The 288,358-nt window shown below is 31.7% G+C and overlaps 2 protein-coding genes and 3 long non-coding RNA genes across 7 annotated transcripts; 4 read left to right on the forward strand and 1 right to left on the reverse strand.

The window, feature by feature from the left end:
* Positions 1–15,055: 15,055 nt before the first annotated feature.
* On the forward strand, positions 15,056–214,741 carry LOC127708382 (uncharacterized). Its single transcript, XM_052213243.1, has 13 exons — positions 15,056–15,127; positions 25,160–25,456; positions 28,959–29,243; positions 29,834–30,145; positions 30,732–30,809; positions 31,557–31,800; positions 206,046–206,137; positions 206,383–206,553; positions 207,824–207,919; positions 211,831–211,873; positions 212,530–212,609; positions 213,403–213,427; positions 214,675–214,741. Exons 3-13 carry the CDS (start codon positions 29,033–29,035, stop codon positions 214,739–214,741), a joined length of 1,419 nt encoding a protein of 472 aa, XP_052069203.1. The 5' UTR covers positions 15,056–15,127; positions 25,160–25,456; positions 28,959–29,032.
* On the forward strand, positions 33,082–60,263 carry LOC127707962 (uncharacterized). 3 transcript variants are annotated; one of them, XR_007985108.1, is made up of 5 exons: positions 33,082–33,652; positions 34,702–34,744; positions 37,808–37,832; positions 39,270–39,339; positions 58,602–60,263. It is a non-coding gene; the product is annotated as an uncharacterized LOC127707962 (long non-coding RNA). The 3 variants fall into 3 exon arrangements; XR_007985109.1 differs by lacking the exon at positions 58,602–60,263 and adding an exon at positions 40,367–40,435; XR_007985110.1 differs by lacking the exons at positions 37,808–37,832; positions 39,270–39,339; positions 58,602–60,263 and adding an exon at positions 37,224–37,291.
* Positions 132,728–135,777, forward strand: LOC127707959 (uncharacterized). The gene is made up of 3 exons (XR_007985105.1): positions 132,728–132,932; positions 135,239–135,307; positions 135,704–135,777. It is a non-coding gene; the product is annotated as an uncharacterized LOC127707959 (long non-coding RNA).
* Positions 149,090–150,240, reverse strand: LOC127707961 (uncharacterized). Its single transcript, XR_007985107.1, has 3 exons — positions 150,046–150,240; positions 149,342–149,449; positions 149,090–149,111 (listed from the first exon to the last, which is right to left on the reverse strand). It is a non-coding gene; the product is annotated as an uncharacterized LOC127707961 (long non-coding RNA).
* Positions 214,742–240,039: 25,298 nt separating the features above from the next.
* LOC127708396 (uncharacterized) lies at positions 240,040–244,889 on the forward strand. Its single transcript, XM_052213273.1, has 4 exons — positions 240,040–240,370; positions 240,591–240,893; positions 242,236–242,331; positions 244,885–244,889. Exons 1-4 carry the CDS (start codon positions 240,070–240,072, stop codon positions 244,887–244,889), a joined length of 705 nt encoding a protein of 234 aa, XP_052069233.1. The 5' UTR covers positions 240,040–240,069.
* The last annotated feature ends 43,469 nt before the right edge of the window (positions 244,890–288,358 follow it).

Here is a 288,358-nt window from a genome sequence, read left to right on the forward strand (position 1 = left end):
ATCTCATTTCATAAAGGATTTCTTTTGTTTACTTATTGTACCTCGAATAATAGCTAATAGCTTAACTTGCGATTTTGATCATGGTTTAACTTTATTCTAGTACGGCATACGTTTTACCTTTAGCCAACGCTCTGTCTTATTAAATTGTCACTCTAACATTGTTAACATTTGCTTCAGGTCGATCCACTTTGCATCTCGTCGTGAATATACATGACATATTTGCCACTGGACGTTAATGGAGCAATCAATTAATCAGCTTCATTAAGTGATTTGTAATCATTAGTCTTCAGTTGATAATTGTCTAAAACCGTTTTCCAATTTTTATATATTTGATGTTTTAAGCGAGGATTTCAATAGAAATGACATTTTTGAATTTACATTTACATGGATAGGTTAAAAAACGTCTATAATAGGGGATGCTTCATATGAAAAATGCGTTGAATATCTTTTGCCAATCGATTTGGTTTTATCTAAAATAAAAGATTTATGGTGGTAACTAAACATTCAGCTGAATATTACAAACATCTCAATAAATGTTAACTTTAGTTCAAATTTTCAATTGTACCAATGCTAAAATACAAATGTCGATGGTAAAGGGGCGACAAACAATGGGATTGATTTATAATATGATGTTTGAAGAACAAGAATGGAATTATAATTAAATAGTGTAAGGACTTTTGATGTTTAATGATTTTCATGATTTTATTTTAGATTTTTTTTCACCAATAGCAAGAAGATCTGCAATAAACGTAAATTTTAGAATTTCTTTCCACATTTTTCTCCTTCCATTTAATTTTAATTTTTTAACATTAAAAAAAGTAGTCCACATCAGGGGTTACATTGTATCCTATCAAGCTAAACTAAGTGAGGGGAGTAGAACAGAAAATAAATCTTCATTGAGTGGCAATAAGTCATATATTGAAGCGTACAACGATGGCAGTCTTGCCTAGGTAACAAAATTTATTGTTTCAAGTTATTTTTACCTGGTATAGTTGTCGTAAAAGCAAAAATGGATAAAAAAATGTTTTAAAGGGCAACAATTTATATAAGGATTCAACTTATTTTGGCGGTTTCATTAATTTTTTAGATATTGTCTTACTGATCGTTTTTTTATTTAAAGTTTTTCTTCATCTACAATTGTCTTTGCAATAGGCGCTAAAAAAATGTTAAAATCAGTCATGCGACTTATTTGAAGATATAGCTGACCTTTCTTGTTGTTTAACGATTTCAATCATTTAACTTGAGCGTAGATCGTATTCCCCCTCAAAGATTTATTCAAATGGTTCTTTAATGTATAGATAGCTTGAAACTCTTTACACGATGCATCGGATATGCAACATTTCTATTTCGACGGGACGAAGCTGCGTATTCATACATCCGCAGAGAAAAACGGACACACTCTTTTAGTAAGTGTATACTGTCGGACGGTAGAAGTCCAGATATATAAAAAAGAAGATGTGGTATGATTGCCAATGAGACAACTCTCCGCAAGAGACAAAATGACACAGAAATTAACAACTATAGGTCAGCGTACGGCCTTCAACAATGAGCAAATCCCATACCGCACAGTCAGCTATAAAAGGCCCCGAAATGACAATGTCAAACAATTCAAACGAAAAAACTAACGGCCTAATTTATGTACAAAAAATGAACGAATAACAGATATGTAACACATAATCAAACAGAGATGTCCATATTTCTATACCCAAGTAAATCCTTTGGTTTTGAATAATAGGAGATAAAGGCATACATTATAATTAATGCGACAGCAATCCAACGACACAGATAAATCAAAACATTAAGAGAACATACAGTCTTTTGTAATATAAAGATGCCTACACAGAATAATAATCTCAAAACCGCCCAATGATTAAAAATACGGAGTTAATTTGATATTATTTACCTTCAAGATATCCAAACAGACACAAGTGAGTGGTTGTAAAATATCGCCTGCCCTTTTTGATTTAATCAGTGGCTATCAAAGGAGGTGTAATATAAACCAGTAGGAGAAAAAGACTTCACTATATAGTAACGGTAAAATAAATGATGATAATGGATGGCTGCCTAACGTCCAGCGGCAAATTAAATGCATTTCAGGACAGGAACATGTAAATATAGTATGAATATTAACCCTGCTTTGTACTAGACCGACACGTTTAACGTGTAAATATAAAAATAAGAAGATGTGGTATAATTGCCAATGGGACACTTCTCCACTAGAGATCAAATGACATAGAAGTTAACAACCATAGGTCACCGTACGGCCTCCAACAATGAACAAAACCCATACCGCATAGTCAGCTATAAAAAGCCCCGAAATGACAAATGTAAAACAATTCAAACGAGAAAACTAACGGCCTGATTTATGTAAAAAAAAACAATAAACGAAATACAAATATGATATGCAGGAACAAACGACAACCACTGAATTACAGGCTCCTGACTTGGGACAGGCACACACAGAATGTGGCGGGGTTAAACATCTTAGCGGGCGTCCAACCCTCCCCTAACCTTGGACAGCGGGTAACAGTATACTAGTAGCATATAAACAAACTATAAAAATCAGTTGATAAGGGCTTAATTATCTCATCAGATTAATAAGCTCACTAGATAACAGTTCGGAGGAAGAAAAGTTACCCTATCCGGACACATTTTTTTACATCACTTGGTCGATACCTCTGCTGGTGGACTATCAGTCCCCGAGGGTATCATCATCTCAGTAGTCAGTACTTCGGTGCAGACATGATTTATAACAAACCTTTCTAAAATTGTCTGTTTATAAATTTTGAAATTATAAAGAAACTAAGGTTTCAACTACCTCAGGCAAAGTTGACCTTAGATGAATTTGGCTATTTGTTTTAGGTATTTTTGTCATATAGCTCTTCAACTGTTTCGGTACTTATACATCCCTCGGATTTCAAATGTTTGGCTTTGAGCGTTCCTGATGAAGGTAAATCAAGAAAAGCGCTTCGGACGCATGAAATCATTAAACGTGTTGTTTTCAATTTTTTATGACTCCGAGCCGACCAGTGTTTGCTCGCACTCTTAAATGCCGCGTGTTGAGCGTTAAAACAGCACATACCAATTTTTAAGTCTTTGTTTGACCCGGTCAGGGTTCGAACAAACGACCTCCCGCTCTCGAGGCAAAAACGCTCCCACGACACCAACCATGAGGTCGGTAGTATAGAATATCATACCAAAAACTCAATTACAATAAACAATACAGTTTCACAGAATTCTCACAATTACTAAAGCGAGCTAAAAGTATCTAACCTAAATTAGATACGTTTAATGATATTGGAAACTGCACGTAAATATATATGGCCAACTCCAGAGTAGATTTCATTGATCAACGCTCTCTGCAAATTAAAAACTCTTGCACCAGTTATTTGAGGTGTCCGGATGTGGCCAGCTATTGCAAGGCTAATTTTCTGTCCTTATCCAATGTACCCTCATTTTCCAGTGGTAATCCAAGTTTTACGTCCAACCTCACTGTCGACCTCCTATTGCAGGACATACCTATTGTATTTAAAATTTATGTGTTCTCGTCATGAACATGCATGAAATATTTGCCATTGAATGTAAAACAAAGAACAATCAATCAACTTCATAAATTATTCCATGTACATAGTACACGAAGACAAGATCTTGTACAATGCTCTAATGTAAAATTTCCATTTGAATCACCCAATAATAGTGCAAAATGTTTTATGTTATTTTGTTATTTATTTTGCAATTTTCTACATGACGGAAAACTATAAATTTGTTTTTTTAAATAATTTTACTAAGGGTCTTATCCACTGTTTTATTACGCTTTATAATATATGATTATGGCAGGTAATTATAAAACTAAGAAAGGTAAAAAATATTTTCAAAACAAAATTTATTAATAAAATTTGACTGAACAGACAACACTATTTTTTTTTTACATTTACATGTTACGTCCAATAGGAATTACAGAATCAAAACAAAAATGAACATTAACCTAAATATTGTGAAGGACCTTATGGATATAGGTCTGATCGATTAGAAGTTGTTTGAAAAACTAATTGTTGGAAGAGTTTACTTACAGTTTTCATATGGTCTGGTCTTTACGAATCTATTTCATGATTACTCACAGATTAAACACATCAAATTTATATAACAAGAAGTTCTTGTGCAGAACATTCATTGGTCAATTGTAAATGAGGTCTGTATAGGGTTTTAATTTACTCATTTATAAAATAAAAAATCATTATTTTGAAAAGTTAGAATTCAAAAATATAAATTTACCCCTAAATTTTATAAAACTGTCCAATGGTGTTATTCTAAAGCTACAAAATTTATAACAACTAAATAATTAAATGATGTACTGCCATTTAATCGGTCCGTTTTTAGTATATGTAAGAGAATGATAATCCCTTTCTTCATGATTAAGTACGAGCGTTAGCGAGTACTTATCATGAAGTAAGGGATTATCATTCTCTTACAAACTTAGAATATTGTAAAGTGCTCAAGGCTCAAATGATCTATTCAAGAATTAGTTTCATTGTCAGTGCAATGTTTATAATTGATGCATGACTTCCTATTTCGGCATGTCATTTATGGATTAGTTTTAGTGATGTAAGGACTTTCTTATTATTTGGGATATATTTTTTTTTAAAATCCGTTATAGATATTAGGTGACACGACAGTAGAAAGAAAGGTAGGAATTGAATATGGTTCCTGATTGTGAGTATGAATGTAAATCATGTAATATTTTAGTGAGGAATTATCCTTTTTTTTATTTACAGTTTAAATCAATTTATGCATTTGAGTTAAAACTAAATTTTATTTCACAGCCAATATTTTGGTCCGGCTTTTTACATCAAATACTATTTCATTATGTCAGGGAAGTGTTCAAAAATAATGCCTTTAAAGGTTTTTAATATGTTCAAAATTAAATTCCTGTTTTTTTTAATTTTTTTTATCGGAATATTGGAAATAACTATTCTTCCCAACCGCTAATCAAGTAATCAAAGTTGGAAAGATAAAGATTTAGGTTTTTTTTTTATCTGAAAGATTATTTTTTCTTTTTTTGCATTGCTTTGGTATTGTTTAATTTTTTAGTAATTTAAAGTTATTAATATTTGCATAATAACATTCACGGTACCAATTTTACTGCACCAGTAAACTTCAACTTATTTTGGAGTTTTGTTTGTTTCACCATTCAACTTTTAGTCAGTTCCAATCACTGTGTCATAAATCCTTTCAATCTGATAAATGTGCTTCGGGGCAGTTGTAACTCATTTATAGAAACTCTTTGTTTTGAACTGTAAATAGATTCAAATAATAGGATAATCCCTTACTAAGAACATGATTTACATTCATTCTTCACAATTAAGAGGCACCCAATCCTACAATTTCATTGGTCGAGAGCACTTTGCTATATTCTAAATGCAATTTTAGCACATACTTACAACTTCTCGTCCAATCAAATTGCTTATATTTGCCTTCTAATTTTCATAGTACATACTTTTCCTGTGTACTAAGTAACTACGCATGAATGACCACAAGGGTAAGATTTAATTGTATCGTAATCAAGATATTTAAAACAAAAATTGCCACTGGCTATTTTGAAATAAAATGCTGTGTTCCAAATTAAATTAAATAGTTTGTAATTAGTTTTCACGTTGATTTTTAAATATCCTGCTATTAAAATCTTTGGATCTAAAAATTGTTTTTGACAATTGTAAATTTTATCATTTAAATAAAGGTTACACCCCAGTTCTATTGTTATACTTCATCGTTTCTATTTCTGAAACAAGTGTAAATTGAATAGATCTATTGTTACGAATAACAATGGATTATGACCACAGGGTGTGACGAGCGGGGTTTCTGGAAACCCCTGCTTCTACATCCCACAAACAGAGTCCATTGTTATTCGTAACAATAGAAATTGATTATTTTTTAAATAGCATGAACATAAGAAAAAACTATATAGTCTTAATAGTGTTCACTACAAATTGTTTCAAGATATTAAAAAAACACATTTTAGGAAATTCCAATAAGCATCTATTTTGAATACAAAAAATAATCCTTTAAATACTCCTTTGCTTGAAGGTAATTTTATTTATCCCAGTCATATGTCTATATTCTAAAGCATTAATCTTTAAAAAAAAAATGGGGATTCTAACTCCCGGACCCCCCCCCCCCCCCCCCCCCTTTACCCAGTGGCCAATCCGGAGTTGGGGGTCCCGCGGTTATTAAATATGAATGCATTTGAATGGTTGGAACCCCCCCCCCCCCCCGCTTTCTCTTGAGTTGGGAACCCCCGATTGGATCAGTACCCGATTGCCCCCCAAAAAGGGAGTTCCTCTATATTAAATATTGTATGTTGAGCTTGTCTGGTAGTCGGGTTTCTAATGCAGACACACCTATCCCTTAGTATGTTCGAATATGAATGTTTGTTTATTTTCGAGAAGAAGGGGGGGGGGGGGGGGGGGGCTTTTGTTTTTGATAAAATTGTAGGATATAAAATACAGCTATGATTACCTTTATTAAACTGATACAGGTAAGTACTTTGGGTTGTAATATTGCCTTTATCTTTAGTCTCTTCTATCAAATCCAACGCTTGCCACAAAATGTCGTCCGTCTTATACCCGTCCATATTGACAACTGTATACAAGGAACATGATGTATTTTTTGTTTGTAATAAGAATACACGAAACAGTCAACCTTGACCTGCTGATCCATATTAGCACATGGTTTAACAGGAATATGCAAAACAACAACTTTGACATTCAAATATACTCACTTGTCAAAGTTTGAACAAAGATAACCAAAGAAAGGTTTCTAGTGGGGTTTCATGTAATATAAGAATATTCTTATAAATCATGGTTTGATATTTTCAATAAATATGCTATCGTTTTTTTTTTGTTTTTTTTTTCTTTTTCATTTAATAATCAATGTTAACAAGTATAGGGTTTAAAATGGGGTGTAAGTTAGTTATACACCTCAGGATACGGCGTGTCTGGATAAGAAACCCCTCCAGCCTCCGGCCGACGGGGTTTCTTATCCAGACACACCTATCCCTCGGTGTATAACTATTACGTAATAGATATGGTTCTTTATACCTTGATTAGAGTACAACGATATCTTAAAATTATGATAATGTATCATCCATGCAATTACTTTGTACACAGAAAAGTGTGTACTATGAAACCTTGTGCAGAAAAATTAAAGCAACTTGGTGATAATTTTTTAAACTTTCTTAAGGAAGGTGATCTGTTTCGTCATGAATTGATTGATTTATTGATTATTGGTTGCTTAATGTCCAGTGGCAAATATTTCATGCATGTTCAGGACGATGTCATGAATTGAAAAACTGTGATTATGCCACGGTCTGAAGATAATGTGCCACCCATATATATATATAAACATATTCTGATAAATCTTTTAGTTTTTACTTTGAAATAATAAAAAAAAACACAAAACACAAAACCTATAATCTCTGATCTATTGGTAGTTGCTTTTTAATGCCTATCTGCTAGACTGTATCTATGGGGACAAACTATCTCTATGTTTCAAATTTATTATAGCTTTAGTTTTACTGTGAAATTAAAAAATGTTTTCAAAACATGTAAAGCTTCCACTGCAATTTAATTATTGCCTGCTTTTGGTCAATTTATTTTGTCATCTTACCATGTAAGAAGAACATGTATAGTAAAACACCGCTTTATATCAGTTTACACCCCAGTTCTATTGTTATTCTTCATAGTTTCTATTTCTGAAACAAGTGTAAATTGAATAGATCTATTGTTACGAATAACAAAGGATTTTGACCACAGGGTGTGACGAGCGGGGTTTCTGGAAACCCCTGCTTCTACATCCCACAAACAAAGTCCATTGTTATTCGTAACAATAGAAATTCATTATTTTTTAAATAGCATGAACATAAGAAATTACAAATAGTGTTCACTACAAATTGTTTCAAGATATTAAAAAAACATTTTAGGAAATTCAAATAGCGAAAAAAAAAAAATTAAGCATCTATTTTGAATACAAAAATAATCCTTTAAAGCTCCTAAGCTTGAAGGTATTTTTTTTTAATCCCAGTCATATGTCTCTATTCTAAAGCATTGGTCTTTTAACAAAAATGGGGATTCTAACTCCCGGGACCCCCCCCCCCCCCCCCATCCCCCCGGTTACCCATTGGCCGATCTGGGGGTGGGGGTTCCGCGGTTTGGACCCGACTTTTATTTAAAAGATCAATGCATTTAAATGGTTAGACCCCCCCTTTTTTTCTCTTGAGTTGGGAACCCCCAGCTTGATCAGCTACTGTTTGCCCCCAAAAAGGGAGTTCCTAAATATTAAATCTGTATCTTTGTATGTTGAGCGTGTCTGGTAGTCGGGTCACACATATCCCTTAGTATGTCCGAATATGAATGTTTGTTAATTCTCGAGAAGATTGGGGGGGGGGGGGGGGGGGGGTGTTATAAAATCGTAAGATATAAAATACAGTTATGATTACCTTTATTACACTAATACAGGTAAGTACTTTGGGTTATAATATTGCCTTTATCTTAAGTCTCTTCTGCCAAATCCAACGCTTGCCACAAAATGTCGTCCGTCTTATACCCGTCCATATTGACAACTGCATACAAGGAGCATGGTGTATTTTTTGTTTGTAATAAGAATACACGAAACGGTCAACCTTGACCCGCTGATCCATTTTAGCACATGGATTTAACGGGAATATGCAAAACAACTTTGACATTTGTAAAATATACTCACTTGTCAAAGTTTGAACCAAGATACCCTAAGAAAGGTTACTAGTGGGGTTTCATGTAATAAAAAAAATTCTTATAAATCATGGTTTGATATTGTCAATAAATATGATATCGGTGTTTTTTTTCATTTAATAATCAATGTTAACAAATGTAGGGTTTAGAATGGGGTGTAAGTTAGTTATACACCTCGGGATACGGCGTGTCTGGATAATAAACCCTTCCGGCCTCCGGCCGACGGGGTTTCTTATCCAGACACACCTATCCCTCGGTGTATAACTATTACATACATACTTACATCAGCAGCTACCATCTTTTCATTCTGGAGTGAAGGGCCTTTTGAAATCACATATTTTACAATAATACTAGTGAGTAGATTTACAAAACTTCGTTAATGAACTCCTTTTTACAAACACCTGTGATACAAGTAGTCAGCCAAAATAAACTATCAATAGACCAATTAAAAGGATTACTCGAGTAGTAAATATGTGCTAAATTGGATAGTCTTTGAAAAGGTATATACAATGAAGTTAAGAGCTCGGGGCAAGCCCCTCGCTCTAAATTTCATAGTATATACCTTTCCATAGACTAACCTAGACATGTAACTGTTATTTGTATATGTCAGTCTGAGTACTGTTTAACTCTCATTTAAGTTGAATATATTTAGACTCGTCCAATTCAGGGGAAGTATTAGATACAATACAAAGGTAACAAAGAAACAAGCCGGTAACAACCGTTGCTGGATAGTTTTTCCGCACGAGTAGTCAGGTGAAGGTCCGAGGCGATAGCCGAGGACCTTGACCTGACTACAAGTGCAGAAGAACTATACGGCAGTTTGTTTCCGGCCTGTTTTTTTTGTTACCTTTGTTTTGTATCTGACTTGTACGACGTTTCAAGAAAAAAGTAGCACATTTTGCATTTAGAAGAGGTAGCAAAATTAAACAGATTAGAAACTTAAATGGCCATATACCAGTTAATGTAAGTTTTAAACAAACTTTTATTTTCATTTCCCTTCAGCCGAGAGTTTTTTTCTCAAGAAGTTCAAGAATCTAATAATTTTATAAAAAAGAACCTTGTCAAGTAAAAGATGAATGTCGTCATGGTCGTACACATATGATATTTTTTTAAATGCAACTTCGCAAGTAAGTAATGTATGAAAAATATTTCAGAGGTAAGCAAGCTGACATTTGATTTTTATTTGGGGGAAAAACGGAACTAGGGGAGGGTTAAAATAAATAGGCTTGATCCTTTTTTGTTGAAAAAATGCAGGATGTGCCATTCCATTTCCCGATTCCCCCTTAAAAAATAATAATCAAAGTACTGAAGTACTGAACATCGGATGACCACAAGTTCTTGAGGATGGTCAAAAGCACTTGTCTCAGAAAAAACAACATATCTCTTTACCTGAAACTGAGGTTAATGTACAGATATATATTTTTTTCTGAGACAAGTTCGTGCGTGGATGATGAATAAATGACAGGAAATTCAACTTCATCGTAATAACTATTATATTGTAGTGATACAAATCAGTAAACACTGATTTGTTGTTATATATTATATTAAAATAACAGTTACATATATATATGACTTGCATCCATTTGTATATCATTCTATTCTCCTATTCTAATAATAGTGCAATGCAAGTGCATGGTGGACACTTTTCTGTAAAAATTCGATTTTTCTAAGATTGGATACCAGTAGGCATTCATATTTTCCCGCAAAAACAATTACAGAGTTACCGGTTCGTGCCGGTATTGTCGCAAAACGTTCTTTGCGATATTCTTCCGCATGCTTTAACACAATTTTCGGTACGTGTGCATTGATATTATCAATGATTTTTTTATTTATATATATATATATTTAACTACAAAACATTTTCATATTATTAATTTATGTTGTAAACAAAAATATTTTTATCAGTATTCATTGAAGAGATGTAATTATATCAAACGATAAGGAATGTTATTTTGCACTCGTTTATGTGCGCATATTTATCATGTTTATAGATCGGTTACAAACCCAAAACTAATTTACATAATGGAAATCTAGGCGATAGCAATACATCGGAATGACCTCAAGGTCATCGCGATGTAAAAATCGTACATTTGCTCCCAAATATATGAATTTAATATATATGAATTCAATATAAATGTATAAAGAAGAATGAATTTCCTATTTCATTAGTGAATGAAATGTTATGAAAAAATGGATTCTGTCTTGTTATTAGATATATATAGGCATATATTTTAGATTTTTTTTTAAAATTTCATGCTTATAGGTTTTTATATGTCTCTAACAGTGTTTATCAGGATTAAACACGTGTCACAATATGATCCAATCGCAGCTTACCGTCCAAAATTGGTGACATAAGTTGAATGGTTTTCTTCAAGATTTGCTTCCTATTTGAACATGTATTACACGGACACTTTGTATGTATACTTTTTAGGATCAATCGTGCATTGGTGAGTTGATAGGTATTTTATCTTTTGATTAGATTTGATTTTTTAATATATATATTTCTTGTCTTTTTTATTGAAATATAAACGTCAGTTCCAGCATTTCTTTACTTTCAGCATTGTCCAGAATACTATTCATGTCCATATATTGAAAAAAAATTACATTTACGGACCGACCATTAAGCTTCAAAAGGGGGGTATGTTTTTTCTGAGTAAGAAAATGATTTAGTTTTTCAACGATATAACCCAAATATTTTTTTTTTTCAAAATTAGCACTATTGTATACGGTATTCGGAAAATCAGGAATCAGAACATCAGTTTGTCATCTGTTTGACCACAAATTATTTTTTCTCATAAAAAAATATTTTTTTAGGAAAAAACCATTACCCCCATTTTGAAGTTAAATGGTCAATCCCTTAGTGTACTGGTATGAATAGTAATATACTGGAATTGTTTGAAAAAAATATAGTTATTGATGCCAACGTAAATATTTAAAAAAAAAAGACAGGAAATATGTCGGTGAAACAAATAGTTCAAATCTAATTGAAATTTAAAGTGCCCATGAACTCACTGATCATGCACGGGTGATCCTATTCATAAAAGTGTCCGTGTAACAACTAAAAAGTCTCCGTGTATCATCTAAAAAGTGTCCGTGTAACACCCGTTAATGTACTGTTTTTCTATAGCTCTGCTGGGGGCAAAGTCGTACAATTAGCCTTCTGCAAGTGTTTTTTAGCGTACTTTTTTTTATGTTTTTGGCGGTTTGTAAGTCTGTAAAAGTTCAATGATTAAGTTAATCATGACATTAAAAGACCACCTCACAAAAAGGGCTGTTCAAATCCCCTCGCACTTCGGGCTCGGGGATCTCAACATCCCTTTTTGTTCGAAGGTCTTTTAATATCAATATTAATTTATCACTGAACTTTTACTATTACTAACACAATGTTCAAAGATCTATAGTTACAGTGCAGTGTTGAATTGTTAACCTTTTAGAATAAGTGTATTTGAAGGATCATTGATAAGTTTACCTGATCGTATATAAATTTCCGGGCTCGGTAAACAACATCACAGTAAAATTTAAGATGTGCTATTCCGTCTGAAATAAGTTTTTTACAGATACAGCCAAACGTGTGAACGAAATATTTGTATCTATAAAAGAGTTTAGTGCAGGCTTAAGTAATTTGTGGTAACGAAATTCATGACAATGATTTACCGGTAATATATAGATTACGGTCATTGACATCCAAAACGTCACTACAGACACGGGCAAAACGAGCGAGTTTGGATATATAAACACCTTAAGACGTTAGTGTATTTCAATGTGTAACGTTGTTTTCAATGAATTAAATTCGCAAGTCAATTTAATTGGGCCTGAATGGAATAAACACGAAGATACATGCATTTAAATAAGCCTTTTAGGATAAAATATCAATTATGTATACATTATCTTCGAGAATTAACACAGATATGAAATAACATGTTCAAAACCTCCGATGTTCTATCTAAAGCAATTTTCATTTGTCTATTCTACTTTAATTTCTCAGCTAGAGTGAATAATAATATAGATTGATACAAAATCTTGCAAATCAGATCGATAATTAATTATTACAATATTTAGAAATGCTTAAAAATGCTTCTTTAACTTCGTATTAGATCTTGCCCTCGAACTGTTCTGATCTGAGTGCCAATGATCATTCTTATCTAGACGAAACGCGCGTCTTAAACCTTATATCTTTGACACTATTTAACGCTATAGAAATGGCAAAATTTATAATCAAGGAGTTTATGTTCCTTTCTTTCTTCAATATATAAATAAGTCCACATACCAATGATGTTCACCTACAGATTTAACCAGTTTCTTGCATTTTGGTTTTGGAACTCTTTACATGATACATCTTAACCAATTGACCCAAAATATTGATTTATCCATGGCTGCATCCGTAACAGAAACCCAAAGTCGGCTTTTCTGTATCTTGTCACCGAAGTTTTTTTTATTTAAATCCTTTAGACATGATTTGTCGTTTCAGAGTTTAAAGAATTTCGGATTTTATATTCTAATTATTTATACACCAAAATTAAAACAACGTCATTTGATATCCAAAGTTCAAAACAATCTAAATTTTAGGCTAGGTTTCAGAAAATTATATCACGAACGTCCCGAATCAGTGAATTATAGTGAAGAAAATTTCTCAATTACATTTTTTCAATCAGTTCCCTGATGTCCACTTTCCATATTTATTTTTTCAGATCAATGTCAAAAGCAATTGGGATATTATGTTCTCTCAAGGTGTGTAGCAGAAAAGTATATTGGAATTACCTCTTGGCCTCTATGATTTTATAAGGAAATTTACTAACAGATATACTATTTATGTCCACGGCTGCAACGCGACGTTGGGAAAAATAAATACCGATTGTCTATTCGTGCGTTTGTCTGTTCTTATAAGCACTTTAACTCGTAATATACTAGTCAGATTTTAAAGAACATTTAACCTTTAAGGTGGCACGGTTGTATTTCCTGGCCCATAGGGATAATGATAGCCTTTTTAGAATTTTCACCACTTTCTAACACTGCCCAAAATTCTACATACACAGATAACTGAAGAACTTTCATTATAATATTCAGAAATGAATTTGAATATGTATCATGACCGTTTACTGTTTTGCTATCTTTATAAACCTAAGACCATGAGTGCTTTTAGGTCTTTTATCATGCTGTGAATACAAAATTAAAAAAAATCTCAAAAATTCATTTTCACCTGTATGTAAAATTATTTCATATTTTTCTACAACGGATTCATCCCTCAGTTTGGGAAAGTATGTTCAATAGATACTGTATTGATTGTCCAATCACACTGTTCAGATACATTGACTTAAGTAGGGTACACAAAAGAGCAACCTAAATTCCGGGATTTAAATACTTCCGTGCCACCTTAACAGTTTTATTGAATTCAATGGAAAATTATTTTTGTATTCATGTAATAAGTATAAAATGAGAGAATATCCATTGCTTTTCAAAATAATATGGTTAAATCGAATATGTAAGTATAATAATGTTATGTTATATAAGAATGATTTTATCTTTGATACGATGGCTCCATTTCACCTGTAAACTATACGCGTCATTATTCGGTGTCGAGACTTGTTGAAAAGGTCTTTTACAAAGAACAGAAATGTACAAATAAATTGATTCTGGTTTACTTTTGCTGGGGAATAGGGCTATGCTGGTATCTTAATAAGGCAATGCCGACTAATCGGTGGTGTCCTGTAGTAATCATTGTCTGTCTTTCCGTTCGTCCGTCAACACTTTTAATAAGTGAAGATTGCCTCATCTGATTTCAATCATTTTTATGCGCAGTGATTTAAATTATGTCTTTATAGGGAAGGTTCATGTCGAACTTTGTAAACATTGGAAAAGATTATGTTAAAACTGTTCTTTATGGTTAAAAATATTGAGGAAAATCTGTTTTTACTAGCAATTCGATGAGAAATTATAATTGTGAAGTAATATGCTATACGAAATTGGTTTTGTGATGTCAAATTTACGGCATGTGAAGATTTTGGAAAAATGTGGTAAAAACTTCTTTTTTAAAGAATCACAAATTATGAGACACATCTTTATGTGCTAGCAAAATAAATGGCATCGAACTGAAGAGACATGAATTGTCAAAATGCGCATCTGTTGCAATAACATTGGTAGCATTTATATTATTAGACATGTCTTTATGACACAGGAAAATCTTAAGACAATATGTAACTAAAAATACTGACGAACGTTGTTAAAGTACCATTTATTTCCTGCTTGAATTATAATTGATTTTACACGAATTAGAAATATTTAAAAGATGGCCTTAACACGAAAGTTTACGCACACAATATTTTATAACTTCCATTTGATAAATGTTATATTTATATTGACAACTCCAGGTGAGTTTGTTTGAATTTATGACTTCAGGTTAATTTCCTAATTATCTTACTTTTAAATTACCATATTTTCTCTCGATAGCTTATATAAAATGTTAAAATTGTCACACTTCCTTTTTTATTTCTGCAGGGATATTATCATAAAACTTATCTTTTACTTTGATCCTTGAAGCCTGTTAAAGTCTTCTATATAATTTTTTATACTTAATGGACATGGATGAGCGGACAGATGCGGCTTTTAAAGTAATCAAATAAAACAAATTATGTAGAAATTTATTAACGATCTGGTCGAAGGGGTCTTACTTTGGTGATAATATTTAAAACAATATTAGTTATCTTGGTGTAATCAGGGGTGTACAGAATTTTCAACAACGGTGTAAAATTCCGTACACCCCTGATTACACCAAGATAACGAATTTATTTCTTATGAACAATTCCTTTACTCATTTTTAAACCGGGATGTAAAATTGAAAAATGCTAATGAAAAATTTCCAGTGTAACATTTTTTCAACGTTGATGTTGCCGCGTTGCTGCGTATTGTCAAATTTTTTTTTCTTTATTTTTGGGAAATTCAGAAAACAAATTTTGTTTTTTGCAATTTTCGGGAAAACAAATTTTTTTTAATTTTTTAAAATTTTTTTTTACAAATTTTTGTCCTCAAATTTATTTATTTTATATATATATATATATTTTTGACATTTTATTTATTTATTAATTTATTTTTTGACATTTTATTTTTGTTCTTTATTTTGGCAATTTTTTATTTTTTTAAATTTTTTTGGCAAAATTTTATTTATCCCGGGGTGAACAAGGGTGGGGTGTTATTTACACCGGGGTAATTAACCAATCAGATTGCAGTATTTTTGCTGCATAAGAAATAAAAATGTTTATTTTCTCTTAAATTGTGCATAATACATGAAGAGAAAGATATATAGTAAAATTGAGAATGGAAAAGGAGAATGTGTCAAAGAGACAACAACCCGACCAAAGAGTAAAAAACAGCCGAAGGCCACCAATGGGTCATCAATACAGCGCGAAAATCCCGCACCCATAGTTGGGCTTCAGCTGGCCCCTTAACAAAAAATTGTACTAGTTCAATGAAAATGGACGTCACACTAAACTCCAAAACATTTAACTGAACTATCTATAACTATAACTATACCTCTAGCCAATGTAGAATAAACAAACACACAGCAATACGCACAGTAAAACTCAGTTTCAAAGAAGTCCAAGTCCGATGTCAGAATAATTAACAAAAAAAAACTAAGCAAAATGACAATGATACATAAAGTTACAAAGGATTACTAGGAGTTACTGACATACCAGACCTCAATTAAACTGATTGAAAAATTATGAATTCATCATATAAAAATCAAGCACAATCCCTCCCGTTAGGGGTTTAGTATCATACCGTCATAAAATATATGAGAAGAATATAACGTATCATGCAAACAACTGGTTTTAGAATAAATGTGTTTAATTTCCGATGCAAAGACCCTATGAGTGAATCAATATTAATACCAAAATATGCCATCTTTAATGACCTGACAACAGTATCGTAACTATATCCGTTCTGAATAAGTCTGTTTAAAGGTATGGTTAGCTTTTGAGGTGAATGCCGACATTTTTGTGATTTGTATAGAATATTACCATAAGAGATTGGATGTGAAATACCTAAAAGTATAAGATGTTTGCATGTTCATTTATATTTACGAATGATGTCCCCGTTTCTTTCGTTCCATGCAGAGAAATACAAATATTGAGGTTAAAGAAGTGAATTTTGCAATTCCATGTATATATCTATGATTTCGCAAATTATGTGAGACATTAAACAAGTTCAATTTAAGGGTCACTCTATTCATCATTTTGCCGTGCATTTTGACATATATCTCCATTTATCTAGAACTGAAAATGTGACATGTCACAATAAAAGAAAATAGTGATATGTGTATCTATATAATTTCATACAAATAAAAAAAAAAGTAAACAGAAATCCTAACTATTATCTATCTGTCTGCAAGTGGTCCGTCATTGTACTGGATATTAGATACTATGAAGTCGAAACATGTTTTGCCCGAGTGGGTTAGACACAAAGATCATAGTTCCTGTTTCATGCAAGATGACTTATCTCCTGATGGCTTTGATGTTTACAGTTTACTCTCTAATTATCATTGTTTCTAAAAAAAAAAAAAAAGCAACGCAAAAACGAATTAAAATCGTCACGATATAAACTCCTAAAGGATCAATTGATGATTTAAACGTTTATTTAATTTATATATCTTATAATGCTGAACCTTTTTGCTGTTTTATCTATCCTAGTTTTTACATAATATGCAAGGGCAATACTCTTATACTGGGTCAATTGACGATTTCGGACATGTTGACTTAGTTATCAATTTTATTATGGGGAACATTTTTGCTGTTTGGAATTTCTCTCTATCAATCAAAGTGCATGCAAAAAATGCAAAAAATGAACAATCGGCTTTAAATGTCAATTACTCTTATAAAGGGTCAATGAACGATTTCGGCAATAATAACTAGTTTGTTGATCTTATCATGCTGAATAAGTTTGCTGTTTTTCTCTTTCTATCATAGTTTCTGCAAAAACGCAAGAATAAGTTTAAAACCGTCTTTCAACAGCTCCTTTTAAGTGGTCAATTGACAGTTTTTGGCATGATGACTTATCTGTAGATCTTATTGTGATGACCAATGTTGCGGTTTACAGTTTTCCTTTTTCCGTCACGGTTTCTGCAAATAATGAATAAAACTCGTCTTTCATTAGCAACAACTCTTATAGGGGATCATGGAATATTTATATGTATACCATTTCGTACCTCATGGCAGATTTGCTTGTATACCATTTCGTACCTCATGGAAGATTTATTAGTGTTTCATTTCTTGGTAATAACTGTCTCATTAATTTGCGCCATTTCGTACCTTATGGAAGATTTATATGTATACAATTGCGTACCTCATGGAGGATTTGTATGCATGCCATTTCCTACCTCATGGAAGATGTGTATGTATACCATTTCGTACCTCATGGAAGATTTGCATGTATACCATTCCGTACCTCATGGAAGATTTATTAGTGTTTCATTTCTTGGTAAAAACTGTCTCATTAATGTGCGCCATTTCGGATAGATTTGCATGTATACCATTCCGTACCTCATGGAAGATTTATTAGTGTTTCATTTCTTGGTAAAAAATGTCTCATTAATGTGCGCCATTTCGTACCTTATGGAAGATTTATATGTATACAATTTCGTACCTCATGGAAGATGTGTATGTATGTCATTTCGTACCCCATGGAACATTTGTATGTAAACCATTTCGTACCTCATAGAAGATTTGTATGTATACCATCTCGTATCTCATGGAAGGTTTGTATGTATGGCATTTTGTACATCGTGGAGGATTTATATGTGTTTTATTTCTTGGTTAAAACAGTCTCATTGACCTTCTACTGTAAGGCGGTAGAGGTCACGAAAAATGTCTAAAATTTAAAATTTAAGCACCTATTAGATATTATACACATAGGAATAAAGTCAATAAACGAAATTTTTTGAAATCTGTAAAACTTTGTATTTTAATAAGATGTTCGTTTCAAATATATTAGCTGGCGCTTTAGTAACAGTTCACTTTTCTGTCGATAACATTGATTTTGTTACTTTTTACACTTGTAACTTAGAATATAGCAAAGTGCTCTCGACCAATGAAAGTGTAGAATTTGGTGTTCCTCAATTGTGAAGAATGAATTTAAATTATGTTCTTAGTAAGGGATTATCCTTTTGGTTAGGCCTATCTACAGTTCAAAACAAAGAACTTATGTAAAATGAGTTACATCTGCCCGAAGCACATTTATTAGGATTATTGATTGAAAGTTGAATTTTGAAACAAACAAAAAATAATCAAAATAAGTTTGAAGTTTCCTTGTGCAGTACAATTGATACCGATTGTGTTATGTGAATATCTAGAACTTTCAAATTACAAAAAAAAACCAAGTTATATCAAAGCAATTGCTAAAGAGAAAATAAAGAAAAAACTTTTAAAATTAAATATATTACGCTTATCAAAACTCAGATTACTGTATTCGCAGTTAGTAAGAATAGTCATTTCCAATATACCGGTACATACAGGAAATTGGATTTACTTTTGATTTTCCTGTTAAAAGCATTTTCTTTGAACATTTTAATTTTAGTTTATTAAGTAGTATTTGATGTAAAGAGCTGGAATAAAATTGGTTGTAGAATACAAGTTAGTTTTATCTCTGATTTTGAATTTATTCAATTGAACTGTAAATAAACGATTAGATAATCCCTCACTAAAACACAATTTACACACATACTCACAATTAGGAAACTTATGCAATTTCTACCTTTTCATTGTAACGTTGTGTCATCTAATGTCTAAAACACGATTTAATTAAAAGTTTCCAAATTAAAAGTAAATTCCTTACATCACTAAGACCAATACATACATGAAATGCCTAAAAGGGAAGTCATCTATTAATTATAAACATTGCACTAACATCCCAGCTCCTTTGTTCTACCAGGGGTGATCTGACCAGATAACCACAGCTTAAGTTTCTTTGTTTTACATGCTTTCCTTTGTTTTGCAACATTTTGGCGGGAATGCCTAATCCACAATAAATCTTAGAAATATTCTTATAAAGGATAGAATAAAGTCATACTTTCAAAATTTATGTAGAAAAAATCCATTGTCTATGCTGGGATTCGAACTCAAGACCTTTAGCATATCAACCCAAGACACATACCCCTACACCAGGACGACTGGATACCAATTCTCAGTAATTTATTATATTTAAAGGTAGCAAAAAAGCAAGATATTTTCTTAAGTGGGTCGAGTTGGCAGACCTTTATTCAGTTGGATTTTAACTCTTTTCATAAATAAGGCGAGTTGTCAGACTGATTGTTCAATGGGATTTTACATTTTTTCATAAGTGGGGAGAGTTGGTAAACAAGAGTGGGGCAATTTTTTAGAAAGTGGCAATTTAGTGTGGGCCGATTGGCCAGTGGGGCGAGTTGACATGGTTTCATATTTAAACATCGTGTTCGGGGATCATATAGGGTATATATTATATAGTAATATATAAAGTTTATTATAATGGTTGTGTGGCGTTCTAAACTAGATTTTATGAATTGTAAATGGTTTTTCGTCTAATCTTAAACAGCTGGGATGTAAAATAGTTATCCCATTCGGACTTGGTGTCTCAGTGTTAGATCACCCTTGGCCTCCGGCCATCGTGGTGATCTTACACTGACACACCGCGTCCTCATGGGATAACTATTACTGACAATGAAACAAATTCTTGAATAAAACCAATCAAGAGATCATTTGAGCCATGAGCACTTTACACTTTTCTAAGTTTGTAAGAGAATGATTATCATTCTATTACATATACTTAAGACACGCGCCTAATGGCGTATTGTTTTAAAAAGGTAGCATGCTATTTACTTGGATTATAATTGTTTTTGAATACACGTACCATTTGAAATTGGTGCCAATTCTTATGCAAACATTTTTATTCATGGCTTCCTTCTTGGGTGAATATCAGCTTGTGTCCTTTTTCACAGCATTTCCTAACGAAAACAACTGGAAATAACTATAAAAACAGTTGCAGATAATTATTCCTTTGTTGGTTAATTAACCTCATATTTTTAGAGTTGAAAAATTAATCAAGGATAAATCCTGCAAACAAACAAAGTGTAATTAAAACTATTAAAGTTTCCAAGTGTTGATTAATCAAACCAATCATCGGTCTTTATAACATTTCTATGGCTGGATGCATTTTATTTATGTAATCTAAAAAAAATATTAAATACATCTCAAAATTAATGTTTTATATCTTAAAACAATTATAACTTTTACAAATATATGATACGAAATAGTAAACATGTATCTAGTCCATGAGGTACGAAATGGTAGATGCATTTGGCCCATAGGGTACGAAATGATTTCTATTGTGGGTACGAAATGGTAAATAATGGGTACAAAATTGTAATTTTGGGTACGAAATGGCAGAGGTACGAAATGGTCAAGGTACGAAATGACTTCTTTTTTAAAATTTAAGAACAGATCGACCTTGAATTTCTGATCAATTATACCCCATGTCAGATTTGCTTTGACTGTTTTAGTTTTATGTTGTTGATTTTTTCGCAAAAAACTACGGTCTACCCCTTTGTCCTATTTGAGAATCGGCGGCCATGTCTGTTGATTAATGACTCAGCTGAAGTTTGGCAATATTCGATAGTTTCAGAAGAAAAGTTTTTTAAAGTTTACGCCGACAAACGACGGACGACGACGACGTACGTCAAGCAATGACAATAGCTCACTTGGTCCTTGGGTAATTCAAACTGTAAATAAGCAAACCCCCCCCCCCAAAAAAAAAAAAAAAAAAAAAGATTTGTCGAAAGAATAAGTACCCAGCAGGCACAAAACGTTGTATCAACGTTGATCAAATGTCAGACTTCAACGTTGTTACAAGATTTGAAAGTTGAAATGACGTTGAAATTCTGACGTTGAATCAACGTTGCAGTTTCAACGTTATATTAACGTTGAAAACATGTTGAAATCGGGTTCAGTGAGGTTGAAATCAGGTCTGTGTTAGATTGAAATCAGGTCGGGTTTAGGTTGAAATCACGTCGGGTTAGGTTGAAATCATGTCAATGGTAGGTTGGTTGAATTTAGGTAAAGTGATGGTTCTCAGGTGTGAATTAATCCTTATTGGCACGTGTTCAAATACAACAATAAGATACCTAAATTATGAAATAACAAAAGCCATTTTTTTTTATTTTAAGTTAGAATATCCATCAAAAGTTCTTTTCTCAACAAGTGACAACTCTTAAAATAGAATATAAGACAATGAAAATCAAAACCAAAGGGGAGAGACAGTTAGAATATCAAGATTTCATTTGAAACCAAGTATTTCAGTATCAACAAATCTTTCTTTTCTAGCACATCAATTTCTCTGAGCAAAAGAACACATGTATCAACTTACTACAGCACATTGTTTTGATTCTGGTTGATCAAGTTTTCGAACTTATTCAAAAACATGTAAATGCAACAAGTTTGACACAGTGACACAAAATGCCTCCTTTGTTTAATGTGAATACATAGCAGGACCATTTAAAAACAAAAGATCTCATTTTGAGTTTTGTTATCCGATATTTAGTTCTATTTTCTGATTTTTTTTCATTTTTATTGATATCATGTCGATCTGAATTTTGACGTTTTGTGGGTATACTGGATATGTTTTTTTCTCACATTTATCTTTAAGGCTTTTTGAACAAACCATAACATCATCAAGCTGTTTACTCATTCAATCATTATCTATACACCCGATACAATTGAGTAAACCGAACAAAAAGATGCAGAACACCAAATAATGTATTTCTTAATTTCACTGCCTTTTTTTACTGACACTAAATCAACTATAGAAATTAAAAAATTAGGTTTTTAAAATGAAAAAATATTTTATTTTAAAGATTCTTTAGCCTGGCAACTCGTTCTGCTCTCTGTGGGGCACACGTCAAACGTCTTGAATACTGGCTAGATATTTTGGATTCTGTTATCTCTTTGTGGCAGACTAGAACAGCATCTGAAAGCATGGAAAAGAAAGAACACAAATATGAATTATTACATACTAAAAGTTGTGTATTAAAGCCGGAATTGTTATCAAATTCTACCAATAACAAAAAAAAAATAAAAATATTTCAAATCATAAAACGCAACATGTCCATTTGAAACAATTGTCCAAGCTTACATCAATAACAAGTCAAAGCATGAATTCTAACCAGATCTGTGTTTTGCAATTAAAATAATGTTCATATACAGATGAAACGAACACAGATGACTGGTATTTTACGATAATACCAAAAAGACCAAAACAGTGCTTAAGAGCAGACCATTTCTGTGTGTATCAGACACACCCTATATGATATCGAGTTGTATTGGAACGAATTGGCTGGTATTCGATGACCCCCTCCCCCTTTTCTGATATTACTGATTCTGTACATGGCTAGCCATATGTTTTATGTTAGTTCGCTAATTGGAGGATATATGCAAACAAATCATTAAACTGTTTTGACACGAAAATGAATCAGATTCAGTAAGATAAGACCTTGTCACAATTTCTGTGAACGTAAACATGGTTTACATGTACATGCAGATAAATAATTTGAACATTTGAATGTGTTTGTATATATTATGATTCTTCGTTAATCTAACTGTAAAATATACTTACACTAATATCAAGAGGTTTATACAGAAAAGTCTACTCTTGTTTTTATATTCCTTTCACTATGTGTTTATCAGTCTGTTGCGATAATATCTCGAGGTTAATTTTCAAAATTTTATAAACGGATGTTGAATCGAGGTGCACGTGCTTGCGTGCGCACCCGAAAGAAAATTTTCGGAACTCAACTTGAAATACCGCGAAAATTTAAAAACTACTCAATTATTATACTGAATACATTGTACATCGATGATATTTTAAGATCATATATATATTAAATATTAATCAATAAAAAATAAATAATAAATAATATAAATAAACTGAAAATTTCTCTTATCTATTTAATTGAAAGAAAGCAACTCAAAAAATCGATTTGATTTTAAAAACATAAACTAAGAACATATCATATTCATACAGATATACATATAATTAAAATAGCATGAACAGGCTTTGAGATCCCCCCAAAAAATAGAGAATCATCAAACACAAATTACTAAATATTTGATTCCAACTGTTTTTTTTTTTAACCTAAAGATACTTAAAAAATAAACACAAAAAAAAAAATTTAAGGGAAAAAGCAGATGTGTTATGTGTTATTGCTGAAGTCTCCTGACTCCTTGTTATTGCGTAAAACTCCTTTTCATGCATAAACAGTCCGGTTTCCCCCTTTTTTGTGGGAAAAAATGGTTGATTATATAGGGATCATGGAAGTTGATGACAGGAGGAAGCCCCCTCATGCTAAAGTTATGGCAGTAAGTGGACCCCCTTATAAGTATTATAAAAAGTTCTGGAGTAACCACTGATTATACAATCGTTTATATTACTAAACTGCCCCTTGCCCGATCTGCTCATTAAAATATATCTGTGCCCCTCAATTTTGACAATGAGATTTTTCTGTCGCGAATGACTGACGTTAACTTAACGTTGAATCAACGTTATTGTTTAAACGTTGATTTTAACAACGTTAATTCAACGTTGAAACAACGTTGTATACCATAACGTTAGATCAACGTTGAATTTAGGTTGATCAACGTCACGACCAAATTTCAACCAAATTTCAATGTTGTAACAACGTCGAGTGCCCACTGGGTAACAATATAACCTTTATCAGTAAGTCTACTCAGCCAAAATGAATGACTTGAATATGAACATAAATTTTAACATTTCTTATATTGATTTTTTGAATTATGATTTTGTAAGTGAAATAAAATTTCTGACAGTGGGATCATACTTTTAAAAAGAGATCAATAATTGTTGTTTACGTTAATGAGACTGCAATCCGTAGACATAACAAACACATGTTTATACAATGACAGAATCTAAATTGTCCCTAGTTTAGAAAACACTATCAAAGATCTACAATCAGACCAATCATTAATAGCCATGAAACATAAAGTGTTAATTTAAAAAACAGTCTCTGACGAGTGATAGGCAAATGCACATTTGGCAATATTTACATTAGATATTTGAGAAATAACATGATTAATGTACAATAAAAATTAGTTCAGAACAAACTTAACTCGTGCTCACATGATCGCAGCTACTGAAGGTTATCTCAACTTGCTAATATGAGTCATTCGATTTTACACTATAAAATAGGTTGTTGTACTTTGCAGTAGATTTCATATAACAAAATAATTTACTGCAAAAAGACATGGTCGTGTCCAATGATTTGAAATTCAAAATTTAAAAAGTCAAAATGTTTAGTTGACGTCCGCGTACATCAATACATCATCGATAATTATAATGCTATATATTCTATTAATTTTGATTTTCAGCATCATTATATGCATTGTCAGCTCTCAAAGGTTCTAGTGTACAACTCGAATGTCCATATACAGCCACGGGCAGTGGCAGAATATCTTGGTTTATTTCTCATAATGTCTATTCAGAAAATAATTTAACAAATCCAAATTTACCAACAGACCTTAAAAAGAGATTGAATATTTCTGGTAATCAAACAATTGGAGAATATAATCTGAATATATCTGACATAAGAGAAAGTGACGAGGGAAATTATGAGTGTTCTGCTTCTGGTACTACAAGAGTATACATAACACAGCTGATTGTTATTGGTAAGACATTTTGTATCACAATACTTAAAATAAATGCAGTTCTGCATGTATCTCATTATGCTGATAGTCTTTTGGACCGGGCAAATTTCTTCCGGGAATAAGGAGCTAGGGTGGATTGACTATCGCGGGAGAGATTAAGAAATGAAATACTAAAGTACATGAATTGAATCATTGATAGGATTCTTATACCTGGTATTGGTAATAAGGAGGGACATTATAACAAAGGAATACTATTATAGTTCAGTTTTGCTTTAAATCAATGTACAATTTTCACTTTAAATCTGCATACAGATTTTACTTCAAAAATGCACACAAACACCAACATGTTTAGATGCAGAATGCTATTCGAGATGAGCACCAACGTAGATTAGTAACTGATAAAACATATCCAATCAAACAAATTATTTAGAACAATTTAGTGTATTAAGTGGTTGACGCTTTTCTAGGAGGAGCAATCAAGGTCAGTTCAGGTGATTTTCTTGCTTTTGCTTTTGCTTTCGCTAAAGCTGGTGTTATCGGGGAAACCCATTCAGAGTAGAGCAGAATATACATCTAGCAATTCATAATTCTTGATATTACATTTGATTTTGGTAGTTCATCTTGCATGAACAAGAAGTTGAGTTTTCAATGAAATTGTGTGTTCGCATATATTCTTTGTGGTGTAGTTTATAAACTTGTTCTAAAGTAAAGTAAAAAGTACCATTTATGCTGCGTTTCTTGGCCTCATATTCATTCATATGGTTCATTGGTAAACGCTAAGTTTTTCTGACGATCAGTTTCTCAGTAATCACTATAGATGTCATGCCATAGCGATACTATATACATAGCGTAAATATATTATGTTTTTTCCAGATCTCAATCTAACCCTTTAACTCTTCAGTGGAATAACAAACGTCACATACATTTTTTGTATAAAAAGAACATATAAAAATGATTAACACAGGTTTAAGCACTTTTAACTCGTTTATATCGGTAAAACAATAACGAAAGCAAAAGTATAATCGAAAAACTAATATAATAAACAAAACGTATCTAAGACTGCTCATCGATATTGAGGCTAATTCAAAATAATTGATTTGCTGATGTGAAATCCTTTCCTCCTTCTCTCTTATATCAGAGTTAATTTCATACAACAATAACGTTAAAATTGTACACTTGAAGATATGATCTTGTGCAATGCAAAGGGCAAACAAGTCCCAAAGTTCAATGCAGAAAAATCAATAAAACATATTTAAGGTGGTACCCAACACTATACCCTGTCGTATAATTTTTCTTGTTTTTATCTTATTGATAAATTAGGCCTAGCTGAACATCATGTACATTTTTTAAAGATTTGAACCTTTGGTAAAAAAGATATGGCCACCCAAATATGGCATGAGTCACATGCTAATTTCGGCCGAGTTTGGAAGTTCCAGAACAGGGTATAGGGGTATATATGTTATTTTTTTTTAAAAGTTTAGCCTAAATTGACAATAGCATAGTTAAAAGTGATAACTCAGGCAATTTTTAGTTGATTGATACCCTTTATTTGTAAGTTTTTTATTATGGATTTTAATTTTAGTCTGAAATAAAAAGGGGGTCTAAGATATACCGACCAAAAATTATATTTTAAGAAATAAATGTTAATAAAAAAAAAGTGTCGTTTTTTTTTTAAACTAACTATTTGTAGTGCTATATTAGTCTGCTATTTTTAATTATAACAATTTAACCGCCAGATTGTTTTCTGTTCAAGTTTAGAATATACCCACCCTCAATAAATAAGAGCAAGTTCCATTCTGAAAATACATATGGCCATAACTTTTTTTTCTTTTGATTTAAGCCTTAGATATTTGGCATGTGGATGAACCATCATGAGGTTAAGGGTCTTGTATCATAATGACCTTCGTGTGACCCATTTGACCTCACGGTCAATTTCATTTTTTTCGCAAGAAACACGACCAGGCCATAACTTTTTTGTCTTTTGACATAGGCCTTTAATCTTTGGCATGTGGATGTATTATAATGAGGTGGTGTGGCCCCTTACAATAATGACCTTCATGTGACCTTGAAATTTGACCTCAAGGATGATAAATGTATTTTTGGCAAGAAACACTTGACCAGGCCATGACTTACTGTCTTTTGACCTAGGGCTGAGATATTTGGCTTGTTGATTCGATTCAATTCAATTCAAAGTTTTACTTAGAGTCGATATTTAGTAAACACATACATATAACACATGCTCTAATGAGCTATTCAAATCGACAATACAATAATATAGACACACATTATGACATATCAATAAATTCCATGCATACAAAATACATAAACTAACTGTTATCAAGATAAAAAAATACATGTAGTTCCATAAAATGTCAAAAAAGGCATAGTTTCTATTAAGACAAATTTAGAAAAACTACTTGCAAACTAAGTACAATTAAAAAGTATCGTTCAAGTTTTTTTAAATTTTAAAAGCAACTAAAAAGAAAAGTAATACAGATCAAGAAGAAGCTGAAAATTCACTCGACTGGAACAAAATTCAAACTTCATCAGTAAATTTGTAATATTTTCTAAATTCAAAAGAAATAAGTCCAAATATCTCCTGGTGCAAATATTGAACACCTTATCTGTTTATACTAAATTGTATTATTGTATTTTCAAATTATTGCTAACAAGCCTAAGGCCAATATTCAAAACATGTTTTTTTGCTCTTCTCTGATTATTTATTAAAAAGCTAGATATAGAAAGGCAAATTATTATTTTATTTAAAAAAAGAATTCTTATAAGGATACATATAACATATGAATAATTTCTCTTGTATTGGGGCATTTTAACCTATGTAAGATAAAAAAGGGCAAACATTACTTAATTTTGATTATAACTCAATTAGTCTGAAATTTAAACATCAACACCAATGTTGAAAAAGCAAGATATTTATAGATGTTTCTTATTTTGGATTTAAGATTTTGCCTTCAATCTTTGAAGAGGGGAATATACATGTACAATCTACAATGTATCATAAACCTTGCATGTGTTGAACTTGATCATGTTTGTTTATAGTTTGTGCTAAAAATTGTATTAACTTTGTAAACCTATCAATGGTTGTTTTATGTTAATATCATTGCTTTCAGTTGGTCCTCTTTTCCCTGTCTGGACATCTGTCACCGTTTCACAATAAGTAGACGTTGCTGAAAAGCTACACACCTAATTTAACCAAACATCCTCAGCAAGAGTAGCTGCAAGGGCGTCGCGCGTGCAGAGAAAAGAATGCAAACGCATTAATATGGAATCGTGTATTTAATGTATCGCACACAATTATTCTGAGCATGGTTGCGTTCTTATATATACTGCATAGCCATAAAACACGCCTCGACTAACAAGTCACTATAGCTAGCATTGAAGATGCACATATGAATGTATATAATTTCAGTTTTCCAATAGAATTCCAAATTTTCACTTAGCGTACACGTACTTCCTTCTTTACTAAAGTGGTTGATATGGTTTATCAAGTATATTGCATTTTCAGTTGAACCAGTAAGTGTAAATATAGTTGATGTGTTACCAGATGACAAACTGCCAGCTACAGAAGGACTAGATTTGATGGTAACATGCAGAGGTGTTGGAGGAAAACCACCACCAAATATGAAACTGCTGATATCAGGAATTACAGTTGCTACCGGCAACCAATCTATTCAATACACACTGCCAAAAATCAGTAGATCGTATGATCGTAAGACAATTACATGTTATGCAGGAAACGAAGAGATTTCACATTATCCATTGGTTGATTCAGCAAAGCTGTATCTCACCCGTAAGATATTTGCTGAAATTGTTAGTTTTTGAGAAAACCAGTAATATTTAAGGTTTTGTTATTGTAACTATAACAGGGATGAACAATAATAATTTAAATCCGATATGAAATAAATAAGATATATTTGCATATTAAAAGTTTTATCAATGCTTTTTAAGTTGTTGAAGTAAAATCAATATGTCAAACTAATCTGAAACGTGTGGTAAATATATACATTTTGTAAAAGAGTAGTGGACATACAACATTTAGCCAGCCGCTACACTACAGAAATAGCAAAACGACACCTTGAAACCAACATACAGGTTTCAACATAGACACATTTGATACCCTGATATATCTTATAAATTATTATACCAGATCAATAAAATTAAGGTAAATATGATATAATTATACTAATGAGAAACAATCATGTATCACAATTTAGAGACTATACTGTAAGGGGGATATCAAAATAAACTTACTTAAATTTTCATAAGAATTGAAACTGTTACAACTTAATATATTATTTTTGAACAAACATGAAACCATCTCGGAAACACATATATTACATTATCGAGAGGGTAAAAATTTATAAATGCGTATATTTTCAGTAAAACCGATCTCGCCAATATTCGACCAGAAATCTGTAGGTACAGAAGAGACCATGCCACTAAATGTTTCCTGTACCTCGCATGGTAGTAGACCTGCAGCTAATGTTACGTGGCTTATTGGACAAACTAATATGGATGTAACAATAAACTCCTCCGAAACTAAGACCTTTAATTCGTCCACAGAAATGTTTACAGTAATATCTACGTTAATCTACAATGTTGACAGAACCTATAACGGACAAATGGTAACATGTAAAGCCAGTAATATTTTAAGCAGTAATGTGTCGTCAAGCACATTGCTCAATATCAAATGTAAGTAGATTCTAAATTATTAGCCTTTGTACTCAAAGTAGAACATAATTGGTGGTTACTATATACCGAATTTGATTTACAATTGTTTTGATTAAGAATATGAAAAGACTGATTGCTATGACATTCAACTTGAATTAACGGTCACAAACAGTCAAAGTCAATAGACAGCCGTCTACACAGTTTGTCAATTTCAAAACAAACCAATAAGTTAAAAAAAAAACAGTAAAATTTTAATTACACTATCTAGACAGGACACAGACAACCAACGACGATATTCTCGACCGGAACAGGCACAAAAATATGTTAAAACTAGTTTTTCAAAGATCTCAACCCTTTCCGCCTGAATCATGAACAGGGTGAGGTTTTTTTTATTATAGTATCTTGCATTTCTCAATTGGTAAGATTCAAATATTTAAGAAAATGAAAAATGTCTGAAATAAATAATAATGCCTTCATCAGTTAAAAAGAAATCAACATTTGATGAAGGCTGTTTGCTCAAACATTTCAATGTAATATTTCGTGCGTTCGACAAAATTACTCTAATTGAACTTCTTACAGAGTTACACTTACAAATATATTTTTTTAGATGCACCGAGCGTAAAAGTAGAAAATAAAACGTTCCAGCAAACAGATAAGGCAAGGAATGTTCAGTGCAGAATTCAAGGTAATCCTAATGAATACACATACGTTAATTGTTATCAAAAGTCTTTTTATGATGTTATGATTCGAGAGTTGACAATCGGACAAAATGGAATTTTGGCACTTCCGGAAGTATCAACGGAATTAGTCTACCAGAACAGTGGTAAATATATGTGTACATTTGGAAATGGCATTTTGGGCACAAATGGACAAGAAAAACAATCAGGATATGGATTTGTTAAAATCAATGGTAAGCAAATGTTTAGTTTGATTTAAAAAAAGACCTGTGGAATAATATTGTTTCAGGGTATAACTTTTAATGTCATTTGTACAATATAATATCAAAACTTTTATTTAAACGGTTCCCTAACAAACAAAATCGTTTGTTGCAAAAATAGGTACAATAATTGCTCTTGCTTCTACACGTATTAGAATCAATAACTTAAAAAACATTTTTTTCTGTCCTGTAAGAAAACAAAAGGAGTAAATGCAGAACATCAGGACACCCCTTCTACAATTGATGTATTCAAAAACATATAACTTGCATAGCGCCAAATTATGATACTCGAAGATCACATGACTAATAAATGATAAAAGTACGAACTAATGTGTAAAAAATAAAATAACAAATATGCATTTGTACTTGTCAGGACTAAAAGCATTTATAGCAAAACATTTTTCAAATATTCACAATAAGTATATATATATATATATATATATATGTATGTACATATATGTGTATTTAATCAGCACATTTCTATTTATATTATAGCACAACCTGTTTTTGCAAAAGGCAATGACGAGAAAATGATTGGAGTGATCGGAAGAAGTGTTGATGTCAATGTTTACGTGTTTAGTGAACCTAAACATACCAAAATCAGATGGTACAAAAACACAGTCCTTCTGAAACAGTCAGCTAAATACAATATGACTGAAAACATGATGATTGTGAATGACAATTTCCATGGTAGAGAGGTACAACTTGATGGGTACAGACTGACTTTGGTTATTAATGAGTTGAAATTTGAAGATGCCGCTGTTTACAAACTGGCAGTTGTCAAATGGCATAGGGAACTTCGTCGATCACAATCTGTTTCCTAATATAGGAAGTAAGTTTGATCAGAATGTTTGCTAAATAACGAAAATATTACAGTAACGCCCGAAATATGTGCTTTCAAATAATCAGACTGATACGTTTTTTAAAAAGTTATCCCTATATTTTCCTTATTTGGCCCTACTTTTTGGTCTTTTTTGTCGCAATGCGCATCCAGAGCAGTAAAATTTGTACTATAAATGTTATTATCACGGCGAGGCTGTAAAACAAATTCCGACATAGTTGTTCCAAATTAATAATTCATTTACACAACATACCAGTCTAATTTCTTTGTAATTCTTATTCCTTAAAGTATTTCTGATTTTACAATGATTGTATAAATTTAGATATTCCACAAACACCAAGAAATATCACCGTCATATCAGATGGAGAAACAAGCTTGACAATACAGTGGATACCAGTGGGTGATCGAGCATTTCCACTAATGTATCATATAGAGTATAAAATGTCGATATCATCAATGTGGATTCGAAAAGAAATGAATGTAAAAGAAACAGGCGATAAAAAGCTAATATACGAATTGATAAGTTTACAAACTTCAACTTTTTATGACGTAAGAATTTTAGCGGAAAACAATTTCAACAAAAGTTTACCATCAGGAATTATCACAGTCCAGACTCTTAGTAAAGGTAAAAGGTATTAGAACAATATGCCTCATGATCAACAAATATTTTTAGCTTGTAATTCCTAAATTATTTTACTGTATTCTCGTGTACCATAGAGCTGCTGTTTTCATTCTTACATATTATGACAGAACATGAACAGTCATAAGGTAAATATTTGTTTAACTCATCTTTATGTATCTTTTTACAATTTAAATCCTTTTTTCCACTGTTATTTTGTAAAAGTAAGAACGGTTTCTATTCAGCCTCAATCGCTTAGCAAGAATATATAGAAAACAATCTTGGACTTCTAGTTTGTATATTTGTTTTGGCATATTTGCATGGAGCAAAGTTTTGTCATGATTATTGTACATTAACGTTGAGTGACATACAAAGAGTACATTACTGATGAAAGCACGTAATCTAAAATCAAACTACATTTTACATAGAAATTATTCAAGAGATCACGCAGAAGGTATTTGTAATGAGAACATACAAAGTAACAAATGTTTTGATGCGCAACTTTGAGCTTGATCGATTTTTTTTATCGAATGGCTTGATATTTGAATTTAGAACTTTTTCTATCCAGATTTACATGTATAATGGTATTTGAAAGAGCATATATCCTGGATATACAAGACGTAAAATCATCATTCTTATTAAATGGTGCGTCTAAATGACTCTTATTCTCTTAAGAAATGAATGCTTCTTCTTGTAATTTTAATTGGGTGTAAAAGTGTTGACCGAAGCACATTTTGTATGAAGCGCAGAAGCGCTTCATTTTAAAAATGTGTGCATTCATTTCTTATAATTACATTTTTATGCTAATAAGACCATGAAAAAAAAGTTTTATCGAGTTTTTCTTTTATTTACTTCTGCACTTTTTTGTGGAAGCACGTGTCATCACGAATGTAACATTTCATTTTGATATGGAGGTTAATTTTTGAAAAACGCGCGATTGTTGTTAGCCAATCAAACTAACCGATTCTAACTTAGATGTAATGTAATTATTTAGGGATCAATTTCTTATAAGACATTCTGAATAATAATTTTTAGAAAACACAGCTAATGCTATACAGTCCGCAAGCATTCCGATGGTAGCTTTGGGAACATCTTTCACTATTATTACCATTGTAGCTTGGCTTGTAGTAGGTAAATGTCATTATTGTTTGGATAATAATATGGTGTCTTCGTTTATTGTTTGTTTCACTGTGTGTAGATATATCAAAATGATTTAAGTTTTTTCATGTTTTTTAACCTTAATGTGTTGCCGACGAAAAAACATCCAGAAATCAATCATGGCAAAATTGTAACGACAAACAACCGTTTCGATTCCTAATTTAGAAAATTTAGTGTCTTCACGAACATCTTATTGTTTTGTTTACGATTGATAGTACGACACTTTGATTTCAGTCACATAACAGTATTACTGGAGTAAAAGACATGTACAATGAAGACAAACCTTTAACAATATCATAGTTTTTTTTCTATAAAGACCTCAATTTGCCCTAATATCACCAGAATAGTCTTAAAAAGTCAAAGAAACCGATATAGATTGATCTCGTTGGTCAAAAGTTTCATAATAAAACAAAGTCAACAAAACATGACAAAACCAAGCGCTCAACTATATAACCAACGAAACGAATGGAAAATTTCTGTCATATTCCTGACTTGGTATAGGCATATTTAGAAGAAGATGGTGGGCAATGATCATATCACCATATGTATTTGTTTCTTCCTATATATATATAGCTAGTTATTACAAAGGACATATACACCAATTCATTCGTAAAGCGAGATATAATGTAGCTATTGCATTAAGAAAAAAAGCATAAAAGATACCAAGCTTATAATTTTGTACGCCAGACGCGTGTTCCGTCTACAAAAGACTCTTCAGTGACGCTGGTATGAAAAAGTCAAAAGGCCACATAAAGTACGAAGCGGAAGAGCATTGAGGACCCCAAATTCCAAAGACTGTGTATTCAAAGAAAGACAAGATAGTAAGGACATTGAGAAAAGAATGTTATCCTTCAGTTCTGTAGATTTACCGCTTTACTGTCATTGATTTGATTTGACAAATAAACATGAGAGAGAGAGAGAGAGAGAGAGAGAGAGAGAGAATTGTATATTAACACTTTAAGGCAGTTTTATAAGATTATGTGAAAAACACACTAAAATAAATATTAGTATAAATATTTAAGGTTTGTTGCGGTTTAAACGAAAAACAATCATCAAGACTAAAAGGTAAACAAATAATAAAAATATACTAGTATATGAAAAGAATACGGCCTGGATATAAATCTATTTATGTTTATCTGATTAAGCTTAAAGAAAAGAACAAATTGATATATAGATATAATTGCTTCCATTTCGAGGTCGACATACGCTTCGAGTACCGCTGGAAAGTTAATCATCACATACATGTAACTAAAGATAGAACAGCTGAGATTTAGATTCCCTTTATATTTACACAATTGTTTATGGAGTATACCGTTCTCAGTTATTGGAATGTTCAATCTTCCAAAGCCTTCTCCGTTGCATTAATCTTCATATCTTATTATCGATAACGACTGAGCGGGTTTTATATGTCATGGTCCACACTATCCAAGGAATGCAACCTACAACGATACGAAAAATCCTCGTTTTGATCATCAATTCTTATATAAAGGACTGGTAAAGGACAACCATCACATTCAAGGAGAGAATTTTGGAGTTGATAATTTTCTTGGTGTAAGCACCTCCAAAAACAAAATAACACGGGGGCAACAAAGCAACTCAAATGGCTTTTCGCTAATTTTTTGCATGTTTAATAAGTTTTTTTGATAGATTTTAGTTACTTTTATGTATTAAGGATAAAACAATAGGCATATTTGTTCCCCCGAGACGTGAAAATTAGTAAAATATTATTAAAAAGAAATGAACATACAAAATGTGAAATGATAATACAAAATCGTGATTTGGTTATTATTTATATCAATTTTGATTATATAGCTCTTCAGCTGTTTCGGTTTTATACATCCTTGGCTTTCAAATATTCGGCTTGGAGCGTTCCTGATGCAGTTAAATACAGAAAAGCGCTTCGGACGCATTAAATTTATAACGTGTTGTTTTCATTTTTTACAGCACTGGGTCGATACCTCTGCTGGTGGACTATCAGTCCCCGAGGGTATCATCAGCTCAGTAGTCAGTACTTCGGTACTGACATGATTAAAAACAAACCTTTCTAAACTAGACAGTTTATAAATTTTGAAATTATAAAGAAACTAAGGTTTCAACTCCCTCAGGCAAATTTGGCCTTAGAAGGATTTGGCTATTATTTTATGTCAGTTTTGATTATATAGCTCTTCAACTGTTTCGGTTTTATACACCCTCGGCTTTCAAATATTCGGCTTTGAACGTTCCTGATGAAGGAAAATCCAGAAAAGCGCTTTGGACGCATTAAATTAATAACGTGTTGTTTTCATTTTTTACAGTCTCTTGTTTTAATAACAAATTAAGAAGCCCATTTTCGAATCTTGAATTTGGCTTCAGTTTTCGATTTAAGCTCTCTGGTCTCTGTGGCTGGCACTGTTGATGGCACTGTCGAATCGGAAACATCTAACGGATAGAGTTTTGAAAAACGACGACTAGTTAATCCGTTCATTGTTATAATTTTCACTGATCTAGTATATCCATCTTTTCCATGACAAACTTCATCTACGACTCCTAGTTTCCACGTAATCCTCGGAGAATCATCGTGAATCTGGACTACATCGCCCACTTTGATAATTTGACTGTTTGTCCCGATGGTCTTGTGAAATTCTCTTAATGCGGTCAGATATTCAATTTCCATCTGATTTGAAATTGTCTAATAAGTTCATGTTTTATATCTGCTTGACGGATCAAAGTAGTAGAAGTGGGTACGGTAAACCTGTGGAGATTTTCGGCAATGTCTGACAGATATGGTAGAAGGGTTATTAAACTTCCATATTCATATTATAATCGTCCGCGTCAAGAAATTACTTGTTCCATCTAAAATCTGTGAGTCCAAAGTTTCAACCTGTTGTTCAGTGGTTGTCGTTTGCTGATCGGGTTCTTAAGTGTTTCTCGGTTCTCGTTTTTTATATAGATTAAACCGTTGTTTTTCCTGTTTGAATTGTTTTACACTAGTCATTTTGGGGCCCTGTATACCTTGCTGTTCGGTGTGAGCCAAGGCTCCGTGTTGAAGGCCGTACTTTGACCTATAATTGTTTACTTTTTACACATTGTGACTTGGATGGGAAGTTGTCTCATTGGCACTCATACCACATCTTCTTATTTCTATCTTCTTCTTATCAGTGTTCCTGCGCAGCCAAAAGCTCTTGATTTTCGATGACATTTTCCGAAATTCTCTCCTTGGTCCTATTGATCAATTTTGTGACGGCGCTTCGGTGTCCACCCACGAATTGCTTTTAGCTTCTCCATAAGTCACGGCACCAATATCGTGAAGGTTGTGGCTAGTACTTCGCTAAGAATTAAAAAAGGCTTGTGTTCATACAAATTGTGTTTATGTAATGAGTAGTTGCACACAAGGCAATGTTACGTATACAATAGGCAACGTAAACAATATGTAACGTTAGTGACGTTAGTTACATAGTAAATGAATAGCGGTAAATCTTTGACAAGTACCATGAAAAGGCACAAAACACATGTATAAAAACTGTGGTATATTGTACATCTGGTTAACTGAAATGTGTTTGTTTAGTAATAAAGCAGGTTCTTCACAACATCGTTCTGACACCCAAATGTACGATGTAGTTACAGATTCTGCAAAGGAATCAGACAAGTAATATTCTAACAATAAAGGTAATAGTGATTTAAACATCTCAAAACACCTTTAATTGTACCTGCTTCTTTTTATGACATAAGAATCACAAAGCTGAATACTCACGTTGAGTGAGACTTTGGATAGCATACATTGTAGAATGTATCTTAATAATTCAATAGTTGTAATTCTACTCGACTTCAAGCAGTTTTTGCACATGTTGCATGTCAGTGGTTTTTCGTATTTTTCATATTTTCAAGCAAGTTCTTTTGCAAGCCTTATAAATTTTCAAGGTTTATTTTTTCTGATAATATCGATTTGAACGTAACCAGTGGAAATATTGGAGCGTGAATTAACTTTATTGAATGACATGTTAAATTTTGCTTGAGTTTAAATACATAAGAATCCTAGATATGTTTACACTGCCTCTTCCTTGTGTTCTCCATGACATTTGTTTTTTGTTTTCCAAAGAATTCTAACCTGAACGGGGTCTTGTTTCAAAAATGATTTTACCTTTATTTCAGATCAACCAAGAGATATCAGTGATACGTAAGTACCATTTTTACTTAACCTGATCTTAACATTCTAAATGTCTGATTATTAATTTTTAAAACTTTATTAGAACTTTCAGTTACTGCGAATATTTCTTGATAAGACTTCGTTTTATTATTATTTACACCGGTATTATAGAGTGAAGTGACTTTGCCTCGTAACTAACTAATTTATTTTTTTGTGGTTTTCTTTTGATAGAGTTTGAAAGGGAAGGGTTTAGTTCATCCTAACCAAATGTGTATTTGCCTGTTCAAAGTCAAGAACCTATCTAGTAAGTTGTTGTGATCATTTATATCTTATCGACCTTAAAATAAAGGATACCAAAGAAACAGTTAATTCTGCCTCATATATTAACTTACATCTAGAAATTGACAACGAGTGTCGTTTGAAAACAAAACTTTACGACAAAGGGTTTGATTTCAGCCACACAATTGTAAATTTTCCATTTCTATGTAACAACGTTCCCGCAGCATCTGCACATGTAGTATGTATCTCCATCATAGACGGTGACTTCTTACAAGAAAGCTATACATATTAAACTAATGGCTTCAAGTTCTCAAGTTGAAGTTTTCCATCCGAAAATTTTACGGACGTCATCATACGTTGGTTGACAGTTATGGAATATCTGTGTCACAAATGATTACGTATATGTGCAATTGTTATTACCATTATTCCGTCTTTTTTTCTTCGATTACGACATCACCGAATGAGACACAATACCAAATGTGTACTTACCATGAGCAACACGACGTGTGCCACTAGTAAAGCAGGATATGCCTACCATTCTGGAACAATTGAGATCACCCAGTTTTTGATGGGGTTCGTGTTGCTCAGTCTCAAGTTTTCTATATTGTGTTTTGAGAACTTGTTTGTGTTTTCCTCGCCTTTTTCATTTTGTCATGGCGTTGTCAGTTTCTCTCAAGTTGCGAATGTCATCTTCGTATCTTCCGCCTTCTTTTTAATGATTATTACCCTTTTGTGACATATATTTGATAGTCACTGTTTGAGTATCTCATACCGTGTCTATAATCGAGGAAACCGGCTTAACAGACTGTATATTGAAGATTATTTAACACAAAACGTTTGGAAGATTATTTTGGTTTTTGTGTGGTTGAATTGCTGTCTGAATGACGTATACTCCTCATCACAATTTATTCACAGTGAAATATATAAATATACTAAGCAACTTGAAGGAAAGCCTGTCAAACGAATAAGGGTCTTTAAAGGCTACGTCTAATCACATTTTAAATCAATAAAAACTTTCAATTAATAAAAAAAGTGAAAACCCAGACAAAAGTCAACCATACGCTCTACTTTCTACTAAATAGGGAAGTTTTTCCAATACCACCTTAAATTGTCTAAAATAAATCAAAAATAAATCAAAATGCTTCTTTAGTAGAAAGCCTGTATTGAATATATACACAATCATTGCAGATCAATGGCAGCCTACGAAGCCCTTGGTTTAAAAGATAAACCAAATGTTTATAGTGAGTTCTAATAAGAGGTATGTATTTTAGTTATGTTTATGTTATGATTAAACAGTCTAAATAAGAGTACAACAGTCAAGGACATGAAACGGTAACCTTTTCATGTGAAGGTATCGGTTTAAACGTCATGTCCCTGATTCTGTTCGTCAGAAACACTACAGTTATCCGCACATTCAGATATGCATATTATTGAAACTGTAATTTAATTAGTCAAGTATTAACTGCGTTTTCCTTCTGTTTGAATAAAATAAGTCTGACTTAGTGGGAAAAAAGCATATCGTATGTAAACGTGTTATAAACTTTGATTGAAAACAACACTTCATAGTTTTATGTGTCTGAAGCGTTGTTCTGGATTTCCCTATATCAGGAACGCTCAAAGCCGAATATTTGAAAGTAAAGGATGTATAAGAACCGAAACAATTGAAAAGCTATGAGACCAAAAAAGGGACGAACAAATAATAGCCAAATCCATCCTAGATTAACTTTGCCTGAGGGAGTTGAAACCTTAATTTCTTCATAAAAATTATAAACAGACAATTTACTCAATTCTACATGGTAGCTTTTATCGGAATGGAGAAAAAAAAAACGAACTCTTATATTTTCTGAAACAGGAGGAGGATATTGTGTTATAACGTCACATCTGGTCCATACTATATATGATTTATGATTTACTTTTTGCGCCCCTTGAAAATTCGTTTCTTTACATGCAAACTTAGCAAATATAATATCGAGCTTAATATACCCAACATACATATTATGTGTGTACTGGTTAATCAGTACCTGTAGCTCAAAGAAAAATATTGATTGATTGATTGGTATTTGCTTTATGCCGCTTTAGTAAACAAAGCGACAAAATACTATTACAAGAAATCAGTACTATACATACATTGTACTTTGAAAACACATATCTTGAAAAAAGTTGATTCTTCCCAAAAATTAAAATATTTAAAGATTATTTGTATCTGTTGTATCTATAATGATATCACTTAGATATATATTCAATGCAAGTTGACCAATAATTTTTTTATCTAAATATCTTTTTAGGATCAAGGATAACCGCCATACCATGTTATAATCAGACCAATATAATGTTTTTCCAAATTTTGAATGTACAGTCCCTGTAACGTAAAAGTTAACACTTTTTTCGTTCGGGAATCGTACGTACAGCGTGCGGGAATCGTTCGTATAGAGTTCGGTCATCGTTCGTACATCATTCGTATAGCGTACGTACAACGTTCGGTCAGCGTTCGTTCATCGTTGGTGTATCGTATGGTAAATGTCATCGTTTAGGGTTCTGTATATCGTTTGCATTATGGTATCGTAAAGCGTTTGATTTGTCGTATGGTACATGGTATGGTTTAGCGTTTAGCGTTTAGCGTTTAGCGTTCGTTTATCGTATATGGTATATGATATCGTTTAACGTTTCATCTATCGTGTGGCATATCGTTTTGTAAAGCGTATGATATATATATTAGGTTTTTATTTCAGAAAATTATTTTATTTTTTAATTTATTATAAAAAAAAATGCGGGATAAAAAAAAACAATTATTAGATTGGATTGATTTATAGTTGGTTGCGTACTTGTATATCCCGAACAACCAAATGGATGCACCTCTTTGACATGGTTGTTCTTTACTGCCAGCCGGAAGAAGACCTGTAGTGACCATATTTCTATCCCCCTGTCACCCTTTGGACTATATTAGATTGGAAAGATTGGATTGATAACATTTCACTTGTTAATTAAATAATTAAAGCAAATAAGTTATCTTAATTATTATAATTTTTGTTTTATACTAATTGCGTAATTTTTTATGTCTTTTTGTAATTTTGAATCATTGTGTTAATAACATTTCAAATTCGATCATTATAAAATTTAAAAAAAAAACCTAAACAATACCCTTAGTTCAATGGAACGTGAACTATCTATTCTAAAAAAAATTTATTCAGTCGCAAAAAATAGTATTGGTTGTAAACGTTTTATCTTGATTGAGAAGCGTTTAGCAATGCAATAAACTTACTTTAAATGTACTATAACTTAATGTAGATAATTAGATTTCGAACTGTATACCATTTCTTACCGATAGAAAAAAAAACTGTAACTAATATAATTACACTATGGAATACCCTGCTATATAAAACGAAGGGGAAACATTTCCTTCCATCACATTTTGACATGAGTAACCCGAGACCAAATACCGCGAAAAATATTAGTCTCTCTCTCTCTCTCCTCTTTCTCCTCCTCCAAATATTTCTTTGATCCAACTATTTCCTTGACACAATATCATAAACAATGTTCTATAAATGAGGCTGTATATGAGATACACGTTTTATATCTAAATGTATTAAAAAAGACAAGACACCCATGGTAGTATATGTTCCCCTCAATATCAGAGTCTGATATAAACCGAAGATGGTCAGGGATTTATAAAAATTCGTGAAAACTTATATGGAACCAGCGTCGCTTGCAATTGCTGCTGTCGGTGTTAAAACTGTTATTTTGACTGTAAAAAGTGCTTAAGTTCATGTATGAGTAAAATACAGAAGAAGAAAAAAAAACTCTTCCTTTTTTTATTATTTCTTTATTTCAGAGGTAAGCTTCACAAACTTTCATGCATATCATCAAGATCGAATCACCTTAAATAACCAATCAAATGTATTTTAAAAGTTTTTGATTTGTTCTTTGTACGAACTTATGAAATATTTGTCACTGGACATTATGCATGCAATCAATGATCAAATACAAATCTACAGTATTTATAAGCATACTGCAATTGTATATATGAAAGAAACTATCAAAGAATATTTTACACATATTTGAAGGATCAAAAGAATCAGTTCTACAAATGGTTGTTATTAATAGACTAATTCAATTTTACAAATAATACATGCATCTGTAAAATTTCATATCGACGCACCAGACTATTTTCTTTTATCGTGCATAGCTCATTTTCCGATACACTTCAGGTTTTTGACGATCTTCTTACTTGTTCGTTACTTTCTAAAATTAAAATCCTACACAAATTGCCAAAACTTTTAATCCCATGCTAGACAGCGTAAACGATAAATACACGTTTGTTAGTGTACAAACGGTGTTTTAAAGGCCGATATCCATTTGCACAGAAAAAGAATCAATTTTCGCCACAACTTAATTACGCCAATTCTTCTTTTGCGTCACTATATTTTGAAAACTGCAGCATTCATTTGCGTCAATAAAACAAGTATACAATTGCGCAAATGTTATAGACTTATATACTTTTACTTTGATATTTACTGAAAAACTGGATTTTCTCCTCCTTTTTACGGGCTAGTTTCTGAGTGCTTAATTCATCTAAAACTATATGATCTTATTCACCATTCAAAATGATTGTGTACGAGTCATCGGTAAATAGCCTTGAAAAGCATGATTAAACAGCGTGCATTATATTTCCATTTATAATTTCTCCATTTTTTCCTATAAAAGCCTGGCGGAATTTATAATCCTCTCAACCACGACAGCTTTCAGGCCCTATATCAGACTCTCATCTTTAAAAGAAAAAAATCAGTCATCCTTTCAAGTGAGTATTCTAATGTTACATGTGGTACAGGGACACAGTTATCGTCCTTTGGTTTTCATTGTCTACGAATATAGTCCCTAGTGTGAACAGTGTATCAGAGGCGGATTTAGGGGGAGGGCCCAGGGAGCCGGGCCCCCCTTTTCTGGGAAAAATTTGGTTGATTATATAGGGAATAACTGAAGCATGACCCTCTTAGGCAGTCAGTAGGCCCCCACTTATGAAAATTTCTGGATCCGCCACTGTGTATAACTTGTATTTTTATTTGATACACTTTCCCAATTTATTTCTTGATATTTAATGCATGAAATATTAAGTAAAGGGGATGAAATTACATTTTAAAAAAATTGAGGTGCTGAATCTTTATGTTAACTAGTGATTTGGTCCAGTTAAAAAAAGGTCAAATTTTATTACGTCTGAGGCTGTCAAACTGAACTTAAGACCCCCTTAACACAGAATTGTCAATATTTTGAGTTAGAGTTGGTAGAAGTTTCTATAATTTTGATATTATTTGTCCCACTAGTAGTACACTACACTGTAAAAATCTTTTTGAGATAGAGCAGGTTCGATTTTTTAATTTGAATTTATTGTCTAAAAGAAATGCACTATGAAATAATTGTGTTCTCGGGCCATGTAGGTTAATCGTTTGGAGGTAAATATGACACAATTAAGTTCCATGGTTATTGTGCAACCCCCCCGCTTGAAAATCTTAAATTAATTCTTGTATTTACCATTTCTTGTTTTAACAATGTTTAATGTTATCTTTACTATTACACCCCAGTTCTATTGTTATACTTCATAGTTTCTATTTCTGAAACATGTGTAAATTGAATAGATCTATTGTTACGAATAACAATGGATTTTGACCACAGGGTGTGGCGAGCGGGGTTTCTGGAAACCCCTGCTTCTACATCCCGCAAACAAAGTCCATTGTTATTCGTAACAATAGAAATTGATTATTTTTTAAATAGCATGAATATAAGACATTACTAATAGTGTTCACTACAAATTGTTTCATGATATTAAAAAACACATTTTAGGAAATTCCAATAAGCATCTATACTCTTTTGCTTGAAGGTAATTTTTTTATGACAGTCATGTGTCTCAATTCAAAAGCATTGATCTTTTAAAAAAAATGGGGATTCTAACTACCGGACCCCCCCCCCCCCCCCAATGTTTACCCAGTGGCCGAACCGGGGAAGGGGGTTCCGCGGGTTGGACCCGACTTTTATTGAAAAGATCAATGCATTTGAATGGTTGGACCCCCCTTTTTCTTTTTAGTTGGGAACCCCCGGGATCAGCCCCTGATTGCCCCCAAAAAGGGTTTTCCTCTATATTAAATATTGTATGTTAAACGCGTCTGGTAGTCGGGTTTTTAATGCAGACACACCTATCCCTTAGTTTGTTCGAATATGAATGTTTGTTTATTCTCGAGAAGAGGGGGAGGGGCGTTTTGTTTTTGATAAAATCGTAAGATATAAAATACAGTTATGATTACCTTTATTAAACTGATACAGGTAAGTAATTTGGGTTATAATATTGCCTTTATCTTTAGTCTCTTCTACCAAATCCAACGCTTGCCACAAAATGTCGTCCGTCTTATACCCGTCCATATTGACAACTGTATACCAGGAGCATGATGTATTTTTTGTTTGTAATAAGAATACACGAAACAGTCAACCTTGACCTCCTGATCCATATTAACACATAGATTTAACGGGAATATGCAAAACAACTTTGACATTTGTAAAATATACTCACTTGTCAAAGTTTGAACGAAGATAACCAAAAAAAGGTTACTAGTGGGGTTTCATGTAATAAAAAAAATATTTTTATAAATCATTGTTTGATATTGTCAATAAATATGCTATCGTTTTTTTTTTTCATTTAATAATCAATGTTAACAAATATAGGGTTTAGAATGGGGTGTAAGTTAGTTATACACCTCGGGATACGGCGTGTCTGGATAAGAAACCCCTCCGGCCTCCGGCCGACGGGGTTTCTTATCCAGACACACCTATCCCTCGGTGTATAACTATTACTAAATTGAATATCCAGCACTGAATAGGGTGACACGTTGTCGCTACACTCCTTTAAATATACACATGTCATAATTACATTGGCTTGAGGGTAACTTGATAATTAGAGGATCAAAGGATTTTATTAAGACAATCAAAGGCAGCTATCCCTATATTTTATTACTTTGTATTTTCATGATTAAAACGACGTTTTTTGTTAGCTTGATTTGAAGAAAAATACTTTTTCACCCTATCATATACATAAGATTTTTTTTAGAAAATGACACCTGCTGAATCTAAGGATATTGCAAACTTTATTTCCACATCTGTACCTAGTGCTCAAATGTATAGCATTCTAAATGAAAACTGGAATCCACCTAGTTCTTTTCCTTTTCATAAACGTGAAATGTACGGATTAAAAAGATGCTTCTAATATGCGTGGCTGCACTACTTCCCATGCATTGTCTATTCAACTTCACAGGACGGAATTTATTGCAAATTTTGCGTTTTGTTCGCTACTGACGACAACCCCGGACAGTTTGTTAAAAAAACACGTTCAGAATTGGGAAAAGCAAATGGTGAATGTTAATCTCACAAACAAACAAAAAAATACCACTAAACAGCCTTATTAAGATCACAAAACTTTATCAACACACATGATAAGACGCGGCTAGTGGAATAGATGCAAGGGGTGATACGGCAATTGCAAAACGGGTAGATACGATCTGTAATTAAATAATTAAACTAATCTAAAGAGTTTATTTAGAGTAACCATATGCCGGATGAACAAAAAGTGTGCCAATTATTGAAAAACATATTGTTTGGTATAACAAGAAAACTTCTCTAGTGTTCAAAAACATTTCTCACAACCCCCCCCCCCCCCCCCCCCGCTTCAAGCTCTGGATCCGCGCCTGTATAAGAAAAGAAGAGATGGGCGCGATTTAAACATTTTCAATATGGTAGTTGGAACAAATAACACCTAACCGTTCTGACAAAGCGGTAATTTCTTCGCCCGGGTATATGAATTTGACATTAATTTTCCTTCAGTAACTTTACAATACCCAGCCGTGTCATTTCTGTATATTGTACATGTAGATAGTACGTGTGATACATGTATATGTTACAGGGAATTTGTGAAATCAGGGATTTTGTAAAATCACTGAAATTTCAGGGAATTTGTAAAATCACTGAACTGATTAGTAATTTTCTAAAATCCCTGATTTTAACTAGTGATTTTACAAAATCCCTGAAATAATCATGATTTTTTTTACAGATTTACTGAATTAAATTCAGGGAATTGGTAAAATAAATTCATTCATTTTTATTAATACAATAGTAACACTCAATAAGTTTGAGGTTAACCTAGCCTTTATTTTAATACTAAGTGAGCAGTGTGCATGCACTATACAACTGACATACTGTAGAAAAAGGCTCAGGTACAGATGTTTTTAAATCAAGAGCAAAAATACAAACAAAAATTACTTCAAATATTTGAGGTAAAATTAAAGTGCAACATATGGAACCGGGGAAAATATGATGAAATTTTGGAACATGTTGTCAATGAGCCACAGAAAGAAGACAAAACAAGCTCTTATCACTACCTTGTTTGAAAGAAAGTTACTGTTTATTATATTTTTTCTGTAATTACTGTAAAAAATAAGACCAATTATATCAAATTTTAAAAAATCAAATATAAAAACGGATCATTAGGTTGATTGCTGTCATAAAAGAAGAAAAACACATATGGTAGGTATAAGAAATTGAGTGGGTTAGGGTATGTGATCCAGTGGCAAATATTACATGCATTTTCAGAGCAAGAGCATCTTATTGCTGCATGGAAATTGATATATAAAAAGCAAATAAGTGTTGTATTATTAATTTGCTGCCTACAAAATAACATTTATATTCACAAAATAATAATAAAAAAAGACAACAGAAAATATAGGTAAGAATACTTTGTTTTGTACTTGCATGTTTATGAATAGGTTCTAACCAAGCAAAAATAAAAAAAGTTTTACTTTGGTTGATTTGATACAGACATGCATCGAAAAGCAGGGCAATTATGTAACAATAGATGTCACCCAAACTTGCCATGCAAAAATAAGTAAATTTACAGTGGTCTAAATATCCGTTTATATGCATTTTAGTCATTATCATTATACACTAGTTCTAGCTCATAGTGTTTATTAAACAACTATATTTCAAAATCATTAGTGATGATAACTCTATTTTTATATTAAGAAAAACACATTTCTAATAGCAAGTTATACTTAATTGTAATCAGGGATTTTACAAAATCCCTAGCTCTATTTTCAGTGATTTTGTAAAATCCCTGTCAATTTCAGGGATTTTACAAAACCACTGAAACTGTTAGCGATTTTACAAAATCACTGATTAGTCCAGTGATTTTACAAAATCCCTGATTTTACAAATTCCCTGTAACATATATACACCAGAAATACCAATTCAAGTGAATTTTATCTTTAAGAGGACTCCATATCGGGTAACATTAAATATACATAAAAATAAAATTAAAAATAAAATAAAATGATAATGATAAGTTCAAACGTTGATTTATTAAATGCACATAGTACGTATTTGTAAACTTATATTATTAATTTATTTTAAAATTTTATTTTTCTCGTTGGGTTGTTGTCCATTTACGTTTACCCAATATTCTTTTTTTCGGTATTTGTATTTTTGTTAAAAGCCGCTCAACAATCAATTTCACTAGAAATTTAACAAGAAAAATACTCATAAGTCATGAACATTAAAGTATAACTTGCTATCAATTTTTGTCGAACAATTGTTTTTGTGCACTCATGACTCGTATATCATCGCACACATGACGAATGTAAATATTCGTTAACGCTTTTTTTTTTTTCAGTTGTTATTTTGGAAAATTTTGAAAATTAACTTCGAGAGGTATCTAATTTTTTTTATATAATATTGAGGGCACGTGCCACTGATTACACAACTATTAATCCGTGAATTATCCAATCAACAAAATTGATTGGATTATCCTTATTGCTTATGAATATTATATCATTTTTATTAAAACAGTGTTTTGAGTAAAATTAAATTACACACATTATACGTTATTTTTCAGTTGTTGCGGAATTGTTTCATGTTTACTTTATGCGTTGTTTATTTGTACGATTACGAAGAAAAAAATGCATTTTTCAGTTTCTCGTATAATCTTTGTCTGTTACATGTATATATTTCTTGCATGTATATACATAGTTCTCGTATCACACTGCACGAACGGAGTGTGTAAGAAAATGATTCACGAAAAACTTAATTTTACTTATTAGAAAAATACCCAAATATGATAAATGACAGAAACTGAGAGGAAAACGGAGATTATCTAAATTCCTTCCAGGAATTTAATACTGGGCCCGTATGCATCATAAAGTTGAGAATGGAAATGGGGAATGTGTCAAAGAGACAACAATCCGACCAAAGAGCTTCTTCAGTTAAAATTCGTTCATGTCCTACGATAAATGACGATACAAAACAAAATCTTGCTTCATGAAAATTAAGGAGAAATGTTGATGAGAAATTCAAATCTTATTTCCCTTTTCTAACTCTGGTCGTTCGAGGAATTCATTATTGGACAAGAACGAGTTATTGTAAATAGGGGAATAAATCTTACTTCAAATAATTTGAAATTAAATCGTACTTTTTTTTCACAAAAAGGCTATCGTAATAGAGATAATTAAAAAAAAGATATTTCAGAATTTCACTCGTTCAAGAAATGTATTACTAGACAAGAAGTCTTCAACTTACCAGTTTATTGTGTCCCTGTTTAGCATATACCTAATATCATTTGATCCCAGAATTGTCAACAACATTTGATTTGTCGTAGTAAATTCTATTGAGCACAAAACAAATCCAAACCAGATTTGAATTATATGGATATTCATTTTTTGTCTTAAAGAAATATAAAGAAAAATAATAATTCACTTGTTTTACTTTGAAACACGGAGTTAATGCAATGTACTTTAAATTATATTTTGCACAAAATATCAATTTCATCCTAGAAATGAGAAACTCTTTCTTCATAGAAATGTATGAAATAGTTTACACTGGACATTAAACAACGGTTACCGACAATCAACCAACTAAAATATATCCAAGGGATTATCATTATGCATGTATATGTATATAAATGCCGGATACCATAAAAATATATTGAACAATCAACAAAATATAAGTGCTGTCAAAAGAAAAATAATTGATTATCATTAGGATATCAAAATAATTCGCGTACAAAGTTTATAAATCGATCTATTTAACACACTATATAGATGTATTTAGAAGTCACAGTAAGCATTAAACTAATGCATGGCGAAAAATAAATATTCGAAAACAATAGGTACAATGTGCAAATTATATTTAAAAAAATAACATTTAATTTATAAAACTTATGACTTTAATTTAATTATTTTTGATGGGATGTTGAAGTTTCCAGAACATAGAAAATACACAAGAAAACCTCTTATTATACTATCAAAATGTGCTTGTGGTACATTTAACTTTATATAATTGTTAAAGAATTTAGTTTATTCTTACTCATTCGGACATCTGTGTCCCTGGGTCTGAACAAGAAATTGCGTGGACGTTATGCTGATCAGTTTACCTATAAATTGATTTTTCAACAGAATTTTATGTTTAAAAAAATTTTAAATTTTAGTTTTTTCTTTGTGAAAACAGAATGGCCCTAAAGCTAAATGTCATCGTCAGATGTATAATGGAAGGCGCTAAACATTTTAGAATATATACCACCTGCTGGTTATTTTTTTACCTGAACACAAATCTTATTACGTAACAAGTACGAAGACAAGACAAGACAAGACAAGACAATATTTTATTTATGTCTCACCTCTTCATTATATAAAACATACAAATAGTTAATAAAACAACATCATAAAACATACAAGAGCCACTCTAAAAAGAGTTATGAGAGACTATCTAAAATGTATATACATTATTTACACTAAAATTAGCTATATAAAATACATTTTCTTTTCAATAAAATGTCATTGCAGATTTTGGCAGTATAAAAGTACATATTTTCATCTGTGAATAAAAATATAAATTTATCGTCATCAGACAATTGCATAAAATTAACATTAAATAGGGATGCTTGATAAAACAAATAACAACGCAAATCTTCATACACAGGACAATTCATTAATACATGTTTTTCATCTTCAATTAAAAGATTTTCATTACAAATGCTGTTAAAACAAATTCTATTTTCAACTAAAAGACCTTCATACCTTCCAGTCTCAATTTTCAAAGGAGCAGTACCACTTCTAAATTTGGCATAGGCACTCCTATATTTACCAGGTATGTTTTTTAATAAATAGTTTTCTTCACCAAATTCATTTTTGAACAGTCTGTAAGTACGTAGTTTACTACGCTCGTTTGACATTAAATCAATATACCATTGCTCTTTAAATCTATTAAAACAGATATTCTCAATATTTTTTATAACATGTTTATCAATAATTAAATTAGTATTACAAAAATGTTCCATATCAACTTCTTTAAACTTTGTGTGTACTCTGAAATTCCAATTTTTCAGTCTATTATTGCATATATTATTTGCCCATATAAAAACTTTTTTGTTTATTCTATTATTACACATTTTCGTAAATCTACTATAAGTTCTAAAAATACATGTCCATTGTTTTACAATACATGGCATCCAACCCATATCACCATATAGGGCTAAATTAGGTGTGTACTTTCCAACACCCATAAAAAAACGCATTGCCCTATTTTTTACAGCATTTATACAAGAGTATTCTTTACTTCCCCATATTGCAGCACCATATTCAATAACAGACATAACAAGAGTGTCGAAAAGCTTAGTAAAAGTAGAATATTCAAAACCACCATTTGCTTTGCATTTAGCAATTAGTAAACCTAATGATCTGCTGGCTGATTTTGCTACAATTTTCGCCATCTCGTTATAATCTAAAAACTCATTTAATAATAAACCAAGATACATATATTTTGATACAATATCTAACTGGTTTCCGTTCAACATGAATTCAAAATTTGTTTGTGTCACAGATTGTGATCTAAAATGAACAATTTTTGACTTGTCCATATTTACAACTAAGTCATTTACATTACACCATATACTTAAAACATCTAATATTCTTTGAAGGTCATTTTCATTTTCGGCTAATAATACTACATCATCTGCATATAATAATATACAAATCTTTTCACCATTTACATTTATACCAATATCTAATCTCTTAATGTCATCAACTAAGTTATTTATGAAAATATTAAATAATAACGGCGATAATATGCAGCCTTGTTTTAAGCCAGAATTTACTCCAAACCAATCAGTCAAATTGCCATTTATCTTGACACAAGATTGAACATTATAATATAGAGATTGTAAAGCATTTAACATTTTGGTACTTAAACCTAAGGATTCTAATTTACTAAACAACAAATTACGATTAACCCAGTCATATGCTTTTTTGAAATCTATAAATGCACAGAATGTTGAAAGTTTACAAAGTTTTCTTGTTTCAATAATAGTTGTTAAAGTTGATAGATGGTCTATGGTACTGCGACTCTTTCTGAAACCAAACGAATGTAAAACCATCGATATGGTTTAGTCAGTAGAATATACACGGTATCTCTGGACTGGGGTTTTTAAGATATTTTGATCTGACAATGTATGTAAATTTATTTGTGCTTTATGTAAAAAAATTCTTTTAAAATGTGTTGACTTGGCGCATATATATATATATATTCAAAATCGGAGAACTGATTTCCAATTATAGACCAATCACATTATTATCAGCAGTAGGCAAAGTATTTAAAAAAAATGTACTTAAAAACGTATTTAATCACTTAATTGGTTATAATATTTCAAATAGACAAGAAAGCGTTTTTTTATATTTGCCTTTTGAGAATACTAATGCAGGAGTGCACAAGGCTCTGTATTAGGTCCCCTACTGTGATAATTTCTTATTCATGTATATGACATAGCTAGTAATTTGATAAGTCTAACTCGATTGTGTGCTGATGAAACATCCCTTTCTTATTCAAGTAATAGTCCTTACACGATAGAAGATGTCTTAAATAGCGACTTAGAACAAATCTCAGCATGGTCTAAAGATTGGCTTATTGATTTTAATCCTAACAAGACAAATGCTATGCTATTCTCCTGTATAGTTCTTGCTCAGATGATATTAAAATAGAACTTCAAATTAGTTATTAATTTATCCTGACTTGTTTTAAATAAATTATCATCCTGCCTTTTCTTTTTGGCAAGTTGCCCATCCTGCCTTTTTTTTTCAAAACTCCTGTCATGCCTTTTTCAAATTTCACTCTAGCCTCCCCCCCCTAAAAATCAAATCTTAGCTCCCTTATTTTGAATCAGTTTTCCTCCGACAATAAAGTACAAACTAGCAGTAGTGGTAGTTTAAAATTCCTTCATAAAATGAGCTGCGTGTCGACTTACTTTTAGATATGCTTATTGTGATGTATAGTTAAAACTTATAAATTTCATTCTTCTGAAAACGTAGTTTCAAACATTAAAATGTTATGAAGACTAGTACACTGTGTGTGTCCATGTAGCCGTGAGATATGGGACTACGTATTTTCGAATGTAGGACAGAAAGTCACAGGACAAAAAGTCACAGACAAAAAGTAACGTACAAAAAGTCACAGGACAAAAAGTCACAATTCAGTTTTGAGATTATTTTTCTTTAAACAAGAAAACACTAATTTAAAAAATTAAATTTTTGTTTTTTCTAGAACTATTATATATGAAGCAACTTTGTAATTAAAATTTATTCAATAAATATCAATAATGGTCAAATAATTGTTATGAAAACAAAATGTCAAAGTGGCTTGGTACTTAAATGGCTTCATTGTGCCAAGAAATATATCCTTTGCATGATTAAAATTTAATAAATTTTCATTTATCAAGGCTTATGAACAATTTCCTAAACTTAAAAATGAATATATGTGATAAAAAGAAAATATTTCAAGATATTTCTTTTATATATTCAAACAATTGTCAACAAATTATTTGTGACTTTTTGTCCTATCAAATTTGTGACTTTATGTCCTGTGACTTTTTGTCCTGTGACTTTCTGTCCGTTTACCGTATTTTCACGTCAGACAAACTTCTTCGTGCACGTGACTTTATATTCGATTAAGTAATTTGAAAAGGGAATTGAATGCCCATCGATTGATAAGTGGGTACAGTAGATAAAAATAAAATTAGTCCATTCGATCATTCTTAAGCTCATGTATAAACGAATATGTTAATTCATTATTGTGCACTGTTCAATATAGTCAACAGGGAAATTCAATGCAACTTGCTGAAAGTCACAAATGATAGCTGAAATATATCATGAAACAATTACCCTTATGATATTTCATTTGACTTCTCGGGTCTTTATGAAACAAAGAAGTAATTCGTATAAGAAATGTCTAAATTAATAAGTTCTACATTGCATTTAAAAAATCCATCGCAAGAATATTGTAAAATTAGAAATCATCGCCCGCCGTTGGAAGTTCAGTTTCGCCATTTTTCGTGCTTGTCATGAGAAGATATTCAGGGGTTTCGATTATTTAACTCATTGAATCAAATAACGAACATATTCCATCACAACCTGAGAAAGAGTGGCTCATTTACCTCTATCAATGTTTATCGTTTATAAGATGTTGTACGTTCAATGCTATTTATAAACGCAGAGTAAAATTTTAAATGTTTGGTATACAAATTTTATATTATTCATCTTAAAAAAAATCAGAAGATAATGGGAAATATCAAAGAATCATGATGTAAATTTAAAGAAAAGAAGAAAACCCAACACATTTTTTATTAAAATTGAAAATCCAACTGATTAAAAGTCGTATTGACCTCTACAATTCTATACACATAAAACGAGTACTTATAGTATCTCAAAATGTACAAAAAGAGCCCGTTTTATAAACGCGCACTGGACATAATTGTTATATTTCTATTTAGACTTTCCACATTTCATCAACCGTTTGTGAACTATATTTGAAAATTACGAATCCGTGGCTTGATTGCACATTTAACGCAAAATACATTGAATTTTTTTTTGTTTTGTTAAGAAAATAAAATACGCAGTTACTTGTGTGTAAAATAATTTAAATGGAAGCTTTCTGAAGGTATTTGATAGGACGTATACCAATTCATGAGGGCGTGACAAATTGTCACGAATGTCCAGTCAGCTTTTATGTTGTACAAAGTTTGACGTGCGTTGATGTTTGAACAGTGTAAATGACATTGTTTATTGTAAATTTAACGGACGCCATTACGAGTTGGTTGACCGTTATGGAATAATCGTTTCACAGATGATATCGAGTATGTTCCTTATGTCGTAACTACAATCCACTTCCCTTTTCACTACGAATGTGACCTACCAAATTAGACTATTTACCGGGTTTGTAATAACATGTGCAACACGACGAGTGCCACATGTGGAGCAGGACCTGCTTACCCTTCCAAGGCACCTGAGATCTCACCCAGTTTTTGATGGGGTTCGTGTTGCTTAGTCTTTAGCTTTCTATGTTGTGCCTTTTGTATTATTATTTGTCTGTTTGTCTTTTTATTTATTAGCCCTGGTGTAGTCATTTTATTTTCGACTTAGGAGTTTGACTGCCCCTCTGTCATAGTATTATGACATTGTCTTTTAACATGAAATAAAATTGAAAATGGAAATGGGGAATGTGTCAAAGAGACAACAACCCGACCATAGAGCAAGCAACAGCCGAAGGCCACCGATGGGTCTCCAATGCAGCGAGCAACTCCCGCACCCGGAGGCGTCCTTCAGCTGGCCCCTAAACAAATAAGTATACTAGTTCAGTGATAGTGGACGTCATACTAAACTCCGAATTATACACAAGAAACTAAAATTAAAAATCATACAAGGCTAACAAAGGCCATGCACAGGCTCATGACTTGGGACAGGCGCAAAATTGCGACGGGGTTAAACATGTTTTTTTGAGATCTCAACCCTCCCCTATACCTCTAGCCAATGTAGAAAAAACAAACGCACAACAGTACGCACAGTAAAACTCAGTTTAAGAGAAGTCCGAGTCCGATGTCAGAATAGGAAACAAAAGGAAATAAACAAAATGACAATAATACATAAATAACAACAGACTACTAGCAGTTACTGACATGCCAGCCCCAGACCTCAATTAAACTGATTGCAAGATAATATCTTCATCATATGAATATCAGGCACAATACCTACTGTTAGGGGTTTAGTATTATACTATCATGAAATATATGAGAAGAACATAACCCGTGTCATGCCAACAACTGGTTTTAGAATAAATGTGTTTAATTCCGATACAAAGACCCTATAAGTGAATCAATACTAAAGCTAAAATATGCAATCTTTAATGACCTGACAACAGTATCGTACCTATATCCCTTCTTAATAAGGCTATTTACTGTATACTGTTGTGATTGTTATCCTGATTCAAAAAAAGTACTTTGCAACCGCTGAGAAAACGTTGGGTGTATTTTATATTTGTCATTTCGGAGCCTTTTATATCTTACTATGCTGTATAGATTTTGTTCATTGTTGAAGGCCGTACAGTGACCTTTAATTGGTCATTCTAAGTTATTCAGTCTCTAGTTAAATTCTCTCATTAGACTTTATCCCATCATAGATGATCATGTGTAATTAAAAAAAGACAACTACATTATCGTTTCTCGTATACATATCTATTAAATATAATAATGAAAACTTTAGTAAGATTGAGTACAACAAAAGCTTTGCCTTATTAAATCCTTGTTGCTATCTCCTTCAGACTGTCAAACACCGTCACCATAACTGTTAACGTGGTATTATATGTGATAAATTGCTGTTAACAATAGTAAACTGAGTATTTATTCACAGGAAGCAATTCAATTTAAGTTGTGGTGATAGAAATCTTAATACCACTGATACACGTTTGAGACATATGTGCAGTTCTTAAAATTCAGATTTAAACCTTGTTAATATTAAACCCAATCCCGCATGCAGCTATATGGCCATCCTGTTGAGGATGATATTCACTATTATTTTAGTGCCCTTTTCACAACGAAGTAAGAGAAATATTATTTTTCAAAATTAGAAAGATTTATTATATCCATTTTGCATCTATTGGCTGGTGACGGTGACCTTTCATTCCAGCAAAACAAAGAAATTGTTGACTCTGTACAATCATAATTCAGAAAATACACAAAGATTTAGAAATTTCAATTAAAATTCGGAATTCCTACTCTCCAACTCTTCACTCTAGTCCAGTTTTATATATTACTCTATATTATATTGTATTTTTTTTGTTTTTGAGACAAGGCCATATTTTGTCAAAAGAGAAGCACAAATACTCCAAAGCGAATTGCGAGAAGTGGTTTCGTATTTCGTTATAGAAAAAAAAATACCAGAAGTTTATGTAAAGTAACGACTCTCGTACGTTGATATCTTTTTAATAAATTGGTGCAATTGGATGCAAAAAATAATGACCATAAAATGTCAGGTTTGCGAGATCAGACAGTAACCCAACACCCAAACAATTGAAAATCTATAGGGATCAATATTTAACATTCGTCAGCAATACGAAATGTTCATAAATAAAACATGATTTATTCGAATACTGTTTAAAAAAAGAAAAGAAAATAACTGTTTGGTTGGTTTTTTTTTTGGCAAATTAGTAAAATGACCGTTTGATTTAAAATCGTTTGAAATAGATTAACGAAAACAATTTATTTACATGTGAAAAGACTAGACTTTGTGTCGTATGGATGTGATTTAGTTGATTTGTTTACAATTATTTCCATTATTTCAATAGTGAAAATCTTTAATTGTTTCATTATGCTGTTTGATTAACACATTATAACAAAACTAAAAATATGACGGATGAATTTATAGTTAGCTGTTTAACGTCCAGTGGCAACTATTAGATGTATTATTAGGAGGACATTTAAAATGTTATAAATATGAACAAGGATATCTTTTGTTATGGAAACATGTGTATCACGGCACAAGCGATGACCTATAGACACTGTGTATCATATATTTAGGGTGGGGTTGCTCCGAATAAAGGAGGTATATATATATATATATATATAGATACAGGAAAATAAAGCAATCAAATATAAAATAAGAATAAAATATATATAACGAGCAAAATAAAGAATAGAGGACAATGGTCTTAGAAAATTAAAGAATAGAGGGAAATGGTCTAGTTTTTTGTTGTTTGAAAATACAAAAATGAAACGCTAAATTATAATTTCACTTATGAATTAGAATTTTTCATTTGCCGGACACGCTCTTTTTTGATGATTGTTTAAAGTGCATTTGTAGTAAAAATAATACACAATCGTTTGTACATTGGTAGGGATTTATGTTTAGGGTTGATAAAGTTAGTATAGAAAGTCCCTGGAGGCACATAACGGGTAATTGTTTCTATTTGAAATTTCTCGAATAAATTGTTTTTTTCGACTGATTTGATAGATGAATAAAAAACATATCTATAATCTAAAAAAAAAATGGTTTAATTACGATATATACTTTTATTCAGTCGATGTTAAAATACATGCGATAGAAGAGAATACATAAAAATAATTGAACCTTTTGAACAATAGGTCAACCTAAAGACCCCGAATCAGGGACTTTCTATACTAAGTATAGAAAGTCCCTGCCCGAATATACTTTTGTAAGAACATTAGATTAATTCCAAATTCCATCTAAAATAAATTGTTCATTTAGGTAAAAAAAAAATGTTAGTACCTAACTCGAATAATTCCGCGCCCTCTATCCACTACTTTTCTCGGAGTGATCGTAGTGATCGTAATATAACGACTGGATTAGTTAATACCTTAGACTATTTTCAAAAACTGTCTGAATACCCTGCAGACTGTAGTTTACGCGCACATTCACCAACTACGTATTTCCACGGCTAACAAAATTCATAATCGTATCTTTTAATTTGTTTCAATTTATTTCAGTGTTTATTTTTCAAACTTTTTATGTAAATAATTTTGGATCAACATCGAGTCAGATTAAATTATGATTTACTAAATGATTAATTAAAACTGAAATATGCATCCAATCTAAATTTTACGCCTATTATCACCTATATAAAAAGATTTAACAGAACACAATTCATGTTTTATATTTAAAGAAAAACATGTACGATAAACGAAACTATGCACGTCAAGAAACGATGTACGCTAAACGATACGATATACGCGAAACGAAACGATATACGCTAAACGATACGGTATACGCTAAACGAAACGATGTATGCAAAACCATACGATGTACGATAAAAGGGCGCTTATGTTATCGTTTATGGTATGGTTTATGGTACATGGTTTCGTTCGTACATCATTCGGTCAGCGTCCGTACAACGTTCGGTCAGCGTTTCGTTTGCATTCGTACACCGTTCGGGAAGCGTACGTACATCGTTCGGGCATCGTCCGTACATGATTCGGGCATCGTTCGTATTGTTAACTTTTACGTTACACGGACTGTACTTGATTTTATTTTATAGTAACACTGCGACAAATAAACAACATATGCAAGGGAAAGAAAATTCAAAACAAAGTTATTATTTTCGAATGATAAAACATATCTACAAATAAAACTAAAATCATTTGTATAGAACATGGAGCTTTATTTGCAGGTTTGTGTTTCATTCAACAGTTTATATAATAGTATGTATGCTACTCATTCTAATACAACATTTGCAAACCAAGAAAGCAGCAAAACTGACAACACCGCTTATATGAATAGACGCTTTTTAAAAGCATTCATAACTTTGTAAATAAATGAAGTAACATTGCTGTTAACTTAAATTGTGTGTAATTGATAATGCATGTTCCATTTAATATTTTCATGTCACATCTGAATCACACTGTTATAACAGACAACTACAGTTTGGGTCAGTTCTAACCTCTTTTTAAAACTGTTCTAAACTGTTCAAAACAGTTCTACCCTAAAACATTTCTAGGGTGGAATTGTCAGAATCAGTTCTGGCGTAGAACTGTAAGGATCAGTTCTAAGGTAGAATTGTCCAAATCTGTTCAAGGGTAGAACTGGTTTTACATGTTTTTGTGTATTTTGTTTACTATCTTTTTTTATCGTTTTTTTTTCGTTTATTAACCTAGCGTTGTAAGTTTATTTTACAATTTTTGAATAAATCCTTTGGTATCTTTGTTTCACTACTGAAAACCAAATTTGACTTCCCTCGACCACGCTGTGGTTGCACAATAATTGAATCGCCATAATACCATTCCTGTTTGTCTTGTAATTTTGTAACCGGTATTTCTTGGGGATGTAACCGGGAATATGATTATTATATTCTTTTTGTATTTTTTGTAACTTAGTTTGATGTTTATATGATATACTAGCTGTTTCATTTTTTGAATTTTTATTAATTGCTTGTAATTATATATTTGACTAAGAGTTTCTTTCTCTTTGTAGTTTGTATGGCACAAATAATATAAAACTTTTACCTCATTTTATTATTATACTAACGTATGGTCTTAGTACTCTTTTTGATACAATACTGACGTATTATCTAAGTATCTCCATTTGAAACCATACTGACATATGATCTAAGTACCTCGATTTGACACCATACTGAATTATGTTCTAATTACCTCATTTTGACACCATACTGACGTAGGGTCTTGATTACCTCTTTTGATACCAATATGACGTGTGGAATTCATTCCTCATTTTCGATACCATACTGACGTATGGTCTAAACACCTTCTATTGACAACATACTGAGGTATGGGCTAAACACCTCCTTTGACACCATACTGACGTATGGTTTAAGTTACCTCTTTTTCGTACGTACCGTATGTATTGTACAATAACCTAACTTTGACCCCATGCTGACGTATGGTCTACGTCACTCATTTTGATATCAGTATGGTTGAAATTACCTATTTTTTTTAATACCATACTAACCTATGGTTTAAAGCATCTTATTTTTATACCATACTAACATATGGTTTACATTTAGCCATTGTTGATAGAATTCTGACTATGAACATATAATATCTATAATATGTTAAATCCTTATTTTTTTCTTTATTTTATGAATGACTATTTCGATACAAAAATCTTAGTCAGTCTCTTACAAAATATTTTAATTCTAAGTTTCAAGATTTAGCTAGAGTGATATGAAGACCATTATACATTATTGGTTTTACTGTGCAGATGTAGAACATTATACATTAATAGTTTTCACTGAGCGTTGTATAAGTTCGCAGTTGCCATGTTGTAAATAAATTAACATGTTTTTATATTCGTAAAAAAAAATAATATTTTAGTACTGAGTTTTTGTTAATATTAGTACACTTCTCGTTGTACTTAGTCTATTACAAACTGCAGACATGTGTTTACTAAGAATTGAGCTTCGGATTTATGGGTATGAAACAGCAACTAAAAGCAAGAATTATTAATTATGTTTGTCACAGAGTAGATACCAGGTAAATGAAAGAGACACTATCTCGATATTAGATACAACCAATACTAGCTTATATGTATATTTGTTTTAGCTTATTAGTTCACCGTTGAAATTCTAGAAGGGTAAACACCTTGCAAATTTTGCTTTAGGGAACGACATGTTTTTCGCGATATACAATTTGTTTAGAAAAGTTGAAGTCATAAACTTTAGAAACGATCGGTTCCTATTTAGCCCTAACGACATATCCCTAGTAAGAAAGTACCAAGGTAAGATAAGAATTGAACTAAGGCGAATTGAAATTTAACTAAAATGATCAGATGTAAATAGACAAGCTGAAGTTATGTAATAATGATTTGTTTTAACAATTAAACTGTTTCAAATTACTGAATTGTTTATAGAGTATATAGAAAGTACTAGAAATTGACTTCTTCGTAGAATTTTTAATGCATAAGTGCAATAATAAATAAATATTATAAATCTATACAATCACATACTTCAGCTGTTAAGAAGACATTAGTCTTTCAGACATCGATATTTATAGTTTATAATTTTGTCTTTTATGTTTGCATTACGGATCCAAACGACTTGAATTTAGTGCAGAGTGCAAAACATGTCAAAAAACCTCAATTTGAGATCTCGCTATTGAAATTTAGATATAGCAACAGCTTTCATAAACAAATATTTCGTTACAATATGTATTTAGCAAAGATGTTAATGTGTTTAAAATATTTTGTATCTGGTAAAGCATTTTGTCAAAACTTTTTGACTGTGTTAAATTGCCATTTTAAGTTAAATATCATGTCAATTACGACATTTTAATGACATCACTATTGACCTAAAAAGTATTTGCACTGAAGTGTCCACATTATATTTATCTGTTTATTTATCAATGAAATTAACATAAGTTTGAAAGTATTGAATGGTTTAAACAGTTTTGCAATTTCATGGGCTAATAATGGTTCTTATCATACCTCCTTCTTTCCATCTGCTTATAAAGCATCTTATAGCAAACAATATTTTTGGTTAAGTCTGGTATCAAAGCTCGATATTAACAAAATATCTCAAAAAAGGCTGTTCATGCAGTTTGTGCAGTACTGCATTAAATATAGAAGTTAAATGCTCTAAAACAAATATGAAAGACAAGTATTCAAAATATCAATACTTATGTTTAACAGACTTTAAATCACGCTACATATTTATATAGATATAAGAAGATGTGGTATGAGTGCCAATCAGACAACTCTCCATTCAAGTCAAAATTTATAAAAGTAAACCATTATAGGTCACAGTACGGTCTGTTCCAGGCCAAGAACCTCGTCATTAGTTGTAGTGGGTCTAATTCTAATGTGTTTGTTATATGGACAATTGGGTATTGACGACAATTCTTTGATTGTTTTTCAACCGTTTAATTTATTCACAACTTCTAAAGGATTTTTCTTCAAACACGTATCTGATTTTAAAATAAAATCGAAAAAGAGTTATTTCCCATGTTTGGAAGTATATTAGTATAATTACTGGTTTCCTGTGGTACAGAACAATGATGAAAAGTAAATAAAACATATGTTTTACTTTAATTTACAAACATTTTACGTAAATGCCTAGTATCATGTGGTCTTAAATTTTGTCGTTGGTTTGCTGCCTCGTTAACGTATACCCGAAATCTCCTTATATTCATATGCAATGTTTTGTGGTGGATGTTGTTTGATAGATTTATTATTAACTTCATGATATTCGAATAATACGGACCAAAACAGTGACCTAATCATAACTTCTCTTTTAAAATTTCAGTCATTTACATATAAAAGTGAATCCAGAAATATGTTTAAAATGTGAATATGGAAGGGATGCTGTGTATATTCAAATGAGGAACTAACCTAACAACATTTAAAAAACGACATCTGGAGGACAAATAAGGTCTTCAACATAATATAATGAAAATAACTCTCAGGGGCGTAGCTAGGAATCCAAAAAAAAGAGGGACGAAAGATACCAGAGGGACAGTCAAACTCATAGATCGAAAACAAACTGATAACGCAATAGAAAACCAAAGACTAAGCAACACGAACCCCACCAAAAACTGGGGGTGATCTCAGGTGCTCCGGAAGGGTAAGCAGATCCTGCTCCACATGTGGCACCCGTCGTGTTGCTTATGTTATTACAAATCCGGTAAATAGTCTAATTCGGTAAGTCACATTCGTGAAAAAGCAGGGTATTGTAGTTACGACATAAGGAACATATCCGATATCATCTGTGAAACGGTTATTCCATAACGGTCAACCAACTCGTGATGGCGTCCGTAAAATTTACGAAGGGATGACCTCAACTTCACCATTGTAGGCACAAATTGCGGCAGGGGATCAGGGGGGCGCTGAACGAGGGTTCAGGAGGGGGGGGGGGGGGGGGGCGAAGCCCCCGACGGAAAACGGTTTTCAGCATTTTAGTAACAAAATTTTGTGTACAAAAAAACATGAAAACTGTTCATTTTATCATGATAATATACATGAAAAAAATTTCGAAGGAATTATAATAAACATAATTTTACAATTACACCAGACTGATGAATTAACCGGCAGTACAATTGGAGATATATTAAAAAAATTTACAATATGCATTGCCCAGCGTGGATCAGCGTAGCCTTTTATCAAGCAGCACAACCTGTTTAGTATTTTCATATCTATTCCTTTCTGATTGAGGACAATTGATATATACGTCAATTGATAGTACATATTGACGATCTTACATTTAAAAGAAACCTTCACCGTCCCCTGGCTACACAAACACATAAACACACAGTCGATGCCTTATGCAGAAGTTCTGTTCTGTTCATACTATCGAACAAAATTCAAGAAATTCATATTTCCTTATATCCTGTACTGTAAAATCCCTACCTGCTTAGGAATTTGAATAATTATGGTCATTGCACGTAGATCCGGGAGTACTCGAAGTTACTGAAAGCTAGTTGATTGATTGATTGATTGATTGCTAAACGTCCAGTGGCAAATAGTTCATGCATATTCAGGACAAAAACAAATTTACAATAAATACAACAGGTAGCTAGGTCCTGTAATAGGGGTTGTCCAGGACGAAGGTCTGAAAATTTGGAAACGTCATGCATTGGAAAATGAGAGTTTATTGGATAGGACAGAAATTTTCCTTTCAGTAGACCACCTACTAACCACTCAAAGAGTTGTCGGAAGTTTCTTTATGTGCAGAGAGAGTGGCATTCGCTCTACACTAGGCATCGGATTTAACGTCCCCATTCTGATCAGACGTGACTGCGTATTTATACATCCTGCACAGCCAAACGGACGCCCAACTTTGGCAAGGGTTTTACTGTAGGTCGGATGAAGACCAAGTGGAAAGCTAGTTGAAAGCCAACAACAACTAATTATAAAAAAGCATGTGTTTAAGTTGAGGTTCATTCAAGTATTTGTTGATAGAAGTGAAATGGTCTGAATTAAAGTTCTAGTTTATAGTTTCTATATAAGGGGGAATATAATGACATACAATTCTATCCAATACTCCATTCACCAAGGATGATAGACTAGTGTACACATGACATTTGATAATTAAAGAGTTTTGACGGCTTCACTGGCGTGCATCTGCAGATTAAATTTAATAAAAAAAAAATATTTGTGAAAAAATTATGTGTAGGCACGTGCCTAAAGTGCCTAAGGGACCGGTCATTATTTATCTCTAGGGGGGGCCGGCAAAATGTAAATTTGAAATGATAAAAAATGATTGACCCCCCCCCCCCTTTTCAAAATGTGTTAAAAAATTTAACCCCCCCCTCTTTCAACTACATAAAAACTTTTGACCCCCCCCTCTCTTTTCTGATTATAATTGAAAGGTTTCAAATGATTCAATTATTATATGTTGCTAATATTCCTAGTAAGGTATTTTAATACACATACACAGAGAATGTATTGAGGACGACATCTGATAGAAGAATACACTGATGTAAGGGACCGTTCAATATTTACCAGATGGATGGGCCTGTGCATTCTTAATATTATTTCATTAAAAAAGTTCATGCCCATTCTTTAAAATTCTGCAAAAAAACTATAAAAAGAGTCCTTGCCCCTCTAAAACTTAAAGACAATCAAAAATGATTTAGGTTCTTTTTCTATTTTAATATTTGTATGTTTATGTCTGGAAATCAAAGAATAGACTTTGGTGTATAAATACAAAATTCAAAATGTGCTAGTTAATTCCACATATATATATATATATATTTATGTGTGTATCAGAAACATACATTTTATTAATTTTAAAACCAGTATGAATATACATGTATAGATTTGATTTTATATGTGCAGCCTCAGATATATACAATATCACAATTAAATCTCAAGACATAAGTAATAGCATACTATATCAGCCAGCCTTTCATAGAGGAGGGTATGAATGCCCTTTACCGTCAAGCGTCAAACGGTCATTTTCGGCTACCGTTAGCGTCAAATTGGTTAACATTTTACCGTGATTCGTCAACATATCCTTATCGTGATTCGTCAGTGGTCTCAAATAATTATCGTTATCGTTATTTTTGGGAAAAAAAGTAACGTGATTCGTCAAAATCTGTCGATTTTTTTATCGTCTTGAAGAAAGTCTTCATTTTATCGTCATGCACCAAAAATTACCGTTAACGTCATTTGGCAAGATTTTTTACCGTTATTCGCCATGAAGGTACCCCCCATTACCACCCTCATAGAGGCTTAAGAAGTGCTAACAATATTCATGCAAGTCATAAAACATATGAAGATATATTAACCATACTATTAAATGTACTTAGTTTATATTTTTCTGAAATCTGAGGTCATCTTAAATTTGAAACAGTTTAATGTATCTCTTCTTACGTCTTTGTTCTATTAAATAATTGAGGGTCACCACTTTTTTCCCCTTTTGTGACCATATGACATACAGATTTATTCAAACTATTGTTAACAATAAAAAAAATATTAACTAACTATCCAATTTGTATACAATTTTCAAAATCCCATATTAATTTAAAATAAAGGGAATAATTTAAATTAAGGAACAATAACTCTTAAGACTAGTAAACATATTACCATATGCTGAATTACCAATTATTGTCTTAATAATAGAGCATTCTTATATTTCAAATATACAATGTCCCTTTATCTATTCTACTTTTCAAGAAAGAAACTATGGTCTTTTTAAAGCAATTTAGGCAGACATGTTTTTGACTATGATGCAGCTTTTTTTACCTATTTATTAAATCCCAAAGACGGACTTAGGGGGTGCAGGGGGCCAGGGCCCCCCTTTTTGTGGGAAAAATTTAGTTGCTAATATAGGAAATCACTGAAGCATGACTGGAGCGGGCCCCCTCTTAGGCAGTCAGTGGGCCCCCTCTTATGAAAATTTCTGGATCCGCCACTGAATCCCTAAATTGTCGGCAATACATGTACACCAAACTACCAAACAACCTGGCATTCTGTAAGATCAATATATAAATGAGATGGCTGTAGAGTTTTATGAAAATCAAAGTTGATTTGGAAACGTTACACCAATTTTTAAAGATGACTATCTGAATTTAGCCTTAACTGAAAATTGTAGCTTCTTTTACCTATTAACTAAATCCATAAAAATGACAACAATAAACCAAAGTACCAAACAACCTGGTATTCTGTAAGATCAATATGTTAATGAGATAGTTGTAGAGCTATATAAAAATCCAAGTAGATTTGAAACTTTATACCAATTTTTAAAGATGACTATCTGAATTTAGTCTAAATTGAACATTTAAGCTTTTTTTAACCTATTTTTTAAATCCATAAAAATGACAGCAATACACCAAAACTACCAAACAACCTGGCATTCTGTAAGATCAACATATTAATGAGATAGCTGTAGAGTTATATGAAAATCTAGGTGTAGAGTTTTATGAAATCCAAGTTGAATTGAAAAAGTTATAAACAAATTTAAAGGTGACTATCTGAATTTAGCCTAAACTGAAAATTTTAGATTTTTTTCTTACTTATTAATAAAATCCATAAATTTGACAGCAATACACCAAACTATCAAACAACCTTGTATTCTATAAGGTCAAAATATAATTGATATGAAAATCCAAGTGGTTTTGAAAATTTGTATAAACTTTTAAAAGTGACTTTCTGAATAGAAAATTCTAGCTTGTGTATTCTTTAATCCTTAAAATTGACAGAAATTAACCAAGCTACCAGTTTGTTGAGACCATGTCTTTTATGTTTTGTGTGCCTGCAAAAGAAATTTTCTACACACCGATAAAATTGATAGCAAAATTTTTCCTATAAAATAAGTTCTGGCCCATCCACTATACATGTAAAAAAAATCATTCATATATTTATTTATAGTGGAAATCTATATGAAGTATATTTAAGATATGGAATAAAAATAAAAATAAAATGCATTGAAAAAATGTTGAAAACAACAGTTTGTAAAATATATGAGTTCATCTTGAAAAATAAAAATGGTGTCACCTTCAAAAAGCAAAGTGTACTTTTGCTGTGGTGAAGCCAGGATTATGAAACCAATTTTATAGTCTCTATTCCTAGTTTCTTAGTTCTATAACCTCATGGCTAACAAAAACATAAGAAAAGTGACTTATTTTGCACATTTTTTGGTAATATTCATTAGTCACTTGACAATAAAATTAGTCAAAGAGTAAAATTGTGACTAGCTCTAGGTAGATCACTGATAGTGACAGTTTGATATTTGTGAAAGAGTCAAACTAGGAGACAAGTTAGCTCTGACTATACATGTATAGTCTATGGTCATGGTACATTGTTTAGGTGTAATACCACCAAATCATAGTACGTCACATCCGGTTGCATACGAAAATAGGTCGGAAAAAAATATTCCCTTGCATTTGGCAGTTGTAGGTAATTGATCCTACATTTCATTGCAGTAAAACATTTCTGGGTCACAAACATATATCTTGGGTATTTCAAAGCACCATTATTTTTTTATTTGGGGTTTCTATAGAATATTTTGGAACCTTGAGGTTACATGGTTACTAAAGCTTGTACACAGGTTAATAAAGGGGGAAAATTTGATTGGTTAACTTCCAGTGATGGTTATTTTCTTATATGCAATGAAATGTTATGTGAAATTTTTTCTATAGTACTGGACAGGATAAAACTTTACTCATGCCAAGTATTTCTTTCTTTGAAACAAAGATAAATTCTGCACAATTTTTTGAAAAGTGCAAATTTAACAAAGACTAATAGGGGAAAATCAATGGTGGTATTACACCTAATATGGGAAGCTGTACATGCACCTTTGACCTTGTGAGTACTCTCATGTGTTAAAATTTCTTGCTATTTAAGTGAAATATTACAAATAATGAAATATTCTGAGTGGATTGAGTCTCCAAAACACATTTTATGAGAAAATTTCCTTGAAATAGGACTTTACCATGAATATTAGTTGACAGAACAAGCCATACTTAGAGTTTTGGGGAGCCTTTTCTCCTTATTTCTTATATTCTGCTATACTAGAAAATTTTTCTTAAGAAATACTTTAATAAATATATAGTTTTAAGTAAATGAAATTATTTTTAAAGCAGTAACAACAAATTATTCACCAAAAGAGAAGCTTTTTATGTCCCACTCTGGAAGGCGGTGTAAATTTAAGTTTTACGTAAGGACTTATTGAAACCTCCTTGGAGACAGTAAACTTTTATACGGATAGTTCATTCAGCTTGAATACTTCAATTAATCATTTATTACAACATTTCTATCATAAATGAGTGAAAGTTACCCCAAAATTTTTATTTTTTGGCCTAAAAAGTAGAAATTTTGAGGAAATGAGAGGTATAAATGGACCAAAAGAGACCTTATAAGGCAGACAAAGAGGTTCATTAGTAGTATTTATCACCCTAAAGTCTTCTTTTGTATCATATTCAACTGTTTGTAGGCAGATGAGATAAATATTTGATCATTTATTGGTCCACACTATATTCTATCATGATGCGGCTTGGTTTGGATTTTTCGAAGAAATGTTGCTCGTATCGCTGTAGATGTCGTCTTACATTATACTAGATTTTTCTCAAACTATTGAACTGATTTTGACAAAACTTGACAGGAATGCTTGAAATAACCAGTATTACAAAGGAAAAAAGTCACATTCAGTTTATTTAACAAAAAAGTCTTCTTTAGGTGTAATACCACCAAATCATAGTACGTCACATCCGGTTGCATACGAAAATAGGTCGGAAAAAAATATTCCCTTGCATTTGGCAGTTGTAGGTAATTGATCCTACATTTCATTGCAGTAAAACATTTCTGGGTCACAAACATATATCTTGGGTATTTCAAAGCACCATTATTTTTTTATTTGGGGTTTCTATAGAATATTTTGGAACCTTGAGGTTACATGGTTACTAAAGCTTGTACACAGGTTAATAAAGGGGGAAAATTTGATTGGTTAACTTCCAGTGATGGTTATTTTCTTATATGCAATGAAATGTTATGTGAAATTTTTTCTATAGTACTGGACAGGATAAAACTTTACTCATGCCAAGTATTTCTTTCTTTGAAACAAAGATAAATTCTGCACAATTTTTTGAAAAGTGCAAATTTAACAAAGACTAATAGGGGAAAATCAATGGTGGTATTACACCTAATTTAGGTGTAATACCACCAAATCATAGTACGTCACATCCGGTTGCATACGAAAATAGGTCGGAAAAAAATATTCCCTTGCATTTGGCAGTTGTAGGTAATTGATCCTACATTTCATTGCAGTAAAACATTTCTGGGTCACAAACATATATCTTGGGTATTTCAAAGCACCATTATTTTTTTATTTGGGGTTTCTATAGAATATTTTGGAACCTTGAGGTTACATGGTTACTAAAGCTTGTACACAGGTTAATAAAGGGGGAAAATTTGATTGGTTAACTTCCAGTGATGGTTATTTTCTTATATGCAATGAAATGTTATGTGAAATTTTTTCTATAGTACTGGACAGGATAAAACTTTACTCATGCCAAGTATTTCTTTCTTTGAAACAAAGATAAATTCTGCACAATTTTTTGAAAAGTGCAAATTTAACAAAGACTAATAGGGGAAAATCAATGGTGGTATTACACCTAATATGGGAAGCTGTACATGCACCTTTGACCTTGTGAGTACTCTCATGTGTTAAAATTTCTTGCTATTTAAGTGAAATATTACAAATAATGAAATATTCTGAGTGGATTGAGTCTCCAAAACACATTTTATGAGAAAATTTCCTTGAAATAGGACTTTACCATGAATATTAGTTGACAGAACAAGCCATACTTAGAGTTTTGGGGAGCCTTTTCTCCTTATTTCTTATATTCTGCTATACTAGAAAATTTTTCTTAAGAAATACTTTAATAAATATATAGTTTTAAGTAAATGAAATTATTTTTAAAGCAGTAACAACAAATTATTCACCAAAAGAGAAGCTTTTTATGTCCCACTCTGGAAGGCGGTGTAAATTTAAGTTTTACGTAAGGACTTATTGAAACCTCCTTGGAGACAGTAAACTTTTATACGGATAGTTCATTCAGCTTGAATACTTCAATTAATCATTTATTACAACATTTCTATCATAAATGAGTGAAAGTTACCCCAAAATTTTTATTTTTTGGCCTAAAAAGTAGAAATTTTGAGGAAATGAGAGGTATAAATGGACCAAAAGAGACCTTATAAGGCAGACAAAGAGGTTCATTAGTAGTATTTATCACCCTAAAGTCTTCTTTTGTATCATATTCAACTGTTTGTAGGCAGATGAGATAAATATTTGATCATTTATTGGTCCACACTATATTCTATCATGATGCGGCTTGGTTTGGATTTTTCGAAGAAATGTTGCTCGTATCGCTGTAGATGTCGTCTTACATTATACTAGATTTTTCTCAAACTATTGAACTGATTTTGACAAAACTTGACAGGAATGCTTGAAATAACCAGTATTACAAAGGAAAAAAGTCACATTCAGTTTATTTAACAAAAAAGTCTTCTTTAGGTGTAATACCACCAAATCATAGTACGTCACATCCGGTTGCATACGAAAATAGGTCGGAAAAAAATATTCCCTTGCATTTGACAGTTGTAGGTAATTGATCCTACATTTCATTGCAGTAAAACATTTCTGGGTCACAAACATATATCTTGGGTATTTCAAAGCACCATTATTTTTTTATTTGGGGTTTCTATAGAATATTTTGGAACCTTGAGGTTACATGGTTACTAAAGCTTGTACACAGGTTAATAAAGGGGGAAAATTTGATTGGTTAACTTCCAGTGATGGTTATTTTCTTATATGCAATGAAATGTTATGTGAAATTTTTTCTATAGTACTGGACAGGATAAAACTTTACTCATGCCAAGTATTTCTTTCTTTGAAACAAAGATAAATTCTGCACAATTTTTTGAAAAGTGCAAATTTAACAAAGACTAATAGGGGAAAATCAATGGTGGTATTACACCTAATATGGGAAGCTGTACATGCACCTTTGACCTTGTGAGTACTCTCATGTGTTAAAATTTCTTGCTATTTAAGTGAAATATTACAAATAATGAAATATTCTGAGTGGATTGAGTCTCCAAAACACATTTTATGAGAAAATTTCCTTGAAATAGGACTTTACCATGAATATTAGTTGACAGAACAAGCCATACTTAGAGTTTTGGGGAGCCTTTTCTCCTTATTTCTTATATTCTGCTATACTAGAAAATTTTTCTTAAGAAATACTTTAATAAATATATAGTTTTAAGTAAATGAAATTATTTTTAAAGCAGTAACAACAAATTATTCACCAAAAGAGAAGCTTTTTATGTCCCACTCTGGAAGGCGGTGTAAATTTAAGTTTTACGTAAGGACTTATTGAAACCTCCTTGGAGACAGTAAACTTTTATACGGATAGTTCATTCAGCTTGAATACTTCAATTAATCATTTATTACAACATTTCTATCATAAATGAGTGAAAGTTACCCCAAAATTTTTATTTTTTGGCCTAAAAAGTAGAAATTTTGAGGAAATGAGAGGTATAAATGGACCAAAAGAGACCTTATAAGGCAGACAAAGAGGTTCATTAGTAGTATTTATCACCCTAAAGTCTTCTTTTGTATCATATTCAACTGTTTGTAGGCAGATGAGATAAATATTTGATCATTTATTGGTCCACACTATATTCTATCATGATGCGGCTTGGTTTGGATTTTTCGAAGAAATGTTGCTCGTATCGCTGTAGATGTCGTCTTACATTATACTAGATTTTTCTCAAACTATTGAACTGATTTTGACAAAACTTGACAGGAATGCTTGAAATAACCAGTATTACAAAGGAAAAAAGTCACATTCAGTTTATTTAACAAAAAAGTCTTCTTTAGGTGTAATACCACCAAATCATAGTACGTCACATCCGGTTGCATACGAAAATAGGTCGGAAAAAAATATTCCCTTGCATTTGACAGTTGTAGGTAATTGATCCTACATTTCATTGCAGTAAAACATTTCTGGGTCACAAACATATATCTTGGGTATTTCAAAGCACCATTATTTTTTTATTTGGGGTTTCTATAGAATATTTTGGAACCTTGAGGTTACATGGTTACTAAAGCTTGTACACAGGTTAATAAAGGGGGAAAATTTGATTGGTTAACTTCCAGTGATGGTTATTTTCTTATATGCAATGAAATGTTATGTGAAATTTTTTCTATAGTACTGGACAGGATAAAACTTTACTCATGCCAAGTATTTCTTTCTTTGAAACAAAGATAAATTCTGCACAATTTTTTGAAAAGTGCAAATTTAACAAAGACTAATAGGGGAAAATCAATGGTGGTATTACACCTAATATGGGAAGCTGTACATGCACCTTTGACCTTGTGAGTACTCTCATGTGTTAAAATTTCTTGCTATTTAAGTCAAATATTACAAATAATGAAATATTCTGAGTGGATTGAGTCTCCAAAACACATTTTATGAGAAAATTTCCTTGAAATAGGACTTTACCATGAATATTAGTTGACAGAACAAGCCATACTTAGAGTTTTGGGGAGCCTTTTCTCCTTATTTCTTATATTCTGCTATACTAGAAAATTTTTCTTAAGAAATACTTTAATAAATATATAGTTTTAAGTAAATGAAATTATTTTTAAAGCAGTAACAACAAATTATTCACCAAAAGAGAAGCTTTTTATGTCCCACTTTGGAAGGCGGTGTAAATTTAAGTTTTACGTAAGGACTTATTGAAACCTCCTTGGAGACAGTAAACTTTTATACGGATAGTTCATTCAGCTTGAATACTTCAATTAATCATTTATTACAACATTTCTATCATAAATGAGTGAAAGTTACCCCAAAATTTTTATTTTTTGGCCTAAAAAGTAGAAATTTTGAGGAAATGAGAGGTATAAATGGACCAAAAGAGACCTTATAAGGCAGACAAAGAGGTTCATTAGTAGTATTTATCACCCTAAAGTCTTCTTTTGTATCATATTCAACTGTTTGTAGGCAGATGAGATAAATATTTGATCATTTATTGGTCCACACTATATTCTATCATGATGCGGCTTGGTTTGGATTTTTCGAAGAAATGTTGCTCGTATCGCTGTAGATGTCGTCTTACATTATACTAGATTTTTCTCAAACTATTGAACTGATTTTGACAAAACTTGACAGGAATGCTTGAAATAACCAGTATTACAAAGGAAAAAAGTCACATTCAGTTTATTTAACAAAAAAGTCTTCTTTAGGTGTAATACCACCAAATCATAGTACGTCACATCCGGTTGCATACGAAAATAGGTCGGAAAAAAATATTCCCTTGCATTTGACAGTTGTAGGTAATTGATCCTACATTTCATTGCAGTAAAACATTTCTGGGTCACAAACATATATCTTGGGTATTTCAAAGCACCATTATTTTTTTATTTGGGGTTTCTATAGAATATTTTGGAACCTTGAGGTTACATGGTTACTAAAGCTTGTACACAGGTTAATAAAGGGGGAAAATTTGATTGGTTAACTTCCAGTGATGGTTATTTTCTTATATGCAATGAAATGTTATGTGAAATTTTTTCTATAGTACTGGACAGGATAAAACTTTACTCATGCCAAGTATTTCTTTCTTTGAAACAAAGATAAATTCTGCACAATTTTTTGAAAAGTGCAAATTTAACAAAGACTAATAGGGGAAAATCAATGGTGGTATTACACCTAATATGGGAAGCTGTACATGCACCTTTGACCTTGTGAGTACTCTCATGTGTTAAAATTTCTTGCTATTTAAGTGAAATATTACAAATAATGAAATATTCTGAGTGGATTGAGTCTCCAAAACACATTTTATGAGAAAATTTCCTTGAAATAGGACTTTACCATGAATATTAGTTGACAGAACAAGCCATACTTAGAGTTTTGGGGAGCCTTTTCTCCTTATTTCTTATATTCTGCTATACTAGAAAATTTTTCTTAAGAAATACTTTAATAAATATATAGTTTTAAGTAAATGAAATTATTTTTAAAGCAGTAACAACAAATTATTCACCAAAAGAGAAGCTTTTTATGTCCCACTCTGGAAGGCGGTGTAAATTTAAGTTTTACGTAAGGACTTATTGAAACCTCCTTGGAGACAGTAAACTTTTATACGGATAGTTCATTCAGCTTGAATACTTCAATTAATCATTTATTACAACATTTCTATCATAAATGAGTGAAAGTTACCCCAAAATTTTTATTTTTTGGCCTAAAAAGTAGAAATTTTGAGGAAATGAGAGGTATAAATGGACCAAAAGAGACCTTATAAGGCAGACAAAGAGGTTCATTAGTAGTATTTATCACCCTAAAGTCTTCTTTTGTATCATATTCAACTGTTTGTAGGCAGATGAGATAAATATTTGATCATTTATTGGTCCACACTATATTCTATCATGATGCGGCTTGGTTTGGATTTTTCGAAGAAATGTTGCTCGTATCGCTGTAGATGTCGTCTTACATTATACTAGATTTTTCTCAAACTATTGAACTGATTTTGACAAAACTTGACAGGAATGCTTGAAATAACCAGTATTACAAAGGAAAAAAGTCACATTCAGTTTATTTAACAAAAAAGTCTTCTTTAGGTGTAATACCACCAAATCATAGTACGTCACATCCGGTTGCATACGAAAATAGGTCGGAAAAAAATATTCCCTTGCATTTGACAGTTGTAGGTAATTGATCCTACATTTCATTGCAGTAAAACATTTCTGGGTCACAAACATATATCTTGGGTATTTCAAAGCACCATTATTTTTTTATTTGGGGTTTCTATAGAATATTTTGGAACCTTGAGGTTACATGGTTACTAAAGCTTGTACACAGGTTAATAAAGGGGGAAAATTTGATTGGTTAACTTCCAGTGATGGTTATTTTCTTATATGCAATGAAATGTTATGTGAAATTTTTTCTATAGTACTGGACAGGATAAAACTTTACTCATGCCAAGTATTTCTTTCTTTGAAACAAAGATAAATTCTGCACAATTTTTTGAAAAGTGCAAATTTAACAAAGACTAATAGGGGAAAATCAATGGTGGTATTACACCTAATATGGGAAGCTGTACATGCACCTTTGACCTTGTGAGTACTCTCATGTGTTAAAATTTCTTGCTATTTAAGTGAAATATTACAAATAATGAAATATTCTGAGTGGATTGAGTCTCCAAAACACATTTTATGAGAAAATTTCCTTGAAATAGGACTTTACCATGAATATTAGTTGACAGAACAAGCCATACTTAGAGTTTTGGGGAGCCTTTTCTCCTTATTTCTTATATTCTGCTATACTAGAAAATTTTTCTTAAGAAATACTTTAATAAATATATAGTTTTAAGTAAATGAAATTATTTTTAAAGCAGTAACAACAAATTATTCACCAAAAGAGAAGCTTTTTATGTCCCACTCTGGAAGGCGGTGTAAATTTAAGTTTTACGTAAGGACTTATTGAAACCTCCTTGGAGACAGTAAACTTTTATACGGATAGTTCATTCAGCTTGAATACTTCAATTAATCATTTATTACAACATTTCTATCATAAATGAGTGAAAGTTACCCCAAAATTTTTATTTTTTGGCCTAAAAAGTAGAAATTTTGAGGAAATGAGAGGTATAAATGGACCAAAAGAGACCTTATAAGGCAGACAAAGAGGTTCATTAGTAGTATTTATCACCCTAAAGTCTTCTTTTGTATCATATTCAACTGTTTGTAGGCAGATGAGATAAATATTTGATCATTTATTGGTCCACACTATATTCTATCATGATGCGGCTTGGTTTGGATTTTTCGAAGAAATGTTGCTCGTATCGCTGTAGATGTCGTCTTACATTATACTAGATTTTTCTCAAACTATTGAACTGATTTTGACAAAACTTGACAGGAATGCTTGAAATAACCAGTATTACAAAGGAAAAAAGTCACATTCAGTTTATTTAACAAAAAAGTCTTCTTTAGGTGTAATACCACCAAATCATAGTACGTCACATCCGGTTGCATACGAAAATAGGTCGGAAAAAAATATTCCCTTGCATTTGACAGTTGTAGGTAATTGATCCTACATTTCATTGCAGTAAAACATTTCTGGGTCACAAACATATATCTTGGGTATTTCAAAGCACCATTATTTTTTTATTTGGGGTTTCTATAGAATATTTTGGAACCTTGAGGTTACATGGTTACTAAAGCTTGTACACAGGTTAATAAAGGGGGAAAATTTGATTGGTTAACTTCCAGTGATGGTTATTTTCTTATATGCAATGAAATGTTATGTGAAATTTTTTCTATAGTACTGGACAGGATAATTCTTTACTCATGCCAAGTATTTCTTTCTTTGAAACAAAGATAAATTCTGCACATTTTTTTGAAAAGTGCAAATTTAACAAAGACTAATAGGGGAAAATCAATGGTGGTATTACACCTAATATGGGAAGCTGTACATGCACCTTTGACCTTGTGAGTACTCTCATGTGTTAAAATTTCTTGCTATTTAAGTGAAATATTACAAATAATGAAATATTCTGAGTGGATTGAGTCTCCAAAACACATTTTATGAGAAAATTTCCTTGAAATAGGACTTTACCATGAATATTAGTTGACAGAACAAGCCATACTTAGAGTTTTGGGGAGCCTTTTCTCCTTATTTCTTATATTCTGCTATACTAGAAAATTTTTCTTAAGAAATACTTTAATAAATATATAGTTTTAAGTAAATGAAATTATTTTTAAAGCAGTAACAACAAATTATTCACCAAAAGAGAAGCTTTTTATGTCCCACTCTGGAAGGCGGTGTAAATTTAAGTTTTACGTAAGGACTTATTGAAACCTCCTTGGAGACAGTAAACTTTTATACGGATAGTTCATTCAGCTTGAATACTTCAATTAATCATTTATTACAACATTTCTATCATAAATGAGTGAAAGTTACCCCAAAATTTTTATTCTTTGGCCTAAAAAGTAGAAATTTTGAGGAAATGAGAGGTATAAATGGACCAAAAGAGACCTTATAAGGCAGGCAAAGAGGTTCATTAGTAGTATTTATCACCCTAAAGTCTTCTTTTGTATCATATTCAACTGTTTGTAGGCAGATGAGATAAATATTTGATCATTTATTGGTCCACACTTTATTCTATCATGATGCGGCTTGGTTTGGATTTTTCGAAGAAATGTTGCTCGTATCGCTGTAGATGTCGTCTTACATTATACTAGATTTTTCTCAAACTATTGAACTGATTTTGACAAAACTTGACAGGAATGCTTGAAATAACCAGTATTACAAAGGAAAAAAGTCACATTCAGTTTATTTAACAAAAAAGTCTTCTTTAGGTGTAATACCACCAAATCATAGTACGTCACATCCGGTTGCATACGAAAATAGGTCGGAAAAAAATATTCCCTTGCATTTGACAGTTGTAGGTAATTGATCCTACATTTCATTGCAGTAAAACATTTCTGGGTCACAAACATATATCTTGGGTATTTCAAAGCACCATTATTTTTTTATTTGGGGTTTCTATAGAATATTTTGGAACCTTGAGGTTACATGGTTACTAAAGCTTGTACACAGGTTAATAAAGGGGGAAAATTTGATTGGTTAACTTCCAGTGATGGTTATTTTCTTATATGCAATGAAATGTTATGTGAAATTTTTTCTATAGTACTGGACAGGATAAAACTTTACTCATGCCAAGTATTTCTTTCTTTGAAACAAAGATAAATTCTGCACAATTTTTTGAAAAGTGCAAATTTAACAAAGACTAATAGGGGAAAATCAATGGTGGTATTACACCTAATATGGGAAGCTGTACATGCACCTTTGACCTTGTGAGTACTCTCATGTGTTAAAATTTCTTGCTATTTAAGTGAAATATTACAAATAATGAAATATTCTGAGTGGATTGAGTCTCCAAAACACATTTTATGAGAAAATTTCCTTGAAATAGGACTTTACCATGAATATTAGTTGACAGAACAAGCCATACTTAGAGTTTTGGGGAGCCTTTTCTCCTTATTTCTTATATTCTGCTATACTAGAAAATTTTTCTTAAGAAATACTTTAATAAATATATAGTTTTAAGTAAATGAAATTATTTTTAAAGCAGTAACAACAAATTATTCACCAAAAGAGAAGCTTTTTATGTCCCACTCTGGAAGGCGGTGTAAATTTAAGTTTTACGTAAGGACTTATTGAAACCTCCTTGTAGACAGTAAACTTTTATACGGATAGTTCATTCAGCTTGAATACTTCAATTAATCATTTATTACAACATTTCTATCATAAATGAGTGAAAGTTACCCCAAAATTTTTATTTTTTGGCCTAAAAAGTAGAAATTTTGAGGAAATGAGAGGTATAAATGGACCAAAAGAGACCTTATAAGGCAGACAAAGAGGTTCATTAGTAGTATTTATCACCCTAAAGTCTTCTTTTGTATCATATTCAACTGTTTGTAGGCAGATGAGATAAATATTTGATCATTTATTGGTCCACACTATATTCTATCATGATGCGGCTTGGTTTGGATTTTTCGAAGAAATGTTGCTCGTATCGCTGTAGATGTCGTCTTACATTATACTAGATTTTTCTCAAACTATTGAACTGATTTTGACAAAACTTGACAGGAATGCTTGAAATAACCAGTATTACAAAGGAAAAAAGTCACATTCAGTTTATTTAACAAAAAAGTCTTCTTTAGGTGTAATACCACCAAATCATAGTACGTCACATCCGGTTGCATACGAAAATAGGTCGGAAAAAAATATTCCCTTGCATTTGACAGTTGTAGGTAATTGATCCTACATTTCATTGCAGTAAAACATTTCTGGGTCACAAACATATATCTTGGGTATTTCAAAGCACCATTATTTTTTTATTTGGGGTTTCTATAGAATATTTTGGAACCTTGAGGTTACATGGTTACTAAAGCTTGTACACAGGTTAATAAAGGGGGAAAATTTGATTGGTTAACTTCCAGTGATGGTTATTTTCTTATATGCAATGAAATGTTATGTGAAATTTTTTCTATAGTACTGGACAGGATAATTCTTTACTCATGCCAAGTATTTCTTTCTTTGAAACAAAGATAAATTCTGCACATTTTTTTGAAAAGTGCAAATTTAACAAAGACTAATAGGGGGAAATCAATGGTGGTATTACACCTAATATGGGAAGCTGTACATGCACCTTTGACCTTGTGAGTACTCTCATGTGTTAAAATTTCTTGCTATTTAAGTGAAATATTACAAATAATGAAATATTCTGAGTGGATTGAGTCTCCAAAACACATTTTATGAGAAAATTTCCTTGAAATAGGACTTTACCATGAATATTAGTTGACAGAACAAGCCATACTTAGAGTTTTGGGGAGCCTTTTCTCCTTATTTCTTATATTCTGCTATACTAGAAAATTTTTCTTAAGAAATACTTTAATAAATATATAGTTTTAAGTAAATGAAATTATTTTTAAAGCAGTAACAACAAATTATTCACCAAAAGAGAAGCTTTTTATGTCCCACTCTGGAAGGCGGTGTAAATTTAAGTTTTACGTAAGGACTTATTGAAACCTCCTTGGAGACAGTAAACTTTTATACGGATAGTTCATTCAGCTTGAATACTTCAATTAATCATTTATTACAACATTTCTATCATAAATGAGTGAAAGTTACCCCAAAATTTTTATTCTTTGGCCTAAAAAGTAGAAATTTTGAGGAAATGAGAGGTATAAATGGACCAAAAGAGACCTTATAAGGCAGGCAAAGAGGTTCATTAGTAGTATTTATCACCCTAAAGTCTTCTTTTGTATCATATTCAACTGTTTGTAGGCAGATGAGATAAATATTTGATCATTTATTGGTCCACACTATATTCTATCATGATGCGGCTTGGTTTGGATTTTTCGAAGAAATGTTGCTCGTATCGCTGTAGATGTCGTCTTACATTATACTAGATTTTTCTCAAACTATTGAACTGATTTTGACAAAACTTGACAGGAATGCTTGAAATAACCAGTATTACAAAGGAAAAAAGTCACATTCAGTTTATTTAACAAAAAAGTCTTCTTTAGGTGTAATACCACCAAATCATAGTACGTCACATCCGGTTGCATACGAAAATAGGTCGGAAAAAAATATTCCCTTGCATTTGACAGTTGTAGGTAATTGATCCTACATTTCATTGCAGTAAAACATTTCTGGGTCATAAACATATATCTTGGGTATTTCAAAGCACCATTATTTTTTTATTTGGGATTTCTATAGAATATTTTGGAACCTTGAGGTTACATGGTTACTAAAGCTTGTACACAGGTTAATAAAGGGGGAAAATTTGATTGGTTAACTTCCAGTGATGGTTATTTTCTTATATGCAATGAAATGTTATGTGAAATTTTTTCTATAGTACTGGACAGGATAAAACTTTACTCATGCCAAGTATTTCTTTCTTTGAAACAAAGATAAATTCTGCACAATTTTTTGAAAAGTGCAAATTTAACAAAGACTAATAGGGGAAAATCAATGGTGGTATTACACCTAATATGGGAAGCTGTACATGCACCTTTGACCTTGTGAGTACTCTCATGTGTTAAAATTTCTTGCTATTTAAGTGAAATATTACAAATAATGAAATATTCTGAGTGGATTGAGTCTCCAAAACACATTTTATGAGAAAATTTCCTTGAAATAGGACTTTACCATGAATATTAGTTGACAGAACAAGCCATACTTAGAGTTTTGGGGAGCCTTTTCTCCTTATTTCTTATATTCTGCTATACTAGAAAATTTTTCTTAAGAAATACTTTAATAAATATATAGTTTTAAGTAAATGAAATTATTTTTAAAGCAGTAACAACAAATTATTCACCAAAAGAGAAGCTTTTTATGTCCCACTCTGGAAGGCGGTGTAAATTTAAGTTTTACGTAAGGACTTATTGAAACCTCCTTGGAGACAGTAAACTTTTATACGGATAGTTCATTCAGCTTGAATACTTCAATTAATCATTTATTACAACATTTCTATCATAAATGAGTGAAAGTTACCCCAAAATTTTTATTTTTTGGCCTAAAAAGTAGAAATTTTGAGGAAATGAGAGGTATAAATGGACCAAAAGAGACCTTATAAGGCAGACAAAGAGGTTCATTAGTAGTATTTATCACCCTAAAGTCTTCTTTTGTATCATATTCAACTGTTTGTAGGCAGATGAGATAAATATTTGATCATTTATTGGTCCACACTATATTCTATCATGATGCGGCTTGGTTTGGATTTTTCGAAGAAATGTTGCTCGTATCGCTGTAGATGTCGTCTTACATTATACTAGATTTTTCTCAAACTATTGAACTGATTTTGACAAAACTTGACAGGAATGCTTGAAATAACCAGTATTACAAAGGAAAAAAGTCACATTCAGTTTATTTAACAAAAAAGTCTTCTTTAGGTGTAATACCACCAAATCATAGTACGTCACATCCGGTTGCATACGAAAATAGGTCGGAAAAAATATTCCCTTGCATTTGACAGTTGTAGGTAATTGATCCTACATTTCATTGCAGTAAAACATTTCTGGGTCATAAACATATATCTTGGGTATTTCAAAGCACCATTATTTTTTTATTTGGGATTTCTATAGAATATTTTGGAACCTTGAGGTTACATGGTTACTAAAGCTTGTACACAGGTTAATAAAGGGGGAAAATTTGATTGGTTAACTTCCAGTGATGGTTATTTTCTTATATGCAATAAAATGTGATGTGAAATTTTTTCTATAGTACTGGACAGGATAAAACTTTACTCATGCCAAGTATTTCTTTCTTTGAAACAAAGATAAATTCTGCACAATTTTTTGAAAAGTGCAAATTTAACAAAGACTAATAGGGGAAAATCAATGGTGGTATTACACCTAATATGGGAAGCTGTACATGCACCTTTGACCTTGTGAGTACTCTCATGTGTTAAAATTTCTTGCTATTTAAGTGAAATATTACAAATAATGAAATATTCTGAGTGGATTGAGTCTCCAAAACACATTTTATGAGAAAATTTCCTTGAAATAGGACTTTACCATGAATATTAGTTGACAGAACAAGCCATACTTAGAGTTTTGGGGAGCCTTTTCTCCTTATTTCTTATATTCTGCTATACTAGAAAATTTTTCTTAAGAAATACTTTAATAAATATATAGTTTTAAGTAAATGAAATTATTTTTAAAGCAGTAACAACAAATTATTCACCAAAAGAGAAGCTTTTTATGTCCCACTCTGGAAGGCGGTGTAAATTTAAGTTTTACGTAAGGACTTATTGAAACCTCCTTGGAGACAGTAAACTTTTATACGGATAGTTCATTCAGCTTGAATACTTCAATTAATCATTTATTACAACATTTCTATCATAAATGAGTGAAAGTTACCCCAAAATTTTTATTTTTTGGCCTAAAAAGTAGAAATTTTGAGGAAATGAGAGGTATAAATGGACCAAAAGAGACCTTATAAGGCAGACAAAGAGGTTCATTAGTAGTATTTATCACCCTAAAGTCTTCTTTTGTATCATATTCAACTGTTTGTAGGCAGATGAGATAAATATTTGATCATTTATTGGTCCACACTATATTCTATCATGATGCGGCTTGGTTTGGATTTTTCGAAGAAATGTTGCTTGTATCGCTGTAGATGTCGTCTTACATTATACTAGATTTTTCTCAAACTATTGAACTGATTTTGACAAAACTTGACAGGAATGCTTGAAATAACCAGTATTACAAAGGAAAAAAGTCACATTCAGTTTATTTAACAAAAAAGTCTTCTTTAGGTGTAATACCACCAAATCATAGTACGTCACATCCGGTTGCATACGAAAATAGGTCGGAAAAAAATATTTCCTTGCATTTGACAGTTGTAGGTAATTGATCCTACATTTCATTGCAGTAAAACATTTCTGGGTCATAAACATATATCTTGGGTATTTCAAAGCACCATTATTTTTTTATTTGGGGTTTCTATAGAATATTTTGGAACCTTGAGGTTACATGGTTACTAAAGCTTGTACACAGGTTAATAAAGGGGGAAAATTTGATTGGTTAACTTCCAGTGATGGTTATTTTCTTATATGCATTGAAATGTTATGTGAAATTTTTTCTATAGTACTGGACAGGATAAAACTTTACTCATGCCAAGTATTTCTTTCTTTGAAACAAAGATAAATTCTGCACAATTTTTTGAAAAGTGCAAATTTAACAAAGACTAATAGGGGAAAATCAATGGTGGTATTACACCTAATATGGGAAGCTGTACATGCACCTTTGACCTTGTGAGTACTCTCATGTGTTAAAATTTCTTGCTATTTAAGTGAAATATTACAAATAATGAAATATTCTGAGTGGATTGAGTCTCCAAAACACATTTTATGAGAAAATTTCCTTGAAATAGGACTTTACCATGAATATTAGTTGACAGAACAAGCCATACTTAGAGTTTTGGGGAGCCTTTTCTCCTTATTTCTTATATTCTGCTATACTAGAAAATTTTTCTTAAGAAATACTTTAATAAATATATAGTTTTAAGTAAATGAAATTATTTTTAAAGCAGTAACAACAAATTATTCACCAAAAGAGAAGCTTTTTATGTCCCACTCTGGAAGGCGGTGTAAATTTAAGTTTTACGTAAGGACTTATTGAAACCTCCTTGGAGACAGTAAACTTTTATACGGATAGTTCATTCAGCTTGAATACTTCAATTAATCATTTATTACAACATTTCTATCATAAATGAGTGAAAGTTACCCCAAAATTTTTATTTTTTGGCCTAAAAAGTAGAAATTTTGAGGAAATGAGAGGTATAAATGGACCAAAAGAGACCTTATAAGGCAGACAAAGAGGTTCATTAGTAGTATTTATCACCCTAAAGTCTTCTTTTGTATCATATTCAACTGTTTGTAGGCAGATGAGATAAATATTTGATCATTTATTGGTCCACACTATATTCTATCATGATGCGGCTTGGTTTGGATTTTTCGAAGAAATGTTGCTCGTATCGCTGTAGATGTCGTCTTACATTATACTAGATTTTTCTCAAACTATTGAACTGATTTTGACAAAACTTGACAGGAATGCTTGAAATAACCAGTATTACAAAGGAAAAAAGTCACATTCAGTTTATTTAACAAAAAAGTCTTCTTTAGGTGTAATACCACCAAATCATAGTACGTCACATCCGGTTGCATACGAAAATAGGTCGGAAAAAAATATTCCCTTGCATTTGACAGTTGTAGGTAATTGATCCTACATTTCATTGCAGTAAAACATTTCTGGGTCATAAACATATATCTTGGGTATTTCAAAGCACCATTATTTTTTTATTTGGGGTTTCTATAGAATATTTTGGAACCTTGAGGTTACATGGTTACTAAAGCTTGTACACAGGTTAATAAAGGGGGAAAATTTGATTGGTTAACTTCCAGTGATGGTTATTTTCTTATATGCAATGAAATGTTATGTGAAATTTTTTCTATAGTACTGGACAGGATAAAACTTTACTCATGCCAAGTATTTCTTTCTTTGAAACAAAGATAAATTCTGCACAATTTTTTGAAAAGTGCAAATTTAACAAAGACTAATAGGGGAAAATCAATGGTGGTATTACACCTAATATGGGACGCTGTACATGCACCTTTGACCTTGTGAGTACTCTCATGTGTTAAAATTTCTTGCTATTTAAGTGAAATATTACAAATAATGAAATATTCTGAGTGGATTGAGTCTCCAAAACACATTTTATGAGAAAATTTCCTTGAAATAGGACTTTACCATGAATATTAGTTGACAGAACAAGCCATACTTAGAGTTTTGGGGAGCCTTTTCTCCTTATTTCTTATATTCTGCTATACTAGAAAATTTTTCTTAAGAAATACTTTAATAAATATATAGTTTTAAGTAAATGAAATTATTTTTAAAGCAGTAACAACAAATTATTCACCAAAAGAGAAGCTTTTTATGTCCCACTCTGGAAGGCGGTGTAAATTTAAGTTTTACGTAAGGACTTATTGAAACCTCCTTGGAGACAGTAAACTTTTATACGGATAGTTCATTCAGCTTGAATACTTCAATTAATCATTTATTACAACATTTCTATCATAAATGAGTGAAAGTTACCCCAAAATTTTTATTTTTTGGCCTAAAAAGTAGAAATTTTGAGGAAATGAGAGGTATAAATGGACCAAAAGAGACCTTATAAGGCAGACAAAGAGGTTCATTAGTAGTATTTATCACCCTAAAGTCTTCTTTTGTATCATATTCAACTGTTTGTAGGCAGATGAGATAAATATTTGATCATTTATTGGTCCACACTATATTCTATCATGATGCGGCTTGGTTTGGATTTTTCGAAGAAATGTTGCTCGTATCGCTGTAGATGTCGTCTTACATTATACTAGATTTTTCTCAAACTATTGAACTGATTTTGACAAAACTTGACAGGAATGCTTGAAATAACCAGTATTACAAAGGAAAAAAGTCACATTCAGTTTATTTAACAAAAAAGTCTTCTTTAGGTGTAATACCACCAAATCATAGTACGTCACATCCGGTTGCATACGAAAATAGGTCGGAAAAAAATATTCCCTTGCATTTGACAGTTGTAGGTAATTGATCCTACATTTCATTGCAGTAAAACATTTCTGGGTCACAAACATATATCTTGGGTATTTCAAAGCACCATTATTTTTTTATTTGGGGTTTCTATAGAATATTTTGGAACCTTGAGGTTACATGGTTACTAAAGCTTGTACACAGGTTAATAAAGGGGGAAAATTTGATTGGTTAACTTCCAGTGATGGTTATTTTCTTATATGCAATGAAATGTTATGTGAAATTTTTTCTATAGTACTGGACAGGATAAAACTTTACTCATGCCAAGTATTTCTTTCTTTGAAACAAAGATAAATTCTGCAAAATTTTTTGAAAAGTGCAAATTTAACAAAGACTAATAGGGGAAAATCAATGGTGGTATTACACCTAATATGGGAAGCTGTACATGCACCTTTGACCTTGTGAGTACTCTCATGTGTTAAAATTTCTTGCTATTTAAGTGAAATATTACAAATAATGAAATATTCTGAGTGGATTGAGTCTCCAAAACACATTTTATGAGAAAATTTCCTTGAAATAGGACTTTACCATGAATATTAGTTGACAGAACAAGCCATACTTAGAGTTTTGGGGAGCCTTTTCTCCTTATTTCTTATATTCTGCTATACTGGAAAATTTTTCTTAAGAAATACTTTAATAAATATATAGTTTTAAGTAAATGAAATTATTTTTAAAGCAGTAACAACAAATTATTCACCAAAAGAGAAGCTTTTTATGTCCCACTCTGGAAGGCGGTGTAAATTTAAGTTTTACGTAAGGACTTATTGAAACCTCCTTGGAGACAGTAAACTTTTATACGGATAGTTCATTCAGCTTGAATACTTCAATTAATCATTTATTACAACATTTCTATCATAAATGAGTGAAAGTTACCCCAAAATTTTTATTTTTTGGCCTAAAAAGTAGAAATTTTGAGGAAATGAGAGGTATAAATGGACCAAAAGAGACCTTATAAGGCAGACAAAGAGGTTCATTAGTAGTATTTATCACCCTAAAGTCTTCTTTTGTATCATATTAAACTGTTTGTAGGCAGATGAGATAAATATTTGATCATTTATTGGTCCACACTATATTCTATCATGATGCGGCTTGGTTTGGATTTTTCGAAGAAATGTTGCTCGTATCGCTGTAGATGTCGTCTTACATTATACTAGATTTTTCTCAAACTATTGAACTGATTTTGACAAAACTTGACAGGAATGCTTGAAATAACCAGTATTACAAAGGAAAAAAGTCACATTCAGTTTATTTAACAAAAAAGTCTTCTTTAGGTGTAATACCACCAAATCATAGTACGTCACATCCGGTTGCATACGAAAATAGGTCGGAAAAAAATATTCCCTTGCATTTGACAGTTGTAGGTAATTGATCCTACATTTCATTGCAGTAAAACATTTCTGGGTCACAAACATATATCTTGGGTATTTCAAAGCACCATTATTTTTTTATTTGGGGTTTCTATAGAATATTTTGGAACCTTGAGGTTACATGGTTACTAAAGCTTGTACACAGGTTAATAAAGGGGGACAATTTGATTGGTTAACTTCCAGTGATGGTTATTTTCTTATATGCAATGAAATGTAATGTGAAATTTTTTCTATAGTACTGGACAGGATAAAACTTTACTCATGCCAAGTATTTCTTTCTTTGAAACAAAGATAAATTCTGCACAATTTTTTGAAAAGTGCAAATTTAACAAAGACTAATAGGGGAAAATCAATGGTGGTATTACACCTATATGGCGATCAATGAATATATGGGCAATAAAATCATGACCCTCCCTACTAGATCAACCTGAAAAAGAATGACTCCCCCCTCTATCAGATTCAATTTTTTTCATGACCCCCCCCCCCCCCTACCTCTTTGCCGGCCCCCTGGAAATAAATAATGACCGGTCCCTAACGGCAGCTACGCCCCTGGATCATCATCGTCACTGTAACACCTTATACATTTGTTGACTTCGAAGCGCTTTTGTGGATTTATCTGAAACGCTAAAAATCAAATCAATTGAAAACCAATGATATGTTAGTACACCCCGGTGATAAGACAGCTTATAATATTATTATTTTGCATAAACTAACTAATTTGATTAGTTGAAAAAGAGTCACATGTATTTTCAAAGGTAGACTGAAAACGGCAGATAGAAAAATGACAATGAACATTTATTTTTTAAATATCTAAAAAGAAAACCACAGCACTTTGTGACACATTCGTAGCCTTCAGTTAAAGAATGTTTGCTTTATTTCCATGCATTGATAATACTCATATAAAAATTGTAGCTGTGGCATGAGGTCGATATGACCTATAAGTCGTATATCGACTGAGAACGCAGTAATGACGTCATTAAAAGGCTTCAATTGTATATTGTTGCTTTGGTTTTAACTTGCGTAGTTTCATTGTTATGTTTATATTTTAGATCGTAGTCTTTGTTCCAAACTTGATACATGTTGTAGCGTTCTATCCCGTGTTTCACAAAAGAAATGGCTTGCCGTTACCTTATAATAAAAACTAAATGACTTCGTAATTTCTACATATCGAATGTATGAGCATTATTATCCATTTTTAAGCCATATCAATTTAAAGTATTAATTTCTGAAATACGAAGGAAAAAGAAAGGCGAAAGATACCAAACGGATGTTCAAGCTCACAAGTCGAAAATAAACTGACAACGCCATAGAAAAAAAGAAAGACTCCAAAAGACAAAAAACATAAAAATACATGTTTACCGAAACAGTACATAATTCTAAAAGACCGACAACGTTGGCAAATTCGGTTAAAAAGTGTGATCTTATAGATAAAAGTTTTTGCAAGATATGCGAGATTCACGATTATTATAGGGAAACAGTACCAGTACACGAGTTTAAGTAATGGTTATACACTGAGGGATATAGCGTATCTGATATGAAACCCCTCCGGCGATAGAAACTATGAAGTACAACAATAGAACGTGGATATAAAGGCCTTAATGAACTTAAATTGGTAACGAAATTACAAAAACTTCCATCAAAATGAGCGTAACAGATGAATGAGTTTTTATTTTGACTAGCACGTAATTTTTTTTTAGAGATACGATGAAATAAATGAGAGTGTGAGTGTGTAGTAGAAGTCATATTCAGGATTTCAGCAATATTGTAATTCAAAACATATGATAAGTGCAAAAAAATGAGATTTTACGGAGGATTTATTTCCTGTTCACCAATGAAGTCATAATGAAGAGAGCAAAACAGAGTTAGAAATAGAAATGACATAAACAAAATAATATTAAAAAGAAAGAAAAAAAACACGAACTGCTATAAGAGGCATACCATATTTATTGCATACATTAAAAATCTATTATAGATATTGGACTACTGTAATGATTTATTCATTTCTCAATTGGTTTTCGGTCGATAGCATTAAAAATTTGCTGGTCATTTATAACAATTACTGTAGTAATCATTACTATTCCGTGCCTCGTGAAATTGAAAATGCTTGTTGAAAATATCTAGTAAACTTGATGATTTCACCAAGTCTTCATATCAAAAGGCTAACTTACTGTTTGCTCTGATAAGTCGTGAACAATGCATGAGTATGCCGACTGACATCGACACTAAATAAGTTTAATGGAAACCATCACGAAATGGTTAACGAATACCATATGTATGTTTCTCAACTCACTATCGACATGGTGTCGCAGTCATAGAACTTTAGATATCGGAATAGTCATCTGATCTGTAATTTTATCGATTGATGCATGTTAAGCAGGAGACGCTTTCCGTGTTGTCGCACCTAGTCGAGCTCATTTTAGAGTGCATTCGGTTCCCTTAGTTTTTGTGTGTTACCTTGATTGTATCTTCTTTATCGAATTATGAGATTAGAACATCGGTGACATTCTGATGCTTAAATTACTTTTTTTATAGGTATAACAGACAAATAAAACACATTTCGATTTTAGATGCCGTGATACCTTTGTGGCATTTTCCTAATGCATATAACATAGAAAAAAATGTCATTATACATTATGATAATACCTATAGAAGACACAGTTCAAATCTACATGTAAGATAGAACACAATATATCTGCTTTTGAAGTGGGACGTTCAGGAAGATTATTTATGCATTAAACTTGATAGCATGACAATTTTTGTAATGATACTTTGAAAAATGAATATAATGACTTTAAATAAACTTTTCACCTCTCTTCACATTTACAACATTCCTTCATAAATTAACCATAATTTTTACGATATATTCAATTCATTTTCAAGGTAGCACAATACAAAAGCAACTAAATTTTATCAAAATTTCATTTTCAGTTGTTTTTGTTACTTCTTGATATTCCAAAACCACAGAAGAAAAAAATATTTATATATCTTGCACTGTTAATGAGTTTTGATGATAATTAGTTTTATAAACAAATGCACGTGTCTGACTGATACAAGATAAAAACATGTGGGCAGTACTTTGTTGTTAATCAATAGAATAATTTGATAGCTTTATGACCACTGACCAGCATTACAAATAACAGTTATGAAACAGAGGTACGTGGATTAGGGATTTATGAAAAAAATAAGATTAAGAATACCAAATAATAATACATTTCTATATTGGAGCTGAAAAAAACGAAACAACTATTTGGAGATATAGAGGGAATCAAAATATAAATGTACAGATATTAAACAAATATAATAATTGTACAACAATTAATGATGCTGATGTTTATACTTGAATTTCTTGAGGAGAATGTTTTAAATATGAATTCTTTTTAAAGGAAAATAATTATTTAATATTTCATTTTCAAACTGCAAAAAATTAAAAAAATCTACCTTGTGTAAAACACCGTATTGGCATTGTATACAATTATAATTCTAGAAATCCCCCATAAGGATCCTCCAGACTGACCAACTGATCATTTTGTGTACACATATGCATAACTTACTTTTTGTAACAATGCAAAAAACAAAATATATTATTTTATGTACTAAAAGAATAAAATCCATATGGAAAAAAGTAAATGCAATGTATAATTAAACTTCTCATGTCATTAATAGTAAAGGTTTATCATGGTGGGCGGAGTTTTGGCCATATCGGTAGCAACTGACTTACAGCAAGGTCAATAATGATATAACATCTCCCGCCAGATCTGATTATTGATGCATAGGGTGTGCATTTTCTTTATATATTTATAATTGCTGAAATGGAATGTTTTTTTACTGGTCAACACCTAATTGATTTATGATTAAAGGCCAATCCTGAAGTACCCCCATGGTACATGTGTGAATTGTATTGAAGTTAATTGGGTAAAATTAGGAAAATTCTTATTTATTCAATTGTGACACATTCATTTTCGTCATGAAAATGTGGTTTTAAATGAATTTAGCTCCTAGATGGGTACCCCTATATGCCTGATTTTCACACATGTTATTCCTTGACCAGTTATCTTCAAAACCATGTCTCAGATTTCCAAAAACATCAATAGAACAAATTTTATACCCAATTAAATTTAGTGATCTCTTATGAATTGAGGTTGCAAACTTCATTGAAGGTTTATGAGAGAATGAAATACAATAGGAAAAATCTGAGACACGGTTTTGGAGGTCAAACTGTGTTGTGCAAGAATCTATAAAATATTCTGGGATGGTATAAATAACAAAGAAGCTAATTTCATTGAAGTGTGGACATCACAATATAGCCACTAATTACATAATAATTAATTATGTAATAATTATGTCATAATATAATTATAACCATTTGAAAAATAAATCTTTCTTCTTTCTTTTGGTACCTCATTTATAAAATTTAAAGCTGGATGAAAGAAATTACATCAGTTTAAAGTTGTCTGATTGGGGTGAAATAAACATATATTTGATGCGGAAGTATAGACTTGATTGAAAGAAAAATGTCGTTTTACGCAAATCTGATTAAAATCATCTTTACCTTAACCACATCAAGTTAGTCTTGTTAAAATTTAGATTAACATATGTTTTTTCATCAATTATATTCAATGAAAAAAGGAACTGCCGATATTTACCCAAAGGAAATTATATTGAATAAACACTCAATATTAGGTCAATGTTAGAAAAAATATCAACTTTGTGTGTGTCCCAGGTAGGGAAAGGGGGACGGGGGTGTGGTGTTGGCGCCCACAAACATGTTCAACACCGCCATATTCTGTCCTAAGTAATGAGCCAGTAATTCAGTTGTTGTCGTGGGTTGCTGTTCATCATATTTGTTTGTTGTAGGAGAGTTGTCTCATTGGCAATTATGACGCATCTTCTTATTTTTATACTTACTATGTTTGGGTTTCCTATATATGTCTAATTTGAAAATACTTATTTCAAAGTCGAAAAATTACATAAAAATCATATAATCTTGATTTCACTTTTATCAATTTAATGTGAGATAAAAGCTATTTCACGAATGTATATTTTGACATACTGTTACTTTGATCTGAAGAATAGCAATACAGCACTGCTCCTTTGCTTCGAGTTTTGTCAAATGGCTGACGGAATTTAATAGTCATGTTTTAGTACACTCTATCCAGTTCATTTCCATTTCAAACAATGTCAAAATTTCGAATTTATTGTGCCCACATAAAAAAAACACCAAAATCATACAACACTGGAAAAGACACTCAAATGACTTAAGGAAAATTGCTGTCCGTGGCGGCCATGAGAAATAGCCACAATTAACAAACACTGCGGTTCATGTCAATCTTCTGAATTCTTTCAAAACTAGTTTCAGTTTGTGGCCTTGTTTTCATAATTTTTGTTTCAGATTAGACGGCTCATTATTTATTGGTTGAAAAATGAAAGACACTATCAAAAGTTTGCTTGACGACTTTAACTACTTTTTGACTGCAAAATGTTTTTTTTTCAGCTTTTACTTGAACATGATAAAGCATGTATTGAAATCAAAGTATTAACGGTTTTTTTACGCACATGGTTTCACATTTTGTCAATAATTTTAGTCTGGCACTACACATGCTTATGCTTTTTTTTAAATCTGCTTATGACATAAAACACTAAATCTGTCGGAGTTGTAAGGATTATTTTTTTTGTCTTGGGGACCATGGCTAATTTATCAGTTGAAATTGGGCTTTGAACTAGCTTTCTGTCTTTTGTTATTTGTTTTTTGTATTTTGTTTTAGCACAAATAACACGTTTGCTGAATGAAAACTTGTTTCGGACAATTCTAAGTCCAAATAAACCTGTCTGTGAAATTGCATTACAATTTAGGAGATATGTTCTACAAATTGTGCATTTTTAAAGATATACAAAAAACATAAAGCAGGGCGATATTTAAGAATAAGGAGATGTGGTATGATTGCCAATGAGACAACTATCCACCAAAGTTCAAATGAAGTTGATATTAAGTAAAAGTGTTTTTACAAATTCTAAACTTTTGCACATAAAAAGGTGATATGTGTTCAATTCAGGATACTGATTCTCAGAAAGTTAAATCTAACGTAAAATATCTAGATAAGCGTGAACAAAAATGAGTGATTATTATGTGGTTTCAGAACTGTGGTTTGGCGCCTTAAAATGTTCTTTGTCACCAGAAATGCTTATTTCATATAAACAGTGGAAATTTGATTTTTCATGCAATTCACGCTCAGTTATAGTTCAGTAACTTAAAAATACGACGATTTCATTATCATATTTTGATAAGCTCTTTTAGGAGAGAACATTTCTCAGTGATGGTAGGTTGGTAATATTTTGCATCCTTCAAAAATTATACCTGCACTTGCTTTATCCAACACAAATTGAATTTACATATAGATGTCATGCTGTCATGGGATAGGGTCTCTTGAAACAAGCGAAAAAATATGTCGTATGACACCTGACAACTTATAGTACTGAAGCATTCATAATAAGAGAGAAATCGAAGTAGTTTCAAAGATATAATGTTAGAAAACATTATTGTGTTTACGGCAATAATTGATGTACTTTTGATTCCTCATAACAAAATAAACACATCTATATAAAAAGGTTAAAAATCATAGTCGGACAGGAAAAAGGGCTTATCTCTGCAAATATATCAAATAGTTACCTTTAAACCAAATTTTCAAAACTTGTACATTATCTACGTCTCTTTGATATCTTCATTTTCATTCACAACTTGTATTAGATGTCAGGTGTCATACCCATGACATTTATAAAGTGTTGTTTTCATTTTTATTAGAAAAGGTATAGGTTGTGCAAGATCGGGATTAAGGGCGGGAAATTTAGACTGCACAGAAAATGATGGTATATTGAATAGTAGACAGATATGTAAATGCTACACATGTCATGGAATAGGAGTTCCTTGGGAATGTTAGTTCCAAACTGAGAGAAATATTCAGGAATATTATTTGTATTTAAAAAAGAATTACAAAATTTGTTACTTACGAATTAAAGGGTATAAGATATTTTTTTCCAGTTGGAACAGATATTATAGCATTGTTGATAAAAGTTACTATAGGAAATTCTGATAAGGGAAACGAATTTACGATGAATCACAAACTAATCTGAGTTGCAGCCCATTTTCAACTATTACACAACTGATCCATGTTGTAGAAGGTTTGACGCTAAAAGACATATTTTACGCGCCACATTCTCTAAGTGCGTGTCTGAATCCAGTAACATAGAAGTTTTCTATTATAAATCGCCATACTTTGTCATCAAGGGTCTGTTGGACCTTAAATATAGTATGAAAAACTACAAACTTCTTGGAACAAAAAAACACAAGTATTGCAACAAATAAAAATTAGTGAAGGTAGATTCAGCCTCTTCAATGACTCGACTATCAAGTTCAAATTGGGAAAAGTACAAATATCTTTTTTCATGTGTATAGAATGGAAATACACACCTGATATAGAAACCATGTGAACGTATTGCACTTTGCATTTACATACATTGGCAAATTCACATATGGAAATTTTTACATGCACGTAAAAAAAATTCACCACTTGTCAAAAACAAGAAGATCAAAGAAGCCAGATTATTTAATTTCACATTCTGATATATTGATGATGTTCTTTTCATTAACAATCCAAACTTTTCTGATTGGGTTCCATTAATATATCTCCAGAACATTTTTAGACTTATATACCTTGAACTTGACATAAGCGGTCATCTCAGTACCAGAATCTATGACAAACGAGACGATTTTGATTTTAAAGTTACAAATTTTCCCTACTTTAGCAGCAGTAAACAAAATTCACCTGCATGTTGGATATACATTTCCTTACTCATTCGGTATCCGATAGCTTGCATCTGGTACTCTGACTTTATAAAATGAGCAGAAAGTTGATGAACCAGTGTTATGTCAAAGAACGTCTCATATTTTTTTTCTAAAAAAAATCATCGAAAAATACCAACACCTTGTTGATAAATATTTCGTATCAACTTCTCTTTTCTGTTTCAAAATAATCAATGTTTATTATATGTATTCATAAACTATCCGAAACAAATCGCACTGGAACGATTTATTACATCACCGTATTTATTGTACAACGTGACTCCCTTCAATTTCTGTTTCTACCGTCTGCTCCAGTATTTCAACACATGTTACATAAACGAAATATAATTTCCTGAAGAAATCCAAACATATAACTGTCAAGTACATTTGTTATAAACTCCGTTAATTTGGATAAGTGATTTATTAAATGCATACGAACTGTAAGTTATTTGTATTCGAGATTTGAACTGTAAATTCTACTTTCGTTTTTGTTTGTTTGATTGATTTATATAATATTTGAATTTAAACATGAATATATTCTATTCATACACATTGTAAGAATTTCTGGTTTTACGCCATTATTTCGACAGCCCATTAGTACGACAGCTCATTAGTCCGACAGCCCATTGGTCCGACAACCCATTAGTCCGACAACCCAATAATCCGACAACCCATAGCTCCGACAGCCCAATAACCCGACAACCAATTAGTTCGACAACCAATTAGTTCGACACTTAGAAATAATTATTGTGCGGTACTGAGACTACTATAAAACATCGTTATAATTATAGTATTCTCAGTGCGGTATCAGGGTAAAAAAATATGTCAGTCTGTATTATAACGTATCTGTTAATTTCCATTTAATATCTGTAAATCCTCATCTTTTTTAATACATTATTGTAAAGTGAAAAGCCCGATGATAGGACTGAGGATTGGATGATTTTACTTTTCGGAACGCATTAAAGGCATGTTCGGAATAACTTCAACTGAAAGAAATATAAAGGTCATCGCTTCACAAGTATTATCTAACCATCTTGAACACTTACATATATTTATAGCTAAGATAGACTTCAATGTTGATTGAATGTTGGTTAACCGCATCTGGTTATAAGATTAAGAAAACGTTTTTGGTAGTTTATTTCGTTTTGTATGGTTTGAATAAGAGTATTTCTGAAAAGGACTTCAAATGATTTTTTTTAGGACATTAGTGTGTCCTTGTCTCATTCTACTTAGAAGTTCTAAATTAGATATTTTGACATGTTGCGTTGCCCTTGAATTTGATTGCTCTTATTGTGTTTGTGGCCATCTGACTGCCTGTTGGCGGTTAGTTTCTGCTCCATGAAGATCGTGTGGTGAGCTCTGGGTGTTGTTTTAGAGATGTATTCATGCCATATTCCCATGTCATTTCTTTTTCATATTTCAAAAATTATTTGTCTCTATACGAAATTCAAAAAGAAAATTAGATATAACGTTTACGTGTTTCCATTGATGTTCTTAAATAAAAGCAACAGTAGTATACCGCTATTCGAAATTCATAAATCGATTGAGAAAAAAACAAATCTGGGTTACAAACTAAAACTGAGGGAAACACATCAAATATAAGGGGAAAACAACGACACAACAGAAACACAACACTAAAATGCAACACACACAGAAACGAACTATAATATAACAATGGCCATTTTCCTGACTTGGTACAGGACATTTTCGGAAAAAATGGTGGGTTGAACGGTCGGGATAACTGGGAGGAAATGCTATGAGAAAGACGATTTTCGGACGATTATAATGATTTAAGCTGATTTGGGTGATCTCGGTTAAGATGCTGTACAACGTACCATTGACTGCTTTATTTTAGAAGTCACATGTAGTCCACCAATGAACATTTGATTTCCATCAATTGCTCATTGCCATAAAATTTGCATAATCAGGGGATCACTGCATACAATCTATTTTAGGAAAACAAAGGGGCTCTGGATCTTTATAATAGATCTACAGCCCTGGAAGTAGGAACTACATGCGAGTCATGAAATTCAATATTGTGTGAAACGTTCACAAAAATGGTAAAGGGCCTATAAAAAAACTACAAAACACATCAAACTCTTTTATGTTTTACTTGTGTTTGTATTGTTATTTTCCATCCACATCTTTGGCTTAAATATCTTGTTATTTTACACTCACTTTATCAGGACCCTCGCCCAAGGGACTATTTGCTATCTATGTTGTACATGCAATTGTTCGCATGTAACTTGTTGTCCTTCGACAACTGCCCAGCTTCTCAGGTTTCGTTTTAATCATTTACATTTGCGTTTGAAATGGAACTAGAATCATTGAGAATGGAGTAAATCTTAAACGTCTTTATCCCGTTCTGCACCCCCTCCTCCCCCGCCCCAACTGCATTATAAAAGTGGCATGTTTGATAGGTTTTAAAATAAGCTCGGGATACAAAATCGGTACCCCTACATATATATTGAGTGTCATCTCTATGTCTGATCGACCGCTATGGTAAGTGCCGCGTACTGTCTCCGTATTTTGTGCGAACGCACGGTGTGTGTCTTGGTAGAAGTAGGAGTTGCTCATCTTTTCGGAGCACATAGTTCGTCCTATTTGTCCTCTTTTTTTCTGGGCCCTGGGTTTGTATTTGTCTCGTGATTTTTTCTCATTTTTGACTGACGTTTCATTTTTCTCCATTTTCCGCGACAAAATTAAATAAGACTCTTAGTTGAGTGATACAAGGGGTTGAAGTGTTACCACCAAAGAGAGTGGGTAGGGTTCTCTATCTCTGATATATTGATTTATGTAGTTAACTGTGGTGAAACCTCACTCGCTTGATATGAGATTTAGTAAAAAGAAGGTAAATCAAGAGACAAAAACAAAACCGGGGACTAGAACACCACAGAATGACAATGGACACACAAACGCCAAAATATAAAGACAAATAAAATACCCGAACCCGGAAAACGAAAACCGGGACGAGGATAAGGACTCAGCAGTTGCAATAAGCTTGCTGTTCGGTGTGAGCCAAGGCTCCGTGTTAAAGGTCGTACTTTGACCTATAATAGTTTACTTTTACAAATTGTGACTTGGATGGAGAGTTGTCTCATTGACACTCATACCACATCTGTTTATATCTATATATCAACTCCAAGGCTCTGAAACAAATATCCCGCTTAAGAATAATAATCGCAATCTAAACGGACCACCACAACCATCGCGAGAACGGAGTTGGTCTTTTGGAGAAAATTTACCCATACACTTATGACAGAGGCATTGTTGGAATAATGAGCTGTTGGAATAACGGGATGTCGAAATAATGGGTTGTCGGAATAATGGGATGTCACCGATAAATAAAATTCAAATGCATTGTATGTTTTAGAAAGTTTAAAACTGATTTCGCAGTGCACTTTTTTTCGACCCTGTAGAAGATGATAAAACTAACAAACAGTTGAGTTTCACTTGATATGGTCCACTTAGGTACACAGTTTAAATCACCAATTATTGTCACGTATCTATTGTCCATCTATTGTCCATTTCAATCAATACAGTTCACTGCAATTACCTGTGAGGAAGTTCTCAAACCTCTTTCCAAACTTAGTTTATTTTTGGCACCTTCTGGAGGAATGAAAAAAGCGCACTGCAAAATCCTGTTTTTTTTTAATTTTCTAAAACAGAATATATTTGAATTTTATTTCTCTAGGGCATGCTATGCCTTAAAACTTTTCCAAATACACAGGTTTGCCTGTACTCAGAGTAAATTTTGAGGTGAAAATGCAGCCATTTTAGCCAAAGGGTCCACTTGAACCTTAAACTTGTCTGTAATGATGTATGGCATCATCCGGTTATCTACAAACTTCCCGCGTCTCGTCAAGTTCCAATCGGACAAACATGACCACCACAGAGAATAGAACTTCTGGGCAAAAACTGCTAAGGATTTTTCAGTATACGGATGTGGATAATACACTGCACATTACTAGAAAACAAAGAATTATTGGTCCCATCATTAAATACGTTAATAAAGTATTAGACATAGACAGGAAAAAAACAACAAAAAAACTGATTATTTTTAAGAAGACTTTTGAAAATCGTCAAAAACAATTGTCTTGAGAGCAAAACTGACATACTGTTGCCGGGTAAAAAAGTCAATAGGTCAAGATCTACCTACCATGATATTTTCAGAAAAACTGGATTGCCCATGTTAGAGTTATTGCCCCTGGAATGTTAGACACGACCTATAAAAAATTCAAACGGTAGCTGATATTACAATTGACTATTTAAAGGTGTTATTGCCTATAAACACTACCATTTTTGCCCATATTTTGCGTATTTTGTCTATTATCTTGAAAACTAAAATAGAAAGGGAGATACCTTCAAACAGCAAAATTGTCAGTTAGACAAGATCGATTTACAAATAATAAATGAGAAGTCCGAAATCGTCATGCAGTCAACAATTTATGTATGGCAAAAATTTTGCTGAATTCACTGTTTGTATACAAAGGAGTGGGTTCACTCGACAAAAAGCTTCATATTGTGACTCGCAGCTGATATTTTACGATATCAATATGCAGACAACCTGTTAATCGGTATATATTGGCCCTAAAAATCCGTGAAATTTAACTTAGTAATAAATATAAAAATTCGATGACAAAATATGTAAAAATATCGGACAAATACGCGTTCAACAAGTTCTGATGTATTAGAACATTTGTGGTGACATTATGACGTCATATAATTGTGCAGCCTGATGAAGAAGATTGTAATTTTGACTAATTGTTTGCCTAAATTTTATTTTTCTTTGTTTCAAACGACATTGGCAACATGCAAGGACCACCATATTTTTGTGTTAGGATGTATATCTGACCCATATACATCTTTTTATAACAATTTTATATTTTTCGATTGGTGTGGCCAATGTTTCAGAAGGAAACATATCCTCGTCTCATGGGTTTTCGTGCTATTAAGAATGCATTGTGACGTAACACTTTCCATTGAAAAAGCATGCATAGTACTAATTCATATGACGTACGAAAACATATGATCTGACCATACCTTACGTATAGATAAAAACAGGCAATGTGGCTAAAAACTTGTAAAACATCAACATTGTTAAAATAACAGTAGACAACAAAAGTGTTCAGTTTATCTAAATTTTCATATTTAAGATAATAGATAAAGGTTTTAACATATGGTATTGCAGAGTTTGATTTTTTGGGCCTGATTGTAATCAGAGTAATTTTAAAAAAGAAAAAAATTGACAAACCGGACAAAACTACAAAATAATCAACATGGCAAACATTGTCAATCGACTGTTTGTAGCCGTTATAACCTCTAGATGACGGTGTTTTACGATTTTTGTTTGCGTTTTTCGCTATAAACTTGAAAACAGAAATATAGTATAAACTTTATGCTAGACACAAGATATACAAATAAGTCAAGAAGCCAAAATCGTCAGTTGTCTTCTTATAAAAGTTATCGCCGTGAGAAATGGCGTGTGATCTGACTAGAGGGTCAAAAGAGCCTGAATCACTAATATGCAATTTTTTTTTATCCATAAGCAACAAGTGGAAACCATCTTTCACACGTTAAGTAGTTGATCCAGATTTACATAGCTATGTTAAACTATTTGTAGATCTTATCTTGCTGATCAATGGGATTTGAGCTGTCCCTCTACATCTAAGATATTACGTATACCTATCGATTAAAGCAACAAAAAAGCAATAAACGTTCGCTGATTCAACGTTATTATTGGTTAAATTTCTTTTCATTTGGAGTCTGTTGGATAGTTGTATCATTTACAATTATAGCACATCTCCTTATTTTATACTATCTCCTATATGGAGCTGGTTGACCATTTTATTGACTTATTTGGAGATCTTATCTTAATTAATTAATAATAGTTTTTGCATAAAACAGGTTCTTTTTATCTTTTAAAATTTTCAATATGATGGCAAAAATCACAAAAAAAGGTAAAAAATCATTTCAGGGAATAACACTTATAAGGACAGGATTGACAATTTCCTTATTGTTGACAAGTATTTGTTGATCTTATTTTGGTGATCTCTTTTGCTGTAAGTTACAGTTTCTCCCTTACTTTACTTTTATAATTTTCAAGAGAATATTCAAAAATGTAAATTGGATGAAAAAAAATGTCTTTGAAAGGCAACATGAAATGAATGTTAATTTCGGCAGTAATATTGAATGAGTCGTAGACAATTTTTTTCTGATGAGTCTTTACAATGCATAGTTTCTTGCTATCTACTGTAATTAAAGACTAGATTAAAATCCTCAATAGAGGCCAATAACGTCTGACAGACTTCCTATCATCAACAAATGATTTTGCATGGTCATTTTTTTTTTACATCTTGTCTAGGTGATAATTTTTGTTGTTTGAAGTATCTCTCTATCGGTTATAGTTGTCAACATAATAGCAAATACAAGGTATTAATTTTGTAAAAAATCGTCATTTAAGGACAATAACTTTCTATAAGGAAATTACCTTATATTTTGTCACTGAAGATTATTTGAAGATCTTGTACTCTTGATGACCATTTAAAGTAAGCTGTCCCAGTTTTGTTCTATATTGATTCAACATGTTAAAGCTTTCGTCAAAAACGAAAAAAGGTAAATATATCATTGCAGGGTAATAACTCATGCAAAGGATCAACTGACGATTTTGGCCTCTTGACTTATTTGTAGATCTTGTCTAGGTCATCATTTTTTATGTTTCAATTTTCTCTCTACCTTTTGTACTTATCAAGATTATAGCTAAAGTCGTAAAAAGTAAAACATCGTCATTACAGGACAATAACTCTTATAAAAATGGACTTACGATTTCAGCCATTTTGACTTATTTGAAGATCTTGTCTTGCTAATCATTTTAGCTATTCAAGTTTCTCTTTTTTGACTATATTTTTCACAAAAAAAAAAACAAAAAAAAAAATAGAGAAGAGAAAAAGCTCACTGCATGACTCAAATAAAAGCCTAAATGTTTGGCCTTGTGATCTGACTAGAGGCTCCAAGGAGCACGAATCACTAACCTGGTAAACTATGCATTATCAAAACCATAAGCAACAAGTGGAAACCATCTTTCACACACTAATATAAGTAATGTTGTAAACAGGTTAATGTATTTCGTGGTTAAATAAACAAAAAATGAATTAGAAAATACTCAACAAACAGAACAGGAGAATAAAAAAAGGCAACAGTACAAGAATACGAAATTTTTTTAAAATGAGACAAATTTAAGAAAATATGAGAAAAAATATAATCTTCGAACAACAAACTCTTTGAGCTTTGGACAAAACAACTCCAATCTATTTATTTGTGAAATCGAGTGGATAAGTATACAATGATTCGAGCCCAACACCCATTGGATTGCCCATCGCCGAAGTCCGGCAATAAGCATGATAAGACCAGTTCAATAAAAAAAAATCTCTTGGGGAACAATATATACGGCCGTTTGTGGCACACTTAGCTAATAAAATTCAATCAAATCATGATACGGACCTTAAGAAAAAAATATGTGATTTTAATTCGCATAAAACGTACTTCTGGAGCAACCTTCAATAGGTACTCTCTCGTGACGAAAAGTTCGGAAAGCCAAAAATATAAAATAATCGAGAGCATAATATATATAACACAAACTGCCATTGACTTAGTACATTTATAAACACCCGTCTGTCCGCTAATTGCAAATCTTGAGTATCTATTATTTTAACTATTGAACAGATGCATGTCGTCTTATATCGAGCAATATGGCAAAGAACGGTAGCTCTTGTTATACTAAATTTAAACGGTCACCACATGACGTCGCCCAACCAATTTTAAAAACTCTCTAAAAATGACAGCAGGTTGTATATACAAGAAAGACAAACAATGCTTAACATTGCCGAACAGAAACTTAACATCAACCTACAAGAACTGTGTGAAGAAGAACAATTTAAAACACTTTTATCATCCTCTTAGTCAATATGTGAGCCTCCTCATGGGGTGTTTGATTATGTGATTACTTGGCCGTTTTTATAGTGATTATTTGATTACCAGACCAAATATTTCATAATTATTTGATTATTTGATAATCTAAAACTGTATTTTTGATTATTTTATTATCTTGTTTAAAAAAATAATTAATGATTATGTGATTATATTGGCCAAAAAATATTGTGATTATGTGATTACTTGGACACCCCCATGAGGGGCCTCATATGTGCAGTTGCAAACTATTTAACAACTGCCTGTCATGTGCGATCAGCAAAATATTCAGTAGTACTTGCAGACTTATTGCGACAGTCTTACTTAAATTATCAATAAACTTTTTTGTGTGTATTTGTTTTTCTTTGTTTTTTTTTTATTATCATGTACAATGAAGTATGTTCCAAACACTATACATATTAATTCGTAAAAAAACCCCAACAAGAAACAATATTAAATGTTTAACACGAAGAAGAAATATTATATAAGATAGGAAACTTTCTTTTATTAGTTGACATAAACATCTATGATAAAATATTATTTAATGGATGACAACTATATTTTTATAAAAGTGTTTGAGCTTGAAAATCTTGCTATGGAATATCGCTAATAATAGCAGTGTTAGAAATATTGCTTTATTTATATATATTTGTTTTTTTATTATTTTATTATTCTACTATTACTGTCAGTACAAATAAATTAATATTGTTATTCATTAACAAAATCACTATGTCAAATGGAGTTAATTAGTCATGATTATCTCCCCTACATGGACACTCACTTGATAAAAGTGCATAATGCACCTCAAAGTTATCCATTATAAATTGAATTTATTATTAAAATTCAGAAATTTATTATGGAATATTGCTTATTTTAAAGCACTTTGATTAGGAGCCTCTGAATACCACAATACCATGTTAAGGATGGAGGTATAAAACAGTAAATTGAATAAATTCCTTCATACAAATGCAGCTTTTCTGTAGATACAATGTACTTTGGTGATAATTTAAAACCAATTTTATATATGAAGTCTGTTAATTACATTATTTAGATTGATAGAGTGGAGACTTCCTATTACAGTTTATAATTTTTTTTCTCTGTTATGTATTATCATATGATAGGTAAAATAATTTGAATTATTAAGCAAAGAAAAGTATTACTTATTTGCATATTAACCTATACGGTTTTCATTATACCTATGAAGCCGGACTTGTGTATAAATGACATTAACTCGACTGGCGTCTCTTGAGGTTAGGCGGGAAATGATCGGTACAAATATGGTATAATTTACAATGCACAATAAAACTTCATTAAAAGTATGAAATATCTATAACATATAGGATAATGGTAATAAGATACATGTATCGACGTTTATGGTATTAATATCTACTTGAGAATTGAATGCTTCTTTTTGTAAATTTATTGGGGTGTAAAAGCATTGACCGAAGTACTTTTTGTATGAACATTCTAAAAATGTGCGCACGGTCAACGCTTACATTTTTTTTGCTTGGATCATGAAAACACGATTTCTATCAAGTTTTTCTTTTGTTTACCTGTTCACTTTATTGTGGAAGCTTGTGTCATCATGAATGTTACATTTCATTTTGAAATGAAGGTTAATTTCAGAATGACTCGAGATTGCTGTTAGCCAATCAAAATAGCGTATTATAATGAAACATACATGTAATGTAATTATTGAGCTATTAATTCTCGCATTATAAAAATGTGAAACAATATACTCATGTATGTAGACAGAATATTGGCACTTTGATTTACAGTTAAAAGATATTATACAAGTGTTAACGGAAGCAACCTGTTCCTATTATTTTAACACGATTACATGCACAGTCATCAAATGAATCATTACATTAAATATTTGTTGTTGATCTATGGAAAAATCTATAGAGACAGAATCTACATGTAGCACTAGATACTTACACATATTTGAATTTTAATTAATTTATTAATGCTATGACTAGGGGAAACAACTCCTGCTTATGATTTCCCAGTATATGTATTCGTAGACGTCACATATCATTCTACTTTTAAATGAGAATTTTTCACATTAAAAACTGCTACTTTGTATATGCAATGACATAATAGAACAATGACAAAACAAAAAAGAAACATAAGTTATTTTAACAAATTATAATAACCTCAGATTTCAGAAAGATTGATTTACAGTTTATATTTTCTTTACATGTTTATATGCTTGTATGAATATTGTTAGTGTTTCATAAGCCTCTAAAGGTTGGCTGATAAAGTATATTATTCCTGATGTATAGAATTGGAATTGTGGTGTTATATTATGTATATTGTTTCAGGATACACATGAATAAAACAAATATATACTAGTAAATCAAAACGACACAACGGACCAACTGTCTACTGTCAGAATACACCGAAGGAGCTGAAATCTGAGTTAAACTACAATTACATAACAAAACGATGGTAATAAAAACCTTTGTGTTTAAACCAATTCAAAATTTTATAAATAGTAAATTAACAGAAAAATTACCATATCAATGAGATACCTCATGTCTTCGCAAAAGTGCTGATTACTGGGCTGGTGATTCTTCAGAGATGAAACGTGCAGCAGCAGTGGCATCTACCAAGTGGATGTAAAAACTCATCAAAGATACCAAGCTAATAATGTTGTACTCCAGATGCGCCTTTCGTCTACATAAGACTCATCAATGACGCTCGAATAAAAAAACAGTTGAAAGGCAAAATCAAATAATTCAATATCTATAAACAGTAAATTTACAGAGAAAATGAACAAATCTATGATATTTCATGTCAACACACAAGTGCGGACAACTGGGCTGGTGATACCTCTGATGTATCTTTCACTTTCTAAATGTTTAGTCTCGAGCGTATCTAATGTAGGTAATTTTAGAGATATAAAAAGTGCACACAAAAACCAGTATCAAACGTTTTTAACTTCATAAGATTTTGCTTCTTTCATTACTGATATGTGGTGTGATAAAAAAATCAATGTTTTAAAAAATCAATGTTTATATGATTAAAAAGACGTCATGTACTCTGCAATCTTTTAATTGACAAAAAAAAAAATACTTATCTAAGACCGAATTTGTTTTAAGGAATTTGTTTGCTAAGATTATATAATATCAATCTTTATTGTTTTTAAGCATTTGTAAAACAGAAATGAATGTTTAAAGTATGTGATGGAACCCTAAAATAAGAAGATGGAAATAATGGGGTCCGATTCATCAACATAAAAAAGTGATATGTTTCTACATTTTCTTTCATTAATTGAGGACTTCCGATTTTTGTTGTTGTTGGTCAGTTGCATTTTGCTCGCCTCGAATTTTTTCCTCCATTGAAGCAACATGATACCGGTGAATGTTTTGTATTTTTGTTTTTTAAAGTTTTGGTCTTGGTCATATTCCAGAAATACGTGTAGTCCAAGCAAAATTTGGTATTCTATCAAATTAGTCTTTCGTGTAGATGAAATAGGTTCAACAAAAATTATGAAATTCTTGCATTACTTTCATTTGCATGTGCTAAATTTGTTTGACTAATCCATCATAGGGATTCAAATTTTGAACTGATCTTCATAATTATGCAAAATATGGTTTAATTTTGTCAAACTAAGCTAGGAAACATCGCTGTTGAATTATTCACTTGCAAAAGAATAATTCGACCTCATTGCATCCGTATTCAAGTGACATTAGGTTTAACCCCTTAGCTAGAGATGGGTTACGTATGTATTCAGCTATTAAAAAAAAGAATGTCAACATTGAAAGTGAAACATGGATGGACCATTTGGTTGACTGATTCGATCCACAAAACAATCATTCTTTTACAGGTAAAAACGATGATAAATATACTTTTTACCCTACAATATGAAATCAAAAATCTAATTTTACGTTGTCGCTATCTATTAAACACACGAAATGCTGATACATATTATCAAGTCCATGCATTGTTAATTGTTTATTTTATACTTTTTGTAATTTCGATAAACGTTTTAATATGTTTCAGATCAAATATGAGAATTTCAGTCAAATCGGTGAACAAGAATTTGACAGATAATGCCCCTTTAATAAAGGTAAACAACAAAGGCTTTCTAAAAAAAGCCATATACATTTGGAGAATAATTGCTATCAATAGGTATAATTTTCACCAAACATGTCATTTCAAATAAGATAAAAGTAGCTATGAATCATATTTGTTTGGATTCTGAAGAGCACTTCTTGTCTCTTGATTAGATTAAAAACCAAAAGATACACCTCAAGTTTTTTCAAAGTACCAAGTAACCATGTATCTTAATTCAGTACGAGCTATCGCATGGTACGATTTTAAGTTTTCAACTAAACAGGGTGCTTCGTAAATATCTGCTTACAAAATTACGTGGAAATGAATATTTTTGAGACCAAAAATCATTCAACTACAAACGGCTTCTCTGAACACAGATTGACCTTCTAAAGTTCTATAATTTTTATTTTCAACAAATAATTTAAAATTTCTAATCATGAAATCGATATGCATATACATACCATATACAGCTATTATTAATAGACTATTAAAAAATTGGAATCAAATTCGCATTCTATCAATTGATTTTCAAATTTTAAAATCATTTGTCGACGAGTTAGCTGGTTAAACCACAAAATTAGAAAAACTTAATATTGTTCCATAGGTTACTCTTACTACATTTATGCAGTATATATATCGTTTCAACATAGGATTTCAAAACCAAAATTAGAAAAATATGACAGTTACATGGATGCTTTGATTTGCGATTAATAGGTAAATGTTTATTTTATGACTATGATTTTTGGGGTATTCAGTTTGGTGTTGATAACATTGTCAAACAAACCAATAAAGAACGTTGCAAAATGAATCAATTGTTTGCCGAATGACTACCGAAAAAACTTAAGCAAGTATGTGTTTCATATTTTATTCAAGATAACGTAATCAAATCTTTTATGGTTTTGAAAAACGTTATGTTTATTTCGTTTCATTTTGAAAATTCATATTTCGTACAAAAGATAATAGAAATGAGAATGAAAAGACAACCTAATTTTTAAACAAGAGCCTGAATTGCTCATCTGAAAAAAAAAATATATGCCATATTTCTATTTCAAAAGACCACCATAGATCTTAACATTTCAGCTGTAATGAGTAAATACTCAAATAAAATAAATGGAGAATGTGTCCAAATGTATATTTGTTTGTAATGTGAACTATTCACTTATTTTGAGTTATAGGTTAACTCTCTTTTGTATATGGTATCCTTACAAAGTCTACCTGCCCGTCAAAGTAGGGTTCACCTTGCCTTGACCTCATTTTCATGGTTCCGTCAATGTTCAAATTTTAAACTTAGTGCATGGTATGTTTGTAGGGTGTACATGTCTGTCTGGCAGGGATTATATGACCTTGACCAGATTTACAGGACTCATTGATAAAGATAAGTTTATTTGAAACTTTTAGTAGAACTTTCATATTACAGACTTTCGACATAACTTCAATCAAGGAAAGAAGGCGAAACATTTCATCGTGTGCACTTTTATGTTATAAATCAAGCCGTTGGTTTTTGTCGTTTGAATTGTTTCACATTTTGTCATATCGGCGCCTTTAAAAGTTGACTTTACGGTAAAGGATTTGCTCATTATCGAAGGCCGTACTGTGACCTACAAATGCTTAAATCCACGTGGATAATTGTCTCATTGGCAATCATACCACACCCTCTTACCTTATAGGACTATTATGTTAGTGCAATAGTTTCAAAAAATAAATTAAAGGTGTGGTAGGTTTTCACTTTTTCTGTGTATCATAGTAATAAATATTCTTTCTTTTCTGGTTGAATATTTTAAAATGTATTAGCAGGAATATGATAGATTTTAAAATATTAAATAACTACAGTATTGTTATTATAATAGGTATATTCAAATCCATATGTTGTATGGTATGTAAATTTTCAAATTATACAATAATGCTAAACCTAAGACTGCAACTCTCTAAGAAGATAAGATCTAAGATGGTTTTGGTCGTTCTGTTTTGACTCTTTTGGTTATTTGCTCTTAACTGCTTTATATTACAACTCATCAAAGATACCAGGCTTATGATTTAATACGCCAGACAGACGTTTCGTCTACATAAGATGAAGTGACACTTGAATCAAAACAGATTAATTGTCAAATCAAATACGAATATGAAGAGAATTAAAATCCGAAAATTACAAAAAGCTGTGCCAAATAAGGAAACGGCAATCAATACCTGGGGGTAGAAAAAAACCTAAGTATTGAAAAACAGAAAAATGAACATATCAATGATATTTTATGTCATCACAAAAATCCTGAATACAAGCTGATGATACCATCGGGACGAAAAGTCCTCCCGCAATGGCATCGACCCAGTAGTTGCCTGTTAACATAATCAAAGACACCATGTTTATAATGTTGTACTTCTGGCGCGCTTTAAGGCTATATAAGACTCACCAGTGTCACACGAATCAAAACAGTAGAAAGCCAAATCATCATTTACTGATATGTGGTATGATAAAAACGAAATGTTTTTTTAATAATCAATGCTTATATGTCAAAAAAAAAAAAAAAAAAAAAAAAAAAAAAACGTCATACATTAGTAATCTGTTTAAGTGACAAAAAAGTAGTTTTAGTCCTCATCCAAGATCGATTATTATTTTTTTGAAGGAATTTGTTTGATAAGGTTATATAACAGTTATCTCTTATTTTTTTACGAATTTGTAAAACAAAACAGAAAGTTTAATGTATGTGATGAATTATTAAAATAAGAAGATGGAATAATGGGAACCAGTGGTAGGTTTCTACATTTTCTTTCATTAATTGAGGACTTACGATTTTTGTTGTTGTTGGTTAATTGCAATTTGCTCGCCTCAGATTGTTTTCTCCATTGAAGCAACATGATACCGGCGAATGTTTTATATTTTGGCTTTTTTTAAGTTTTGGTCTTGGTCATATGCCAGAAATATGTGTAATCCAAGCAAAATTCGACATCATATCATTAAATTAGTCTTTCAAGTAAATAAAATATTAAAAATTATGAAATCCTTGCATTACTTTCATTTGAAAATGCCTGTACCAAGTCAGGAATATGACAGTTGTTGTCCATCCGTTTGATGTGTTTTATCATTTGATTTTGTCATTTGATTAGGGACTTTCCGTTTTGAATTTTCCTCTGTGTTCAGTATTTTTGTGATTTTACTTTTTGCATGTGCTAAATTTGTTCAACCAAATTTTCGGAATTATTTGTTTTATAGTTATTTGAATAGTCTATTAAAACAATCCTTATCCATCAATATAACAATGTTGTTTCCGATTCTATATCTATTTTTTGCGTTAAATATTTACATCGCTTGATTTGCGTTCCCCATTATTCAAAATGTAATACACATTTATACAAAGAATAATAAACAGATATATAATGTTCAAGAGGTATTTTTCGGAATCACCCTCCTCATGCTATATCTGTTTAATGACACAGAATATCAATAGAGATGTCCAATATCCACGACAAGTAAGCATGATGTACAATATTACCTTTTTTATGGAAGGGAGCGGGAAACAATATTCAGACATTAACGGTACAAATTTTTCTGCACAAGATGTACTAATTCATTTATCCAATCAGTTTACCAGCTTCTTATTTAGGCTGATAAGATAGAAACCAAATTGAAGATGTACAAAGTTAATCTCTTCAAAGGGATTCAAATTTTGAACTGATCTTATATGCAAAATATGTGTAAACAACATGGTCGCAGAAATGTTGTAAGTGGCCAAATCTAGGAAACAATTGGTCATAGTGACAAAGTGTCTTCACAATTGTATTCCTTGTCAAGTGACCTTGAAGGGGTATCGGTACGAGATATAAAAAAAAATATCAATCATTAATGAAAGTGAAAAGGCGAAATAATAATTCGCTTTCAGCAACCAGTTTAGTTCAATTTGTCGAATTGAGCTAAGAAACATCGCTGCTGAATTATTCACTTGCAAGTGAATAATTCGACGACCTCATTGAATCCATTTTCATGTGACCTTTACTTTAACCCCTTAGCTGGAGATGGGTTACGCATGAATTCAGCTATTAAAAGGAAAGGAATGTCAACATTGAAAGTGAAACAAGGATGGACCATTTGGTTGACTGATTCGATCCACAAAACAATCATTCTTTTACAGGTAAAAACGATGATAAATATACTTTTTAACCTACAATATGAAATCAAAAATATAATTTCACGTGGTCGCTATCTATTATACACACGAAATGCTGATGCATATTATCGAGTCCATGTATCGTTAATTGTTTATTTTATACTTTTGTAAATTCGATATAAGTTTTAGTATGTTTTAAATCAAATATGAGATTTGAGTCAAATAGGTGAACATGAATTTGACAGATAATGCCCATTTAATAAAGATAAACTACCAAGGCTATCTAAAAGTACCTAGCAGCCATATTAATTTGGAGTATTATTGCTATCAGTAGGAATAATTTTAACCAAACATGACAATTCAAATGTGACTCCAGGTCAACAAAAGTAACTTTGAATCATATTTGTTAGGATTTTTCTTTAATTCAGTATATAGTACGAGCTATCACATGGTACGTTTTTAAGTTTTCAATCAAACATGGAGCTTTGTAAATTTCTGCTGACAAAATTACCTACAAACAAATATTGTTGAGACCCATAATCATTCAATTACAAACGGCTTGTCTTAACACAGTTTGACCTTCTTAAGTTCTATAATTTTTATTTTCAACAAATGCTTTTAAATTTTTAATCATAAAGTCGATATGCATATACATTTATTATCAATAAACAATTAAAAAAATTGGAATCAAATTCGCATTCTATCAATTGATTTTCAAATTGTAAAATCGTTCGTCGACGATTTAGTCGGTTAAACCACAAAATAAGAAAAAAATGTAAGATTGTCTAATAAGGTACTCTTACTACATTTATGCAGCATATATATATCGTTTCAGCATAGGATTTCAAAACCAAAATTAGAAAAAAAATAAGACGGTTACATGGATGCTCTGTATTGCGATCAATAGGTAAATTTTTATTTCATGACTATGATTTGATTTCTGGGGTATTCAATTTGGTGTTGATAACATTGGCAAACCAGGCAATAAAGAACTTTGCAAAAATGAATCAATTGTTTGCCGAATGACTACCGAAAAAACTAAAGCAAATATGTGTTTCATATTTTATTCAAGGTAACGTAAACAAATCTTTTATGGTTTTAAAAAACGTTATATTTATTTCGTTTCATTTTGAAAATTCATATTTCGTACAAAAGACAATAGAAATGAGAATGAAAAGATGTGAAATACCTGAACGTATAAGATGTCTGCATGTTGATTCATATTTACGAATGATGTCCTTGTTCCGATGGTAAAATTTAGTAAATGTTTTGACTAGTTTGTGATATCTAAAACCCTGGTGTAATAATTTTTCAGTAATACAGAGATTTCTTTCGTTAAAATCAAATCAAATACGTTGTTACATACACGACCGAATCGAACAAGTTGAGATATATAAACACCATATGATGGTGACAAGGTAACGTCACTTTCTAAAAATGGATAATTAACAATAGGAAAAGAAAAATCATCTCTTTTATCATAAATTTTGGTAATAAGCTTCCCGTTAAAGATATAGATATCAAAATCCAGGAAAAGGCAGTGTTCATTGTAAGTATTATCTTTATTAAAAGTCAGTTCAGCAGGATAAATTTCTTTAGTGTACATACTGAAGTCGTCATCATTGAGAGCGAATATATCATCCAAAAATCTAAAAGTGTTATCAAATTTTTGTATCAGATGTTGTTTCGATGGGTCTTTGCTGATTTTAGTCATAAATTGAAACTCATAACAATACACACCCAGGTCCGCAAGAAGTGGTGTACAGTAAGTCCCCATTGGAATTCCGATAACTTGACGATATACGGAATCTCCATAGCGAACAAAAATGTTATCTAGAAAAAAATCAAGGGCAGTTATAGTATCAAGGCAGGTCGAAATGACATAGTTCTTCTGTTTGTTGTATCTAAAAAATGATCTAAAAAAAGTTGGAACATATATACTCGCATTCTGACTTTTTAAAGGCCCATTTAATTAGATGTGTGAATTTTTCTTAATAAGATTATGAGGCAAAGTGGTATATAGAGTAGAATAATCAAAACTTTGAACAGATTCGAAATCACCAATATAAGCATGCAATTTATCAAGTACTTCAAACGAAATTTTGACACCCCAAAAGTAATTAATTCCACTATTTTCGAAGGCCTTATTTGAACAATTTATTACTAGGTTTTTGATTGTACCAAGTGTACTAGTAAGTAGAATAGACAGTTTAGTAGTGGAACAATGGCTTGAAGACGAAATAAATCTATATTTGTAAGGTTTTTTGTGCAGCTTTGGAAGCCAGTACATAGTTGGAACTTTCATTGTATTTGATTCTGCTTGTAAAGAGGAAGCAAAAAGTTTCTGTTTGTTACAGATGTCATTTTCCGAAAATGGAGTACCAGCTTTGATAAGTGTTTGGTATTACTATAAAGTTTTCACTTCTTTGTACTATGAACATCAAAATTATTTATTTTGTGAAAATATTTCCTTTCTCTATTTGAACTGTACACGTATACCTAACGACAAAATTATTTTTATTTACCTATGTTTAAAGTAATTGCAAATGGCTGATATTTTTGTTCAAGTATATTGTGTTTCTTAAATTGTTTAACATTTCACAGCGGTATAACATGTTACTTTAATTATTCTTCCCTTAGTTTATTTATTTTGTATTTGCATTGTATCATAGGTCAAATTTATTTGTTCAGTGTATGTTCACTGGTGTAAATATGTCTTTTGATTGAGTTAAGCCATTTCAATTGATATTTTATAGTGTATTTTTCTATGTTGTGATGTTATACTATTGTTTCAGATAAGGGTGAAGGTTTGGTACAATTTAACCGTTTAAACCAACTGCAATTGTTTGCTGCTGTCCTAAGTCAGGAATCTGATGTTCAGTTGTTGTCGTTTGTTGATGTGGTTCTTAAGTGTTTCTCGTTTCTCGTTTTTTATATAGATTAGACCGTTGGTTTTCCTGTTTGAATGGTTTTACACTAGTAACTTTTAGGGCCCTATTGGCTTTCTGTTCGGTGTGAGTCAAGGCTCCATGTTGAAGACGTACTTTGACCTATAATGGTTTACTTTTATAAATTTTTACTTGGATGGAGAGTTATCTCATTGGCACTCATACCACATCTTCTTATATCTATATAAGTTGAAATGTTGGTGAATTCGTGATTTCCTTTTTCAGAACCTCAATGTAAAACTTACGTAAAACAATAATGATATTATTAGCAGCCTTTTCAGCCTGGACAAAAACAAATTCCTTGGCGAGTTCTTTTAGCTTATGTTTGATACGAGAAATAGGGCTATTATGGGTGTTGTTAGGAGTAAGAGTTTCTTTAAAATGTTGTATACGTATATCAACTATGTTCATTACTGAATTAAAAAAAAAGAATTTAAGGATTTCAGCTTTTTCCCGTTTTATCGATTTCGAGCAGTAAGTACGGAGTGAGTCGTGGATGATTGACGGGGGACGATATTTAGGTCCTTTACTGAGGAATGATTTCAACTCTCGGTCACGAACGATGTTAAGGTCTCCTGTTATAACATGGGAACTGGGGCCATAAATGTATTCTGAATTACTGCAATTTTAAGATGTAGGTGTATTGTCACTGATATTTACATCTTTACACACTTCGTTATAATTAAACACATATTTCCGGGTAGATTTTTTGTAAACATAACATATAAGAGAGAGTTCAGTATTATCAAAAAGTCAGGAATTTGTTCTTTAACAGAATGAGCATTAAACATACCGGCAATATTTCAAAATCAAAACCTTTCTTGATATATTTAATTTTAACAAAATGTTTTTTGTGATCTTCGGGGCGACCAATTTTGGGAAACAGTTTAGAATAACAATATGCAATTATAATTTGGACGATTTCATACTTAGGAGTGCAATATGGAATTGTGTTGCAATCCTCTAAAATTTGGCGTAATTTATTAACAGGTAAAGAACAGCGCTTGGTTAACAGATAATGTCTGCCGTTGTTTTTTGAAATAGAAATTAGGTCCGAAATATTAGTATTGTTGATACGAAATTTTCTTTGATGCGATTTATTCTACGCCCGTGAGAACGGTTTTTACGAACAGTTTTAGACACGATATCAAAAATGTTAACAGAATCGGTTTTTGATATGTTACCAATTCCCATATTATTATCATTAAGACCGAGAGGATAGACTGTTCTGTAATTTTTTAATCCAATTTAATTCAATTATTTTCCGTGTTCGTACAAACTTTGAATGAGATTCCCCAGGCTGCTTATTTTCTACTTCTAAAGGTTGAACTGTTAAACAATTAATAGGATAATTGTGCTTCTTAAGGTGTTGATAAATGATACTTATGAATTTATGGGATTTTTTAAAACGATAAAGGTGTTCTTGCATCCGTTAGAATAAATACCGTCCAATTTCACCTACGTACTGAATACCGCATCCCAGTTTGTTTCATGTGAGTAAATAGATAATACTTTTGTTTTTTCAATTTATATCAGTTTCGAAACTTAAAAAAAATGTACGACCATTTAACGTGGGCCTTACCGTATTGTTTGTGGAAAGACGGGGACATGTAAGTCATCTTTTAGCATGACACTTATCGATAGAAGGGTAACCACGATTTTTATTATTAAATGTGTTAGCGATTGTAGTATTTTTAGATAAGCGATTTTGAATATTAAGACGTGTAGATACCCTTTGAACCAGTTTAGTATGTAGTATTTTTCCGTTTCTCAATTTCATATTTTGTTTTTTGTTATCCGTATTTCCAATTGAAAGGAGCAAAGACTGGCATCCAGAATATGAACCAGCACACAGGAATTGAATAATGTAAAAAAGATAAAACTGTTCGGCTAAAGATGTCAAACGCTATCCGTCATCAAGTTCCCGACAAAATACGTTAACTACAAAATCAGAGGACAAAAACAAAAGACAGGGTATATCAGGGTAGCGCCTGACGTCTGACTAAATAGAAGAATGGGGCTGAAAAGTGAAAAATTTAAGATAAATATTCCTAAAGCAATGAAAATAGAGAAGTTCTCGCTCGGACACACACTCCATTATCTTGTATATTATAAGAGCATAAACCTGAAGCACGGGGAGGCACTCTATTGTCTCCACACGGCACTAAAGACAAACTCTGTAAAAAATAAAATAGAGAATAGAAATGGGGAATGTGTCAAAGAGACAACAACCCGACCAAAGAGTAGAAAACACAGCCGAAGGCCACCAATGGGTCTTCAACACAGCGAGAAAATCCCGCACCCGGAGGCGGACTTCATCTTGCCCCTAAACAAAAATGTGTACTAGTTCCGTGAAAAATGGACGTCATACTAAACACTTTAACATATAAATGAACTAATATTAAAAAAACATACAAAACTAACAAACGTCAGAGGCTCCTGACTTGGGACAGGCGCAAAAAATGCGGCGGGGTAAAACATGTTAAGTGAGATCTCAACTCTTCCCCTACACCTCTAGTCAATGTAGATTAAACAAACACATAGCAATACGTACAGTAAAACTCAGTTTAAAAGAAGTCCGAGTCCGATGTCAGAATTGGTAACAAAAGAAACCTTCATATTACAGACTTTCGACATAACCCCTATCAAGGAAAGAAGGCGAGACATTTCAGCATGTACACTATTATGTTATAAATCAAGCCGTTGGATTGTTCGTTTGAATTGTTTCACATTTAGTCATGTCAGGGCTTATTAAAGTTGACTTTATGGTAAAGGATTTGCTCATTCTCGAAGGCCGTACGGCGACCTACAAATGCTTAAATCCACGTGGATAATTGTCTCATTGGCAATCATACCACACCCTCTTACCTTATAGGACTATTATGTTAGTGCAATAGTTTTAAAAATAAAGGTGTGGTAGGTTTTCACTTTTTCTGTGTATCATAGTAATAAATATTCATTCTTTTTTGGTTGACTATTTTCAATAGCATTAGCAGGAATATGAATGATCTTTAAATATTAAATAACTACAGTATTGTTATTAGAATAGGTATATTCAAATCCATATGTTGTATGTAAACTTTCAAATTATACAATAATGCTAAACTTAAGACTGCAACTCTCTAAGTAGATAAGTTCTTAGATGGTTTCGGTCGTTCTGTTTAGGCCCTTTTGGTTATTTGCTCTTAAACGCTTTATTTAAAAACTCTTGAAAGATATCAAGCTTATAATTTAATACGCCAGACGGACGTTTTGTCTACATAAGATGAAAAAGACACTCGAATCAAAAACGAATATCAGTTTGAAGAGAATTTAAATCCGAAAATTACAAAAAATTGTGCCAAATAAGGCTTAGGGAATTTATACCTGGGAGTAGAAAAAAACCTAAGTATTGAAATAAAAATCAATATCTTATCAAGAGTACATGAACAAAAAAATGAACACATCAATGATATTTTATGTCATCACAAGAATCCTGACTGCAGGCTGATTATACTCTCGGAACGAAACGTCCACAAGCAGTCTCACCGACCCAGTGGTTGTAAACCTCATCAAAGACACCATGTTTATAATGTTCTACTTATGACGCGCTTTAAGTCTATATAAGACTCACCAAACGTTGTGCACGATGTTCCTACAACACGACGTTACACCAAGAATGGCACGTCAAAGAGTGTTTTCTGAAATTTTGACGTCGATTAATTAAAGTAAGTTTCATTTTATATGTTATGGGTTGATTCTGTCTCTGTTATTTTTGTGATGTATTTTTACTATGAATTACCTCAAGTTGTAGAAATCGATTAAAAATGTTTACCCTTAATTCCCCTAAAAATGCTGTATTGTCGTAAATAATGTAGGAAGGCAAAATGAGACGGAATTAGAATACAGTTTTCCATAAATAAATTAAACATAATTTTAGAAGCACTAAACTTTAATCACAGGCTGCTAAAATTTATGGAGCATATCATATGTCATTGTAAATTTTCCCTATCTTGATTCAACACCAATACAAATATATATCCGACACTCTGCAAGTAAATCATTTTGTTACCCTTGATTGATTTGATATGAATTGTACTTTCCTTGACACACAATTTGTCGAAATACAGCCCTTCAATTATTTGAATCTCAGCTTTAAAATTATTTCTCCGGTCATCTATAGTTTCTTGCTTAAGTTTTCTAACGTCTGATGTAATTTTTTAAATTTAGAAATCTTCTCCTGGATCGTCCGTAAAAACGGGTAATACAATCCCGGGTTGTATTATTTCAATGAAACTGTTTTCGTCGATGTTTGAAATTAGTCTTTCAGTTACCTCCGTTTCATGCACAGGTTAATTTTGACGAAAAGGTCCGGCTTCGCTAGTACATGAATTAGTTTCAGTACGACAGTTATAACATGAGTAGCAGTGCAAGTCGCAAACTAAAACTTTTCAAGTACTTGTACTTTTAATTTGGTGAATGCACCTTACTGAAGGGGCGACTTTAAATGATCTATATCTATTTCAGTGTACTTCCGCAACATAACGAAACATTCACCTTTAACATATAGAGGACTGTTTTGGTGTATCTAAATTGTCTTTGCAAAAGTTATACATATCATACGCATTCTGAATCAAACATTTGCCTCTAGCAACAATAAATCACTAAAAGCTAAAAATGGTTATAAAATATCAAAATTTAATCTGTGTCGAATCTATGTTCCGAGTTTGTCAATATGCACTATTCTTTTTTCGATAGTCTTCAATATTGTTTTTCAAATTTCACCACACGATTTTTTTTTATTATCAGGAACATTTAATTGAAACAAAAGCACATGCAACGTCGGAAATAAGCGTTTTTTTGATCTTTCGACGTTTTCATCCGTTTGAGCAAAATGACTACCGTTTTGTAATGTTTCATAGCATTTTATTCCTTTCAGACCCAAGCATGTAGTTAATAAAAAACAAATCTAGGCATTGTGTACTGTTCGTGTATCTAACTTTTATTTTTATAAATTATAAATAACTTATTGAAATATCAGGTAAAAAAACCCACATTAATTGCTTTGAAATATCAACTTGGACAAAATTACTACCGCTTGAAAAACGACTGTAAAGAGAAGATTTTATAGAATCTACAATATTTGAACTCACGAACAATGAGGCAAATATTGGTACTAATGGTAAATGTTAGTATTATCTTACCATTTTTAGACATTTTCTGCTATTTCTACTTATAAAATACACTTTCAGTCGTTGAGTCAACGAAAAACATCGTTGGACATTTTTCTTATTCCAACTTAATATGCAGCCGCCGAGTCAAATGAAATTTGACAAAATAATGACTTAATTGACCCAAAGAACCGACACATATCGTTGTTCTCGCCAAGTTTTATGATTATCAAAGAATAATAAATAGGATTACTATACATAATAGTTAAAACAGTTGATCAAAAATGTAACGTTGGACATCCGTTTTTTTCACGTATAGACTTACGAGCCAGTCTGCCATAAAACCATGCAAAATCCCAAATTTCGTCCAAATTGGAAGTTACAACTTACCAAAATTATATATATTTCCAAAAACTTTAGGTATTCAGGAGTTAAGATAAAAAAAAAATTTTTGTTTATTTGCGCTATTTTTCCATTAAACCGCCAAATTGCATATTAGTGAATTATTTTAAAAAATGGCTAAAAAATACACCTTATTTAGGCACTTTTTAAGGGTCTGGATAATTGATATAGCTCTTAAATGAAATATTATTTTTATCATATTTTGAAGGAACATTAGTTAATAACCAAAAAAATAGCTTTTTGAGAATTTCTGACCTTTTGGCAGGTTGCCAGAAAGTTCGCGCAACAGATGTAATAAACAACTTGTATATACTACATATACTCAATAGCAGTTTTCTCTAAAGATCATATTTTTTATTCTTAACTTTTATAATATTTTGAAAGGTGTATATCAGTTCTAAGACAGGTAAAATTTTTTAGCTTGGCAAATAATGGAAATATGATAAAAAATACTCTTAAAATAACCATAAAATTCAAAAATTCAAATAGTTTTTGTTTCTTGTTATTTAACTAAAATTGCTTAAAGTAGGTGGTAACTGGGCTAAAATTGATTTATTTTATGTTGAAAAATATTTCTGGCTATATGTATGGGTTTTTTTTCTTGTTAATTTGCAAAATTTAACATTAAGTTACCCAAAAGTAGCCACAATGTTATTTTTGTGGTTGAATTGTCTCCCTTAGTGGAAATCTTTCACTGGCAATATGGCAGCTTCCAGTGATGAAAAGCAGACGTCTCTGTTCGGTCCGATTTTTCTAATCTTGGAGGTTGTTGTGGACAATCAAAGCTCTATACAACTCATCTGTTAGACAAGGTTTATCTTTGTACAAAGGACACAACCACCACCTTGAATTTATCCACAGCACTTAAGGCAGTGAGCGGTACCTCGAATGACCGAATAACACCGTTATTATACCAATAACACATGTAATGACCGAATAACACTTGAAATTTTAATATTAACACATATTGGTGACTTTTAAATATTGATTATTAAATAATATTATATTATAAGTGTATTTTATAACTTAAAAATGATTAACAGAAAGTAGGTAAGTTCATAAAGATTATTTTAAATATAGTGTGTACATCCAACATGGCGACCATTGTGATTTCCTTGGTCGCCATGTTGGATGTACACATTGCTGACATTAAGGTAAAACTCCAAAAGGCGAAAAGCTGATAGTGATGGAGGAACCACACTAACCCTATCATAGGAATACTGACTTTTGTAATGACAACTAATTCCAAAAGTGTCAGGTAAACTACAAAAATAAATTAGTTAATTATGACAGGGGTGGATCTAGCCAATTTAAAAAAAAGGGGGGGGGGGGGGGGGGGTTCTTAGCAGGATAAAAAGGGAGGTCCATCCATATGTCCCTATTCGAAAGCATTAATCACCAAAAAAAAAGGGAAGTTTCTAACAAACTGGTCCCTAGTACAAATATATATGACGTCTTGAAAGGCTATTGTATTTTTTTTGCTCTGACATGTTTGACGCCTTGCTGCGACGCAGGCGCCATAGGCATAGCCATAAAATAAAATGGCCTTTCAAGACGTCATAATTATTTTGACCACCGGTCCCTCCCTGGATGGATCCACCACTGTATTATGAAAAGATTCATTTAAGATTCATTTTTAAAACTGCCACATATGCATGACATAGTGGTGAGGTATATAATTATGTGATACAAATGAACATATATACATGTACATGTATATTGAAAAAGGTATTTATTTCTATTACATGTAGATATGTGATATATGCGACACGCACAACCACCATCTAATTGCGAGCTGTAAATTACCAGAAATGAGTCATTAAATAATAAAAAAAAACAAAACAACATGCACTACATGTACTTGTACATGTATAAATGTTCAAGATATAAAAAATTGTAAATTATAAATTTCTATTGAAGCAAGGACATACCGGCGGTATTACATGTAAAAACCAACCTACAATATATTCCTTAGTTGGAAAGGGCACACATAAATGTAGTGAGGTTAAACTTGTTTTGTTTTTGTCACTAAAATCTCAATTCCCCTTTTATTTGTCTGAAATGAAAGCACAAAATCTAGGTTTTTATAGGGTGTGAGTTTCTCACTTGAAGTTGTATGAAGTTTTAAATGTAGTCTTGATATTCATTCTGCTTACTGACTTTAATAATGTCTCCATCATGTCCATGTATTCTAATGAGGCATGCCTTTTTGTAAATAAATTAGTTTTAACCTTTAATTTGATAAAACAGATTTGTCTATTATAATTTATTCACTGGCATCATTGGGTCCGAACCAAATAGATTTCATATAGTTATCTCATATATCATGGACATTGTATATTTGAGAATTCATTTATCTTTAATATAATAAGGGATATATTATTTTTTTAAAGTACATTTGTAGATTTATTTTTTTTATCTTTTTAGATGGAGATGAAAGCCAAATTAAAGATGCTCAGGTTCTCATTGGAGTATATTCACAGCATCAACTAATTTTTCATAATACTTAGCATCAGATTGGGAAACAGATAACATTTCTGACCGGGAGAAACTCAACAGAGGCTTGCATTTCCTTTGAAATGGAAAGTATCCACCATTTAGGAACCAATTGAATCTGGCATGGGATGATGTATCAAAAAGTACAATGGCTTTTTCTACAAAATTATCATCAGAAATTATTGATTTGATTTTAAATTATATTGTACCTGCACAATACAAGTCGATAAAGTGTTCTGATCTGTAGTAGAAAAGAGGAAAACAGACTAAACACAGTCAATATTACAACAGGATGTTTTGACTGAAGCTCTTATTGATGCATACTTACTAACTTAGACCTGAATAGTCATCCGACCTGGCTTCAGATCTTATCACTGTTTGAATGTATTCAGACCTTTTTGCATGTTTCTCTTTATGGCAGACTTCGCTAATATTATATGACAATAAAATTATAAGCAAACAGCCTGAATAATTATATAACCATATTAATGAAAATGTCTGCACCACAGTTGAACCATTTATCTGTATATTTGTTTTTATTCATGTAGGTATGAAATAAATTTTATTTCCATTTGAAATATTTTTGTTTGTCTGTGGTAGTATTATAGGCTAACTACATCTTGCATGTCTTATTCACATGCCTCAAGTTATTGGAGATTACATTCTATGAGGAAACTTAACATTGTTGTTATGTCGACTGTTATCCCAGAAGCTACATAGGGATCACTATCTGTCATTCATGTCAGTGTTACAAAATTTAAGTAACACTTTTCTCAGCATCTGCTTGATATTTGACAAAAAGCTTATAAAGATTAATTCCAATATAAAAAAATGGAACCCCTTTTTCTAGGTAAGAAGCACCCAGTCTCAATTTTTATATGTGTATGTAATATCATCAAATACAACATGTATATAAATAGGCCGTACCTTGACCTATAATGGTTTACTTTTATAAATTGTTACTTGGATGGAGAGTTGTCTCATTGGCACTCATACCACATCTTCCTATATCTATGAACAAAAGTGGCCATATCCATTTTAGACAACAAACGTCTAAAATTAGCACAAATGCTTAAATTGTGAAGATTCTAGAAATTTTACATAAATTAATGATGATAGTACCTGTTGAATGTTCATAGTATTGTAAAAAAAAACAACAGCCCATTAAAAAATGATTTTAAAGTAACTTAAGTATTCTACTTTTGAAAAGTGACTTTAATAAGTAGCGATAAGTTAATACATGTATTTTAAACAAATTGAAAAATGCTAAATTTTGGGGCTTAAAAGGGGTCTTTCCAGGCCTACTTTTGTAATATATTTTCAATTAAAACTAAGTTTAACTGAGTTTAATCAAACAAGATAAGCAATAAACATTGTATCTGTCATTATTTTCTTATATTTTTACTATCACAAACATATGTAAAGTTTCTCTTGTAACCAATAAAAAATTCATAAATACGGCAAAATTGCCATCTTGTCCATCTTAAATTGTTATTTTATCGTAAGAAGGTATCATTTGCCGAGCACCATTTTTTTGCATTTTGTAGATAAATATATATGCTTTATGCTGTATTACATTTTATTAAAAACAAAACATGATCTTACAAGATTCAGGTCTTTAAAAAAGACAAATTTTGCTGAATCGGCACTTTTTCAAAACCATGCAATATCAACCTGCCAGTAGGGGTATTGAGAAATGTCAAAACTTTGAAAACAATCCTAATTTTCTTTCATTTTAAGTTGTTTGTTAAGGTATTAGTTATCAATAAGCTGCAACTTTTCTATAATAATAATACAAAAAACCAGGTCAAAATACCCTAAAATAGGCTTAAAATGGCCTTTTGTCAGTACAGAAATGGACAATTATCGAATGTTCTGCATACACAAATAATGGTTGAATATTTTTTCAAAATATTTTGCACAAATAGTTATTACATATAAGGTATCAAAAATACAAAATATCAGTCTGATTGGATAATTTTGGATTCGGACCATTTTGCATGATTTTATCACAGACTGGCTCTTTAAACATCTAGAAATTGACAATGAGGGTCGGTTGAAAACAAAACTTTACGACAAAAGAGATGATTTCAGCTTCCCAATTGTGAACTTTCCATTTCTATGTAGCAACATTCCTGCAGCGCCTGCATACGGAGTATATATCTCCCAATTGATACGATATTCCCGGGCTTGTATTTCCTATCATGATTTCCTTGATAGAGGATTGCTGCTCACAGGGAAGCTATTAAACCAAGAGTTACAAATGGTGAAGTTGAAATCATCCCTGCGTAAATTTTACGGACGCCATCACGAGTTGGTTGACCGTTATGGAATAACCGTTTCACAGATGATATTGGATATGTTCCTTATGTCGTAACTACAATACCCTTCCCTTTTCACGAATGTGACCTACCGAATTGGACTATTTACCGGATTTGGAATAATATAAGCAACACGACGGGTGCCACATGTGGAGCAGGATCTGCTTACCCTTCCGGAACACCTGAGATCACCCCCAGTTTTTGGTGGGGTTCGTGTTGCTTAGTCTTAGTTTTCTATGTTGTTTCATCTGTACTATTATTTGTCTGTTCGTCTTTTTATTTTTGGCCATGGCGTTGTCAGTTTGTTTTCGATCTATGAGTTTGACTGTCCCTCTGGTATCTTTCGTCCCTCTCCTTTGTTGTTTTAATCATCAAATATACTAGATATTACTAAGCATATGGCCAAGAGCTATAAGAACACTACCGAGAACATATACTGAATTTGTTTTTATAGTGGTTAGTGTTTGCTAACATTTTTGTTTTGTTTTGCGGAGGAAATGTCGAAGAATCTTTTTTAAATCCTATGGGTTTTAGGAACAGTGTGTGTAACGTTCCAGTGACACACGAATCAAAACAGTTGAAAGCCAAATCAAACACGAAGTTAAAGAGGATTTAAAAACCGAAAATTGCAAAAAGCTTTAGCAAATAAAGCTAATGCAATCTATAATTGGGGTTTGAAAATCCTAGTGCTTCAAATAATTCAATATTTTATAAACAGTAAATTTGCAGAGAAAATGAACAAATCAATGATATTTTATGTCAAAACAAAAGTGCTGACTACTGAGCTGGTGATACCATCGGGGATATCTTTCACTTTCCAAATGTTTAGTCCCGAGCATATCTAACGTAGGTTTATTTCAGATATATAAAAAGTGCACACAAAAATCAGTATCAAACGTTTTTAACTATTTCAAGGTGTTGTTAACTGTTATTTGAAATATATATAAACTGTTAACTGTTTTCAACCCACTTTCTGTTATCTGTTCTGTTAAAATTTGCAATGTTGTTAACTGTTTTATATGAAAATGGGATTCCTGTTATCTGTTACTTGACACTTACAGTGTTTACTATTTTTGATATAATTTATCTCTGTTAACTGTTATTACAAGAATTTTCAAGATTCACACTAATCACATTAAATTTGCTGTTAATCTCTTTCTTTACGGGGCATAAAAAGCATATATATGTAACTGTCTTTGGAGATCTTTAATAAACATGATAAAATTGAGAACAGAAACGGTGAATGTATCAAAGAGACAACAACCCGACCAAAGAGCAGAAAACATCCCATGCCACCAATAGCTATAGGTCTTCAACACAGCGAGAAAATCCCGTACCCGCTGAGGCTGACTTCGGCTGTCCCCTTAACAAAAATGTGTACTAGTTCATAGAAAATGGACGTCACACTACACTGCGAAACATAAATGAACCGAAATTGAAAAAAAAAGAATAAAAGACTAACAATGGACAGCGGTTCCTGACTTGGGACAGGCGCAAAAAATGCGGCGGTGTTAAACATTCTATGTGAGATCTCAACCCCCCCCCCCCCCCCCACTATACCTCTAGTCAATGTAGTTTATTTCCGTCCCCTATGTAATTTATTCACACATTAACAGGAATGGCCACTTCTGATCAGGGGATATGTTCTGACCCAGATCAGTCACCCGCTCAATCTCAAGAAAAAAACAGTGGCAATGAGATTAAGATGATAGAGTGTTTGATAAGTTGTATTGACCAAGAGCACCTGAATGGATTTGTGAAAAATAAAGAAAGGAAAAGGGTTACCCTTATCACCAACCCTCTGGTACCGTTTCAATTTGCAATTCGCAAAATAGCTGAACAGTTTGGCCTGGCAGAGGAGGCAGAAAAACGAGGAATTGGTCCTCATATTGATGTCAAACTTGCTAGACTTTAGAATTGTAAAGATGGGCCAAGGTTTTTTCTATATCTACTCTGAGTTCTTGGGACTTGGAGATGGGAGAGATGTTAGCTTCATCTTGTGACACCTAACATGGTACTTTATGATTTATACATTGGTTTTAATGATTTGCAATAGAGATCAGTAAGCTTTCCCAGTTTCTTTTTCTAAAGGCATGTAAGCTATGAATCGTATGATTACACTGAGATGTAACAATAATTTATAAGGGCCTCCGCCATAAAAATTAATGGTCGCGCCCTATAAATAATCGCTCTGTCTATCTGTCTGTCACACTTTCCTATGACGTACGATTATCCAAGTTTGCTTTGACTGATTGAAATAAAACTTATACTCAACAATACACATCCCCAGAGGAAGGTCCTTTTTGATTTTGAAGCGTTTTTGATAATTCATGTCTGAGAAATTGGACTTAGGCCGGCTGGGCCCTTCATGAAGTAGTAATTTTTCTAGTTATGATATATTTTTATCTGCATTGCTTACGGCGAAAGCCTGTCCAGGAGTCAATCATTCTGTCCGCCTGTCCGTGCGTTCATCTGTCTGTCCATGTGTCCATCATAAAAGATGGTACTTGTTTGTGTAATCTTAAACTTAATCACAGCTTTAAGATTCCTTAGAGCTTGACATTTCTGAGACTTTGTACAGTGGTTCTAAACTCATTGAAGGTGTGCATTTCCCCTTTTAATTGCTTCCTGGTTGACTTGAGAAAAAAGGATAGATTAAAGTTCGTGTCAACTGTCATCAGCATTTTATATTTCTTGTTAACTGTTTTTGCCAAAATCGAGGTGTTGTTAACATGTTAACGGACCCCTATTGCCCCCCTGCTACAAAACTTATGTCATTTAGAGGCAACTGACTGGAGAAATGAGATGCAGGGTTGATGCTGTCATCCAAACACGTGGTACCTTCACTCGATATTTAACTATGTCATTTAAAACTGTAGATCAAACAATCTTGAACCATGAATGTCGTTAACTGACTTGAAATTGACATTTGCCAAATGAAATGACAATCTCATCGGGCATTATGAACTCAGAAGGTCAATACTTAAAATGGACATATTTTAGTGTAATAACTGGGCTTGTGATTTTGTTATATCTATTAATTAAAATGTCATTTCTGTTGACATTTGTTGTGTTTTCTTAAAGCTAAAATAAAGGTAATGTCCTAACAGATCACATTTGTTTTTTTCCGATTAGTTGGTCCGTAATCTTATGACACTAATTATATATAATCGTATCATTTAAAAAAACTATGTGTGCTGAACGTTTTTCTTTGTGTTTATATACAATTTTGCCTTACATTTTTACATTCTCCGCCATTTAAAGTGTAATAAGAATACCAATAGAGATGCCTGCAGTTTTGTCCAATAATGACAAGTTTTCAGCTCCTCCTTTAGGCTGTCAGAATAAAAACCTTATCAAATATGTACACAATGAATCTCATCAATGGGATTCAAAATGTTGAACTGATCCTCACGATCTACACTATGTAAGACAAAATTTGCGATAGTGCATTGTTCACTGTTGAAAGTGAAAAAAAATGGATTATGAAAAGTACCATGTATATGAGAAAAAAAACTATTGTTACGCGTTTTCACGTTTTAAATGACTAAGCCGAATTTGGCACAACCGTTTTCGTAATCTTTGATTTTAATGCTCTCAGACTTCACCTTCTTTTTTTCCAGCGCCAACAATGAGAAGACGAAACACGCGTCTGGCATACCAAATTATAAGCTTATGATATCTTTAATGAGTTGTGTTAGCGATACTTATGTAGTAGTAAATTGGTAAATTATGAGAAATTTTTGCCTGCCATAAACGAGCACACAAATAATTGGTTCTTGCACGGAACTAGGTTTTACAGAGAAAACAAAACCCAAACAAACATCAAAACAGGATGCCAATCCTACTACGCATAGACCTTAGAATTAAACAAATGTGTAATCTTACTCCGACAAGGAATTTTTAAATAAATCAAAAAAAAAGTTTGCATTTTGTTTGTTTGTAATGAATTATTGAGGTCTATAACATTTGTACGACTTTGCCCCCCCCAGCAGAGCTATAGAAAAACAGTACATTAACGGGTGTTACACGGACACTTTTTAGATGATACACGGACACTTGTTAGTTGTTACACGGATTTTTTTTATGAATAGAATCACTCGTGCATGATCAGTGAGTTCATGGGCACTTTAAATTTCAATTAGATTTGAACTTTTTGTTTCACCGACATATTTCCTGTCTTTTTTATTAAAGTATTTACGTTGGCATCAATAACTATTTTTTCCCCCAAACAATTCCAGTATATTACTATTCATATCAGTACACTAAGGGATTGACCATTTAACTTCAAAAGGGGTTTATGGTTTTTTCCTAAAAATATACTGATCCCCAATTTTATGAGAAAAAATATATTGTGGTCATGCAGATGTCAAAATAATGTTCTGATTTCTGATTTTCCGAATACCACATATAATAGTGTTAATTTCTAAAAAAAAAATATTTGGGTGACAGCGTTGAAAAACTAAGAAAAATTCTTACTCAGAAAAACACATACCCCCCCCCCCCTTTTTGAAGCTAAATGGTCGGTCCGTAAATTTATTTTTTTTCAATATATGGGCATGAATAGTAAAGTTAATAGCCGGAAACAACCTGCCGTATAGTTTTTATGCACTTTTAATCAGGTCAAGGTCCTCGGCTATCGCCTCGGACCTTCACCTGACTACTCGTGCAGAAAACTATCCGGCAACAGTTGTTGCATCCCAGCTCCCTTGTTCTATAAGGGGTAATCCGGCTAGGGTGTTCTGGTAGGGGTGATCTGAGCCGGATCACCCCTACCAGATCACCCTAGCTTGCTTTTTTTTGTTCTGCATGCTTTCCTTTGTTCTGTAATATTTTGGCGGGAATTTCAAATCCACAATAAAACTTAGAAATATTTATACGGAAAATCTAGTGTCTATGCTGGGATTCGAACTCAAGACCTTTAGCATATAGACCAAATATTCATACCACTACACCAGAACGACTGGGCTCATAAAGGATATATGCTATATAGTAATATATAAAATATATCATGAAGATTGTGTGGCGTTCTAAAACTAGATATTATGAAGCGTAAATGTTTTTTTTTAAATAATCTAGAACAGCTGGGATGTAAAATAGTTATCCCATTCGGACTTAGTGTGTCAGTGTTAAATCACACTGCGGCCTTCTGCCGTCGGGCTGATCTTACTCTGACACACCGCGTCCTCGTGGGATAACTATTACGTACCGGCCTGTTTCTTTGTTACCTTTGTATTGTAGCTAATACGTTATAAGCATGGAACACGTATTTGCATAAAGGAACGACAAGGATTTTTCTCTCGATCTCTATAAAAACACCTGATTCATTGTTTTTCTTGTGACGTAGCATACCAATCAAAAGAAGGTGCTCAAATGTGATTTTTCAAAGCATTCCTTTTTTAGCAGTTCATTGTTTAGTTTAATGTAATTGCTTACCTTAAGTAATTATGAAAATTTTAAATTAATGATCATGGTATGGTTAATCTTTATATTTACATTCGGCTTGTTAATCTGCAAACAAAAACACCAACACCAAAAAATGGCGATTTTATTTCAAAATCAGATGGAACTGACAGAACTCAACAGATCTGTTCATAAACTACTAACAAGACAATAGATACACACTATCGGTCTATGAGTTTTCATAGTCACCGAGAGCTAGTTCAAATGTCAATTTCAACTAACAAATAGGCCATGTTTATCAAAATTGTTATTCAGTCTATTCAATTCAATTCCCTATCCATACATTATTTACTGCCAATATATCTAACAAATATCTCTACTAGATGCAGATTTTACCTGTAATGTTAACATTTGCCATGTTATTCATGTTATATTGTCTGCCAATGCATTTAATAAATATCAAGACTACTAGTATAAAAAAACAAAACAGATTTGGCATGATTGTCATGATTCAGCAATGGGCAAAACCCATTCAGTTTAAGAAAAATATTAGTATAAAACGCCACGACACGTGAAATAATTCAAATAAGAAAACCAACGCCCTGATTTATATACAAAAAAATAAAGGAAAAACAAATATGGTAAAACAGCAACCAACGACAACCATCAAATTATAGGACCCTGACTTGGGACAGACATACATGAATTGTGTGTGTGTGTGCGGTAGGGGGGGGGGGGGGGGGGGTAAACACGTTTAGATGGGTGCTTTTGAGAAGACCATGGGTGTCTGTGTGAACCTTATGAATTTTTATAAACATAGTTAATATCCGAACGTCACCATAGCCGAACGAGGACAAGAACAGTCTATTAACCAGCGAAGCGAAGCTGATCTAATTTTTTTTGATAAACCACATTGTTGGTATTAATGATTGTCTCGTATACCTTTACCAGACTGCATCATTACTTATGTGACTCGCTGTTCTACCAATGTAACAGTATCCTCGTTTCATGGGTTTTCGTACTATTAAGAATGCATTGTGACGTCACAATTTTTTTCATTGATAAAGTATGCATAGTACGAATTCATATGACGTACGAAAACATATGATCTGACCATCTATATATAGGTTTTGAATTATTGAGTGATTTCTGTTCTTTTTCTTCTTTTTTTTTCTTCTACCATAAATAGGATATAAAAATTTGTGCTGGCGGATTATTATTCTTTGTTTAGGGTCTGTTCTATGTATTTGAATTGCATATTTTATAGAATGATGAAGTTTGAACATTGAAATTAGATTTTGCATCTATAATTAGTTATACGTCATTTACGTTACAATGTGTTTTCATCTATCCTTCTGATATATCGGTATAGCGCACTCAGTTCCTGGTACTGTAGTTATTTTATGGAGAACAAAATGCAATACTATGTATATATATATAAAAGAATAGTCCAATACTTTGTTTTTTTCAAGTAAAAAGCTCTTATAGATCTATAGAGTTCCACATTTAAGAAATGAGTGCTTCTTTTTGTAATTTTATTGGGGTGTAAAAGTGTTGACCGAAGCACATTTTGTATGAAGTGCGGAAGCGCTTCATTCTAAAAATGTGTGCACGATCAACACTTTTACACCCAAATAAAATTACAAAAAGAAGCATTCATTTCTTATAATTACATTTTTATGCTAATAAGACCATGCAAAAAAAAAAAGTTTCATCAATTTTTCTTTTACTTACCTGTGCACTTTTTTGTGGAAGCACGTGTCATCACGAATGTAACATTCATTTTGATATGAAGGTTAATTTTTGAATGACGCGCGATTGTTGTTAGCCAATTAAACTAACGGATTCTCGTGAAACGTACATGTGATGTAATTATTTAACATTTAAAATGACGAATTGGATTCATTCATTAAAATTTAGAAGGGTTTCGTTTTTATTTTATCATTTTTATTAAATAAAGGTTATATGTTAACATTTTTTTTGTTTTGGTTTGAACATTCAAAACTATAATCAAAACAACGTTAACTTATAATAAATTCATCTGAGATAAAAAATAATGAAACAGACTTTTGCATTTGATTCGAATAATGGGAACGAATTATCATTACTTATATGACTCACTGTTCTACCAATGTAACAGTATCCTCGTCTCATGGGTTTTCGTACTATTAAGAATACATTTGTTTGTTTTTATAGTGATTAGGATGATAACACAATGTTGACTGTTGTACCCCTATTTTGACATTTTTACTTATTATGTCTGTTTGTTTTGTTCACGCATCGTTGTCAATATAATGGAATTTGATGCGACTGTCATACAAGTGAGAGGTTTAGCTAGCTATAAAACCAGGTTCAATCCACCATTTTTTACATAAGAAAATGCCTGTACCAAGTCAGGAATATGACAGTTGTTATCCATTTGTTTGATGTGTTTGTTTTGTTTTTTAGACTTTGCCATTTGATTGGGGACTTTCCTTTTTGAAATTTCCTCGGAGTTCAGTATTTTTGTGATTTTACTTTTTTCCATGACATTCATAGTGAAATATATGTTATTTATCTGTACAAATGTATTATATTTTATCGCTAGAGTGGGTGGCGCATATTCGCCTTGAACACATTTTCGCCGTTTTGCTATTTTTTCTGTAAAATTTGTGTGTCTTTAGCCAATATTTGCCTAAATAGATGGTAAAGGCTATTTGTAATGTTACAACTGTTGATATTCCTCTTTACCCCATTTCCAAGGTTATTCGCACATATTGAGAAATACGCAGGTGTTTTAAAATGATTTTGGCAATTATGTAAGATTTATATGGCAATCATCCGCAGTCTTAAAATAAATATTTGTGAGAAAAATCGTATAGGAATGATATCTCAAGCTAATTCATGTAATTGTAAACATTCGTTTTTATAATATACCAGGATAATGAGAATGGTCATATCATACATTGCGGCGAAAATGTGTCCCCCATGGTACACGAACAACTTGATTTCCTCTTGAGTTTGCGTTCGTTTTTAGAACAATTAACCAATGTTTTGAAGATTATTTCTTCATCAAACATTTTTTTCATATAGTTAAATTCCTGAAATCTTCATAAAAAGTTCCAAATATTCGAATGTAGGTCGGATGTAAGTGGAAATGAACGAATAGGAATCATTCACGACTTTTCACGCGTGGCGTCGCTGCGGTTCCATAAGTGGTTACTTGAACGCTTCAATCACGTAAAACGCTTGCATCTGTATTTACAACGTAAACAATGGCATCCGATGATTACAATACCGGGTCTGTTCCAGAACTAACGTTACGTGGAGCTGTCACAAGAGACAGAAATATAGATCTTATAGAAAGGTAAACGATGTATTTACAAAATATTGAGATTTCTTCTATTATAAGCGGAAACGCCGCTACAGTACATTGCCAAAAAACTTTCGTCACCTACATTTTTGGGCTATATATTTCATATAAAAAGACGTTTATTCGAGGCATTTATGTTTGTATTTTTACAAATAATGTGTTGAAAAACGCTGAATTGTATATAAAGAGTATTTGTTTGTTTTGTCATAGCTCTGTCATCAGTTGTTTTTATCTGTTTATTTTCTCCTGATGTGAACACATATAGGTCTACTATTTTTTACAATTTAATTTGGTTGAAATATAAATATATAGCAAGATTGTTTATAATAGACAATAATATTTATGTTTATCTCAGAAGAAAATGAAAATAAACAAATAATTATTCTGCTGTTGGTACCAAGTTGCATAAAATCAAATCAGAAATGTCCCCTAAATAATCTTTTGAAGTGCAATTTTATATGAAATATTTAGTGTGAAATACCAGAGACATATAATACAATGTACCCCAAGTTAGAAAAAAAACAAAATAAAAACCCCACTGAACATATAAATAGTCATGAATATATAATTAAACTTTCTATGATACATTTAAATGATTTTGTATAATAATAATTAAAAATAGGGGTTCTTATACAGATATTATCTGTTGGCCATGAAATGTGATACAGACCATGCAGACTGGGCAAGGGAAAATTAAATTTAACTTGTTATATATATAATTGGACTATTATACTAATAGTCTATTAGTCCCAGTTATATATAAACAATTTATTACTTTTGAAAATGGGACAATTACACAAGGAAAGTATTAAATCCTCCCAATACCACTTTTAAACAAGACATGATTCTACATTTTTAAGCTTTAAATCTTTTAATATGTCTCAGCTTCATCAACTTAAAAAAAAAGACACTGTAAAAAAATATAAAGGCCCTTCTCTGCAAACTTTTTACATATAACATGATGGGGCCATTTTTGGAAATTTTAAAAGATATGTACATCTATAATGAAGTTTTATTTGCAATTCAAGTTCAAACAAGGAATTATTTAAATATGGAATAATTTCAAATTCTGCAAAATTGATTAGAACATAATTATGAAAACTAACCCAACTAAATATTTTTTAAACTTAGAAATGTGGTCCCTATACATGTAGTTCTACGTCCTTTTTGAATCCTATCTGTTCTTGGCAGATAATCTTATAAGATTCTAAATAGTTTTCTAAACTATTATACTCTAGAAAAAAAATGTTCCTAAACTAGTAAAAAGGGTTATACCTCTGTTGTTTGAAGGGCTAAGCCTATTAAAACATCTTCCTTTGAATATGGGTTAAATAAATTTTCTCTCCAATAAGATCTTCTTGCTAGAGAGAAAATTTTATTAATTTTTAAGAAAAAAGTAGTGTTTTATAATTATATAAACATATCATGCCCAACAATCAGCATACAAAATTTTTTCAAAATTTCATTAGTTATACCATTAAATCCACATGATATCGTGTTTTTCAAATATTTCATGGCAAGCAGAATTTAATCTATGTAATAGTACTTTAAAAAAATCTTTACCTACATGTTTTAAAAAAATTCAAACCATTCCTTAGCTTGTTTAATTAAACTTTGGCTGGAACATGCATTAAATATTTGTCACTGGACATTAAGATTCCAACAATCAATCAATATATTTGAACTTGAATCATTGATTTCTTTCCTTTTTGTCTTGCCTTGACAGAGTCCAAAAGCAAGACATAGCATATATTAGGTATGCTGTTTTCAGCCTCATCAACAATGTATTAGTTAGTAAAGTAATATAAAATAGTGAAATATTGCAGACATTTTCTACTGGTAGATATTTGTACATGTAACCATGAAAGACAATATATTCATTATACAGTTTTCATGATTAATCGCACAGGCACTTGTCTCAGAAAAAAATTTCCTATATACCTTAATATAACACGTGTTATAGGAATTTTTTTTCTGAGACAAGTGCCTGTGATTAATCGCTAGCCCTTCAAGGCCAGGCCAGATACATTTTTTGTAAGTTAGTATAGATAATTGTTAATGTGTCAATCCTAGTCAGGAGCCTTTAATTTAGTAGTTATAGTTGGTTAATTTCTGATATATATACATATATATTTGTTTTTTTATTGTCTTATTTTATAATTTAAAATCAAGCCATTAGTTTTCTAGTTTGAATTTTCTTTCATTTTTGAATGTTGTGACCTTTGTAGCTGACTAGTACAATGTGATTTTTTCTTGACTGTATTTTATTTAACATTTTGACTTTTTTTTATCTTTTGTAGAATCAATTAGAAGAGCCAAAATTTATAAGCTTAGATTCAAAACATTCTGGAGGAGCAGATTGTGTGAAGGTATTTATCCTTTTATAGCCTCAATCTATATCACAAAAATGTATTTGTGTTAAAATATACAATTACCATTAAGAGAGTTGATTTTTTGTAAGACCAAGTAAAGGTTACAGGTCCTAATCTCTGTTGGGAAAATGGTATTGTACAGTTTTATTTTAGTACTGGTGAACTCTACCGTTACAGACTCGTATGATAATAATACACCTGAAACTCCACAGATGTACGTGTATATCTTCCGAATCCAGCCACACTGATTAGATGTCGCTTTTCAATATAAATTTTTATGAAACCAGACTGGATTAAAATAAAATTTTCTCGTGTAATTTGATGAAATTTAAATTATCTCCACTAGTTTACTCACTAAACAACAGGACTAATTTGTTAACATTTTCTTTACAGAAGCCAGCAGAAGTCAAGAGAAATAAAAAGAATGGAACAAAAGAAAAATTGAAAAAGAACAGTGAAATGACAAAATAATATATTTTTTTTGCATTTCTTATTGTTGTTATCTTGTGTATTGTTGACCAAGATAGCAAAGAAAACCATCGAAAAGCTGTTCAGACAGAAAATGACAGATGCTACACATGATCAAACAAAAGATAAAAAAACACTTCTAAGAAAAAATTTGTTCAATGCTGGACCAAATGAAATGCATGAGGATATTTATAATCTGAAAAAAAATGCTTTGCTGAGCGCAGCCTGATACGACCGCAGAGGTCGAACCCTGAACAGTTGGGACAAATTTGGACACAATATTCAAGCTTGATACTGCCTGAATTTGGATTGTAATCAAATTTTTTACATAATATAGGTTTCTGACACAAAATAAATGTGGTCAAAGATCTTATAAATCCATTGCGCAATACTGTGCAATTGAAGATTTCTTCTTGAAATTTTTCAAAAATTCGAAATTTTAAAAATGTTAAAAATTTATTGTGAACAAAATTTTTGAAAAAAATTCCCCCCCCCCCCCAGTTTTTGAAACCCCCCTTGGAGCAATAACCCCAAAACTCAATCCCAGCCTTTCCTTTGTAGTATGGAACCTTGTAGTACAATTTCAGAGAGATCCATACACTTACACACAAGTTATTGTCTGGAAACTAGAAAAATGCGTTTTTGGCCCCTAATTCCTATATGTTTGGGGCAATTAACCCCAAACTCAATCCCAGCCTTCCCTTTCTTATATGGAACCTTGTGGTACAATGTCAGAGAGATCCATACTTACACACAAGTTATTGTCTGGAAACTAGAAAAATGCTTGTTTTTGGCCCCTTTTTGGCCCTTAATTCCTAAACTGTTGGCGCTATAACCCCTAAAATGAATCCCAACCTTCTACTTGTGGTATTAAACATTGTGGTACAATTTCAGAGCAATCGAAATACTTATACACAAGTTATTATCCTGAAACTAGAAAAATCCTTGTTTTGGGCCCGTAATTCCTAAACGGTTGGGACCATCATCCCCAAAATCAATCCTAACCTTCCTTTTGTTGTATTGAACCTTCTTAAAAAATTTCATAAAGATCCATTTACTTAAAACTAAAGTTATTTTCCGGAAACCAATGTGTCTTCGGATGACGACGCAGACGACGACGACATCATACCATTATACGATCCCAAAAAACATTTTGCGGTCGTATAAAAATTAATACCTCTATGTAAGTGAAACAAATTATGCGGTATGGGCTTTGTTCATTGTTGAAGGCTGTACGGTGACCTATAGTTGTAATTATTTCTGTGTCATTTGGTCTCTTGTGGAGAGTTGTCTCATTAGCAATCATACCACATCTTCTTTTTCATATGTGTTCAGTGCAAAATACAAAAAAATGGACTATTCAATAAAATTGATATCTAAGACAGGAAATATATGGGTTTGTCAATGAGACATCAACCCGACAAAAAAAGACAAAATATATGTAGATTAAGCTGGCATCAACAGCATGCAGACAAAGTAAAAGGAGATGTGGGGTAAAGATCAGTATGACGGCAGTTGTTTTCTCAAATGTGGATCCAGGATTTTGAATCTAGATAAAGTGATCCCCCCCACTCCACTCTGAAGTAACTGTATTAAAACAAAGTCAATGTAGGACTTTCTTTGAGATATAATTGTGTCTAGGAGACACAATTGATGCCCCCGTAGATGCAAAGTGTTATTTTAAAATAACTATAACATTTAACCGCTTATACCCCAAAAATGACAAAGTTCAACTATCTACCAAAAGGGCAAATATTAATAAAAATCAAAACCCTAACCACATGCACATCTTCAATATATGTACAAATAGACAGCAAAGTGAAAACTTCCTAGGATTCTAACTGTAGGAGGAGTTGTGCTGAATAACTATATACCCATAATGGGACGGACGGACAGACAGAAGGACAGACAGGGGTAAAATAATATGCCCCCCAACTTTCAGTTGCGGGGGCATAAAAAGGGGTCATCAGGCCCCAAACTAGACAAAGTTTTGAGAGTAATAAAAAAATCTGGATTAACCATAAATGTAGCTCCATAAGGGCCATAAAGGGGGGACCCAGGCACCCCACTCCTAAATCTGTCTCTGATATTAAACATTGTTTATATGTTTCTGAATATTTTATAAAAAGACTTGAAAGATTATGTTAGAAAACATTTTTATAATGATATTTCGTATAACATTTAAATGATTTTTTGAGAATATGAAGATTTTAAAAACATTTTGTTAAAAAATATTTTTTGAACTTTTTCAAAACATTTTATCCTGAAGAAATGAATTTTTATATGTTTTAAAAATGTTTCAGGGATATTTGATTAACAAACACATTCAAATCATTTAAAAGACATTTTACAAACATTGTCGTAAAAATTCAGTAACATTTTAATGATGTTTTAAAAGTATCATGAAAATGTTTTGAAAATATTTTTAACGCCATACATTTTTGCAAGATTTTGATATTTTGCTACAATATTTTTTCAACATTTTTCTATTTTTTTTTTGTGCTAACTGGGAAAGCAGTGGTGAAACAGCAGCCCATTAGAACAAATAATAAAATCAATTGCATGTAAATCCATTTCATCTTTTATGCATATTTATTTACAATGTATTTTTATGAAATTAGAAAGAACACAGCAAACACAGATAATTCTTGAACCAAGTTGAGTTAGAAGTTTCCACGTGGAATTACATGTTTCAGATTTTTTATTCCCCTGCCACAGCGGAGGAGGGGCATTACATTTTACCCTTGTGTAACTTTTACACAATACAAGGACTCTTTTAATGTGAATTCGGTTGGACGACACTTTTCTATCACAAACTACTTTCTTCTGATCTAGTTGGAATTTCCCTTTCAGAAAAGTTTGTGTGTTAATATAAGGAACTGTCTTGGCTAGTAAATAAATCCTGTTCCATAATTCCACTATTTGCCATTTGTTGTCACCTTTGTCAAATTTTTTTTTACATCTGGTTCTGACAGAAGTATTGATCCTCGCACTTGCAGCCACTTGGATTTTAACCATGAATTCATTTCAAACATAAAGATGTATCCCATACATCGCTTCATGGTTGGGTAAAAAGTCTGTTATCCATGATGGCTTCTGAAATATCAAAACAGGAAAACACAAAGCATCATGTTATTTAATAAACTGCAGGTTCAGAAATTTTTCTTATCATTCATAAAGGACAAGCGTTTAATGGCTTATGCAGGGATGTGTGTGATGTTTTTCTCTCACAAAAATACTCTTGATTTCCAACTTTGATGAATTAAAAAAAATTGTTCTGACAGCTTTTGCCAAAAGTTTAATGTAAAGTCCTTATAAAAATTCAGACTTTATTGCGACAAACAAATAGAAAAAATATGCTCATATATACCATTTTTTTTTTAGAATGCAATATAGGGATTGTCATATTTCCCAATACATGTAGTTCTCTTCCTTTCAAGCATTTTTTTGTCATGGAAATATATTTCACTTGCTTAATTAAGTGCACAACATAATTATTATTTCTTATTTACAATGCAAACAAAGGTAAAAGGGTGAAAAAATGTGAAGACTAGAAAAAAACTTACAAAGTGTTAGGGTATATTTGAAGAATAAAATACATCCCTGTGTCATCCCCCTATTATAATAAATAATAACCTGTCAAATCATTGGGCTGTTTAATCGAGAAAAAATAAAACAAAGAGGTTAAATACTGTACTAAATATAAGAAAAATATAAATACATAATAACCTAATCCTGTTGTTAGATAATCTCCTGGCATGACATGGTTACCAGCTGGTTATGGCAAACTTGGTCGAATAGTTTCCGCCGGGTTTCCCTAGATATTTTTGATGGGTGGATCAACTCTCTTGATGCCTTCTCTCCATTTTAAAAGAATTTCATGGTCTTTTGGGATTCTGTGGTCCCCTTCAGAATAATTGCAGCCGGGGACACAACAATTTTGAAGCTTAGTTTGGTGAAATTAGCGAGTGTCGATTGTGGTTACTAATGTAATAAAACATGTGCAACGTAATGCGATTCAAGCGTCAAAGTGATTAAAACGTTTCCGACAACCACTTATGGAACACCAGCGACGTCTACAGGAAGAAATATTACGAATGATCCCTATTATGCGACGAATATGGGTCTCTCACTCTACTTTGTGTATTTTTCCTTTGATCTTTTTTTTTTATAATTTTTCATATCATGCTACTCGCTTGAGATAGAAAAATATCGTCAGAAACTAAGAGCGCACGTGCCGTTGTCAATGTAAAAGTTAACGACGTCATAGGCAAACTAGCGATAAACAGAAAATTAATCAGTCGGAAAGCAAGCCCTTAGAAACGACCGTTGTTGCTACTTTCTTAAGACAACAATTGGACTGATATTAAAGCCCGCCATTCTGAAATTGCGTTAATTTCGCGGAAAAACATTTTGGCCGCAATTTGGATTTTTTTTTTTTTTTTTCTATTTCTAACATGCCATTGGGGTCAGAAATAGATTTCTTTCTATATATTAAGCATGTGTCTTATTATTAAAGAAAATAATACCTAAATTGGCCCTACGTTAATAAATTATTCGAAATTGTCTGTTATTTTTTCTTCTTTTTTTCACAGATAAACAAAGATTATATATAGATCTATACTATAAAACAAATTAATAATACGTATCTCAAAGTTAAAAAATAAAATCAAGTCTAACGTTCTGTCACCCCTTAGGAAACCCCGTTTGAAATAAATTCCAAAAGAAAGACATTTTTTGACATTGTAGTTTTTTGGTTTCACACATCGATGTCAACATGCATCTGAACAGAATGTACACACATTTAGTGTCATTTAGTGTGTTTGTTTAAAAAAGCAATGGCGAGTTCAGCTGTAAATTTGACTGGATTAATTTTTCTCTTTAAGTAAATTTTTTGACGTTAACTAAAACAATAAGGTAAGGAAATTTTATACTGTCTGTGTTCCACCTTAAGATGATTAAAAAAAATTCATTTATTGTTGGGAATCCTGCAAAAGGGTTGTCCTTTGAACTTAAAACAATCTCTTTCAGACTTGCATTTTAATCATTCTTATTCAAAGCATTTTCATACTTACATGAAGTGTGACTTACTCATGACTTGTGATCTAAAACATAATTGTTTACTTAGCACTCAGAAACTGCTATGACGACTTTTAATATGCATAGTTTTTAGTTATTTATTTTGTTTAAATACAAGAAGGAAAATATGAAATCGAATCTTTCTCGTTCTTATTTATTGGCAAGTTCATGATTATAAACCATTTAAATCCATTGGTTTAGGCTTTTTTATAATTTGAGTCCATTCAGTAGAACTTGCATGCATGGAATCAGTGAGACAACATTTATTGTTATATTTAGTTTAATCATATAAGGATTGCAAACCAATTTCCTTTTATTTCAAATTATGAAGAATTTACATTGAGAATACTTTGATTATTATCTCTTTTAAATGTATATCCTATAGGAAAAAGGTAGGATCAGGCATCAGTATTAAAAAGGAATTCCTGCTTGTGATCATTTTAACCCTGTCTAGGTCAAGTATTCAAGCATATTTTGGCTACCCCCTGTCCTTATGTAGTAGACATTTATTTCTGTGTTTATATAATTTGGTTAAAGCAGTAAAAATATTAACCAAAATATAAGTATTAAAGTTACTCTTAGAATAATATATTATGGCACGGAGTAACATATTTTGACTATTTTATTTATAATGTCTGTTATGTTCACGCATCGTTGTAAATATAACGGAATTTGATAAGACTGTCGTACAAGTGAGAGTTTAGCGCTATAAAACCAGGTTCGATCCACCATTTTCTACATTTGAAAATGCCTGTACCAAGTCAGGAATATGACAGTTGTTGTCCATTCGTTTGATGTGTTTTGTCATTTGATTTTGCCATGTGATTAGGGACTTTCCGATTGAATTTTCCTCGGAGTTCAGTATTTTTGTGATTTTACTTTTTACTGTACTGTAATATTAAAGCCCTATTTCAGTTCTGAAATTGTTGTAAAAATGATAAAATGTGTTTACCTAATTGTTTTACATATGTCTTTAAAATCAAAATATATTAAGTAAAAAAGATGAGAAATTATTTTTATAACATCCACTTGTATAAGTTGTAAATAACAGCATATGGTGCTTGATAGTACCTATAAGTTTGTTCGTGAAAAGTGTAAACAAAGGGACGAAACTCGTAAATTACCATCGGCACCGCTTCGTCAGAAATATCGACACATCGAAGTGGCACATTTGCGTATTACAGCGTATTAAGTGGCACAAATTTGACACGGACCAGTTTATAAAAAGCCTCATCACATATTTCAAATCCAGCATAGGTTCTCCAGAAGTTAAGAAAGAAATTTCAACTGATGTGTTGAAAAAACTTGACGCGACGAGTGACGACCTTTGGTTTGAAGGCTTCGTATTCTAATTCAGTACGTTTAATCAAAACAATTTTTATGTGAGAACTTTTAAAAAGTATACACATTTGGCATTTGTAACGTACAGCATGCTTTGGTTTCATTTGATATGACTTTTTGGAGGAAACAGAGTCGTTTCAGTTGAAGAAAAAAATGACCCCAAAAATGTCCAAATATGGTAGTCACATGACTTCCATGTTGTTGTAAGAAATGGGGTCAAACCGGGGTCAGCTTTCCGACTGTAATGGTCTTTCAAACTCGAGCATGTTTTTCGGCCACATCTCATATCAGGGTTTTCGCCCTTCGATGAGATTGTAGCTGAGAAACACCCTGTCGTTTAAAAAACCATCGATAATCTATAGATATTGCACAATGGAAATTGGATTTAATTTCAGGTGGATTTACTTTCAAGTGTCGATATTTACGAAACATGTGATATACGTATTAATCTGTAGAAGCAGATCAGTATTTAAAATTTTACAAAATTATATCGCAATACACCAAAGGCAAACCTTAAACTAATTATTTATTTACCTTCTAATTAGTCGATGCTTTCAAACTAGTTTCAATGTTTTCAATCTGTTTAATATTTAAGAATTGAATGCTTCTTTTATAAATTTTATTTGGGTGTAAAAACGTTGATCGAAGAACATTTGACGTATGGAACGCGGAAACGCTTCATACTAAATGATCTGCGAACGATTATTAACCCTTTTACAAAGGCCTATAAAATTACAAAAAGATGCATTCAATTCTTATAATTTCATTTTTATGGTACAACCATGAAATAACTAGTTATATCTTATTTTTATTTTGTTTTTCCATTCATTGTTGTGACGTTGTCATGAGAATCACGTGCTATGATGTATGTAGCTTTTTTGCCTCGCGATTGTTGCCAGCCAATGAAAAGTACGGATTCTTATGAAACATCCATGCATTGTTATCATTCAAATATGGAAGTAGTGTATTGACAATATGATATTTCCATGAATCAACTACTTAATCTGAGATGAATGATAATGTATTTAAGAATGATCTTTGATCATTAACATTTTGGCATATAGTTAATAAAATATTTCGGGAAGTGCGTTTGATTGCTAGGTATAAAAGTAAAAAGATTGTGGTATGACTGCCAATGAGAAAACCACCAGATACCAAAAATGACTTAGAAGTTAGCAACTATAGGATGCCATTCCCTCTTCAATAATGAACAAAACCCATACCGCATATAACAAGCTATAAAAGGCCAAGAAATATGACAAATGCAAAATACAAAATATAGCAACAAGCGACAACCAATAAATTACAGGCTCCCGACTAGTGACAGGCACAAACTGAATGTGGCGGGATAAAATCTGTTTGATGGGGACAAACACTTCTCTAATCTAGGACACTGCTAGGGGTAAGCGACACATGTCTGTAATAAGAGGCGAAATGCCTTTCGTCTTGTTTAAAAAGCGATATTATACGTGCGTCATTTCATCCTTGTGTGACTGTGTTCTGGGATGCAAGTTGGATTAATGCATCTTTCAGTATTAAAACTAGTATTGAATCATGAACAGCGGTTTTATGAGATTTAAGATTTTTTAACAGTTTTTTTTAAATTTTTATATACTCCATTGGGGAATATGGACTTTTCCCTATATATGGAAAGTTGTTATGGTTTTCATCTGTAAATACTGACTAAAATTAATCTTTACTTAAGGAACAAGAAAAAAAAAGAATTTTACACGATCATAATCATGAAGTATACATGAGATACACAATTTCAAAAATGCATTGTATTTCATCTATATTAAGATCTTTTCCCATTACACATATTCAGCAGACACCGTTGTTCACACCTTAGTCATAACCGTTTCCTTAGAAGTTATTTTCATGCGCTGACGAATGATCGAGCAACTTACAATCGCTGATGTTAATCGGCCGTGCATGTCCTTGTCTCTGTTTTTACCTGCTGAATTCGAATACAAGCCTGAAGGCAAGTTGAAGCTTGTCAGAGATAGTTAATGACATTTGTTTCACACACATACACGTGTTTAAACATCGAATAAGTCTATAGTATAGTGTTTTGTAATTATAATTTTGATGATAACCGTTTCAATAGTACTTGCAATTTCTGTATATAAATATTTTTGATACTGGTGTAATTTCAATGAATCGTATATCTATTTTTAGTTAAAAATATGTAATTGTACCAAAACTCGGGTATTCTAACTTTCGTGATTGTTTTATATTCCGTTTAAGGCCTTTTTTTGCTTTTATTATGTCAAAAGCTTTATATCTTTGACTTTTGATTCAGACGGTATCTGATGACGATTAAACTTTAGATATATGTCACAATAAATTGATTCCGTTTGTTTCAAACTGCAGTATATATTGCTTTCGCTATAGAGAATAAAATTATGTTTCCAGATACGTCCAACGAATGAAAAAGCAATTAAAACTTGTATGATTTCATGCGATAGTAATTATTAGCAATCTGGCGATTTAATAATTGTTATGCACACAGCATGCACTGCCATGCAGCCTGTTTCATCAACCAAAGTAAGATAATATTTTCCTCAATTAAACGTTCCGGGTTTTTAAAAATTGCAACATTTGGTTTCTTACTTTAATAAATTCTCTAGTTCTCAGTATATTTATTCTTTTCTCGAGCTGATTATGCAGATAAACTTTGTGTTGAAATGGACACCGGCATAATTGCACTCTCGTGACTCTATTTCAAGAAAACTGTACTAGTCTCGATTCAGGAGTTACTGGTTATGCTTGCGCATACCAGACCTGCCCATGTAAATGTGCCAGAATTATCGATACCGTGACAGAAAATGTCCATATTCAAATGTTTCCCAAGATCTCTTTAAAAATTGCACAAAAACAAACAACTAAGAACTCGGTTGTCATTTTTTAATTTTATAAAAGATAGATATAAATAAATTCCAACTATTTTTGTACACCTATTCTTACATTTCAACAGATGCTGACAAATAGTTTAAATTATATATTCGACATAAAGATGTTCTGTTCATTAATTATAATGGATAACTCTCTTAAGCATTGTCATTTGAATGATTTTTGATTTTTACTACAGTTTACAATTGCAAGGCTATTATAGCGATTACTGCTTAAAATAAGGATAGTAATTTAAAGAATTCACTGATAAAGCAGGAAATACGCCTTAAAATTTGCGATTGCTCCCGTGGAATCATCTTATTTTTTCAAATCTGTTCTACCAAAAGAAAATGCTTGAAGAGAAGATTGTGTCAATTGTTCAGTACCATTCAAAAACCATAGCAACAAAAGTACAAAATGTTCATGTCAAGTATGTTTTTTTCCGGTTTTGCAATAATATCGATTTTTTTTAATATTATGAGCACTTCTACTTTTGAATTTGTATTTTGGTTTTCGAATTTTTTTGGCCTGGATCATCGCTGAATATGCATAAACCTTCGAAATGCGCATCTTGTGTTGTAAAAAGATCATTAATGTCATTGAGGCACAGTTATTTAAAATTGAAATAAAATTTATAGTATGGCTCATGATTGGACAGTTTGTGGCATTTGTGATTTCCGAAACATAAAACATAAAACAATCGTCAGTGGTATGGTGTTCGGAATATGACGACGGGCTTTGTGACGAGTGTAGTGGTGCGTAAAATCATCATGAAACCATAGCTTTATCTTTGTCACAGATTACCAGAAGCTTCCGAAAAAAAAGTATTAAAAATCACGCAAACATCTTTAAAACACAAAGAACAGTATCAAACATTTTGCAAGAAGCATGATTGTTCTTAGGTTCGTCATAGCAACACATAATGAATGTAACGATCTAAGGCAATTGATGACCTAGTGAGAAATATCAAGTCATCGAATGCAATTCTTGAATTAGAACAAATTCTGGCCGATATATTGGAAAGTGTACAAAGAATTCGTTATGACCGCAAAGAAAAGATTGCACATGATGGTAACCAAACCGGTAAATAAACAATGATCACTAAGACAAAGTTCAAGAAAATATAGTAAAAGAATTGTGTGCTTATGAAGAAAATGCAAGCAAGAAAATTAGGCAGTTGTTGTTTGAGGTGGAGATCGTAAATAGGATTTTAAACCTACAAGTAAATCAAAATTATAAAACAAGTGAAAGCACGCTTCAGAACTACAAACATGTTTTGCTTTAAGGCTCATTGACAAGGGGGTTTCGGACAAAGAAAAACTTATTCTGTCTGTTCTTAAAAGCATTGCCATGAAGATAGAAACCCTGTCTTTGATTCTTAATAAAGAAGTTACAGAATATTTGCCGGACCCCTAGTTTTAGGTCTGATTTTGTTCAATCAAAGTCGTCCAAAGTTGTTATTTGTGAAAACAAATGCCAAGAAGCGCAAATGATGGTACCTATTTTAATTTCCAAATATATCAGGGATATCAAACTTAGCAACAAAAAATAGTTTGTGTATTCGTATATATTGTTGGACTAATTTTGCTTTGCAACTAATAATTTTTTTAACACTGTATTTGGTATCATACCCTGATATTCATAAAAAGGATAAACATCGATTAAATAATATGAGGCAGGTGAAAGAGGACGAATTATATTAACTATCCATGTAAAACAGTAGTTCTCATTTTTTTGTCAAAACTCAATTTATGAAAAAACTTTGATTCGTATTACTAACGAAATCATTTTATAGGCCTAAACAATAAAATAACCGAGCTAAATGAGCTAAAATACGAAATCGCCCCGATGTTGATCATATTGTTATGCATTATCTTTATGAAGTCATTATCGATGAAAACAAAGAAACGCGCGCAACAGTTTGATTCAGGTAACATTTAATCTTAAAATCAAAATGTTCAAGTTGTGAAGTTGAAGTCATTCACCCAAAAAAATATTACGAATTCCATCTCCAGTTGATTGACCGTTTTGGAATCTCTGTTTCACAGTTGACGACGGATTTGTTCAAATTGTTGCCTTTTTCCTCGAATTTGACACCGAGTCATACACGTAGAACAGGGTCTGCGTACCCTTCTGGAACACCTTAGATCACCTCTAGCTTTGTTTAAAAGTAGTTTGTGTTGCTCTTACTTAAGTTTTAAGTATTTGTACTTTTCATTGTCTGTATTGTTTATACACGTAACAGTTTTGTCCATCCTTTGTCATGAAAAACTTGATTCAATATCACAATTTCACGTTCGGTTAAGTTTCAGGGTTAGAAAAGTTACATGTCCGATTGAGATGTCTTAGGGTTCGATAACAATCAATTAAGTACCAATGTGCTAATCATTTGATATAACTTGTCATCGTATTTTATAGGAGTAAGACGACAGGTGTCACATTTGCAGCAGTTACATGTACCTTCTCGGGGCAACCGAGATCACCACGTCTTATGGTGGGATTTGTGATTATCAGTCTTGAGCTTATGCTATAGTGTTTTGTATACTGTTGTTTGTCTTTTGGTCGTTTTTCTTCTTTTTTTTTGCCATGACTTTGTCAGTTTTTCATCGACGTATGAGTTTGAACATCCCTTTGGTATCTTCCGCCTTTCTTTTTTCATTCTATAAGATAAAACGAATAAACAGATAAACATGTATGGGAAATTTAAATTTACAATTGTTTAACATATCAAAGTTAAAAAACACAAGACATTTCTTTAATGTTAACAAGAACATTACACTAACAGTGTTGATACAAAGCATCTGACATTTTTTTAGTTGGTAAGTTGGTAAGGGAATGATCTGGGTCAATGTAAAAAAAAAGGCAAATTGATCAATAATGACAGCGATCCCTTACAGCATAAGAAAACGGTACCAATTTGAATAATTTATTGAGTTTCATTCAAATATCAACGCAATACACAATTAAAACATTCAATGTCTACTGTGAATAATAAGCCACGGATTTATTTTCATTGTCTAGCTGTTAATGAATATTCTTTTGATAGTCAGATACAACAAATTTGCGGGAAATCATATGATGGCCTGTCCTTATTTTTTTTTGCAAAGAAACGTCACCGGATACACTGTAAATCTAAGTGTTAATAAATAGAACACTGCTTGAACGCTTTTTTGTTACACTTTTGAACGTGTAATGGTGTTCCAAATGTTTACACTAGTGTTCATCAATTGAATGTGTGGTGTTCAGTTTTTAATGCCTTTGTGTTTCATTTTTGAACACTTGATGTTAGAGTTCTTAACACTTAGTATTCAACGATTTAACGTGTCCGAATGTTCAAAATCTTAATACGTCGACGCGTTCAACAGCCATGTAACACTTTTTGAACACATAAAACATGTTTAAAGCCAAAGTGTTAAGATTCAGAACACCAGACGTTAACTTTCAGAACAGTTGACATAAGTGTTCAAAGTGATGGTGTTCAAATGTGGAACATGTTCTATTTTCAAGCGTACATAATTTTCCATAAGTACTCAACTTAAATAAACTGTTATAAAAACTATATTCAATCAGGCAAAATATAACAATAAAAAATATTTTAACAAGTAATTCTTTATGTAATCAAATGAGCATATTATATGTAAGAAAAGTACACCAGATACCTTATGATATCACAAGTAACAGTCAGTGAAATCACATACATAATGTTTTTAAACTGACTTAATATATATCACAAATAATGATTTTCCCCTACATGACTAGATAGTTGCAACATCATTTGTATCCTAACCAAAAAAAGCATGTCAATGTGATAATTAGATAGTTTATGATATAGATATTTGTCACAATGAAAGTTTAAAAGTTTGCAAATTCAAACAGTTCTTGTACGATCACATACAATGTACGCTCCACTTTTCAGTGCATCTTTACTTAAAGCTATCAACTGGGTGGCATTTTATGTGTTGTTATCAACTTCCAATGTCAAAATCCTCCACAACAATGAATGTCTATGAGCCTATATATCCTGCAAAATAAAATTAAAAATTAATAGAAGAGAGTTTTTCATAAAGCATCAAATTATGCAATGCTTGTTATGCTTTAATGTCGATATATACTAGTGTACAAATTGATAATCTCTAGCAATGAAATGCAAGTTTTGACATTATAAATTACAAAAGTCGATTTCTTGACCTAAGGTGAACAGATAGAAATGATACACCCACATAAGCTATTAATATACATTTATTGTCATACCTTTTTTCGACATCTTTCTTTTTTCCACCACTTTATAGCATGCAGAAATGACCTTTTTGGGATTATTGGCTACCGGTTCCTAATTCAAACATTTTAATCTAACGATTCCTGCAAATAAAAAAATAAATGCATTTTCTAAGTCAAAAATGGTGTTCCAAATGTTTGCACTAGTGTTCATCAATTGAATGTGTGGTGTTCAGTTTTTAATGCCTTTGTGTTTCATTTTTGAACACTTGATGTTAGATTTCTTAACACTTAGTGTTCATCAATTGAATGTGTGGTGTTCAGTTTTAATGCCTTTGTGTTTCATTTTTGAACACTTGATGTTAGAGTTCTTAACACTTAGTGTTCATCAATTGAATGTGTGGTGTTCAGTTTTTAATGCCTTTGTGTTTCATTTTTTAACACTTGATGTTAGAATTCTTAACACTTAGTGTTCAGCTAATGTATGTGGATGTCGAAAATCATCATTTATTCTGTATAACAGACAGACTGTTTATTCATCAGTTTAGGAAATCATCAGAACAAAGCTGACAGTTATTTACGTTTATATATAAAGCCCGTTTTTTAATTCGTCTTTTACGTTGAATATTGAAAATTTGGATATAACAGTTATGAATATTTGACAAATATATATCTGGCATGAAAAAATAACAAGGAAGCCATCGAAATACCTATGGAGATTATTCTAACTTGTTACTTACTTCTTTCGTGTTCATATGGGATAGAAGTCCCTTCTCCAGTTCTCTTTCTTATGTGTATCCATTCTTCGTTTAACCGCCTAAATCGCCAGCCGATATCTGTTTCCGGTATTTGGTATCCTGGTATATTTTTTTTAACACGAGGTGTTCAAAATTTCGAGCGATTTGAACACTGATTGAACATGTAATGTTAATAAAATGAACTGATCATGAAATAAGATAAACATCGACATATTTTTATTACGATATTATCATAACAGGCCTCATTGATATGCATAATTATGTCACTTATAAGTAAAACTAGTATATATAAATAAATAATAAAATAAATTCATAAACTATACATATATGCCAGCTTGGAAGTTTAATATTTCACAATTACTAAAATATTAGCCAAAAATTCACAAGATCATCATCCTGCGTATACATTCATATTTTTTAAAGAATTTCTTTTTGAATTTGCCAATTGGAAGGATAGCAAATCGGACAAACGACTATCTTCTTTTTTAGATCAGAATTTGAACACCGGTGTTCACTGCGTCTGAACACACATGTTAATATTTTTAACACAAACGTTAAAACTTTGAACACGTCTCTAAGCATGAACATATGACGTTAAAATATTGAACATTCGGTGTACAAATTTTGAACGCGTCCGGACGCGTCAGGCGTCAGGTATATGTACAGTGTAGAATTGCAAATGCAAAAATCTGAAAACATTAATTGAAAGATTTTCGATTCATTAGTTTATTGATTTTTCTTTTGTTATCTAGAACTTCGTCCTCATACTATCATGTGATAATTGATAAACAACCAACACGGAAGCATGGAGCACATGAAAAATAAGTGAGATGATAGAGCGATGTTTAGGTCGGTTTTTCATATTTTCTTTGCTTTCCCGTTTTTTTTTCTTTCTTATTAGACTGTTTATAACAGAAGTTGAAAGATTTTGATGTTCTGGAAAGATTTCTTTTAGAATCGATTAACCATTTATTTCTTCCACATCTTTTCTTTTATCACGGGTTTCCTTTTGCACTCGTGCTGTGCGATTTTCTGATTTCCTAAGAAAGGTTTTGTTGTTTATATCACTGAATACGGGAAAGCTGTCGGCGAATTTGAGTACTGGTTACCAAAATTCAAAAGCAACATTTCCGAAGATCTTGATCAAATTCAGAATTTTCTTTTAAAAGAAAGTTTTTTTTTTAAATTGAGAATGGAAATGGAGAATGTGTCAAAGAGACAACAACCCGACCATAGAGCAGACAACAGCCGAAGGCCACCAATGGGTCTTCAATGCAGCGAGAAACTCCCGCACCCGGAGGCGTCCTTCAGCTGGCTCCTAAACAAATATGTATACTAGTTCAGTGATAATGGACGTCATACTAAACTCCAAATTATACACAAAAAACTAAAATTAAAAATGATACAAGACTAACAAAAGTACACTTTTTTGTATAGTAAAACATAGCAATTTAAGTATATGAAACATTTTATCTTTTTTTTTGTTGAATTTGAAGGATCATATGACTTTAATATTCAGTTCTCGTGGTATTATTGTCGATTTACAACATGAAGTTTTTAACGACTTAAACGATAGGTAGATGATACAAAAAAAAGTGAATTTTTATATTTTTCAGAATGATAAGAATTGTTAGACATTTCACAAGAGTTATAGGCCTGAAATTGGTTACAGACTTATTAAAGACCTCGATGGGAGATAGTAATGTCGATGGTACGTTTATAGTAAGAATACTATTACAAATGTGTATTAATAGTCTCAGGGTTCTACAGATTACTACTTATCCTCTATCCGGAAGTTGATGTGAAAATGTTAAAACATATCTCAACCACATTTTTGTGTTCATTTTCTTGCGCGTTAACTTCAAATAAGGGTATTGATCATTCGGTATATTCGGTTTAAATCTCGTTTTAAATTCATTTATATGTTTTCAGATGGTGGTAGACGAGCTTCCAGTAGAATAACAGGTGATATATGTATAAGCAAATCATAATTGAAACTACATTATATTTTTTCATCAGTTTTTATACTTTTAATTAAGTATTAAATTTTAATTATATAAATGGAAAGTATCTACAAGATGTTTATTTAACTTAGATTGTAGAATTAGGTCTCTTATTGGAGGGATACTGATTGGTCCCTATTCATTTAATAATCTGGCAACATTAAATCTAGTGGACAGAAAAAGTAAGATACAGAGGGCGGGGGTCACAGGCATCCTCCGACTTACAACACACGCATAACGATATGGCGGGATAAACAAATTACATATTTGTACAAGTTTTCAAATAAATATCATTCATAAGTTTGTTTTCCGATGTAAAATCGTGACTTTTAAAGCAAATAATGCATGTTATCATACCTCATAGTATAATTTTTTCGTTTTAATCGGTCCGGTGAATAACCTCGACAAATTGTACCGTCCAGGAAATAACGGTTAGCAAGGTTGACAATTTGGGATATCCCCCTCTTTTGAGGGCCGTATTGTACAATGTTCTCAGTCATGTAAAGTAGGTTCTAAGCAGTATTTTACCTTTGACCTTTACCCGTTCTCATCTAATTCGACTATAATCAGTGGTACAACGTTAGATATGGGTTAAAAATTTAAGTTTTGTCTACAGTAAAAACACTTTTACTTGCAGATGACTGGATTGACATAATACGATCATCGTATACCTTTGTGAAAAAAACGTTTGCTAGAGGTTATAGGAAAACTAGAAGACTTGATATTTAGGGATGTGTTGAATTTTCACGAGCTCCTACCGGCTATCACTGCAACAACTGACAATGACAAGTTAGACTGCTTGCTGAGAACAATTATACGCAAAGGAGACGATATATGCGAAAAGTTTGTAAGCTGCTTATGCGATGAAACAATTCTGAAAATACATGAAATCAAAGGTAAATTTTTATTAAACGCTCGATTTTTGGTGGGGTTCGGGATTCTTAGTCTTTAGTTTTCTATGTTGTACTTGATACGCTCTCGTCGTTTTTTTTTTCAATTTTTTTGCTATGATGTATATGTCAGTTTGTCTTCGACTTATGAGTTTGAATATCACTTTAGTATATTGCGCCTTTCTTTTGAAAAATAATGAAAAAATTTACTAGAAAACGTTTGCATTCACAATTAACGTATGTTTAAGCACTAGATGTATCTGCCCCTTTCCTTCCTATAATCTTATTCCTATATTTGAGTCATAAAAAATGTGATTTTTTTATCTTCAAAAGCATACCACAATTTTACCAAAAATCCTATTTTGCGATTCAAAGGTTCATCTGATATTTCATTTATAATTAATGTAATGCATTTTATAATATCCTGGTGCTTGTAATTATGTAAAATTTCTTTAAAACACAGAGAGGCAAACTATGCCTATTTTTTTAAAAAGAAATATATGTAGTAATGTGTACACATTAATTATTGTGCAAGTTGTTAAATTAATTTCAGCAAGACTAGTGTTAAGAAAGGGCGATCAACCAAGGAGAATGTTGACATTTTTGATGTTTAATTAATTTAATTTTATCTAAGACATACAATTTCCTTTTTTTTTGTTTAAGAGAATAAGGGGGTACAGCGGATGGGTCCTGAAGAACTTTTTATTCTTCATGGCAGTAAACTTGCCGTTCGGTATATTTATACTTTTTTTTTCTGAATTTGGCATGTCGACAATTCTCTTCCATGAACATGGGTGGGTCTGGTTTGCTCGAATGATGAGCTGTAATTCATGATCCGAGACTGGTCAAATTTTCTTTCTTTACTTATAACATTCACACAAACTTTATCCGCAAAAGTAATCTCGGCGTTGATTAAACGAGATTATTAAAAGGTGCAAAGGTATATTAGGCAAGAAGAAATTCCTAAAAAAAATCACACACTATTTAATTCGGTAAGGGATGAGTTGTGGATATAAAAGTGTAATTGTGAAAACGAAGGACATTAACAGTTCAAAAGCATTGCGCTGCGGCAGGTTTATTGATTATTTTGTGTAAATTGCTTATTATATTTTCCCGTGATTATCAAGTGCACCGTTTGTAAAGTACCCACTTAACGATTTTTTTTCTGATTTTGCTATACTCAATTAAGGTAAGACACAATTTTGGAACTACAACGAAAAGAGAAGTACTCTGTTTCTCGAGAAACGCGTATGGTTCTCTACTGTTTTGGCGGGCAACAAAATATATTCAAACAGACACCCAGTATTGACACCCTAAACAAGACAACAGATTGTTTGAAAACCCAAGAATATGTACAGTGCAGAAAATTAAATAGACTTATCATACTCTATAAAGTAAAGGTTGAACACACTATCGGTGAATTAAGAAAATATAAAGTTTCGTGGATTTTTAGGTGATAACCAATACAGTTTCAAATCTGTTTTGACCATTTGTGTTGAATTAGTCTGTCGTCGAACAGATTTATTTACATAACAAACAAATATTCATTTGGGTTTACTATGTATCTCTTTTGTTTTTATACCTCCGCTTTAAAAAAGTGAGGGTATACTGGTTTACCTCTGTCTGTCCGTCCGTCCGTCCCATGAATATTTTTCGTCACATCTTTCTCAGGAACTACATTACAAGGATTTCTGCAATTTGATTTCAGGGTTTATATAAGTCACTTATACCGTGTGATGCGTTTTCAGATTCCTCACTCAACAACTTCCTTTTTACCGAACACTTACATTTTGGAGGGGTATCATCAGTGATCAGTAGCTCGCAGTTTCACTTGTTTTTTTATATTTTGAGATGACCCCATGTTTTTCGTCAACTGTAATCGTGAGTCTAAGTGTAACCCTAGGTATAGACCTAGTTTCCGCAAATGTCTATTAAGAACCACATGAGGTCATTGATTACACTTTTCTTAAAGTCTAATAACACCTAGCTATTTTGTTATCGATGGTTATATTTCTGTAAAAATTATAGCATCTTCGAAATATCCCTAAATTCGCGAGAGTGAAATGACACGTGCAGAGAATTATTAACGATACAAACACTTTTATTAAAACTATTTAAATTATCTTGTGGCAAATTTAATTTTCTCTACACGTTACACATCATTGTAGCAACTCTCTGAGGTATAAACTATGTCCCAAGTTACTTTACTCTCTTACCTATAAATCCTTGACTAACGTTTGCTCGTTTCTAATTTTGGTACCTTTAGTACATACGATTAAAGTTATTCCAAAGCACATTAAAATCGATTTCCTGTATATTTTTCTAGCACTTGGTCAGTTGCGCTAACAGTGTTCGAAAGCACGATTTTCCCTTTAAACAGCGTGCAGCTCTTTGGTACCATCATAATATAAATGATATATTTGGATTTAAAATGGAAGTAGATATATCGTAATGCAAATGTAACGGTTGCATAACTCGGGACAACTTTATCCTAGACGCCTTTTAGCTGCTTTGATAAATAACATGTAAAAAGGTAACAGGAATAATCACAGTCAACAACAAAAAAAACAAAATCCTTGCTTAAGGTACAACAAACCAAAGAAAAACGAACAAGACAAGATCCAGACAGCCTGGTATGTCAAAGGAACACAATGTGGTGCGGTTAAACGGGTTACAAGTTGTAACGTGCACGTGTGCACAAGCTTGTTTTATGCATATCTAGATCATATATCATATAGGTAAAAACTAATCAACTATTCCAGGCCCATTATATGGTACGAACGTCTGACGTATATTTCGTCTTCAGAGATCACACAATAAAATCCGTCGCCTGTTAATGCTTTACTACTTTTCATGTATTTTACTTCCCACTTTAGATATAGAGCTTACCACTTGAGATTAGTAAAACATTAGGTTGCATGTACATTGAAATCGGTTATAACAGATTTTTCATTCACCACCTGTTTGGATGGAATATTTTTACTCGTCTCAAAGCTTCTAATTAGTTTTTGGTTTTGTTCTTCTTATATGTTGTTTGTTGATTCATATCCTTATCTCGATGTTTTCGATTTATCTTGTTAGCGTATTTACTTCCTGGTTTCAATTTTGAAATTCCTATCTTTACTACAATTAGGTAAGTATCAGATACCTGTTTGTTATTAATAATATGCAATATTATATTATGGTTAATATCTTTCCAGATTTAAGGACTTTATCTCTCCCAGACGAAGCATTGCAGGAGTTTACATGGGTTCGTCCTGAAATTTTCAGAAATCGTGACGTCCAACAGTACATGATACGGGAGGTGGAAATCGACGATGTTGTAGACAATTTATATCAATGGCATTTAATCGACATGGATGAACACGAAAACATACTAAGTGCTCTAGGTAGAACCGGCAAAGTTGCCAAATTGATATCAATTTTGGACACGAAAACAGATGTTAACTGGTTCATCAAGTTCTGTTATATTTTAAATGAACATGATCATGAAAGAGTCGTTATATTTTTACGGAACCACACAAGTCCTTCACAGATATTTGGTAGGTCTAAGCAAAATTGATAGATGTTCAACGACTTTATGAAAGTTTATTCGCTCAAGATAAAAATTAGGTTTTATAAAGTACAAACTGTTTATAAATGTTATTGTGAAGCGTTAAAGAAATTTTTGCTCTCTGCATCTGTTAGCTAACGCTCTATTAAACCATAATTGAAACAAGATGTGGGGTATACGACAATGAGATGGCAACACAATGACACAAATAACTAAAAGACATCTCAAAGTAAACATACAATTTCTAAAAATAGATATGTCCATATACAAAATGTTTTATTGTCATTTTTTTTTTATAGTTTATTCCTTTTATTGTAAGCTGTTTGAAAATGATTAAATTAATAAATCAGACTTGATGTTTACACTACTAAGAAAAACTTTTTCAAACATTTCAGAAAATATAATTAAGGAAAGCCTAAATATGTAACCGTGGCCATATGGCTTTTATGTAACATCAACCCTGTGACTATCAAGGCGCGCGTACACAACGCACATACATATAAAAAAGATATACTTACGACATTTGTTAGACAAAAGTCCCAAGTAAACTAATATGTGAGGTTGGTATGTTCCAGAAACGACTAACGTGTTTTGTTTGGCGAAGACGTTATAAAAAGTTTTTAAATATGAAGTTATGAATGTCAACTTTCCATTTCTATATAGAAACATTCCAACAGCGCCTGTATATGGAGTATATGTCTCTCAGTTGATACGACATTCCAGGGTTTGCTTATCTCCTCATGATTTCCTTGATAGGAGGTTTCGCTCACAAGGAAGCTATTAAACTAAGTTTCAAGTGGTGAAGTTGAAATCATCTCTTCGAAAATTTTACGGACGCCATCACGAGTTGCTTGATCGTTATTGAATATCTGTTTCATAAATGACGATAGATATGTTCCAATCGTCTTAACCACAATTCTGTCCTCATTTCCCTGAATGTGACGTACCGAATTAGACTAATAACCGATTTATACTTACACGAGCAATACGAGGGGTGCCACATGTTGAACAGGATCAGCTTACCCTTCCGGTGCACATGAGATCATCTCCGGTGGGTTTCGTGCTCAGTCTTTAGTTTCTATTTTTATGTTTTGTATATTGTTGTTTGTCTTTCAGCCTTTTACTTTTCTTGCCATGGTGTTGTCAGTTTATTTTCGTCTTTTAAATTTGAATGTCCCCTTGGTATCTTTAGCCTTACTTTATAATTGTCGTTTAGTATCCTGTATTTTGTTTAGATCTTATTTTCTTCAAAAATCACTCACCATAATACATTTCTAATTTTTATTTCATAAATTCTTCGCAAGGATAAGGAGGTGTTTGGCTAACGGAATATTTATGTATAGAAAAAGAGAGGCGAAGGATACCAAAAGGGACAATCAAACTCATAAGTCGAAAATAAAATGACAACGCCATGGTTAAAAAAACACATAGAAAACCAAAGACTAAGCAACACGAACCCGACCAAAACTGGGGGTTAAACAGATCCTGTTCCACATGTGGCATCTGTTTTGTTGCTCATGTTACTACAAACTCTTGAATTCCTATTACCAATGAAATTATTAAAACAGTAGGAAACTACTGAATGCCTGTGATGGTGTTTGCAAAACATGTTATATTGACCCGTCTGCTTGCCTGTCAGCAATGATTTTTCGTACATATCAAGACTGCTAAATTATTATTTACAATATCATCGTAACTGACTCAGCGGGAGTGAAAGTGAAACGTTATGTAATTTCAGTTCGAACAACACGTATTTCAACAAAACCTTTACCAGTTGCCTTTCTAATCAATAGTTTCGAAAACTTAAGAGCCTAACAGAACTTTCTAAGCTATTTGAAAAATATGAAGATTAATGTTAGTTTAAAGCAAATATCGTGATTGGTCGAAGCCTAATAGTGTTTTGACTAATTCTACCGAAAGTGCATGAATTTATAGTACCATATATATAGTACCTGCAAATATAAGAAATATAACATTACAAATGAAAAAAAGAGTTTAATTTTTCTTATTCTTATACACATCAACCAATGATACCTACAGGTATTGGGCTTAATGAGGACATTCATAAGACATTTTGACATACTCTTTGTTAACATAAATATTAAAACACAGACATAATTGCAGCAAACTAAAAATGTTATTTTATGTTTCACAGAACATGATCCAATAGACGATTTAGATATCTCATTCGGGTGTAATATAAAAGTGACAACAACAGAAGAAACTGAAAGATCTCTTGAACAGCATCATATCGACGACATGAACAACCAGGTACCCCAAAATTGTCCTGTAGCTGATGTTAGGAGGGGATGCGTGGAATTTATTTTATTCAGTTCGTACGATAAATTGCTGAAAGGAAGTCAACAAGATTTTTGCCTACAATTCATACAAAAATTATTGCAACTGTCAGATGTAAAGGCAACTGTAAAGACAGGGCAAACCTTCAAAGTTATGTTACGAGGTTGTTGTCTCAATATTCCTCTTCTTGATAACGATGGTATGTTTCTTTTTAATAAATATTATAGTTTTGGAACTTCAAAATATTATCTACATTGGATTACTAAACTATATAATTTTATTCGGGTGTAATATATTTTTATTCATTGGTTATTGTCTAAATGGCGTTTACCATTCATTTCACAATATTCATTAGTTGTAATGTATTCCTGTCACGTAATGTTGTCATTTTAGCGGTATTTTTAACATTGCCATAAAAGCGGGAGGTTTGGCTTAACATAAAACCAGGTTCAGCCTACCATTTTGTCTTAAAATGTCCTGTACCAAGTCAGGCAACAGTAGTATACCGCTGTTCAATTGTCATTAATCGATTTAACTGAAACAAATCCGGGTTACAAACCAAAACCGAGGGAAACACATCAACTATAAAATTCAGATCAATTGTGCAAAATCTGGCTGAATGTAAAATACCTAGGTGTTTTAAATGGTTTAAACATTAAACGAACAAATTTTGCAGGCAATGACTGTATCACAAATATTTAATAAATTTGACGTCCGGTCGTAAAGGGGGCGTTACATCCGATGCTTCATGCAGCAATTGAAATGTCTGCATTAATCAAACATACCATTTTGACACAAGGGCAGTGTGAACCTCTTGTCCAGCCGCCAGCTGTGGTATCTGTATTCCAAAAAATTTAATCCTGGTATCTATGATGAGTAATTGGCATGACTGTTATAACTTTGCTAGTAAATTTTCATGTGATATAATACAATTATTGTGATGAAACTACATTTGCAAACCTAACAAAAAACAGTTACTATACATTTCTTGTTGTGTTTTGGTACTTTTGGGTTTTAATCTTTCCTGTTTTCAAGGCTATTTTAAAAATTTCGTGCTTTCTTGATAGGGAGAGTTCAGTAACACGTCTTCATGGTCTTCTGCGTACGGAAATCATGTCATATGTTTTTACAGCCTCTACTTCGGTACTGCTGCTGTTGAACAATTAGTTTCCAAAGGTGCATTCACTATTCCTTCCTTGCCAGTAGCAATGGTTTTTACATCGTAAACTATAATATTAAAGAAAAAGATGAAAGAAAAAATTCTTATCTTTAGGTAAAACTGCCATGGTCATTGACATTTTTGTCTTTTGTATGAATATAATCAACCGTATTTGCTACATAGAAATAGTTTTTTTTTAAGGACAAAAAGTTACAAGCTTGAGGGATGATGTTGCATTAAAATTAGGCAGACAAGAGATTTTACAACAAATAAATGTTTGTGAAACACTCAGATGTTTAGAAGAAATGGGGGTGATTAATGGCAAAACCAGTGAAAAGGTACAACAAATTGCGGATGAGAAGTTAAAGAAAGAATATATTTTCCATCTCCTTGCAACATTTGACAATACCAAGTTAGATGTAGTTCTTCGAAAATTGAAAGAACCTAATGACTGCAAATATATCAGTGATTGTGTCGAAGAAAAGAAATGTGTAGGTATGTATAAAGTCCTTGAAGAAGCAACGTGTACGGACTGTATATATTATTTGCAGAATTTTCCGTTTTTAACATCGGCAACGCAAGTGTTGTAACTAATGCGGCTAACTCTTCAAGGGAAAATGAGCTGACCCGGGTATATGGAGGGGTTTTATGTTTCTATATATATTTAGTAGTTCTAAAGTGTTGTCTTGTTTGGACTGTTATTTTCTATTCTTTCCTGCATAATGTTTCTTGTCTTTTCGTCTTATATTTGTTCCCTTGGTATTTTTCTACTGAAATTTGCAATATGAATTCAGTACCTCCTTCAGGTTTAAGTATATACGGAAGGACGTAGTAAATATCAACCCCCCTTTTTTTAAACAGAACAAATCTATTACATTGTGAGAAAAAACGGTGATTAAGTATAAATCAATACAAATATTGTTGCAAAACAGTTCTCTACTATACTCACCTTTGAAATGTCTTCACTGAAAATAATGTATGGTATAATATAAAAAAAGGAGATGTGGTATGATTGCCAATGGGACAACTATCCACCAAAATGAAGTAGATCTGAGCAATTATAGGCAATCGTACGGCCTTCATCAATGAAGAAAACCTATACCATATAATCGGCTATAAAAGGCTCCGACATGAAATATATGAAACAATTCAATTGAGAAAATTAACGGCTTAATTTAAAACAGAACAATTTACGTAAAACAAATATAACTGACATGAACCAACGACAACCACTAAACTACAGGCTCCTAGGGACAGGCACATATAATGTGGCGGGGTTAAACATGTTTGTGAGCGCTCAACCCTCCCCTAGCCTGGGACAGTGGTGCAAAAAAAAAAAAACCCACACACAGACCGGACGTGGCAGGGTATTTATCCATCCCTCATCCCTAACAACAAAAAAGTACAGTTTTGAGAGTATTCGCAGTTACTTACAGCTAGTTCAAAGCCAATAACAACTAATAAAACAATCATGTTTCTAAGACTAAAATATCAATCAGTACACATCCAACGTCCAATAGATTTAATGTAAATATGCCATATAAGCTTATGCTGTTAAGATTTAAACTGTGAAATTTCTTCCTTGAAATTATATATTGCATCGTATGCACTTATTATCCTAGCAAATGTTTTAAAGTGTTCATTTATGTTGTGAAGCTAATTCGAAATTATAGTTAATGTGATATTTTAGCAAAGTTTAGATAAAAGAAGTTCTGCTGAAATTGAAAGAAATGTTTAGGTATGTTTACAGTTCTTGAAGAAGAAACGTGTACGGACTGTATATATCATCTGAGGAATTTTCCATTTTTAATATATGCACTCAGATCTTTCAAGACAAAATAAGTTCACCCGGGTTTATGAAGGGGGTTATGTTTCTCAATCTTTAGTTTAATGTGGTGTCTTGTTCTCGGACTTTTATTTTGATTTCTTTCTGGCATACAGATTCTTGTCTTTTTTTGATTATGATTGCTCTCTTTGTATCGTTTTAGTTTTTACTGAAATTTGAAATATAGATTCTCTACCTTTTTCAGGTTTAACAAATAAGATAAATTAAATTTATGAATGATCTTTTTATATTCCTGAGTATTTAAACACGACTTATGTATATGTCTTACCATATGACTTTTGCGTATTCCAAATAATAAGATTTCATACAAACCACTATATCAATTTGACAGTATTACCTCTTTATCTTGGCTTTGACATAAACTAAAAACGGAAATGACTTTGAAATCGTGTAACAGAAGGATACATTTCACATTTATATCAAGAGATATTTAATGTTGCTGAACATGGTTGCTAACCTATATTTGTCTATATTTTAATTGGTTTGTGATCTTAATTAGACTTTGGAATGTTACATTTATATTTATCGGTTAGCTATATGTTTACCTCAAATGTCTGAACAAAATTAGAACCTCAGTAAGATCCGATGATAACTGTAATTGTCGGTTGCGGTAAAATCATTATCAAAGTTAGGAGAACGTGGTTGTGACTACGACAATCAGAACATTTTTGTTGTCAACTGTGGCACAAATATTCCATTTAAGTCATTACCGACGCACGACAAAATCTAAAAACAAAAAGAAAGAAACTTACATCTTGACATACGTTAATGTGTACCGTCAGTATTTTATTTCTTCTTCAATCCGTTTGATGCTGACAGCAAGTCGGTAAATGGTAGTTGGTTTACAACTTGTATGGAGTTATGCTATTTTAGGGTTTAACTGATAGACAATTGTCAGCTGTGGAAGTCAATTTGTTAATATTTTTATGTGATTTGTACTTTATATGTTGTTTGGTTGTTATCACTATACTGTGATGTATTTTGCTCCATACCTTGACTCCGCCATGCTGTTGACTAATTAAGGCGACAGCAATTTACCGATGTTTAAATCTAAACAGGAAATAGAACATCAAATGAATTAAAAATATGCCACAATGAAGTATACCGTATGAGGCATGTTATAATATATCAAGAAGCTATGACTTGAAATTTTTTGGTGACAAATGTGACGGATGTACAGACGAACGTGATAAACATATTCCTTTTTGAGCGGGACGAATCTATAACATCGTGAGAAAATAAGATAATAAAGTACAAATCAAATATAGATTTTGCCTTAGAAACAAATATCTACTATTTTTTTCTATTTGATCTTCTCTGATGTGAAAATATAATTTGTATATAATAAGGTAATTATGTTAACGTATACATGTATGGTAGAGTGCAGATTTTTGTTGTGAAACTCAAACTGAAAAAGATGAGAAATTAGTTAATGTCATATTGTAGCAAAACACATCATAATAAATTAAGAGAATAAAAGTCTTAATTGTGTATTTGTGTTTATCTTGACGCTATTTTGAATCAGTAAAAGAAAAGTGAAAGATACCAAAGGGATATTCAAACTTATATGTGAAAAACAAACTAACAATGCCATGGCAGAAAAAGAAAAATAACGAAAGGCAAACAACAGAACACAAAACACAACATGGAAAACACAGGGTTGAGCAACACGAATCTCACCAATAACCTGGGGTGATCTCGGGAGCTCCGGAAGGGCAATCAGATCCTCCTCTGCTAGTAGCACCCGTCGTGTTGCTCATGTAAGTACAAGCCTGGTGATAAGTCTAATTCGGTAGGTCACATTTGAGGAAATGAGGACCGAATTGTAGTTACGATAACTGGAACATATCTATTTTCATCTGTAAAACAGATATTTCATAACGGTCAACCAACTCATGATGGCTTCCGTAAAATTTTTGAAGGGATGATTTCAACTTCACCACGTGGAACTCCTGGTTCGATAGCTTCCTTGTAAGCACCAACCCTCTATCAAGGATATCATGATAGGAAATGCAAGCTCTGGACTATTGCATCAACTGGAAGTTATATACTCCATATGCCGGCGCTGTTAGAATATCGCTACATGCATACAAATGAAATATTCACAAGTGTGACACTAGAATCATTTCTTTTGTCGTAAAGTTTTCTTTTCAACCGACCCTGATTGTCAATTTCTAGATCTAAGTCAAGATATGAGGCAGATTTGAATGTATTTGCAGTATCTTTTATTTCAAGTTCGATGGGATAGATGCGTTCAACATAGTCATCAAACATTGAATCATATAGTAAGAGGATATTGTCTATATAGCGGAACGTGAAGTGAAAGAATGATGCTATCTTCTTTTCATTCTTCCTAAGAAGCATATGTATGAAGTCAGTCTGAAATGAATAAAAGCATGTCGGCAAAAAGAGAAAATAAATATCATTTTGAATAACATATTCATTTTTATTCAAAAAATTGTCCATGTCAGATTGGACTATATACCTTTTATGAGTACAGTTTTATCTACTGATTTTCATGTTATTTCTTCGGATTGGATAATCATTTTCATCTGTTGGTACGCATACTTTTTTTTCCAGGTGTTTGCCGCATGCAAAAATTATTTTCACTTTGTACACAATTGTTTCCTGCATTTTGTGTTTAAAAAATGTTCATTTTCATCATGTCATGTGCAAGATTTTTTTCAGCTCTAACCAGCCAAGGACATTTACTTTCAAAATCCTCCTTCCCTCCCTAGAAAATCAACTGGTCGTCACATATAACCCGTATACATGAATATAAAAGAAATCACCATTATTGCTTTTAATCATTTGCAAAATTATTCATTATCAGATACATGTATGAGATAAATATAGTTATTTTGAAATTACAAACAAGACGTTTTGCATAATCCTTTTTGTCAATGAACGTTGAGTTTAATATTTATTACACACCTGGTCGTGCATTTTTCATTGTTATTCAACGCAAAATAATTATCTTAGATACCTGGGACGATCTCATTTCATTAAAGATCTCTTTTGTTTATTTATTGTACCTCGAACTTATTAACCCGATGTAGATCTTTAAGTTGAGGTTCAATTCACTAAAAGTTAATCGGGCATGACTAACTAGACACACCCTCTTAGAATCAAGAGGTCAAAAATAGGATCGGGAAAAAACAGCCAGCGAAATACCATAATTTACAATTTCAGAGAAATATCTCCGGTCAATAATCAGACGGTATTTGAGTGGAAATACAAACCTGTCCGAAACTGGGAAATGCTGGCTGCAATAGCAATTTATTTACAAAATAAGTCCATATCTCATTTACTTATAGTGGCCTTTATTGATTGTAAATTCATGTCGTTTTGTTTTTGTCATTCGTCTACCGTGGAGAAAAAATAGGGGGGGGGGGGGGGGGGGGAGGGGGAGGGGCGCCTTAATATCTTAACTTACGATTTTGATCATGGTTCAACTTTATTGTAGTACGGCATACGTTTTACCTTTATCTTATTAATTGTCACTCTAAAATTGTTATTTTTTGCTTCAGGTCGATCCACTTTGCATCTCGTCGTGAATATGCACGACATATTTACCACTGGACATTAAGGGAGCAATTAATTAATCAGCTTCATTTAGTTATGTATAATCATTATTCTTCAGTTGATAATTGTCTCAAACAGTTTTCCAATTTTTATATATTGATTTTTATTTATGTTTGATTTTTTAAGTGTAAAATTTAGCATTTCTTTCCTCATTTTTCTCTTTGCATTTATTTTTTTTACATTATTTAACGTAATCCACAGCAGGAGTTACATTGTATCCTATCCAGCCAAACTAGGAGGAGGGGAGTAGAACAGAACTTCATTGAGTGGCAATAACTCATAATATTGAAGCGTACAACGACGGCAGTCTCGTCTAGGTGACAAAATATGCTGTTTCAATATAAATAAGAAGATGTGGTAGGAGTGCCAATGAGACAACTATCCATCCAAGTCGCAATGTGTAAAACGTAAACAATTATAGGTCAAAGTACGGCCTTCAACACCGATTTTTTTTCAAGTTTTTTTTAATATCTGGTACAAAAATGTATAGTTGTCATAAAAGCAAAAATGGATAAAAAATGTTGGCAACAATAAATATAAGAATTCAACTTATTTTGGCCGTTTCATTTATTCTTTAGATATTGTCTTACTGATCGGTTTTGTTATTTAAAAAGATTTTTTCATCTACAATTGTCATTGCAAAAGGGTAAAAAAATGTGTTAAAATCAGCTATGCGATTTTATTTGAAGATTAAGCCGACCTTTGTTGTTGTTTAGAGATTTCAATCATTTAACTTGTGCGTAGATCGTATCCCCCCCTCAAAGAGTTATTCAAATGGTTCTTAGCCGTATAGATAGCGCGAAACTCTCACTTCACCAGGCATCGGATATATGACATTTCTATTTCGACCGGACGAAGCTGCATATTTATACATCCGAACAGCCAAACGGACACACCCCTTTAATTAAGGGTATACTGTCGGGCGGGAGAAGTCTAGAGATGTCAATATTTCTATACCCAAGTCAAGCCTTTGGTTTTGAATAAAAGGAGATAAAGGTATACATTAATGCGACAGCAACCCAACGACACAGACAAATCAAAACTTTAAGAGTCAACATACAGACTTTTGTAATAGAAAGGTGCCTATACAGAATAATAACCTCAAAACAGCGCCATGAATAAAAAAACCGGATTTAATTTAATAATTTTTACCGTCAAAGATATCCCAACAGGCACATTTGATTTAATATCATTTACCGTTGAATATTTCCAAACAGGCACAAGTGTTTGGTTGAAACATATCACCTGTCCTTTTTTAATTTCGATCGGTGGAAATTAAAGATCGTGTAATATAAACCAGTAGAAGAAAAACACTTCACTGTATAGTAACGGTAAAATAAATGATGATAATGGATGTCGTCCAGCCTCAAATTAAATGCATGTTCAGGACAAAAACATGTAAATATAATATGAATATTAACCCTGCTTTGTACTAGACCGACCCTCTGAGCCTGATTTTAACGTGTAAGTTCACAAGCTCACATTTCGCAGGAAGAAAAGTTAACCTACCCGGACACATTTCTCACTCCGAGCCGACCAGTCTGTGCTCTAACTCTTAAATGCCGCGTGTTTTAATAGCGTTGAAACAGCAAATACCAATTTTAACATCTTTGTTTGACCAGGTCGGGATTCGGAGAGCGTTAGTATAGAATATCATACCAATAACTCAAGTACAATAAACAATACAGTTTCACAGAATTATCACAGTTACTTCAGTGAGCTAAAAGTATTTAACCTAAATTAGATGCGTTAAATGATATTGGAACCTACACGTAAATAACGATGACCGACTTCAGAGAAGATTTCATGGATCAACGCTCTCGGCAAATTAAAACTCTTGCACCAGTTATTTGAGGGGTCCGGATGTGGCCAGCTGTTGCAAGGCAAAATTCCTGTCCTAATTCTATATACCCGCATTTTCCAGTGGTATTCCAAGTTTCACTTCCAACGTCACTGTCGACCTCCTATTGCAAGTATTTAAAATTTATGTGTTCTCGTCATGAACATGCATGAAATATTTGCCACTGGGTGTAAAGCCAACGACAATTACATAGTTCACGAAAATAAGACTGTTTTATTATGATTTATAATGTATGATTATGTCAGGCGATTATAAAACTAAGAAAGGTAAAAGTTTTTTTTCAAGGTGTTTATGCTTCATTTAGACGTGAAAAAGGAATAAAGGACGATTAAAATAAAAGTGTTTTTATCATATAATACATTGTATTCCAATTTGATAATGATGATCAATCTTGCGAAAATGTCTCATCTATACACGTTTTGATCGAGCCACACAAACCTACTTAGCTTGATGCTAAAGATGTTACATTTCGGCTATTTAAGATGATTTTATTCATTGGAGTTTACAGGCATAGATTTTTATTTATAAAAAAAAACAAACAAAACGAGAATTATTGATTAATTGGACTAAACAGACAACACTAATTATTTTGCATTTGCATGTAACGTAGTGAAGGAAAATTACAGAATCAAAACCAAAATGAACATTTACCTGAATATTGTGAAGGACCTTACGCATCTAGGTTTGTTCGATTAGAAGTTGTGAAAAAAGCTGTTTAAATAACTATTTGTTGGAAGAGTTTACTTGCTGTTTTCGTATGGTCTGGTCTTTACGAATCTATTTCATGATTACTGACAGATTAAATCATCAAATATATATAACAAGAAATTTTTGTACAGAACATTCATTGGGCAGTTGAAAATGAGGTCTGTATAGGGTTATAAATCTGTCCTATGGTGTTATTTTAATGTAAACAAATTTATAATAAATAATTAAATTTAATGATGTACTACCATTTAATAGGTCCGTTTTCAGTGCAATTAGGTAACTTATTTGTATACATCAGTCTGAGTACTGTTTAACTAGCATTTAAGTTAAATATATTTAGACTCGTCCAATTCAGGGGAATTAGGCTTCTGCACGTGGTTTTTTGCGTACTTTTCTTATGTTTTGACGGTTTGTAAGTCAGTAAAAGTTCAATGATTAAGTTAATATTAATATTAAAAGATCTCCTCACAAAAAGGGCTGTTCAAATCTCAACATCCCTTTTTGTTCGAAGGTCTTTTAATATCAATATTAACTTATCATCGAACTTTTACTATTACTAAAATGATGTTTTTTACAGAATGTTTCAGATATTCTATTTGGCAGTCAAAAAAAGATGTTATGGATGAAATAGATACAGAAATGATGAAAACGACGTTTTTTGGAAAACATCAACAAGTTCCAAAATTTATTTTAGAGTTTTGCGTTGAAAGGCAAATACAACTTCTAGAACCGACAGGGCTAAGTTGTTCTTGGACTTTATCTTGATCAAAGGACAGCTGTTGGTTGAATTTGCGGAAGTCCTTACAAACAGATCAAAACTATGTATGCCACATGCCAAATGTCATCTCTGTAAGAAAGGCGCCGTTGGTGGTAAGTATGAAATAATAGAATACCATTTTAAAGACAGAAGCTAAACAGTATTTGAAAAAAAGTTAGTTCTAATGTAATTTAAACCACCAAAGATTTCAATCGTTATTCTTTGTTAAAACAATAACATGACTAAAGTCATATGAAACGAGTGTCTTGTAATTTTAATGTTATCGAAATTATTGAACCAATGCATGCATATATACTAAACTAAGTCCTGTATGCATAATGTTTATAAGTATTACGAATTTATAACGTATTATCGACAGAAAAGTGAATTGATAGAGCCACGATTTTTTTTATATATTTTCTATGCGTTCCCATTTGTTAATTAAACTTTTCTTTGACAGTTGTTAAATGATTTGTTGTATTAAATTTGTTCTTTAAGGATCAGTTATCACTTTTTACCTTCCAGTGCTCGTTTGTTTACATTTTTCATCACGGGTATCCCCTCGCACTTGCACTTTGTGGTGGACGAAGTTCTAACAAGAGGTCACGTAGTTAAGGTCACTGCATACTGGAAAATATCGGCGAATTAGTGTACGGGAAGACAATAATTCAATAGCAGCACATTTATGAAGATTTTGATAATATAAAGGATTTTCTTATACTAGAAAGTCCACGTACACTTGTTTTAAAGTAAAACTTAGCCATTCAATTATATAAATAAAGGCAACAGTAGTATACCGCTGTTCAATAGTCATAAATCGATTAAGCAAAAACAAATCCATGTCACAAACCAAAACCGAGGAAAACAACGGAACAACAGAAACACTGAACTGCAACAAAAACATACATAGAAACAGACTATTTGATAAAAACTGTCATATTCCTGACTAGGTTCAGGACATTTAAGAAAAATATGTGGGTTAAACCTGGTTTTATGGCTAGCCAAACCTTCCGCTTATATGGCAATGTTAAAAATAATGCTAAAATGACAAAATTACGTGACAGGAATACAGTACAAATAAACACAAGAACACTCAGGACAGAAAAACACATAAATAAATAATATAATAGTACATTACAACATGTAAACCAACGAATAACAACGGACGTCTCCCATGAATCCACGACAGCACACCAGGACACCACAAACATATTATAAACTGTGCGTTACACGAATGTATCAACGCCACAAACAAGTGACGTATATTTTGTGACGTTTATATTATCACAGGTAAATTTCTAAAAATAAAATAGATTTGTTTTATTGTAGACTAAAGAACATAAGATTGAGTTTGTAATGGTGTTATTTTATGTATTTCCTAACCATGACAAGAATATTAAAACGGAATTGTGTTTGTAATGGTGTTATTATTTGTATTAACTTACCCTGTCAGTTTTTCTTCTAAATCAAAACTGTGTAAAAAAACCAAAAAAATCATGTGCATATAGTTGCTTTAAACTAAAAATCATATAAATGATAAAGCTGATTAATTATCTTAATTTTTTACATACATATAGAAAAAAAAATAAAATAACTGTAGTATAAGGCAAGATCATGTAAGACCAAACAGTAAACATTTTCAACTTTTTTTTTAATTTGAAGTTTCATATGACTTTAATAAATAATGACAAATAGGCGTTTTTGCATAATAGTGCAGATTTAGGACTATGATTAAATAAGATGAAAAAGCACCAGAGCTGATATTTGCGTAGTTATGTTTGATTGGTTGACTTCTGATCAATGAGCATTCTATGATGAATTTCAGACGTTACTCACATCACCTTTAAACCCTACAGGGAATCTGAATTGATTTATTGAAAAGTAATACTGAATGACATGTTATGAAATAAAGGTTAAACTAACAAAAAAAAAAAAAAAAGAACCAAAATAAAGATATAAACAATTGTAATAAAGAATCTGACTCTTCATTTGTTATAGGTACAGTGAAAGATCGAGAAGAAGACAAAGCTGATTTTGAATTCATCATTAATGAAAATGGTATGAGAAAATTAAATGATACAACCGGCCAATACCATTCTGTCAAAATAAGATAGCCAACAAGATGACTTTAGGGCAAAATAGAAACAATAGCAAGCAAAAGACTACAAAAAACAAACAATCTACAGAAAATAAAAAAAAATAACGTTACCAACAGCACCAACCCATAACTCATGCTGCTTTAGTAACATGCGCTGTGTTTCTCTTGACAAATGTAAAATCATTGTTACTTTACATTTGCGAGTAGTCATATACGAGAAAATGAGAGCTATGATTAACCACGACATAAACATGGCCATCGACGACTCGGTATTTTATAATGGTGTCCATAAAACTTTTGAAGGATATCAAGAATGGAGCATGTTTAATTTTATTTTTTTTTATTATTATTCTTATTCATTTAAATGTAAAACCAGGTGAACTTAGGTATATAAAACAATCCCCGAGAAAATGACGAGGCTATAAATTGTGTAATCCAAATATTCAAATCCATCGTATTGATGATTCAAAATAGTTCTTTCGAAATGCGCATGATAAAAAGAAAATTATTCTTAAGCAGATTAATGCTGATCTGAAAACGGAAATCTCCGATAATGTTACCGATGAAATTATATCTGACGCTTGTCTGGTCAGAAACAGACGAGACTGAAACCTGTATGCACAAATAAATTATCGTTTACAGACTTTCTTAAGAAAATACGTCCAAATACGTTCATTATTTAACTGTCATTGTAAAAAGCTTAAGGTCAGAGTTTGTTATGTCTGTTTGGGTTGCCCACCAAATTTTGTCAATATAACGGAACTATAAACAACTGTCAAGTGGGAGGTTTATGTTACTTTTAATACCAGGCTTAATCCACCATTTTCCTCGGAAAAATGCCTGTACCAAGTCATGAATATGGCAGTTGTTTTTCACTTGCTTCGTTGATTGATAGCGTTTGATTTTGTCAGATTTTACAGACTTCTCCTTTTTGAATTTGCCTTGGTGTTCGGTATTTTTGTTATTCTTTAAACTCACCAAACCGGTCTTCGACAGATCCTTTGGTTCCGAATCTGTTTTTCCATTTCTAAACCGTCACCCCAAAAATATAGCCACATTGAACAACTTTCCATGTCCAACGGGTGGTGGTTTGGTGAGGTTGTATTGTATGTATTCTGCATGCAGGAATGTTAATTTTTATAAATGGAAAGTTCTCGGTAGAAAAAAGAAATATTTGATTCTGATACTCATGTACAAATTGATTTAAAATGAAGTAAATAAGATTCACAATTTTACTAATTCAAAGCTGATTATTTATTAAATGCACCTTCCTTTTTTTAAGGTAAAGAAAATAAGAAAATGTTGTCATCATCCAAAGAACGGACAAAGATAACTAGTTTTCAATATTGTATAATATTATACTTCTTTTTCTTATTCGTATTGTTAATGTATTGTATCAAAATATTACCATCCTTTAATGTTTTTTTTTTCTTGATTAGGAGAATTGGTAGTTTCAAATCAAACAAATCAGCCTAGGTAAGGTAACAATATTTCATAACATTCAATAAATACAAATAACAAAATTATTCGAACAGTTATCGTTCGTCTTAGGTAAAGTTATATAAACAAATTAAACTCATTTAACACCTCTGTTTTCGACTCATTAGGAGTCACGGCCATCGAACAAATACACCACCTGCTGTTCACACCGTGTCTGTTGATGTTTGTTATTCTCAGTTCATAAACCTTAAACAATTCCTTATATTCGAACTAAACTGTTTTCAATAGCTTTATCAAATTCACTATTTCAAGAGGTCAAAACACTTCTGTTATTGAAACACATTCTGCTAAGTACAGACTTGTTGCAATAATTATGGACATTACTAATATAACCGAAGGCTATTTAAACCAATGACAGCTGCTTTGAAAAATGATGAAAATACATATTGTGAAGAATTTACTAGTAAGGGTTTCTATGCCATCAATTTCAGCAATAGTTTTCACCAAAAATCTGTTCAGAAAACAATACCTGATTATTTCAAAGATACAACTACACCTGTCATTTCATATACCTACACGAAACATATTTTTCAAGCCCATGTGGGTATTAGAGACCTTTACTCGCAGGGATGTAAAATCGATATTTCCTAATTGCTCGTGTGCATCGTTCCCATACACATATATGAGTTGCCAGCAATAGGGTTGAAATATCGAATTCCCATTCCCATCAACCAAACGAAGAACTTCAGGTTACTGATGGATACATTGGAGGACTATGCCAGAAAATGGGTAAAGCACGAGCTATTTGGGCATGTTTTCAGAAGAGCATTCAATTATACGATGTACAATGACCTCACAGGTTCTGAATGCTTTATCCTCCATTCACGACAAATACATTGTTGGTCCGGCAGACCGTGCACCAAAAAATCTTTTTTTATATGCAAAAACTTTTATTTGGAATGTCTAAAGAACATTGAATTCACAGCAAAAAGGACACCCTTCATGAAACACAATTAAGCGAAAAATAAACCAGAGGACAACATACAAATATACTACTTCAACAAGAGACTTATGCTAGTGTCATGTTCCAAATCGCTGCTGGTTCGTACATATAAGGCTGATAACAACTTGGGGTTTTCTCAGTGTTGAAGGCCGTACGGTTGCCTATAATTGCTTACATCCACTTTATTTGATCTTTAGTGGATTGTTGTCTCATTGGCAATCATACCACATTTCCTTATTTTTATATTGTTCCCAACACCAAACACAAAAAAAATTATTGAACATAAACAGTTATATATATAAAAAAAAACCGTTACAAACGAGGTTTTACACTTGAATAAGACATATTGATATTAAGGTATTTATTATTTTAGTAAACAAATAAACACAGAAGCAACGGGATCCAAGCCAAAAGGTACGAATTTTAGTGAGATATAATAAAATAATTTATGAAGTCATTATTAAGTAGCACTTTGAAGACAGTCCATCAATACTTCATTTTCAGTTGATAAAAAATCAAGAACATTGAATTCATTGACATGCGCAAACTGAAATAAACGTTGTCCATCATTGATACTACTACTTGAAAGAAAATTGTTAAAATTACCTTGTATAGTGTAGATTTAACATCTTTTGACAAATTTAACATCTTTTGACAAGATCACAATTCTTGAATATAACAAGTGTATTAAAACCGATATTCCAAAACAGATTAGGCCAGGTACAAACAGACAAAATATATGCGCGTATGTTTGAAAATGGTAGAAACAGCATGCACCCAAAGCTGAATGAGACCAGCGACTCTTCTGATATGAATCATATGAATAAAACTTTTCTGCAGCAATTCTTTTCGCTTTAGTGTAATTATTGAATGTTTTCACGAATTTGACTTAAGACAGAATTTTTATGCTCAATGAATTCGTACTTGATTTTGCCTTCTAACTTTTTTATTCGAGCGTCTCTAGTGAGTCTTATGTAGACGAAATGTCTGGTGTACAAAATTATAATAAAAATGAGAATGGAAACGGGGAATGGGTCAAAGAGACGGCTACCCGACCAACAAGCAGTAAACAGACCAAGGCCACCAATGGGTCTTCAACACAACGCGAAAATCTCGCACACAGAGGTGGGCTTAACTGGTCTCTTTAACAATAATGTATACTAGTTCAGCGAAAATTGACGCCACACTTAACTCCAAAACATATAAATGAACTTAAATTAAACAACACAAGACTAACAAAAGCTTCAGGTTCCTGACTTGGGATAGGCGTATAAATACGGCGGGGTTAAAAATGTTTTGTGAGATCTCAACCATCCCGCTATACCTCTAGCCGATGTTGAATAAACAAACACACAGCAATACGCACAGTAAAACTCAGTTCAAAAGAAGTCCGAATCCGATGTTAGAAAAGGTAACAGAAGAAACTAAGCAAAATGACAATGATCAACATAAATTAACAATGGACTACAAGCAGTTACTGACATGCCAGCTCCAGACTTCAATTAAACTGATCAAAAGAGTATGTCGTAATCATATGAAAATCAAGCACAATCCCTACTGTTAGGGGTCTAGTATCATGCAATTATAAAGTATACGAGAAGAACATAACCAGTATCATGCCAACAACTATTTTTGAATATATGTGTTTAAATCCGCTGCAAAGACCCTATGAGTGTATCAATATTAATTAAAAAAAAATGCCATCTTTGATGACTTGACAACAGTATCGTAACTACATCCCTTCTGAATAAGTCTGTTTAAAGGTTTGGTTAGATTTTGAGAAGAATGACGACATTTTTGTGCTTTTGTATAGAATATTACAATAAACGATTGGATGTAAAATACATGAACGCATAAGTAAAGGCAACAGTAGTATACCGCTGTTCAAAAGTCATAAATCGATTGAGAGGAAACAAATCCGGGTTACAAACTAAAACAGAGGGAAACACATCAACTATAAGAGAAAACAACGGAACAACTGAAACACTAAAGTGCAACAAAAACAAACGATAACATACATAGAAACGAACTATTCGATAACAACTTCCATATTCCTGACTTGGTACAGGACATTTTAAGACAAATTGGTGGGATGAACCTGGTTTTATGGCTAGCCAAACCTCCCGTCTGCACGTTGATTTATATTTATGAAGGATAACCTTGTACCGATGATAAAATTTAGTAAATGTTTTGACAAATTGTGATATCGAAAACCCTGGTGTAATAATTTTCATTAATACAAAGATTCTTTCGTTAAATTCAAATATTTTGTTACATACACGATCGAATCGAACAAGTTGAAATATATTAACACCATAAGATGGTGCCTAGGGAACGTCACCATCCAAAAGTGGGAAAATAACAATAGGAAATGAAAACTATTCTCTTTTATCGTAAATTTTAGTATTAAGTTTCCCGTCTAAGATATAGATATCAAGATCCAGGAAAATGTAGAGTTCATTGTTAGTATTAGCTTTATTTAAAGTCAGTTCAACAGGACACATCTCTTTAGTGTACGTACTGAAGTTGTCATTATTGAGAGCCAATACATCATCCAAATATCTAAAAGTGTTATCAAATTTTTGTATCAGATGTTGTTTCGATGGGTCTTTGTTCATATTAGTCATCAATGGAAATTCGTAACAATACAGAAACAGGACCGCAATAAGTGGTGCAAAGTTAGTCCCCATGGGAATTCCGATAACTTGGCGACAAAGAAACATCTCAAAAGCGAACAAAAACGTTATCTAGTGAAAACTCAAGTGCAGTTATAATATAAAAGCAGGTTCAATTTTCATAGTTTGTTGTTAATATAAAATGACCTAAAAGAGTTTAAACATATATCTTCTTGAGATGTTGCAAAAATACTTTTTTGGTTTAAAAATATTTAGCAATGCCATTCAATATACAAGAAAAACATCTAAAACTTTAAAGATTAAACCATCAAAATATTGAGTGTCGTTAAGTGTATTTATTTTGTGACCAAGATTTGTCTTCGCTTAATCGATTTATGACTTTTGAACAGCGGTATACTACTGTTGCCTTTATGTATTTAGCATTTTCAGAAAAAAATCCTTTAAAATCAAAGGCAGATAATTATATTGAATTTGATAGGACAATTGGTGTGTTTTTGATTTTTCAAGAAAATAAGGCCCGTTACCCCCTATTATTATTTAATATTTCGGAAGTATTTATAAAAATGAGTTTTCTCATTGAATTTTAACCAATTCTATCGTTAATTTTTCCTTAATAAGGAAACATTTAGTTAACCCATATAAAATAACTGTGATTTCGTTATTTCAATGCATTTTAACGAAATACCAAGGTCCATGACCCCCAGTTTTTATAGTGAAATTAAAAAGTACATTAACCCATAAGACTTTTATAGAAGTTTAAGAAGAATCTATCGTTGAACATGTAGACACCGCAGCTACCTTAATTATTTTTTATCGTTCTAAAGTAAGAATAAAAAATTAAGAAGATGTGGTATGATTGCCAATGAAACAACTCTCCACAAGTGACTAAATGACACAGAAATTAACAACTATAGGTCTAGATATTTGCATTTTAGTCGTCAGTTAAACATCATTCAACATGATATCATATACCAAATGAATATGAATACAAGATAAAATCAATTTAAGTTCCGAACATTATAATGAGGACTTAAGAGACTCCAAAAGAAATAATATAGGGCTATCCTTATTTTGCAATTATTGCCATGTTATTGGTTTTCGTCAATTTGATTAATTCAAAAAAGGAATATATTTGATAACATGGATTTTTCATTATTTGAATGAGTTTAGAAATGTGCCTATCTCTATCAAGGAACTTAGTCAGTGGTTGATGCTAGTTTGTCTTCCTCCAGTTTTTCCCCAAAATTTTGTAGACTTGGTTTATATAATGTAAAGACACTTGTCTCCTAAGGACCATCTACAGTTATTACAGATTTTGCCTTATCCCCGTCTTTTACACTTATAATATGATAGTACTTTGAAACCGCATGAGTCTATGTAAAGCAATTTTTACATATGTTCTTGAAAATTCGTTTCTTCCTGACGTATCATCTAAAAATTGCTATCTGCCAACGAAGCAAACAGGTAAGAGTGTAGGTACAAAAAATAATGAATGATACCATACGGACAGGTAAAATACTTAAAACGTTTTTTCAGAGTCTGTTAGAATTTCAAGATATTGGATTTTGTTTATTCTTTTGTAATTTACTATACGGTTATCATAATGTTATTTCCTGTACTGATTTATATTGTAGCTTATTTTGTAGTCGATTGATCGAGATTAAATGGGTCTATTGAGATCTAAGAAAAGTATCATATCCCAACAAAATGTCCAAAGTCCAGAATCTTGACATTTTTTTTATTATCTTCATATATTTTATTATCATTTGGAGAATGTAAAGACTGATTTTATTGCTGAAGATTAGTTATATTTTTCATGTCGTTTGGTTGATGTCAAATTGCCTTTTGCCTGGCTTCTCCTTTTTTCGTAAGTTAATTATACTCCAAAACACAAGGGAATCTTAACGCATATATTTTGAAAAGGGTAGTAGTTACTAGTAACATCAGTGAAACATGGGATAAACTTGAAATACAATGTAGCAAATATTTCTTACTTAAATACTTGTCAGAATGGTTCTTTTACTATGAATTAGTTTGCTCTAAAGATATTTAAAAATTGCTTCTTAATGATCCCGCCAAAGTAATACGGTTACAACAACGATATACAGAGAGGCATACAGGAGCTTGTTAGCTCTAAATAAAGCCCAACACAAATAGTATGTCTAAAATGAGCATTTAATATAAAATGCCAATATCAAACAAGAGAACAATATGATATCAAAAACAAATTTTATAAAATATAAAAAATGCCAAAATTATGTATGTAACCAATATGGTCAAGCCATGCATATGACTAGACTGTAAATAGTGATTGGTGCATCTGATATAATTAGAACGAAGGTGGGGCATAGAAAGCGCCCACAAATATGGATATAAAAATAACTAGACTGACAAATACTGATTAATTCATGTAATTACCAACAAAATGAGACAAAAAATCAAAACAAAATACAAACTTACACTTTTTCAAAGAAAACAGTTTTGGTATAAAAGGATGGAGGTAGGGGAGGAAAGCGGAAAATCCACAAATTAAATTTTTCGTGGGATAAAATTTCTCTCCTTAGTTTTCCTAAATGAGGGTGTTGTCTAAAAGGAGACTTTTCATTGGTCGATCGGCTATCGATCTAAACAAAATAAACCTGATAAAACAATAGCAACAATCCTGGCAGTATTGAGTGACCATAAATTCATTTATGCTCAACATAAATACCTTTATCTAATACCGATTAGAATAACTATTTTTATAATTATAGCTTTGGACAGCTCACGGTTAAAGCGCAAGGAGATTTCATCATTGGAAGAGCATTTTGAAGAAGTCATTCACGAGTGTAAGATTTTTTTGTGTGTTATTTATATGTAAATGTTCTTTTCAATTGTTATTACTGTGGGGGGTCATTTGAGATGTTAAAGTTACGACAAAAGAGATGATTTCAATTTTCCGATTGCGAAATTTCCATTTCTCAATAACACATTCCAGCGGCGTCTGCATATTGAGTATATATCTCCCAGTTATAACCCAATTGCTACAATATGTCAAGGGTATCCTTTTTATTAAGATTTCGTTGATAGCGATTTGCTCCTTACTTAGAAGCTTTTGAACCAAGGGTTTCGAATGGTAAAGTTAAAGTCATCCCTTCGAATGTTTTAAGGGCGGTTATCTGTATGACATGTACAGAATAAATGTGTCACAGATGACCATGGATTAGTTTCACTTACCGAAGATAAAGTCCCGTCCTTACTCGAGTGAGACATTCTCAAATGAGGTTTATCAGTGAATTTGCAATTCACAACGTCCCGTTTTCCAATAAGGGAGTCTTTTGTTTGTCTTTGTGTTTTTATTATGTTAATAGTACCTGTTATTTTTTGAATCTTAGGCACAGAAAAGTAAAAATAACAAAGGGAAGGTCTATCACGTCTTTAGAATAGCCTCATCGCGTGATCTTAAAGCTATTTGATTAAAAAGTACTTTTGTAAACAAGAATTTCTGAAGTGCATTATATGGATCTAAATTGTATTAAAAGTAAAATAACAAAATTACCGAAATGTCATATTCCTGACGTGGAACAGACATTTCCTTATGTAGAAAATGGTGGATTAAACCATGGTTTTATAGCTAGCTTGTATGACAGTCGCATTGAATTTCATTATATTAACAACAATGTGTGAGCAAAACAAACAAACATAATAGGTAAAAATGTCAAAACTTAGGGTACAGAGTCAACATTGTGTTATAATCTTAATCACTATAAAAACAAAGAAACAACTATGTCAACAAAGAAAACAAAATGGCATATAGACACACTACAGACAAAGCAAATAAGCAAAAACGAAAGACAAGATTACAAAAAAATGACCATAGCACAATAAGACAATGGCGAGATGTATAAATACTGAGCCACGCAATTAAGTGATAGCTCATACACAACTGAATAAAAACATATATAATTGTAACGATATTTTAAAGAAGGGTAAATTATTGACCAGAAATACTTTTTTTTGTTTGAAAATTTTAACCAGTGATAGGTACCTCCACTGAATTGTAACCGGTGATAGGTACCTCCACAAAATCAAAGAATATGTTTTTTGGTGATTTTTGCAACGGGACATGACTTTGACATAGAATATGTTCTCCTTAATCCAAAGTTACATTAATAACTTTTTGTTTTCCTTTTTTATGGGTTTGTTTAGAGCGTTTCGGAAAAAAACCCAGTAGCTTCCAGTTTGACAGATGTAATCTTGACCTTTGATTTTATTCCTCAAAGGTGAAGGTGGATATACTGCAAGGTCATATATACAGGAGTTCTATGATGAAGACAACAAACCTCTACTACAATGGTCTCTTGAAGTAATCCTGAATCTTTTGTTCGGAAGTCTCTTCATTCGAAAAAGTAGAAGGATTTTGTCCAAAACATAACATAATAAAGTTCCGGTTACACGGAATACATTATCATGTCTTTAAAGGAAAGCATTGTTATAGTTATAACAACTATAACAATTGTTTCCTTTAAAGACATGATAACGTATTCCGTGTAACCGGAACTTTATTATGTACACACAAGGCCAAAACTTAGGAAAAACCTAAAGAATAAAAACAATTGATGGCAATACAAACGTGAAGGACTTAAAAGAAATATCCTAATAATATACAGAATATGAATATTTTTTGTCTTATTGAAAGTGACCTGTACAAATGTTTTTACTTGTTCAATGTTTTTTTTTCTCTTCAGAACTCACTATATATTATGTTCACTTCTCTTTGTAATTTTTATTTTATATTTTAGCCTTAAAACGATTCCAGGAGTTTATAACAAAAACTACTGACAAAGCAGAAATTGAAGCATTCACAGGTAAAATGTTTGAGATAATTTCTTTTTCAAAACAAGTAAGGTTTTGTTTCTTTTAAACAGGTTATCTCGATTAAGTTTCATCCTAAACGCCTAGAAACTGTTAGCCAAGTGGATCTCGAAGAATATAAAACAGCTTCATCATCAACCTATTTATTATGAACCTAAAATGTAATATATGTAAGTGTTGTAGAAAGACAATATAGCGTAGACGTCTGATTACATGGTTTTAGATACCACAATAATGTAGTTGTATGAATAGAATAACTTTACATTGTCTCGAAATATAAATATATAAATATATATTTGTACACGGCCCATAAACACGTACATGTAATACAAGTTAAGCCGAGTACAAATACAATTCTATTTGTCGAGACAAAGTATAGGTATTCTCTTTATACAGAAACTCTTATTTATAACTGTTCGAAATGAAATGTTTTGGGTAAAACACATCAATTTTAAATTTGAATCGTACCTGTATTCTTGATTGACGTCACAAATAAGATTCTATCGAAACGCATTGTCAACATAATTAAACAAGGCGATATACCGTCGGTGACTGTATAGCATTAATGAATGCAGTATAAGTAATAATATACCGTCCTTGTGGTGTAAAGGATTTCCTGGACACGTGTCATGCTGACGGAAATTTACATTTATAATTACACTGATTCTATAAAAGTTGTGGTTCTCGAAGGTACTAGAAGCCAGTGCTTTGGAACTGGAATGAATATAATTTATAATTTACATCCAAAATGTATAATTAAATTATACATTTTGGATGTAAATTATAACTTACTAAAAACAAAGAGAACACTTTTCAGCGTTGACCTATTGTTTTGGTCTATTGGTTTTATGCTTATTTCATATTTTTCGGTTCCGATAATAATTTCTTCAAGCCAACATAATTTAGTTTATTCCAAAAACACGATTCATGTGTACGGAATTCGGTTGGATATATTTATTGTAATAAAATAAAGGAAAGTTAAGAAAACCAAAGTAACTATACACACAAATAGTTATCTTACAAAAGTGGTCCCGAAAAAGAGACAAAACCACTGTAAGTGAATGAAAATTGACAGGTTTGAAGCCTCTAAAGAAAGTACATAATAAAAACGTTATAACTTATACCGTCCTCAAGTTAAATACCAAGGCTAAACGTTTATCTGGTGTATTAAATTATAAGTGGTATCTTCGTTTAGTGTTGACAACAACTAGGCAGATGGCACTCTGTTGTTGGACGTTTCAGCGGATTGCATCACCAGCCCAATATTTCGTGCTGACATGAACAATCACTGATACGGTAATTTTCAGTAAATCACTCAAAACGCTAAGGTTTTATACTCCAAGGCATATATGTCCTTAGATAGTGCTACCTCAACCTTTTACAGTTTTTGTTATGGTTTTTTGCACACTTCAACTTTGCAATTAATTTAGCCTTCTAATTGATTTGGTTCGAGTGCTGCTGTTTAGTCCAAAGTAGATAAAACGCTCGTCTTACATTTTTAATTACAAGCATTGTATCTTTGACCCGTTTTTACAACCGCTGTGTCGATGCAACTCCTGGTGGACGTTTCCTCTCCGTTGGTATCACCAGTGTACTAGTCTGTACTCCTGAATTTTTTTATGTTCAGTGTTTCAACTATGTAATTAGTTTTGCCGTTCAAATGTTTGATTCGAACCCCAAAGATGAGTATAATGATGAATTTATTTTAAGTTTGGTTTCTTTAAGTATAACTTCTAATTTAGTTATACAGCTTCGTCTGTGCAAGTTTTACTTTACCAAATCATAGGATCTATCAGACGTATATTCTGTGTTAATGTAATGTGCTATAGGCCTTATTTACATTTAGTTTTTTTGTTGTTGAGATTTTAAACAGAACAAGGCAGAAAGTCCTATTTGATTCATGTTCTTTTGCCAGTTACAGATGCATTAAACGTCCGAGTCTTACGTTAAATACAAACTATGTATTAACATGTGTCGTGTTGCTTCTCCCACAGATTCTGTTTTTAAAATTGTTGTAAATTTTCGTTAAATCTGAATATATATGATTGCCAATGTCCTGTCACTCGAAAGTCACTTACAACTTATATATTACTATGTGTGCGTAAAATTCAAGATCCTACAACGACAGGAAAGTCTTCCTCACATACATACATATTTCATGAAATGTTCAGTAATACACCAATTTTTATTTGAAAGGGGCATTTTGATCTAAACAGCTTTAAAAATCTGAACAATACATTATTAAGCCATGTTCAGTCAGTTCAGTAATGTTAATAAAATTTGCTTGCAGTCAAGTATGATTTGTTAAGTCTATGTTTAGACTATTCAGTAGCTGTAATTTACCTATACAAAAAAAAAATAAACTGACTTTTAATCGGATTGACGAATGTTCAACATTTTCTTTTATTGATACTGATATATCATACTTACGCACATAAGAGGATATCATCAAAATGCTGGACGTTTTGATCAACAACATATTTATTGTGTTTGTCGGATTGTTTTCTCAACATACAGTCGGTATTCCATTGTGTACTAATTATGTTTCCCTACTGACCGTCTTATTTTTGTACTCATATTAAGCAGAATGAATGCATTCAAACCCTTCTTACGAGTTTGTTGATCGTTATGGAATATCAGTGACGACGGATACGTTCCAATTGTTGTAACCACAGTTCCGTCCTCTTTTTCTCGAATGCCATCTACCGAATTAGACTTATTACTGGGTTTTCTTACATGATAAAATCTACCTGTGCCACATGTTGAGCAGGATCTGCCTACCTGCCGGAGCACCTGAAATTACTCCCGGTTTTTGGTAAGGTTTGTGTGTTTTGTCTTTGGTTTTTCTATACTGTGTTTTGTGTACTGTTACCAAAGAGGAAATCCTGGATAATCATAGGTCTGTTCTATGTTCCTTTAGAATTTCAACCAAAGATGAAGATCTGGATCTTCCATCACTGTATTGGATACCTAAACTACATAAGGCTCCTTACAAACAACGGTATATTGCTGGGTCTTCCAAATGCTCTACGAAACCTCTTTCTAAATTATTAACATCTATTTTATCAGCAATCAAAGCCGGGCTCCAAAGAATTGTGAAACTGCCTATTCTTAGAGGTGGGGTGAATCAGATGTGGATACTAAAAAATTCCAAAGATCTTTTAGAGTAAATACAATCTAAGACTCTCTCATCTTGCAATAGTATTAAAACATTTGACTTTTCTACACTTTACACAAGTATTCCCCATTCCAAACTAAAAGACAAATTGAAAGAGTTGGTATTACTTTATTTCATTAAAAAGAATGGCGAACGTTAATACAAGTATCTTGTCTTGGGGAGGGATAAATCCTACTTTGTAAAGAATCACTCTGATTCAAACAAAAAATTTTCTGAAACTGACATTATCAAGATGCTTGATTTCTTGATTGACAAAGTATTTGTTACGTTTGGAGGACGTGTTTTTCAACAGACTGTCGGAATTCCAATGGGAACCAATTGTGCCCCTCTTCTTGCCGACTTGTTTCTTTATTATTATGAGTCCGACTTCATACAGGAACTTCTTAGGAAGAAAGATAAGAAGTTAGCAATATCCTTTAACTTTACGTTCCGCTATATAGATGATGTTCTCTCACTAAATAATACAAAATTTGGTGACTATGTTGAACGAATCTATCCCATCGAACTAGAGATAAAGGATACTACAGATAAAGTTAAGTCTGCCTCATATCTTGACTTACATCTAGAAATTGACAATGAGGGTCGGTTGAAAACAAAACTTTACGACAAAAGAGATGATTTCAGCTTCCCAATTGTAAACTTTCCATTTCTATGTAGCAACATTCCAGCAGCGCCTGTATACGGAGTATATATCTCCCAATTGATACGATATTCCCGGGCTTGTATTTCCTATCATGATTTCCTTGACAGAGGATTGCTGCTCACAAGGAAGCTATTAAACCAAAGGTTCCAAATGGTGAAGTTGAAATCATCCCTTCGTAAATTTTACAGACGCCATCACGAGTTGGTTGACCGTTATTGAATAACCGTTTCACAGATGATATCGGATATGTTCCTTATGTCGTAACTTCAATACCCTTCCCTTTTCACGAATGTGACCTACCGAATTAGACTATTTACCGGATTTGTAATACCATAAGAAACTTTTCTTTGTCGTCGATACGCTAAAAAATACTAATTTCACTGATATAAGATATTAGTTTTAAAACTTTCAATACATTTTTAGATATATTGCTGAGTAACGTCGGTGCTGGACACATATCTAAACTTGAACCAGACCAACATGTCAAGGATATCTACCTTTGGACACTCATAGAGCAGCAGAACCAGATAAGAAAACTGGAAGAGGAAAATACACGATATAGAATGACATGAATGCACTGAAAACAAATAGTATATTGAACATCTTGGCCCTATGTAATGCCGATGGAATTCTATATATTTTTTTGTTTTATATTTGGGAAATATATTTCTATATACATAGTAAAGTTCATAAATTTGCGCAAAAGTTAAATATAAATAAATTTGAAATTTGTAAAAATGCCGATATTTCATTAAATTTCACAAAATTAACGATAACGTAACGTCCATTATCCTACCGGTTTCACTTTCGATCATCAGGGATAATGAGGTTTTATGTATATATATACATAATATATATATATATATGGCCTTCCAAATACCGTTTCGATCCCTAACATCACTGAAGAGACATTAATTGTCGAAATCCGGATATGGTGTACAATTTTTTGCACCTCATGTTTGCGGTATACCACCATCTCCGCAAGTTTATTGTTTTCTGTTTGGTATTGAATTAATAATTAGGATCCATGTTACATATCGTGATCAATTTATTTGGCAATCGTCAATGGCAGTCAGCAGGGTTAAAGAACATCAGTTGTTTGACCTGTTAGTCAAATGCGATTTGTTAAAATATACTTTTCACTTGAAATTGTTGTTTGTGCTGTATTCAGACCCCTCTACCAAGAAATTTGTTTTACATGCACACGTATAAAAATTGCGGTTTTTATCCAACGCAATCTTAAGTTTTAACGTTGTTTTCTATTTAGACTTGTATATATATATATATATTTCTTAGCTATATTCTAAACATGACGTGATTTCCTCTTTGTAGAAACTCCAAAAGTGGTACATTTTGCCTAAATTCAAAAGAATTTCAGAATCATTATTAAAATCCGAGATATGGTTTTAATATAAACAATGGGTATTGAAATGTCAATTTACATATATTATTTTTATCCTGTAATTCACATCTAGCACTTTAAGGTTAAGTTTTAAATCAAAATAGATGTCTCTGATTTTTCAAAGAAATCGACATAGTTTAAGCGCGGACTGTGCAGATGAAACAAAACAAAACGAACTGTCTATAATCACATTAAAATTTGCTCAATATAGAAGCGGAGTAACACGATACAAGTACAAACGAGGCAAGAAATTTTGTGTGTACTTATTATTTGTATAGTTGTTTGATTACAAGATACATACTTTTATTGTCATTAATTCATTGTATCTGTGTTGAGTTTTTTTTTTTTTTTATTACATAATTCCAATGGCGCATCTGTTACAGTAAACGTGTATAATTAGGGATTATGTATCATCCCGTATAATCACTGGTAACTTTAGTGATTATATATATACAAATTGTATTTTCTAAATTATCCCTGATTATACAAGTTCACTGTAACATATCTACATTCAATGTATATACTGTTTAAAGGCTTTTTGCTGTTTCATCCTTGTCATCGAATTAATATTGCTTCATCATCTGAAGTAACATGTAAAAAAAAGCATATTTTGCTTGTGAATGTTGATAGTTCTCATTTTGATGATCTTTCTAGAAAGTTATCTTAATAATTTTTAGTCTCGAATCTTATATTACATTAAATACCCTGTCTGAGACCTGAATTACACATATATTACGGATTACCCCTGCCCTAAAGTTTGTTTCCAGTACCAGATACTGATTTGTTTGTATATATATTTCGGCATACGTGAAGGATTTTGTAATTTGCTTTGAAAATAATTCTATCGTATATGCAATAATATGTAATAACATTTTAAGACGTAAATTAAGTATTTGATGTGTTAATCGCGTGATATTCAATTAAAAACGTACTATTGATACTATCAGATTATTACATGGCATTTTTCATATCAGATGTATTATCAGCCCAATGTTCTTGGGCTGATATTGACCAAGGGCTGATAATGCATCTGATATGAAAAATGACATGTTATGATCTTTTTATCATATGCTTCAACAATGGAGAAAAATAACAGTTTAACATATTGATCCTTTTAAGTGATTCTCAAGTTGAAGTTCAAAAGTGAAAAGTTTACGGACGTCGGACGCCAAATATCCGATCCGATATGAAATCTTTCTATCAAATGCCCAAACAGAGGAGAAAAACAACATTATAATATATTTCTATATTAACGATAAAAAAATTTTCAACAAAACATAATGAACACTGTTTGGAAAAGTAAAGTAACGTTCTAAATTATGCTGGAAACTTTGAAAAATGCATTTGCATTTATTGTATCATTTGTTTGTTGTTTTTTTTTTGGCATTTTACATAATATATTTTCCTGTTTCCTAATAATTATTTTGTACCCTCCTTTGTTATATTTTTTTCACTGAAAACGTACCATGAAGGTGTATTTTCCGGAATTTGCCGAGTAACGCCGGAAAGCCATGCGATAACGTTTCGGTAAGGCATGTGATAATAGCTGGAAGCATGTGATAAATTTTTCATATCAGCCCGCTTAACACCATTGCGGAAAATATGGAATTCACGTAAATTTTAAGCTTTTATCACACTGTTAAAATTATAAGTTATCTACTCTAAGTATATGATAAACGTCATTATTTTCCTTCTGTGAGCCCGTCAAATAGTAACTTTAGTTATGATGACGTTGTTGAGGTTCCAATTGGGGTAAAAAAAGTCGTATATACCCCGGCAGTTTCCTGAATATAATATTCTGACATCTCTGTTGTTATCCAATCACAAAACTCGACACATTTGTAATCCGTTATATAAGATATTATTACGCTTGTTGCTCTTCTAGCAAACAGAATTATCACCAGAAAAGGGAACATACATATTATATTAAGGATGTCTACATTTTTTTATATAGATTTAAAATGTTATGTAATGCAGATGTTTTATTAATGTTTTATTTAGAAAATATCTTGTATTATATATTATCCTGTGTACACAATCTATATACCGTTCACTTTTAATTTTTACATTGATCGTGTGGCTTTTCTTTTTTGCCTGATGGAAAAATATAGTAGAATAGAAAACAAATGATTGTATTTAAAATACCACATGCACAGTTTTATACTTTTTCATGAATTATAAGGTATAATTGGTTAATGTTTGGTTTTTTTTAAACGTGGTTGTTGTATTTATCATTAAAACATTTAATTTAATTTGTCTTCAGTTCGCACCGATTTCTGTTGTCAATCACAGTCATCAGGGTTAGAAAACGTACATGAACTATGGTTTATGAATTTGGTGATGTCTTAGGGTTATATATGTTTACACAGATTTGGCTGCTTGATCCCAATTATTATCACATTTACCTATTATGTCTGTTTGTGTTGCTCACCTAATTGCGTCAATATAACGGAACTATAAACAACTGTCATAAAGTAGGAGTTTTATCTAGCTACAAAACCAGGTTTAAACCACCATTTTCTTTGGAAAATGCCGGTACCAAGTCAGGAATATGACAATTTTCTTTCACTTGTTCCGTTGATTGATAGCGTTTTTGATTTTGTCTGTTTTTACGGACTTCCCCTTTTTGAATTTTGCTTGGGGTTTATTGATATTGGTATTTTTATTATACTTTTTAGATAAAAGTCAATTACCAATCCACTTTTGCATGATACCTAATCACTTGATTTATTCAACATATTTTATAGGAGTAGAACGACGGGTGTCGCATGTGAAGCAGGATTTGCTATCCCTTTCGGAGCATCTAAGATCATCCCAGGTTTGGGTGGGGTTTGTGTTGCTCAGTTTTTAGATTTTCAAGTTGTGGTTTGTCTTCTGTTGTTCGTATATTGTCTGTTTTTCATTTTTGCCATGGCAGTTTGTTTTTGATTTTGGATATGCCTTTGATATATATCCTCAGGCTGTCTGTTTTATGCAAGGCATCTATTGCTAATAAACATCTATATATCAGGTATATAAAGTATAAGCTGATATGATCAAAGATCGTGACTTCGGAAAACATAGGTAAACCTGACAGGTTAAACTAGTTTATGAAAGCTCAACATTCCGATATCAAAATATTGATTGATTGATTGTTGGTTGCTTAACGTCCAGTGGCAATCAAAATATTGAAGGGAGAGGTATAAGACCTAGAACTTGGAACCGCGATATTGCAAAAAATTATTCTGCAATCTTATAATGCAATATACTGTAAGTTTTATTGATAATAAATGAATAGGATTATGTAATCTTGATAATTCAGTTAGAAAATATTTGCTATGATGCCACTATGTTGTCACTAACATGATACATTTCATTATCTTTATCAGCTGAATACAATGCATGTTATATATCAAGTGCCACGTTTGCGTTACAAATCTTTAATGGAGTCACGTAATTAGCAGCAATTTGTATGAGTACTTTATATATTAGCTTCCTATCTCCATGATATATACTTCGTGTGGTGTTTATTTGTTTTTTGCTGATATGTACATGTTTGCTTTGATGTGTACTCGCTGATAATGTCAGTACCAGTAGACTGGTCGTGATAAAAAAATATTGGGTCAGTTTGCAATTGACATGCGCGAGTGCACCGCGTAAGGACTTACTTTCCCTTTCATTCACAAAATCGCGCGTTTTTTTGGTGAATGAAACATCTGTCATTGTTTCAGTAATGTTAGTTTAGGTTTTTTTTGAAAATTTGTACAGAAAATGTATGAAAAAGCCGACAAACATAAAAAAATGTGCGTTATTCCCTACTATTTCGATCTGAGTTTCATTTATAAGCTTGAATGCTCAATAGTCTGGTGCTGTTCCAAGGTGTCTTCTTTTTCTGTTTCCGAGAAGGATTTGTTCAACCTAGTCCTGCACTATTAAGTGTTACAATTCATATTTAGACGCAAAACATAAAAAGTGACCAAAAAAGTAACGCTATAGCATGGGAAAAGCTAAATAAAACATAGAAAAAAAAAAAAAAAAACCCTTTCGACATTTTATGTTGGACTGTCATATAAAATTAAGGAGATTTGGTTTCATTGCCAATGTATAGACTTTTCTTTATACACCAAAGAACAAATAAGCAAACAAATTGCAGATTACCGTAGTGCCTTCAATGTTTCATATTTCTGGTCCGGGTTGTAAAAAAGAAATGACATGACCAAGTAAACCGAAAGTAAATAAACCAAAGTTGAGTTACTTCTATTGAAATGTTTGAAAATAGAAATGAGCTTTTAGATAATTTACAGTCAGTCAACACATAGTTGCCCACACCTGAAAAATCGGAGTGTCTGCATACACAGTGTTTTCGTAAAATCAATGTGATCGTCTTTAGGATGAATGCTGACCGTATTACGAAAAGATAAATGTGACTTTCAAGCAAATTATCCATGCAATAATAAGCAAGTTAGTAAAATGGTTTACTTGGACTTCTAAAACAATGACAAATCTGCTGATTCACATCGTATCATACTATGCTTTGCCAAAAATAAAGAAACTTGAATACCCGGTATGCCACCACTATATTCTGCATTGTTTCATGGATGTCCAAAGCAGAACAATAATTCATTTCCAATACTTTGTGCAAGAGAACGCCATGTTTTGAGCACAATGACAAAATTTTAAATGAAGTTATGCAGCCTGTGACTTTAAATGTGATTCGCTGTCATTCGACACGATAAAGTAGTTTGTTTGTAATTTTCTGTATTGTTATAGTGATGCTTATGTTTTCATAATAACCGATAAAAGTATAAACTACCTTTTAATTTTGATACTGACTTTATCACTGTAAAATATCAGGCTAGCCCTTCGGGTTTCACATGATATTTTTACGTAATAAAGTCAGTATCAAAAACAAAAAGTCCTTTTTTTTCTATATTTACAGAAATGAGAAAGCATAATTGAAACAATGGCATATGTGTAAAAATAAATGCATAAAATTTGTCTTTAAATTACAGTTTATGTTTAAAAATGCTTTTGAATGTATCTCAAATATTTATTTTTTTGCGACCACACATCATTAACCACTGTACGCTTGTGCTGAAAAGCATTGGTTTTTTTTGTGCACGAAGCATTGCTACATGTACTTGTAAATATGTTTTCATTTGTTCTTCAATTTATGTTGATGTGTTTTTTTTTGGCAAATAAGAATTAAATATATGCTTAATACCTAACTTTTCTAGACTCGAGGTGCTTTAGAACTTGGTATAACTTCTGAGTAAAGTCTCATTTGGTGATGTCACAATCGAGGAAAACAGGACCGGGAACAATTGGAACATATCCGAGGTCATCTGCGACATAATATTGTTGATTGGCAGCTGAAATTGATCGATCGCACAATTAAGAGTCGTAAAGGACATCGAACTGTATGATTAACTTGATTGTAATGAAAAATGAAAACAAATTAAGACAAAACCAAATGTTGCGAATATATAAATTTTGATCTGCTTTAGTGATTGTGATTGACATTCTTTTAATGTCAGTTTATAGTCCACCATATGATTGTTTGTTTGTTTGTAAGTGCACTGTCTTGATCCATTTGTATCTTCTGGTGTTTTTGCTATAGCTTTCAGTAAATTTCTGTGAATGCTTCACATACATTGAAGTTCTAGAATTGATTTAGTTTCTTATTTCAAACACAAAGTCTTGAATATATCAGTAGGAGAATCTTGAACAATTTCCATCAAAATTCCTGATTTTGTTTTCGCCTAAGACGATTCTTTAATTAGTTCGGTGTCTAATTCTCCCTTCTTACCCTTCAAAGATCTCAGCTATAAATATTCGAAAAAATGTCTATGTCCACCAGTAGGAAGTCCCTACGATTGATCTCTACGACAGTTGTAATGTCTCAATTGCGTTTAAACGATATTTTCAAACTTTCTGTAGACTTTTTTTATAGTACTTGTTGGAACAATTTTTGAATTTTGTTTCTACTAAGAAAGAATTTTAATTCTATCCTATTGAATCTGGATAGTTTATCCAGTACTACCGTAATATGCTTGTTCAAAATGGTGTTCCCACTGAACCATCTATACTATTTGACTGCTAGTCCTCGAAGGTATCATCAGCTCAGTAGTACGTATTACGGTATTGACATTAGTTATACCATAACTTTCTGAAATCGTTCGTTGATAAATTTAGAAATCATTAAGAATAAACTCATCATATATACCAGGATTAAAACGAAGGTTCCTACTCTCTCAAGCAATTTTGACCTTAGGTGGATTTGGCCATTATTTTAAGTCAATATGGATAGTTTAGCTCCTCTAGTATTCAGGTATTTATACATCCTTGGTTTTCAAACAAAATTCTGTTGGATTTCAAGCTGTGTAATATCTTTAGAAAACAAAATTAAAGTAATTTTTTGTTTAGCGAAGTCCTTCGATGCAAAAGTGACAATAACATGTATGAATCAATGAAAGGGATTTGCTGCGATGAAAGGGATTTGGATATTATCGAAATCTGTTTAATTGTTCAAAAATGTTTGAAGTATATGATATTTAACATTGACATTTGAATTTTCAAACAATAATATAGCAGGTAATTTATATAAATTGACCAATGTCACTCATGCATAGATTGTAGATCAAAGTCTATTAAATGCCTTGGGGACAAGGTTCACTTTAGGCCAAATATGGACTTAAATTTCAACTTTATCAAAACATTTCATAATGGCAATAATTTGGTTCTTAAATGGATCTATTTCAAAAGCCTTACTCCTTTCTTAAAATGAATGTCTTCATAAGAATATACTCTTGACTTCAAAATCAGCACATTTTAAATAAAAAGTCAAAATACGATGATCTTGTGCACTTTTCGGACATAAAAGCTTGAGGAAACCCTTGGCCGCAACCTAGTATCCAAAATCATTTGTAACCAAAAGTTGACAATGATGATATTGAAACCCTATACACAAAAGCTTTCTGGATCTTGGGTGGCGGCCAAAGTAAATTATCCTAAAAACTGTTAGGAATAATTGAAAACTTGACCAAAACTGACGTTACAACACAAATAATGCATACTTAAGGAGTCAATACTTCATCTTTTTTATGTGATGTGCCAAAATGAAGTTATTTTGTATTAATAGTAATATCACAACTATTTCTATGCGAAATTTGTAGTATTTTGGTCTGATCATCAAAATCATCAAACTCTTATGGCCAATTTCAACCCTTTGTGAACTTTAAGGTTTAAATCCTGTGAGTGAAACAAAACAGGGGAGATTGGCCCTACGTCTTTGTCTTGTCAGCTTCCAAGTTCCGCTTAAATTATAAAACCCGATACCTATCCTTTTTCTGGTCTAAGAAAAAAACCTTTTACTTTCCGAAATGACACATTTTGAAGGAGTGTTCTTGTTTTAGACTTGATAACATACAAATGAAAGAAAAGTAGATAACCTTAAATACACTTTTCATCTGACTTAACATTTACAATGTACCTTCCTCCATCAATGCACTATATATAGATCTATACATTTAATTCATAGTTAAATAAATACCATCACATAAACATGGTGTCAATGCGGAAGTTTACACTCAATTTATAAATATGTCGAATTATATCAATATAAATAAAATCATCTTTACCTAGACCATATCAAGTAAGTCTTGTATTAATATAGATTGACAAATAATGTTTGCCTTTTTGTGTCACACTTATTTTTATTAAAAAAGTAATCATCTATTTGTGTATTTAAAAATAGGAAGATGCCGTATGATTGACAATGAAACAACTATCAACAAAAGATGGAGGGACTAGTATGTAAACAAAAAAATATAGGGCACTGAACGGCCTTCTCCAATAAGCAAACCAAATGTCTTACCTTATCGTAAGATACAAAATGCCAGATATGACAAAGTGCAACAATTCAAACGAGAAAATCAACTGCCTGATTTAAGCTACGAAAAACCCCAAAAATCAGAATGTACAAGAACCCGAACAGTTGAAGAGCTATTTGACAAAAAAAAAATATCTAAAAAATAGCCAAATCCATCTAATGTCAACTTTGCCTGAGGGAGTTGAAACCTTAGTTTCTTTATAATTTCAAAATGTATTAACGGACAAATTTAGAAAGGTTGGTTATTAATCATGTCAGTACCGAAGTACTGACTACTGAGCTAGTGTTAAACTAATAACTTTTAACTCTGATTCAAACAAAAAAATCTCTGAAATTGACATTATCAAGATGCTTGATTTCTTGATTGACAACATATTTGTTACGTTTGGAGGACGTGTTTTTCAACAGACTGTCGGAATTCCAATGGGAACCAATTGTGCCCCTCTTCTTGCCGACTTGTTTCTATATTATTATGAGGCTGACTTCATACAGGAACTTCTTAGGAAGAAAGATAAGAAGTTAGCAATATCCTTTAACTCTACGTTCCGCTATATAGATGATGTTCTCTCACTAAATAATACAAAATTTGGTGACTATGTTGAACGAATCTATCCCATCGAACTAGAGATAAAGGATACTACAGATACAATTAAGCCTGCCTCATATCTTGACTTACATCTAGAAATTGACAATGAGGGTCAGTTGAAAACAAAACTTTACGACAAAAGAGATGATTTCAGCTTCCCAATTGTGAACTTGCCATTTCTATGTAGCAACATTCCAGCAGCGCCTGCATACGGAGTATATATCTCCCAATTGATACGATATTCCCGGGCTTGTGTTTCCTATCATGATTTCCTTGATAGAGGATTGCTGCTCACAAGGAAACTATGTAACCAAGAGCTCCAAATGGTGAAGTTGAAATCATCCCTTCGTAAATTTTACGGACGCCATCACGAGTTGGTTGACCGTTATGGAATAACCGTTTCACAGATGATATCAGATATGTTCCTTATGTCGTAACTACAATACCCTTCCTTTTTCACGAATGTGACTTACCGAATTAGACTATTTACCGGATTTGTAATAACATAAGCAACACGACGGGTGCCACATGTGGAACAGTATCTGCTTACCCTTCCGGAGCACCTGAGATCACCCCCAGTTTTTGGTGGGGTTCGTGTTGCTTAGTCTTTAGTTTTCTATGTTGTGTCATCTGTACTATTATTTGTCTGTTTGTCTTTTTATTTTTGGCCATGGCGTTGTCAGTTTGTTTTCGATCTATGAGTTTGACTGTCCCTCTGGTATCTTTCGTCCCTCTTTTAAAACCGTTTAGAAATAAGATTATTCATAGAAGTTTACCTTATTTGTATCCAAATGTTCCAGCCCTTACAACTAAATTACCATAAAAATAAGGATATGATATCCCTTTTATAATACGATTTCTTAACTGATATATTGACCCTTGACTATATTTTGCTCTCAATGTTACCACTCCTCAATATGGAGACATAGCATTTTGAAATGACAAGACCTATTCGTTCAAAAGATATGTTTAAACAGTTTCGTTCTCAATATTCGTAATCAAGTGGATATATCGTACACAATTTATAAAAGGCACTGGACTAATTGTGATATATTGAGTCCAATACTAAAAGGCAAGACAAATAAAAATTTCGCTGTGTTTATCCATTTGAATTAAATGTTATAAAGAGATTGCTTTAATATTGAACAGTCTTTGCAAATCAATTGGTAAAGCAGTAGTTAATCGTTTATAATCATACTCGATAAAAAGATGTTGCACACGTTGACCTGTCATCTCCTGCAGTACATGTAGTACAATATATTCTAGTATTATTGTTTTACAGCATTATCCAATGGATTATCTGCACTAAATGGTTCTACTGTACAACTGAAATGTCCATATACAGCTACTAATTGTAAACGATTATCGTGGACCTACTTTTCTAACAGAACTGTTTTAACATATTCAGAGAATAGTTTGATTAATCCAAATTTCCCAACAGACCTTAAGAAGAGACTAAACATTACTGGTAATCATTCAAATGGAGAATATCATCTGAATATATCTGACGTAAGAGAAAGTGATGAGGGAACATATGAGTGTTCTGTATCTGGTACTTCAAAAATTTACATGGAACAGCAGACTGTTATTCGTAAGACATTTTGTATTACAATACTTAATAATTACACTACCTGAATGTTTCATAAGAAGCCGTACTTTTGACCGACTGAAAACAATTGCGAGGCATTTCAATATCAATTTGTATTTCTCAAAAAAAAATCAATATTTATTACAGCACGTGACAACGTCACAACAATGCACAGGAAAACAAACAAGAGATTAGGTACTGCAATGCTAAATCTAGATCACTCACTGGGAGCTTTAATGACCTACCTTAACATCTTCATCACTGTGTGGCTTACTTTATGTTGGTGAAACTCGACAAATATTGCGTAATACATAAACCAACACCGGTCTGATAATAAAAATCCGCTATTCAGGATTCTTTATAATCATTTTAATCAACAGGATCATTATCCTTCTTTGTCCATGAAAGTACTAATCATTGAGAAAATGCAACACCATTCTAATAGCCATATACTAAGGACACCTTTCCGAACAGATAGAGAAAATTTCTGGGTAAGAGAACTAGGTACTGCAATGGCATACGGTTTTACACGATAACATCAAAGGTGTAGGAAATGTTAAAAAGTCTTCCAAATCTAGACCACTCACTGAGAGCTGTGAAGACCTACTTTCACATCTCCATCATCCACTTGGGATACAGCTTATGTTACATAACATTCGTATCAATCTATTTTTACTGCCTGTAAACTTCTTTTAAATGTTTAAGAGATTATGCCACTGGCAAAGGATGTATAATTATGTTTCCCCAATATACAGACTACTAAGTATAATTTGTAATGTAGCTCTTTTCCGTATATTTATAACAATAAGATCAGAATCATTTCACTATGAAAATAGGAAAATCCTTCAAATTTAGTTTTAAAATAATGGAATCGATGCGAACAACGTTAATCATCACAAGGAAGTAACATCTAAAATTCCGCTTTATTTTCAAAATCAGTCTGCTCCTATTGTCTCTTATATTCACAACAAAACCATTACATCTAAAATATGTTATTTTAATAACAATAAATCCGTATTTTCATGCCAGTACCTAAGTACTCTCGTAAGGTTTTTACAGTGTTGTTTCTATGTTGTTTACGCTTGTATTTATATTCACGGTTTTTTACTTTATCGAGAAAGTGTATATACTATATACGGTATGTATTATTAACGACTTTTTTGTTGACGTCAATGTCAAATTTAAAATTTACTATTTACTACACTTTTTTTGTTGGCGTATTTGTTAGATTAATTTGTATGTTTATTCGAACTTTTTGATCAGTTGCAAAAATACCGAACTCCAAGGTAAATTCAACAGGGAGAAGTCCATAAAAACTGACAAATTCAAACATTATCAACCAGCGGAACGAATGAAAAACAATTGCCATGTTCTTGATTTGGTACACCTATTTTTTAGATGAAAATGTGAGTTAAACCTGGTTTTATAGCTAGCTAAACCTCCCACTTGTATGACAGTTGTTAATAGTTCCGTTATATTGACAAAATTGGATGAGCAAACCAAACTGACATATTAGGTTATTGTGACAAAAATTTGGATCTAGCAGCCACAACTGTGTAAACATACACCACAGACATACAACACAACTGAATAAAAAATTCAAACAAATATACTCATGAATCTAACATAGGCGCTAAGAAAAAAGGTGTTATAGTTAATAGTTAATTTGATAAAGACGCCAACAAAAAAGATGTTGCTGATAGTAAATCACTTTAACTTAAACATTCTTTGAAACTGACATTATCAAGATGCTTGATTTCTTGTTGACTACATATTTGTTACGTTTGGAACAAACAATCGTTATTCCCGTGGGGACCAACTGTGCTCCTTTTCTTGCAGACTGCATACATGACCATTTTAGGAAGAAAGAGAAGAAGCTTGCATTATTCTTTGACTTCACTTTTCGCTATATAGATGATGTCCTCTCACAAAATAATTCATAGTTTGCTGACTATGTTTAAAGAATCTATCCTATCGAACTTGAAATAAAGGATACAACAAATGCAATAAAGTCTGCCTCATATCTTTTCTTACATATAGAAATTAACGATGAGGGTCTGTTGAGAACAAAACCTAACGACAAAAGAGATGAAGTCAGCTTTTCAATTTTGAACTTTCCATTTATATGTAGCAACATTCCGTCAGCATTTGCATATGGAGTATATATCTTACAGTTGATACGGTTGATTCCGGGGCTAGCGTTTCCTATCATGATTTCCTTGATAGAGTGTTGCTGCTCACAAGGAAGCTATTAAATCAAGAATTCCAAGTGGTGAAGTTGAAATCATCCCTTCAAAAATTTAACGGACGCCATGATGAGTTGGTTGATCGTTTGGGAATATCTGTTTCACAGAAGACTACAGATATGTTCAAATCGTCGTAATTGAAATACAGTCTTCCTTTTACAAGAATGTGACCTACCGAATTAGACTTATCGCCGGGTTTGTACTTACATGAGCAACACGATAGATTCTAAATGTTGAGCAGGATCTGCTTACCCTTCAGGAGCACATGAGATTACCCCAAGGTTTTGGTGGGGTTCGTGTTGCTCAGTATTTAGTTTTATGTTGTCTTTTGAAAACTGTTGTTTTTCTTTTTTCTATTTTTGCCATGGCATTGTAAATTTATTTCCGACTTATAAGATGTTGTAGTTGATAGTACATACCGCATATAGTATACACGTTCTCGATAAAATACAAATTAAGTAAAATATAAATACAAAGGTAAACAAAATGAAAACAAAACTGAAAAAAACCTCTTGCGTCCGAATTGCACTATAGGACCGAACAGAACCAGGAACGCCCAAAGTAAAAACTGCGATAGCGGGATGCATAAATACCGAATCACGTCAAAAGTTATACCACCAAAAGAAAAATAAAAGCACGAAGACAAACAAAGGGGAAAAAAACAATACACTTATACAGCACCTAGGATATATAACTCAATAAAAAAATAAGGAGATGTGGTATGATTGCAAATGAGCAACTATCCACTGAATTTCAAATGAAGTGAATGTAAGCAATTATAGGCAACCGCACAGCCTTTAACAATGAGAAAAACTCATACCGTATAGTCGGCTATAAAAGTTTAATATAGAACAAAACAATTTACGAAAACCAAATATGACAGACATGAACCAACGACAACCACTGAACTACAGGCTCCTGACTTGGGACAGGCATATCAAGAATGTGGCGGGGTTAAACATGTTTCTGAGCGTTCAACCCTTCTCTAACCTTGGACAGTGGATAAGAACATACTATACAAATCAGTTGAAAAGAACTTTACCAATCACATCGATACAAAGCAGGAAAAGATCTAACAAAAAAACATAGACCGGACGTGGCAGGGTATTTATACATCCCTAACAACAAAAAATACACAAAGAACAGATCTGAGAGTACTCGCAGTTACTGACAGCTTGTTGAAAGCCAATAACAATTAATAAAATAATCATTTATCTTATACTAAAATATCAATCAACACACATCAAACATCCAATGGATTTAATTATATAAGATGTCATTAACAGTCAGAGAAAAACACCAACTTGTATTTTTTATGAAGTAGACACTGAATATATATCGATTAGGACTTGGTACTTTTTGATAAACTTTTGAAAAAAAAGACGAAACATTCTTTGACCAAACCCTGGGTCATAAATTTTTGGCTCACACACCGATGACAATGCGGACATTTTTACTATGAAGCGCTTCAGCTATGAGAAATTTTTTATTTTCATGTTGAAGTGATTATATATTCAGAACACAGTAAGTGATAAGACATTCAATAAAGATCATGTGACCATATGACCTACTATGACCTTGACATTATTTTTCACACAAACTGTAAAAGAAATGGATAACATAAAGAATGGATAATATTCTACTCGACAAGAAACATCAAATGAAAGATTAAGTGAGATCATAAGGGCCATCCCCACCCCGCCATTCTAGAATGTTCAAATATATTTTAAATGGGTGAGATCCCCACACCTATCTCATTCTTTGTCTTGTTTGTCATATCAAAATGAATTAAATGATATATCAGGCGAGTCCCAATGATACAATAGACGGTACATAGACTTGTTTCTTTTTGCTTAATTCTCTATAAAAATGTATTTGTAGATATAATTATATGTAATACTTTATACAATGAGCAATAATATATAATTAGACCATTCGTGCACCGATGCCACTTTTTCCAACATCGAGATGCAACTCTAAATGTTTTGGTTGTATGCATTCATGTACTAACGTCATTACTTAATTGACTCATTTCATATCGTCTAGCAAGTTTATTGCTTTTTCAGTGGAACCAGTTAGTGTAAACATAGATAATGTGTTACCAGATGACAAACTGCAAGGTACAGAAGGACTAGATCTGATTATAACATGCAGAGCTGTGGGCGGAAAACCAGCACCTGACGTTAAAATGCTGATATTAGGAAGTACAATAATTGCTTCCGGTAATCAATCTCTTCAACACACACTGCCGACAACCAGTAGATCGTATGATCGTAAGACGATTACATGTTATGCAGGACACAAAGAGATTTCACATTATCCACTTGTTGATGCAGCGAAGTTGTACCTCACCTGTAAGATATTTACTCAAAACGGTTGCTAGTAACTTTTTTTTAAAAACAAAAAATGTTTCAGTTTTGTTATTGTAGCTGCAACAACGGGTGCAAACGATTAATTAAAATCTGATATGAAATCAAAAATATATATCTACATTTATCATATTGTACTCTTCTTCTCTTCTTCTGCATAACTGTGTGTGATCAGAGAATACAATATTCACTTGAAAATGATAATCAATTCCTTATAAGTTTTTTAATATAAAATAAATATGTCAAATTGATCTGAAATACATATATATATATTTTTTTATTATTTGCTAGTTGTCTTTTTATCATTTTCAACTCGGTGAAGGTGCATCCAGCTTTTCATATACTTCCAAATAAAATAAGTGTTTTTTGTGTATAACTGCTACTGTAGGTAGTAAGCCAGAATTTATATAAATTGCTGAGTCAGCTACATTAACAGGTAGTGATAGAATTGCATGAGTATCCTTTTATATTGTTTTGACAGTGATTCTAGATTTTCCCAGTAGACAGTAGAATTTCTAAAACATAGAACATTATTGGAAATACAAATGTTTGTAGCATACTAACGGGCATACGATACAGTTTTGATCCCACGATTATTTTTACTACTTTTAAAGATAAATGGGGTCGAAATTATAGACATTAGGTCAACATTTTATTTTCTTGGAAATTTCTATCCTTTGGACATACATATCTAGCTTTTTTGTTTCAAAAGATAAACACTAGCAGATTTTTGTAAAACATCTGCAATATCTCCTTTACAAAAGTATGCTTTAAATTTATGTGACAGTTATTCGTAAATAATTCATTTAAATGAAATTTCCATAATTATAGAAAAAAAACGGCAATTTTTGCTGTATATTTATTTAATTTAAATTTTTTTTTTAAATTGGTGCACATGATCTTTATACATTATCGAACTCAATGTCATTTTAAAAAAGTGGGGTCCATGTTCTCGTTTACATGCTAATGATTAAATCAGTCGTAAAATACATCTTTTTCTGATAAGTCACAGTTTGACGTCGCGAAAAATAACATTTTACGTTGGCAACGTAATTATATCCCCTGTAACTGTATCGTATGCTCTTAAGGCGGTTACATAATGTTTAATATAAATGTAGGTTTAAATCAATAATTTTAACCGAATTCTAAAACTTTGAATCAAGTAATTAAAATGTTGTGAAAAGGCCTGATTTAATTGGTCAATCAGTATTCTCCAGCAGTTCATTGTGCATAGGGTATAAAGGTTATTCCGCATACAAACATACGTGGACAAACAGTTACGTGTACCTCTAGGGTACGTGAACAAATAGTTACGTGTACCTTTAGGGTATATGAACAGTGTTACGTGTAACTTTAGGGTACGTGAACGACCTGTTACGCGTACTTCCAGCGTACGTGTAACAAAATGAATTATACCTCGAACGGCCCTTCATAGTTTCAGGGTCTGAACCATGTAATCCAGGTAATCCTGTATGCATCATACTATATAATGACCTTCAGGCTTTTTTAAGGTTATCATCTATAGGACATCCTGCTGTATCGATTTGTCCCGAAGTGATATTTTTTGGTCAAAATAGGCATTGGTTTGTTGTTAATAGACCAACATTCTTCTACAAATTTTACTTTGTTGTTGGTTTTAATTGTTAAAATAACACTTTTTCTTGTTGCAGCAAATATCCTTCACGTTAGATATAGTCATATGCCATATTTATTATGTATACATCAACAAGTATATTTCCTGCTATGTCGTCTGCACAAAGAAAGGGGGGGGGGGGGGCACAAGTTTGAGTCTACGAAGTCGTTCAACAGTTGGTTTACATAAACAGAACTTTAAGTTCCTCCTTGTCTTACACCTTGTTCAATATTGAATGCGTAAGATACACATCCTTTTTATTCAACTTGAGTAGTAGCATCTCTGTACAGGTTATCAATCATTAAAATGCATTGTTCTCAAATACCCAGATGGTAAAGATTTCTATTTAGATTTATATGTCGAACTACATCAAAAGCAGATTTTGTGTCAAGCATTCCATATATTGTTGGTTTTTTAAAAAGTATTTATTTTCTCTTTTGAATCCCTCAATTATTATGGATGCAATAAGTGGATTAGAGTTTTCAGCCACACTGAAGGATGTTATGATATTCTTTCATGCTTGGGTTTATGCTCAGTTTGCGTTTGGTTTCTTTTATTTCTATAATGAATGAGTAATGGTGATGCCTCTATGATTGATTGAATCTAAACTTTCTCCCTTATTTTTAAAGAATGGTTCAAAAGTACCAGTTTTCAAGTTGTAAGATACATGTATATTATAACAGTGATGAAATGATGCCTTGTCTTGATGACTGAGCAATGTACTATCAAGTTTTCCTCTCTGAATAGAGGGCATTCTGCAGTAATACCAAGAATGTCAGCTGATTGGTTTATATTTCATTTTTGTAAGGCTTTTTAAATTTATCTATAGTTACTGCTTCATGTTTGTAGACATCTAGATATATTTGAATAATCTGAAAATATTCGGAGTCAACCAAATCAAGATAGATCAAAGTGTGTAGGATCAAAAGGTTTAAATTCGCAAAAAAGGGTCTTCCATCCTTCTAGGATATTGTTGTCACCTATAAGACAGGTTTCACTTACTGGAAGTTCATCAATGAATCGATGAAGAACAATCATGGATCACAATTTGGGGACTTTTTTGTAAATGGGATATCACAACTCGGATATACGTCCTCGTATAATATCCTATAAATCCTTACTTAATTTTTCATAATAGTTTAAAGTGGTACAGCTTACCATTTTTATTACAATGAAAAAATACGATCTACATAAAACCATCTTAGAGACAAACTGAACATTTTCGAGAGTGTAACAAATTCCAAAATTTGTATGAATATTTTTAGTAAAGCCGTTGCCGCCAATGTTCCTCCAGAAATCTGTAGTTATAGAAGAGACAGTGCCAATAAACGTTTCATGTATAACGCATGGTAGTAGACCTGCAGCTAATTTTACGTGGATTATTGGACAAAATAATAAAGATGTTACATTAAACTCTTCCGAAAGTATGACCTTAAATAAGTCCACAGAAACGTTTACAGTTACATCTACGTTAATCTACAGAGTTGACAGAACCTACAACGGACAATTTGTAACATGTAGTGTCAGAAAGATCATAAGCAGTAATATGTCATCAAGCGAACTGCTCAATATTAAATGAAAGTAGATTAAGCAGATCTCAATAATCACATGAATCAATGTACAAGAGAATTGTTGGTTAATGCAAACTGACCTTGTTAAAACTTGTGCTTTATCTAAAATATAAAAAAATCAATTGCTTTTCATTTCGATTTTTCAAACAAATTGTTTTTTGATTTCATGTACTGTATGATTTGGTATTCACAATTTTTGTTTATGATGTTGAATTTCTCCATGTAAAATGCTTAGAGAATATCATTATATTCAGCATCAAATAATTTCTCTTTCTCGAAAAAAAAAACCCCAAAACAACACTTTATAAATGTAATGTGTCTGCAGCGCTCTTCTCTTCAAGCAGCATCGGTATCAACCCAGTGCTGTAAATGATAAAAACACCGACATATAAATTGTATGCATCTGAAGCGCTTCAACTTTCAATTTGGCTTTGATACAGCTAAAATGACCGATCGCTCATGCCATCAATTGACTCAAGTTAACAGCCACTCGCTTGCAGCAATTGCATTAACAGCCACTAACCCGATAATATACAAAAACCACAAATTGCTGTTATCTGTAAACAGGTTTTTAAAAGCCTAACATGAACAGCTACTACCTGACAAAAAAAACCTTCTCTTCTGATTCGTTGCTTGTAACATAAATCTTGCATTTCAATTTGAAATGTGAATGGACTAATTGATGCGGATTAAAGAAGTGTTATTAACACTAAACTCTAAACAAAATATGCCAAGACAAGACAATAGACAACCTTTAACGATGTTCTCAATCCGGGTTACGGACACAAACTAGTTTCCTGAGATCGCCACTCTCCTAATCTCGAACAGTTTGACGTTGTCTATTATATTATATATTTTTTTTCAATTGGAAATTGTCGAATACTTTTATAGAATTTTCTTTTTATAAAGACGAAGAGGGTAACATCGTATATTTCTATATGATAGCAACAGTAACTTTGAAATGTATCCAAAAGGCATGACCATTTTTAAATCGGTAGTTATCTTGGAGAAATTATTTGAGATATATTCCTTTCAATATTTTTCAAAGGCTTTCACGAACATGATTTCATTGTAATTTTTCTCGCGTTTGACACAATAACTCTATTTTTCCTTGTTACGGAGTCAAACTTATATACATATTTGTACTTAGATGCGCCGAGTGTAAGAGTAGAAAATAAAACGTTCCGGCAAACAGATAAGGCAAGGAATGTACAGTGCAGTAAACAAGGTAACCCTAGTGAGTACACATATTTCAAGTGTTATCATGTGTCTTTTTATGATGTTACAATTCGAGAGTTGACGATCGGACAAAATGGAATTTTGGCACTTCCTGAAATATCAACGGAATTTGTCTACCAGGACAGTGGTATATATACGTGTACAGTTGGAAATGGGATTATGGGCACAAATGGACAAGAAACACAATCAGGATATGGATTTGTTAAAATCAATGGTAAGCTTGTATTTAGTTTGATTTGAAAAAAAAGACATTTAGGATAGTTTTGTTTCAAGGTCTAGCAAGAAATATTATTGATAGCATTGACACATACTTTATAATTAGATCCAAACTAAAAAAATCGTATGTTGCAAAAAAAAAATATTAATCATTCTTACTTTCGACACGTTTTTTTAGTAAGATGTATTTGGATAAGAATCAATTACTTAACATTTTTTCTCAGTCCTTTAGGCAAACAAAAGGAGTAAAAATAGAGATCGAAAACAGCCTTTCTATAATTGATGTATTCTTAAAGACATATAACCTGCATAGCGGCAAATTATGATACTCGAAGATGGCACAGCCAATAGATGATGAAAGTACGTTCTTATGTTTATCAAATCCACGAATCAATATACATTTGTACTTGTCAGGACTAAATACATTTACAGCAAAAATTGTTCAAATATTCTAAATATATATATATGTTGTTTATCAGCATATTTCCATTTCTATTGAAATTATAGCACAGCCAGTTTTCGTAAAAGGTAATGATCAGAAAATTATTGGTGTTGGGAAGAAGTGTTGATGTCAATCTTTACGTGTTTAGTGAACCTAAATATACCACAATCAGATGGTACAAAAACACAACCATTCTGAAACAGTCAGTTAAATACAGTTTGACTGAAAAAAATGATGATTGTGAATGACGATTTCCATGGTAGAGAGGTACAACTTGATGGACACAGACTGACTTTGGTTATCAATAGGTTGAGATTTGAAGATGCAGCTGTTTACAAACTGCAATTGTCAAATGGGATAGGAAACTTAGTCGAGCACAATCTTATTCTAGAAATAGGACGTAAGTTTTACCAAAGGATTAGATTGAACACGAAACGTATCCAGTTACAATTAAAATGAATGCTTTGATAAGATCAGACAATAAAATTTGTTTTAATAATTTTCACAACTAGGCTGCAACTCTATTCTGATATAGTTGTTCAAAATGAGTAATTTATTAACACAATATACCAGTCTAATTATTGTGTACTTTATACATTTCGTAAACTATTTTGCTTTTATAAGTCAGTTATTTCCTGTATTTAGATATTCCACAAACGCCTACAAATATCACGGTCGTGTCTGTTGAAGAAACAAGCTTGACAATACAGTGGGTCCATGTGGATGATATAGAATTGCATCTAATGTATCAAATAGAATATAAACTGTCTATATCATCAACCTGGATTCACAAAGAAATGATTTCAAAAGAAACAGGCAAAAAAGAACAACTATATACATTGACTGGTTTACAAACGTCAGCTTATTATGACGTTAGAATTTTAGCGGAAAACAGATTCAACAAAAGTTTACCATCAACAGTTATCACAGCACAGACTCTAATTAAAGGTAAAATGTATTTGATAATATGCCTTATGTTCAAAAAATGTCTTTCAGCATGTAATTTCAAAATCATCGCACAACATACTTGTGTACTATAATTGAACTGTTGTTATCTTTGCTAAATCATGAGTTAAAATTAGATTCAGCCGTAATGTCAAAAAACGATTGCGGCCATGTTTATCAATGTTTACTAGCTTCAAGTTTTGAGCAGTTCAGTCGTCACCAACAGCAAATTTCATGAAGGAACATGTACAGTCATAACGGAAAAAATTATTTAACACATCACTATCTACCGTTTTACAATCTAGAAAACAATCTCGGACTTCTAGTTTTTGGATATTTTTATATTTTTTTTTACTCATGGACAGCATCGAGCAAAGTTTTGTTATGGTTTTTGCACATTTACGTTGAATAACATTAAAGAGTATATTACTTCTGAAAGAACGTTATCTAAAATTTCAACTACGTTCATGTAGAGTCGCAAGATTGGTTTATCTTACAAAAATTCAAATGCGATTGTATCGCGGTTTTCTGTGTAAAACTAAATGGCAGTTTCAAAATAAACGTGAAAAAGACTAAACTTGATAAAAACTAACCCATAAACTGACACAAATACGACTTTTGGAGGTAACAATCGATCACATCACATGAATTGAAATTTTGTACAGTACATCGATGTACATGTAACCTCTTAATTGTAATATCTCATAAATGCATCTATGTATTGTAATCCTTCCCTTTTTTACCAGGTTGACGGGAAAGTTTTCATGGACTGAAATCATTCTCTATAGATCGCAGTGTTCTCTTTTTCTAGTGTCAACATAACTGAAATATTTACTATCAAATATAAAAGACCGATTTACACCGAAATTATTTAAGAGATCACTCAGAAGGTATTTGTTATTTTTAATGAGAATATACAAAGTTACAAATGTTTTGATAAGCAACTTTCAGCTTGATCGATTTTCTTTTATCGAATGGCTTGGTATTTAGATTTAGACCTTTATCTATCCAGAATTAATATGATATTTGAAAGGGCGTATATCCTGGATATACAGGACGTAAAAACATCATTCTTATTAAATGACTCTTATTCTCTCAGTGATCAGTTTCTTATAAGACATTTCTGATCAATGATTTTGAGAAAACACAGTTAATGCTATACAGTCTGTAAGCAGTTCGATGGTAGCTTTGGGAACATCTTCTACTATTATTACCATTGTAGCTTGGCTTGTAGTAGGTAAATATCATTATTGTTTGGTTAATAATATGTCGTCTTCGTTTACTGTTTATTTCACTGTCTGTAGAAATATCAAAATCTTTTTTTGTTTATGTTTTCTCACCTCTATGCGTTCCTGATGAAGGAACATCCAGAAATCAAACATTGCAAAATTGTAACGACAATTAACAGTTTAGATTCCTAATTTAGGAACACCCGTTGAAGAAAATTAACGTCTTCACGAACATCTTAGTGTTTTGTTTACGCTTGTTTCTTTTTATATTTTTTTTAACAGTAGTCAGGATTTAACAATACCCCCACAATCACCACCTGACTATGTTCTGTTGGGTAAACATTGAATTATATGTACAAGATGATCCATTTTGTTTTTTAAAGTCATAACTATTAAACAAGAATATAGTTACTCAAAAAAGGCTACTCACACTCACACTCACACTTTCACTCACTTCTAATACACAGCCACTACAAGCTTACCATTAGTATGAACGCATGTCTACACATAAGGTAAAATACAAATATCAACTACTCGCTACAGTATAATTTAAAGTATAAATGATGATAAATCATGAAAATATTTTGTGTAGTGGGGACCAGAATTTTTCATAAGCATTTGCTCTATCATTTTTTTTTTTGCAATATAAAATTCATTAGATTAGTATTGTTTTATTCTGGATTTTAGTCATATTACACTAAGAGCTATCTTTCTTAACTTACATCTGGAGATGTAGATTTAAGCTATAATAATTAACAAATTTATAAACAAATGTCTATATACCAGCTTTGATTACTTGGAATTACTACAAATTTTCACTTCTTCGTACAATGAACATCAAAATTATTTCATTTCTCCTTAAAAACTGTTCTTGCACCTGTACAGGAAGTTTTATCTAGCACTTATAATATAGTTTTATTGTTGATATTCACCCCATATGTACCAAGTGTAAGATTAGTTTTATTGATATTAAAGAAATTTCTTGGTATTCCTAAACGGAAGATTTTATACACACAGAAGAAGAAGTATACTTAACAACAAAATTATTTTCATTTACCTGTGTATAATATGACGCAGGTTTTTTTCAAAAGTGATGATTTTCTAAAAATTGTTTTACATTTCACATTGGTATCATACTTTAACTTTGTTTAAACCTGTTTATTTACTTTTGATTTTAATTATTTATCCCTTATAATTTTTATTAACTATGTATTTGCATTCAGGTATCACAGATCAAATTTATTCGTTCATTGTGTGTTAATTTGCGTTTTTTGATTGAGTTAAGCCTGCCAATTGATATTTTATAGTGATTTTATTGTGATGTTATACTATTGTTTCAGAAAAGGGAGAAGGTTTGGTACCATTAAAACGTTTAATCCCGCTGCAAATGTTTGCACCTGTCCTAAGTCAGGAATCTGATGTACAGTAGTTGTCGTCTGTTTATGTAGTTCATACGTGTTTCTTGTTTCTCGTTTTTATATAGATTAGACCGTTGGTTTTCCCGTTTTAATGGTTTAACACTAGTAATTTTTGGGACCCTTTATAACTTGCTGTTCGGTGTGAGCCAATGCTCCGTGTTGAAGGCCGTACCTTGACCTATAATGGTTTACTTTTATAAATTGTTACTTGGATGGAGAGTTGTCTTATTGGCACTCATACCACATCTTCCTATATCTATCTCTTTCTTAGTGATGCTGAATTGATCATCAGCTAATTTGATTTTCTGTAAAAAAGACAACCAAAAATTGAAGGTAACATTACAATCTTAAAACCTCATAGACGGTACATAGACTTGTTTCTTTTTGCTTAATTCTCTATAAAAATGTATTTGTAGATATAATTTTATGTAATACTTTATACTGAGCATCCTTTAAATATGTATCTCAACAACATCTTTTCAGAATAGAAAAACACTAAGACCATTTTAAGGTTTCAGAATTTGTTACTTCCTCTCATTTTAAAAAAAATCTCATTTTCGGAATATGCATATTTTATGTACATAAATTTCAACTTCTTATTTTCCAAAATCTGTTTAGAAAATGCACCAAAAGGAACAAAATTTTAAAAGTTCAAGTTACGATAATCTTTGATGTATATTTAAATATATTTTGGAATGATAGATAATAAACTGTAGTTATTTATTCAATACTAAGTTGATGTCTTACTTGTTGAAATGTTTACAATGATTTGCTTTGACTATCTACAATTTCATTTATAAATTGTATACCATATACCTTCCATTTCATATGAACAGGATATACAAACGCTGGTATAAATTTTAAAACATCCAATGATATTCTGGAACAAATAACTTTGACATGTGCAGACAAGAAATATGTCTTTCCAAAATGGATTTTTAAGCAATTAGAAATTTCTTTAATCTTTTCATTTCGTAATGTAAAGACTCTGTTACCATCAAACTGTTTTGGTTCTGCAAGGAAAAAAATCTTCCAAGTACCGTCTGATTTTGATAAAAATCTCTTTATCTAAGATAATTCAAGATACGTACAGAAAGACTGCAGTGCACCATATTTAATCCTCCTTGTGAAAAATCTGCATTAAGAGTACATGTACTACGCTTGACTCTATCAGTCTTGCCATTCCAAATAAAAATTTTTTAAAAATAGTACTTAATTGAAAATCAGGCAAATTCGACAGAGCAGTCAACAAATGAATTAATCTTTGCAATGCCAAAGTCTTAACTACAGTAATTTTGCCTATTACTGTTAGTTGAATTTCTATGTTGCCAGCTTTTAAGTGTAACTGAAACCTCTTTGAGATATCGAGAATACAATTCAAATCAAGAGAAAAATCTATTTCTAAAAGTCAAAAGTTTGTATAAAACCACATAAGATTGTAATTAGGACATGATATGTGATCAGAATATTTTTGTCACCAATCACAAGAGGTCTTGGCTTTGGTGTGTTCATTTTTAATCCAGAAACATGTGAAACGAATCAAAAGAATTGAGGTTTTGTTGTAGGAATGTCTCACAACCATCTAAAGTAAGAAAAGTATCATCTGTATACCGACTTAAAAGTTTTTGTTTAACATTGATGAGGATACCTTGAAAATTGGGATTGGACTTAAGTTTCAAAGATAATAACTCTACATCGATTACAAACAAATAAGAGGAGAGCGAATCTCCTTGTCGGCAACCTCTTTCACGATTTAAAAAAAAATCGATAAATGGCCATTGTTGATTACAAACTTTTAGCACTTTTGTAGAGAGTCATGAACCATCTGCACATTGAAGGACCAAAATTAAAACTTTTTAACGCTTGTTAGTACACGGTAATAAAAGGTAAATAGACGATAAAGACACATTTATTTTAGTCACATAACAGTATTAATTTACTGGAGTAAAAGACATGCACAAGGAAGAAAACTATTAACAGTATCATATTTTTTCTGTAGCGACCTAAATATCCTGATATGACCAGCCTAGTCTAATAGAGTTAAAGAACCCGCTATATAATAATCTCGTTGTTCAAAAACTTTATTATAATTGATCGTATTACAATATTTACGTGTTACTAACTAGTGATTGCAAGTGAGGTATATAGTAATACATTCGTAAAGGGAGTTTTTTTTTTTTGCTTTACCCTATAACACTATGTTTTCAAACGATATTTAAGACAGCGAAAAACGAATTTTAAGCTTTATAGGATTGACAGCTTTATTTCCATTGATTTGAATTACGAATAAATATAAATGTTATTTCCCTGTAGAAGAGAAATTTACGTAGAGTTTTGCAACAGTGAGAAATTTAAGCGTATCAAACATCCTTTATGTTTTACAAGAGAGTTGATTGTGTACGATGTCTTGTCTTAGGACATTACTACAGAGAGAATATTCAAATTATAAAGGACAGTAAAAGATAATGTGAAACACTAGATAAATAAATATATTTTTTTAGGTTTATTTTGGTTCAAACGAAAATCACCCATCAAGACTATAAGGTAAACGATTAATAAATATATATGAAAACGATAAAGATATATACTTTTAACTTGATATGTAATGGTCCAAAATATCAACCGAATATCAACAAAAATGAGACGAAAAGTCGTCCTGTTGGTCAGAAATGTTTACATAAAAAGTATGATTTAATACAAGGATCATATCTAAGGAGGTGTTTGGTGTGTATAAATTTCATCAATTTCATTTCTCCCAACAAACACAAACATTTTCAAACATCCTCAAAAGAGGGAACAAAGCAGACCAATTGCTTTGCTGTTATCTGTTTGCATTTAAAATAAGTTTTACAAAAACTATTTTTAGTTACTTATATTACTTTACGATGACAAAAAAACAGACATATATATTACCAGATGTACCAAAATACGATTTTATTAAAAAGGTAATTTCAGATTTGATTTTATGAAGTTCTTTGTCTTTGATACACTTTTACGCATTTCGAAAATTTATGTTTCAACAGTGGTGTTTCCGACAAAGTTTTGGAAAATTTATGTTTCAACAGTGGTATTTCTGACAAAGTTTTGGAAATCAAGAAGTAACAATATAGCTGAAAAAGCACCATTTAAAGACGCAAAAAATCTAAGTATGATAACAATAGTATACATTAGATCTCAATAACTAAAACTAATTTGTTTAGAAATAAAACAGATTTTTTACAACAACATCTTAACACCCAAATGTATGATGTAGTTACAGATTCTACAAGGATTAAGACAGGTAATATTGATACAATAATGGTAATAATTTTTTATAAATCTCAAATCACCGGTTATTGTACCTGCTTGGAAATAGCAAACGAAATATAATTCTATTTTCGTGACACAATTTACACGGTTTAATAATCGTGTATGGCTAGAATCTTGGATGGCATATAATGCATCATTATCATTTAATATAAAAAGAAGAAGTTGTATGATTGCCAATGAGACAACTCTCCACAAGAGACCAAATGACACAGAAATTAACAACTATAGGTCACCGTACGTCTGTACTTCGGCTCTACCTAAAGAAGGGTTTGCATGTACGTGATATTTGTTTTATCTTTCATATTTTCATGCAAGTTCTTTTTGCAAGCCTTGTCAATTTTCAAGGTTATTTGTTTCTGATTATATCGATAAAATCGTAACCAGTGAAATTTTAGAGTGTAAAATAAATAGCCTTATAGAATGACCTGTAAAATATATTTCATTTGGTATCCTTTGTTTTATCTTAAATACATCAGAATCTTAGATTGGTTTTCATTAAAACTAGTCTGATCGTGATGACTGGAATATTTACTTTGTGCACGCACCTAGTATCAATATGTGCCACTCCGTATGCCTCCGCGTCATTCCGTATGCCTCCGCGTTACATTTAATACAAATCATGTTACAGTCGCTGTTTGAAATACTAAAGGGGTCTATCTGAAGGTTCCTCTTTCCTGTTTTCTCTTTTGGAATTTGTTCTATTTTCAAAAAAATTCTAGCCTGAACGGGGTCCTGTTTCACAAATGATTTTACATACATTCCAGATCAACCAAGAGATATAAGTGATACGTAAGTACCGTTTTTATCTTTTATAAAAGAGCACTATATAATGTTCGCTTTCAAATATTGATATGATTGTCGCTTTTAACAATTTTTATTTGATTTTAACCTTAACATCTGATAAGATTCTTCTAAATATGCATTTTTGATAAATCGCCATTGCCATTTGTTTATGAGATCAAAATATGCATTTAGCTAAATATAATTATATGCCAAATCAAAGTTAGTGTATTTTACTTAACTGCCTATCTTATAATTAAAATTCTAAATGTCTGACTGTTATCATTTTTAATTTTTTAACCTTACTTTAAGAAAATGTTCAACTTTGATAGAACCTATGGAAATAAGAAGTTTTTGTAACTGCGAACATTCCTTGATAAGGCATTGTTTCATTGTTTTTTTACACCGGTATTCTAATGTAAAGCGGCTTTGTCTCGTGTATTTTTGTGGTTTTCTACTCATAACAACTGGAAAGCATTTATAGCTTAATGACAAGTTTATCCCAACCCTATGTTTATTTGCCTTTTCCAAGTTAAGAGCTTAGCTAGTCAGTAGTTCATTTATATCTTTTGAAATCGACCTTGACATAAATGATATCACAGAACCAGTTTATTCAGCCTCATATCTTGACTTACATCTAAAAATTGACAATGAGGGTTGGTTGAGAACAAGACTTTACAACAAATTGGATGATTTTAGTCTCCAATTGTTAATTTTCCATTTCTATGAAGCAACATTCCAGCAGCATCTGCATATGGATTATATATCTCCAAGTGGACAGGATACCCCAGACCTTCCGCTTCCTATTATCATCCCTTTAATAAAGAGTTACTGCTTTCAAGACGCTATTGAACCAGTGGCTCCAAGTTGTAAAGTTGGCAGAGCTTAACAGACGACTGTATATTGAAGATTATTGAACACAAAACGTTAACCAGATTATGTTGGTGTTTGTGTCTTTGAGTTGTTGTCTTACATCACAATTTAGTAATAGTGAACAATTAAAAAAAATATACTTATCAACTTGAAGGAAAGCCCGTCAAACAATAAAGACTTAAAAGACTATATCGAATCATATTTCAAATCAACAAAGATTTCCATTATTCAAAAAAATGTTAAAACCTAAACCAATGTCGACCATACGGTCTACTTTCTACTAAACATTTTATTCTTTGCTATACAACATTAAATTGTCTACAATAAATCAAAATGAATTTTTACTAGTAAGCCTGTAATGAATATATGCACAAACTTTGCAGTTCAAAGGCAGCCTACGAAGCTCTTGGTTTGAAAGATAAGCCAAATGTTTATAGTGAATTCAAGTAAAAGGTATGTATTTAAGTTATGTTTTTGTAATGATTAAACAGTCTGAACAAGAATATAACATTCAAGGTCATGCAATGAGGTAACCTTTTCATGTGAAGGTATTGGTTTAAACTTCATGTCCCTGATTCCGATCGTCAGAAACACTACATTTATTCCAACGTTAAGATATGCATTTTATTGTAACTGTAATTGAATAAGTAAAGTATTGACTGCGTTTTCCTTCCGTTTTAATAAGAGAAATATGACTAATGGGAAAAAACATATCTTATGTAAACGTGTAATAAACTTTGATTGAAAACAAAACTTTATAAATTTTTATCCGTCTGAAGCGTTTTTCTGGATTGAACTTTATCGGGAACGCTCAAAGCCGAATATTTGAAAACCAAAGATGTATAAGAACTGAAACAGTTGAAGAGCGATGTGACCAAAGAGCGGACCAAAAAAACGGACAATTTACTCAAGTCTCCATGGTAGTTCTTACAAGAATGAGAAAAAACTGAACTCTTAGGTGTCCTGAATCAGGAGAAAGATATTGTGGTATACTGCCACATCTGGTCTATTATATATATATATATATAATTTATGATTAACCTATTGCACCCCTTGACAATTCTTTTCTTTACATGCAGACTTAGCAAATCTAATATCGAACTATATTCATATACCCAACATACATATTATTAATGCAATGGTTAATCTGTATCTGCAAAGGTAGCTCAAATAAAAAAGATTGATTTATTTATTAGTATTTGCCTAACGCCGCTTTAGTAAACAAAGTGACAAAATAATGTTAGAAGAAACCAATACTATATACATACATTGTACTTTGAAAACACATATATGGAAAAAAGTTGATTCTTCCAAAAAATGAAAATATTTAGGATTATTTTATTTTAACAATTGGATATATATATTCAATGTATGTTTACTATTAATGTTCTTTATTCAAATATCTTTTTTAGGATCAATGATAGCAGCCATGCCATGTTTTAATCAGATCAACATCCTGTTTTTCCAAATTTCGAAATATACATGATATTCTTTGATATTAGCACTGCGAAAAATCAACAGCATATGTAAAGGATAGAATGTTCAAAACACAGTTATTATTTTCGAATTATAAAACGTATTTACAAATAAACTTAATGCGTTTGTATAGAACATGAAGCTTTATTTGCAGGTTTTTGTTGCCTTCAACAGTTTATATAATAGTATTTGTGCTATCATTCTAATACAACATTTGCAAACCAAGAAAGCAGCTAAACTGACAACACCGCTCATATGAATAGACGCCATTTTTAAAGCATTCTGAGAATAACTTTGTAAATAATTGAAGTTAAACTGCTGTTAACTAAATTTGTATGTAATTAATAATGCATGTTCCACTAAATAGCCTATTTAAATGTAATTTCTAAATCAGACTATTATAACAGACAATTACAGTTTGGATTAGTTCTGATCCTGTTTAGAACTGTTCTTAACAGTTCTAATCTGGAACAGTTCTAGGGAAAAATAAATAGAATCAGTTTTAGGGTAGAACTATAATGATCAACTCTAATGTAGAGTTGTCCAAATCTGTTCAAGGATAGACCTGGTTTTCCATGTTGTATTTTTGTGTATTGTTGTTTATCTGTTGGTCGTTTTTTTGGGGGGGATTTTTACGCGGGTATTGTAAGTTAATTTTCTTCTTAAGAGTTTGAATATGCCTTAGGTATCTATTTTTCACTACCGAAGACCAAGTCTGACTTCCCTCGACCACGCTGTAGCTGCACAATAATTGAATCGCCATAATACCATTCCTGTTTGTCTTGTTATTATGTTACCGGTATTTCTTGGGGATGTGATCAGGAATATGATAATTATATTACTTTGTATATTTTTTTTTACTTAGCTTGATGTTTATCATGCTTATATCTTATACTTTCAGTTTTATTTTTTCTAATTTCTATTATTTGATTGTCATTATTATATACTAGTATTTGATTAAGAATTTTATTTCTCTTTGTAGCTTGTATGGCATAAATAATATGAATTTTTTATCTCATTTTATTACTCTACTGACGTATGGTGTTAGTAATCTTTTTGATACAATACTGACGTATGATCGAAGTACCTCAATTTGACACAATACTGAAATATGGTCTTAATTACCTCAGTTTGACACCATACTGACATATGGTCTTAATTACCTCTTTTGATACCAATCTGACTATGGTATTCGTACCTTATTTTCGATACCATACTGACGTATGGTTTAAACAGCTTCTTTTGACACCATACTGAGGTATGGGCTTATCTCCTCCTTTGACACCATTACTTCTTTTTTGATACCGTATTGACGTATGGTATAAGAACCTCATTTTGACCCCATGCTGACGTATGATCTAAGTACCTCATTTTGATACTAGTATGGTTGAATTTACCTAATTTGTTTTAAATACCATACTGACGTAATGTCTAAAGCATCTTATTTTTTATACCATACTAACATAATTATGGTTTACCTTTAACAATTATTGGTAGAAATCTGATTAGAAACTTATAATATGTATGTATGTAAGAGCCTTACATTTTCTTTATTTTATCAATGGCTATTTTGATACAAAAATTTAGTCAATCTCTATATCTCTTCATTCCTAGTTTCTCCCTTTTCAAATGGGGAACATTATACATTATTGGTTTTTACTGTGTTTTATATAAGTCCCCAGTTGCCATTTTGTAAATAAATTTACATGTTTTTATATTCTTAAATAAATAATAGTTTAGTACTTAGTTTTTTTGTAAATATTAGTACACTTTTCGTTGTACTTAGTCTATTACAAACTGTAGACATGTGTTTCTGAAGAATTGAAGTTTGGGTTTTTGTAAATGACACAGCAAATAAAAGCAAGAATTGTTAATTTTGTATTTAAAGAGAGGATATTGGCTAAATGAAAGAGACACTATAATATTAATATTAGATATAACTAATACTAGCTTATATGTATTTTTTTTTTTTAGCTTTTTGGTTCACCCTTTAAGTTCTAGAAGTTTCAATACCTTGCACATTTTGGCTTAGGGAATTACAGTTTGTGTCTAGTTCTTGCTTTTGTTTTTTCTCGCTATATGATTTGTCTAAAACAAATGAAGTAATAAACATTGGAAAAATGTGTTCCTATTGAGCCCTAAAGACAAATTCCTAGTAAGAAAGTACCAAGATAAGATATAGGAAAAGACGAAATGGAATTTATTTGAAATGATCAGATGTAAATGGACAAGTTGAAGTTTTGTAATAATGGTTTGTTTTAACAATTAAAAAACTAAATGTTTAAATTACTGTATCGTTTATAAAGTATATAGAAAGTACTAGAAATTGACTTCTTCGTAACATTTTAATGCATAAGTACAATGATAAAGAATTTTGAATATCTTCATTTGATTTGTATTTCTAGAAAAAAAATAATAAAACAATACAAATTTAGGTACATCTTAGATGGTTTTGATTTTTTATTGAATTTATACATTTGATTAATAATTTATACCTCCAATAGATAACCCAATCTAGATAGTGATCTATCATTACCAGCTATAACAAGTAACGGGAGAATATAATACAGATTTAAAATAACGATACAACATCCACATATAGTAGTCTCAGATGTATATGTTTGATGGCAATGAATGTGTAGATTTTCATCATTTTTTAACTACCAACTTTTTACAGATCCACTATCATTTTTTAAATAATGATTTTGTTGAGAATTTCTAAAATGTATCCCTTACTGGAAATAAATCTAAAGCTGATTGTGAAAGCAAAAGCCCCTCAATGTTTTCTCTAAAAAGCTAATTTCTTCAAAATGTATATCACAATAGGGAGAAATTTGTTCAAAGATACTAAACGGATGTTCAAGCTCATAAGTCAAAAATAGACTGACAACGCCATAGAAAAAAAAAACTCTAAAAGACAAACAACAGTAAACAAACCCCTCTAAAAACCTGGGTTGATCTCATGTGCTCCTGTAGGGTAAGCAGATCCTGCTTCACGTGTGGTACCCCTATAGGGCATAAAATTTGATCAACAAAACATACGAATTGACGTTAATGCTTTAAAATTGAAGAGGCAGTATCAACGGGTTTCACAGAACAATTGGTTGACAATTTTTTTTCAAGAATATAGAACATTTTGTAAATGAAATACAAATGAAAGCTATTTTGGTGCAAATCTAAACATTCTTTTCGAAATAAATTCATATGAAAACATAAAAATACGTGTTTACTGAAACGGTACATAATCCAAAAAGACCGACAACTTTGGCGAATTCGGTTAAAATGTGTGATCTTATAGATAAAAGTTTTTGCGAGATTCACGATTATTATAGGGAAACAGTACCGGTAGACGTGTTTAAGTAATGGTTATACACTGAGGGATATGGCGTATCTGGATACGAAACCCCTCCGGCGATAGAAACTATAAAGTACAACAATGGCACTGGGGTATAAAGTCCTTAATGAACTTAAATTGGCAAAGAAATTACAAAACTTCATCAAAATGAGCGTAACAGATGAATGAGTTTTTATTTTGACTAGCACGTAAATTTCTTTTAGAGATACGATGAAATAAATGGGAGTGTGAGTGTGTAGTAGACGTCATATTCATGATTTCAGCAACATTGTCATTCAAAACATAAGATAAGTGCAGAAAATGAGATTTTACGGAAGATTAATTCCCTGTTCACCAATGTAGTCATAATGAAGAGAGCAAAACAGAGTTAGACATAGAAATGAAATAAACAAAATAATATAAAAAAACCCAAACAAACTGCTACAACATGATTTATACATTTCTCAATTGGTTTTCGGTCGATAGCATTAAAAATTTGCTGGTCATTTATAACAATTAGTAATCATTACCTATTCCGTGCCTCGTGAAATCTCAATAGAAATTCTTTTTATTTAGTACATACAATACTTTAAAAAGTGTAATAATTCTACTAATTGATTGTTGAATTCTCCGGAAAAAAGTGCTTCAGGCACATAAAATTAATTCAATTCGATTACTTGAGTTAAATTATTTCGTATTTGTTAACGTGTGTTTCAAGCAGATGTGGGTCATCGTTCGTGAAGTGAGTAAAGATTCTTACATTATTTTTGAATTCTGAACTAACAGTTGACAAAAAAAATCGGATTTTACTCTTGATCAAATTCATTCGAGTCCTAAAAATGACACAGAACAGATTTTTTCATTGCTATCTATAACAAATCCTTATATGTAACTTATTAACAGTTTATGTATTGCGCAAATTGTCTTTCTAAGCTGCAGAGTGTCAATGAAGCAAATATTTAAATATTGTTTTTGTTTATTTTTAATTTCATTGTAACGGCTAAATGTAACGTTATGAGTTCCTGTTCATGTTTATGAATATCTTGTGTATTACGTCACGACAAAAAAGAAGCTTTAGTATAAATGGACTGAAGGGGAGATTTTCACCAGGTGCTGCAAAAATTGAAAATGCTTGTTGAAAATATCTAGTAAACTTGATGATTCCCCAAAGTCAAAGTCATATCAAAAGGCTAAAAGTAAAATCACAAAAATACTGAACTCCGAGGAAAATTCAAAAAGGAAAGTCCCCAATCAAATGGCAAAATCAAAAGTTCAAACACATCAAACGAATGGATAACAACTGTCATATCTCTGACTTGGTATAGGCATTTTCTTAAGTAGAAAATGGTGGATTGAACCTGGTTTTATAGCTAGCTAAACCTCTCACTTGTATGACAGTCGCATCAAATTCCATTATATTGACAACGATGCGTGAACAAAACAAACAGACACAATAGGTAAAAATGTCAAAAATAGGGGTACAGCAGTCAAAATTGTGTAATCATCTTAATCACTATAAAAACTTACTGTTTGCTCTGATAAGTCGTGAACAATTTATTCAGTATGCAGAGTATTGAATGCAGTGCGCCAAGTAAAGTTTTCTGCATCGAGTGCAAACAGAACTATTTGCAATAACGTTAACGATAAAATTCAAAACTGAATCCAAACGTTAAGGAGCTGATAACACTAAAGGGGACTAACAAGTAAATCAAAACTTAGACAAGGAATCAGAGGTATGTATAATGAAGATGCATTAATTAATTAATTAAAAATATTTTAAAACACTTTGTAGCAGCAAATTTTAATATCCGTATTTCCATATCGGTACCCAGTACTGGGTGCTAGGGTGGTGATTACATTGGAGACTCACCGTCCATGCATAGAGGTGTCGACCCAGTGGTTATAATAACAGTTTATCACTGTATGTGTTATATTGATAAAAGTCAAAAAACCTGGAACGTTACAATATAAACAAATGTGCAGCTGTTCGACCAGAAGACACCGCCACAAAAAAGCCAACACCAACTTATATCAATTTTGCCTGACAATGCTGTAACCCTAGTTTTATTATCATTTCTCAAATTATCAACGAGAAAAAAATGGAATAAATATTATAAAGTATGTCTGTAGCGAAGCACCTACTACTGGACAGATGATGCCTTCTAAACTGAAAGTCTGCAGTGTTATAGACCCAGTTATAGAAAATAAAAATAATATTTTATAAATTTAGTGCCAATACAATGTCAAGTAAACTGAATGGAAAAATAATGAGTTAAGGAAAGTTGATTAAAAATATGACATGTTGAGCCGGAACAATTGAGTTCCACTGGTTTAAGCTGGGATTCGTGTTGTTCAATCCATGTTTGTTCTGTGTAATACTGCGTTTTTTTGTTTGTCATTTCGGTGTTTTTAATTTTGGCAAAAGTTTTTTTCTTTAGTGGGCTAATGATTTTTAATATATCCATTGCTATAATCACTACCTTTTTAAAAGCAAAACAACAAAAGATTTGTCATCATAACCAAATTCTACAAAAGACAAGACCACGTGAATATAACCAAAGACAACATCATACAAAATTTATGACGGTTTCAGCTTGATGTTGACTTTTCAACCACCTACCTTTTAATCTAGACCAATGGAATAAGAATAACAAAATAGAAGAAAGGACAATAAAGATAATTCCAAGTATACACTGGACCCACATTTCAGTGAATGCTTCTGTCTCTTATATCCCAGTGAACGACTGACATCGACACTAAATAAGTTTAACGGACACCATCACGAAATGGTTTACGAATACCATATGTATGGTTCTCAACTTATCGACATGGTTTCGCAGTCATATAACTTTAGATATCGGAATAGTCATCTGATCTGTAATTTTATCGAGTGATGCATGTTAAGCAGGAGACCCTTTCATGTCGTCGCACCTAGTATAACTCATTTTTAGAGCACATACGGTTCCCTTAGTTTTTGTGTGTTACCTTGATTGTATTTTCTTTATCGAATTATGAGATTTGAACATCGATGACATTCTGATGCCTAAATTACTTTGTTTTATAGGTAAAACACACAAAACAAACACATTTCGATTTTAGATGCCGTGATACCTTTGTGACGTTGTCTAATGCATATTTCATTATAAAAAAAATGTCATTTATACATTATGATAATACCTATAGAAGACACAGTTCAAATCTACATGTAAGATAGAGGTGTTGGCGCCAGCAAATATGTTCAACATCGCCACATTCTGTCCAAAGTAAGGAGCCAGTAATTCAGTTGTTGTCGTTTGTTGCTGTTCATCATATTTGTTTGTTGTAGGAGAATTGTCTCATTAGCAATTATGACTCATCTTCTTATTTTTATACTTACTATGTTTGGGTATTCTATATATGTCCAATTTGAAAATACTATTTTCAAAGTCGAAAAATTACATAAAAATCATATAATCTTGATTTCACTATTATCAATTTAATGTGAGATAAAAGCTATTTCACAAATGTATATTTTGACCTATCTGTTACTTTGATCTGAAGAATAGCAATACAGTACTACTCCTTTGCTTCGAGTTTTGTCAAATGGCTGACGGAATTTAATAGTCATGTTTTAGTACACCCTATCCAGTTCATTTCCATTTCAAACAATGTCAAAATTTCAAATTTATTGTGCCCACATAAAAAAACACCAAAATCAAACAACACTGGAAAGACAGTCAAATGACTTAAGGAAAATTGCTGTCCGTGGCGGCCATGAAAAATAGCCACAATTAACAAACACTGCGGTTCATGTCAATGCCTTGTTTTCATAATTTTTGTTTCAAATTAGACGGCGCATTATTTATTGGTTAAAAAATGAAAGACACTATCAAAAGTTTGCTTGACGACTTTAACTACATTTTGACTGCAAAATGTTGTTTTTTCAGCTTTTACTTGAACATGATAAAGCATGCATTGAAATCAAAGTATTAACGGGCTATTTACGCACATGGTTCCACATTTTGTCAATAATTTTAGTCTGGCACTGAACATGCTAATGTTTTTTTAAGTCTGCTTATGACATAAAAACACTAAATCCGTCGGAGTTGTAAGTTTATTTTGTCTTGGAGACCATGGCTACATGTCATTCATCAGTTGAAATTGGGCTTTGAACTAGCTTTCTGTCTTTTGTTATTTGTGATTTGTATTTTGTTTTAGCACAAATAACACGTTTGCTGAATGACAAATTGTCCAAATAAACCTGTCTGAGAAATTGCATTACAATTTAGGAGATATGTTCTACAAATTATGCATTTTAAAGATATAAAAAAACATAAAGCAGAGCGCTATTTAAGAATAAGGAGTTGTGGTATGATTGCCAATGAGACAACTATCCACCAAAGTTCAAATGAAGTGGATGTTAAATAAAAGTGTCACTACCAATTCTAAACATTTGCACATAGAAAGGTGACACGTGTTTAATTCAGGATACTGATTCTCAGAAGGTTAAATCTAATGTAAAATATCTAGATAAGCGTGAAATAAATGATTGATTAGTATGTGGTTTCAGAATTGTGGTATGGCGTCTTTAAATGTTCTTTGTCACCAGAAATGCTTATTTCATATAAACAGTGGATTTGATTTTCTATGGAATTCACGCTCAGTTATAGTTCAGTGACTTAAAAATACGATGGTTTCATTATAATATTTTGATGAACTCTATTAGGAGAGAACATTTCTCAGTGATAGTAGGTTGGTAATATTTTGCATCCTTCAGAACTTATATCTGCACTTGTTATATCCAACACATATCGGGATTAAGGGATAAATTTATACTGCACAGAAAAGGATGGTATATTGAATAGTAGACAGATATGTAGCCTTGTAACAAGCCAACTACAAACCCCTCAATATTTTGTTGCAAGAATTCTAAATTAGTTCTTAAGCAGGCCCTTTATAGCTTGCTGTTCGGTGTGAGCCAAGGCTATGTGTTGAAGACCGTACTTTGACCTATAATGGTTTACTTTTATAAATTTTGACTTGGATGGAGAGTTGTCTCATTGGCACTCATACCACCATAACACCACGCCAAAAGGTGACGACCATTTGATGTTCTGTGGCGCAAAATGCAAAAAAATCCTCCTGCCCTGTTCTCCTATATATCAAATGGTCGTCCCCTTAAAACAGATTTAAAAAAAAAATGAACTAGCCATGCATACTTCTGCTGCCTTTTATTTACAGAACTATCAAATGGATTGAATACTCTGAAGGGCTCTTCAGTACAATTGGTTTGCCCTTATACAACTACCAACGGAGGAAATTTAGACAGGCTCTTTTGAGTTACTTATTCGATAAACTCTCAGATAAATCCAAGTTTTCCACCAGAGCTTCGCAAGAGACTGAATATTACGGGTAACCACACAAATGGAGAATACCATCTGAATATATCTGACGTAAGAGAAAGTGATGAGAAAACATACGAGTGTACTGTTTTCCTAAAAGTTGACACACAAATTCTGACAGTTTTCGGTAAGGTGTTTTAATCGAAATACTTCGTTATTCCATGTAGTGATAGTTGAAAGCTCTTGTTTTCGTAAACGTATTTTTACTTACAACGTAAACATCTATAAAAATACATCTGTAACTTATTTAATAATTGTACATGTGAATACTTTCAATTTGCTGTGAACAGGGATAAATAAACACCCACAGTGTATTGAGTTTTTCCGGGTCCGATTTAATTTGTTGATTATCCTTCAAACACAAGTGTAAGCCAACACATATGTTTTGCGAATTTCCTGTTTTTTTACCTTGTTTTGTCTTGATCTATGTTTAATGTCAAAGAAGAAGAATCATACGTATGTGAATCCGTGTATCATACATGATCAATACAAGTCCGAGAATTTTCTGACGTCTGACGACATATTAATGACTTATTGGACCGTTGGATGTCAGAGCGCAGTCCATAGAGAGAAAAAAATGAAATCACCAACGTTACATATTCGTTGATTTAATTGATTAAGAAATCGAAAAATATATAACTTTTAATTATCTACTTGAAACTGGATCAATTACGATGTCGAGAGAAAAACTAGCCTCCCCAAATCTGGATCGGCAATTTAGATAGGTTCTATATTGACTGCGCCTTGACGTCCCGTTTTCAACAAATCATATAAAGGCCACAGACTTCAAAGCAATTTCGGACTAGTAAAATATCTAAATGAATACTATTAAATATAAAAAAAACATTAAGTTTTGCGATGAAAAATAATAAGATGTATTCAAATGCTAAACAATATCTCTTTGAAATAGAAGTGCACTATATAATGCTGTTGAAGACAAAATGGACAACATATGACAAAGTTTGATTGTTTTATTTAAACATCATCAATTTTCAGTTGAACCATCTAGTGTGAAAATAGATAATGTGTCTCTGGAGGACAAACTGCAAGGTACAGAAGGGCTTGATTGGAAAATAGAATGCAGAGCTATGGGAGGTAAACCATTGCCAGATGTGAAATTAATGATATCAGGGTCACTGTTGCCAGGGTAAACAGTCTATTCAACACACGCTGAAGGCAGTAAGCAGATCGATCGATAGGAAGACGATTACGTGTCAAGCAGGAAACGAAGAGTTTTCATATTATCCGCATGTTGATTCAGCGAATCTCTATCTCAATTGTAAGCTATATATTGTGTAACTATGTAGTTCTATCTGTAACAGACATAAAAGTCAATCATTAATCTTCTTTATTAAATCAAACAATATAAAAGAAACAATAATATTCATTTGAACTAAATATTCGGATATTTCGAAATCATAGAAATCTGAAAACATATCCTTTGAAAAAAAAAAAAAAAAAATAAAGGTAATAGAGTAAATTTATCAATTCGAAACAAAACCTAGGAAAAAAACGAAATCATTACAAAAAAAATTAAGTTCATATGAATTGTAGAAGGGTATATATTATTATACGGATTCTCCATAAAGTTGTTAAAATGAATTATTACGTGTAAAAAGACTGGAATTCTCCCTACAAGAGCCATCGAATTTAACATCCCAAAATTCAACAGGACGCGAATGCCAATTCATACATCACACACAGTCAAAACGGACTCTTCCATTTAGTATGGGATTTTACGCCGGATGGGATAAGTCGGAGGCTGGTTATATTAACAAACCCAAACAACCCTTGGGATCGTTTCAAAATTAAATAATAAAATTATTGATATTGCTTCTTACTCTATGACACCCTGATTAACGGCTACAGAAAATACTACTTCGAAACTCTTGAAACACAATATGTTGAAAAAATAGTTAGTGCTGAAGCATACTTTTAAGTTCAAAGTATAAACTATTAAATATAATCAATCTACATATAATATGAATCATAAGTAAACCTCTACTCTGTATCCCTAGGGTTACATAGGTCTAGAAATATGGTCGCCTTGGTCTTCTTCCGATCGACAGTTAAAGTGGTGCAGCTGTTTGACTGTGCGAGGAATATAAATCGCAGCCACATCCGGTCTAAATAAGGACTTTAAACCAAATGTCTTTTTAAGAGAGAGTGTAAGCTTTACGACAAAAGAGATGATTTCAGCTTCCCAATTGTAAACTTTCCATTTCTATGTAGCAACATTCCAGCAGCGCCTGCATACGGAGTATATATCTCCCAAATGATACGATATTCCCAGGTTTGTGTTTCCTATCACGATTTCCTTGATAGAGGATTGCTGCTCACAAGGAAGCTATTAAACCAAGAGTTCCAAATGGTGAAGTTGAAATCATCCCTTCGTAAATTTTACGGACGCCATCACGAGTTGGTTGACCGTTATGGAATAACCGTTTCACAGATGATATCGGATATGTTCCTTATGTTGTATCTACAATATCCTCCCTTTTCACGATTGTGACTTACCGAATTAGACTATTTACCGGATTTGTAATAACATAAAAAAAAATTGAAAACAACACGTTTAATAATTTCATGCGTCCGAAACTCTTTTCTGGATTTACCTTCATCAGGAACGCTAAAAGCTAAACATTTGAAATCCGAGGATGTATAAGTACCGAAACCGTTAAAGAGCTGTATGACAACAATACCTAAAATAAATATCCAAATTCATCTAAAGTCAACTTTGCCTGAGGGAGTTGAAACCTTAGTTTCTTAATAATTTCAAAATTTAAAAACCGACAATTTTAGAAAAGTTTGTTAAATCATGTCAGTACCGAAGTACTGACTACTGAGCTGATGATACCCTCGGGGACTGATAGTCCACAAGCAGAGGTATCGACCCAGTGATGTAAAAAATTGAAAACAACACGTTTAATAATTTCATGCGTCCGAAGCGCTTTTCTGGATTTACCTTCATCAGGAACACAACGGGTGCCACATGTGGAGCAGGATCTGCCTACCCTTCCGGAGCACATGAGATAACCCCCAGTTTTTAGTGGGGTTTGTGTTGCTTAGTCTTTGGTTTTCTATGTTGTGTCATCTGTACTATTATTTGTCTGTTTGTCTTTTTTTTTGGCCATGGCGTTGTCAGTTTGTTTTCGATCTATGAGTTTGACTGTCCCCCTGGTATCTTTCGACCCTCTTTTAGACTTGTGCTGTAAAACACCATACAAATCAAATAAAATAATTAAATAATTTCTAAGAAATTATCATTCTGTTAATATTTATTTAGATATAAGAAGATGTGGTATGAGTGCCGATGAGACAACTCTCCATCCAAGTCACAATTTGTAAAAGTAAACCATTATAGGTCAAAGTACGGCCTTCTACACGGAGCCTTGGCTCACACCGAACAGCAAGCTATAAAGGGCCCCAAAAATGACTAGTGTAAAACCATTCAAACAGGAAAATCAACGATCTAATCTATATAAAAAACGAGAAAAGAGAAACATTTATGAATCACATCAACAAATGACAACCACTGAACATCAGGTTCATATTTTGGTTTTTCGCATTTTAAAATAATGATTTGCTTTTTTGCCATAAATTCAACTTGCATGGGGAAGAATCTTGGCTTTCAAATATTCGGATTTGGGCATTCTTGATGAAGGTAAATCCAGAAAGGCTAGCGCTTCGAACGCATGAAATGTATAACGTGTTGTTTTCATTTTTTATAAAATAGATACTTTAGTCATTTTTAGTTGGACATAAATTTGCAACTGCTGAAGAGCTACAAACTTTAAACATGTGTTATAAGTATTATTTTATAGAGTGTTGTTTTCCAATATTATACCCGTATCTACTCGAAACGCCAATATAATCCCTAGATCTCTGATGAATTAATGCAATGATGTTGAAATTATTGTAGAAACGTTGTTGAATACTTGACAGTATAGGTTTTTTGTATGTGTTTTAAATCTATGTAAAAATGTCTTCTTCATATGCATTCAGTACATCTTTATACTTTTAATGTTATCATTGCTCTACACTTGCATAATTATTGTAAATACTTTTCTTTAATACTGTTTTTTTTTTCAATTTGTAAGATTCCATTTTTACAAGAGAAACCAGGCGCCCATCCACAACCCCTCCCTCCACAAAAAAGAAGAACGATTTAATACGAGTTATATTTTAGAGGGTAAAATGAGAATAAATAAATGACTTTAAAACAGCAAAGTATTAAAGGGATAAACATAAGAAAAAACACTTGAATATCGAGAATTGTCATGAAGGAAATAAGTTATATACAATAGAGAATAAATAAATTTGGTGTATTTACTGTCTTCTGATTGGTTAAAAGTATTACCTTTATTTTCAATGTTGTCAATTTTTATGGCGACACGCCCATTCTGACGTTGTGTATTCATACGCCAACATGTGTGTACGTTGTTATTGTTAATATAAATAATATAAAAAGCTCTTTGAACCTTATTTTTGATAGAAATTTATTTATAATGAATGACAATAATTTATTTTGAATTTATTGAACCATAAAATTAATTTTTGACTCTTCACATTTTACATAATCCGCTTCGCGGATTATTCAATGTGAAGAGTCAAAAATTAATTTTATGGTTCAATAAACTCAAAATAAATAACAGTCATTCATTAAATATTTTACAAAGACTTTTTTGCTCACCCAAATTTCTATTTTATGTGTATAAGTTTCGTGCTGTTGACTAAAATACTATTATTAGACATGCTACATGGTAAAACTCTAAACATATTTGTATTCAGATGCACCAAATGTGAGATTAGAGAATAAAACTTTCCTGCAAACAGACAAGGAAAGGAATTTACAGTACCATGCACAAGGCAACCCAAGCGAATACACATATTTCAAGTGTTACCATAAGTCATTTTATGATGTTGTGATTCGGGAGTTGAACAGAGGACAAAATGGAACTTTATCCCTTCCAGTAGTGTTTACGAAATATGCTTACCAAGACAGTGGCATATATATGTGTACAGTTGGAAATGGTATGAGAGGCAAAAAGGGACAAGAAAAACAACTGGGATATGGATTTATTAGAATAAACGGTAATCAATACATATATTTAAAAAAAAACAACATAAATTAGTCTGTTTTATTGTATATTTCACTTAATATTACAATAAAATACAGGTAGGAAATTTTCACAATATGTTGTGATATAAAGCTTAAAATTGTTCATTATAACCCCCCCCCCCCTAAAAAAAATGAACTTAAATGTAACATGAACATTTTATATCTTGAGACAAACGATGATACATAACGGTGGCATTTCCGGTTCAAGAAAATTGTAATGACATGTTTGAATAATACTCATAAAAAATGTTTGAAAATGTACTCACAAGAAGGGATTTCTCATATATTTTATCAACATCTTCCTATCTAAATTATAGCACAGCCCGTTTTCGCAAAAGCCAATGTTCAGAAAATGAATGCAGTGATCGGAGGAAGAGTTGATGTCAATGTTTACAATCCTTCTAAAATAGTCAGCTAAATACAGTATAACTGAAAATATGAGGATCATTAAGGACGATTTCCATGGTAGAGAAGTACAACTTGATGGGTACAGACTGAATTTGGTAATTAATGAGTTGACTGGAATATATTAATTTTTAATCAAACACTCTGACCAAACTAACTTCCGATTTCAAGAAATAGATTGTGCTCGAATAAGTTCCCTATGCCATTTGACAAACTGCAATGGTCAAATGGCATAGGGAACTTATTCGAGCACAATCTATTTCTTGAAATCGGAAGTAAGTTTGGTCAGAGTGTTTGATAAAAAATTAATATATTCCAGTTACGCCTGAAATATGTGATTTTAGATAATCAGACTGATAGGTTTTTAAAAAAAAATTATCCATATATTTTCCATATTTGGCCGTAAGTTTTACTCTTTTTTTTTATTATATAAGATTTCAACGTTTATATTATGTTTTGGATTTTGCAATGGTTTGGCATCGTGTATTACTGATGAAATAGTAAATAGCCTTAACGATAACAATTTTTCTGCACCTGTTATTGTCGAAATGCACATCCGGAGCAGTAAAATTTGTACCATAAATTTTATAATTACGGCGAGGTTGCAAAAAAAAAAAAAAAATTCCGACATAGCTGTTCAAATGAAGTAATTCATTAACACAATATACCAGTCTGATTACTTAGTAACATCATATACTTCCTAAAAGTATTTCTGGTTTTATAACGGTTGTATAAATCTAGATATTCCACGAATACCAAGAAATATCACCCTAATACCAGTTGGAGAAACAAGCATGACAATACAGTGGATACCGGAGGGTGATGGAGCATTTCAACTGATGTATCATATAGAGTATAAAAGGTCAATATCATCAATGTAGATTCGAAAAGAAAGAAAATAATCAAGCAACAAAAAAGTAATATATCAATTGTCTGGTTTACAAACTTCAACTTATTATGACGTAAGAATTTTAGTAGAAAACAGTTTCAACAAAAGTTTACCATCAGCAATTATCACAGTGCAAACTCTTAGGAAAGGTAAAATGTATCAGAACAATATGCCGTATGTTCAACATATATTTTTCAGCATGTATTTCAAAATTATTGTAATGTACAATAGAGCTGCTGTCCTTCTATATAATACTAATATCAAAAATGCTATACGTTTTGATGAAAGTATGAAATTCATAAATTGCACTTATGTTGATTTACAGTACCAAGCGTGGTTCACCTTACACAAATTATAATGCGATTTTACGGCGATTTTCTGGTAAGAATATAAGGACAAGTTCAAAATAAACATGGGGTAAACGTCAAAAACAGAACAATTTAACAACAATTAACCTACAAGCTGACATCGACGAGACTTTGAGGTCGAAATCGATCAACTTAAATGAATTGAAATTTTGAACAGAACATGGATGTTACTTTTAAAAGTTGTCCTTTCAGAATAAAATAAAACAACCCTTGTTTTTATTTATGTTAAACAGGGCTAGGCTTAATCAAGTTTTTATCCTGGATTGCAATTTTGCATAAATCCGTCTGTATTGCAATCCCTTTTATAACGGAAAAAATCTCATAGACTGCAATCATTCTGTATGTAATGCAGATTTTCTCTTTTGAAAAAAATCTGCACAACTTTCAAATAAAAAAGACCTACTACTATTTACCAAAATATTACTTTACAAATTCATCGGAAGGTATTTGTCATTTGTAATAAGAAAATACAAATTTACAATTGTTTTGATGCGCAACTTTGATCTTGATCGATTTTCTATTATCAAATGGATTAGTATTTTGATACATTTGTCTAACCAGAATTATAATGATATTTGAAAGAGCAGAATTCCTGGATATACAGGACGTAAAAACATCATTCTTATTAAATGATACGTTGACATTACTCTTATTCTCTTAGGGATACTTTTCTTATAAGACATTTCTGTTCAATGATTTTTAGAAAACTCAGCTAATGCTATACAGTCGGCAAGCATTCCGATGGTAGCTTTGGGAACATCTTCTACTATTATTACCATTGTAGCTTGGCTTGTAGTAGGTAAATATCTTTTTTTTTTTTGGATAATGATATGGTGTCTTCGTTTACTGTTTGATTCACTGTATGTAGATATATCAAAATCTATTTTGTTTTCTCAATGTTTTCTTACCTCTATGCGTTCCTGAGGAAGGGACATCTAAAAGATCAATCATGGTAAAATTGTAACGACAAAGAACCGTTTCGATTCCTAATTTAGAAACGCCGTTGTCAAAATCTAGCGTCTTCCTGAACATTTTATGGTTTTGTTTACGTTTGATAGTACGGCAATAAAAGATAAATGGCCGGTAAAAACACTTTGATTTTAGTCATATAACAGTATAAAACACAGTATCACTCTTTTTGCTATAAAGACGTCAAATGCCCTGATTTCACCAGATTAGTCTAAAAAGGTTAAAAAAACAGATATAGACTGATCTCTTTGCTCAAAAGCTTCGTAATAAATACAAAAAAGTATTAACAAATATACTGAACACCAAAGTAAATTCAAAAAGTGGAAAGTCCATAAAATATGACAAAACCAAACGCTCCACAATATCAACCAACGAAACGAATTGAAAACAACTGTCATATTCCTGACTTGGTACAGGCATTTTCAGAAGAAAATGATGGGTTCTGAAAATGATGGGCGATGATTATATCACAATATGTATTTGTTTCTATCTAGTTAAGGACATATATACCAATTCAGTCGTAAAACGAGATATCATGTAGCTCTACCATTACCAGGCTTATAATTTTGTACAACAGACATGCGTCTACATAAGACTCATTAGAGACGCTAGTATAAAAATGTTAAAAGGCAAAATAAAGTACGAAGTTGAAGAGCATTGCGGATCAAAATTCCGAAAGTGTTTGCCAAAAAACAGTTAAGATAGTTTGGACACTGAAAATAAAATGTTAAGCTTAAGTTTTATAGAATTTATAGCTCTACTTTCACTGATTTGATTTACAGATAAGAGAGAGAGAGAGAGAGAGAGAGAGAGAGAGAGAGAGAGAGAGAGAGATCAATACATTTTATTTCCAAATATTTCAGATTTGTTTTGGTTCAAAACAACCAAAAAGACTAAAAGGTAAACGGTTAATAAATGTATACTAATATTTAAAAAGAATAATGGTATAACTTATAACTAACATTCACACATGCAGTATTCTAAATCTAGTGATTATCTTTATCGAATTTATCTCATTGAGCTAAAAGAAAAAAAAAAAAAAAAAAAAAAACACATTGATATAGATAAAATTGCTTCCACTTCGATGTCGACATACGCTACGAGTACCGCTTGAAAGCTTAGAATCACATAACTAAAGATACATGTATAACAGCTGAACTTTGAATTCCTTTCTTATTTACAAAAAATTAGAAAATGTGTATGGAGTATAAAACTCTCAGTTATTAGAGTTCGAAGCTTGTTCCGTTGCATTAAGGTAGATCGGGTGTCATTTTCTGAGCATCCATTCTAGGCATGTTGCAAAAATACTTTTTTTGGTTCAAAATATTTCACCAAATATCATTCAATACACCACAAAAACATCTAAAACTTGAAATTTAAAGATTAAACAAACAAACAAACAAATACTTTATTAGTGTCTCACCTCTTTTATAACCCATAAAAAAGCTGTGATTTCGTTATATTCAGTGTATTTTAACAGAAAAAAGAGGTCCGTGATCCCCAGTTTATTTTGGAAATTTGAAACTACAGTCTTTTACAGAAGTTTTAGAAAAATCAAGGGTCAAACATTTAGACACCAAAGCTACCAACACCAACAACAATACGAAAAATCCTCGAGTTGATCATAAATTCTTAAGTAAATTTCTGGTAAAGGACAACGATCAGATTTAGGGAGAGAATTTTGGAGTTGATAATTTTAATAAATGATATGAACATTCCTAAGCACCTCCAAAACAAAATAAGATGGGGACAACATAGCAACCCAATGGCTCTACGTTTTTTTTTTGCATGTTCAATAAGCTTTTTTCTTTTGAAAGATTTTAGTTACTTTTATTAATTTAGGATAAAACAATAAACATATTTATTCCCAATTTATTTTTTATTGGCTCTTTGGTTATTTCTAGTTTTTCTAAAGTAATTGCTATTTCAAGAGAAAGGTGGATGGAGTGTAAAACTTTATCATTGAATTCAAAATTTCAAAAAGTAACAAAGACGCAAAATAGAATTAATAGTACCATAAAAAGGCACAAAACTTGTGTATGCTAACTGTTGTATATTGTCTATCTGATTAACTGAATTTTATTTGATTAGTAATAAAACAGGTTCCGTTCAACATCGTTCTGACACCCAAATGTATGATGTAGTTACAGATTCTGCAAGGATTCAGACAGGTAGTATTCTTACAATAAAGGTCATAGTGATTTACAAATTTCAAACCAACTTTAATTGTACCTGCTTTGGTAAAGGGGAAATACAATTTTTTTTATGACATTTGTTTCACAGAGCTGAATGCACATGTATAGTTAGTCTTTTAATTACACCTTATATAAGAATGCCGGATTTTGATTGGTTGTTAGCCAGTGTATTTTTCGCATATTCTAACATTTTTTCCTCATTTCAAACGAATTTGTCTGTTTTTTACCACTGCCGGTGAATTTGCCTCAAATTCCCCTCTCTGCCTTGGTATTTGCCATTTCGGATATTCCTTTTTTTACCCTCGGAACCTTTCTCACTTTATCCCGATTATTAAGACAACATGGTAAATCACTACTGATTGAGTTAGACCGAAAACTGTAAACTGAAATGTCAGAGATATACATGAAATAAAGTAGATAAAAGACGTCGATACAAATGAACGATTTAATGATGGAATAACAATGACGTTTACACATAGATACCATGACGTTACAAAAAGACAGCAATAACGCGTATAAGTAGATGTATAATTCCCGCGGTACTACGATTTCCCTTCACCTGTACAAACAGTTTTAATCAAAATCGCTATGCGGTGTAATTAAACAGATATATCATGTTATGGAGGGGTATTTGCGAAAAATACCAGTCTTGGGACTGAATTTCCCTCGCCTAGCGGCTTGGGAAATTTCACAGTCCCTTGACTGGTATTTTTCGCAAATACCCCTCCATAACATGATATATCTGTTCAGAATGGCATAGAATGTATTATATATAGATTCCACCACTGCATCAAGTGTGTTACGATATTTGGCCTTTTTTCCTGACGTCACAGTAGGAACTTTAAAAGAAATCAAGAAAATTTGACGCCATAATTGAATTTCGACCAATCATTTGCCGAGAACAAAGTTTTCTCTAGATATGAGAAACATTTTTCTCACACCCATCGGGAAATGTGAAAATAGCATGAAAATTAGAGAAAACAATTTAATGGTTGTAATTCGCTCTACTTTACTGCAGTTTTAGCATTTCATAGGTTTGTCTTATCTTTCCTATTTTCAAGCAAAGTCTTTTGCATGCCTTGTAAATTTTCAAGGTTAATTTTTTCCCCCTGAATATATCGATTAGAACGTAACCAGTGGAATTTTTCGGAGCGTAAAATCAAAACCCTCTTTTAATGACATTTAAAATTGTTTTTATTTTTAATTTCCAAACTTTATTTGAGCTTAAATACTTCAAAATCATTAATTGGTTTTCACTTCCTCTTTCTTGTGTTCTCCATGAGATTTTATTTTTTATTTTCCAAAGAATTCTGACCTGAACGGGTCTGGTTTCCAAAAGGATTTTACCTACATTTCAGATCTTTAGTGTACATACTGAAGTCGTCATTATTGAGAGCCAATATATCATCTAAATATCTAAATGTGTTATCAAATTTTTGAATCAGATGTTGTTTCGATGGGTCTTTGCTGATTATAGTCATAAATTGTAACTCATAACAATACATTTATAATTTTTATATATTGCTTAACTGTTTGTCCTGGTTTTTATCATAAAAAGTGACAAATTTAGAAAATGTAAGTATTATTGCCTATTGAGGAAAAATACTACCGCTATATTTTAAGCTAGTGCACACCAAATTCAATGAAACAGTAATTATCATTTAAAAAACATTCTCGATTTAGAGACATGTTTCATATGATGACAAGAAAAGCATTTGCTCTAATGGTACAATACATTCTAGCAATATCGTTTTCTAGCGCTATCACATGGATTGTCTTCTCTGAAGGGTTCTACAGTACAATTGGAGTGTCCTGAAACTGTTACAGAAACGAGAAAATTGAACTGGTATTTCAGATCTGGCTCTTATTCTATAATTTATTCTCAAAATTCGGTAATAAATCCAAGTTTACAATCAGATCTCCACAAGAGAATACATATTACTGGTAATCATACAATTGGGGAATATCACTTGAGTATATATGAGCTTAAAGAAAGTGATGATGGAAGGTATGAGTGTGTAGTTACTGGTAATGCAATAGTATACAGACAACAACTGACTGTTATTGGTAAGTCATTTTATTATTGCAATACAGTAACTGTGTAGTTACAATTTATATATTTCGTTTACATGCATACAAATATTTATAACAAAACAACAAAGAAGACACCAAGATATTTAAGGGAGAATTCTTTTTGATATTTACACTAACGTAGACCAGTAATATAATTTTTTATTTTATCTCGCTTACTCCTGTATTGTTGAAAGCAAATCAAACGTTATCCGCCGATGTCTACGACGTTTACTAATTAAGAGATAACTATTTTAGCTATTAGAAAAGCAATTATTCATGTCTACCGATTAAAGAGGTTCTTAGTCTAAATGCTCAGTCTGGCTTATTTTTGTTTTGTCCTTAATCTCCTATACCACCAGAGGAACACACATTACAAATAATAAAATAAAAACAAGCTTGGTTTGATGAATTATTACCAAATGGTTCTCAGAACAAAACAGAGCTTGCATGTTCATGTTGTTATGATGATGTCTACTATTAATTAAAATTTTCCCATAAAACCCACTTAGGGAACTTAAGAAAATTATCTTAATTTCAACGATAAAATGCAATAGTTTGTGTAGTCGAGTCGGCAAGAATAAGCATTTTGAATGTTGTATTATTATTGTTGTGTTGTTATAAAACAAATAAAGTTTTGAATTGAAAATATATGATGTGGTGTGACAAAGTATTCAATCTGTTTTATGAACAGGTTATTTGGATGTCTTTATTTTGAAAAATATAATTTGAAATTGAATTGGTGAGTTTTAATTAATTGCATCTTAAGATGTATTCTGTATGAGGGTCTGGAAGGGGTTAACAGAATGGAGAATAAAGGGATAACAAATATTTAAAGAAAAAAATTGTGCCCGAAAAAGGATTAGCATAATCAAGATCCTTCTTTAGAATACACATATATTTTTCAATATCATGATGGAGTGTCAAAATGCAATCGTGAACTCAAATGTACCAAATATTAGATGTAAGCCAGACATTTCTAGCTATAGATAACGTGTAGATTTCACTTTATCGACTTTCCAGTTGATCCATCTAGTGTGGATATAGATAATTTGTTAGAAGATAACAAACTGCAAGGTACAGAAGGACTTGATCTGTTAATAACTTGCAGAGCTGTAGGAGGAAAACCACAACCAGATTTGAAACTGACGATAGCTGGAAGTACAGTTGCTACCGGCAAACAGTCTCTTCAATATACACTGCTAAAAATCAGTAGATCATATGATTTAAAGACAATTACATGTTATGCAGGAAACGAAGAGATTTCACATTATAAACTGGTTGATTCAGCGAAGCTGTATCTCACCTGTAAGATATTTGCTTAAATTGTTAGTTTTTTTTAGAAAACCAGTAATATTTCAGATTTTATTATTTTAACTGTAACTGGTATGAACAATAATAATTAATATTTTATATGTAATAAAATATATCTACATATATCACATTGTACTTTGAATCTACAGAACTGTGGGTAATCAAAGACTTTAAACAACATCTTTTTTAAGTTGCCGAAGTAAAAGAAATATTTCAAACTGAACTATAACTTGTGATAAATTTATACATGTTGTAAAAAAAAAAAAAAAAAAGAAGTTGACATACAACATCTTTACGACAGAAATAACAAAAAGACACCTTGAAATCAACATATAGATTTCAATGATAGACCCATTTGATACCCTGATATATCTTATAAATTAGTAAACAAGATTAATAAAATTAATGTAAATATGATATAGTTATATTGATGCGTAGCAACCATATATTACAATTTGGGGACTATACCGTAAATTGGATATCACAACTCGGATGTACGTTCTCGTGTTATATCCTATATACTTACTTGAATTGAAACTGTTACAACTTAATATATAAATATATTATTTTGAACAAACATGTGACAATTTCGGAATCATAAACATTACATATTCGGAAGGTAAAACATATGAAATGCGTATATTTTTAGTAAAGCCGCTTTCGCCAATATTCCTACAGAAATCTGTAGGTACAGAAGAGACCATGCCACTGAATGTTTCCTGTATTTCTCATGGTAGCAGACCTGCAGCTAATGTTACGTGGTTTATTGGACAAACTAATATGGATGTAACAATAAACTCTTCAGAAACTAAAACCTTAAATTCGTCATCAGAAACGTTTACAGTAATATCTACGTTAACCTTCAATGTTGACAGAACTTATAACAGACAAATGGTAACATGTAAAGCCAATAATATTATAAGCAGTAATGTGTCATCAAACACACTGCTCAATATTAAATGTAAGTAGATTCAAACTTATTAGCATCTCTATTCAAAGTATAACATAATTGTTGGTTACTATATACTGGATTTAATTTACCATTGTTTTTTATTAAGAGTATGAAAAAAATAATTGCTATGAAATTCAACTTCAATTAACGATTTTATCGAATGACATCGTTCGGTCAAAAACAGTCTAAACAGTAGACAGTTGTCCACACAACCCGGAACAGGCACACAATTATTTTACGGGGCTTAACTATATAGTTTTCAGAGATACCCAACGTTCCCACCTGAATCATGAACAGGGCGAGTTTTTCAACTGTAGTAAATTTCATTTTTTCAATTGGTAAGAGTCAAATTCTTTGGAAATGAAAAAATATTTGAAATGTTTAACAATGCCTTCATCATTTAAAAAGAACTCAACATTGTATAAAGACTGTTTGCTCAAACATATTAATGTAACATTCTACCAAAGTACTATAATTAAACATTTTTTAGTAATACCTTTTAAATATGCATTTGTATTTAGATGCACCAATAGCGAGTGTAGAAAATAAAACGTTCCTACAAATAGATAAGGTAAGGAATGTACAGTGCAGTATAAAAGGCAATCCTAGTGAATACACATACTTCAAGTGTTATCATAAGTCGTATTATGATGTTATGATTCAAGAGTTGACAATCGGACAAAGTGGAATATTAGTACTTCCTGAAGTTTCAACGGAATTTGCCTACCAGGATAGTGGTATTTATACGTGTGCAGTTGGAAATGGAATTTTGGGCACAAATGGACAAGAAAAACAATCAGGATATGGATTTGTTAAAATAAATGGTAAACCAATATTTTGTTTGTTTTGAAAAAAAAAAGAATTTTGATATAGTTTTGTTTCAGGCAATAACTTTTTGTTTATGTCATTTGTATTATATAACTTTAAAACTCATTTCTAAACTAATCCCCAACGAACATTTTTTGTTATAAAAATAGGTACAATAATTGCTCTTGATTTCTATACGTGTCATGATGAATAACTTAAAAAACATTTGTTTTGGTCCTCAAAGCAAACATGTACAGTAAATGCATAGACCGAAGAAACCCCTTCTACAATTGATGTTTTTTGAACAACATATCACTTGCATAGCGATAAATTATGATATTCGAAGATGACATGACTTATATATAATAAAAGTACATTACAATGTTTAAGAAATCCACAAACAAATCAAAATGAGTACTTGTAATATGTTGTTAATCAGAATTTTCTTTTTCAACTTAAAGCGCAGCCAGTATTCGCAAATGGCAATGTCCAGAAAATGAATGGGGTTTTCGGAAGAAGTGTGGATGTCAATGTTTACGTGTATAGTGAACCCAAATATACCACAATCAGATGGTATAAAAACACAACCCTTCTGAAGCAGTCAACTAAATACAGTATGACTGAAAACATGATGATTGTTTATGACGATTTCCATGGTAAAGAGGTACAACTTGATGGGTACAAACTGAATTTGGTTATTAAAGAGTTGAGATTTGAAGATGCAGCTGTTTACAAACTACAATTGTCAAATGGCATAGGACACTTAGTCGAGCACAATCTGATTCTAGAAATAGGACGTAAGTTTTACCAAAAGATTAGATTGAAAACGATACGTTTCCAGTTACGCCTGAAATACATTTTCTAATAAGATCAGGCAATGAAAGATGTTGAAATAAATTCTGTTATAATTGGTCAAAATTTGTAATTAACTGAGACTATGGACCAGTTAGATTTTGTGTATTTAATAAATTTCGTCGAAATATTTTTAGGATATAAGTTGGTTATTTCTTGATTTAGATATTCCACAAACGCCTACAAATATCACTGTGGTGTCTGTTGGAGGTTCAAGCTTGACAATACAGTGGGTCCATGTGGATGATAGAGAATTGCATCTGGTGTATCATATAGCATATAAACTGTCCATTTCATCAACCTGGATTCGCAAAGAAATGATTACAAAAGAAACAGGCAACAAAGAACTACTATATACATTGGCTGGTTTACAAACGTCAACTTATTATGATGTTAGAATTTTAGCGGAAAACAGTTTCAACAAAAGTTTGCCATCAACAGTTATCACAGCACAGACTCTCAGTAAAGGTAAAAGGTATTGGGACAATATGCCTTATATTAAAAAAATATTGTTCAGCATGTAATTCCAAAATCGTTGTTCAGTATATTCGTGTACTATAAAAGAACTGCTGACATCCTTGTTTTCATTTTTACATTTTGAGATGCTGAATCATCAGTTAAAATTAGATTCAATCGTAATATCAAAATATGATTGCAACCGTGTTTATTAGCTTCAAGTTATGAGCACTTCAGCTGTCATCAACAGCAAATTTCACGAAAGAACACGTACAGTCATAAAGGAACAATTCATTTAACTCATCATTATATATGTATCTTTCTACAATCTAAATCCTTCCTTCGACTGTTATTTTGTAAAATTAAAAAAACTGCTTCTACTAAGCCACAATTGCTCGGCAAGAATACTAAGAAAACAATATCGGACTTCTAGATTTTTGCATATTCATATATTTTGTTTAATTCATGGACCGCAAAGCGTAAAGTTTTCTTATGGTTGTTGTACATTTACGTTGAGTTACATAAATAGAATATTACTAATACAACTATGTAATCTAAGATTCTAACTACGTTCATTACAACACAAGCGTGGTTTATCTTACAAAAATTAAAATGTGATTTTATCCCGGTTTTCTGTGTAAGACTACATGTGTATATTGCAATTTCGAAATAAACATAACAAAGACTACAACTTGTTTAAACAAACCTATGATTAAATAAACTGACAGAAATACGACATTTGGCGGTAAAATAGATCACATCACATGAAATTTTGTAAAGTACACGTACATGTAACATCCAAGCATGGTTCTTTCTGAAAAACAAAGGACTACTCCTTTTGCTTTAATAAAACAACCCTTCCTTTTATTGGAGTTAAATATTCTATCGACATACAGATTTTTTCACCTGCAATTGTAATATCTCATAAATGCATCGTTCCCTTTTTAACCAGGTTGTCGGAAAGGTTTTCATCGGCTTCAATCATTCTGTATTAAACGAAGCTTTCTCTTCTTTTGTTTAAATCATCATATCTGAAATGTACTTTCACATATAAACGACCGATTTACACAGAATTATTAAAGAAATCACACGGAAGTTGTTTTTCATTTGTAATGAGAAAATACAAAGTTCCAAATGTTTTGATGCGCAGCTTTGAGCTTGATCGATTTTCTCTATCAAATAAGGATTGGTATTTTTTGACATTTGTCTATCCAGAATTATTATGATATTTGAAAGAGCATATTTCCTTGGTATACTGGACTTAAAACATCATTCTTATGAGATGGTACATGTAAATGACTCTTATTTTCTTTTAATGAATTTCTCTAAACACATTTTGAAAAATGATTTGTAGAAAACACACCAAATGCTATTCAGTCCGCATCCATTCCAATTGTGGCATTGGGAACATCGTCCACTATTATTACCATTGTAGCTTGGCTCATAGTCGGTAAATATCATTATTATGTTATAAATATAGTATGTTTTGTTCGTTTACTGTTTGTTTCACTGAATATATATATATATATATCAAAAAATATTTTGTTTATGTTTTCTAACCTCTATACATTCCTGAAGACGAAAAATCCAGAAATTAATTATGGAAAAATTGTAACGACAAACAACCGTTTTAATTCATAATTGAGAAACACCCGTTGTAAAAAATTAAGCGTCTTCACGAATATCTTATGGTTTTGTTTACGTTTGATAGTACGGCAATAAAAAATAAGTGGTATATGAAGACACTTTGATTTCAGTCACATACCAGTACTACTGGAGTAAAAGAAAGTACCAGTTCATTTCCTATAGAGATCTAAAATGCCCTGATATCACCAGTCTACTCTTATAAGGTTAAATAAGCTGTTATAGACTGATCTCTTATTCCAAAAGCTGCATGATAAATACAAAAACCAATCGCTCGACTATATTAAGCAACGAAACTAATGGAAAACAGCTATCATATTCCTGACTTGGAACAGGCATTTTCAGAAGAAAAGGGTGGGCAATGATCATTAGATAAATAACCCATAGTTGAGAGGGTGATAGAGCAGATTGTTTCCTCGAGAAAACATTGTCAACCGAGGCGCAGCTGCTGTATCAGCCTCTCAACTATGTATTATCTAATTTATTATAATGAATGTTCTGTTACTACTGTCTATCAACATTTAAATGTAAGGTAATCAACTATGATGTCTTGTGCATAACAACAATCAGTAACTTATAAAGCGCACAATCGATCAAACGTCTCTGTGAAGGGTAATAGAGTATTTGCCATGGGATAGAGTAAATCATCTCCCTCATATTAACGCATCAAATCTGGCATTTTAATATAATGTATAATAAATCATAAAATTTATTGTTTCTACATAGTGATTGCAGAGAATATACATGTATATACCAATAAAGCGAGATGTAATGTAGTTCTGCCATTAAGAAAAAAAAAAGATACCAGGCTGATTGTATACTTTTGTTTTGTTTACAAAAGACCCATTATGACGTTAGTATAAAAAAGTCAAGAGAGAGACAGAGATTCCATGAGAGTATATTAAAACATTTGAAGACAGTCTAATAAGCTAAAGTGGAAAACAAGATCAATAAACTTTATTTTGAAAATATTTCAGGTTCGTTTTTGTTCAAACGAAAAACAGTCATCAAGACTAAAAGGTACATGGTAAATAAATGTATACTAGTACATAAAAATAATAAGGATATAAACTAATAACATTTAGGTCATTTTTGATTATATAGTTCTTCATCTGTTTCCGTTTTATACATCCTTGGCTTTCAAATATTCGGCTTTGAGCGTTCCTGATGAAGGTAAATCCTGAAAAGCAATACGGACGCATTAACTTTATAAAGTGTTGTTTTCATTTTTTATAACTTACATTCACACATGCAGTATTCTAAATCTAGTGACCATCTTAATCGTGTTTATGTTATTGAGCTTAAAGAAAATAACTCACTGATATAGATATAAATTATTTTATTTGCGTCCACATCGAGGTTGATATACGCTACGAGTAACACTTGAGATCAGTCCCAGTTTTTGGTGGAGTTCATGTTGCTCAATCTTTAGTTTTCTATGTTGTGTTTTGTGTACTATTGTTTGTCTGTTTGTCTTTTTCTTATTTAGCCATGTCGTTGTCAGTTTATTTTCGACTTATGAGTTTCAATGTCCCTTTGGTATCCTTCTCCTCCCTCTTTAAAGCTTAGCATGGCATACCTGAAGATATAGCAACTTAACATTGAATTCCTTTTTCCTTTACAAAATTTCAAAAATGTTTATGATATATACAGCAATGAGTTATTAGAGAATGCACTCTTTTTCTCTCCATTGCAATAATCATCATATTTTATTATTGATAACGACTTTACGGATTATATGTCACGGTCTGCCTACTATCGACGGAATACCACCAACAATTTACCAAAAAAATCGTCCTGTTGTTCAAAAATTCTTAAATAAAGGTCTGATAAAGGACAACGATCACATTATAGAGAGATTTTTTCCCCATATACTTCATGTTCTTCTACATGAATTGGAACATTTGTAAGCACCTCTCCAAAACAAAACAAAGTGGAGGCGATAATGCATCCCATATTTCTTTGTTGAATTTTTTTTTTTTTTTTATAATGATTAAGATTATAACACAATGTTGACTGCTGTACCCCTATTTTTGACATTTTTACCTATTATGTCTGTTTGTTTTGTTCACACGACGTTGTCAATATAATTTAATTTTATGCGACTGTCATACAAGTGAGAGGTTAAGCTAGCTATAAAACCAGGTTTAATCCGCCATTTTCTACATAAGTAAATGCATGTACCAAGTCAGAATATGGCAGTTGTTATCCACTCGTTTGAACTTTTGATTTTGCCATTTCTTAGGGACTTTCTGTTTAGAATTTTTCTCGGAGTTTGTTGTTTTTGTTTTTGCTTTTTAGTTCTTCTACATGTTCAATAATTTGATTCTTATATATTTTATATACTTTATTAATTAAGGATAAACCAATAGAAAATGTTCCAAAATACGATTTTATCAGAAAGGAATTTCAGATTTGATTTTATGAAATTCTGGGACATAAATGCTCGATATTAGATGGAAAGGATTGTATGCTCATGACGAAGTTTTATTAATTTGTTATTAGTATCTTTCGTTCTCTTATATGTGTTCTTTATTGGCTCTTTGATAATTTCTAAGTTTTTTCTTAAGTAACTTCTACTTCAAAAGGAAAGTTGAGGGAGTGAAAATGTGTATCATTGAATATAAAATTTCAATTTAAAAACAAAAACTTTGATATACCAAAGGCGCATTTAGAAAATTCATGTTTCGATAGTGATGTTTGCTACAAAATACCTATATATGATAATATCTCTGATTAAATGATATATTTTTTTTAGTAATAAAACAGTTTCCTCACAGTATCGTTCCGACACCCAAATGTATGACATAGTTACAGACTCTGCAAGGATTAAGACAGGTAATATTGTTACAATACAGGTGATAGTTATTTTACCATCTCAAATCAACTTTGATTGTACCTGCTTGTGTATAGGGCAAATACAATTCCTTTTTATGACATATGTTTCAAAGAGCAAAATACTTATGCACATTTAGACTGTAGACGACATAAAATGTATTATGATAACTCAATAGTTGTAATTCCGCTCTACTTAAGCAATTTTGGCATGGTAGGCTTTTTTTCTTATTTTTCCTATATTTAAGTAATTTCTTTTGCAAGACTTGTAAATTTTTCAAAAGTTTAAATTCTTCTGATTATATCGATTGGAATATAGCCAACACAATTTTCTGAGGGTAAACTATTGTTTCTTATTGAATGAGATGCGCTAATTTTTATTTTCCAATTTTTTCTGTGTTAAATAACATCTGAATCCTAGATTGGTTCTCACTGCTTATTTTTTGTGTTCTCCACGAGATACTTTTTTTTTCAAGAATATTATCATAAACAGCATTTGTTCAACAACAAAATTTTAACTACATTTCAGATCAACCGGATACGTAAGTATCGTTTTTATTTTAAGAAAATGGGCCACTTTAACTTTTGTTACAGGTAAGATATAATGTCCAACAATGAAAAACAAATTTTGTTTTTAAAATCTCTGATCGGTTTCGCAAATTTTTTTTTTTTGTCATTTCATTATATGGAAAACGCAATAATTAAATTACTTTCCATTAAAAGTTATATTCTTTCCAGTTTAACCTTTAATCATCTTTTAATAAGTCAACATGGTTTAACTTGTAAAAATGTAATAGAAATGAGAAATTTGTGGTATGAGTGCCAATGAGACAACTCTCCATCCAAGTCACAATGTGTAAAATATAAACAATTATAGGTGAAAGAACGGCCTTCAACACGGAGCGTTGGCTCACACCGAACAGCAAGCTATAACGGGCCCAAAAATTACTAGTTTAAAACAATTCAAACAGGAAAACCAAAGATTTAATCTATATGAAAAACAAGAAACGAAACACTTATGAACCACATCAACACAAGACAACCACTGAACAACAAGTTCCTGACGTAGGATAGGTGCAAACAAATGCAGCGGGTTCAAAAGTTGTTTTTTAACAACATTATATTTTTATTCATCAAATATTGCTTGTTACAAAAACCATCAAGATTCCAAGCTTCTTTTGACGTACCCTGTTACACTCTACTGACTATCCAGGGAATAATCAGCAGATTAGATTTATTGACATATACATTTTGTTAAGTTAACACTAGAATAACAGTACTAGAAAATTATTCATTGGTTTCTTTTAATTGTTATTAACATTGGACTTATTATCTTATGCCATTAATATTGGTGTCTACTCTCTTAGTATATTCATTCACAAAAATTCTGTAGACATCTATGTTTTTTGTTTTCTGCTCAGATACATAGTATGACTTATATATAGAAAAGCTAATTATTGTAATTAAAAAATTTATTGAGTAATACTTGTTGTCTGTGATTTTGTACCCAAATATTAGGTGTTGTAGTTTTATTACAAAATCTATATTACTTCTTTTTAAGAGATCATATATTTGTTGCCAAAATCTTGTCAAAAAAGAACAATAGAAAAAAAAATAGCATATACAGTCTTCTTCTAGCATATCTAGGCTACAAAAAATACACATATTATTGTTAGTTATTTTCCATTGTAATAAAAGCTTTTTTGTTGGTACAATAAACTGTAGCAGTTTCCATCTGAAGATCTTTAATTTACTTTCAGTTAAATGTTTAAAAATAAAGTTATACACTGAATTCATATTTGGAGCTTCTTGCATTGGTAGAACTTTAAGCCACCTGTTTATCCCTACTGATGATTCTTTTTTATTGTTCACTAGTAAATCATGAAACATTTTATTTGAAAAACATGTGGTCTAAAGATAACGATATTTCCATTTGATCTTATTTCTTTGGACATTTACTGTACTTTTGACTGAATCTTCTTTTTAACAATATTTATCCAATTTTTTTGTGGAATAGATTTTTCAATTTATGAAATTCAGAAATCATGTTTACCTTACACTTCAATTTTTTCAAAATATAGTTTTCTGATAATGACATAGTGTCATCCAGAATGTCATTTAAGTATTTTATACCACTCTTAATCCAGTTTTCAAAGATATATAAATTGGTTTATTATGAAATGTAATAAATTTATTCCCCCATATTGTTTGCTTTCTTATATCAAAATATGTAACTGGTTGTTATGTTTGCCCACCCCCAGTCATAAGCCAGGATTTTGTTACTTCTCTATAAAAATCTGGAACATTTTTGAAATATTCTTAATGTTTTATATCATTAAATTCATGTTGATTATAAACAAAATAGTATTAGACACCTTTAAAAATTTAAAAGGTATAAGCTTCCAGTTGGCAGATTTACCTTTAACAAGTCTATATTCCCATGAAATAACTTTTAAAATCGACCATTTGTAAACCCCCTTTTACATATCATATTATCCGGTTTCTTTTTACTTTGTCAGGTTTCCCATTCCAAATATATTTAAAGCTTTCAGCTTCTAGTTCTTTAAGATAACTTTCGGGAATTAAGCAAACGCTTCCCAAGAATGTAAATAAAGGCAAGATTAGTGCTTTTATAATTAGTATTTTCCCTAAAATTGAAAGATTTCTTTTTTCCATGTCTTGAACATTTTTATCACTTTTTCTATTTTACAATCCCAATTTATTTTTTTGCATACCTCTTTATCATGCCCAAAATACACCCTAAAACTTTAATGGGGTTATCTCCCCAATTAATTCCCGCAAATTTTATCTTAACATGGTTTTAATTTACCAATCCATAATCCTTCTGTTTTATTTCTATTTATCAATAAACCTGAAAACGAGGCAAAGATTTCTATTACATTCATTGTTGATATTACATCGTGTCTATCTTTACAAAATAAAGTTGTGTCATCTGCTAATAGCGAAATCTTAATGCTGTGACTTTTCCCATCTAATTTAACAGTGATTCCTTTTACTTCGTTGCTATTTCTCAATTTTAGAGCCATAATTTAAACGGCCAAAACCAACAATAAAGATGATAAAGGACAGCCTTGTCGAATTCCTCATGAATTTTTGAAATTTTCTGATACCCTCCCATTATTCAGGACACATTTCTGAACGTCTGTATACATAGTTTTAACCCACTTAATAAATGATTCATTAAAATTAAAATTTTTCAAGTTCCAAGCATAAAATTCCATTCTAACGAATCAAATGCTTTCGTTAAATCCACAAAAACAATTGCCCCCTCGATTTTGTATGTTTCTGAGTAGTGTATAACATCTTGTATTTGTCTCAGATTAAACCCCAATAAATCTATTTTTAACATAACCAGTTTGATCCTCATTTATAGTTTTTGGAAGTACCTTTATTAAACGCAAGAACATATGACAGAATTTTAAAATCTATATTTAGAAAAGATATTGGACGATAGTTTTCCAAAAGTAAAGGGTCCCCCTTTTTGAGTATCAAAGTTAATATACTAGTACGTTGTGAATATGAAAGACTGTTTATATCGTATTCTGTATTTAAGACATTTACCAGTAGTAATTTAAGTTTATTCCAAAAAAATTCTATTAAATTCTACTGTAAGTCCTTCAAGATCTGGAGATTTATTTAATTTCATTTTATAGATACCATGTGTGCATTCCTCCACTGTAATTTTCCCATCGCATATAAGTTTATCATTTTCTTCATCTTTATTTTCTAATTTTGTATCACTAATATATTTTTCTGTTAAATCTTTGTTTAAACTTTTTTATTATACAAATTTTCATAATAATTTTTTATTTTTGTTTAGAAGTTTCCCTTGATCTGAAATTATTTCCCCATTATCTCACTTTAGCTAACTTGTCGATTTTTTTTACTTGTCTTCTTTTTTCTAACCTAAGGAAATAAGAATTATCTTTTCACCAAACTCTACCCATTTTTCTCTAGATCTCACTTGAGCTCCTTTAACTTTTTCTTAATATATCTTATTTAGCTCTTCTTCAATATCATTTATTTCTTTTTCTATTTCATTGTCATCTATGTGCGTCTCGTCCCTTATTTTTAATTTTTCTTTTTAGTCTTTTTCCAAAGTACTTCTTCGCCGCTTGGTTAACTTTGCTTTATTTTTACAATAATTTGTGGTTACTTCCCTTACCGTGATTTTAAAACCATCCCATAACAATCTACAATCTAATGTTTCCTTTTCGAAAACATATTTATCTATCAAATTATTGATCAGTTCTTGGTAATCTTTATCTTGCAAAACTGAAATATTTATTTTCCAATACCCATTGCCCCTTTCTGCTACCCCTGGTTTGAATTTGAGAAATATACTTTGGTGATCAGTAGACCGAATAACCGCCGGTTTAATTTTACAAAATTCTACAAGGGGTAAAAAATCTGACCCCATAAAGATCATGTCAATCCTGCTAGCTTGTGACCGATCCCTTGTTCTCCATGTGAATTGCTGTTTACATTCATTTAAATGTCTCCAAACATCTGACAGTTTGTTAGATTTTATCATTTTTTTTTAAACCGTGTACGGGTTGAAAAAAAATTTACATGGACATATATATTTTCTATCAATTAGTTTCAGTGTCTCATTAAAGTCGCCCCGAAGTATTGGTATTCCTAGACCATGTTCTTTCAAATTATCACTGACCTTTTTGAAAAAAGAATTTCAAGATGTTTTACAGTTAGGTGCATATATATTAATAAATGTAAAAATTGAATTATTTATCTGCACATTGATAAGTACTAATCTTCCGTCACTATCAGTAAATTAATTGATTAGTTCTTAGCTCAGTGATTTCTTAGTTAAAATAGCTACCCCCTACTAGCCGTACTACCATGACTACAAAAAGTATCATATTCCGTTTTACTATTAATTTCCCTTTCAATAATTTCATCAAAACGTGTTTCTTGTAAAAAACTTATTACGCTTTTTTGAGCCGTAACCCATTCTATAACTCTATTTCTTTTTTCCCTTGAACTAATTCCGTTATTATTGAGACTACATAGATTAATTGTATTTGTAAATGTTATATTTAATCATAAATACGTTATAATTGTACTTAAATTTCAACACACGACACAATACAACAGTTTTATAACACTTAGTTGCTACACAATTGAAATACATATTCATCATTTACGTTAATACATAGATGTTACACATATTTTTACAACCTGTATAATAAATACATGTACCTTTCACCTGGTGTGACCTAAAACCAATTGTTCCGCTATTGAACCTCGTGTATGTTTTGTGTTCTTTAACACACAGTGTATTTTTATTTGGATAGTTTGCTGGTGTAGGAATTAACGCATGATAGTTCAATAATTCAGAATTAAATATATGTGTTTGAATGGACAATACAACGCAAATATCTGCTATATCGACAAGGTGTACTCGATTCGATTGAAAGGTGGAACATTTAATGCCGTTCACAGTATTACGGTTAAACGTAACTGGTTGGTTGCTTGTTTGATTATACATATATTGCTTTTTTTGAATATATAGAACTCTGCATGACCCAGACATAAAGCATATATCAATGTTGAATTGCTTCGATATATTCTGAACCGTGAGGAATTTATTCTTTTTCAATTCAATACAATTGAAAAATACATTGTTCTTAACAAATACATACTGTCGGACCATATAGTACTCTACATGTAAGTAGTTATTTTGTCCTATCGTATTACTATTATATCGTTTATTGATTTTCAGGTATCTCATTGGTGATGTAATGTTTAGACAAGAAAATGTCTTATTCTGTTTATCGTTAATTGATAGTTCGTGTTACTATATATAGCACCGGTAAAAACCGAATTACTATGTAACGTATGTTCATAATGTAAACATTGAACAGTTGATGTATTGTGGCATGCATCATAGTTATAAAACATATACACACTACTTTATCAATATTTAAGAGTATATGAACATGATTTTAGCTATATACGTTATTGATATGTGAACATATGGTAGTTTTAGAGTTTCTTTCCATATATCACCTTTTAGAACATTTTCAGATATGAAGCACATGTAAACATTTGCCATTTTCACAGTTTGGTTAATACACATTTCACATTTTAGTACAACTTCACATTTGAAAAACACTTCTTCATAGCAAATTTTAACTCTTTCAAAGAGCTTTTAACTGTTATATATTTTTATTATTTTTTTCAAATTTTTGAAGAATTCAAAATAAGATAAAATTTCAGAAAAACAAACACAATACTGAAACAGATTAAGAAACCACATATGTTTTGTTTATTTGATTGGTAAACTCTTGATATGAGCTGTAATTTATTTGTCATTTTTTTTCGTAAATATTGTATGATAAAACTATTGTACAATCACTGGCATTATTTTGTGATTTCTAAACATTTGAATTATGCTTTATTTTTTTTAGTTGCAATACTTCCACTAGTTTTGTCATGTAGAGCTTCTGTAGGTGTTGGTGATCTGTCATTTGCATTTACTGTTCTCCTATGTGGTCTTCTAACAAATCTGTCTATTGGTGGTTGTGCTTTGTCAACATTGTCACTGTTTCCATCTTTACCAGTTTTTGGTGCTACTACCTTGTTAGTAGATGTTTTACTGTTATTATTTCTTTTTTTCAGATTTTTTTTTAGTAGGTGGTTTAACAGGAGCTTCTAATTCAGTATGCTTTACATTTTCATTTTGATCTTTGTTGTCAAAAAATGCATTGCTGTCATTCTCAGCTTCCTGTCTAGCTTCATCATTATCCTGAAATTTTTTTGGGTAGTCTATCATTATGTGTCCGCTTTCTCTGCATATTTTGCACACCCAGTCATTGGGACATTGGAATATCATGTGACCTGGCTTAAGGCATTTGTGACATGTTCTCTCTTCCATTACCCCAGTATTGTTGTTTTGGAATTCTGGTTGGCCAGGATGAAAAATTCTCCCAAAATATTTTCCAATCGGAAGATTTCTGGGAATCGGTTTCTCTAGACTTTTACTGATAACAAATCTATCTCCTGTTTCACAAGCTGTCAGTTCACCATCTATTCTTAGGTACACTCTAATTAATCCCTGAATTTCACAGCATTGAAGGGTCAGGGCTCGGTGTATTTGCCAATCATCCGCAGAAAGTGGATGTTTTTCACCTTAAAGCGTATTGTGTCTTTTTGCAGCGTAGATGGGTTGTGAGGGTTTTGTGAGTAGAAGGGTACTTGCCTCCCACGTAAGTTTACCCCCTGTACCAACAAAGACAGTCTGTCGCCTTCGTTGTCCATATGAATTCGCCACATCTCTCTGATTCTCTATATTTTCCTTTGTACGCTGTGAAGGGACTTTGGTACCAATTGATTTGAAGATTTCAATATGTGTTAGCCATTGCGGCCTAAGCGGTTTTACCAAGGCATGAACATCTTGATCTTTTTAAAAAAAATGTCTTTACGCAATCACTTTGGTCACTTGGTTCATTTTGTTTACTATAGTAAATGTTTTTTTCAATGTTAGATTGTTCAGATTGTGTGTTACCCTGACTTAAATGTGTATCTGAAGTAACTTCGGCGTAGGTCGCCATTTTTTCATTGTTTACATCTTGATGAACCGTCGCTTCTTTGTTAACTATATATGGTTCTGTACCTTGTAGACCTTCTAAAAGCCTCAGAAGGCGATCCTGGGTCATTTTCTTACACAACGCTTCTACTTCTGCGTTCATTTTCAGCTTTAACAACGAATTTTATCACTTTTTAGAAAGAGTATTGTGCGATACGTCTTGACATATCAAGGGACATTACTCTATAAAGATCTTAAACTTTTCAAAAGTTTTAACAGGCGCCAACCTTAACTCTAACCTGAAATAGTAGTGCAACATTACAACATAGAAGAAACACTATAAAATATCAATTGAAATGGCTTAACTCAATCAAAAAGACATATTAACAAAAACAAATAAATTCGGTCTTTGGCACAATATAAATACAATATAAAAAGAAATGGCGTTAAATAAAATAACGTACACATGTTAATTTTTGAATATAATAATTTTGTTTAAGGAGTACGGAAATATATTTTACAAAATAAACAAATTTGTTGTTTGTAGTACGAGTACAGAAGTGAAAATTTATCGTCATACAAAATACTTATCAAAGGTGGTACATATTAAAAATAGTGAGACGAGATATGATACATAAAAAGTAAACATTGAATATCAAAAATGCATTACAAATTGTGTCAACAGGTCTATTAACACAAAAATACGATTTGAGAGCTAGTTACAAGCCAAAAACAATTAATATAAACAAATCATGCATCAGAGATTAAAATCAATTAAAACATATTCCAGGGATTCAATGTTTTAACGCCATGGACAGTCAAAGAAGACATGACCTGTGCAATGCCAAAATAAAATACCGACAGGCAGTAGGATAGTTAGGATAAACCTTATAATAAATATGTATCATGTTATACATAGATAAAGCAACCTCTATATGCATATATACATTTACTTTGCAGTTCAAGGGCAGCTTACGAATCTCTTGGTTTAAAAGATAAAACAAATGTTTATAGTGAATTCAAATTAGAGGTATGTACTATATAAATACGTTTTCTATGATTCATCAGTGGTCATAAGAATACAACATTTAAGGTCAAGAAAAGAAGTACCTTTTTATGTAAAGGTATAGGTTTAAACTCCATGTCCGTGATTCTATTCGTCTGAAACACAACAGTTATACATACATTCAGATATGCATATCATTGTTAATACAGTTGAATTAGTTAAGGCCAAGGTTTCCTGATTTTCATTCCTTTGATATGCACCTGATTGAATAAAGGCAATCTGAAATAATGACAAATAAGGACTTTATGTTATACCGCCTCCGGGTGCGCGAATTTCTCGCTATGATGAAGAACCATTGGTAGCCTTCGGCTGTTTTCTGCTCTTTAGTCGGGTTGTTGTCTTTTTGGCACATTCCCCATTGCCATTATCAATTTTATCATGTGGACTTTAATATATGTAATTTATAACTTAATTTGTGCATTCACTGGAAAATTCGTTTATTTACATGGACTTAAAAAAATAATACTTAACATAAAACTCAATATAAACAAAACGACAAAATACTATTACAACAAACCAATACTATATCATACATTGTACGTTGTAAGGACACATATGATAATGATGATGATAAACTGAATATATTTTAGGATTTTTTTTTTATCTGTTGTTATATTCTGTGGAATCTTAAATGTTCACACTTATATACAAAGCAAGTGTACTATAATATTTTTTTTTATTTCAACGTCTTTTTTAGGATCAAGGATAGCAGATATCACGTTTTCTCTTAACTTTGAATGTACTAGATTTTCTTTGATATCAACATTGCGACAAATCAACACCATATTTCCAGAAAAGAAAATTCCAGAAAAGTCTTTTTTGTTAAATGATAAAACATATGTACAAATAAAAGAAATGCATTTGTATAGAACATGAAGCTCTATTCGCATGTTTTCGTTGTATTTAACGTTTTTGTTAGGAATATATGTTTATATATTTGTGTAGAATTAGAAAAAAAAAGCATTTGGTTATAGTGTTAATTACTAGTATGCAAGGATGTGCATTTTGTTTACATAATGTTTTTTTACTAAGATATTGATTTGAATTCATATTTGATATTGTATAATTTTGTAACAGATTATGTCGATACAGTTGCCAAACTAGATGAAGATTAATTTATTTGCCTAAAACATATTTTACCTTATGTAACTAAAATTGGCATCATGCTTATTTACCAACAAAGCAAACTACAGAATTTAAAAATGCACTGCATCATTTTGTTAGCCACAACAGTCCTATATGATTATGATGTTCTGTATCTTTATACAGGTATATATATATACGGATGTCAAGTTGGTTCAATATTCAACATTCAACATTCAACTTACAAAAAAAAAAAAAATTGTTAAACATTTTGTTTTTAAATAATTTTTTTCAACATTCGAATTCAACTTTCAACATTCGTTTTTTCAACATTCAACATTCGTTTTTTATCAAATTTTTTTTTTTTCATTTTTTTTTCTTTTTTTCAACATTTGATTTCATCATTCATCATTCGTTTTCAGCATTCGATTTTCAACATTCAACATTCGTTTTCAACATTCAACATTCTTTTCAACATTCAACATTCGTTTTCAACATTCAACATTCTTTTGTAACTAATTTATCTTTGAAAGATTATACTTATTTGGAAGTGTTCTAATTCATTCAGGCAAAGTAAAGCACTTCATATGTGATCATTTTGAAAAAAAACGTTGTTATGCAACTTTTTTCTGTTCACCTGAACATAACAGAAATCATTGCTTTCAAAAATTCTGTACACAGGTTATCAATGATACGAATATAGATGTTTTTAAGTGAAGGCAAACATGACACTTATCATACCTTTTTCTTTTCTTCATTATGTTGTTATATTGCATAAATGATATGCTTTATACTTGCATAACCCTTAGTTTACATCGTCTGTATTGGCTGTATTTATTATATACACATTTGGTTGACTAAAATTACATGCATTGTTTAGTGATGAAATACAAGATTATAAGCGCCTATTATACTGAAAATGTAATACTTCTTTTGGGATGTAAAGTGTTAGACGTCCGCACAAATTCAGATGATAATGATAAATGGCTGCTTAACGTCCAGCGGCAAATTATACGCATATTCAGGACAAGAATGTGTTAATGTTATATGAATATTAACCCAGATTAGTACTAGACTGACACGCTGATTCGGATAAAAGCTGTACCAGAACACCAGTTTTTGTTGATGAGCTCATTAAATGATTTCCCTGCTCCCTCAATTGTCAAGTTTTCTGTCATATTGAAAAAGATGCGGATATTTAATTTCAAAATTAAGTTTCCAATAGGGCACATACACATAACCATATGAATGGTCCTTCACAACATACAATATTTTTTATATAACATGCTTATCGTAAACCTTATAGGTGCATTAGCTACGAGATATATAATAAAATTAAACTATGATTTTTTTTTGTTCAATCATTAATGAAAGTGAAATAATGAAAAAATAAATGACTTTTAGAAGCCAGTTCAATTTTGTCAATATAAGCTAAAAAAACCATCTCTGATGACTTATTGACTTGCAAGTGAATATTTCGACCTCATTGAATCCGTATTCATGTGACCTTTAATTTAACCCTTAGCTAGAGATAGGTTACGCATGAATTATGCGTGTTTAGTTATTAAAAGAAAAAGAATGTCAACATTGAAAGTGAAACAAGGATAAACCATTTGATTGACTGATTCGATCCACAAAACCTAATACTTATACAGGTAAAAACGATGATTAACATATATTTTTAACCTATAATATGAAATTAAACAAACATAGAAAAATCCAATTGCACGAGTTCGTTGTCTATTTTTATCTATATTTATGTTTAAATCGGGTTATATTCGGTGCTTTGCTTTTGCGCCAATTGGCATTTCATTTGCGCGAAAAAAATCTTTCATTTCCGCAACAAACCATATTTCATTTGCGCCAAAAAGAAAACATTTCATTTGCACCAATGATACAGGTTAATACAGGTAAATCAAAAGAGACTATTAATAATAACTTTAAAACACAGTTTTTGCTTGCATAATAAAACTATTCATCCCAAACCGGTCATCATAACCATAATGAAAATTCTATACACTGATACGTCATTAAAAAGAGACTTTTCATATTAATAATGTTAAAACACAGTTCTGTTATAAATAAACGTGATCATAAAACCCAAAAGAAAGCACTATACAGTAATACTGGAGTAAAACAAAAAGTTTGTTCTGACACAAGACTTGTAAGCAACATGAAAAATATGGAACAATTCAATTGAGAAAACTAACGGCCTGTTTTTCTCAGAATTAACAATGTCGATCTTGACATCTCAAACATATAAACACTGTACAATGTTAAATTTAAGTGACTCTCAGTTTTATATTAGAAATAAGTATGAAATCACTTAGTTACCCAGTGGGGATACTCTGAAAAAAATCTTATTCACGATACAGCAATGTATAATATAACTATTCCGTTATATATTACCTGTAAAATGGCGCAAATGTAGTTTTTATTTTTTGGCGCAAATAAAATATACCTTGTGGCGCAAATGCAAGATTGAATTTTGTGAAAATTGGCGCAAATGAAATGCGCCCGTTATATTACCGTTGGTAGTCTTCAAAGGTTAATTCGGTTAGCCTCTTTGGTTAATTAGATGGCGTCTAGACTAAAATACACACGAAATGTTGATACATATTATTTTTACCCCCCCCCCCCCCCCCACCCAAACCCCCTATAAAAAAAGAACAAAAAAGCTGATCCTTATAACTTGCAGCGCAAATACAAGTAATGCAATTACTAAACAGGCTCAAATTTAATGGGCCATTTAATACTAGTACATACTGACAAATGTCTAAATGGTATAACAGAATCATCAATTGTCAGTGCTAAATTGGACTTGTATTCCCCTACAATTTAGTTCTTATACGAGTGCAATGAGATAAACTTAAGGCATTTTGATAACGTAATATGTGTCTTACTTCCTACTTCGACATTTCTGTAATTAAATGTTCAGATATGTGTTGCTTTTTATAATTTCGGGTTTAAAACGAATCATAATCGGGCCCTGTATAAAGACAAAACCGGATCTTGGTGCTATAGACAACATTTCAAAAACTGGGTCTTTGCTTTTGGACACGATTCATATTTCAGATTCCAGGCATTAAATACAAGAATGCAAAAAATGACTTATCTTCCAATTGCCATGTATATTCGTGTTTTGACTCTTTTTCCTCGTACAATGTGCACAATTTAACGAGAAATTTAACAAATCTGAGGTAAGGTTCAGTTTATTTATTAGTATGCGTGCTTTTTTTTACTTACTTCTCCATTAATCAAAAACGGTTGTAAAAATTTTTACATATCACAATAGAAAATAGTAATATGTGTATCTGTATTTCATACATATAAAAAATTTTGAACAGAAATGCTACGTTTTTTGGGTCTGTAAGTGGTCTGTCAAGATTTCTCATAGATCTCATAGATCTGTACGTATTGCGTACTCATTCAAGCATATTAACGCAATTTTTGTAGCTTGTTTAGTGCTTTTTGAGTCTTTGTATCTCAAAATGTTTTCAATGAAATTGAGAATGGAAATGGGGAATGTGTCAAAGAAACAACAACCCGACCAAAGAGCAGAAAACAGCCCAAGGCCACCAATGGGTCTTCAACACAGTGAGAAAATCCCGCACGCGGCAAATATCTTTTAACCTGATCATTTGTTTGACAGTCACAGGTAAATTGTTTGTGTGTACTGGGATAAGTAGAACGGATCAGAATTTATTATACATAGAACATGAGTTACTAATGGCCGATCTATTGCTATCAATATTCGTGTGTTGTCGACCATTGTTGTCCAATGTAATCATCTTAAAGCTTTTCAATTGTTTTCTCTGAAACAAACATGCCATTGTGAATTAAATATGGCAACTATAAAACTTAGGGCATCTTGTTTGATAATTGTGTTCCGTATGCTCGCCAAACAAACAAACAAAAGTATGGCGACATCATGTTGGCTATTATCACGTACACTGAAGCAAAATAGAAAAAAACGTCGTCTCAAATTATCAGGACGTCATGCTTTTCCGTTCTCTCAAGTTGTTTTAAGGTATTGTAAGTAGCTATTAGTACCCAATTTTTGCGTTTTTGTTTTTGTTTTTTTTATAATCAACTTAAAAAGGTTAATGGATAGATAGAAACTGTATACAACAAAAATGATCAACAGGACAAAATGAGATCTATAAAGTATTCAGCACATTTGTATATAGTCAATAGTCTCTTTATATACAATTATGATCTTCATGAAAAGTAAATATCCAAAATTGTTAAATCGAGGAATGGTTATTTTCGAAATTTACTTTTCCTGAAGGCCATAACTGTATTATTAGACTGAACAGAATACAAAGATAAAATTTTCCATGAATGAACATAAAGATTTGTGATAAAAGTTCCTCTCGACTGTAACTAGAAAAATCAAGATTTCTCATAGATCTCATAGATCTGTACGTATTGCGTACTCATTCAAGCATATTAACGCAATTTTTGTAGCTTTTTAGTGCTTTTTGAGTCTTTGTATCTCAAAATGTTTTCAATGAAATTGAGAATGAAAATGGGGAATGTGTCAAAGAAACAACAACCCGACCAAAGAGCAGAAAACAGCCCAAGGCCACCAATGGGTCTTCAACACAGTGAGAAAATCCCGCACGCGGCAAATATCTTTTAACCTGATCATTTGTTTGACAGTCACAGGTAAATTGTTTGTGTGTACTGGGATAAGTAGAACGGATCAGAATTTATTATACATAGAACATGAGTTACTAATGGCCGATCTATTGCTATCAATATTCGTGTGTTGTCGACCATTGTTGTCCAATGTAATCATCTTAAAGCTTTTCAATTGTTTTCTCTGAAACAAACATGCCATTGTGAATTAAATATGGCAACTATAAAACTTAGGGCATCTTGTTTGATAATTGTGTTCCGTATGCTCGCCAAACAAACAAAAGTATGGCGACATCATGTTGGCTATTATCACGTACACTGAAGCAAAATAGAAAAAAACGTCGTCTCAAATTATCAGGACGTCATGCTTTTCCGTTCTCTCAAGTTGTTTTAAGGTATTGTAAGTAGCTATTAGTACCCAATTTTTGCGTTTTTGTTTTTGTTTTTTTTATAATCAACTTAAAAAGGTTAATGGATAGATAGAAACTGTATACAACAAAAATGATCAACAGGACAAAATGAGATCTATAAAGTATTCAGCACATTTGTATATAGTCAATAGTCTCTTTATATACAATTATGATCTTCATGAAAAGTAAATATCCAAAATTGTTAAATCGAGGAATGGTTATTTTCGAAATTTACTTTTCCTGAAGGCCATAACTGTATTATTAGACTGAACAGAATACAAAGATAAAATTTTCCATGAATGAACATAAAGATTTGTGATAAAAGTTCCTCTCGACTGTAACTAGAAAAATCAAGATTTCTCATAGATCTCATAGATCTGTACGTATTGCGTACTCATTCAAGCATATTAACGCAATTTTTGTAGCTTTTTTAGTGCTTTTTGAGTCTTTGTATCTCAAAATGTTTTCAATGAAATTGAGAATGGAAATGGGGAATGTGTCAAAGAAACAACAACCCGACCAAAGAGCAGAAAACAGCCCAAGGCCACCAATGGGTCTTCAACACAGTGAGAAAATCCCGCACGCGGAGGCGGGCTTCAGCTGGCCCCTAAACAAAAATGTGTAGTAATTCAGTGAAAATGGACGGCACACTAAACTCCGAAACATATAATTGAACTAAAATTTAAAAAAAAATACAAGACTAACAAAGACCAGAGGCTCCTGACTTGGGACAGGCTAAAAAATGCGGCGGCGGGGTTAAACATGTTTTGTGAGATCTCCTCTCTTCCCCCAATACCACTAGCTAATGTAGATGAAACAAACACACAGCAATACGCACAGTAAAACTGAGTTCAAAAGAAGTCCGAGTTCGATGTCAGAAAAGGCAACAGTAGAAAACGAATGTTGAATGTTGAAATCGATTGTTGAATGTTGAAAACGAATGTTGAATGTTGAAATCGATTGTTGAATGTTGAAAACAAATGTTGAATGTTGAAAATCGAATGTTGAATGTTGAAATAATTGTTGAATGTTGAAAACGACTTTTGAATGTTGAAAAACGATTGGTGAATGTTTAAATCGAATATTGAAAAAAAAATAAGAAAATGAAAAAAAAAAAAAATGTTGGAAAAAAATATTTTGAATGTTGAATGTTGAAAACGAATGTTGAATGTTGAATGATGAAATCAACTGTTGAATATTGAAAACGAATGTTGTATGCTGAAAATCGAATGTTGAAAACGAATGTTGAATGTTGAAAATCAAATGTAGAATGTTGAAAACGAATGTTGAATGTTGAAAACGAATGTTGAATGTTAAAAGATGAATGTTGAATGTTGAATGTGGAAAAACGAATGTTGAATGTTGAAATCGAATTTTGAAAAAAGAAAAAAAAAAAAAAAAAAAAAACTTTGGGGTATAAAAAACTTTTGAATGCTGAATGTTGAAACTGAATGTTGGAAAAAAAAAAGAAAAAAAAATTTGAAACAAAAAATGTTTTAACAAATAAAAAATTTGAATGATGAACGTTGAAAACGAATGTTGAATGTTGAAAACGAATGTGGAATGTTAAAAATCGAATGTTGAATGTTGAAAACGAATGTTGAATGTTGAAAAAACTTTTGGTATAAACAAATTTTGAATGTTGAATATTGAATGTTGAAACTGAATGTTGGAAAAAAAAATCAAATGTTGAAAACGAATGTTAAATGTTGAAAATCGAATGTTGAATGTTGAAATCGAGGTTGAATATTGAAAAACGAATGTTGAAAAGGAATGTTGAATGTTGAAAACGAACGTTTAATATTGAAATCTAATGTGGAATATTGAAAACGAATGTTGAATGTTGAAAATCGAATGTTGAAAACGAATGTTGAATGTTACATATCAAATGTTGAAAACGAATGTTGAATGCTGAAAATCGAATGTTGAATGTTAAAAAGCGAATGTTGAATGTTGAATGTTGAAATCGAATGTTGGAAAAAGAAAAAAAAAAAAATTTGGGATTAAAAAAAATTTTGAATGTTGAATATAGAATGTTGAAACTGAATGTTGGAAAAAAAAAAATTGAAACAAAAAATGTTTTAAGAAAAAAAAAATTTGAATGTTGAAATTGAAAACGAATGTTGAAAACGAATGTTAAATGTTGGAATCGAATGTGGAATGTTGAAAACGAATGTTGAATGTTGAAAATCGAATGTTGAATGTTGAAAAGGAATGTTGAATGTTGAAATCGAATGTTGGAAAAAGAAAAAAGAAAAACTTTTGGGTATAAATAAATTTGGAATGTTGAATGTTGAATGTTGAAAAAAAAAAAAAAAAAAAATTCGAAACAAAAAATGTTTTGATAAAAAAAAAAAGTTGAACGTTGAAATCGAATGTTGAAAACAAATTTTGAAAGTTGAAATCGAATGTGGAATGTTGAAAACGAATGTTGAATGTTGAAAATCGAATGTAGAATGTTGAAAACAAATGTTGAATGTTGAAAACGAATGTTGAATGTTAAAAAACGAATGTTGAATGATGAATGTTGAAAAACGAATGTTGAATGTTGAAATCGATTGTTGGAAAAAGAAAAAAAAAAAAAACTTTTGGGTATAAAAAATTATTGGAATGTTGAATGTTGAATGTTGAAACTGAATGTTGGATAAAAAAAAAAAGGAGTTTGAAACAAAAAATATTTTAACAAAAAAACAAATTGAATGTTGAACGTTGAAAAAGAAAACGAAAACGTTAAATGTTGAAAATCGAATGTTGAATGTTGAAACGAATGTTGAATGTTGAAAAACTAATGTTAAATGTTGAAATCAAATGTTGAAAACAAAAAAATTTTGGAAAAAAAAATTGAATGTTGAATGTTAAAAACGAATGTTGAATGTAGAAAAACGAATGTTGAATGTTGAAATCGAAAGAAAAAAACAAAAAACTTTTGGGATTAAAAAAAATTTTGAATGTTGAATATAGAATGTTGAAACTGAATGTTGGAAAAAAAAATTGAAACAAAAAATGTTTTAACAAACAAAAAATTTGAATGTTGAAATTGAAAACGAATGTTAAATGTTAGAATCGAATGTGGAATGTTGAAAACGAATGTTGAATGTTGAAAATCGAATGTTGAATGTTGAAAACGAATGTTGAATGTTGAAATCGAATGTTGGAAAAAGAAAACAGAAAAACTTTTGGGTATAAATAAATTTGGAATGTTGAATGTTGAATGTTGAAAAACGAATGTTGAATGTTGAAATCGATTGTTGGAAAAAGAAAAAAAAAAAAACTTTTGGGTATAAAAAATTATTGGAATGTTGAATGTTGAATGTTGAAACTGAATGTTGGATAAAAAAAAAAGGAGTTTGAAACAAAAAATATTTTAACAAAAAAACAAATTGAATGTTGAACGTTGAAAAAGAAAACGAAAACGTTAAATGTTGAAAATCGAATGTTGAATGTTGAAACGAATGTTGAATGTTGAAAAACTAATGTTAAATGTTGAAATCAAATGTTGAAAACAAAAAAATTTTGGAAAAAAAAATTGAATGTTGAATGTTAAAAACGAATGTTGAATGTAGAAAAACGAATGTTGAATGTTGAAATCGAAAGAAAAAACAAAAAACTTTTGGGATTAAAAAAAATTTTGAATGTTGAATATAGAATGTTGAAACTGAATGTTGGAAAAAAAAAATTGAAACAAAAAATGTTTTAACAAACAAAAAATTTGAATGTTGAAATTGAAAACGAATGTTAAATGTTAGAATCGAATGTGGAATGTTGAAAACGAATGTTGAATGTTGAAAATCGAATGTTGAATGTTGAAAACGAATGTTGAATGTTGAAATCGATTGTTGAATGTTGAAAACGAATGTTGAATGTTGAAATCGATTGTTGAATGTTGAAAACAAATGTTGAATGTTGAAAATCGAATGTTGAATGTTGAAATAATTGTTGAATGTTGAAAACGACTTTTGAATGTTGAAAAACGATTGGTGAATGTTTAAATCGAATATTGAAAAAAAATAAGAAAATGAAAAAAAAAAAAAATGTTGGAAAAAAATATTTTGAATGTTGAATGTTGAAAACGAATGTTGAATGTTGAATGATGAAATCAACTGTTGAATATTGAAAACGAATGTTGTATGCTGAAAATCGAATGTTGAAAACGAATGTTGAATGTTGAAAATCAAATGTAGAATGTTGAAAACGAATGTTGAATGTTGAAAACGAATGTTGAATGTTAAAAGTTGAATGTTGAATGTTGAATGTGGAAAAACGAATGTTGAATGTTGAAATCGAATTTTGAAAAAAGAAAAAAAAAAAAAAAAAAAAAACTTTGGGGTATAAAAAACTTTTGAATGCTGAATGTTGAAACTGAATGTTGGAAAAAAAAAGAAAAAAAAATTTGAAACAAAAAATGTTTTAACAAATAAAAAATTTGAATGATGAACGTTGAAAACGAATGTTGAATGTTGAAAACGAATGTGGAATGTTAAAAATCGAATGTTGAATGTTGAAAACGAATGTTGAATGTTGAAAAAACTTTTGGTATAAACAAATTTTGAATGTTGAATATTGAATGTTGAAACTGAATGTTGGAAAAAAAAATCAAATGTTGAAAACGAATGTTAAATGTTGAAAATCGAATGTTGAATGTTGAAATCGAGGTTGAATATTGAAAAACGAATGTTGAAAACGAATGTTGAATGTTGAAAACGAACGTTTAATATTGAAATCTAATGTGGAATATTGAAAACGAATGTTGAATGTTGAAAATCGAATGTTGAAAACGAATGTTGAATGTTACATATCAAATGTTGAAAACGAATGTTGAATGTTGAAAATCGAATGTTGAATGTTAAAAAGCGAATGTTGAATGTTGAATGTTGAAATCGAATGTTGGAAAAAGAAAAAAAAAAAATTTTGGGATTAAAAAAAATTTTGAATGTTGAATATAGAATGTTGAAACTGAATGTTGGAAAAAAAAAATTGAAACAAAAAATGTTTTAAGAAAAAAAAAATTTGAATGTTGAAATTGAAAACGAATGTTGAAAACGAATGTTAAATGTTGGAATCGAATGTGGAATGTTGAAAACGAATGTTGAATGTTGAAAATCGAATGTTGAATGTTGAAAAGGAATGTTGAATGTTGAAATCGAATGTTGGAAAAGAAAAAGAAAAACTTTTGGGTATAAATAAATTTGGAATGTTGAATGTTGAATGTTGAAAAAAAAAAAAAAAAAAAAATTCGAAACAAAAAATGTTTTGATAAAAAAAAAAGTTGAACGTTGAAATCGAATGTTGAAAACAAATTTTGAAAGTTGAAATCGAATGTGGAATGTTGAAAACGAATGTTGAATGTTGAAAATCGAATGTAGAATGTTGAAAACAAATGTTGAATGTTGAAAACGAATGTTGAATGTTAAAAAACGAATGTTGAATGATGAATGTTGAAAAACGAATGTTGAATGTTGAAATCGATTGTTGGAAAAAGAAAAAAAAAAAAACTTTTGGGTATAAAAAATTATTGGAATGTTGAATGTTGAATGTTGAAACTGAATGTTGGATAAAAAAAAAAAGGAGTTTGAAACAAAAATTATTTTAACAAAAAAACAAATTGAATGTTGAACGTTGAAAAAGAAAACGAAAACGTTAAATGTTGAAAATCGAATGTTGAATGTTGAAACGAATGTTGAATGTTGAAAAACTAATGTTAAATGTTGAAATCAAATGTTGAAAACAAAAAAATTTTGGAAAAAAAAATTGAATGTTGAATGTTAAAAACGAATGTTGAATGTAGAAAAACGAATGTTGAATGTTGAAATCGAAAGAAAAAAACAAAAAACTTTTGGGATTAAAAAAAATTTTGAATGTTGAATATAGAATGTTGAAACTGAATGTTGGAAAAAAAAAATTGAAACAAAAAATGTTTTAACAAACAAAAAATTTGAATGTTGAAATTGAAAACGAATGTTAAATGTTAGAATCGAATGTGGAATGTTGAAAACGAATGTTGAATGTTGAAAATCGAATGTTGAATGTTGAAAACGAATGTTGAATGTTGAAATCGAATGTTGGAAAAAGAAAACAGAAAAACTTTTGGGTATAAATAAATTTGGAATGTTGAATGTTGAATGTTGAAAAACGAATGTTGAATGTTGAAATCGATTGTTGGAAAAAGAAAAAAAAAAAAAACTTTTGGGTATAAAAAATTATTGGAATGTTGAATGTTGAATGTTGAAACTGAATGTTGGATAAAAAAAAAAAGGAGTTTGAAACAAAAAATATTTTAACAAAAAAACAAATTGAATGTTGAACGTTGAAAAAGAAAACGAAAACGTTAAATGTTGAAAATCGAATGTTGAATGTTGAAACGAATGTTGAATGTTGAAAAACTAATGTTAAATGTTGAAATCAAATGTTGAAAACAAAAAAATTTTGGAAAAAAAAATTGAATGTTGAATGTTAAAAACGAATGTTGAATGTAGAAAAACGAATGTTGAATGTTGAAATCGAAAGAAAAAAACAAAAAACTTTTGGGATTAAAAAAAATTTTGAATGTTGAATATAGAATGTTGAAACTGAATGTTGGAAAAAAAAATTGAAACAAAAAATGTTTTAACAAACAAAAAATTTGAATGTTGAAATTGAAAACGAATGTTAAATGTTAGAATCGAATGTGGAATGTTGAAAACGAATGTTGAATGTTGAAAATCGAATGTTGAATGTTGAAAACGAATGTTGAATGTTGAAATCGAATGTTGGAAAAAGAAAACAGAAAAACTTTTGGGTATAAATAAATTTGGAATGTTGAATGTTGAATGTTGAAAAAAAAAAAAAAAAAAAAAAAAATTTGAAACAAAAAATGTTTTAATAAAAAAATAAAATGTTGAACGTTGAAAACGAATGTTAAAAACAAATTTTGAATGTTGAAATCGAATGTGGAATGTTGAAAACGAATGTTGAATGTTGAAAATCGAATGTAGAATGTTGAAAACAAATGTTGAATGTTGAAAACGAATGTTGAATGTTAAAAAACGAATGTTGAATGATGAATGTTGAAAAACGAATGTTGAATGTTGAAATCGATTGTTGGAAAAAGAAAAAAAAAAAAAAAAACTTTTGGGTATAAAAAATTATTGGAATGTTGAATGTTGAATGTTGAAACTGAATGTTGGAAAAAAAAAAAAAAGGGAGTTTGAAACAAAAAATATTTTAACAAAAAAAAAAATTGAATGTTGAACGTTGAAAACGAAAACGAAAACGTAAAATGTTGAAAATCGAATGTTGAATGTTGAAACGAATGTTGAATGTTGAAAAACTAATGTTAAATGTTGAAATCAAATGTTGAAAACAAAAAAAATTTGGAAAAAAAATTCAATGTTAAATGTTAAAAACGAATGTTGAATGTAGAAAAACGAATGTTGAATGTAGAAAAACGAATGTTGAATGTTGAAATCGAAAGAAAAAAAAAATTTGAAAATTGTTTTTGAATGTTGAATGATGAAAAATATATATTGATATTCAGAATAACCTCTACCAAACCGAAATAAAATGTTCACTTTGTATATACATAATGACTCTGTCCGTGTATTCGCTATGCATTTTTTTCATTTTGAGGTCATCGTTAACAAAATAAAACTGAGATATCTGATATCTAATCTGATAACTGACTGGAGTTTATTGGTATGTCATAAATAATTAATGTAAGAGGCGAAGGCTTACTGTCTGATCACAGTATTTTAAGTTATGCAATATGTTTTAACATAAGTGTCTTATATTTCTTGAGGAATAAAAGAGGGGCGAAAGATACCAGAGGGACAGTCAAACTCATAGATCGAAAATAAACTGACAACGCCATGGCTAAAAAATAAAAAGACAAACAGACAAATAATAGTACACAAGATACAACATAGAAAACTAAAGACTAAGCAACACGAACCCCACCAAAAACTGGGGGTGATCTCAGGTGATCTGAAGGGTAAGCAGATCCTGCTCCACATGTGACACCCGTCGTGTTGCTCATGTTATTACAAATCCGGTAAATAGTCTAATTCGGTAGGTCACATTCGTGGTGAAAAAGGAAGTGGACTGTAATTACGACATAAGGAACATATCCGATATCATCTGTGAAACGGTTATTCTATAACGGTCAACCAACTCGTGATGGCGTCCGTAAAATTTACGAAGGGATGATTTCAACTTCACCATTTTGAACTCTTGGATGAAGAACTTCCATGTAAGCAGCAACCCTCTATCAAGGAAATCATGATAGGAAATACAATCCCGGGAATATCGTATCAATTGGGAGATATATACTCCGTATGCAGGCGCTGCTGGAATGTTGCTACATAGAAATGGAAAGTTCACAATTGGAAAGCTGAAATCATCTCTTTTGTCGGAAAGTTTTGTTTTCAACAGACCCTTATTGTCAACTTCTAGATGTAAGTCAGGATATGAGGCAGACTGAACTGTATCTGTTGTATCCTTTATCTCTAGTTTGATGGGACAGATGGGTTCAACATAGTCACCAAATTTTGAATTATTTAGTGAGAGAACATCATCTATAAAGCGGAAAGTAAAGTTAAAGGATATTGCTAACTTCTTATCTTTCTTCCTAAGAAGTTCCTGTATGAAGTCAGCCTCATAATAATAAAGAAACAAGTCGGCAAGAAGAGGGGCACAATTGGTTCCCATTGGAATGCCGACAGTCTGTTGATAAACAGGTCCTCCAAACGTAACAAATATGTTGTCAATCAAGAAATCAAGCATCTTGATAATGTCAGTTTCAGAGAATTTTTTGTTTGAATCAGAGTGATTCTTTACAAAGTAGGATTTATCCCTCCCCATGACAAGATACTTGTATCTACGTTCGCCATTCTTTTTTATGAAACAAAGCAATACCAACTCTTTCAATTTGTCTTTTAGTTTTGAATGGGGAATACTTGTGTAAAGTGTAGAAAAGTCAAATGTTTTAATACTATTGCAAGATGAGAGAGTCTTAGATTGTATGTACTCTAAAAGATCTTTTGAATTTTTAAGTATCCACATCAGATTCAGGCCACCTCTAGAATAGGCAGTTTCACAATAACTTTGAAGCCCGGCTTTAATTTGATTGCTGATAAAATAGATGTTGATAATTTAGAAAGAGGTATCGTGAAGAACTTGGAAGACCCAGCAATATACCGTTGTTTGTAAGGACACTTATGTAGTTTAGGTTGATGGAAGATCCAGTTCTTTATCTTTGGTTGAAATTCCAAAGAAACATAGAACAGACCTATGCTTATCCAGGATTTCCTCATTGGTAAGTGTCGTGAGGGTATATGTTGAGTTTCCAAGTGAATTGTCAATACCTAATTCATTTATCAAGCAGTTTATGTAATGAGATTTACACACAAAAACGATGTTGTTTGGGGCTTTATCTGCGGGGACAACAACATATTTGTCATGGAGGTAGGATAAGTGTTTTGAAACATTTGGGTCTTTAAAGATTGACGTAGCATGGGTATTGATAGACCAGTTTAGTTTCTTAATTCTGATTTATATCAACGACCTCACAGCCTTAATCCACTCGGAAAGAGTATCTACGTCTTCTTTCTCGCGTTTATCCCATTGCCTGGCATAATCCTCGACCGAATCCATCAGTATTTTGAAGTTGTATTTCCAATTGATGGATTTAGGCTCACGATATTTCGAACCTTTGGATAACACATTTCGCAGGGAAGTGTTATTGACAATGTTGAGGTCTCCGGTAATAACGTGGCCAGTCGGATTATATGTGAATTGCGAGCTAGTACAGGTGCAAACAGGAGGTTTAGAATAAAGTGCATAAAAACTTTATATTTGATTTGTTATTGTCCCCTTGGTATTTTCTTGTAAACATGTCCCCTTTTGCATTGATGAAAAACTCTTATATTTTACAAACATTCATGGTAATTGTAACTATCTAAACTAACAATTTCTTTCTGTATTGTTTGTAAGCATTTCATTGTACCATTTTTCTGTATTCATTATGTTTTTGTGTATTGCAAATTATTGCTCATAAAAGAAGAAAAAAAAAAAAAAACTATCCCGCGCATTTAAAAAAAAAAATACGGAGAAATCTTTGAATTTGAAAAAGATAAAACCTCTCACCTTTTCGGTACATATTAAACAATCGTGATTTTTTACCCCATTAACTTCATCTATTTGGATGTTACCTAAGAAACGTCGTCATTTAAAACAAGTGTGCCTATTTTAGTTTAAATGATGAAAATTTCGAGCGTTATCTTCTAGGTTATCTACGAACTCAAGAACATTTCAATTTGAAAAGTCGGTTAAAGATTTATATTTGAGAAAATAAGGCATCTTAATAAGTTAATTGGCTAACAAAAAGTACAAACAACTTACCTTTTGAAAACTAGAGAGGTGATCCAGTGATTACAGATAACCCCAAAAACAGCAACTGAGATCGTGGTTAAGCATCAATTTTATCTCAACTATTAGTTAATGCCATTAAATGCAATTATCTCTCTATATAGGATGAAAACAGCAAAGCGTAGTGATGACTATAGAAACTGATCTTAACTGAATGCTGAAGTATAATGTTTTTATGGAATGAAAAATTAAAATTCTTATAAAAAGGGGTATATGTCTCAAGTTATATTTCTAAAAGTTTTGTGAAAAATGCTTCCATTTGAATCTCATTTAATTTTAAAAAGAAGTTCTTCATCCAAAAGCCATTTTTTTCAACAAGCAAGAACCAGAAGTCGTGAATGATATCAGGTACTACGGAAGGGTAAGAAGATCGTGCTCCACACAAAACATGGAAGTTATGAAAACCTTATGCTCCTGGAAGATTAATTGGATGCATACTAAGCTAAACCCAATACAAAAGAATGAGAATTTCATACATTTGTTTTCCATTTTATCAAGAGTATAAGAACGCAAGATGCCAGGGTTAAATCTAAAATCCTTTTTTTTCTTCGAAAATCACTGTTTACAACGTTAAACAAAATTGATTCAATATGGTATTGTACGATATACGCAGATTTAAAACTTTACCTTCCTTGAAGGAAGTAAACGTATACCATGTCCCTTACATTTTAAAATCATTATTAGCAATATCTGTTGTTATAGACATGTGCAAAATAACAGTTAGTTTAATATATATGGTTAAGCACCATGCAGACATTTTGATACGTTTTTTTTATGAATTCATCTATATTTGAATACAAGGACATTTGGGGTAATCATCAGTGAGACAGCAAACAGACAACAAAAATATTTAAAAAAAAACAAAAAAAAACATTACATAGAGGTCATCATGCAGTCTTCAACAATAAACATGTATTTATAGATAAGTCTGGTTCTTAATCATTCCTATTCTATAAAATATGTGAATAGATTAAACAGAAACAATCAAAAACCTGCAATCCAAACCAATGCAAATAACGAAGTTACATAATATATGACATTAGATAACCACTGTCTTGGGACAGGCTAATATGTGGAAGGGATTACCGGGTAGTATGCATTTTAAATCTTTTTTTTTCTTGTTTAAACAGGGAGATTATACAGTAAAATTTATATCTATTAAATATGGTTAGTTATACAATACATTTGTTTTGACAATTTTTTTTGAAGCCTTCATTATGTTACATGATTCTGGAAATTGAACTATATATTGTCCGATATTGTTTATAATTTAACTTTAACCTTGATCAAAATAGTTTACGTGAAAGGTGAGATGATCAGAATGATTAAAAGACACCACGTGTAATGATCTTGAGAGCAGAAGGATCTCAACTAAGTATTTCTAAAGGGGAGTTTTGGTAATATTTCCATTGTTTTATAATAAATTTATAGAAAAAATCATGATTTATCCTAAAATATCAAAGATTTTCCCAGTCAGTACAGGGTCAATGTTCAATAAGCATGTTGTACAGGTAATCATTGCTCATTTATCAAATTTAAACACACACATAAATGTGTCATCTTAAAAAATTCGCAATCGTTTACTGAAATCGAATATTGCATTTCATATTAGTTATCCTACGTGATATGTTTAATAATACTGAAAAAGAGCATGCACAATATATACATGGTTATTATAAATTTATATAAACATCATTTACAATCTATTTGTTTTTTTATCAAGAAGTTTCATTTTTTCAAAGTATTGTTTAAACTCTACCTTAAAATTTCTATATACATCAACATTGTTTTGTTTATACTCTGATGCATATGTTGATTTATGAATAGAGAACATTAATACAGTGAGAAACAGATTGATGTCATAGTAGGTTTTATCATATATTTTGTAGCCAAGTATTAGATTTTTTAACGTGATTATCTGTGTCCCCATTTTTATTTTATCAAAGAGTGATTTATAATTTGACCTTTTTCCAAAATTATTGAAAATATTTGCATGTAATGAAAAAATTTTCATAGTTTTCTAATTGGTTACAGATATGGCACTGGTCATCGCTTTTTAGTTTCCAAATATACGATAGCTGTTTACAATGAAGGATATGGTGAAGTAATTTCCACCTGAATATTTTTAATTTGTTTACTTGTAAGCTATAAAATATAAAGTTTAGCATTTTATATAAATAGCTTGACGATTCTAATTTGAATTGTGTTTTCAATTTTAAAAAGCCAACTGGTGTTTCTTCCTAAATATTCCATGAATTAATGCTTTTATAAATTTCATTTAATGGCAGGTTATCAATGCAAATCATTTTTATATTATTTTGTGTTTTCAAGTATAGTTTTTTATCTGTTTTAACTTGAGTATAGCATGATTTATCTGATTTCATTGCCATTTGCCACTTTTTTTGGTATTGCATTTTTTTTCTTTCTAGATAGTTCTGATATCCAATTAGATTTAATTGTCAATTTATCTAATACTTCCTTTTGTGAAATATTTCGTGCTTTGTCGATCATATCATTAATAAATAGTATCACATTTGTTATCCAATGTGAAAATATTAAGCATTTGTTTTGAAATTATATATGTTTATTGCCCAAAATGTATTTACAAAACTTGTAATATTGTTCTTGTTTGATATGTTTTTTTTAATTTTAAACCAACTTTTAACTATTTCTAAGTAAAAAAGAGGGAGTGATTTACTAAGGTTTGGAATTGCTTTTATGCTACCTGGATTCATGTTGAATCAAGAAAAGTTTTCTCCAAATGTATTTAAAAAGTAAATGGGATTAACTTTCGAGTTTGCAAAGTGTTTTGATGTTAATCGTTTGACCCAGGATAATTGTATAGCTGATAGGAAATTGTCAATATTGATCATTTTAAGGCCTCCTTCCCAGTAATCTTAACATAAATTGATCCGTTTAACTTTTTCTTTTTTATTACCCCAAATGAAATTGTAAATAAGTAACTTATTTGAATTTAAATAATATTTAATTGACAAACATATCTTTATTTCTTATTGTAATATGCAATAACTTTTTTTATATTTTTATCTCCATGAATGCATGCATATTTTGTTTTTATAAAACAATCTACATATCATAGACAAACATTGACGCTGTTGCAATCTAAACTACCTTATTTTCCATCACTTTCTGTATGCCTTGGAATCTACGATTAATTTTGTTCTCACGTGGTATATTTTTGTTTTGAAATATAAACAAATCTCCGGCACAGAGTTCATATCCGTTCCACGTACTTTGCTATAATTCACTTACTATTGAGTGTAGTGTTACTTAGTATAGATTGGATCGGATATGATCTCTGCGCCAGAGATTGAATATAAACGACAATTTATAATTTCTAAAAAATATTAAAGTCCATATTAAACAAATTACAAAGTTTTTCAACTAACAAATCTTTTTTTTAGAATATCCAAGGGGGTGTTTCCTAAGAAACGTAGGCATTTAAACCATGTGTGTGTCTATTTTCGTTAAAACTGTGATAATTTCATACGTTATATTCGATGTTATCAAAGAGTTCAAATCATTTCATTTTTAAATGTTTGCAAATTGAAGTCGGTTATATATTTGAATATGAAAACAATTAGGCATTAATACGTTGATTGGCGTACAAAAAGTACAAACAACAAACATTTTGAAAATAAGTTAATAGTAAAACAGCTTCAGTGAATCACGTATAGTCAATGGACATAAGTGAGCAGTAAAATAACTATATACATTAGATTACGTAGATGACTAGAATATTTGTTTCCATGGAATAATAATGTTTTGTCGTAAACATATTGTAGTGGCTATTCTTCAGGCTAGCCGGAACTATAGCAAAAAATGTCTATTCTTCCGGCCATCCGGAAGAATAGCTTTTCTCTGCTATCATGCTATTATTCCGGCCATACATAAAAATGAAAAATGAATATGTTTATGGTTAAGTGCATGGTTATTGTAGTATCCAATGGAGAATGTAGTGGCAAAAAATTCCCTCACATGCATACACTGAGAATTGGAACTATTCATTTATTGCATGTTCTCCGGGAAGACGTTACTTATTTAGTTATTATTAACTCAAGATAAAACGTTCTGGAAAATAGTAGTAACGCAACAAAAAATCAAACAATAAAAACAAAATTATTATGGGAATAACCTATTCAACAACCAACTTTGATTTTTTTTGGCTCACCTGGCCCACAAGTCCAAGTGAACTTTTCTCATCACTTGGCGTCCGTCGTCCGTCGTCTGTCGTTAACTTTTACAAAATTCTTCCCCTCTGAAACTACTGGGCCAAAGTTAACCAAACTTGGCCACAATCATCATTAAGGTGTCTAGTTTAAAAAACTATCCAATGACCCGGACAGCCAACCAAGATGGTCGCCATGGCTAAAAATAGAACATAGGGGTAAAAAATGTAGATTTTGGCTTAAATCTCTGAACTGAAATCAAAACATTTAGATCAAATCTTACAAAATTGTTAATCAGGTCAAGATCTATCTGCCCTGAAATTTTCAGACAAATCAGACAACCGGTAGTTGGGTTACTGCCCCTGAATCGGTAATTTTGAGGAAATTTTGCAGTTTTTGGTTATTATCTTGGATATTATTATAGATAGGGATAAACTGTAAACAGCAATAATGCTCAGCGAAAGTAAGATCTACAAATAAGTTAAATTACCAAAATGATCAATTGACCCCTTAAGGAGTAATTGCCCTTAATAGTAAATTTTTAACAATTTTTCGTAATTTTTTGTAATCTTTTACAAAAATCTTCTCCTCTGAAACTACTAAGACGAATTTAACCAAACTTGGCCACAATTATCATTAGGGTATCTAGTTTAAAAAATGCGTCCGATGACCCCGCTTACCAACCAACATGGCCGACATGGCTAAAAATAGAACATAGGTGTAAAATGCAAGTATTGTCTATTATATTTTGAACCGTTATAAATAGAGAAAATCTGAGAGGCGCAAAAATGTTCAGAATAATGAGCTCTACCAATTGTCCATATACGTCAAAACTGTTTGACAAATTCTTATAGGAGTCATTGCCCATAAATGAAAAATGTTACCACTTTTTTAATGTTTGCCTATTATCATGAAAACTATGATATTTGGAACATTTTGTTCCGTTATGCCTTATATGATATGAGTTAGTAATAGATAAATAGACTTTAAATTCCAAAAATGATCAGTGAGGCAATATCTTTTAAAAAGTTCAATTTTGCCGATATAGTTAGTAGACTATCACTCTTCATAGGAGTGATTGCCCTTAAATGAGGATTTTTTACCCTCTTTTGTGTTTTGAGCAAAAACTAAAGAAGATAGAGAGAAACTAAACAGACTGAAAAATCAGTAATACAAGATCAACAAAATAGAGATTTTTGTCATGAAGTCTATTCTCGTCTACAATGTTGGAGAGTGTCCTTTGTTTGATATGCACATAGACTAAGGTGAGCGACACAGGCTTTTTAGAGCCTCTAGTTCTACTGACTGTTCCATGGAACACACAGATTCCCCGAAAATATATACAGCTTATCAAATGAGATCAAAAGAAGAATATATCAACATCTATGTTATTACTACTACTGGGTCGATGCCTCTGCTGGTGGACTGATAGTCCCCGAGGGTATCACCATCCCAGTAGCCAGTACTTCGGTACTTGCATGAAAATACGGATTTTGTGTTATTAAAATTTGCTGTTACAAAATTTTTGAAATTATTTAAAATTAAGGAATGTATCTCCCTCATGCAAAGCTCTGATTCCTTGCCCGGCTTTGGCTATACTTTTTTTTCTTTTTTGGTTAAAAGTTCCTCATCCTTTTTATAAGCTTTTGATTTTCAAATATTTTTGCCTCGAGCATCACTGAAGAGACATTGATGGTCGAAATGCGCATCTGGTGCAGAAAAATTGGTACCGTTTATGTTGTTACTATTGATATGAAGCAAATACCCTTTTGAAATTAAGTCACTAACAGTCTTGGCAAACAAACGTGTTAATTGTTTCCATTTATTCACTAAAAAAAATCAAAATGCAAAAGAATTTACTACAAAGTATACAGCTTATTCATTTTTTTTTATTCTAAAAGAATGGGGGACGGCAAAAATTACTCTCCTTTTTTAGTTGTTCTACCTATGATTTTCCTGTAAGATTAAGAGATTTATGGCTTCATTGGACATCTATGATTCCTAAAGAAGATCCTGAATTGATTGTTTCCTTGAAGTTTGGTTCAAACCAGGTCGTCTAATGATTTTGCACGATTTTTTATTTAAAATGTTTAGTGATTTCTAACACATAGGAAATAATAGAAAAGGGTAAGCACGTGTAACCTGACCCCAAAGTAAGATTTTGATTACGATAGAAAAAAAAACATAGAACACATTTTATTATTAGATATAACAGAATAAAAAATGGGGGCTTCCCCAACCCTGCTATCCTATTCCCATTACAGGCCATATCAATGCATGTTCATAGATATCCGATGTAGTAGAAGCATCCAAGCATAGTCATTTTCCCGTAAATTGTTGAAATGCGTTTTGCCTCCATCAGTTGATACAGGTAAAGATAATGGTGTAAATCAGTTTGATTTCAGGCTTTATTCCTCTCCGTTTACATGCATACGCTATTGTTCTGGAGTCATTCCTATAGAATTTTGTTTTTAAAGTAATAACATTCTCTCTAGTTTTCTTTAGGACATCTTTAAATATAAATCACGATCACCAATTCTCAAAACGTCCATTGCATACGCGCATTTGTAATCCGACACCTCATCCTGGACACTTTCCGCGCCACATGACACTTCTGTTGATATTGACCATTTGCGCATCCGCAAACGGATGGCCGGAAAAAATAGATATTTTCAACTATTCTTCCAGCTAGCCAGAACAATAGACACTCTGAATAAAAAATGAATAGCATAATACAGATAATGTGAAAATATGATGCTGATTACACTGCCGAAGACATGTAGGTCTTTGAAATAATTTAAATGCCCTCGAAACAATAGTTGAAGGTTTTTTTTCTATCGAAGACCGTTTTCGAGTAACATTATCTTCTTGTGTTCATGATATATTTTTATATCTTATTAATGAAATGAATTAAACGTAAATCTATCAATGTGACGATGCTCATAACAGGTTATAGGGATTATTTATTTTTCTGACTGTAAGTCCGGGAGAATATCATCATCAGAAGTCGATTAATTAAATACAGAACTTAGTTATAACATAGTTGTGCAATTAAATTCTCCGCAGATAAATTCATAAATATTTATGTCAACTAAAGTGCAAACTCCCTTAAGTTGACCTTAGTTTGATTAAGTCATTTTGTTATGCCTTTTTTTGAACAAATCGCTCTTCATGCGAGTAGGCAGTTAGTCATCTTTGGCTATCACTTTATTTGGGTTTGAACATTCTCGTTGAAGTCAAATCCAGAAAAGCTCTTTGAACGCAGAACGTTTATAAAGCTTTTTCTAGCATTTTATCGATACTGCTGTTTGTGCATTTTAAGTCCCTGAGAGTACCCTCAGATCGTAAGTCGGTGCTTAATTACTGAAATTATTAATAACTTACTTCGACAACAAAACCCCTTCGTTGAGAATTTCAAATAAAAAAAATAGGGTTCATTCTTCCACAGGCTGAGGTATCCTCATCAAGGTGTCCTCAGATGCATTTGCTTGTTTTTTTTAAGTCTCTGATAATCATATAGCTCTTCACGTGTTTTCCGTTTTGTTAATTTGGTTTACGTATTGTTGTAAAAAAAGTCTGTATCGCAAATCAAAAATAACGTATTGTTTGTGTTAATAATCGATGCATTTTTATTGCTTTTAAGTGATATATAGTAATATATTATTAAAAGTAGTTTAATTCATTATAGTTGTAATTACATGACCGTGTTTATTCCGTGTTAATCTTTATTTCAGGTACTTTTATGGAGTTATGAAAACTATTTTCTCTTGGAAGATAAAGAAGATAAACCCGTCTACAATGAATGAGGAAAAACAAAATTTTATACGGTTATTTCATTTGGTAAATAGTATTGGATCGGAAGCTGCCAGGGTTCAATTTGACAACATTTTCCCTCCGTATTCATTGATTGCAACGTTAAATAATGGTAAAAATTATATTGATAAGTTGTACTGCAAAAGAATACTGGCAGAGTCGCAGAAAGACATACTTTACCGTCCTTCCGGTAAGTGCACCAATACAACCCCCTTACATCTTCAAATTATTATTTACATCAACCATAAAATATTCAATTTGCAATAGAACTCTGTGATCCACAAAAAAAAAAAAAAAAAACACGCAGCATCTTTCTTTTTCTAATTTGAAACCAATTAGTACATGCTAGTAGCGATGAGATAGAAAATACTTATTACAAAACTAGTTGGAAAGACATAACTGAGGTAAGTATAATAAATGTACATGTATTGTTTCTGGATTTACGTTCCTCGGGAAAATCAAAAAGACGAAATACCGTATAGCCTTACAGATGTTGATAGAGTGGCAAAGAGGGAATAACTCTATTTTATACTTTCTTGGTACAAGTGAGGAGCAAATTTCGGATTGTAATCAAGTCGTTCTCTAGTTGTTTTGTCTTTTATGCGGTTGTGACAAGGATTAATTGTAGAATGGAAAAATTAGTTATGTTAAAATCAATTATAATGTATTGGTTCGTATCACAACAAGTTAAGATTTGCCGTTAAAATTCATATTTCAACGTGGAATTCATTTTCCAGAGACTTTACAAAAATATTGAGTTTTCTCGACATATGGGAAAATAAATATTAGAAAAATATTAGAAACAAATAAGATAAAGCAAAAGAACAGAACCTTCTCTATCAAAACAGTTGAATGGACTAAATATGAATTGATTTACTAATTTTATTTCGAAAAATAGTTATTTCTTTTTTAATTTTAAAGCTGTTAACGCCGTCGAAATCTAATACGCTGTAGTAATAAATTTTACATTTCATATATAAAGATATCATATCATGCCAGATAAAGGCAACAGTAGTATACCGCTGTTCGAAATTCATAAATCGATTGAGATAAAAAACAAATCCGGGTTACAAACTAAAACTGAGGGAAACACATTAAATATAATAGGAGAACTACGACACAACAGAAACACAACATTAAAATGTAACACACACAGAAACGAACTATAATATAACAATGGCCATTTTCCTGACTTGGTTCAGGACATTTTAAGAAAAAATTATGGGTTGAACGTTTTACTGCTTTATTTTTGGTTTGATGAATTAGAGCATATTTGTTAATTTTAATTTGATAGACTAATGCATACATTTCAATTTTAGAAATATAATACGTTTAATTTTGTGACTATCCAAGGCAATATACAGACTCGGTGGCCAAGTGTTTATGAGTCCATGTGAAGAACTTGCCGGTTCAGAAATGACAAAAACTTCAGAAGTTAAACGACTAAGAGAAGAAATAAAATGTCTAGAAGAGGAAATTAGGAATGACAACAAAGGTACTTTTAATATATAGTTATGTTGAATGCTTTAATAAAATTGAGAATGGAAATGGGGAATATGTCAAAGAGACAACAACCCGACCAAAGAGCAGACAACAGCCGAAGGCCACCAATGGGTCTTCAATGCAGCGAAAAAATCCCGCACCCGGAGGTGGTCCTCAGCTGGCCCCTAACTAAAATTGTGTGCTAGTTCAGTGAAAATGGACGTAACACTAAACTCCAAAACATATAAATGAACTAAAATTAAAAAAAAACATACTAGACTAACAAAGGCCAGAGGCTCCTGACTTGGGACAGGCGCAAAAATGCGGCGGGGTTAAATATGTTTTGTAAGATCTCAAGCCTCCCCCTATACCTCTAGCCAATGTAGAATAAAGAAACACATAGCAATACGCACAGTAAAACTCAGTTTAAAAGAAGTCCGAGTCCGATTAAGCATTATTACCCAATTCACATATTCAAATATATATTGTTATGAACAAGAAAGACACCACACTCAATATTATTACATTTTGTTAAGCCTAATCAGGAAAGCAAATCTTACAAAATTTAAAATGAAAATTTTAAATTTGATTTTGACTGACAATTTTCTTGTATTTTTCCATGATCTACATTAAGGCCACAGTAGTTTACCGATGTTCATGAAATCTGATAAATCGATAAGGAATAAACAAATCATGGTAGCAAGCAGAAACTGAAGGAATCGCATAAATTCCAAATGGAACGAAACCATGTGCGTCGAAATATTAAGGGTTCCGACGACGACTTTACTGATGTTCAAAGAGTAAGTCAGACCGCGAAAACATTTCGCTATTGAGTTGAAACACTGACACATCGTTTCTGTCAAAAAATTTGTGATGGTGACCGTACAACTTATTAAGTGACGATTTCAAATGTTTGGCTTTGAGCGTTCCTGATGCAGGTAAATCCAGAAAAGCGCTTCGAACGCATGAATCGTGTTCTTTTCATTTTTTTAAAGTCCCTGAGGGTAATCATGCGTTTAAAAGTGCAATAATACTACTAAACGATTATTAGAAATCGAAAAAAAAAAAATTACTTTTAATTACTTTCACTAGAGTACTTGTCCTGAAAATGACATGAAAAATGTTTTTCATTTATATCCATAAAATAACCACTTTCCTAGAATTTTCAGTTATCATCTCAAAACATGACATTCGAAGATACGTGCTCTTCAATTTTGGATTCATTTATATTTTAATCAATAGAATAAGTTTAAGAATATACTTCAAAATAAAAAATCACCGCAAGATTAGAAAAGTAGCTCGACGTGTATACGTACATCCATCTTGACTTTTGTTAAAACATATGAAAAAAGTGCAAGTATTATTTACTAGGGCTGTCGTAAAACATATTAATTATTATTATGTTTGACATCCAAGTTGTCAAATGAAGTCATTGTACTATTCAAACAAGTTTTAGCTGAATTATATTTGCTGACAACTGGGAGTTGATCGGCACCGACAATTGTACATTTTGATAAAAGTCCCGGGAATCACAATTCAAAGGGTAACAAGATCACACGTAAAAAGGACACAAAGCGTCAGGAAAAAAGGGTGGGCACCGGTCCAGGAGGAAATACTCTAGGACAAAAAATATATGAAAGAAATAGTGCCTGTTTTGCTTTCCCTTCCCCAGAAAACTATTGCTGAGCAGTTTTCGATACTGATCTAAATATCCTACATGTGTATTCAGAGTTGAATATATGATATAGATACAATAACTTGAACAGTAGAATTTTTTTAAAGGACTGATTACGTTAACAGACTTGATTATTTTTTTCATAGTTCCGGTACTTATTTCAACACAGAAAAAAGTAAATTTCGACAAAACTTTTCCTGTATACCAGTTTACTTAAACCTGGAAAATTACCCAACATGCAACATACTTTTGCACTTAACTTATCAAAAAGAATCCATATATATAGGTCTAATTCGTGCAACATATTCATATGACGCAGACAAATCGGACAATTCTGCGGTAGTTCATCACTTACTCTGATTTCCCTCACGGAACACCTAAGATCATCCCTGATTGCTCAGTCTACAGTTTTCTATGTTGTGTTTGTTGATTATATTTTTTGAATATCCATTTAATATCTTCCCGGTCCGGACTCTCTTTCCCGTCAGGACAGCTTGCATGTCGTAAGGGCTAAAATGTAGTAGTTAATAAAAAAACCCAGACCTTTCCAATGTTGTTTAGTCGCAAAATAACGTGCTGCACACCCCGATGATTACTATTGTGCAGATCATGTCATTTGTAGAGAGGCTTATATATAAATGAAAACAAAAATGTGAAAACAGAATTGATATTAAAACACTTAATACTTTTAACATGATTTATAAGGTAAGAATTTATCAGCAATTTTGAAATTCATATCATTTGAGACATATCTTGTGTTCCCTTTTAGAAAATCAGAGAAAGAAACGTCAAGGTGAGTTTATATTTTTTGGCCGAAAGAGTGAATATGTCATTAATTGTCCAGCAACAAAATATTCCTCACAGAACGTAACAATATTCTATCATATTAAACTAGTAAAAATATAGCTTAAAATTATTCATGTCGGCAGTGGGAAAATATGTTTTAGTAAGATTTTAAAGCTTGGCTATTCAATACAAGGGTTACTGCATGAAAATTGGTGAAAACTATCCCTCTTGGGACATAAATTGCAATTGTAAGCTCATGCAATTTTAAGATTTAGTCCGGATAAAATCACTGATAATCATGCAAAAAATAACCCTATAGTCTTGAGTTAAAGATGACAAAATGAAAGAAACGTACAATGTAATCATATTATTTAAATATACTTATCAATGATACCGGGCTTGAAATTAGGTTCGCCAGACTCGCGTTTCGTCTACATGAGACTCATCACATACGCAATTACCAAAACGGTTGGAACGACAAAAATTTCGTTATTTTGTACATTATTACAATTTGCGATTATGGCTATGGTATGTAATCAATTTCCTATACGAAGAGACATTTCGCGTATCACACTGAATGGATGTTATATGTTATATGATTACAACATGTAGTTAATACGAAAAATGCATTCATTTGGTAGAGCTATCAAGCATTGCATTTTGATACGAAAAAGCGACAATTCCATCGGCTAAGGTCAAAACTGATTTTCATATATAATGACTGTCTTCTTTTATTCAGTGGTAATTAATATATGTGATTTCTTCAACAATATACAGCAACTTATATTAATCACATAAATATATTATGTTTGTAAAATTTTAATCCATTCAAAAAACTTTAAATCTGCTTATGTTAACGTTTGACACCGGAAACCCACTTATGATGTTAAAAAAGAGGGACGAAAGATACCAGCGGGACAGTCAAAGTACCAATTACAAGAATAACTTGCGCAAATTTTCAATTAATAGAAATAAAATCGATTTAAAAAAAATAGTTTTAACAACTCGAAATAATTGGATTTCGCTTGAAAAGACAAAAATATGTGATTTAACTCATTTTGACGTCTCGCCAAAGGTTCGTTAATATTATATTGAAATTATTAACTCCGAGTTCTTCTCGATCGATTTCCAATTCTCATTCGTTATGAAACCAAAAACTATCATTATCAAAAATAGCATACTAGTTTTCTGCTTAAAAGGTTTTTCTTAAGTGGTCGCATAGATAAATTTCAATGGGAATGAAACAAATTCCAACGTTGTTGACATTACACAAAACCCCTTTGATATTTGGTTCTAGTTTTTAAAACGAAATCCAACACTTAATTCCAGGTTTTGGAAATTTGCATATTAAAATCGAAGAAAATAATATTGGAATCAAAAATTTGTATCTAAAAGGTGAACACAGCGGAGCGTCGATATCTCGTTTCCTTTCTTCCTGATGATTTGTGCAGTCGGAAACGGAGACCTGATTTGTATTTCGTTGTAACTGATTCATAGATACTAGAATAATCGTCCAATCTGTAATTTTGCCGATTGTGTCCAACTTTCCGATTGTGAATTTTGACAGAGTGTGGATGAATTCGCATGGCGGATAAGGCATGCATATAGTTGATATTTTTTTACTAGCTCGAATTGTTACACCACTGTTCAAGGTAAAGGAGAGGATTGAGTGTTCTTATTTTAAGATATTTTGCAACAAATTGAACACCTATTTTAAATGTCCCTCAAGACCTTTTAATTTTTCAGTTTTCTATACAAACTGTTTTGATCATCATCTTATTTTGCAGTTGTGACTTGGGCTCTAGTTGAAGCATTGGAAAAAGAAAATACCTTCATTCCTACTCGTACATTGGATGTCGGTTTAGAACTTCTTAAACAAAGAGGAGTTGTCCTGTTGACTGGGATGGCTGGAATTGGTAAAACCAGAAATTGTTTTAAACTGTTGAATAATTTTTGCTCTGAAATAGAACCTAAATATCAAATGATTAAATTAGAGAATCTCAGTGAATGGGATGAATTTGTCGATCTAGATAAACATTACATTGTTTTCATCGACGATATATTTGGAAAGACAAACGCCAATTATGACAAAGAAATCCATGAAAAAATCCTAAATCAAATGTATGCGTTTGTCCAAAAAGGTAACATTAAGGTAATTTTGTCTACAAGAGACACAGTGAAACGACAGTGTCAAGAAATTATCGAGAGTCATCGACTTTTTCAAGGCTGTCAAATTGACCTGAATTCTGCACCGTTCCAAATGAATGTAGATCAAAAATGTAGGCTCCTGGTCACCTGTACGAGAACAAATGATGACTTTGAATATACAAGTGATGGTTTTGCTGATACAACTGGTGCTATTATTTTGAATAATAGCGATATCCTCGACATTGCTTCGTCAAATTTTGTAATCGGGTTTCCACAAGCGGTTCAAATGTTTATTCATAATCATAAGTACATAAATCTAGGTAGCGCGTTCTTCAAGAGACCTGACGAACAAACCCTAGAATATATAAATGACATTAGAAGACAATGACATCAGAATAACAAGTTAAAAATTCAATATAGCTTGTTAGTTCTTACAGTTTTAAATGAAAACTGTTTTGATCCTTCCCATGCTCATGCCATCATGAAAGTCAATGAAATAATTCATACAATATATGGAGATACTATTAAGATTACAAAATGAGATTTAATTGATTCCATTCATAATTTACAAGGCAGATTTTTCCAAAAGCATCCACTTTTTGCCATGTTTGATCATCGATTACTTTTCGAAAGTGTTTTATTATCCTTTGGACAAATAGACATGAGCAAAATTATACTAGTTGCGGATTTTGAATTTATATGCGAGATGTTGAGAACAGAAGAATACAAATCGAAAGAAGGCGAGGTAGTTTTGCTTGTTCCTGCAGAATTTACTGACCTTCTAGGCAAAAGAATTGCATGTCTTATTCATAGGGAGTTTAGACATGAAAAGGCAGCTCAATTGAAACAGAGACTCGTGCATTCTGAATTGATTAAATCAAAGAACGAGTCGCTCATTGATTTCATACTACAAGCATTCGTAAATGAACATGATTAAGAACATGAATGTTGTTCCAAAGGCGGAAAATATTCTTTTGTCAGTTTTGATGACGCGACTTCAAGATCAAATAGACGTTTTTCTAAATCGGCTTTTCTACCTGCTCAGCTTCTTTTATACTTTGCTGGAAAACAGGGAGACGAAATATGTTTTGATATTGCTTTGAAATATATAACTAAAATTATAGAAGGAGATTTTGAAATTGATAAAAAGACATTATGTAAAACAATATTAACCGAGTCTATATGTGTTGTGTGCATTTGGAAACGCAGATATGGTTGAAAAAACTATCAAGTTTGCACGCAAGTATTGTATTCCTATTTCGCATGACGATTTAATTGCTTACTATAAATTCGGCGGAAATGTCATAAGTATTTATAAATGTATTGAGGGGCGTTTTTGTTTTCCAATCTATCGGTTTTACGGTTGCTGATGTCAAAATATACACTGCCTACGTTTAACATAAATGAATTTATAGCACCAATGTTTACGAGAAAGACATATTCTCTGCCACTTGAATCCCTTAAATGGCTCACAACATGTCAGAACTTAGACAAAAAGATTCTCTTGAAATTAAGTATTAGGAACAACTTTGAAATTATTGCAGACTTTTTCTGGGATGAATCAATTATGTTTCAGTCTGAGCTATTAAACTTATTTATCGAATGTTGCAAAAAGAGAATATATAATATGATTCCATAGATGGTTAGGAGAGTCAAAGTAAATAGGCACGACGTAGCATGTGCAATACATTATTTGCTAGGAGGAGATAGATTTCCTTTCCTGGATGATTCCCACGAAAAACAATTTGTCAAGATAATGAAAATATTCTTACAGGAGTTTGATCTTTCCATGGTAGACATTAAAACAACAGTAAAATTAGCAAGCGAAAACAGGTGTTTCGAAGTAGTTATTTTGTTTTTGGAAAAATGGAGTCCATGTAATCTTGATTTGCCTGCAATTTTCAACGAAGCATGCGAATACTGTAATATGAAAATGGTACAATGGATGGTAGATTTTGTAGAGCGTAGATGCCTTAACTTCAACACTGCTTTTTTGAAAGCATGTGGTGGTAACAATGGATTAGGTCGTTTTGGTTACATATCCGTTGTGGAATATAATGAAGAAGAAGAAGATAAAAAACGTTAGAAATTGGTCAGTAAACTTTGGAATTGTGTTGATGACACAACAACTTTAAATGATGAAAATGCAATCGCGAAAGCATGCATTGTAAAACGATTTCATATCATACAATGGTTACTTGAACATATAAAACCTGAACACAGTAGTATAAGTCTGGTACTTCAAACTGGTTGTAAATATGGTCAGCTAGAACTAGAGTGGGTACTTTCTAATTATGATACTTCTGTTGTTGATTATAAATCATGCCTGATATGGTTGTCCTCATTTAGAACCTATTCAACAATCACGTTTATGTCGGCGGAAGGGAATAATAGGGCGACGAATGATATTTTATCTGATCTAACTTTCGAAGATACATTCCAAACCAAACAAAACAAACTGGTCTCATGTATATTAAAGAATCCAAATCACGAGTCTTTAGGCATAGCTGAATCTATGCAGCATGCTATTTAGAATGACAACAAATGCATCATACAACTGCTGCTTGAAAAATGTGATCATGGATATTTTGATATGCAGAAAGTTGTGGAAGGGCTGTGTCGTTTAGCACATACTGATATTGTCGAAAGTATTTTGGATAAAGGCAATTATAAAACCCTGGATATGAATTTGGCAATGATTATGACGTGTGCCGGTGACTTTAGAAGCAGAAATACCAAACAGCATCGAATTGATCTGTTTACTTATCTATGGAATCATTTTGATCAAAAGTTGTTTGATTTAAATAAGGCTATAGATGTAGCACTTCAAGAGCAATCATTTTATATAATAAAATGGATATTAGACAATATTGACCATGATTCATATGACATTAATCAAATTATGTTAATAAGTTGTCGCTCAGCTTACTATGATCTTGTTAAATATCTAATCAATGAATTTGAATTGTCGGACTTTGACTTGAAAACTGCATTGATTGAGGCCTGCAATCCATATCCTCTGTATCATGGGGTTATTCGAGATGCACATTCTACAAATAGAGTTGAAATCGTTGATTTAATTTTTCGTTACTGTGGTAGGAATTCCTTTGACTTACCAAAAGTTCTGAATACTACTCATGAACAAAAAGCATATGACGTTGTTTCCTTTTTCTTAGAAAACGATATATCTAAAGATTTAAACATTAAGATATTAATGCTTGACGCTTGCAATGGATATCTCAAATTAGTAATATGGTTGTTGCAGAATTACACCGAAAGTGAACTTGAGATACCAAATGCCTTTATAGGTGCTTGTGTTGGGAGGGAATTCAACAGTTTCCAAACGTATTATGAAAGATTAGTCTGTCTTGGATTTCTTTGGGACAATATTGACCATAGTTTTTTCGACACTAAAACTGCACTGAAGCAAGCGCGCCAAACAAATAACTTGAAAATATATGACTGGTTAATTACTCTTGACTTAACTAATCCTTAGGAAAAAGTAATAAGACTAAAGTTGATTATGTTATCAGAATAACATGTATCAGTGACAGATTGGGAAAACAAGTTTTCTGAGCTAAAGATACCCCCATGACAACAAAAATACTGACATTGTGAACTATTTGGAAACACTGATACTGAAAAATTCTTTAAACGGGTAGTTTAAATGTAAATGAAGATAAATGAAGTAGATGCACAATTGATCTTCGAATCGTGACACGTAACTGAA

This window comes from Mytilus californianus, unplaced genomic scaffold (assembly GCF_021869535.1).
Source record: "Mytilus californianus isolate M0D057914Y unplaced genomic scaffold, xbMytCali1.0.p SCAF_7, whole genome shotgun sequence".
NCBI classification, from domain to species: domain Eukaryota; kingdom Metazoa; phylum Mollusca; class Bivalvia; order Mytilida; family Mytilidae; genus Mytilus; species Mytilus californianus.

Bases quoted from the DNA above. Each gene is read 5' to 3' on its own strand.
- LOC127708382 (XM_052213243.1), top strand. From the start codon at position 29,033: ATGGTAACATGCAGAGGTGTTGGAGGAAAACCACCACCAAATATGAAA. The intron at 30,146-30,731 runs GTAAGTAGATTC...ATATTTTTTTAG, and splicing joins CACATTGCTCAATATCAAAT to ATGCACCGAGCGTAAAAGTA. The intron at 212,610-213,402 runs GTAATATTGATA...CATACATTCCAG, and splicing joins TTCTACAAGGATTAAGACAG to ATCAACCAAGAGATATAAGT.
- LOC127708396 (XM_052213273.1), top strand. From the start codon at position 240,070: ATGAATGGGGTTTTCGGAAGAAGTGTGGATGTCAATGTTTACGTGTAT. The intron at 240,371-240,590 runs GTAAGTTTTACC...TTCTTGATTTAG, and splicing joins TCTGATTCTAGAAATAGGAC to ATATTCCACAAACGCCTACA. The intron at 240,894-242,235 runs GTAAAAGGTATT...AATGATTTGTAG, and splicing joins AGCACAGACTCTCAGTAAAG to AAAACACACCAAATGCTATT.